Raw genomic sequence first — 239,172 nt, forward strand, 5'->3', positions numbered from 1 at the left:
TAATTATTTTATTTTCAGTTCTTCGTTTCAGTGAGAAAAACTGGAAAAAAAAAATACGTTTTGGGTTGACCTGAAATGAATTTTTCTTTTTTGGATTCGTCATTTTGGCCACTGAACTGAAGCATCAGTTATTCTCTCGGCTCTCAATCTGACCACCAATTTGTTACCTTCTTTATTAGTTAGAGAGGAGTCTTGCTGTAGTCCAGGAATGTTGCCTACTGGTTAGAGCAGGGAAGAGCCACAATGTCTAGGTTTTTCTCTCCTCCTTGCTGCAGTTGTAAACCTGGACAAAACATCTGGTGGCAAAAAATGTCAAAGGGGTGTCAGTGAGTTCAGCAATGACAAGGCTCTTGCAAATGCCCATGTATAACACCAAGTGGGTGTTTATGTGTAAAATAACACTGGGTAACTGTGTCTCTCACAGAAACTTTGCACACCTTTCCAGTGTCAGTTTGTGGACAGACGCTCCATTTGCAAACACAACCAGCATCTAAAGTATAGCCAAAGAAACCCTGTGATGAAATGAGATGGTTGGTGGCTGGAGTCTACAATGAGCTAAGCAGTCTTTACTGCCAGAGGAGCAGACTTTCATCTGGATTGTTCAGCAGCTTGTAAGACCTGCCTGATTTTTATATCTCAAGAATAACTGGAGATGCACACACAGAGCTACTTAGTATTGCTGTCTCCTTTAATGCCTGCTACTCCCCGTCTGTTTCTAAGGACTGGGAATTTCAAAGGAGCCTACGGCACTGGGACCCAGATATCTGTTGTTCTGAAATTTATAGGACCTTCAGGACCGTCTATAGTTGAAAACTGACCAGACATGTGTTACAGCTGTCACCTTGGCTCACTCCAGGGACTGAATCAAGGACCTCCATAATTTAAAACCATAATCACCCATAGTTTGAGTGAAAGAGCCAGGGATTTCTATCTGAGGCTCATAAACTCTGCAGATTGGGCACAGGTGGGTATTCAAAAAATGCAATGGGTTTTAGGTGCTAAGATGCTTCTGAAAATCCCACAAGATGCCTAAATACCTTTAAAAATCTGGCCCAACATGCCTAACGTCCATTGAAATAATTGGGAGCTAGGCACCCAGGCAATTCTGATAATCCCACGATGCACCCACTGCATCTGTAGTGACTAAGATTCTTTAAAATCTGGTGCTAAGTGGCTAAGGCTAAATTATCAAAGTATTTAGACATCTAAAGATGAAGATAGATGTCGAGTGAGATTTTCAGTGGGAGTTAATTGCCTCAGGGCCTGATTTGTAAACATATCTAAGTGCCTAATGTCCATTAAAATCGATGAGTTTTTGGTGCTTCCACAAATCCCACTAGTTAGACACCTTTAAAAATCTGGTCCTGAATCTGTTGCTTGGCCACTTTTGAAAATTTTCCCCTAACTGTCTTAGATCCCAACCTTTGATTAACGTTGCTGATTAGAGGCAGTTGAAAGACTGTGGTGGGGAAAAAATCATAACTTTTCATGAAAAAATTTTGTTGAAATATTGAAAACCTGACCAGCTCCCCTTGTCATTCCCCTCTTCCCCTTTACAAATGTCATAACAGCCTCATTGATATTAAAAATAACTGATAAAGAAAGATATCAATGATAGCACAAATTCCTCAATCATGTAATGAAAATCATACTATTGAAGTCCACAGGATTTTATATAGCTTCTTATAATACACTCCTAACTCCAATATCCAGGCACCTTCCAGGAGAGCATGAAGCCACAAGGAGACATGGCATGTGCATCATGGGAGTCTACAGGAGAGCGACACAAATGATAAAGATTTAGGAAAACCTGACCTGTGAAGAAAGGTTAACAAATGGGCATGTTTAGTCTTGAGAGAAGAAGACTAAGGGGGCAGGAATTGATAACAGTCTTTTAATATGTTAAGGGCTGTTATAAAGAGGATGGGGAACAATTGTTCTCCATGTCCACTGAAGGGAGAACAAATAGTAATGGACTTATCTGCAGCAAGGGAGATTTAGGGTAGATATTAGGATAGACTTTCTAACTCTCAGGGTAGTTAAGCTCTGGAATAGGCTTCCAGTGGAGGTTGCGGAATCCATCTCACTGGAAGTTTTGAAGACCAGGTTGGACAAATACCAGCCAGGGATGATGTAGGTTTAGTTGGTCCTACCTCCGGAAAAGCGGTTGGACTTGATAACTTCCCATGGTCCCCAATATTAAGTGTGCACATACAAATTTGCATTGGCTTAAATAAATCAGATTGAATCACCTTTAATCAAAGACGTGAAACTTTACATGGAAACCAGGCCTTATGCTGACGTAAAGCCAGTGATTTCAGACCCTTGATTTGGTGGATCAGGTCTTAAATTTTCCAGAAAAAAGAAATAGAGTGGGCGGGAAAGCCCATGTAATTATGAAACAATTTTCCATCAATAAAAATCATTTAATAAGGAACAACTATGGTAATTCCCTCTCTTCTCACATAAAGAGTATATCTATGGAACAGTCAAACCTTTTGGTTCTTTTCTGTAACTTTTCAGAAAGTTCCTCTGCCCTTCCCAATCCCAATTAGAGCAATCATGTCTCCACAGGGGATCGTATTTTTGATTTAATTAATTATGCTGCTTAGTCATCATTTAATGACAGTGGAATGATTGGAGCTGATTGCAGCATCCTCTACAAATCAGGCCTTTAAGGAGTAGTAAGTTACTACTGGCCCTTATGAAATGCATTAAATATTAGTGGTTTGATGAGCCTTCATCTCTCCTCAGAATCAAGGAGAAAATCTGTAAGGCTGATAAATTCTGCAGGATGAGAATGTAATTTTTTGACCTGAAAAATAGTCTGTTGAAATTTCTATACTTCAAACAAAAACCTCAAGAAAGGATGGAGCTGAGAAATACTAAGCATTTGAAAAGAAAGATTACTAAGTATCATATGTTCAAGGGACATTTTACAGAGAGGTAATAATATCACTTAATTGCTTTTTTTCCCTCGCTCTTTTGATTCAATGCAGTTATATTGTAGTGTTTTTTATATTCCACATATAAAAAGATAACCCCACATTTATCTATAGCTATAGCTACATCTTATTATAGATGACTATATTTAACTATAGCTATGCATAGTTCTATATATCTATAGCAATCTATAATTTTTAAAACAATGTATTTTCTTGTCTTCACTGTCAGGTGGAACATATTTAATTGAAGTTAATAAAAAGGCTTTTAGATACTTAAGAGAAAATAAAAAGATTATTATTATTAGTATTAGTATTAGTATTTTATTTTATTATTTATTATTATTTGGTATTTTCAGGATAGAGACACAGTCTGTTAATAGCTATTTTTTTGTAAATTATGCTAAATTAAAACCAGTGGAGCTACACCCGATTTACTCAAGTTATAGCAAGTGAAATCGAATGATATTTGCAGCAGAGAGCTGAATCTGGCTCTAAATCCATTGAGTTCAAAAGCATGACTCTGAATTTACCCCAGGTGAGCTGAGATCAGAATTTAGCCACAAAGCCTGATTAGAATGAGTTACTTTGGTTCCCCTTGAAAACATGACAGCTTCATCTTGCATTAATTGCTAAGGTTACCTAAGTATTTTAATATTCCCTCTAGTGGTTTATATGTATGATAGGGAATTTCACAGATTACAAGATTAACATTATTTAGTTATCTACAGCAATTGGCGAGAGTTGAAGGAGACTATAGAGCTGATTGCAACTCAGAATTTCCTTTTTGTGTAAAATTTTCAAAGGTTGACATCTGTTTCCAGATTGGAACAAATCCAAATATTTTCTAAATGTCCAGTTACAACATAAATTCCAAAACAATTAAATTTAAAAAATGTTGTTCAGGCTTTGTTTCAAAATGAATGTTTTCTTTTGACATTTATTTTCTTTGTCATGCTCATATTATATTTATTATCTTGTGAGATGCAGATGCGGAGTCATGCACAAAATGTCAGACAATGTCATGTTCAGGTCATGTCATGATATGATATGATACAATAGTTAAAATATTCTATTACATGTAGCTGAAAGCCCAGGTTCTTGGACAGGTGTAATTCACAAACTCACAATGACTGAAAAATGTATTAATTTAGATGGAATATATTGGCCAAAGGTGTTATCATCACCCAGACACAGCCCAACATTAAAGTGTTCAACAAGGTTCAGGGTTTGGTACACAGAGACCTCAGCCTGCTTAGGACCATGGCAAACACACCATTAAAAAAACCTTTTTCTTAAAGATGCAGAGAAGAAGGGAAAACAGATAATGCATTTGAAATGTAGTGTATTAAGTCAGGCTTTCATTTTAACAACATCCCTCTTTCCCTTTCCCTTTAGCTGGAGAGAGTTTGTAGAAGGAAAAATCCCTTGTCTGACCATTTCTTAGATGGTATCAAAGGCCTTGTCTACACTACAGGGGAAAGTCGATCTAAGATATGCAATTTGAGTTATATGAATTGCGTAACTCAAGTCCACATAGCTTAGATCTAGTTACCGTGGGGTACACACTACGCTATGTTGATGGGAGATGCTCTCCCATCGACTCCCCTTACTCTTCTCATTCTGCTGAAGTACAGGTGTCGACGGGGAGCAATATGTAGTCTATTTAGTGGGTCTTCACTAGACCTGCTAAATCAACCGCCGATTCATTGATCGCTGAGCTTCGATCCCCCGGTAAGTGTAGACAAGGCCAAAGGCAGTAATAACTCTCCTTTTGGGTAAAAGAGAAGAAGCTAGTTGAGAGGAGCTGGAGGTGTTGTTGGTAGTGCTGTTGTTGAAGTCCAGTACCATTTCAGCTCTGGTGGTGTTTGGGCTTTAGCTGGAGCTGGTACGGGTGCCATTGTCATCTGGGTCCCTCTCTCTGGCCTGGTCTGATTAGAACATACCTTAGGATTAGGACAAAAAAGACTTGAGGTCCCAGATGATGGTGATGGTGGCAGCCATGGCGGTGAAGTTCGCTCCAGTAGTCTCTGTTTTCTTTATTTTCCCCCCAAAGTCTGTTTCTTTAATTATAGCCCATCCCCTCATTAGCAGACCCTGAATCCCATTGATGATTCAACCTGGTGATATTCTAAAAAAAAAGTTCTGTTCTGAAACAGCCTTGTAACTATTTCCATTGCTTCGCAATGACTCTATCAATATTCTAGGCTTCAGAGTGAAGTTTGGGGTTATTGTCTGTGCCAATTATGTTGTTGGGTGGATGGTTCTGTTCCTTTGTGTGGTTGTTGGGTTATGCTGGAAGGGTTGTATTGATTTGTGTTGGCGAATGAGGAGTGTGTGCTGTGGTAAAGGGTTACAAATGTTAGAGGGTATTGTGAGTGCTGGTTGTGTTGTTGTTTGAGTCGTTGTGTTGATTTGTGTCTGGGGTGATCTGTTGGGAGAGTTCTGTGGATTTGCACAAGTGGCAGTGAGGATCTGTGCAGTCTCCCTCGTGCAACCCATGAAATTGTTGCATGCAGATTAGCTGTAAAGTAAGGGTGGTAATTGGCTGAATGACTTCTAATATCACAATGGTCTAGGCTCTTGGTATGGCGTAGATACATGCCTTACTGTAGTGTACACTACACCGGTGTGATTTGTATAGTCAAAATGGCTGAAAACTTAAAAATTGGATGATACCAGACAACAAAACCCAGTGATGATTCAACCTGGTGGTGTTCTGAACAAAAAGCTCTCAGCCATCCTTCTGGCTCTTTCATCACTTTTTACTGACTCCACAGACATCATAGACTTCAGAGTGAGAACTCTGGAATTGCATTTTATTTTATTTTATTTTATTTTATTTTATTAAAACAAACACATAAAGGGTACCTTCTATTTACTACAGATTGAAACAGTCTGACACTTTGACATTTTCAACAAGAAAATAAGATAAAGGCCCAGATGTTTAAAGATATTTAGATGCTTAGTGGGATTTTCAAAAGAACCTATGCTCCTAAAAGCCATTGAATTCAATGGGTCTCAGGCACCCAAATATTTTTTAAAAATCCCACTAAGTGCCTCCTTTAAAAATCTAGCCCAGCCTTTCAAAACATCAAACCGCTTCATTGCAACACAATCAGGAGACCCTTTGATCTAGACCAGTGGCAGTGGTGCAAGTAGAATTCATTTCTTACCAGTACGCTGCACCAGCTAAGGGGTGGGGATGTGACCTCCCCACCTGACCACCCACATGACTCCTCAAGTGACCCCGCCCACCCCCCACTCTCATCAATATCGCGCATGTCATCATGTGTCAACATTGTCTCTAGTGCCCTACATTGCTGGTGTAGGTCTTCTTCAGGTATAGTGAGGAGTTTTGGAATATCATACAACATCCCAAATATACTGCTGTGCTCCTTGAGCTGCATGAAACGTTCTTCAGCTGACTGTATTGCATAATCTAGCACCTGGTTAAAGAATTGAATTGTTGTTTGGGGTCTCTTATGGGATTATCCCGTGCCTCGTAATCAAAATGTATTCTTCTTCGGTGACTCTTGTATTCTCGAATGGGTGGGAAAATAGCTTCTATGTGAAGCTCCTCTGCCAACTTCTGTGCACTCTTCAGAACGTTTTGAAATCCCTCATCTGATCGGTAAGACTGTAGGTATGACTTTGCTTTGTCCATTGCTCCAGATATATCAAGGTCAACACCTTGGAGTCTCTTGCTTACCTTTATTTCAAACAGTATGTCATGCCACAACACTAAGCCACACAGAAATTTGAAGTTATGTATGTTTCCAGTGATTCCATTTTCCTCTGCCACTGTTCTCCCATGGACAGTTCCTGTCATAGCATTATCCTCCATAATGGCAACTATGGCATCATCTATCTTCCCAATTTGGTGTTTGATAGGCTTAACCCCCTTCCCCCCCCACTCGACTTTCCCATCATGTGGCACTCAGTGGTTTCAGTGTCAGAGAGGATGTTCCCAGATGTTGCTTCAAAATTTGCCATCGATGAGTTGATGCAGAGAAAAGCACATAGATGCTTTGAATCACATTAAAAAATTCAGCAGCCTCACTAGAATCTGATGCTGCATCACTGACCACCAAGTTCAACGAATGAGAACTGCATGGGACAAAAAAAACTCAAGGGTTTAACTCTTGGATCTGTGTCTGCACTCCTCTGTTCTTTCCTCTCATGTTGGCACCATTATTGTAGCCCTGACCTCTCGTGTCAGCTATCGCAATTCCCGTATCTCCCAGCTTTTTAAGAAGCACATTTGTTGTACCAGCTCCTGTAGTATCATCAATATCAATAAATTCTAGAAAATGCTCTCTGACAGTCACCATTGCAGGGGATTTTCACTAGGTTCTGTTGTTGTTACAAAACACACCATTAAAGTCATTTGTTCGTATGGCTGATGTCAGGTATGCAGTCCAGAATAACAGAGTAATATCTTAATGACTTCAGATCTGCCACAATCTTCTGTTTGACTTTTGTTGCCAGTAACTGTACGATCTCATTTTGAATTGTTTTTCCAAGGTAGTGGTGTGTGTACATTTCTTGGGTGGTGACTCTTCTTAGATGCTCCGGGAGTACAGCATCAAATTCAGCCATCAGCTCCACAATTTTAAGGAAGTTTCCATTGTTTGGCACATATAGCTGATCTGAAGTGCCACGCAGTGCTAGGTTTTGGGTAGCAAGCATTCTCACAATGGCAATGAGCCTTTTCAGAACATTTTGCCAGTAAAGAGACTCTGATGCAATCAGTCTTCTCTTGATGCTGATCATCTATGGTGGCCTTTAACCTTAGTTTCATCTCAAGCTCTTTCCACCTATGGAATGCTCTCATGGCCATCATGAACTCCAAGGTTTGCTGCCTTCTCATGGCATGCCAGATTTCTAGCCAGATTTTTCCAGTCCTTTGTTCCTGTAGAACCCAGTGTGGCTGGAACATTAGATTGGAAGAGTTGGCAACAAAAACAGTATGCAGCATTCTGGGTTTTTGAGTACATAAGCCACGGCCTCTCCACTTTGTCACCATTGGGGATTTCACACCAGTAATGTGTTGGATGGAAACTTCTGTTTTCATTGTCTTTGGGGAACATGAAGTTTTTCACTTGCTGTGGCCCATGCAGTACACTGAAGTCCCTCAGGCTACTGCTCAAGTGGTTCCACAGTCCTGGATCATCTAGACTTAAGGAACTAAACTCAGCAGCAGCTGTTTCTTGGGCCTCCACCACACTCTTCTCTGATCTACACGTTTCTTCAGGAATGTGCATGGTTACATCCATTTGAGAAGGAGATATGGATGCTGCAGTAGCTGCCAAGTCACCTGCACTCTAACTGGAAGATCAGGCATCTCCTCACCACTCACATCCTCACTGGGGCCAGAAGGCTCACCGTGAACATTTTTGTGTCTGTATCTCAGAAGAGCTCCGTCCTGCTTAGATAGAAAAGCTTCCTTTGCTTTCTTTCTTTTTCTGAATGCTGCCCCAGAGGGGCGTTGTCTTCTTTCACTCATGACTGCTGTTCTGTGCCAGCTATAGTGGCTCTCAACACTCAGTTGAAGGGGACAAATAAGCAGGCTGGTAGCAGGGCCTGAGGGAGGGAAGATATCAGCATCTTAAGGGCCTAACTGGCTCCTACTTCTTCAGTTGACGGCCTGTTCTCCTCAAGTGGGTTCATGGAAGCAGCAGGAAACAGGAAGCTCCCTGAGAAGCTGGTGTTAATCAGTCCAGGCTCCTGGGGGTGCTAGAGAGGTACATAAGAGGCTCCTCCTCCTCCTCTCTCTCCCTGCAGCTCTTGCTGATTTCTGTTATTCCTTCTCACCTTTTCTCCTGCCTGCCTGTTATGTCTCTTGTGCCCTCCTTCCTCCAGCACAGCTCTCCACCATCTCTGTGCATCTAGAGCAGAGAGAATACATATGCACCGGCAACAGACACAATTTTCTACACTCTGGGTCCTAGTGGTGCCCCCTCCCCCCCCAGTCTGGCACCTGAGGCTACCGCCTCAGTTCGCCTCATAGTAAGGCCAGCCCTGTTTAGCAGTAACACAAGGCCTGTATCCTGTAAGACAGTGGCTTCAGCACTGAGCATAAGGCTTGAGGGCCTATGAACTTTGACACAGAAAAATGGCCCAACAGTCACCCCTAAATTTTGGGGAATTGAACATAGAGTGTGTAAGGAGGAAGTTTGTCAATAACAACACCAGCCAATGACAGGAACATGAGCTAACACCAGCTTTTGGATATTTTAGGATAAAGCATCCACAGATGTCTGACCGCAAGAGTTCCATGGCAATGAATTGACGTATATGATAATAAGTTGAGATCATTAATATGCTAACCTATAGGGGAAGGGCACTTCAGCATTAGTAGGGTGAGGAAATACAAATGAGGAAGAGGGGAGAAACCCCTACTGAATATGCATTAAACATAGTAGCGTTGTATCCCAGTCTCTGGGCAGGAGGAAAGAGAGATGTGGCCCTTGGGTGGTGCTGGGATGATGGCCACTGGTGATGATGAAGAAGGTAATGGTGATGAGGAAGACAATGGCTAACATTTCAGGTTGTTCTGCAAGTGATAGTGTGAGTATATGGATGTTCAGATGGACATTCTGTATTATCTCTATCTACCTGCCTGGGTTACAGTGTTTGTGACTTTGCTAAATGTATTAATGAACTGTTGTAAATATAGAAGGCTTCCTATAGTGTGCGTGTTGCAACTGTGCACATCAGGGTTCCCAAATGAACAGTAATTTTAATAATACTGGGCCTGATCTTGGGGCAAGAACCTTTCAAACCTCAGAGTGATAGCTGGGAATTCTTAAGGAATCAATGTAATTATTATACAATTCATAGATTGGGCTACAGATTAAAACTCCTCCACACTTCCCAGAATTTTCATGATTTTGTTTTGTGATTTGGGACCAATTTTAATCTAGATGGACAGAGCAGCAGAAGGAAATCAGACAGCCCTTGCAGAGTTCATCTTGATGGGATTTGGGGATCTTCATGAGATGCAGATCCTTCTCTTTGTGCTATTTCTAGCTGTCTACATCATGACATTAGCTGGCAACATCCTCATATTGGCCATCATCTCATACAGCCGGAGCCTGCACACCCCGATGTACTTCTTCCTGGGAAATTTCTCCTTCCTCGAGATCTGGTACACCGCTTCTACCACCCCCAAGATGCTAAGGACTTTACTTACTGCACATGAAGCAATCTCCTTCTTTGGCTGCATTACCCAGTTTTATTTCTTCAGTTCCATGGCTATCACTGAGTGTTTTCTCCTGGCGGTGATGTCTTATGACCGGTACGTAGCCATCTGCAGCCCACTCCGTTACATGGCCATCATGAACTCCAAGGTTTGCCTGCAGATGGCAGCAGGTTCTTGGATAAGTGGGTTCCTGACTCCCATACTAACCATTGTCTTGACCTTCAGGTTGCCATTCTGTGCCTCCAATGAAATCGACCATTTCTTCTGCGACCTAGCACCGGTCATAAAGCTCTCCTGTGCTGACGCCCATGTGGCCAAGACAACCACATTCATCATGGCCTCTGTTGTGACCATGGTCCCATTTCTGCTGACTGTAGTATCCTATGCCAACATCCTGTCCACCATTCTCAGGGTCCCTTCTACCATGGGAAAACAGAAAGCCTTCTCCACCTGCTCCTCCCATCTCATCGTGGTGACCTTGTTCTATGGGACCTTGGGCATTATTTATGCGGTTCCCACGGCCAGCCAGTCTCCAGGCCTAAATAAAATGTTTTCCCTGCTGTACACGGTGATTACCCCTATGGTTAACCCCATTATATACAGTCTGAGAAACAAGGAGGTCAAAGAAGCTCTGAGGAAAATTATAAGTAAAAGGCCTAATTGGCTGTCTCCATTAGTAACTGGAGGCCAAGCGAGGATTCATCAAGAAGACCCATAATAAACCCAATTCAGTGATCACCATTAAAATGTCAACAAGTACCATGCAGTTACTACAAGCCTGAATCTAAAGGCAGTTGATTTGCTCTCATTCCTTATGCAAACGAAAACCCCTTTGACTTCTGTGAAATTTTGTGTGATCAAAGACCTAGCCATAACTCAGCATAGACCTCAGATTTTGGCCCATAGTTATGTCTAGAGCCAGCTGGAAACTGGGGTTATTTTTCCCCCAAGGAAAATTCTGAATTTTTTTTTGGAAAACCCAAAAAGGTTCCTCTGAAAGACTAAAATTTTGGACAAAAATAAACAAACAAACAAATAAATAAATAAATTTGAGGTTTTTAATTTGCTGACAAATCAATAAATAAATACAATTCATTTTATTTTATTTTTTTTAGGAAAGCAGACACTTTTTGCAAAACTGTTTGTTTCACCAAAAAACCAATTTTCCTTTAACAAAATATTTTGGAGGAAAGATTTTAACCAGCCCTGGTTATTTCCTACCCTACATACAGGGGAAATTCTTCTAATCACACTTGAGAGTCACTCTGGGCCTAATCCAGTAAAGGAGTCAGCATTGTTTTCAATGGATTTTGGATCAGAGTTTTAATAGTACAAAGATGGGCAACTGTGATCTAGTGATTAGATAGATAGATAGATAGATAGCAGGAACCCTTAGTATATTTAAAAGTAAATGTGCCAACTCCTGTAATAATACATATGTGCCACCAAAGTTATAAATAAATTGGCTTCAGCATGTTTGGTTGCTCATTTTGGTCTTGATTAGCATCCCCAACTCTTATTTTACTGTGCTACCTTGAACTGGCCCTGGGCCAGAGTTGCCATGAGTCAGTGGCATGAGACAGAGTGGACTCCTGGGTCAGGAGTTCTCCTTGGCTGGTTACTTGTTGCCAGATGCCACTGATCCTTACAGATCTCCAGGCCCCATGCAGTACTGAGACAGCACTGCTGGGGAAACTGAGGAAAGAACACAAAGGAAGCTCTTAAAGTGCACTTCCACAGGCACCTTCCCTTGTCCCTATTTCCATCCGTCCTCTGTTCTTCCCTTCCCCAACTCCCTTCCTCCTCCCCTCTCTTACCCCTGCTCCCCTCCCCCTTACACTGCTGATTGTCCCCCTCTTCCTTCCCTTTCCTTCTGTTTATTCCCTTTCCTTTCTCTCTCCTTCCCCCAGCTCCCTTCCTCATTGCTTCACCTCCTCCCTTTTCCTTCCTCCTTCCTCCACCCTTCCACGTTCCCCTTCTCCCTCCCCTTTCCCTTCTTTTCCCCATCCCTCCTTCCCCCTCCCCTTACCCACTCCTCTCCCTTCCATTTTCCTTTCCCCAGGCCCCCATGTAACTTCCCACCTTCCCTTCCTGCCCGAAATTCCAGGAAGAAGGCAGCATGGAAACAGGGGGAAGGGGGAGATAGAAGGAGGAAGGGGAGGTGCAAGGGTGAAAAGTGGAGATGGGGAAGGTGGGTGAAGGTGGCGGGGAAAGGAAGTTGGGAGGGAAGGCATGGGAAACGGAGAAGGTTAAAGGGGAAAGAAGGGCATCTCTAGGCACCTCAATACCTTTGCAAATCTGTGCCTCAGTTCTTCCTCTATATCAGGGGGTTCATCACGCTGACTACCTCCCAGAGGTGTGGTGAGGATACATGTGTTAGAGATTGTGTGGGTCTCAGATACTTAGTGGAGTGGGCCAGATATTGTGGGGGAAAGCTTATTGTCAGCAGAGATGCTGTTCTTCTAAGACGAGCATAGCACCAGGACAGTCTATTCCCTTTGCTGCAACGTGTCTTTGACTGAAATCATTTTCTTGGGTTTTGCTGCTGCCTTAGGCTACATGAAGACAAGCAAGTAAAATATTACATGGCAACCAAACAGGGTTAGCAGGACATCCTCAAACAGGTAGTAAGAACCCCTGAGCTTGTGCAGCTTGAATTAAACAACTAGAGGCCGTAGGTCAAAGGCTGTAGCAGACTTACAATCCATTGTGCATGGTCTAGCCACTAGAGGGGAGAGACAGCATCATTTTCTTCACCTGGGTTACACTTGGATTGGCCCTCAGGAGGCAGATGATGTGTTTAGCCCTGGAGGGGAGATGCAGCTACAGTACCTCCTGCCCTTTGAAGTCAGAGGTGGTAGTGAATGGACTTAGTTTATTCTGGGGAAGCACACTCTTTGTCCCGCTTGCTGTCATCCACTCCTCATTCTTGTGCCCGCATGTAGCCCAAGGCCCAGTGAGCTCAGTTGGATTTCCCCAAAATGCAGGTGTGCACCAAAATGAAGCAGTTCATAGAAGGGCCAAAGTTTCCAACTTTTCAGCAGCTACTTTCCCCCAGCCTAATGCGATTACATCCAGCAGCCACATGTAAACACATATGAAAAAATAATCAGCAATGGCATTTAACTTGTGATCATTAGGTTTCAGAGTTAACATACAATGAGCTGAGCTGTATCCCTAGAGTTGGATGCATATGCAGAAATAAGAGCAGTGGAATTCAATTAATGATCATTAGGTTTCAGAGTTAACACAACATTAATATGACTGAAGAAAGAGCACAACTCTCTTACACTGTGTCTGCACTTAAACCACTGTGGTGGCACAGCTGAAGTTGCACTGTTGCAGTGCTTCAGTGTAGACACTCACTACAGTGACGTGAAAGAAAACATAAAATCATCATTGATAAAGTTTGCAGATGGCACAGAGGTTGCTTCAGTCACAAGAAAAAATACACATTTATATACAGCTACATATAAATAGCTACATCTAGAACAAAGAATGCAGGCCATTCTTACATGCTGGAGAAGTCTATCCTGGGAAGCGGTGACTGAAGAAGATTTTGTGCGGAAGGCTGGATAATCAGCTGAATATGATCTCCTGGTGTGATAGTGTGGATCAAAAGGCTAATGGGGTCCTGGGATGCACAAACAGGGGAATCTCAAGTAGGAGCAGGGAGGTTATTTTACATCTGTATTCGTCATGGATGCAACCACTGCTGGAAACCTGTGTCCCATTCCGGTGACCACAATTCAAAAAGGAGGTTGATAAATTGGAGAGGGCTTAGAGAAAAGCCGTGAGCATGGTTAAAGGTTTAGAAAACCTGCCTTCTAGTGATAGACTCAAGGAGCAAAATCTGTTTATCTTAAGATAGAGAAGGTTAAGGGGTAACTTGATTACAGTCTGTAAGTACCTATGTGGGCAATAAATATTAGCTAATGGGTTCTTCTGTCTATCAGGGAAAGATCTAACACAATCCAATGTTTGGGAGTTGAAGCTAGACAACTTCAGACTGGAAATAAGGCATCATTTTTTTTTTCACAGCCAGCATAATTAACTTTTGGAACAATTTATCCAGGTTCATGGTGGATTCTCCATGGCCGACCATTTTAAAATCAAGTTTAGATGTTTTTAATAAAAGATATTCTCCAGGAATTTCTTTGTGGAAGTTCCTCTGGCCTGCACCAGCCAGGAGGTCAGCCTAGATGATCACAGTGGTCCCTTCTGGCCTTGGAACCTATGAATCTGTGAAACCACTGTATATTCGGGGCAGAGCTGCTACACAGGAGTAAGACCCACAGCCAGCAGCTGGAGTGGGATTTTTATAGAGGCCTGGAAGTATGTGGCACAGAACTGTGATCACTTACGGAGGGTCATTTGCTTCAGAGTGGTGGATGAGGCCCTAAATGGTTAAAAAGAAAAAATAAGGCTGGGATTTCAAAGGATCCGACAAGAAAGAGGTGCCCAACTCCCATTGGCACGCCCGCCCTTCCACGACTGGGGAGCGATGGGGACAGGAAGCATGGGGGGGATGCAGTGCTTCCTGCGGCTGCAGGAGGTTCCTGGAGGTGGGTCTGACCCTGCTCTGGGAGTGGCCATGCAAGGCTATGCAAGGGAAGAGAAAGTCCTGTCCCTCCTGGCACTAGCAGCTGGAGCCCAGTGCATAGTAGGAGCCGCATGCCGGAGAGCCCCCAGCCCTGCACCTCCCCAGCTCCAGTCCCAGTGCTTGGGGTTTAAAGGGGCCTTGGGCTGACTGTGCGTATGTGGAAGGATGGTTGACCACAGCACGCCCCGGCCATGGCATCCTGGGCACACGCCCACGTCGCCCACCCATAAAACCAGCCCTACTGGAAACAGATGTGCCAGCTTCATCTCTGTTCCTGGTCTGCTTTACTTTCTAGTTCAGACCCATCAGCAGGATGCATCAATGTTCAGGTTGCCAGAACCACAAGGGAAGCCGATTCCTTAAGAAATAAACTGCAGGCCAGATTTCCAGCGGTATTTAGGCACCCAAAGACAGAGATAGGCCAGATTTTTAAAAGTGTTTAGATGCTTATTGGGATTTTCAAAACCACCAAAGCAGGCTAGAGCCTAACTCCCATTGATTTCACTTGGGCACTTCGGAAAAACCCACTAAGTGCATATTTGCTCTGTACCTAAATATCTTGAAAATGTGGCCTTGTGGACACAACACTGAGAAATAAAAATTCTGGAGCTATTTCTATTGTGGTTGCTTCAGGGAAAAAACAAACAAACAAAAAACCAAAACAAAACTAAATTTGGGACCCAGTTTGCCCTGATGGTGTCTCTTTGAAAGCTGAATGTCTGATATTGTAACAGACGACCTAAGAATCATAGAATCATAGAATATGATTCTTAAGTCGTCTGTTACAATATCAGACATTCGGCTTTCAAAGAGACACCATCAGGGCAAACTGTGACCTAAGTGTGTGTGTGTCCTGCTCATGGGATCAGAACTGTGCATCCTTGTGCCACAGGCTCCACAAACTGTTAATTTAATTAGTTTGTTAACACAAACTGTTAGTGCCAGGGGCTGGGCCAGGGTTGTTGGAAAAAGGGGCTGTGAGCTCTCTCCCTGCTGGGAAGCTCTGATGTACAGCTCATGATAGGTGGAGAGCCCAAGGTGGCCAGAGCACTGATCCAATCTGACCTCTCTGAATAGACACAAAAGGCTCCTGTCAAAAGGAGTTGACAGGCTCTGGCTCTCCTGTCATAAATATAAAGGGAAAGGTAACCACCTTTCTGTATACAGTGCTATAAAATCCCTCCTGGCCAGAGGCAAAATCCTTTCACCTGTAAAAGGTTAAGAAGCTCAGGTAACCTAGCTGGCACCTGACCCAAAATGACCAATGAGGGGACAAGATACTTCCAAATCTGGAGTGGGGGGAACAAAGGGTTCTGTCTGTCTGTGTGATAACTTTGCCGGGAACAGATCAAGGATGCAAGCCCTCCAACTCCTGTAAAGTTAGTAAGTAATCTAGCTAGAAAATGCATTAGATTTTCTTTGTTTTGGCTTGTGAAATTCACTGTGCTGGAGGGAATGTGTATTCCTAGTTTTGTGTCTTTTTGTAACTTAAAGTTTTGCCTAGAGGGATTCTCTATATTTTGAATCTGACTGCCTGTGAGATTATCTTCCATTCTAATCTTACAGAGTGTTTCTTTTGTCTTTGTTTTGTTCTTCTAATAAAGTTCTGTTTGTTAAGAACCTGATTGGGTTTTAGGGTCCTAAGGAACCCAAAGCTGGTCTGCGCTCAACTTGTTTTCAATCCTCCCCAGGAAAGGGGGTGTAAGGGCTTGGGAGATTGCTGGGGGAAGAGGAACTCCAAGTGGTCCTTTTCCCTGGTTCTTTGTCAAATCACTTGGTGGTGGCAGCATTCCTAGACCAAGGACAAATAGAGATTTGTGCCTTGAGGAAGTTTTTAACCTAAGCTGGTAGAAATAAGATATGGGGATCTTTCATGCGGGTCCCCACATCTGTACTCCAGAGTTCAGAGTGGGGAAGGAACCTTGACATGGTGGCAGAGTGGTGGGATCATTTTGAACCAGAGATCATTTTGAACCAAAAGCACTGACCTGAAGAGGTTTTTTTTTAACTGAAAGCAGCTAGAGCTTTTTCTATCTCTTTGTCTGGAGTCATAGGTGTTAGGTTTTTTTACAAAAGGATTTCTCTGTAGGCTGGGAACAGCTATCAGAGGCAAAGGTATTAGGTTACAGCACAGCGAATTGGAAATTCACAAACAAGGGTTTTTTTTTCTAACTTTTGGGTCAAGCTAGTTAAACACAGAGAGGCTAGGATGACAGAAAGCAATGTCCAACAGAAACTGGAATTAGCTAGACTGGAAGCAGAAGAGAAAGAAAAGGAACACCAGAAACTGGTCGAAATAAAACGACTCGCTATAGAGGCAACGAAAGAGGCAGAAAAAGCCAAGGCAAAGACAGAGGAGGCTGCCTAAGAGGCTGCCCACAGGAGAGATATGGCACCAGCAAAAGAGGCAGAGAAAGCCCAGGAGGCTGCCCACAGGAGAGCTATGGAGGCAAAAGAAAAAGAAATGGAAGAGAGGGAAAAAGAGAGGAAGCATGCACTGGAGATAGAGAAGGCAAGGGCTCACCAGAATATACCAAATATCCCTAACAATCCTTCCCCAACAATCCACAAATGGGAGCGACTATGCCCACAGTATGATGCATCCAGTGATATTGCTGAATATTTTCTCACCTTTGAGAGACTGTGCACACTCCATCAAATTCCTGACAATCACAAGATGACCACATTGGTAGCAAAATTGACTGAAAGAGCTCTGGACATATTCAATAATATGCCTATTGGTGAGGCTTCTGACTATGGTAAATTCAAGGATTTTGTTTTAAAAGAATTTCAAGTTACACCTGAAACTTACAGAATAAAATTTTGAACCCTTACGAGAGGGCCTGGACTAAGTAATGTGGCTTATGTAAACCAGATGACAGATCTGTTTGATAAATGGCTCAAAGGATGGGATGTAACTAGCTTTGGAAGAATGTGGGATTTGATGATACAGGAGCAATTCCTGAATATGTCCGAGGATGATATAAAACAGTGTTTATGGGATAAGAAAATAGACTCAGCAGAAAGTCTTGCTTCTTATGCTCATCAATATGAGCAGTTCTAGACCACCAGAGAGGCGGGGCAAACCGGAACAAAACGGGTGGAGGGAGGAGAGAGGAACAACCCTGGTCACAATTTGAGCAGATACCAAAAGGACACCCTCAGACCACACCGTACTACCGGGGGCAACCCAAGACCCCAACTGAACCCCAAGGAAAATCCCAGACACTTTATTGTCCCACCACACTGTTCTCCAGCAACCCACCTCGCCCCAGTGACCAGTCAGCTGGGCGATGTTTTAAATGTAACGAGCTGGGGCATGTAAAGGCCAACTGCCCCAGAACCCCAACAGATTACAGTTCATTGCACTGGAGTCACACCAAAGGTCCTCAGGCCCAGATGCCTCCCAGATACCGTCAGAGCAGAGGGAAACTGTGAATGTGGGTGGGAAGAAGGTTACAGCATGGAGGGACACCAGAGCACAAGTGTCAGCTAACCACGGCTTCCTTAGTGGACCCCAATTTAATTGACCCAGAGGTCCAAGTAACGATTCAACCCTTCAAGTCAAACTCTTTTGACTTGCCTACAGCCAAGTTGCCTGTCCAGTACAAGGGCTGGTCAGGAACATGGACTTTTGCACTCTATGATGATTATCCCATCCCCATGCTGTTGGGGGAAGACCTGGCCAATCATGGGAAGCAAGCTAAGAGGGTGGGAATGGTCAACTGCAGCCAAGTGAAGCAAGCTGTCACACCTAGCTCTGTTCCAGAGACTTCTACCAGGACCCAGTCAGAGGTGATGGAACCAGACCCCATGCCAACGTCTGCAACAGCAGTAGTGGATCCAGTCCCAGAGACCCAGATGGAAGCAGTCCCAGAACCAGAACCATTGCCAGCACTGAATCCAGTGCTTGCAACCCCAACACCAGAGGGCCCCACCGAACCTGCACTGGCAGCAGCAGATAACCCTACACAAGAGGCTCAGCGAGAGCCTGAACCCCAACATAGTGCACCAGAAGAGAGTGGTTCACAGTCAACGGAAACAGCCCATCACCTGCATCGCTTCCAGAGGGACCAAGCCCAGGTCCACAATCCAATTAAGAACTGATGTCTCCAACATCAAGGGAACAGTTCCAGACTGAACAGGAAGCAGATGAAAGCCTCCAGAGAGCTTGGACCATGGCACGGAGTAACCCACCGCCTCTCAGCTCTTCTAATCAATCCAGGTTTGTTGTAGAAAGAGAACTTTTATACAAGGAAACTCTTTCTGGTGGACACCAGGAAGACTGGCATCCTCAGAGACAGTTGGTAGTTCCAACTAAGTACCAGGCCAAGCTCTTGAGCTTAGCCCACGATCATCCTAGTGGCCATGCCGGGGTGAACAGAACCAAAGATCATTTGGGAAAGTTGTTCCACTGGGAGGGAATGGGCAAGGATGTTTCTACCTATGTCCACTCTTGTGAGGTGTGCTAAAGAGTGGGAAAACCCCAAGACCAGGTCAAAGCCCCTCTCCAGCCACTCCCCATCATTGAGGTTCCATTTCAGCAAGTAACTGTGGATATTCTGGGTCCTTTTCCGAAAAAGACACCCAGAGGAAAGCAGTACATACTGACTTTCATGGATTTTGCCACTCGATGGCCGGAAGCAGTAGCTCTAAGCAACATCAGGGCTAAAAGTGTGTGCCAGGCACTAACAGACATTTTTGCCAAGGTAGGTTGGCCCTCCTACATCCTTACAGATGCAGGAATTAATGGAAAGCCTTTGGGAGGCTCATGGGGTAAATCACTTGGTTGCCACTCCTTACCACCATCAAACAAATGGCATGGTGGAGAAGTTTAATGGAACTTTGGGGGCCATGATATGTAAATTCGTAAATGAGCACTCCAATGATTGAGACCTAGTGTTGCAGCAGTTGCTCTTTGCCTACAGAGTTGTACCACATCCCAGTTTAGGGTTTTCACCATTTGAACTTGTATATGGCCATGAGGTTAAGGGGCCATTACAGTTGGTGAAGCAGCAATGGGAGGGGTTTACACCTTCTCCAGGAACTAACATTCTGGACTTTGTAACCAAACTACAAAACACCCTCCTAACCTCTTTAGCCCTTGCTAAAGAAAACTTACAGGATGCTCAAAAAGAGCAAAAAGCCTGGTATGATAAACATGCCAGAGAGCGTTTCTTCCAAGTAGGAGACCAGGTCATGGTCTTGAAAGCGCTCCAGGCCCATAAAATGGAAGCATCGTGGGAAGGGCCATTCATGGTCCAAGAGTGCCTGGGAGCTGTTATCTCAAAGCATTCCCCACCTCAGACTGAAAGCCTAAGGAGTACCACATTAATTCTCTAAAGCCCTTTTATTCCAGAGAATTAAAGGTTTGTCAGTTTACAGCCCAGGGAGGAGGTGACACTGAGTGGCCTGAAGGTGTCTACTACGAAGGGAAAAGTGCTGGTGATGTGGAAGAGAGTTAATCTCTCCATGACCCTTGGGCGTATGCAGTGACAGCAGATCAAGGAGCTGTGCACTAGCTACGCGTCAATGTTCTCAGCCACCCCAGGACTGACTGAACGGGCATAACACTCCATTGACACAGGTAATGCTCACCCATTTAGAGACCAACCTTACCGGGTGTCTCCTCAAGCTAAAACTGCTATAGAACGGGAGATCCAGGATATGCTGCAGATGGGTATAATCCACCCCTCTGGCAGTGCATGGGCATCTCCAGTAGTTGTAGTTCCCAAACCAGATGGGGAGATACGTTTTTGCGTGGACTACCGTAAGCTAAATGCTGTAACTTGCCCAGACAACTATCCAATGCCACGCACAGATGAACTATTAGAGAAACTGGGACGGGCCCAGTTCATCTCTACCTTGGACTTAACCAAGGGGTACTGGCAGGTACCGCTAGATGAATCAGCCCAGGAAAGGTCAGCCTTCATCACACATGTTGGGCTGTATGAATTTAATGTGCTCCTTTTCGGGCTGCGAAATGCACCCGCCACCTTCCAAAAAGTTGTAAATGGTCTCCTGGAGGGATTGGGAGAATATGCAGTCGCCTACCTTGACGATGTGGCCATATTTTCGGATTCCTGGGCAGAACACCTGGAACATCTACAAAAAGCCTTCAAGCGCAAAAGGGAGGCAGAACTAACTGTTAAGGCTAAGTGTCAAGTAGGTCTAAACAGAGTTACTTACCTTGAATACCAGGTGGGTCAAGGAACCATCAACCCCCTACAGGCCAAAGTGGATGCTATCCAAAAGTGGCCTGTCCCAAAGTAAAAAAAACAGGTCCAATCCTTCTTAGGCTTGGTCAGATATTACAGTGATTTGTACCACAATACAGCCAAATTGCTGCCCAACTAACAGACCTAACCAAAAAACCCCAGCCAAATGCAGTTCAGTGGACTGAAGAGTGTCAGAAGGCCTTTAACCAGCTTAAAGAGACACTCATGTCTGACCCTGTGCTAAAGGCCCCAGACTTTGACAATCCGTTCCTAGTAACCACAAATGCATCTGAGCGTGGTGTAGGAGCAGTTTTAATGCAGGAAGGACCGGATCAAGAATTCCATGCTGTCGTGTTTCTCAGCAAAAAACTGTCTGAGAGGGAAAGCCACTGGTCAATCAGCAAAAGGGGATGTTACGCCATCATGTACGCACTGGAAAAGCTACGCCCATACGTTTGGCGACGGCGTTTCCACCTGCAAACTGACCATTCTGCGCTGAAGTGGCTTCATACCGTCAAGGACAATAACAAAAAACTTCTTCGGTGGAGTTTAGCTCTCCAAGATTTTGATTCTGAAATACAACACATTTCAGGAACTTCTAACAAGGCGGCTGATGCACTCTCCAGTGAAAGTTTCCCAGAATCAACTGGTTAAAATCTTCCTTGAAATTTGGAAATTATTGTTAGTTTTTATATAATCAGTAGTATCTCTAGAGGTGCATGTGTCTTATTAACTCTGTTTTCTCCTAGAGCTCCAGGAAGAAATCACAGCCAGTGTGGAACAGGCTGTCTGACACTATCTGTGATTTGCGAGCCATGTCATAAATATAAAGGGAAGGGTAACTGCCTTTCTGTATACAGTGTTATAAAATCCCTCCTGGCCAGAGGCAAAGTCCTTTTACCTGTAAAGGGTTAAGAAGCTCAGGTAACCTAGCTGGCACCTGACCCAAAATGACCAATGAGGGAACAAAATACTTTCAAATCTGGAGGGGGGGGAAAGGCTTTTGTCTGTCTGTGTAATACCTTTGCCAGGAACAGATCAAGGATGCAAGCCCTCCAACTCCTGTAAAGTTAGTAAGTAATCTAGCTGGAAAATGTGTTAGGTTTTCTTTGTTTTGGCTTGTGAAATTCGCTGTGCCGGAGGAAATGTGTATTCTTGTTTTTGTGTCTTTTTGTAATTTAAGGTTTTGCCTAGAGGGATTCTCTATGTTTTGAATCTGACTGCCTGTAAGATTATCTTCCATTCTGATCTTACAGAGTTGTTCTCTTATCTTTTTTTGTTCTTCTAATAAACTTCTGTTTTTTTAAGAATCTGATTGGGGTTTTTGGGTCTCAAAAATCCAAGGCTGGTTTGTGTTCATCTTGTTTATTCTCAAGCCTCCCCAGGAAAGGGGGTGTAAGGGTTTGGGGGGATATTTTGGGGAAATAGGAACTCCAAGTGGTCCTTTCCTTGTTCTTTGTCTAAATCACTTTGTGGTGGCAGCATACTGTTCAAGGACAAGGTGGAATTTGTGCCTTCGGAAAGTTTTTAACATAAGCTGGTAAAAATAAGCTTAGGGGGTCTTTCATGCAGGTCCCCACATCTGTACCCTAGAGTTCAGAGTGGCGAGGGAACCCTGAAACAGGGTCAGAAGGCTACACCGAGAAAGAGAGAGAGCTGGGTTCTCACCACTCCATGAAGCTTGAATCGATTGCGGGTCCCAGATGGTGTTGGTGGCTGAGGGTCCGGAGTGCTGGAGACAGGCAGAGCCCCCAGCATGATCAGTCAGGAGAAGATGAAGTCCCAATGAAACTGATGCAGATTTTGGATCCAGGCATCTGAACACTTACTTGATCATGGGTAGGTGTTTTTGTAGAGAAACAACAATGGTTCAAGAGTGTGGAAGTAGAGAAAAGGATAAAGGGAATTTGAATGCAGATATCTTGACTTCTAGGAATAAAGTAAGAGTCAGGCTAACACTAGCTCTAATAATGCAAGATTTCAGGCAGGGCCTGGGCAAGTGGAAAGTGAGTGGAACAAAAAAAAACCTGTAAGAGATACTGTTTTTCTTGTGTTAGATAATAATGGAAGACAGACTGTAGCAGGAACTGCTGAGAAAAGTAAGATATCAGAAGGAATATGTATAAACAAGATGCGGTTGTTGATCATTATTGTCTGTAACAAAAGGTATAAATGGTTGCCCTAATTGTTTATCTAACGGAGACCTGCCTAGGGAGGGGAATCCCTGCCCGTATGTACTCTCCCATACAATTGCAGTTGCTCATAATAAAGCTGCCTCTGGCTTGTTACTTCAAACTCGGAGTAAGGACATTCCACAAGGGAGAACACTCGATTTGTTTATCTGTAAACAAGGGAATATACCAAAGTTGTTTTGTTCAGGATAGACCATGGCAGTTGATCATTCGGGGCTTTGGGCAGTGTTCCTTGGAGGGAGCTCACAATGCAATTAGGAAGCTTCACTATTTTGGACACCAATAAAGGATTTATTTTTAGAATTGGTCTGATAACTACTGAACTGGGTGTGTGCAGGAGTGGGTTCATTAACATCTGGAGCAGAGATCCCACATCATGCAGTGCTTCCCTGCTTTTCTGGTCCCAGAGTTCCATGTGGTTCTTGCCTTGGAATCTCTGTTCTCCATTCTGCAAGCTAATGGAGATGCCACCTTGTCCCATCTTCGATGCAAATGAGGCTGGGAGCGTTTCCTTAATCCTGTCATCCTTATCCCAGGGGTTTAGGTGTGCCTCCCACTGCCTTTTCATTGCTTGTTTTAAGTCTTTCTTCTGATGCAGATTTGGTTCAAGCAGAGGCTGCGGGGTGGGGGAGGGTGTTTCCTGAGTCAGAAAGGCTGGGTACTGCACCCCTGGTTTCCCAAGAACACAGAGCTGCTAGGTAACACTTAACAGAGAAATCTTCAGTGATCTTAAACACAAAAAGGAATCTTACAAGAAGTGGAAACTTGGACAGATGATTAGGGACAAGTATAAAAATATTGCTCAAGCATGCAGGGGTGTAATCAGGAAGTCCAAAGCACAATTGGAGTTGCAGCTAACAAGGGATGGAAAGGGTAACAAGAAGGGTTTCTACAGGTGGTAGCAACAAGAAGAAGGTCAGGGAAAGTGTGGGCCCCTTACTGCAACCTAGTGACAGATGATGTGAAAAAGCTGAAGTATTCAATGCTTTTTTTGCCTCAGTCTTCACAGATAAGGTAAGTTCCTAGACTGCTGCACTGGGCAGCTCAGTATGGGGAGGAGGTGAGCAGCCCTCAGTCGTGAAAGCACAGGTTAAGGACTATTTAACAAAGCTGGACATGTACAAGTCCAGGGTGCTGGATGCAATGTATCCGAGGGTGTTGATGGAGTTGGCTGATGTGATTGCAGAACTATTGGCCATTATCTTTGAAAACTTGTGGTGATCTGGGCACGTCCTGGATGATGGAAAAAGGCTAATGTAGTGCCCATCTTTTAAAAAGGGAAGAAGGAGAATCTGGGGAACTACAGACCGATCAGCCTCACCTCTGTCCCCAGAAAAATCATGGAGCAGGTCCTCAAGGAATCCATTTTGAAGCACTTGGAGGAGAGGAAGGTGATCAGGTACAGTCAACATGGATTCACCAAGGGCAAGTCACGCCTGACCAACCTGATTGCCTTCTATGATGAGATAACTGACTCTGTGGATATGGGGAAAGTGGTGGACATGATATACCTTGACTTTAGCAAAGCTTTTGTTACAGTCTCCCACAGTATTATTGCCAGCAAGTTAAAAAAGTATGGATTGGATGAATGGACTATAAGGTGAATAGAAAGCTGGCTAGATTGTCGGGCTCAATGGGTAGTGATCAACTGCTTGATGTCTAGTTGGCAGCCAGTATCAAGCGGAATGCCCCAAGGGTCATTCCTGGGGCCGGTTTTATTCAACATCTTCATTAATGATCTGGATGATGGGATGGATTGCACCCTCAGCAATTGATCGGGGATGGGTGGGGGGAGAGGTAGATACGCTGGAGGGTAGGGATAGGGTCCACAGTGACCTAGACAAATTGGAGGATTGGGCCAAAAGAAATCCGATGAGGTTCAACAAGCACAAGTGCAGAGTCCTGCACTTAGAACAGAAGAATCCCATGCACCGCTACAGTCCAGGGACCGACTGGCTAAGCGGCAGTTCTGCAGAAAAGGACCTGGGGATTACAGTGGATGAGAAGTTGGATATGAGTCAGCAGTGTGCTGTTGTTGCCCAGAAGGCTAACGGCATATTGGGCTGCATTAGTAGGAGCATTGCCAGCAGATGGAGGGAAGGGATTATTCCCCTCTATTCAGCACTAGTGAGGCCACATCTGAAGTATGCATCCAGTTTTGGGCCCCCACTACAAAAAGGATGTGGACAAATTAGAGATAGTCCAGTGGAGGGCAATCAGGGGGCTGGAGCACATGATTTACGAGGAGAGACTGATGGAACTGGGCTTATTTAGTCTATAGAAGAGAAGAGTGAGGGGGGATTTGATAGCAGCCTTCTACTTCCTGAAGGGGGGCTCCGACGAGGGTGGAGCTTGGCTGTTCTCAGTGGTGGCAGATGACAGAACAAGGAGCAATGGTCTCAAGTTGCAGTGGGGGAGGTCTAGGTTGGATATTAGAAAACACTATTTCACTAGGAGGGTGGTGAAGCACGTGAATGGGTTACCTAGGGAGGTGGTTGAAGCTCCATCCTTAGAGGTTTTTTAAGGCCCATCTTGACAAAGCCCTGGCTGGGATGATTTAGTTGGGGTTAGTCCTGTTTTGAGCAGAGGGGTTGAAAAAATATGGTGGGTGCTCATCACCCATCCCCGATCAACTTTCCCCTTTCTCCCCAGTGATCATCTGTTTAGCAGCATGCAGGAGGCACTGGGACAGAGCAGGGAGGAGCGAGGGCAGGGTGTACTCAGGGGAGGGGGCGGAACAGGGTGGGATGAGGCAGGGCATGGCAGAGCAGGGCAGAAAGAGGCGGGGAAGGCATGGGGCCTTTGGGGAAGGGGAGGAGTGGGGGCAGGGCCTGCGGCAGAGCGGGGGAGAGCACCCCTGACACAATAGAAAGTTGCAGCTGTGTTAGTCTGTATTCGCAAAAAGAAAAGGTGGACTTGTGGCACCTTAGAGACTAACAAATTTATTTGAGCATAAGCTTTCATGAGCTACAGCTCACTTCACGAAAGCTTATGCTCAAATAAATTTGTTGGTCTCTAAGGTGCCACAAATACTCCTTTTCTTAATAGAAAGTTGGTGCCTCTGTCTGACACAGCAAGACCAGACATGCTGGGGCTGTGAACTCTCAAGCCTAGAGATGCTAGGGCTCAGCCCTGGCAAGCCTCAAACACAAATTAAGCTCTGGATACTGGGCTAGATGGACCATTGATCTGACCCAGTATGGCTGTTTTTATGTTCAGTGTAGACACTACCTATGAGAACAGGAGGGGTTCTCCTGTCAGTACAGGTAATCCACCTCCCCAAGAGGTAGTAGCTAGGTGGATGAAAGAATTCTTCTGGCCAACTAGCACTGACTACACTGGGGATTAGAACAGCTTCACTATGCTGCTTAGGGGTGTGGATTTTTCACTCCCCTGAGCAATAAAGCTGGGTCAAGCTAACTTTTTAGTGTAGAACAGGCCCAAATGTGTACTAAAAGAGGTTTAGATAAACTGCATCAAACCCATGTGTGGACACTCTCATTCAAAATTAATATAGCCTTAATTCAGGTTAGTTTAATTCCACTTCCAAAGTAAGGCCACTGTAATTCCAAATGAAAGTGCCCACAGACGGGTTTAATGTAGTTTAGCTAATCCACTTTTAATCCACACCTTTAGTTAATTTGGATTAATTTTCTTGAGTATCCCCATGTGAACAAGCCCCCAGGGTGTCAACATTGGCATCAGTACATTTATTCCTAAGTAACTGTAAGAAAGAAAGAAAGAAAGAAAGAAGTTCAGCTGCCTGGCTTTAGTTTTCAGACAGGTCCTCATATATCAGAACCATAGACATGAGAGGAGAGAAAAGATGCTGTAATGTGAAAACCCAGCCAGAAGAAATTGTTTGGTAATTTTTAATTTATTTTGATAAAAAGTCCTAATTTGAACTGGACAGCTCCAAAGCTTTTAAATCTTTCATGAAAATCTTTTCCTCCCCCTCAGTCTCTTCAGAGCAGCCTTCACCTCCTGGTTCCTTAGGCTGTAGATCATAGGGTTTAACGTGGGGATGACGACGGTATAAAATAGGGCCACCACTCTGTCCATGTCCGCTACGTGGCTGGACTTGGGCTGCAGGTACATAGCACAGGTTGAACCGTAGAACAAGATGACTACGGTGAGGTGGGAGGAGCAGGTGGAGAAAGCTTTGTGCCTTCCCTCGGATGAAGTTGTCTTCAGGATGGTGTAGAGGATGCAGGCATAGGACACCAGCACCATTAGGAAGGGGATGACAGTGATCATTAGGCTGATCGGTACAATGAAGACCTCGCTCCTGGAGGTGTCCCCACAGGCCAGCTTCAGCACAGGGTGGATGTCGCAGAAGAAGTGGTTGATCTTGTTGGGCCCACAGTAGGGCAAGGAGAAGATGCAAATCACTTTGCTCATGGGCATCAGGATTCCATAGAGCCAGCAGACAGCAGCCATCTTGGCACGGGCTCTGGGATTCATAATGGTGGGGTAATGCAGAGGGGAGCAGATGGCCCTGTATGCCATGGCGGCCAGCAGGTAGCACTCTGCTGTCCCAAGAGAAAGGACGAAATGCATCTGGATGGTACACCCAGTGAAGGAGATGGTCCTCTCCTCAGAGACAAAGTTGACCAGCATCTTGGGGATGGTGACAGAGATGTAGCAGCTCTCCAAAAAGGACAGGTTCCAGAGGAAGAAATACATAGGGGTGTGGAGGGCCAAGTCCAGCATTGTGATGAGGTTGATGATGCTGTTGCCCATCAGGGAGATGGTGTAGATAATGGAGAAACCTACGCAAAGTATTGCTCGTGTCACTGGATCCTGGGAGAAGCCAAGATAAATGAGTTGGGTCACCGTGCTGTGATTCCTCTGTGCAGTTTCACTGGTATAGCTCATCTGCAGAAGGAAGAGGAAAAAATATTATGGGCCAGCTCATAGGGACACAGGAATGGAAGGGACCTCCTGGGTCATTCAGTCCAGTCCAGTCCAGTTCTGGCTACTACAGGTAGCCCTGTCATATCATCCCATTCATAAACTGACCCAGCTCCAGTTTCTAACTGGATAGGTTGTCTGACCCCCAACTCATCCGATGGGGAAGCTGCTCCTGTCTATGTGTTCATGTGGCGACTTTGTTCTTTAGCTTCAATAGCTCATCTCTCTCCCTGGAGTTTACCTCTTTGATGTATTTATAGAGCGCAACCAGATCCTTCTCAGCCTGCATTTTTCTAGGCTAAAAACGACAAGCTCTGATAGTGTTTTTGGTTTCATCAGCTGGTATGAGTTGGTGAAGCCACATTGACTTTAATTAAGCTTGGCCAATTTACATCAACATCCATCCATCCATCCCAATACACACTCATTCATCTATCTATCTATCTACCTATCCCCATACACACTCCTGTATCTGTCAAGCTGTCTATTTTAAAAATAAAATACTAACAGAGCACTGTGACTCAGACTTCACCTGTGTAAATCTGGAAGAAGACATTTGACTTCAACGTGGTTACTCAATAATTGTCTTTGAATAACTAAGACCCGAATCTGAGCCTTCATGTCTGAATTCTGTTTGTTTTGAATGGTATTCTCCTTTCAGTTCCATGGGGGAAGAGAAAAATCCTACCCAAGTGGAACAGATCCCTTGCATATAAAAGAAATTCAAACAACTTTGCAGCAAGTCAGGGTGCCTGTGTATGCCGTGGATGTGGTAGAGTCGGTGTATTTCACCTGAATTCTGAGCCTCCCAGGACACAATCCCTTAGGTTCTCTGGGTTTAATTAGGAAGCCTTTGAAGGTAAATTCTAACATACCCCTGGTTTTAAAATTAAACCTAATAGCTATGCCGTCCTGACCCGGAGCAGCTGAAGAAAGAGCCCACATCTCCGAGTAGCCTGAGTGGGCATGTCGGTCAGCCAGCACTGCTGCAGATCAGGCCAGATTCAACTATAAACTCATGTGTTTGTCCCCATTGTCCCTTTTGGAATTGCCACTTGACGACCCATCTGTATCTTGGCTGGGTGTTTGCTTATTGGTAACTCTCTGCTTTCCCCGATGTGCTCTCCTTCTTGTTCTGTCACACACACGGATACAGCAATCAGACGTGAGACTGCACCTTTTCCTCCCGTAGAGTGGCACACGCGTGTGCACACACACAAATTGAGCAGTCCTCATTCCCTCCAGCTGGGGCAACACACACACAAACACTGAGCTGTCCTCATACCCTCCAACAGGGGGAAACACACACACACACACATCTCTAGCATAGCACAGCACACACACATATACACATGGTCTGAATAGACCAGACAGACAATAATATGTGGGAGAAAGGAAGACACATTATCCCCATTCTACAAATGGGAACTAAGGTACTAAGGGCTGGATTGTTAAAGGTATTTATACACCTAGTGGGATTTTCCAAAAGTGCTTAGGTGCCCCAAACCCTTTGGGATTTAGGTGCCTAAATTGTATGACATTTTAAAAAAAATTGCACTAGATACTAACCTTCATCTTTTAGTGCCTAAATACCTTTGTAAATAGACTTCAAGTGACTTAGACTGAAGTTTGTAACAGTGTTAACAGTTGAAGCAAAGTTCTTGGCATCTGTTGGGAGATGAACCAGATTCCCATAATCCTTTGTGGATGAATCAAAGTGCTTATAATGCTCTGTATCCATAATCCTTTGTACTCAGGTGGAATCTTAGTATATTGTTGAATGATGGATTGTGTGTGTCCGCTTGCTTTGGTCTGCTGAACCTTAGAATATGTGTCCCGATGTGGAGGAGACCAAGAATGGGAATGCTTGTTATTGCATATCTCTTCTTTGATTGATGAAATAATGGCTTGTCTTTAGCTTAACAATTGTGTAAACAGAGATGCCATGAAATGAACTTCACAAGTAGAAAGATTATGAGAATGGAATTTATTTTGTCTCTTTTTTGTAAACACGTGGTATAGGCTTGGTCCTGCTTTGAGCAGGGTGTTGGACTAGATGACCTCCTGAGGTCTCTTCCAACCCTAATCTTCTATGATTCTATATAAGAGGGTGAATTTCTGCAAGATAGATGGAACAGAAGTGAAGCAGCAGAACTTCCCCCTGGATTCGTGGTGTATTAACCTTTACCTTTCTATGTTGTGCTGTTTTGTCTTTGACTAATAAAAATGAACTGAGCCTGGGATATCTGATGTCTCATAAATAACCTAAATCTAACCCTAACAACAGTCAGGAACTGAACACAGTGTGACAGACTATGGAGCCCCTATATCCATCCCCTTTACAAGACCATGGTAAATTTTGTACAAAGTATGCCTGGTGAGATATCATTTGAAAACTCATAATCTGCTGACCATTAGTGTCCTCGTAACCGCAAACAGGGGACTTTGATAGAGGGTTTGTAAGAGGGAGTTGTAATATAATTGCTATGGTTTGGAAAGGCCACATCGCCAGTGCCACCACTGCTCCTGTCTCCTCCACCAGCACCTTCATCAGACAGACAACCTGACCATGGATGCCTCTATGCAGAGCCTGGTGTGGATTTGCAGAGATTATGGCCTGCATTTCCCACTCTCAGAAAGCCAGGCTGGGGGGTCCATGCTGGTGAAAGGTGCCTGTTGGTGTAATCTCTCAGGAAGCAGGTGGGAGAGCTAGAGGTGGAGATGGCTAGGCTGATGAGCATCCGTGCCCATGAAGAATTCATTGAGATGATTCATATGGATATGTCCAAGGCTGAGGAAGCTATGCCACTAGAGAGAACTTCTGTAACTCCACCGGGGGAGGAGGATATGGCTCTGTCACAGGGAGGACACTGGCTGCTGGTTACTTCTGGCAGCAGGCAGTAGTCCACCCCTTCTCCCAACCCACCCACCTTAGTGATGAGGAACCGTTATGCTGCCCTGGCAATGAGCGATGAGGAATCACACCCAAAGGTGGAGGAGAAGCCATTTATTCCCAAGGCTGGGAGGATTGCAGCCACCACTCCCAGGAGAAACGTAGGGTAGTAGTGGCTTGTGACTCTCTTCTGAGGGGGATGGAGGCACCCATCTGTCACCCTGACATGACATCCCAGAAGGTATACTCCCTGCCAGGGGCTTTATCCAAGATGTTGTCAGGAATCATCTGGCCCTCTGACAACTACCCCATGCTTCTCATCCATGTGGGCACTAATGACACTACAAGGTCTGACCCTGAGCAGGTCTGAAGAGACTATAGGGCTCTGAGAGTAAGGGTGAAGGAGTTGGGCTCACAGGTTGTGTTCTCGTCAATCCTTCCAGTCAAGCGACCAGGCAGAGACAGATGCATCCTAAAGGTCAATGCCTGGCTGCGAGGATGATGTCACCAGGAGGGCTTTGGCTGGCAGCCCATCAGGTGGGCAGTTAGGGAGGGAATAGCCTAGGAAGCTTACCAAACTGGGGAGTGGGGCAGCTGGGAGATCTGGACAGACTGGGGATGGGCAGCCCAAGGTGCTAGCCACCCAACAGCTGGCAACTTGGGGATTTCAGGGAACTTGAGGAAATGGGGAGCTCATAGAGCCAGAGATTCAGGGAGCTGGGGAGCTGGTGAGATGGGGATCTTGCACAGCACAGGGGCTGGCTAACAGGAGATCCCAGGGACACAAACAGCTCAGCAGCCCACCAGGCAGGGAGCTGGGAGCTGGATGAGCTGAGCAGCCTACTTGCCCATCCATCAACCAACCAGATGGTTGGCTCGTTTCCATGAAAGGTTTTGACAAGTTTGACACATTCCCACAAAACATTTTGATTCCAATGAATTAACTTTTTCCAGTGGAAAACTGCCTAAGGCTATAGAGGCAGAAAGAGAAAGAGGCTGGTGGCTCCTACTGAAGGGGAATTAGATCTAATCTCTATGCATGGGTCATGTCTGTGTGGAAAGACAGTGAGTAGGACATGGTTGAGGCCTCAAGTTGTACAACTAGCAGCACAACTGCTATACAAGAATTCACAGATTTTTAAGGACAGAAGGAGCCATTATGACCATGTAGTCTGACATTCTGTATTGCATAGGCCAGAGAATTTTCTAAAGACTAAGGATGCCTATTTTGAGTTCAGTGGAGTTACTCCTCGTTTCACTGGAGTGAGTAAAAAGATTATTAGCCATATTGATTTACTCCTGTTTATGTGGACTTAAAGGAGAGGAGAATCAGGTGCTCTGACTTGAGTGGAGTTACTACTGATTTGCAGTGAGGTGAGTGGAAAGGACCCATCCCCAGCGGTTCAGTGAGCAGGAGTCTGTTGGATTATTTTCCATCTCATCAGTTACTTTTTTAGGGTGTCTTGAAGGAAACTCCCTCTCTTTAAAGTTACACTCACCGAATCCTACTCTCTGTGTGAGGGCCCTATGGTGTGAGTCCAGGAGATGGGTATCAGACAAAGAGTCAGAGGAAGGTACTAGAAAAAATTATTAACATAGTTTATGTGAAAGGAGAATCCATTGTCCTCAGTGCAGCTTCTCCTGATCAACACAGCAGTGATCGTATGTATGTAGAATGAGCCCCGTTGACCTAAATAACGCTTACTCCTAATTTACATGGAGATGAGTATTCATTGAGATGCCTGATTTACACAAAGGTGGGCGAGAGGAGAGTTAAAACCTTTAACTTTATTTTAACATGGTAAGTGAAAGCTCGTCCTGGAATGGAGCATCAGAAGAACAACACTGAAGACTGGTTCTTTTTCAAACAATACTTTGTAACCAAAATGTTCAGCTTCCAACTCCACCAAAGAGCTAAAGCCGGTGGGAAGACCCACTACAAGAGTTCTTGTATCTATAAGATAGATTGGGTCTTCTGAGTAATTCAGGGAGGGAATTGCAATGTGTTGCCCCCCACGCTTCAGGGTGCCACCTGATGTACTGTGGGTACCACTGAGCCCGCCCGTTCCACCAGCCTGGTGGTGGAACAGGTGGGCTCCAAGGAGCTGGTGGCTGGTGGAATCAGCCTGGTTCCACCAGTCACCAGCTCCTTGGAGCTCAGACCAAGCGTAGTATCTGTTTTTATCAGTTTCATGACTGAATCACAGACCTACACGCTTTTTCCCTAAAAATTAGGTTCTGCACCATGTACCCCAGAACCCAGAAGGAAGACAACCTGTGCTCCAGGACAGACAGAGAAGACGATCACTCCCCTGCTGGCTTCGCAGAAATCCTCTGCCGCTACTGCTACTCCTGCATCTTCCACCTCTCTGAAAACTCAGTGGAAACCCATCTCGAAGACCACCCTCAGCGCCTCTAGGAAGAGATAACCATTTTCATGTTCTCTCCACAGGTACTAATGCGGAGAGTGGACCAGATGATACGTCTGAGGGAAGGGAGCAGAAGGAGACTCCGCCGATTGGAAGGCATGGGATGCACTGTCCTAGGGTTGGGGGTTCCATGACCACCGCTCCCAAGAGAAGGAGGCGGGTGGTGGTGGTCGGAGACTCTCTCCTCAGGGGGACTGAGTCATCTATCTGCCTCCCCGACCGGGAAAACCGAGAAGTCTGCTGCTTGCCAGGAGCTAGGATTCGCGATGTGACGGAGAGACTGCCAAGACTCATCAAGCCCAAAGATCGCTACCCCTTCCTGCTTCTTCATGTAGGCACCAATGATACTGCCAAGAATGACCTTGAGTGGATCACTGCGAACTACGTGGCTCTGGGAAGAAGGATAAAGGAGTTTGAAACGCAAGTGGTGTTCTCGTCCATCCTCCCCGTAGAAGGAAAAGGCCTGGGTAGAGACCGTCGAATCGTGGAAGTCAACGAATGGCTACGCAGGTGGTGTCAGAGAGAAGGCTTTGGATTCTTTGACCATGGGATGGTGTTCCAAGAAGGAGGAGTGCTAGGCAGAGACGGGCTCCACCTAACGAAGAGAGGGAAGGGCATCTTCACAAGCAGGCTGGCTAACCTAGTGAGGAGGGCTTTAAACTAGGTTCACCGGGGGAAGGAGACCAAAGCCCTGAGGTAAGTGGGGAAGTGGGATACCGGGAGGAGGCACGAGCAGGAGCGCGTGAGAGGGGAGGGCTCCTGCCTCATACTGAGAAAGAGGGGTGATCCGCAGGTTACCTCAAGTGCCTATATACAAATGCACGAAGCCTGGGAAACAAGCAGGGAGAACTGGAGGTCCTGGCACAGTCAAGGAATTATGATGTGATTGGAATAACAGAGACTTTGTGGGATAACTCACATGACTGGAGTACTGTCATGGATGGATATAAGCTGTTCAGGAAGGACAGGAAGGGCAGAAAAGGTGGGGGAGTTGTACTGTATGTAAGGGAGCAGTATGACTGCTCAGAGCTCAAGTATGAAACTGCAGAAAAACCTGAGAGTCTCTGGATTAAGTTTAGAAGTCTGAGCAACAAGGGTGATGTCGTGGTGGGAGTCTACTATAGACCACCAGACCAGGGGGATGAGGTGGACGAGGCTTTCTTCCGCCAACTCGCAGAAGTTATTAGATCGCAGGCCCTGGTTCTCATGGGAGACTTCAATCACCCTAATATCTGCTGGGAGAGCAATACAGCGGTGCACAGACAATCCAGGAAGTTTTTGGAAAATGTAGGGGACAATTTCCTGGTGCAAGTGCTGGAGGAACCAACTAGGAGCGGAGCTCTTCTTGACCTGCTGCTCACAAACCGGGAAGAATTAGTAGGGGAAGCAAAAGTGGATGGGAACCTGGGAGGCAGTGACCATGAAATGGTCAAGTTCAGGATCCTAACAAAAGGAAGAAAGGAGAGCAGTAGAATACAGACCCTGGACTTCAGAAAAGCAGACTTTGATTCCCTCACGGAATTGATGGGCAAGATCCCCTGGGAGAATAACATGAGGGGGAAAGGAGTCCAGGAGAGCTGGCTGTATTTTAAAGAATCCTTATTGAGGTTACAGGGACAAACCATCCCGATGTCTAGAAAGAATAGTAAATATGGCAGGCGACCAGCTTGGCTTAACAGTGAAATCCTTGCTGCTCTTATATACAAAAAAGAAGCTTACAAGTAGTGGAAGATTGGACAAATGACCAGGGATGAGTATAAAAATATTGCTCAGGCTTGCAGGAGTGAAGTCAGGAAGGCCAAATCACACCTGGAGTTGCAGCTAGCGAGAGATGTTAAGAGTAACAAGAATGGTTTCTTCAGGTATGTTAGCAACAAGAAGAAAGTCAAGGAAAGTGTGGGCCCCTTACTGAATGAGGGAGGCAACCTAGTGACAGAGGATGTGGAAAAAGCTAATGTACTCAATGCTTTTTTTGCCTCTGTCTTCACGAACAAGGTCAGCTCCCAGACTGCTGCACTGGGCAGCACAGCATGGGGAGGAGGTGACCAGCCCTCTGTGAAGAAAGAAGTGGTTCGGGACTATTTAGAAAAGCAAAAAGCAAAAGTCCATGGGGCCGGATGCGTTGCATCCGAGAGTCATCAATATATACAAACATACCACCTTATGGAGTAAGTGTACCCCAACATTTCGGTGAGTGAGGAAACCAAGTTTGGACATAGAAAGAGGGCCTGAATGATTAAGCTTTCTAAGAGGGGTGACCCACCATGCCAAAGAAGCTTCTAAGCTTCTTAGAAACTTAGAAACTGCTTGCTCTGTGTTATCAGCTAGTAGCAACGCTTCCTCCTGTCACTACAGCGCTGTTTACATGGGGAATTATGTCAGTATAACTACATCATTCAGGTGTGTTGATTACCGCTGAGCAACATAATTATACCAATATAGTTCTGTAGTGTAGACCTGTCCTGGTAAATTTACCAGACCTGAAGAAGAGCACTGTGAAGCTCTAAAGCTTGTCTCTCTCACCAACACAAGCTGGTTCAAGAAAAGATATTACCTCCCTCAACTTGTCTCTCTAACTTCCGCCGGGGCTGGAGCTATGCACACCCCACCACACACACACCTGATGGCTGTGGCTAGGGCTGTGTGCCCATGGTTGGGGTTGGAGTTGGGACTTGTGTGCCTCTGCCCTGCAGCTGCGGCCAGCTCCAAAGGTGCTCTGCACACCTCCCCTCCCGCCCCCCCCGGAGCTGCAGCTGCTGGAGCCAGGGCTGTGCCCCCACCATGGCAGTGGGGCTTGGCCTGTCAGTTCCCCACAGACTCTAGCTGTCATTTCTCTCCCCCACCCTGTGAATTTTTTATTGCCTGTGACCTGTCCGTGACTTTTACTAAAAATAATTGTGACAAAATCTTAACTTTAGTTGTCAGTTTTTTGATGAAATGCCACATTGTCCAATGAAAATTTCTACAAAAATGATTATTTCCCCTGCTTTCATCCACATCTGTGACAGAGAAAAGCCCCATTTTCTGAGCACCTCTGGAGAAGACCTCTACGCCATTCCAGCTAAGTCCTGCAGTTACTGCTGTAGTTAACATGTAATACTGCAGGGGAAATTCGAACGTAATCCATCCTACTGAGAGCCTGACTGCCTCAGCTTCATTTTAAAAAACTTTTTGGGAATTCCCTGGGTGGTTTGTAAGTAATAATGGAAATCGGTACAAACGTTCCACTGATTTCCTTTCTAAGGACCCAGAATAAACCCATTACCTTATGTTTATTTTCAAAAGGTTTCTTCAGCCCCAGAGGGAAGATCTCTTAGCGATACACAGCAGCTGACTCCTGCATCCCTCTGTGAGCCATGGGAGCTAATACCATAGGGATCAGGAGTCATGTAACACTGAAGGAAGATATCATGTCCCTGCCCCATCCGCACACAGATCCTCTGGTGTCTGCACAGAAAGGGGATGTGCTATAGATGTAAGACTCTGCTTTGTTTTACTGTAACTTGGGGGGGGCGGGCAAAAAGGACAGGTAGGTGCTCAAACACCATTGAAAGGCCAATGAGTCGGGTGCCTAATTTTCACCTGTGACCTCAAGATCTCACTAATAATGAGGAAGGGAGCTCGGGCAGGGTAAGAAGGCAATTGAGCTGGGGGGATGACTGATTTTTAAGTTCACCTGCAGTTCAAAAATTTTCCCCCAAAATTTCAGTTCGGGTCCAACAGAATCCAAAAATTGCAACAACAAAAAATTGGAGAATCAAAAAACACAAACATTTGGGGGTTGAATAAACCCTGCTTTCCTCAATCCAAAGTGGAATTTGGGTCATTTGTACAGAGATGGATGCACAAAATCAAAGGGGTGGGAAAGGTCTTTTGATAACTTTTAGCCCACTGGTTCAGTGCTCAGCTGGGATAAGAAACACCAGATTCAATTGCCCTTTGTGCTTGATAAGAAACAGGATTTGAACGGGGGTTCTCCCATATTATAGCAAACTGCCCTTAACCACTGAGCTATGGGGTAACCCAAAGGAAAGCTCTTTTAATCTTTCCTGTTGAAGCTGTTTCCTGGTGTATCGCTAATTGAAGTGCCTGTCACAGGCTTCAGCTTGCGTCTTGCACCCACTAGGTCAGTTATTTATTGGCAAGACAGCAGAGTCATTCTCATGCTTGTCCAATGATTGCTCATTGTCATAATGACAATCGATTGCCAGCTGTGAGAGACGGGGCAATTTCCTGCACTATCTTTGGAAGATCGTACTACGTTCAGTTCATGTATCATTGTGGGCTGGGGACTGTCTGTAATTCGATGCAGCAGGAGGACCACAGCTCTCCAGGAACTAAGAACGGTGGGGGGTGATTAGGCAAATTTTCTCCAGACGCCAACAGATAAAGAAAAGACTTTTGGATAAAAAGCCTGAGTTTAAACTGACTAGGGACCTTCCTCCTGATCCAGCAACCTGACATCATCTTCTGTCCAACGGGGGACCTCAAGCCCTCCTGGGGGTCGGGGGTGGGGGGTGGATGGGAAGGACTTTATCAGCTCTCTAAGTCTGTAAGTTTTTAGTGTGTAGAAAGGAATGTGAACAATTTTTAATATATTTTCTCTGCAAAGCTTTCCTCTTAGGAATAAATGTGCTCCTTCAAACAGAATGCAAAGCACAGACGCTGGCCAGCTGAGGCAGTCTGACTGGCTGGAGAGATCACAGTGTAGGCAGGGAACTGTGCAGCCTGGAAAAACTCCACTCGGGCAGGAGTGAGATGTGACTCATTGCCCCAGAGAAGGGATGGCTCCAGAGCCTGGAGTGGGTGCCCTCAAGGGATTGTGGATGTAGAATAAATGCAGTTGCTCTGATTTGTGACACCAGCTAATGCATCATAAAGCTTCATCTTGCCCTTGATCACTAGGATTTTAAAATGTTGCAGCTGTCACATTTTCAAGAGTCACCTTTTGTTCGCAGTGCAGAGGTACCTGGAGAGAGAGAACATGGGTGTGTCTGAGAGAAAGTGGCTTTGTCCAGCTTGGATTGAAGGGCGGATGTTAGTAGCAAATCTACTCTAGATAGAGCACACTGCCTTTAACATGTGTTACCTGGTGGAGGTGAACTCCCGGCACCCCTCATAGAGGTGCACATTTGGGACAGAGTAGGTGAGTGAGTTTTTATGTTTGTACAGGTGCAGCATTAGGGGAGAGAGAGAGGACAACTGCGTGTGAGAGAGAAGTCATGAGAGACCTGCAGATGTTTTTTGGGATGTGCCCAGAGAAAGGGGATAGTGCAGTGGTTCTCAAACTTTTGTATTGGTGACCCCTTTCACATAGCAAGCCTCTGAGTGTGACTCCCTTATCAATTAAAAACACATTTTTATATATTTAACACCTTATAAATGCTGGAGGTGAAGCGGGGTTTGGGCTGGAGGCTGACATTTCGCACCCTCCCCCCCCCATGTAATGACCTCACGACCCCCTGAGGGGTCCCGATCCCCAGTTTGAGAACCGCTGGGATAGTGTATAGGTATCGAGTGCTAACCCTTTAAATAGCTGTGACATATCAAGTAGTACTCACACGGGATGTTACCTATTTCCATACATGTAAGCATGGAAGGATTTGATTATATTGGTAAATGTCGATTTCATCAAGCACACACCAGGAAAATATTTCCATCGTCAATAATCAGCATTTATAGCTTGGCAAAATAAAAACAATGGGGCTTGGGAACTCATTAGCATTTGATTTGAATAGAGTTGAATAGAATTTGGGCACCTAACTCCCTTAGGCTCCTTTGCAAATTGAAGCCTCTTTTGTTTTTTGAGAAATTTTGCTCTTTCTGTTTCTCCATGAAATAAATGTTGTAGCTTTCTATGAAACAGAAAGCAGAAATACAAACTTTTGAAATATTTTGACAAATAACCTCTAAGCACCTTACAGGTCTGATTCATTTTTCCAGATAGAGGGGCTGTTCCACCCTTCTTCATGTCATTGTAGCACCTAGTCCCTCCATTCATGGACCAGCAGCCCATTGTGTGAGGCACTGTACAAAACAAAGAGACTCTCCAAAGAATTACAGTCCTGGACAGTGGTACTCAAGAAGGGGGAGCAGCCCGGAGGAACAGCCCGGAGATTCAGTGGAGGGCACTCTCCCCCCACAATCAGTACCAAATAACCTTTTATTTTAGGGTTGGTTTTTTGTTTTTTTTTTTAAAAAGAGCAAACCAAAAAAGAACACAAATAAAGTCTCTAGGAAAGAGGTTCAGTTTCGAAGAGCTGGTTTCAGAAAGAAAGGTGATGTCCCTACAGCAAAATTAGGAAGGGATATTTTCGATTACATGTGAAAAACAAATAAAAGTGACCAACTCATGGACGACTCTTGGGCAAAAGAAGTTGCCCATTCAGATTGTTTGTCAAAGGATCCAGAAAAATCAGGGATGAGTTCAGAAATAACTCAAGGGCACAAAGCAAGGCCAACATTTACAGCACATGTTGACTGACTCTAATGAGCACTAGTGACATGTGTCATGTCCTTTTCAAGAGATCAGGCACTACTCCCTACATTTCTGAACCGTGTCCTATGTGAATAGTATAATTTTTTTATTGATTGTACAACATTATATTATAGTACACTAGCAGCAGCATTTGTGTTATTTAGCCTTTCATCAGCACTATCATCAATCTATCTGTCTATCTATCTATGTCACCATCTTGAAATCCATTGATTTCTCAGTCTACCGACCCATTCACCTACCAACCTACCTTGCGTTTTATACCCTATCTTTGCTGTGGGCTCTGTTGTGATGAAGTGTTCACCTTATTCCCGTGGGTGGGCTCCCTCTGTGGTTGGGGCCGAGCCTCCGTATCTTGCGGACAGAACGGAGGACAACCTGCATCAGGAGGACATTGTTTTCCCAAGGAAAGGGAGCATGGGGATAGGCATCAGGAACCAGGTGGGGATTCTCAAGGCCTGTTGAATGGGATTTTCTCCTTACATGGGGAAGAGTATAACATCACAATCTTGCAATACAGTGTCTGAACCCTTTACTACACTGTCTGAATGGAAATCTTATTCACCCTCTGCCATCTATGTGGGTTTGGCTCTGTGATTCCCTTTTTGCCATTCCAAGCTGTCTTGAAGCAGTTCCTCAGAAACTCCATCCATCTAGTACAGGGACTTTACAGCCCTTCTCTTCCCTTCCACTTCTAACTTTAACACCCTGTTTCCTATATATTCTTCTGATCTTCTTTCCTCATTCCCAAAACAACTTGGCCTGGATCCCCTCAGTTTTTCTATAGCTGGTGCCACCTTCACCCTTCCCTTACTTCCTTCATTCCGAACATGGTCCCTCCTTGTAACTCCAAGCATCCATCTTCACATGATCATTTCTACGGCATTCAAGATTTTCTCCTATCTCTTCCTCAGGGCCTAGGTTTTGGAGCCCTGTGAAAATGTAGGCCCAATTGCCACCTGATAGAGCTCCCTTTTTAATGTGATAGGCTTACTGAACTCCAATGCTCATATAAATATGCTGATAGTGTCCATCCCTGCAAATGGTTGGGTCCAGTGAATAGGTCGAACACATGAATAATCCCAGTGCAATTAATTGTGAGTCCAGGCACCCGCATGACAGTGAATCTGTCTGCAGGATCGGGACCATACACAGTGTTCACTGGGCTCAAGTCTGCAGGTAGTCTAAAAGTGGAAGTGGCCTGTTAGCTGCCGTTGGAGTTCTGCATATAGACCAGCTATATGTCCATTTAGTCTAACCATTCCAGTGCATGCAGTAGCATGGCTGTAGAGAAGAAGAGAAGCACAAAAACATAATAGAGCAATGAAAAAGTGCTTTAAGCCGAGACCTCTTCTCGTTGTCCTAGGATCTGCATAAGATGAGGGTGGTGGTTTTGTGCATTGCTGTTGGAAGGGTGTTCTACCCTTGTGCAGATGTCATGGAGAAGACACATAATTAGATTGCGGAACTCATTGCCACAGGGAGACACTGAGACCAAAAATGTAGCAAGAGACAGATAAGGATTGGATAAGAAGTGTATCCAGGGTTATAGTTAATTATGATAACATTTTTGGAAGGGATATTAAACATCGTTCAGGGCTTAAGCCAATCTCTAATTATTGGAGACTACTGTGGGGCAGCTTATCCCACATCTCTCTGCTGTGAACCTTCCTCTGAACATCCAGGTCTGATCACTGTCAGAGACTGGATGCTGGACTTGATATGGCACTCAGGTTGGATTGAGTGTGGCATATCTGATGTTCCCTTGACACAGACAAGGGCAGTACAAGAACTGAGCAGTTTTCTTCAGCAGCATCGTGACCCCAAAGATTTCAAAGTACTTTGTAAAAAGAACGAGGAGTACTTGTGGCACCTTAGAGACTAAAATATTTATTTGAGTATACGCTTTCGTGGGCCAGTTCATCAGATGCTCAAATAAATTTGTTAGTCTCTAAGGTGCCACAAGTACTTCTCGTTCTTTTTAGTGATACAGACTAACACGGCTACCACTCTGAAAGTACTTTGTGTGAATCATGCCGTATTCATTTAGATGGCATACCGCGGAGCCCTGTTTATCCAATCTAATTGGGACCAGGGCCAGCTCGGATAATCAAAAAGTCAGATAAACCGAAAACGGGGAAGTGTGAGGCTGCAGTGCCATCTAGTGGCTGCAGCTGGATGTGTGGGGCTTTAGCACCATCTAGCGGCCACAGGAGAGATTGCCCACTTCTGGCCCTGGCGTCCTGGTTGTTCAGTTAATGCAGAGGGCCAGATAACGGAGGAGCCGATAAACGGGGTTCTACTTTGCATGGGCCCAAAGAGTCAACATAACCCAGTCACCAGCTGATATAAAACGGTGTCAAACAAGGCTCAGAGTTTGGTATGCAGAGACCGCTGCCTGCCCAGTCCCAAGGCAAACATGCCATTAAAACTACTTCATTAACCTTCCATTAAAGATACAGAAAAGAAGGCTGAAGAGTGGAAGTGTTTGAAATGTGAAGTATTAAATCAAGCTTTCAGTTGAACAACACCCCTTGCTCCCTGGCCCTGTAGGTGGAGAGAGTTTTTAGAAAGAAAAGCCCCCTATGTCTCTTGGATGCTATCAAAGATGGTGATAACTGTCCTTTGCGGGGAAAGAGAAGATGTTTGTGGAGATGGGCTGGAGTTGTGGTTGCTCTTGTTAAAGTCGGATCTTATTCCTAGAAGACAGATCAAGACACAAGCACAAAAAGGGGAGAAGAAAGAACAGCAAAGAGCGAAAATGCAGTTTCTGCCTCTCTCTTTCAAGCCAACTGGATCTGGGTGGAACTGTCACAGAGACACTCCGGTGCTGAGATCTCTTGTCTGATGCCCACTCTAGGGCCATCAGACCCTGCTGTCTAGCTTCCCTAGACCTGGATACTGCTTTTTGAGCCCTATAGTCACTCATCCGCCCTTCCTCAGAGCTTTGCCTTTTCTCTGGATCTCTACTTTAATTCCTGTGGAGTCAGCAAGGAACTTAGTGATGCTGAGCAGCGTTCCTCCCAGCCAGTCTCCCGTGGAACCTTGTGTGGAGATGCCCCCCGCCCATTCCCCCCACACAGTAGGACCCAGCTCTTAACTAGGGCCCTATCTCGGTGCAAAGGGCTCACGCTCAGGGTGTCCCTAAACTTCTGACTGGCAGAAGCTGGGACTGGCTGATCACTCAATAAATTGCCCTGTTCGCTTCTTTCCCATTACAGCACCTGGTCTAGAAGAACATAAGAACAGCCAGACTGGGTCAGACCAAAGGTCCATCTAGCCCAGTATCCTGTCTTCCGACAGTGGCCAAATCCAGGTGCCTCAGAGGGAATGAACAGAACAGGTAATCATCAAGTTATCCATCCCCTGTTGCCCATTCCCAGCTTCTGGCAAAGAAGAGACCCTGCGCTAGATGGACCATTGGTCTGATCCAGTATGGCCATTGGTATGACACTCCGTCCAAAGGGTGAAGTTCATCCCAATTTGTCATGCTGGTCTTCCCCTCCCTTTACAGGCCCCGGTCCATGATTATCTGGAGGGGGGCTGCAGAAGGAGACACTGAATGCTGGTGGCCCCGGCTGGAGTCTGGATGGCTCTCAGCAACGGTCAGTCAGCACGGTGTCCTGGCAGGGCAGCTGGCCGGAAAGTAGCACAAAAGACGGTGCAGTCTGGAATAGGCTGCCATCTGTGCCAACCCTTCATCACAGGCACTGCACATATGCCCTAGAGTCGCCAGCCCTCCAGGTTCACCCTGGAGATGCCAGGTATGAAAGATTCATCTTTAATGAACACTCATATCATGGGCTAAAACCTCCCGGAATCTGCCCCACCCAACCTGGCAGCCCTTATAGGCCCCAATCCGCACCTGTGCTTAGGCTCCTGCACCCCAGACTTGGGCTACAGGAGCAGGTCCCATCTAAACTCTGGCTGGAGGAGCAGGTGGTGTGTCATAACCATAAGGGTAGCCTAAAATGCCTCCTTACCTGTAAGGGGTTAAGAAGCTCAAGTAACCTGGTTGGTGCCTGACCAAACGAACCAATAGGGACAAAAGATACTTTCAAATCTGGGGTTGGGAGAGGCTTTGTTTTGGGTTCTTTGTTTCTGTGGCCGTTCGCTCTTGGGACATCAATCCATGTTCTCCAAATCTTTCTAAACAAGTGTCTCTTATTTCAAACTTGTAAGTAACAGCCAGGCAAGGTGAATTAGTTTATCATTGTTTTCTCAACTTGTGAATTTTCCCTTTGCTAGAGGGAGGTTTATCCCTGTTTTGTTGTAACTTTGAAATGAAGGCTAGAGGGAGTTCCTCTGTGCTCTTTGAATTTACTGCTACTCTGTAAGGTTAACTACTAGCCTAAGTTTACAGAGGTGATTCTTTTACCTTTTTCTCTTTAAATAAAATCCTTCTTTTTAAGAACCTGACTGATTTTTCCATTGTTCTAAGACCCAGGGGTTTGGGTCTGTAGTGCCTTCGTAACCTATTGGTGAGGATATATGCTGAAGCCTTCCCCAGGAAAGGGGGTGTAGGCTTGGGGGAATATTTTGGGGGAATAGGACTCCAAGTGGTCCTTTCCCTGATTGTCTGTTAAATCACTTGGTGGCAGCGATCCCAAGGCAAGAAAGGAATCTGTGCCTTGGGAAAGTTTTAACCTAATCTGGTAAGAATAAGCTTAGGGGATCTTTCATGCGGGTCCCCATATCTGTACCCCAGAGTTCAGTGGGGAAGGAAACCTGACATGGTGTCACTTAACTCAGTGGTCAGGGCTCTCTAAGTCTCTTCTGCTGAAGCTGTTCCAGTGGGGATGAATAATGACTCACTGGAGCAGGAGAATTAGACCTGGGGTCTCCCCTAGCCCATGTGAGGGCCAGGCTCACCAGGATACAGAGTCACGCTCACTCCAGGCCCAAGACCCTTTCATTATTTATCCACACCGGAGCAACTTGGACAGGAGAGACTGAAGGGACCCATGCATCAGGGCAGGCACATAAAAGGGTCACCGGGCTGGGTGGATCATTGATCTGGTGTCGTATGTAGAAAGGATCTGGGGCTAGAGCAGTGGTCCCCAAAAATTTTCATTCATGTCCCCCCTTATCTAGTCCTCAATCCCCCAGGAGCCAGGGTGGGAGGGCAGGGGGTGGCTGGGAAAAGGTCAGAGAGGGAGAGTCGCGCTTGGGGCAGGACAGAGGAGCTGCCAGTACCTCTTTTGCCGGAGTCATCCCAGAATGCTCCTCCAGGCTTCCTGCCCCTGAGTGGCAAAGGCTGTTTACTGCAGGTAACCACACTTTTAGTGTCCGATCAGCAATGCTGACTGGACATGGGCAGGTCCCCTTTCCGACTGGACTTTCCAGTCGAAAACCAGACACATGGCAACCCTTAGCCAGGGCCAGGGGCTGGGAGGGGAGCAGCAGCTGGGGCTGGGGACGGGGATGGAGTGGAGCTGGGTGCAGAGCAGGGCTCTGTAGCGCTCGCTCCCCGCCCCACAGCAGGCTGGCCCAGGCTTGCTGTGCCCCCCCCCCAAATGTTCCTCCACACCCCCATAGGGGGGCACACCCCACAGTTTGGAGATCACTGGACTAGAGGGACAATATAAGTCCCCTCACCTGCATGTCCAGTAGGGAAAATGTTTAAAAAGAAGAAGACGAAGGGGGGATGGGGACCAAAATAATCCAAAAAAAATTTTTTTTTTTTAGATATTTGACAACAGAATCAAGACATGAATTGAGATTGGAAAACAATGAAAATGTTCATTGCAGTGTGCTTTTTCCTATCCAGAAAACTCCTTCAGAGCCCCCTGCTTTTTGTGAAATATTTTGATTTACATGAAATTATAACCATCTTCTCCTACCAGCATGCCTCCTTCCTCATGGGTGCAGCTGGATCAACAAGATGCTGTGCCCTTCCCTGAGCCAGGCCCACAGGATTGAAACGGCCAGGAGATTGTAACAGGAAATTATACAGCCTCCCAGAAACAAGCTGGACATTCCCTCAGCTGTTGGCAAATGGAGAATCCCCACTAGTGGGCAGCTGTACTGGGCTGATGACACACAACTGAGTGGTGGGGGGCAGCAGGATGTGTCTCAGCTCATCTTTCTTTCCCATCCCCTGGCCCAGTCAGTCCTCTCTGCTGGAGCTGTGAATGCCAGGAATGCTCTGGAGAATCTCCATTAGCTGTCAGCAGTATAGGGCCAGGGACATGCAGCTGAGCGGCTCCGAATCTAACCAATGCGCGAGCACACATGTGCACATGTTCCATGCCCGATGCTGCCCGGCCCCACAGCTGTTCTTTGGCTGCCAGGCAAGCAGTGCCCAGGTCCTGTGGCCTGTCCCAGGGCAGCACAGTTCTCAGTTCAGGGGCAGCCTGGTGCCCCGGAAGGTGATAAGGTACTCAGGGTAGGTGAGGTCGTCAAAGAAGGTGACAAAAATGCTGGGATGGGAGACCATGTTTACCACGCTGTCGTAACGGCCACCCCCGTCCGGCTTCTCCGGGGGCAGCACCATGTCCTCCTTGCCCTGGGTGAACTGCCCTGTCAGCACCCGCACCTGGAACATAAAGCAGTGCCCATGGGCGTCGGGCTTAGCGTAGTCCGCCAACCGTGCAGCCTCCGCCGCGAAGTACAGGCCCTGGCCATAGATGCCCACTGTGAGAAATGAGAGACCAGAACAGACACACCCAGACACTGAGAGATGGGACACAGTGCCGTTGTCCTTCGAGGGAGTGCCAGCCCTGACCCGCCGCAGGCTGAGACTGGCTGGCTTAAGGGGGCAGGGAATGGGTCATAGAGGGTCTTTCATGCAGGTCCCCATATCTGTACCCCAGAATTCAGAGTGGGGAAGGAACCTTGACAGACCCTAAGCTTATTTCTACCAGCTTAGGTTAAAAACTTTCCCAAGGCACAAACTTTGCCTTGTCCTTGAACCATATGCTGCCACCACCAAGCGCTTTAACAAAGAACCAGGGAAAAGGACCACTTGGAGTTCCTCTTCCCCCAGCAATCCCCCCAAGCCCTTACACCCCCTTTCCTGGGGAGGCTTGAGAATAAACAAGTTGAGCACAGACCAGCTTGGGTTTCTTAGGACCCTCAAAACCCAATCAGATTCTTAAAAAACCAGAACTTTACTAGAAGAACAAAACAAAGATAAAAGAAACACTCTGTATGATTAGAATGGAAGATAATCTCACAGGCAGTCAGATTCAAAACATAGAGAATCCCTCTAACCTTAAGTTACAAAAAGATACAAAAACAGGAATACACATTCCCTCCAGCACAGCGAATTTACAAGCCAAAACAAAGAAAACCTAATGCATTTCTAGCTAGATTACTAACTTTACAGGAGTTGAAGGGCTTGTATCCTTGATCTGTTCCCGGCAAAAGTCTCACACAGACAGACAAAAGCCTTTCCCCCGCCCCCTCCAGATTTGAAAGTATCTTGTCCCCTCATTGGTCATTTTGGGTCAGGTGCCAGCGAGGTTACCTGAGCTTCTTAACCCTTTACAGATGAAAGGATTTTGCCTCTGGCCAGGAGGGATTTTATAGCACTGTATACGGAAAGGTGGTTACCCTTTATATTTATGACAGGGCCCTTCTCCTAGGGTGGGCAACGGCCCAGAACCGGCCCCAGGGCAGGGGACTGGCTGGTGCTGGGGGGTGAGGAATGGGACACAGAGCCTTTCCCCTCAAGTGGGGCGGAAACATGGGGCCTTTCCCCTCTAGGGGGCACCGGCTCCCATCCAGCCCCAGGGTGGGGATTGGCTGGCTAAGGGGGGCAGGGAATGGGACACGGGGCTTGTCCCCTCTAGGGGGCCCAAGTTCCCATCTGGGCCCAGGGCAGGTCTGGGTGGCCCGGGGGGCAGGGACAGCATACAGTCCTGGTGCCCCCAGCCCGGAGGTCCCCCGGGGGCCCAGACCCACCTTTGCGGCAGGTGATCCTGAGGCCGATCTCCTGGATGGAGTGCCTGTTCTCAGGCTGCGTGCCGTGGTAGAGGAGACGCTCGTTGAGCTCGCCCGGCAGGTTCTTCTCCTCCATCCAATGGCGCTGCCAGCAATAGGAGACCCACAGGACCCGGTTCTGCACCCTCTGGATCTGCGGGAGGCAGGGCAGGGACCGTGGGCATGGCCAGGAGCTGCCAAGGGCACCGCCATGTGGGATGTGGGGGGCACCCAGCCTTTCGAGGTCTTCCCATCCTGCCCTGGCCTGAGCTTCAGTCCCAGGTCCCCAATCTCCTGCAGCTCCATTAGAGGACACCCCCCAATGGCCGTGGCCATCTGGCCTTTCTGCCCCCACAGACAGCCCTCCAAAGACCTCTGTCCCATCTCCCCCAACCAGGCAGGGCCAGGGCAGCCCCCATCACTGAACTCCCCCGCCCTAGCTGGGGCTAGGAGAGATTCCTCTCTCCCCCTGACTGGGCTCTGGGACCCACAGGGGGTGTCTCTCAGCCCCAGCCCCCCAGCCCCTCACACTCACGTGGAGGATGCAGTAGCCCGGGGCCATCCGCTTAAACCCCTCAGCCATCTCCCGGTACTCCTCCGAGCCCTCCGCTAGCTCCACCAGCCTCACCAGGCTCTCGCCCATGGGCTCCCAGTGCGAGGCAAGGCATCTGTCTGCAATGAGAGATGGGGTCTGTCAGTGGGGAGCCGCCCCAGGCCCAGTCCCTGCTCTGGGGCTGGATGGGAGCTGGCACCCCCTGGAGGGGAAAGGAGCCATGGCCTATTCCCTGCCCCCAAGGCAGCCAGTCCCACACCGGTGCCTCTCCAGCAGTGTCCAGCAGTGGGGCAGTGGGGGAGGTGTCTTTGGAAGGGGGATGGTTCCTCACCCAACAGGCAGATCTCCCGGCGGAGGTGGATGGGGGCCCCAGTGCCCGGCGCAACGCCCATTGCCTTGAGCAGGTTGATCTCCACCCGCTGCCCGTCCCACCCACCGCTGCCCGTCCCACTCGATCTCTGCCCGTCCCACTCGATCTCTGCATACGCCGTCTCCAGCTGTTGGTTGGTGGCCACATTGAAGGGACGCCAGCCGGCCGGGGCCAGGTGCTGCCACTTCACCAGCCCGTACAGCACCTCAGCCTCCACCCGCTGGCGCTGGGCAGCCTGGATCCTGGCGTGGACAGCGGCCACGGCCATGGCCACATCCTCCCAGGCGCCCCGCACCCGCAGCACATTGCCCGGCAGGCGCTGGAGGCTGACGGGTAAGTAGTACCGTGAGGCCTGGCTGAGCTCCTGGAGGGCCTGGGTGCCAACGGCCACCAGCTCCATGTTGCAGATGCTTTCGTCGTGGAACTGGGCCATGAAGCCAGCCACGGCTGCCTTCACCGGGCCCACATCAGGCTCTCGGCCCACCACGCGGAGCTCCAGCCCCTCGGGGGCCCCTGGGAACGCAGAGAGGGGTCCTGAATAAGTGGGTCAGCACCAGTGGGGCTCGGTTAGCAGGGGCAGCGGGTCAGGAGTGAGGGGTACTGGCAGAGCTGGAGGGGGCCCAGGGCTAGGTTAGCAGGGGGCTATGGACTGGGAGTGCAGCCCAGCGCTCCAGGTCCCTGTGTTGCTCTTACCTGCCTGCACCTTCTGGGGCTTCCTTGGGGCATTGGGAGCCTGCAGAGCTCTGCCCTGCGGAGAAGGACAGAGCCAGGTGAAGCAGGCACAGTGGGCACTGGCTCCTCCATGCAGCCCATGGCCGTGCTGCTCCCTCAAACCCCTGCCCCAAGCCTCAGGTGCCCTGCCTTGCCATGGGAACACCTGGCCGGGCGGGATGGCCACTCGCCAGGTTCACAGACCCAGAAACTGAGGCACAAAGAAGGGGAGGGAGGCAGGAAGTCAGGGGCAAAGCAGAGAATAGAACCCACACACCGCCCCAGCTCCCACTCTAAACACTAGACCCCACTCCCCTCCCAGAGCCAGCAGAGAACCTAGGAGTCCTAGCTCCCAGCCCCCCTGCTCCATGCACTAGACCCCACTGCCCTCTCAGACCTGAAATGGGCCCCAGGCATCCAGTCCTCTCAGCCCAGACAGCCCCCTTCCCAGTTCTTGTAGCACCAGCTCCCATGTCTCTGACGCTGACAAACCCAGCGACCCTGGGCGGCCTGCCCGCCCTCAGGCTGCCCCCTACAGCTGTCACCTGCCCACAGGTGCTGGATGGGCCATTTGTAGGGGGGTCTCCTCGCAGGCTCACCACGCAGCAGAGCTGCTGGGCCAGGTCCTGCAGGAGGGTCGCCCCCTCCCCACAGAGGTACTCGCCCAAGGCCTGGCCCTGATGGGCAGTGTGCCCAGCACCAGGGACTCCAGGTCAGCCTTGATGGCCCTGCTGGCCAACTGCAGGTGGTGCAGGAGGCCCCGCAGCCCCAGGGACAGCACCCAAGGGTTGGGGTGCAGCTGGACGGCGACCTGGAGGTGCTCCCAGTCCATAAGGCGCAGCAGCTGCACCCCGGCTTCTGCCAGCTCCGGCCGGGGGACGTCCAGTTGCTCCTCGGCCAGTGAGTTACTCTGCAAATACTCCCGGACAGCTGCCTCCGCCTGGGCCACATAGGGCTGGAAGCCCACCACCACCAGCTGCTCCTGGCTCGCGGCACAGTGCAGGGACACGTCCTGCCAGGCGCCCAGCCCGGCCAGCAGCTCGGCCCACTCCTGACCCTGCGTGACCCAGTGCACGCCCTCCTCAATCAGCACCGTCCGGCAGCCCACCAGGCCCTGCAGCAGCTCCGCTGCATGCTGCAGCTTCTCCTGCTCCAGCCCAGCCACTGAGATGCCCTCAGAGGGCGCCGGCCCAGCGGGGAGGTCCCAGGCCAGCTCAGTCCCTGAGTCACTGGCAGGGAGCTCTAGATGGTGGCAATGCCCCAGTCCAGGAAGAAACTGGGGGTGAAGACATCCTCCCGGTGCTCCTGGATGAAGCGCGCCTGGAGAGGCGAGACGGGCACCGACAGGACCTGGAACGCCCTGAGCAGCTGCTGGCACCGGCTCTCTGCCTCGGCCACCTGCCGGCGGGGTCCCTGGAAGGTGATGATAGCTGGGGTGCCCTGTCGAAGCTCCATTCTGACATGGGGGTCAGGAAGCTCCTTCTCCACCATGTCCTTGATGATGACCCACCTGGGCAGTGGCTCGGCCAGGTACTCCTGGCTCACCAGCTGCCTCTGGAAGGCCCTAACAGTCAGGCGCTGGAGGAACGGTGCCATCTCCCCAACCAAGCCGACAAAGTCCTCCCCGTCATAGACCCGGATGGACCCGAACGCCTTTACCAGGGACGGCTCGGCGGCCAGGGCCTCCAGCAGGTCCTCCCAGCCCTCGCAATGCACCACGTAATGCTGGTGCACCGAGCAAAACACCGCTTCCCAGCCATGCAGCTCCGCAGGGCTGGCCACTGCTGGGAAGGTCAGGATTCCCCAATGGGGACAGGCCCGGAATCCATAGCCAGCCTCCTCCAGGCGTCCCTTGAACTCCCGCCGCACAGCTGCGCTCTCGTCCACATAGCGGAGGAAGAGGGGGTACTCTGGCCAGCAGAATGGCAAGGCCTCTACGGGGAGAAAGAAGAATGGCTGGGACCCATCAGGGAGCCGGGAGGGGCCTGGACCTGGGAGGTCAGGCATCCGACTGCCATGGATTGTACAATGGGAGGAGGAGTCAAGCTACATGGGGGGGGTTAGATACCCTTGAGTCCTTCTGAGATACCTCAAATGGCGCTGGGGGGCTCAGCTCTCCCCCCAGCTTGCAGGGCTGGCTCCAGGGCGGCGCTAGGGGTGCTGTGCTACAGGGAGTGGGGTGGGGGCTCAGCAGGGGGCACTCTCCCCCAGCAGTCAGTGCTGGTCCCATTGTTTCGCTAGGGGGCGCTGTGTTGCCGGGAGCAGGGTGGAACTCAGCACTTTCCCCTGGCAGGCAGGGCTGGCCCCATGGCAACACTAGGGGGCGCTGTGCTGCAGGGAGCAGGACTTCAGCAGGGGGCGCTCTCCCCCCAGCAGTCAGGGCTGTGGTGGCGATGCAGCATTTCAATATGGCTGGCCCTGGTGTTTTGGGGAACTGGGGACATGCCTCCCTTTGGCAACCCCAGCAAGAGGCTGGCAGCTGCTGCCTTTGACGACTCCCAGCTGCCTGAGTCATGCTGCTGGTGCATGGCACCCACCCACCTGCCTTCTACTTAAGGTGGTGGGAGGCCAAGAGGGCTGCGAGTGTGGGGGTCCACAGCAGCAGGGGTTGCTGCTGGGCCTGACAGGGGCGAGGCACAAGGAGCCATTGGATTGGAGCTCCAGGACCAGCCCAAGAGGGCGGGCTCTGACCTCCGGCCCAGAGAATGCTTCCGGGCCGTGGGGAAACTGAGGCAGGGCTGTGCATATTACTGTGGGTATGGCTGTAAGTCGTACTGGAGTTGGGGGCCCATCAACTATCACAGGCCCCTGACCGTAACCCTCAGTGCCCCATGGCTGGAGAGACTTGGGGGTTGGCGCTGCTCCTGGGGGCCCCATTTCTGAGAAGCACCAGGGAGCGGGGCCTGCGCCGGAGAAGCCAAGCGAAGAGACAGCCTGGGGTGCAAGCCTCAAACCTAGCCACCGCGGCAGCTCCACCAGGGGGCGCTCTGCCACAGGCCCTGGAACACAGGAAACGGCAAGGGGTTACCGTTATCACGCTCAGCTTACCAGCCCGGGTGCTGGGATCTTCAGCCACCTGCCAAGGAACGCAAGAAAGGGGTCAGTTTATTTATGAGCCATGCCCCTCCCACAGCCGGGGATAGAACCCGGGAGTCCTGACTCCCAGCCTGCCCCCCCCAGAGCTCTAACCCTTAGATCCCACTCTCCCCCTCCAAAGCCAGGGATGGAACCCAGGAGTCATGCCCTGCACTTCCCGCCCCCACGCCCGCCTGGTGACCTGCCCCGTTTACCAGGCGAGGAGCCAGCAGCCCCAGCGGGCGGACAATTTGCACCAGTTTCATCCAGGTGTTGGGCTGGTGCTCCAGGTAGCAGCTGATTTCCTCCAGCATGGCCGGCAGGGTCTGACCAGCCCCCAGCAGCGGGAAGGACATGGACTCCAGGAACGTGCCGTACACGGAACAGAGGCAGCATCGCACCATCTGGCGCATGACCTGCGGGGACCGAGAACAACGGGGGGATATATTATGGGAATATGTAAGAAGATTCTCCTACCTATCTATCTATCTATCTATCTATCTATCTATCTATCTATCTATCTATCAGAGAGGTAAGCTGATATTCCTTCACCAAGGCCTCCAGTTCTGGAAGTGGGAACTCGAGGAGAGAGGAGACAGACGGGCGATGTCTGTCCGTTATGGGCACCTAGCCGGCGACAGAGGCTGAGAAACACAAGGTATTTAGGATTCTCAGCTATCTTAGTTTCGAGGATGACCTAATACCGTTTTTCCCCGGCTTGGTTAACCCGTAAGAACTCCCGGGCTTTTCTCCCCTGGAAGTCTCTATGGATGCCAGGGAAACCAGGAGCCCACTGGCAAGTTCTTTTGGTTTTCAAGACATATTTTTGCTTTTCGGAAACTGCCCATGGCAACGACTTCAGTAAAAAGTTTCATTTTTGGCAGGGAAAAATTAGTTTTCAGAAACTGCTTCCGGCAAACCAGCTGCTTTTCAGTGACATCTCTGGGGGCTTAGCACAAACGTTCAGTTTACAAAACTTGCTGATGCTAAAACAAAATGGTAAAACAATGGCTATTAGCCAGGATGGGCAGGGACAGGGTCCCTAGCCTCTGTTTGCCAGAAGCTGGGAATGGGCCACAGGGGATGGATCACTTGATGATGACCTGTTCTGTTCATTCCCTCTGGGGCACCTGGCATTGGCCACTGTTGGAAGACAGGATACTGGGCTGGATGGACCTTTGATCTGACCCAGTATGGCCGTTCTTATGTTCTTGTGTTCAGGTTTTGGTCAAAATTTTCAGTTTGGGGGAAAAATCCATTTTGGGGGAAGAAAGACTTTCCGATTTTCCTAGGACTCAGAGAAAAGATTCTGAATTTCCCTAACAAACCAGATACGGTGGACGGAAAATGTTTGCCACAACTTTACAGTTTATGGGCTTTTCTATGAAAACTGAAATACATCAATTTCTCCAGGACGCTGTTTGGTTACTCTATGTTCCATTCTATGCATCCGATGAAGTGAGCTGTAGCCCACAAAAGCTTATGCTCTAATAAATTGGTTAGTCTCTAAGGTGCCACAAGTACTCCTGTTCTTTTTGCTCTAGTGAGTGATGTTTGTAAAGGCCCGGTGTACCAAGGGGTTTAGGAGCCTAAAGATAGAGTGGTGCCTCATCGGCTCTTTAGATGTGCTAAGGCATGTCTAGGCACCTAAACTCCTTGGTACGTCCTGTCCCAGGCATCTAGTGGGGCTGCGTAGCAGAGGAAGAGGGGAGATCTAGGGGCTGCAGCAGGGATCAGTGGGGTATGGGGTGCCCCCCCCCTTTTACCTCAGGTGCCCCCTGCTGCTGCAGTGCCTCGCCATCCAGCTGCACAAGGTACAGCACTTTGCAGTGGAGATCCGGGAGGGCCGTGCCCAGCACTGTCAGCACCTTCCCTGGCTGGAGCTCCCTGCTGTGGCCTGCAGCTCCCAGCGCCCTCTCGGCCAGGGCCCGGACCTCCTGAGGGCACCATTCCAGCCCATCTGTCTCCAGCACCACCAGCAGCACCACCGCATCGGTCTGTCTCCAACACAGAGCCCAGGAGCATGAACAGACGCTCGGACCACCTCCTTGGGGGCTCACCACTCCCCCCTCTGGGCCTGGGGACAACAGCCCCGGGGGGCTCCAAACAAGATGAGCCCTACAGAGACTGTCTTCCTACAGAGCAGCTGGGAGAGAAGGTGCTAGGGATAGAACCCAGGAGTCCTGGCTCCCAGCCCCTGCTCTAACCAAGGTACTGACCTTCTGGCTGGCGGGGGACCCACTGACCACCTGGGTGCTGACTTTCTCCTGGGCCCGGAGGACATTCCCCAGCAGCTCCTGCCAGCTCTCGCCAGGTGGCCACCGCTTGGCACACGCCCCATGGAAAGTGGCCACCAGGGCCCCGTCGGCAGCCACCATGGAGACACTGCTCAGGGGGGCGGCGGGACGGCCTCGGGCAAAGGTGTCGATGGCCTCAGCCACAGCCTCCACCAGGCACGCGCCTTCCAAGTCCATGCAGATGGCCACAGAGGCGACCTGCGCCCGGGCCACGGCCTCCAGGGTCAGCAGCACCGCCCCGGCTGCCGGTCCCATGGCCCCTGGCAGGGAGCAGATCTCCAGGCAGGTGTGAGGAGCCCCTCGCCGGCTCAGCACCCTCTGGATCACCATACTGGCCCCGCTGTCCGGGCTGGACTCGCCACCAAGCATCTCCACAGCGCCCGCCCGGAGCCCTCCGTCTCCCTCCCCGAGGAACAGGCTGAGCCCTGGGCATGGCCGGAAGAACCAGCCCATCGAGGGCACTGCCCTGCCCATCAGGATCAGCAGCTCACTGATGGCCACCTTGGCGGCCAGCACTGCCTCCTGGGGACTGGAGAGGGCCAGGATGCCGGCATCCCCCTGGCAGTGCTCTCTGGCCATCACCTGCCAGAGGGAGGTTGCCAAGACCCCCGAAAGCTGCTCCCACAGGTCCATCTCTGGCAGTGTGATGAACAAGGTCTCTGTGCATCGGTCTCCCAGGGGAGCTCCCTGTGGGCCCCGGTGGGGGATTGGCTCCGTCCTCGCCACAGGCCCCTCAGGGCACAGCTTGGCCCCCTCCCGGGCCTTGGTGTCGCTGGTGGGGGGCTGGAGGCACCTCCCAGCTCTGCCCCCGAGGGCCACCGGTGCACCAAGCTTGCTTGAGAGTCGTCCCCAGACGGCCAAGACAGGTCCCATTGTGGCTCGGAGCGCCTGGCAGGTTGACAGCGTGGCCCGCAGCAGCGGAGAGGGGCCAGGCACAGCTCAGGGCCCACGCCTGGTCTCGGAGCTCTGCTAGAGACAGTGCCGGGTGGTGGTTAGAGCGGGCACCAGCAGCCTGGACACCTGGGTTCTATTCTGGGCTCGGGAAGAGGAGTGGGGGTCTAGTGGTTCAAGGAGGGGAGCTGCAATCCAGGACTCCTGGGTTCTATCCCTGATTCTGGGAGTGTAGTGGGTCTAGTGGTTAGAGCGGGGGGAGTTGGGAGCCAGGACTCCTGGGTTCTGTCCCCGAATGTGGGAGGGGAGTGGGGTCTAGTGGTTAGAGCGGGGGTGGGGGGGCTGGGAGCACGAGGAGAGATGTCCCCTCCACAGGGCGCTGGCCAGCCAGTGCCGCCTCTGCCCTGGGCCTGAAATGGGTGGCCAGTGCCAACCCCAGCGCTGTGCCTGGCCCCTGGCTGTGCCAGCAGCCCCTAACGGATGCTCCACTGCTCCATGGGTACCAATCCCCCTCCACCCCGGGCGCTCCCACGTACCTGCTGCACCAGCCTCTGCCCGCACGGCCCTCTCTGGGCTCGCACACCTCCCCGGCTGGGCAGAGGAGCTGCCAGGGCAGATTGAAACCTCCCTGGGTGCCCGGCTGGGGAGTGAAGGTTCCCCCACTTGGGTTTCACTTTCCATTCCTCCCCAGTGCTGGTGAGTTTCATTCTCGTGGGTGGGGCGGGGAGGCCTTGGCCCCGGCCCCGGGAGAAGCCACACATCTGAGGTGGAGCTGGAGAGGCCAGGGGCTCCGGGAAGCCAAGTGGAGGGATCATCCGCTGGGCTGGGCACATCCAGAGCAAATCTGGACAATGGGCCAAAGGGTGTAGCTGAAATCTGTCTGCAGAGCGACTCACAAATGCCAGCCAGATCTCCTTGTGCCCAGGACTGAATGCTGATCTCAGGCCTCCGGGGTCAAGCCAGAGTTACTCCCGACAGCAGTGGGACAGGGCTGGATTCTGCTCCCAGCCCCGTGGCCTCAATCCGGAGTCACGCCCTGCCTGCAATGGGGTCACTCCATTGGAGGCAATGGGGCCAGGTGCCCAGGTGGTGGATTGTGGCCAGTGCAGCATTTCATCCAATAGGGTGATGCTGGTTTGTACCAGCAGCTGGCCAGCCACGCATGCCGGGGGTGTTTGGGGGGGCATGCGCGCTGGAGCAGGGGATGGAGAAGGAAGCTGGGGAAGTCAGCTGGGCAGTTGCAGGTGGATGAATGTGCCAGAGCTGGGCCGGATTTATTGCCCACAACCTGGGGGTGGGGGGGGGGGGGAAGGGGAGGTGGGAGTCATCCTATCCCTGTGCAGTGTTATATGTGGCTGTTCCCCAGGTGCCCCATCCCAGAGCTGGCTGCATCTCAGGGGCAGGTGTCCCATCCTCTCTCCTGGGCTACATTTGCCATACCCACCGCCCTCCACACCCAGCAGGCAGGGCCCAGGGAGGGAGCTATCAGCCAGGCTCAGAGGGGGAATTTTGGGCCATTGGTGTCACTCGGATCAGGGGCAGTCCTCTGGCACTGCCCCCTCCTGGTATTATGTGTGGACCCCAGCAGCTGGACCCCAATACCCCATAGGCCATCAGCCAGTGCCAGGGATCCATGTGGTATTACTCTAATGCAGGAGAGGAGAGCCCGTAGGTGTTAGGGAGAAATCAGTCTGTGTGACTGTGGAACTCACTGCTACTCGTGTCTGGGACGGTGGAGGGGCAGGGTGCAGACCGTGTGTGGAAAGGGGCTTCGCTGAGCAGGAATCACAGCCCACCAAGCCACCCTGAGTCCCCTGCGCTGTCCCCTTGCTTGGGATTCCTGCGTGAGGGTGGTTCACCCCCTGCTGAAATGCAGCTAGCTCTGGGGTGGGGCAGCTGGGGAACAGCTGCACATAACACCACACAGAGATTCCTGAGGTTGGAAATTGAAAGAGATGGTCTGGCTGGGCTCTGCCCACTAATTCACCTCCCCCTCCTGGCCAGCGGTCACATGGGGCATTTCAATTGCTTCCCAAAAGCTCTTTGAGTCCTGTCTGAACTGCCCCCTGGGTGCAGCTTACATCTCCCCGGAATAAATATTCGCCAAGAGCCCTGGGCAGATCTCCACCCAAGGGCAGGTTTCAACTTGCAACCTCCGTGCCATGGCCCCCACCATGCCAGGAGCAATGCCCAGGTTTCCTCCTCAACTCCCAGCCCAGCAATGCTGGGAAAAGCTTGGGAATGTAAGAGAAGCTGGTTTTGGGGGGTGGGGCTGCAGTTCAGGCACCACCTGGGCAAATGGCCCCAATTGGGCTCATGCACCAGACCCAGTGCCCCCAAGATATGCGACAAGGTTCCAGGCAATGGGGATTCGAAAGCTGCTCTGAAGCGGATCTGGCACCTGCCCCAGCCCCACAGGCAGAGATCTGGCTGGGTAGCCAACGACCCCTCCCTCCAGGGACCCCTACAGCTCAGCCCACAGGGAGGCAGACTGGGTCTCAGTCCGGCTGCCCCGGTCCCCAGGCTCAGCACCCCTCAGGCCCAGCACCGCCTTGGGTCCTGGATTCGGCCCGGGGCACAGCTCTGGTCTCGGCGAAGCTGGTTTAGCAGGAGGCGCCAGTCTCCTGCGCCCATGGCTTGCCCAGCGCCAATCCCTATGGGGGGAGGGAATTAGGTGGCTCAGTGACCCAGGGATGCCCTGAGTGGCTAGTACTCTCCCTGCCCCCAGGGATGGGCAACCCCCCGGCCCCACTGCTACATAACCTGTGTCCCAGGCTCCTCTGCACTTCGTCCCCAAAATCCACTCTAGGCTTTGGGATCCAATGGAAGTTGAGGCTGGGCACCAAGACTCCTGGGTTCTATGCCAACTCTGGGAGGGGAGTGGGGTCTAGTGGTTAGAGTGGGGGGGCAGGGAGCCAGGACTCCTGGGTTCTATCCTGGCTCAGGGAGGAGAGTGAGGTGCAGTGGCTAGAGTGGGGGGCTGGGTGAGTTGGCATCTCCCTTCCAGCCCCTGTGCCTTGACTGAATCCCACCCCGAACCTGCAATGTGAAGAGGGGTGTCCTGGAAAGACACACCCTAACCCTAATAGGAAAGTGGCCAAGAACTATCACTCCCAGCATCCCTGCTGCTGGTGGACTACTCCTCCCAGAATGCCGTGGATGGGCTAGGCTGGCCATTAACCCTTTGTTCATCGCAGCCCAGAGGGGAATGGGTTGGACTATGGGAAGAACTGTGAGTAGCGACTTTTCTGCACTGCTGTCATCTCCGTGCACACACACCCAGCTCTCCGTAATCTGCATCTACACGAAGTTCAGGCTGCTTGGCAGCAGATTGTCCCTTTGCAGAATGCTGAAGCATGCCAAACGAAACCTGGCCAAAGCAGGAAATGCACCGTTAAGGGTGCCTGTGTCACCTTAACTCTGCCCTCATTCTGTGACTCCCCATGAACACAGGTAGTGTAGTGCTCCGCCATGAGCCCCGTGGTGGCTGAGATGCACAAAGCTCTTCCCCTCCTTTCCCAGCCCCCTTGTGCCCCCAGGCGTCCTGGAACATGGTGAAGAGACCAAAAGCTTGCCCACCCCACCCTCCTTCCAGCCCCCTGGAGCAGGCTGTCGCAACAGGGGTTATGTGGCCGCAGTCCAGGCGGTGGGCAGCCTCACGCTAGCAGGTGGCAGCAGTTGTTGGTGAGATGAGGATGGTAAATTGCTGGAAAACCCAGCCTAGCATGGGGACTTCAGGGCCCTTCAACAGGCAGGCTGGGAGGAAAGGGCACTGAGGGAGGGGCCAGAAAGGGGTGAAGGGGGCCCCGAATCCCCGCACACACAGGTTGGGGGGCAGGGAGAGGGGCTCCGTCCCACCTAGGGGCTGGACCCCTCAGATCTGGGAGCACACACAGGAGCGGAGAGCAAGTGGGGCTGACAGTTGCCCCTGCTCCTGTTCTCCCCAGTGTCCCCCCCCAACACCTCCAACCCCAACCTCTCTCCCCTCCCCTGCCACCCAACCCCATTTATCTCCCTCCCCATAGCCCCCCTCTCCTCACTGCAGCCCCAAATCCCTCTCCTCCTGTTCCCCACCCCCTGCTCCCAATGCCCCTCCCCTCCCAGGATCCACTCACAGGGAGATTTTTCCCTAAATACTTTGGGGAGTGCGGGAAGGGGGATGTTGGGGTACAGTGGCAGAGCTGGGGATACAGGGGTGGGGGGGTCCATGAGAAGAGCTGGGCTGCACTTGCAGGGCTGGGATACAGAGTGGCTGGGGGTGCAGGGGCTGAGCTGTGAAGTAGGCTGGGGTGTAGCCAGGGGCAGGTCTGGGGGTGCATGGGGAGCGATGGGGGTACAGCTTCTGGGGGTGCACAGAGGGAGCTGGGGTGAAGAGGGACTGGATGCGCTGGTAGGATTGGGATACAGAGGGGCTGGGATGCAGGGGCAGAGCTGGGGGTGCAGGGTCTGGGGATAGCTGGGGTGTACTGGCAGGGCTGCAATACTGAGGGGCTGGAGTGCACAGCAGAGCTGGTGGTATGGGATGGGGGTTGCACAGTTGGGGTGCACGGGGAGCTGGGGATACAGGGTCTGAGGGTGCACAGGGAGAGCTGGGGTGCACTGGCAGGTCCGGGGGTACAGGGCCATACACCCTCCCAGCACAGGGGCGGGGAGGCCCCGCGGGACATGCCGGGAGCTGCAGTCCCGCGCGGGGCATGCCGGGAGTAGTAGTCCGGCCCGGGGACACTGGCTCTGAGCGGTGTCCGGGCGGAGCGCGGCGCCCCCTGCGGTAAGAGCTGAGCCGGGCCGTCGCTGTGGGGGCGGGGGCCGCTTCGGCTGCTGGGCTCGAAACCCAGGAGTCCGGCCCCCTCCCCCGCCAGCCACCAGTCCCCGGGGTGGGCTCGGAACCCAGGAGTCCGGCGCCCTCCCCCGCGAGCCACCAGACCCCGGGCTGGGCTCGGAACCCAGGAGTCCGGCCCCCTCCCCCGCCAGCCACCAGACCCCGGGCTGGGCTCGGAACCCAGGAGTCCGGCCCCCTCCCCCGCCAGCCACCAGACCCCGGGCTGGGCTCGGAACCCAAGAGTCCGGCCCCCTCCCCCGCCAGCCACCAGACCCCGGGCTGGGCTCGGAACCCAGGAGTCCGGCCCCCTCCCCCGCCAGCCACCAGACCCCGGGCTGGGCTCGGAACCCAAGAGTCCGGCCCCCTCCCCCGCCAGCCACTAGACCCCCCTCCCCGGGCTGGGCGCAAAACACAGGAGTCCGGCCCCCTCCCCCGCCAGCCACTAGACCCCGGGCTGGGCTCGGAACCCAGGAGTCTGGCCCCCTCCCCCGCCAGCCACTAGACCCCGGGTTGGGCTCGGAACCCAAGAGTCCGGCCCCCTCCCCCGCCAGCCACTAGACCCTGGGCTGGGCTCGGCTCGGAACCCAGGAGATCGGCCCCTTCCCCCGCCAGCCACTAGACCCCGGGTTGGGCTCGGAACCCAAGAGTCCGGCCCCCTCCCCCGCCAGCCACTAGACCCCGGACTGGGCTCGGAACCCAGGAGATCGGCCCCTTCCCCCGCCAGCCACTAGACCCCGGGTTGGGCTCGGAACCCAAGAGTCCGGCCCCCTCCCCCGCCAGCCACTAGACCCCGGGTTGGGCTCGGAACCCAGGAGTCCGGCCCCCTCCCCCACCAGCCAGTAGACCCCCCTCCCCGGGCTGGGCGCAAAACACAGGAGGCTGGGCTCCCAGCCCCACAACACCCCAAGCTACTAGTCCCCCCCCCCCCCCCCCGCACTAGGCTCGGAACACAGGAGTTGGGGTTCCCCCCACCAAAACCACTAGACACCTGCCCTCTGCTTCCCTTCCAGAGCTGGGATAGAACCCAGGAGTCCGGGCTGCCAACTGGCCCACTCTACACCTCCCTCCCCACCCCCCGAGTGGCGACAGGCCGGCCTGGGGTGTTGTCCATCTCCCTGATGTTTCTCCTCCCGCAGGTGCTGGGACGTGGAGCAGGATGGCCCAGGGGACCCCTCCTGTGATGTTGACCCCAGCTGGGCTCACGTCCCCGTGGCGGTTTGGAGCCAGTGCTCCCCAGCAGGAGGGGGACGGCAGGCACCAGGCTAGTGGAGACGTAGGGCCGGATGTGTGGCGGGAAGAGGCGCATGGAGACACGGGGACGCTCTCAGATCTGGGCAGCCAAAGGAAGGGGGACCATGGGAGCCAGGCTGTGGGGGAGGGGGAGCAGACGAGGGCCAGGGGACAGGCTGTCCCGGCGCGCCCCCGGCGGTACGGGTGCAGTGTGTGCGGCAAGGCCTTCTCGCAAAGCTCCACGCTGATTGTGCATCGGCGCTCGCACTCGGGCGAGCGCCCCTACGCCTGCGAGGAGTGTGGCCGGGCCTTTGCCCAGAGCTCGGGCCTGGCCAAGCACCGGCGGGTGCACACGGGCGAGCGCCCCCACCCCTGCCCCGAGTGTGGCCGGCGCTTTGGCAAACGCTCCAACCTGGCAGTGCACCGGCGGGCCCACACCGGTGAGCGCCCCTTCCCCTGTCCCTCCTGCCCCAAGGCCTTCGCCCGGCGCGCCGACCTGGCTGTGCATGGCCGCACCCACACTGGGGAGCGGCCCTACCGCTGCGCCGACTGCGGCAAGGGCTTCAGCACCGGCTCCAACCTGGCGCAGCACCGGCGCACGCACCAGCCCGATCGGCCTTACCGCTGCGCCCAGTGTGGGAAGGGCTTCCCTGGCAGCTCGGAGCTGCTGCGCCACTGGCGCTCCCACACCGGGGAGCGGCCTTACCGCTGCGGCATCTGCGGCCTGGCCTTCGCCCACAGCACGGTGCACCGGCGCCACCAGCGGGCCCACCTGGAGGAGTCACCCTACCGCTGCGGAGACTGCGGGCGCAGCTTCGCCCAGCGCTCTGACCTGGTGGTGCACAGCCGCACACACACTGGCGAGCGGCCCTACCGCTGTCCCGACTGCCCCAAGGCCTTCGCCCAGAGCTCCCACCTGGCCACCCACCGGCGCAGCCACACCGGCGAGCGCCCCTACCGCTGCCCTGACTGCCCCAAGGCCTTTGCCCAGAGCTCGGCCCTCACTGTGCACCGGCGCACCCACACCGGCGAGCAGCCCTATGCCTGCGCCGAATGCGGCCGACGCTTCCACCGCAGCTCCAATCTTATCCGTCACCAGCGCACCCATACGGCCGAGCGCCCCTTCGCCTGCCCGCAGTGCGGCCGACGCTTCCACCGCCGCTCCAACATGGTGGTGCACCAGCGCACCCACGCCCGGGCCAAGGGGCGCTGCCCGCCGGCCACCGGGGATGCTGCCCGCTGGGGGTCCTTGGAGACAGAGAGCCCTAGCCCTGTGTCCTCTGCCACGGGGACTACATAGCCCTGTCCTGGTCCTAGAGCTATGCTTGGACGCTGTGCTCTCCTCAGCCCGTGCCGGGCGCAGCGCCCCCAAAAGGCCCTCAGTGCGGCGGGGCAGGCAGAAGGCTGGCACCAGCCTGGCAGGGAGAGTGCTCGGCGCGGCCCCTTTGCCCAGCCACGAGGCCCAGCTGCAGTAGCAGCAGTGAGACGAAGTCGGCCGGGAGCTCAGGGGCCGTGTTTGCACCTCGAGAGCAATTAGCCGGGGAACTGCCCCCTCCATCGCTGGGTGCCGTTACAGCCAGACTGTGCTGGGAGCCAGGCGCTAGCTCCACCACCAGATAGGTGCTGGCCGCTGGGATCTTTGCCAGCTCCCGGCTCTGGAGTTCAGGGCCCAGCTACCGCCGGCACGAGGATGAGGATGGGCTGCAGGGTGCAGGCTGCATGTGGGGAGGAGGGGAAGCTGGGGCTGGGTTCAGATGGGCAGATGCTTCTGTTTTGAAATAAAGCATTTGTACCGTTTTGTGAGACAATCCCTGTTTCCTCAGGGGCCGGGAGCTTGGCCCCAGGGGCCTTCATCCCACTGGGAAGCCACCCTCCCGAATGGTATGTGGTGTCCTACCCACACCTGGGTCACGCCCAGCCTCAGAGCTCATGGGTGGGGAGGAGGGGCAGGACACATGGTCCCAGCATGCACTGTGAGCGTAATGCTCTCCCCTGGTCCGGAGCACCCAGGTGAGAGGAGGCAAGCTGAAAATCTGGGGGGAGAGGAAGAAAATAATCTGCATGGGGGGAGGAGCAGAAGGGCCCATAGTTGGGACAGTGGGGGGGGTTGGTCTGTAGTGGTTTTATGGGCCAGCCTGAAATAGGCTGGATTAGCGAAACTGCCTGAGTCCTGGTCTGGATGAGTTATAATAACCAGACTGGGGCCATCTATACAGGATCTTGGGGAGGGTTCCAGTGATCTGAACTGGGCTACGAGTCCCTGTGGTCCATATGGGACTATATCGGCCCAGGCAGGGGGCTTCATAGATTCCAAGGCCATAAGGGACCATTGTGATCTTCTTGACTGACCTAGTATCTCACAGGCCAGAGAACAGTCCCAAACAATTCCTGGAGCGGGTCTTTTGGGGAAACATCTGAGCAGGATTTAGAAAGTGTCAGCGATGGCGAATCCACCCGGTTCCTGGGACATTGTTCCCGTGGTTAATTACTCTCCTCATTAAAAAGCTATGCCTGATCGCATGGACCAGATTGGATTGGGATATATGGCCTGGCATGTGTCTGTAGTGGGTGAGATGGCTTTATTCTGTAAGAGCCCACAAAGGGGTGCTGGTCAATATGGGATTATAAGGCCTGGGTGGAAGGAGGTCAGATGTAAAAGGGTTTGGAGGATAATGCTCTGAATCGGGTTGTGAAACCATATAAGGGGTTGGGGGAAGGGTCCGTATACAATTACCTCCTGGTCTGTATTGGAATATATGGCCTGGGGTAGAGCAATCCCAACCGACAAAGCTGTATTGCCCTGATGTAATTATCTGTTGCATCCAAAGGGGGAACAAGTGAAGGTTGCAAGGTCAATTGCTGAAATCATAGCCAGCGGCTCAATGCAGGCTGTATCACCCTACAGCCCTAAGAACAGGGTTGCGTGATGTCCAGCACCCGGACCCTGCCTTTTTCGGTTGCATGGAATAAGCAGCAGGTCAATATCTTGGGTTGGCCTCCTCAGTCGGTGGGCAGCTCTGGGCCGTATTCACAGACCCGGATCTCACAGTAGTATCTGAGCCCGTCACAACTGCCAGTGACTTTATCTTCCCCATGGCTCTGGGGGAATGGCGGGGGGGGGGGGGGGTTATCCCATCTGACAGCTGGTTTGCATGAGTTTGTGGGGAGACTGCAGGGCCCATACAGGTCTATATGACCTATGGCAGGCAGCAAGGAGGGTGCAAGGCACATGCAGGGTGGCTGTACAGAGGGTTCAGGATCCATACAGCGTTGTCCACCTGAGGGGAAGCAGGCTGAGTGGAGTTGTGGACCCCCTCAGGCCCATTGCACTGAACCACTGGCTGTTGGGAGGTTGCAGGGCCCATATAGCTCTGTATGGCCTTGGAGACGGGAGTATGAATTGGTCACCTTCTGAGAGGCAGACTCTGCAGAGTTAGGGGCTATATAACGCTCCCTGATATTCTCTCTTAAAAGGTGAGGGTGAGCGAGTGGAGCAACTTTCGGCATGAGCCATGGCGTATGCAAATCGCACCCCTTCCACGTCTGCACAGAAGAAGGGTCTAAAGGGGAGTCTAAAGGGGAGCGCGAACTCCCAGCATGCACCACCCCCGCTATGCAAATGAACCGGCTCCGCCCGCCGTTGACTGTCGCCGACCGGATGAGCTAGGTGTGTGTCTCCATAATGCTTTGCGCGCCAACCCGCCCGACTGCTTAGGGGGCGGGGCTCGGGCCCCTCCACGCCAGCGACCGCCCAGGGCAGGGGACGGGGCTAATGCAAATGAGCGATATGCAAATGAGGGTGGGTTGCGCGAGAGTTCGGTTACCGGAACTTTCCCTGGAGCGCGCGCGCGGGTGGGAGTCGCCGCCGCCGCCGCGCCGCCAGGTGGGGGAGGGGAACCCTAAGGGGGTGCAATGGGGCGGGTGAGCATTGGGGGAAGGGTGCAGGGAGAGGTTGCGGTGCAAGGGGGTGGGTTTGCAGTGAGGGAGGGGTGCAGAGGGACCTTTCGGGGTGCCATGGAGCTGGGGTTGCAGTGGGGGAGGGTTGAGGGGGAATGCAGGGCGACCCTAGGGGGTACAACAGGGCTGGGGTTGCAGTGGCGGCCTGGGGGCATGCAGTGGAGGAGGGGGTGCTCTGGGAGTCGGGGGGTGGGGTGTTCTGGGCGCAGGGAGTAAGGGTCCTGGGCAGATTGCACGGAGGGTTAGGATATTGCATTGGGGGTGGGGGACGCAGTGGGGTCCGGAGCTGTTGCAGAGTTGTAGCAGGGGAGGGAACTGGTTCATGGATCGCTCCGTAGATTATGGTGGGATGGTCATATAGGGCTGTGTGATTGGCCGGGGGACGGGAGGGGACATGCTCATTCATACAGGGCTGGGTTTTGCTGGTATATACAGGGCTGTGTGTATCTCCATAGGCTGGTCTGTATAGGGTTAAATGGGGGGGCGCCGATCCACACAAAGCTGTATGGATTGCCGTAGCCTGGTCAATATAGGGTTATATTGCTGGAGGGGTGGGTAAAAGACTCTGTGGATTGCAGTACAATGGCCCATCTGGGGCTCTAGGACCTGGGGGCGGGGGTTGTGATGGTACATATAGGGCTATATGGATTTCGATAGGATGGTCTGTACAGGGCTGTATGGCCTGGAAGGGGGGGTGGTCCACACATGGCTGTATGGATGGCAGTAGAATGGTCTGTATGGGGCTATATGACCTGGGATGTGTGTGTGCTGGTCCATACAGGCTGTATGGATTTCGGTAGGATGGTCTGTATAGGGCTATATGGCCTGGAGCGGTGCTGGTCCATACAGGGCTGTATGGATTGCAGTAGAATGGTCCATATGGGGCTATATGGCTTGGGGATCACAGTCTGTGGATCCCTGCCTCCCTTCTCTCTGCTCGCCAGCCCCCTTGTCACTCCCAGGATGAGCCGGAAGCGGAGGGTAGCCGAGGCAGGAGACGTGGGCCTGGCACTGGAGCTGCGCTGGGAGTGGCAGGACCCTGGCGGCACCTGGCATTGCTTCGTGCCTGAGCAGAGCGAGGTACTGACACAGGCGGCCAGGTGAGTGCCCTGGCGGGGGCATGTCATGACCTGGGCTGTGGTGGGGGAGTCACAGGCCCTGAGCCACTTCCATCTCCCCCCAGGGCAGGGAAGCCCAGCGTGACTGTGGGCTCCTGTGTGGACCTGCGGCGGATGGTGCAGCAGAACGGACAGATGGGGCAGGACAGATGCGTGGCAGCAGCCATCCAGGACCAGGACTCCTGTGAGTGCCCAGGGACCCCTGGTGGGGGGAGCGGTGTTGTCCCGGACGCCTGGGTCCCATGCCCTGTCGTGATCACTCCCCCGAGTTATGGGGCCCCCTAGGGGTGAACACCCTGCTCTGCTGCCCGGACACCTGGGTCCCATGCCCAGTCACGGTCACTGCCCCAGACGCTGGGAGCTGTGGGGCCCCCAGGGGTGAACACCCTGCACAGCCACCTAGACACCTGGGTCCAGTGCCTCGTCACAGTCACTGCCCCAGAGGCTGGGAGCTGCAGGGCCCCCTAGGGGTTAGCGCCAGCAGGGAGCTAACAGGATGCCCGCGGCCCAGATTTCGTGTGGTGCTGGCAGGGGGACAAAGAGGGGCAGTGGCTGCCCTACCCTGCCGATACCTGCCTGGCGCTGGAGGGTGCGCGGCGCGGCAACGGGGGGCCCAGCCTAGAGGTGACGTTCAGCCAGACCCGCTACACATTGGACACGGCCCAGATGACCCAGACCAACGTCAGAACCGGATACCAGCGCCGGATGGAACGGAGGGAGTCAGGTACGAAGGGAGCCAGGACTCCTGGGTTCTCTCCCTGGCTCTGGGAGGTGAGTGGGGCCTAGTGGGTAGAGCGGGCTCTGTGGGAAGCTGGGGGAAGGGGTTCAGGCTCCCAGGGCCCAGTTCCAGTTGGTGAGCAGGTCTCAGGTACCCGGAGTGGGGCAGGCCTCGCTATCAGAGCGTAAGCTCGATAGTCGTTAATCATCCCCCAGGGAGCTGGCCGGAGAATCTGATGCTAGGCATAGTTGGGTCATAGCGACGACGCACAGGGTGGCTCGCCTGGCCCTGAGATGCGGCCAGCTCTGGGGTGTGGCACCCTCCCCTCCCCCTCTGACCTGTGGCCTCTCTCCACAGATGCTGTGGATGACGATGGGGCATCTGAGCCCAGCTCCGTCCCTGGCTTCTCGTCCCCACAACGGCCCTCAGCACCAAAGAGACCCTGGGATGGTGGGGCCAGCCCCAACCCCGGAGCCGGGGGAGAGAGCACAGGTGAGGGGTGGCGAACTACAGTGCCCACGCTCTGTCGGCCTCTCTCTGCCAGCTGTTTGCTCCAGCCCTGGTTTTATGGCTCTTGCCCAGGAATCCCAGCTGTCCCCCACCACCTCACTGCTCCTGGAGGAGTCACTTCGCATTGGTCCATGCTCAGCCTCGTTTGTGGTTCTGTGTAGCCGTCTTGGCGTCACTTCCCCCTCCACCAGCCGGCGTCACTGACAAAAGTGTCCTGGCTACAACAGCGATGATATGTGGGGATCTGTCAGTTAGCCAGTTTTTAATCCGTGTTTCGGGCACTTTGTCACTAGCCCGCAGTGCTTGGTTTTCAGTCAGATCACACAGTGCCAAGTCGCACACCATATAAAGTTCCCTGTATCGACAAAACCCGTAATGCCACTAATAGATGAGATCAGCTTTGTTTGTTTTCTGTGAAACCTGCCTGCCTTGTTGAGGTTCCTGTGCTTTAACCTGGATCGTGTGAATCCTGTGTCAGCTTTTGTGTTATTCTGCCCAGGCTTTTCGTCAGGCTAACCGGCCTAAAGCTACTCACTTGCGCCGCACTCGTCTGCTCTTTGGGAATGTCCCTGCTATCCCAGGGTTGATTTCAAATGAATGCCAGCAGGTCAGAGATTATCTCGGCCAGCTCTTTTGCAACTCTTGGGTGCGAGTTAGGCAGCCAAGCTGATTTGGAAACGGGTGTGATTTATAAGCGCCTCCCTTATCCTGCGCTAGGAGTGCATGGTCCGGCCTTGTTCCAAATGTCGTGCAGACGTCGGCCTTGTGGCTGCCTGGGAAGGGGCCGGTGGCATGGCTGGAGCTCCGTTGTTCCTCGTGCGCCAGGCCCTACCTTGGCTCAGGTCCCCAGGATCCCTGCACTGATATCTCTTAACCCCTCCCCCTTTCTGTTTGTCAACCCCAGAGGTCATCAAGACCCTGATTGTGAAGGGGAAGGCGCCGGTGGATCCCGAGTGCTTGGCTAAACTGGGGAAGGTAACGCAAGACCTCCTGCCCCGGGGCTGTCCAGTCCCCACCCCCCTGAACCAGCCAATCCCTGACCTGGAGCGGGATCAGAGCCAACGCCCCCTAGAGAGGAAAAGCCCCACCCCCCTGAGCCAGTCAATCCCCACTGGGGTGGGATAGGGGCCAGCGCCCCCTAGAAGGGACTGCCCCTCACCCCATCCCTTCTGAGAGTCAGTTGCAGCTCAGAAAGTGCCCATCTCTCCCCCAGGCCCATGTTTACTGCGAAGGGGACGATGTCTACGACGTGATGCTGAACCAGGTGAGTGCGGCACTGTGGCCCTGCTGGCCAGGGGCGCCACCCGCCCAGGATCTGGGACAAGGAGGGCTGCTGCGGGCAGAGACGCCCCCAGCCCTGTCTCTGACGCTCAGCCCCCATGTCTGTCTGTCTGTCTGTCTGTCCCCCAGACCAACCTCCAGTTCAACAACAACAAGTTCTACGTCCTACAGCTGCTGGAGAACGATGGGTCGCGGAGCTACAGTGTCTGGATGCGCTGGGGGCGTGGTGAGCGGGGCAGGGGCCATGGGGGGCTGGGTGAGTGTCGTGGGCACCAGGCATGGGGCACGGAGCTGGGGGTGTGTGGCCAGGGGCTGGGATGTGGCAGGGGTTGGGGTGGCAGGGCAGTGCCCTCCATCACCACATCTGTCCTGTCCCTGCAGTGGGGCGGCCAGGCCAGCACATGCTGGTGTCCTGCGCTGGGGACCTCGTCCAGGCCAAGGAGATCTTCACTAAGAAGTAAGTCCCTATCTTCTCCCCCAAACCCCTTGGAGCTTGCCCCCTCCTCGCCCTCCTCTCTGGTCTCTCCCCAGGTTCCTCGACAAGACCAAAAACCACTGGGCCGAGCGGGGCAACTTCCAGAAAGTGATGGGCAAGTACGACCTGCTGCACATGGACAGCCAACCCCCCGTGAGTGTGACCCCCCCCCCCCACAGCCCCCCATAGCCCTGTTATGACCTGCACATGGACAGCCGACCCCCCGTGTGACCCTCCCTACGGCCCCCAGTTCCCCTACAGCCCCCCCGTGAGATCTGCACATGGACAGCCGACCCCCAGTGTGACCCCCCTCCCACAGCCCCCCATCCCCCTTCATCTCCCAGTCCCCCTACAGGCCCCCCATGCAAGCTGCACATAGACAGCCGGCCCCCTGTGAGTGTGACCCCCCCCACACACAACCCCCTGCCCCATACGACCTGCACGTGGACCCGTGACCCCCATGCAGACCCCCAGCTGGCATGGGGAAGCAGTGAGCCCTGTGTCCCACCTCCGTGGGAGTGTTGGGGGGTGACGGGAGGGGGGTGCTCCGGGCACTGCTGGGAGATGCAGTAACCACTCCCCTGCAGGCCACAGAGCTGAGCTGCGCGGGGGCCCCCCGGCCCCAGCTGGCCTCACAGCTAGACCCCCGAGTGCAGGCGCTGCTGGGGCTGGTCTGTGACCTGCAGGCCATGGAGGAGATGGTGCTGGAGATGAAGTATGACACCAAGAAGGCCCCTCTTGGTGAGCCCCCCATGGGCGTGGGGGAAGGGATGGGGGCGTAGGGGCTGGCCGTTCTGACCCACTTCCCCCCAGGGAAGCTGACAGCAGATCCAGGCTGGGGTTGGGGAGGTTCTGGGAGTCAGGGGATCTGCAGGGAGTTGGAGGACCCCCCACCATGGGCGCTGGTGGTTCTCACCCGCTTCCCTCAGGGAAGCTGACAGCAGATCCGGGCTTGGTTGGGGAGGGCTCTGGGGGGCAGGGGATCTGGGGGAAGTTCGGGGGCCCGTGGGGGGTGCCAGGTGCTGGTCGTTCTGACCCGCTCCCCCCAGGGAAGCTGACGGTGGAGCAGATCCGTGCCGGGTTCCAGTCACTGCAGAAGGTGGAGGCGGTTCTGCGAGCCGGGGACACCGGGCGGGCCCTGCTGGAGGCCTGCAACGAGTTCTACACCCGCGTGCCCCATGACTTTGGGTCAGTGCCCCCCCCTACTCTCCCACAAGTGCCCCTGCCTTGCTCATGCCCCCCGGCACCCCTCCCAGCATGCGCCACCCTGCTGAGTGCCCCCTCCCCCTCCGAGTGCCTCCTGCCTAGGGTTGGCAACTTTCTACTCCCAAAAAAACAAACACCCTTGTCCTGCCCCTCCTCTGAGGCCCTGTCCCCTGCTCACTCCATCTCCCCCTCCCTCTGTAACTCGCTCTCCCCACCCTCACTCGCTCACTTTCACTGGGCTAAGGCAAGGGGTTGGGTGGGGGGGGGGGGGGGGAGGACTCTGGCTAGGAGTATGGGCTCTGGGGCACGGCTGGGTATGAGGGGTTTGGGGTGCAGGAGGGTGCTCCGGGCTGGAATCTGGGCTGGGGCAGGGGGCCGGGGTGCAGGGGGCCTGGCTCAGGGGTGCAGGCTTCCAGCAGCATTTACCTCAAGCTGCTTTTGAAAGCAGTGGCATGTTCCCCGTCCGGCTCCTATGTGGAGACGCAGCCAGGTGGCTCTGCGCACTGCCCCCACAGCTCCCATTGGTCGGGAACCACAGTGCTTGGGGCAGGGGCAGCATGCAGAGCCCCCTGGCTACCCCTAGGCCTAGGACCTGGAGCGGGAACATGCCACTGCCTCCGGGAGCTGCGTGGAGCCAGGGCAGGCAGGGAGCCTGCCTTAGCCCCACTGTGCCGCCAACTGGACTTTTAATTGCCCTGTCAGCGGTGCTGACCGGAGCTGCCAGGGTCCCTTTTCGACCTGGCGTTCTGGTCAACAACCAGATACCTGGCAATGCTGCCCCCGCCCCTCCAAGCGCCCCCTGCCCCACCCTCCTCGCTGAGGCTCCAGGGCCTTCCCCGCCACTCCCCTCAGGCCTGGCTCACTCTGCTTCTCTCTCTCCTCCCTCCCCCGCCCTGCCCCGCCCCGCATCCCCAGGCTCCGGACCCCCCCATTGATCCGGACACGGCAGGAGCTTCAGGAGAAGGTGCAGCTGCTGGAGGTGAGTTGGGAGGGGGGTGAGGATCTGTCCCTCCATCTCTCTGTCCATCCCCCTCTGACCCGCCAACTCGCCCCACCACCTAGGCCCTGGGTGAGATCCAGATTGCCATCAGGCTGGCACACTTGGAGCTGCACGGCCAGGAGCATCCCCTGGACCAAAGCTACCGCAAGCTGGGCTGCGAGCTCCGCCCCCTGGACCGGGACTCCGCCCACTTCCAGGTCAGGGGGCTGCATGGGCTGGGAGGGCCCAGCAATGGGGAAGCTGGGGGGCAGCTGCAGGGTTTGGGCAAAGGGGGCAGTGTGGGGCTGGTGAGGGGGCAGTGATCAGGGGCACCTGTTGAGGGGAGGTTGAAGATGTGGGGCTGAAGGGGGCCAGGCAGGTAGGGAAGGGGGCAGGGCTGGGGTTGGCTCAGACCCCATGGCTCCCCCCAGGTGCTGGAGCGGTACCTGCTCTCCACCCATGCGCCCACCCACCGTGACTACTCCATGGAGCTGCTGGAGGCCTTCGCCCTGCGCCGGGCTGGCGAGCCCCCCTTCTGCACCAGCCTGCCCAACCGGTGAGGGGCTGGGGGCAGCGATCCAGGGGGCTGGGCTGGGGGGTGTCCTGGGGCCAGTAATCCAGGGGGCAGGAGCAGCTGGGGGGAGCACAGGGGTGGGAAGAGGTAATTTGTCCTGGGCCTGGTGGGTTACGTCTGTCTGCCCTCCGAGCTGAGCGCTAGAGACAATTCATGCTTGGGCGCAGGAGGTGGGGCAGGGGTTGGATCCTAGCCAGCAAAGGGGCTGGGTGCGGGGAGGGGAGGGGCAAGAGGCTAGGCATGGGAGGGAAGGTTTGGGGGCTGGGAATGGGGCTCACCCCCCCTCCCATTGTTTCCCCCCAGAATGTTGCTGTGGCACGGCTCCAGGCTGGGCAACTGGGTGGGGATCCTGAGCCAGGGGCTGAGAGTGGCGCCCCCTGAGGCCCCTGTCACCGGCTACATGGTGAGATTCCCCCTTGCCCCCAGCTATCTCCCCGCCCCCCACTCAGTCCCGTCCCACCTGCCTATTCCTCCTCGGCCCTTTCCCAGCCCCCTCCCACTCAGATCCCTGATTGCCCCCCGCCCCCGTCTCTCCCCCCAGTTCGGGAAGGGCATCTACTTCGCAGACATGTCATCCAAGAGCGCCAACTACTGCTTCGCCTCACGCCAGCGCGACGTGGGCCTGCTGCTGCTGTGCGAGGTGAGCACCACCCCAGAGCCAGCTGCATTGCGGGGAGCCTGCCTGGCTCTGGGAGGAGAGTGGGGTCCTGTGGTTAGAACAAGAAGGGGCTGGGAGCCCGGCCTCCTGGGTTCTCTCCCTGCTCTGGACAGGGTGGACGGGCAGCTGTGGACTTGGTGCCCCTCTCCCGTTGCAGGTGGCCCTGGGCGAGTGCCAGGAGCTGCTGGAGGCAAATGCTGAGGCCAGGAAGCTGCCACCTGGGAAGCACAGTACCAAGGGGCTGGGGAAGCTAGCGCCCGCCCCCGCCAACAGCGTCATGCTGTGAGTACCGGGGCAGGGGCAGGGCTGGCACCCCATCGCGCTTGCCCTGAGTGATGGGGGCCCGGCGGGGACGGTATGGGGGGAAAACTCTGCCCCCTGGCATGATGCTCCAGCCTAGATCACCTCCCTCTGCCTTGGCACAGTGCTAGAGGGGGGCACCACCGCCCCTGCTCACAGTGGAGACTTGCTTGGCCCCAGGAGAGGCTGCTTTGGGGAGCTTTCCTGGGGCTCCTTGCTGCAGGGCCCCCCAGTTTATTTTGTGCCCCCAGGCAAGCTGATGGGGACACTTAGAGCCGCCTGGACCCCCCCTGGTTTGGTTCCAGGCCCAGAGGAGAAGTTGCTGTGTCGCATTTGAACAGCTCAGCCCCAGCCGGGGGCTGACCCAGCTGCCAGCTCAGGGCAGTGGGTGAAGGCTGGCGAGGGGAGAACCCAGGGGGTCAAGCGGAGCCAGGTGCCCTGCACAGTTGCTGCTTGGTGCCAGCCAGCAGGGGGCTCAGGGGAAAGAGCAGCAAACCCATACAACCCAGGAGCCATGGGGGCCGAGGGGGAGAGAACTGGGCAGCTAGGGGGGTTGAGCTTCCCTTGCTGTGACCCCTGGCTCATCTGCCCCTAGGGATGGGGCTGCAGTGCCCCTGGGCCCAGCGGTGGAGACGGGCGTGACGAACCCCCATGGCTACACCCTCAACTACAACGAGTTTGTCGTCTACGACCCAGGCCAGGTGCGGATGCGCTACCTGCTCCAAGTGCGCTTCAACTTTGTGCAGCTGTGGTAAGGGGCCCTGGGCGCCTCCTGGGGAAATGTCCCTCTGCCTTCCTACTGCAATAAATTTGGTACCCATCCCGGATTGCGCCCTGCTGCATTTCTAGCTGCAGCCACTAGGGGGCAGTGTGCTGGAAAGGGGGGATAGGGCTAAGCCCAGCAGGGGGTGTTTCTCCCCCCAGTCAGGCATGGGGGCTTGAGATACAATGTTGCGATCCTCTTGCCCCCATTCAGCCCTATGGAAAGGCCAGAAGCAGTAACACAAGGGTGGGGGCCCGGGGCCTGATAGTTACCAAGTTTCTCAAGGGACCCGGTGGGGGGGCGGGGAGAGACGGGTCTCTGGCCTCTTAGCCCCCCTTTGCTCTGGGGCCGGGGCCTGGACGGGACAGCTGAACAAAGGCCGCATTCTTTGGAGCTCAGTTGGTGGCTTTATTGTGTCATCGGTGCTCACACGGGTTGGGGTTCAGCCTTGTCACCCAGGGGGGCTGGGCCCTGGCCAACTTCCTCGTCCCCCCGCAGACAGGCCCACTCCAGGAAATAGACGTTGCCCAGGATGTCGCCCACAGCCAAGAGCAGCTGGGAGGCTGGACCAGGCCGGGGTTGTAGGCAGGACACAGGAGCAGCGCAACGAAACTGCCCCAGCTGCAGAGAGAGAACTGGGGGTCAGAGAGAGTCTGCGGCTGTGGGTTGGGAGTGAGGGGCACCAGCAGAGCTGGGGCGATCCCAGGGCTGGGCTATCAGGGGCTGCAGGATGGGACTGAGGGGCACTGGCAGGGCTGGGCTGCGGGGTGGGAGTGAGGGGGCACCTGCATTGTTGGGGGGGGGGAGGCAGGGCTGCGGATCAGGAGTGAGGAACATCATTCATTTCATGCCACCTACCAGTTTCCCCGTGGTGCGCTCCCAGATCTTGATGTCTCCATCCAGCGCTGCCGTCACTAGCATGTCCCCACAGCTGTGCAGCGCCGTGACTTTGGCGCTGTGGATCTGAGGGGCACAGGCCATGAAAGGGTTAACGTGTAGAAATAGAAGGCCCCTGCCCCAGCCCAAAGGGGTCGTGCCATCAGCTGCCCTGAGGGTTCACCCCAGACTTGCCGCTTCCAGGGAAGAGAATGAACCCTCCAGCCTCCCACAAGCTGACCTGAGGCTGCAGCTGGCCCGCACCGGGCTCAGCAGTGGCCAGACAGGAACAGCTCCGGTTCTAGGCCCAGCCCCTCGCAAGAACGGGAATAACTCTCCTGTCATTGGCTGTGCTGGGAGTTAACCCTGGACCCTACTGACCACACCGCTGACCCGCAAGGAGGGAAACATCTGCTGGGCTGACAACGGCCGCAGAGGGAAGACACACACACTGCCGAGCGGAGCGGGCTGTTGTCAGCAGGGAAGGAGGGATGGGCCCCCAACGCAGATAGGCTCACCCGCTGTTGCTGCCACCCCTCGCTGCTCCAGGACTCGGCTGCATCATCCTCCTCGCTCCACAGAGCCCGAGTCCAGAGCATCCCGTCGGAGCCGGCGAGGAGCAGGGATGAGTCTGCAAGGGAACAGAGCTGAAACTTCCAACTGCCCCTCACGCCTAATCTAAAGCCCCTGCTGGCCCTGCCCTCCCGACCTGCAACCCACTACTAGCCCAGCCCTGCCCCCTCCCCCAGCCCTGCTGGTGCCCCTCACTCCCGACCCACAGCTCCTGAGCTCTGAGCCGGGACTCACCGGGGCTGAGCCAGGCACTGCTGAACCAGCTGGAGTCAGCATCCATGTCCCGGTCCCAGAGGCGGATCTCGGCTTCCCGGGATTTCTCCAGTTCCTCTGACTCCCCGACCCTCTACAGAGCAAACAACACTGGTGTGGGCACCTGGACTCCTGGGTTCTCTGCCAGCTCTGGGAGGGGAGTGGGGGCCTAGTGCGCTGGGGGGGACTGGGCACCCGGACTCATGGGTTCTCTGCTATGGGGGCTAGTGCATTGGTGGGAAGCAGGGAGGGGGGCGGGGTTGGGCACTGGGACACCTAGGTTCTCTGCGGGCTCTGGGAGGGAAGTGGGGCCTGGTGCATTGGGGGGATGGGGACGGGACAGGGCTGGGCACCTGGGTTCTCTCCCCAGTCACTCACCAGTTCGTACAGGGTGGGTTCTCTCACCCCCTTCCACAGAAGAAGCTGCCCATCCGGGGTCACAGCCACGTCAAACAGGTACTCGGGGGGGTCCGGAACCCAGGCATCCGGGCTGACTAAGCTACAGGGGCAGAGACGAGGGTCAGACGCAGGAGCAGAGGGGGCTGCTCCCCCCCCGAACTCCCCATTCACCAAAGGAGCTGCAGGCCCCCTCCCCCCCACTCACTCACCAGAGGGGCTTCAGCGCTGTCCAGTGGGCTCTGAACAGCAGCACCTCCCCGTTCGCCAGCCCCAGGACCAGGGAGCCAGGGGCCCCGGCTGGCCCCATGCATGTAACGGGAGCTGCCCCGTCCCACAGGGGGTGCTCACGCTTCAGGCTGAGAGAGAGAGAGAGTGGCGATAAGTGCATGGCCCAGGCCAGCTGCAGAGACTGGTATGGGAAGCGGGGATCAGTAGGGCATGGCCCGGCCCTTCCCCTCCCCGCCCCCCAGGGAGAGATGGGGCCGGGAAGGGACCCAGGCGTTCAGCTCGGCCCCACTCCCCCAACCAGCTCACCTCAGGGCCCCGGGATGGGGGTCGCCATGCAGGCCCCACAACCAGATGCTCCCGGCCGCCGATGCCACCAGGAGGCTGCAGGAGGAGGCAAAGCCGAGAGCACAGACACCACGCGAGCCTGCCTGTGTAGGAGGGGAGTAAGCGAGGGCTGGACTGAGGCCCCCCTCCCACCTGCCCCCCGCCGCCCTGACAACCTCCCTCCTGCCCCCATCCCGCCCACTCCATCCGCCTTCCCCCCTCCCCTCATCAGCCTCCCACTGCCCCCTCACCCCTGCTTTCTCCCCAGCCCCCCTTCCAACCTACCTGCACTGCAGCCAGGGCCTTCGCCTCCCCCCACGCAATCAGCTCCCCACACTCCCCGCCCGACACTGCCAGTGTCCCGTCAGGAGACCAGGCCAGGGCAGAGACGGCCCCACGGTGCCAGCCAGGCCCCTCAGCGCCTCCTGCCAGGAGAGAAACAGGCTGGGAGCCAAGACTCCTGGGTTCTCTCCCCGGCTCTGGGAGTGCAGTGCGATCTGGTAGGTTAGAGCAGGGGAGGGCTGGAAGCCAGGACTTCTGGGTTCTCTCCCTGGCTCTAGGAGGGGTGGGATGTCCGGTGAAGGAGTCTCTTACCCGCTTGCCATGGTGCTGCCCACATGCGCACGGAACCATCCCCCGACACCGTCAGGACACGGGCAGCAGCCAGGCTCACGGCAGCACCACACACCGGGGCACTGTGCCCCACCAATGCCCGCGGGCGGCCGAACTGCAGGCAAGAGAGAGAAGCTAGCGGCGGGTGGGGGGGGGCAGCCAGTGCCCTGGAGCAGGGTCCCCATGGGGGAGAAACAGCCCCTGGGTCCCATCTCACCTCGAGGGGGCTCCAGAGCTGCACCCGCCCGTCACACCCAGCCGTGGCCACCATGAAATTGTCATCTGCAGAACAAGAGAGACACGGAGAGATGGGCACTGGGGGAGAGCAGGGGGCACTGGAGGTCAGACCCACACCGGGGGGGGGGGGGGGGGGGCAGCGCCCAATCCCCAGCCGCTCACCTGCTCCCACAAAGCCGGCGCCCTGGTTCACCAGCCCGGGGTGTGCCGGGAAGCGGGTCAGCTCCACGCCCAGCATGTCCCATGCTGCCAGAGTCCCGTCGCGGCCCACCGCTAGCACACGCCCGGCCTGCACCGAGAGAGGGGATGAGGGATGGGGCCTGTGCCCAGGAGAACGAACAGGGTGCCCCCCATGCCTGGCACCATGCCCCCGCTCCCACCCCCTGGGTCCATACCGTGGCCAGGACGGTGCTGACAGGGCCGCAGTGGGGCAGGAACTCGCGGAGCCGCTGGCCAGTTGCCGGGTCCCAGAGCCGCACGGTGCCGTCGCTGGAGCACGACAGCTGTGGGGGCAGAGGAAGGGGAGGGGTCAGGTAAGGGCAGAGGGGGGCCTGCCCCACCCATCTCCCTCCCAGCTACACCCCCCCCTCCCCACTCACCAGCAGGGGCCCAACCCAGATACAGCCGCTGAGCCAGTCATGGTGGCAGAAGGGGAGCGAGCGCCAGAGGGCGGGGGCTCCCGGCGCGGGGGCTCCCACATCCCAGCACAGCAGGGTCTGCAGGGACACGGGCTGGTTAGACAGGCACAGATACAGCACGTCCGCTCCCCCACGCCTCCCAGTGCCCATCTCACAACATGGCTGCCCCACACCGCCCCCTACTGACCATCTCACAGCACGGACGCTGCACAACTGCCCCACCCCATCCCCTAGTGCCCATCACACACCACTGCCGCCTCACACTGCCCCCTAGTGCCCATCTCACAGCACGGCTGCCCCACCGCTGCCCCATGCCACCCCCTAGTGCCCATCTCACAGCACGGCCGCCCCAAGCCTGCCCCACGCTGTCTCCTAGTGCCTATCTCACAGCATGGCCGCCCCACGCCACACCCTAATGCCCATCTCATAGCACGGCCGCCCCACGCCTGCCCCACACGGCCCCCTAGTGCCCATCTCACAGCATGGCTGCCCCACGCTGCCCCCTAGTGCCCATCTCACAGCACGGACGCTGCACAACTGCCCCACCCCATCCCCTAGTGCCCATCACACAGCACTGCCGCCTCACACTGCCCCCTAGTGCCCATCTCACAGCACGGCTGCCCCACCGCTGCCCCATGCCACCCCCTAGTGCCCATCTCACAGCACGGCCGCCCCAAGCCTGCCCCACGCTGTCCCCTAGTGCCTATCTCACAGCATGGCCGCCCCACGCCGCCCCCTAATGCCCATCTCATAGCACGGCCCCCTAGTGCCCATCTCACAGCATGGCTGCCCCACGCTGCCCCCTAGTGCCCATCTCACAGCACGGCCACCCCACGCCTGCCCCACACGGCCCCCTAGTGCCCATCTCACAGCATGGCTGCCCCACGCTGCCCCCTAGTGCCCATCTCACAGCACGGACGCTGCACAACTGCCCCACCCCATCCCCTAGTGCCCATCACACACCACTGCCGCCTCACACTGCCCCCTAGTGCCCATCTCACAGCACGGCTGCCCCACTGCTGCCCCATGCCACCCCCTAGTGCCCATCTCACAGCACGGCCGCCCCAAGCCTGCCCCACGCTGTCCCCTAGTGCCTATCTCACAGCATGGCCGCCCCACGCCACCCCCTAATGCCCATCTCATAGCACGGCCGCCCCACGCCTGCCCCACACGGCCCCCTAGTGCCCATCTCACAGCATGGCCGCCCCACGCTGCCCCCTAGTGCCCACCTCACAGCACGGCCACCCCACGCCTGCCCCACACGGCCCCCTAGTGCCCATCTCACATTACGGCCGCCCCATGCCTAGTGCCCATCGCACAGCACAGCTGCCCCACGCCACCCCCTAGTGCCCATCTCACAGCATGCATGCCCCTCACCTTGTCCCTGCCCCCCGTGGCAAGGTGCTGGCCGTCAGGGCTGAAGGCACAGCAGGTGACAGCGGCTGCATGGCCCCTCAGGATGGCCAGGGGGGCTGGCGGAGGGTCCAAGAGGGCCCGTCTCAGTGTGTCAGCCAGCCACAGGCAGATGGTGAAATCCTCTATGGGCAGGGGGGGGAAGTGTCAGACTCTGGGCCCCAATGCCCCACCCCTGCCCTCCCCATACTGCCCCCCACCCTATAGTCCCTGGGCTCTCCCAGCCCCGCCAATGACCCCCAAATCTCCCCCACACTGCTCTGGAAACACCCTGCCCCCAACCCCTCCCCACATCCGCCCCCTCTGCCCCCAGCCTTACCCGAGGCAGATGCCAGCAGCTGGGGCGAGGCCGCTAGGCCCAGCACAGCCCCCTCGTGCCCTCGCAGCTCCCACAGGGGGCAGGCTGGGCCGCTTTCCAACACCCAGCCACGCAGGGTCCCATCCCCGCTGCCTCCGGCCAGCACGGCATCCCCAAGCCAGGCCAGGCTGGGCACTGCCACCCCCCCTGCCGGGCAGTGTCGCCCGGCCGAGCCTGCGGGGAGAGGGGAGAGTGAAGGGGGCTGACACCACAGGGAACCCAGGAGTCCTGGCTCCCACCCCCCACCCCACCGCAGAACCCAGGAGTCTTGGCTCCCAGCCCCCACCCAACCACAGAACCCAGAAGTCCTGGCTCCCCGGAACTGAGGAGTCCTGGCTTCCAGCACCCCCCCCACTAGACCTCATCCCCCCCACCCCACCCCCGAGCTGGGACAGAGCCCAGGCGTCTGGGCGCTTACCCCAGGGGGTGCCGTAGACCCAAACATCATCTGAATGGTGCCCCACAGCGAGCAGGGTGCCGGCGGGGTTGGGGGCCACGCAGAGGGCTGGAGAAAGCGGCCCCAAGCCCAGAGCGCCCCAGGCACAGCCCAGGTGCCCCGGCCAGAGCTGGACCTAGGCCACAGATCAGCAGTTAGTGCTGTGCCCCCCCGTCATGTTATGGACTTCAACTGGGACCATATAGAACATGGTTGCAACCAAGGTCCTGTAGTGGCACCAAATCTTGTATAAAGGGGGTCAAATAAGGTGTCTAAGACAAGGTTATGGTTTGCTGGTTAGGATTATGCTGTCTGTATGCATGTATCATTTTTGTATTTAAAGTTATAAGTATTGGCTCTATACTGTCTGTAGTTCAAACTTATGCTATGCTTCTGGGTGACACCCCAGAGAAATTGGTGTCAGCTCTGCCTAGCCTGCTTGATGGCCCATTAAGGACCATCAGCGATACAAGTGACCCATTGAGAGAAGGCAGACACGCCTGGGGACTCAGCAAGGTGTGCGGGGATCTGCCTATGGAGAGGACTCTGAGTTGTTTCCAGGCCATGTGAGGGACAGCTTGTCTTTGGGAGAAAGAGAGAGAGACCACACGGCAAAAGATTACAAAAAGCTGCTGCAGCTCCTCCATCTGGTCTTCTTCAGTCCTGCTTCATACTTCTGGAGGGACTTTGCGACACTGAAGCTTTGAACGAAGGACTGAATGACCCATCCCAGCGGTGGATGTGCTCCAGAGACTTGATTTGAACCTGCAGTTTATTCCATCACTGCTGCAAGCCAGAGCCAAGCACTTTGCCATGACTGTATGTAATTGATTCCATTTAACCAATTCTAGCTCTCATCTATAGCTTTTCCTTTTATGAATAAACCTTTAGGTTTTAGATTCTAAAGGACTGGCAGCAGCGTGATTTGTGGGTAAGATCTGATTTGTATATTGACCTGGGTCTGGGTCCTTTGTGATCGAGAGAACACTTTTTCTTTCCCTGCGGTATTGGTTTTCATAACCATCTGTCCCCATAACGAGGGGCACTGCTGGTGATACTGGGAAACTGGAGTGTCTAGGGAATTGCTTGTGTGACTTGTGGTTAGCCAGGGGGGTAAAACCAAAGTCTTCTCTGTTTGGCTGCTTTGGTTTGCCTTGGTGTGCACAGAAAGCCCAGCCTTGTGCTGTAACTGCCCTGCTTTGAGCAATTTGTCCTGAATTGCCTCTCAGTTGAGTCCCGCCAGAGCCAGCATCGTTACATGCCCCCCCCCACCCTGCTGGTGCCCCTCACTCCCAACCCATAGCCCCTGACCCCTCCCCCAGCTCTGCCAGCGCCCCTCACTGCAGACCCAGACCCCCTGCTAGCCCAGCCCTGCTGACGCCCATCACTCCCAATCCGCAGCCCCCTACTAGCCGACCCATGCCCCCGCCCAGCTCTGCCGGTGCCTCTCACTCCCAACCCGCAGCACCTTTGTGTCCTCGCCCGCCGTGAGGAGGACCTGACCCCCGGAGAGGAACTTGACCTCGGAGATGAAGCCCCGGTGTGCCGGGAACGTGGCCAGGCTCACGGCCTCCCGCCAGGACCAGAGACGCACCGTCCCAGCCAGGCAGCCGGACGCCAGCACGGTGCCCGCAGGGGAGAAGGACACGGCGCGGATGGAAGCATCGTGGCCTGACAGAACCTGCAGGGGGAGCCAGAGTCACAGCCCAGCCCGCCCAGCTGGTGCCCCTCACTCCCGACCCGCAGCCCCTGCCAGCCCAGCCCTGGGGCCCCAGACCCGCCGGTGCCCCTCACTCCCAACCGGCAGCCCCTCCTTGCCCAGCCTCCCCACCCCCAGCCCTGGTGGTGCCCCTTACTCCCAATCCGCCGCCCCTGCTAGTCCAGCCCTGGGCTCCCAGCCCTGCCACTACCCCTCACTCCCAACCCACAGCCCCTCTGTGCCCCATACCAAGCTCACGCTCCGGTTCTGCAGGCCCAGGATGGTCACGGAGCCATCCCAGCCCCCGGTGGCCACCAGCTGCCCATTGGGGTGGAAGGCGGCACAGTTCAAGGGGCAGGAGAGATCCAGCTCCCAGGTCAGGTGCCCCTGGGCAGAGTCCCACAGCTGGCAGAGACAGGAACAGCGGGTCAGAACCAGGGCTGGGCGCCTGGATTCTCTCCTGGCTGGGGGAGGGGAGTGGGGGTTATTGGTTAGAACAGGGAGGGCGGGGGGGTGACTGTAGCTGGTACCTTCAGGTGCCCGTCCAGGGAGACGCTGGCCAGCTGTCTGCGATCAGGGCTGACACAACAGCCCGTGACCCGGCCCCGGTGAGCATCAGTAGCCAGGAGCCTGGAAAGGAGAGAGATTCATGTGATGTCCCCGCCATCACCCCCCAAACCAGCTCCCCCACTATCCCCTGGGCCGTATCATGGCCGGCGCCCCCTGGAGGGGCAGCCCTTCCCCCCACACCCTGATAGTACCTGCTGCCCTCATGCAGGGCCCAGATCTCCAGCCCCCCGGCGAAGGTGCCCAGGCAGAGGGTTCTGTCGGCCAGGAAGACGCAGGCTGAGATCCCAGTGCCCCCGCTCAGCAGGGTCTTCAGCTCCTGGGAGCAAGAGGGGGTGGTGTGAGCTTGCAGAGCCCCCTGCCTGCCCCCCGGCTTCCCCTGCCCCCAGCCTATCCCCTGCTCCCCAGCCTGCCCCCTGGCCTTTCCCCAGCTCCCCTGCCTCTCAGCCTGCCCCGCCGGCTTCCCCTCCTGCTCCCTAGCCCCCCCCCCCCCCTCCTGCCCCCCCAGCTCCCTCTGCCCCTGCCTCCAAACCAAGCAGCCCCACAGTGTCTTCCCATGGCCAGAGATCCCCTGAATCTGCCCTGCTCCCCACCCCCGGTACCTGGCCGCTCTGTATGTCCAGCAGGTGCAGGGTCCCATCGGTGCTGCCCACGGCGGCCTGGCGCCCGCAGTGGGAGACGGCCACACAGGTGGGGGACGTAGGCAGGGCCAGGACGATGCTGGGGATGGGGCGGGGGGGGGGAAGAGATCAGGGGGGAACAAGGCCCCGGAATGGCCGGGCACCCAGCACTGCCCACCCCCTGAGCTTGGAGACAGGCAGCCCCCCCCACCCAGGACACCATGCCCCCCAGGGACCCCTCCCCCATTGGAGCTCCCTAGCCCCACAGGGACCCAGCCCGAAGGCAGAGATGTGCAGCTCCCACAAGCCAGGCTCCCAGCCCTGCAGCCCTCCCCAGTCCATGGGACCTGCATACCTCATCCCCCCAGGTCACAGAAGGGTCCCCCCAACCCAGCACAGGTGCCCCAGGCCATGGATCAACTCAGCCGGGAGCAGGGCCGGCGCCCTGGGGACTCGGGGGTGGAGGGGGAGGGGGAGGGGCAGGGGCCCATGGGAGGGGCAGGTGGGTGCTGGGGGGAGAGGGGAATGGGGCGTGGGGGGAAAAGGGGGCGCCCAGACACTGGGGTGAGGGGCAGGTGGGTGCCCGGGGGGAGGGGAAGGCATCCTGAGATAGGGGGAGGGGCAGGGGCCCTCCCACCCGTGGTGGCCCCGTTACCTGTTGGGGTGGGGGGTGTCCTGGGCCTTGTTATGCCAGAGCAGCAGTCGCCCTCCAGGGGGGGCCAGGGCCTGGGCCTGGGCCCCCAGCGAGGAGCCGTCAGGAGCATTGGCTGCCAGCTGGGGCAGGAGTGCCGGGTTCTGGGAGAGCAGGGCTGCGCCCGCCTGCACCATCGCACGGAATGCGGCCACCTCGCCCGGGGGCTGGGCACTGCCCGCTGCGGGGGAGACGTCTGTGGCGGGGGGTACAACAGCCCCCAGCACCCTGGGAGCCCCCTGGCAGCCCCATTTCAGCCCCTGGTAGCCCCCCCCACACCTCCCATTCCCCCCCCGGCAGCCCCCCCATGCCTCCCACTCCCCCCAGCCCTCCGGCAGCCCCCCGCATGCATCCCATTCCCCCCCCCCCCCGGCAGCCCCCCCATGCCTCCCACTCCCCCCAGCCCTCCGGCAGCCCCCTCATGCATCCCATTCCCCCACGGCAGCCCCCAACCTCCCCATTTCAGCCCCCTGCAGCCCCCCCCATGCCTCCCATTCCCCCCCTGCAGCCCCAGCCCCAGACCCCCCCACAATTACACCAAGGCACCTCCCCGTGCCCCTGTGGACAGCCCCCCCTCCGCACAGGGCTGGCTCCTGACTAGCAGCCCCCAGAGGTGCCCCCCACTCCTTGCTCACCGTGCAGGGCGTAGGCACGGCCCAGTGCGGGCAGCAGCCCCAGCCGGACGTGGGCTGCCACAAAGTGCAGGTTGGTCAGGAGGGAGCCCAGGAGGTCGGGGCGTCCAGCGCAGACCTGCTGGGACAGCGAGGTCACCCAGGGGTTCTGCCCACTCAGCCCCAGCCCCTGCCACACTGAGCCCCGTCCCCTGCCTCCCACCCTCCCCTCCTGCCCAGCCACTCCCGAGTTCCCCACCTCACCCCATCTGCCCAATCCTGCCCCCCCACCCAGCCCCCACCCTGCCCACTGCCGAGGCCCCCCCAGTGCCCCATACCTACCAAGTGGTAGGGCAGAGCCACCAAGGGCCCGGCCTCGCTGCCCTGGAAGCTCCGGGGCACGTACGGGTCGCAGAGTTTCCAGAGATGAGCTGGGGGTGGGGGAAAGACTGTCACCCAGAATGCTCAGCACCCCCCGGCCGGTGGGGGGGGGGGTCACAGGCCCGGCCCACACCCCCCCCCGGGGCCTCCCCTGGCCCCGAACCCCACAGGGCGACTCCCTGACCTGCTATCAGAGCATGAGCCGCTCGCTCCAGGCCCGGGTCCTTCAGGTAGCGCCGTTCCACCGCCGTCCGCAGGGGGACACCACAGAGGTGGAGCCGTGAGCCAGGGGCCTCTGAGGGGGCCCCACACACCCCCGCCAGCCTGGGGGGGACAGACAGGGGACAGAGAACACTGGCTCCTGGCCATCAACGGACTGCAACAGAACTCAGGGCCAAGTCCCAGGGCCCTGCCAGAGCCAGAGAGAACCCATGCATGCGAGATCCCAGCCCCGCAACTCCCACTCCCCTCTCAGAGCTGGACAGAACCCAGGAGTCCGGGCTCCCAGTCCCCCCCTGCTCTAACCACTAGCCCCCACTCCACTCCCAGAGCCGGAGAGAACCCAGGCATCTGGGGTCCCAGACCCACCCACCCAACTGTAACCATTAGACCCCACTCCCCTCACAGAGCCAGGAGAGAACCCAGGCGTCCTGGCCTCCACTCACCCCCTCAGGCTCCTCATCAGGGAATAAATTGGGGCTTTGGGGATGGTCGCCGCGTGGCCCCCAGCAGCCATGCCTCCCTCCCAGGTGATGGGTGCCCCGCCCAGCTCCTTCCACGTGGTGAGCACGGCGAGGAGATCGCGCTCCAGCAGGCCTGCGGGGGACAGAGGAGCAAAGGTCAGGGATGCATCTCCAGGGACTCCCACTCCAGGGATGGCTCACCCAGTGCTGAGATGCAGCTAGCTCTGGGATGGGGCAGGGAGGCTCAGTGACAGTTGCATATAACGGCAAACGGACAGCTCGCCTGGTGCTGAAATGCAGCCAGCTCTGGGGCAGGGCAGCTGGGGAACAGCCACATAACACTTCAAAAAGACGACTCACCGGGCGCTGAGATGCAACCAGCTCTGGGGCGCAGGGCCTGGTAGCAGCGCCCATTAACGCCGCCTAGCACCTCCAGCTGTCTCTTACCGTCCTTGCTGGCCCAGAGGGCGGTGACAGCCATGGCCACCGGCTCGGCCCCATGCTCCTGCTCCAGGCAGCCCAGCATGTGCTGGAGCAGGGCGGGCAGCGCTGGGGGCAGCGTCTGGATCCTCTCTGAGACCTGGAGGGAGGGACACAGGACCCTGAGGGGATCGGAGAGCCCTGTGCTGCCAGCTCAGATGCCTGGGTCCCCTTCTGTCCCCATCCCTCTCCTGGGGTCCCTAGAAGGGAGAGTCCTGCACTGCCAGCTCGGACGCCTGGGTCCTCTTCCACCCTGGCACCTCCCTGGGGTCCCTAGAGGGTAAAAACCCATGCCGGTGGCCCAGATGCCTGGATCCCCTTCCATCCTGACCTCTCCCTTAGGGTCCCTCGCGGGAACAGATCCGTGTCACAAGCCTGGATGCCTGGGTCCCCTTCTGTCCCAGCCCCTCCCCTAGGGTCCCTAGAAGGGCGAAGCCTGGGTCCCCCTGCGGGGCTAAGGCACCTTTTCATAGAGGGTGAAGGCTCGCAGGTCCTGGGTGAGCAGTGCCAGGTAGAGGGGCTGCCGGGCACCGCGCTTCAATAGCACCAACCGCATCTGGAGAGAGACAGACGGGGTCACAGCAGGCAGGGAGTCCCTGAGCGACAGCCAGTGCCCCCACCTCACCCAGCCAGAGCTGGAGAGAACCCAGGAGTCCAACTCCCAACCCACCCCTACTCCAACCACTGGACCTCACTCCCCTCCCAGTGCTGGGATAGAACCCTGGCTCCCAGCCTCTCCCCCACTCTAACCACTAGACCCCGCGCCCCTGCCAGAGGACCCAGGCATCCAGGCACCTCCCCACCTGGTTGTTGAATGCTGTCTCCTCCAGCTTCTTGCCATACAGGGCGAGGTCCCGGCGGACCAGCCCAGCCCGGTCGCAGGGGTCCAGGGATCCCAGGGGAATAACGACTGAATCTGCCCGTTGCTGTAGGGAACCCAGGAGTCCGGAGTCCTCGCTGATGCTCAGAACCAGGCTCACACGCTGGGGGGAGAAGAGAGGGGCTGAGCAGATGGTGAGGTGAGCGGGATTGGGGGGGGGGGTCCCCATGGGCGGGGGTGGTGGACTTACCGGGGGTAGCCGCGCTGGGAGCCAGTCGGAGACGGGCTGCCCACTGTCCCCGTGGATCTGGTCAGCCCCGTCGAGCAGCACGGCCAGGTGCTGGGCTCCCCGGAGTGACCCGGCCACCGCGGGCAGGAGGGACTCCAGACAGCATACCAGTCCCCTGCAAGGGACAGGCATGGATGGGACCCAGGCAACCCAGCCCCCAGCTTTAACCCCTAGACACCACTTCCCTCCAGAGCCGGGGAGAGAATCCAGGAGTCCTGGGTCCCAGCCCCGCTGCTCTAACCGCTCGACCCCACTCCCACCCAGTACCAAGAGGGATACCAGGAATCCTGACTCCCAGCCCCAGCCCCCTTCCCCCGCTCTAACCATTAGATCCCACTCCCACCCAGGGCCAGGAGGGAACCCAGGCGTCCTGACCTGTAGCTGGCAGGGGGTGGGGCTGGCTGGCCCAGCAGGCGGCTCAGGCGGGCACACAGCTGGCTCAGCATCACCCTGGCACTGGCCTGGTCCGGCCGGGCCCCGGTGAAGTGAGAGACGACCAGGCAGCGGGTGGGGGAGGCGTCCTGGGCTGGGGGATGGGTGCTCAGCTCCCGCGCCAGCGCCGCCTGGGGAATGGACAGTGGATCAGCTCGGGGTGGGGCCTCTCCAGGCCCCTCCCACCACAACCCAGCACAGCCAGATCCCATCCCCTCCAGGCCTTCAAGCTCCTCCCCCCTCCTCCAGGCCCCGCCCACCAGGCTTTATGAAGCAGACCCAGACCCTGCCCCCTGCAGGCCCTGCCTACAATCCATCACCAAGCCCCTCAACTTTCTGCCCCCAGACTCCTCCCCCCATTGCCCATTGGGTGCCCCAAGGCTCCCCCCCCAGCCTCACCATGAAGACAGTCTTGCCATCGCCAGGCTCGCCTGTCACCACGTAGAGCCGGCCTCCTGCCCCACGGCGGGGGGGCTGACTCTCCCGCACCCGCCCGGCCACGGTGCCCAGCAGCTTTCCCCGGGCACAGAACTGGCGCTGCTGGAAGTCCTGGAAGGCATCTTGCAGCTCCTGCCCCTCCTCCTCCTCGCCCCTGGGGGGCTCCGACTCGTCCTGGGGGGGCGGGGGCAGACACAGGTATCAGCGTGAACCCAGGAGTCCGGGCTCCCAGCACCCTCCACTCTAACCACTAGGCCCCACTCCCTCCCCGCCAGATACAGCAAGTCGCATTACCTGAAGGAACTGGCATTGGAGGGCGCCCCACAGATCCTGCAGCACCCGGGCTCCAAACTCCTCCAGCCCCTTGACATACGGCCGGCCCTGGGCCACGCCACCCCACTGGCAGGAGTACCTAGGGGGAGAGAGCAAGGCCATGAGGGAGACACTGTGGGGCCCAGCGATCCCACCACACCCACCAATCTCCTGGCCTGTTACCTGCTGACAGACGCCACCCCCAGGCGCTGGCCCAGGCGCTCCTTCAGATCCTCCATTCGGTGACGAGCGTCCTCTGACTCTGCCACGAAATCCGCCCTCCAGGCTTCTGGCACAGACCTGCCCCACCACAGACAGGTCAGGGGCCCCGTGTCCTGTTCCTGCCCCCTGAGCCAGCCAGCCCCCCCACCATGGGGCTGGATCAGCACCCCCTAGAGAGGAAAGGCCCCATGTCCCGTTCCCCAGCCCCCTGAGCCAACCAGTACCCCACCCTAGGGCTGGATCGGCACCCCCTAGAGGGGAAAGGCCCTGTTCCCCATCCCCCAAGCCAGGCAGCCCCCCACCACGGGGCCCAATTGGTGTCCCCTAGAGGGGACAGGCCCCATGTCCCATTCCCTCCCTCCCCCGCAAGCCAGCCAGTCCTTGCCATGGGGCCGGATAGGAGGGGAACAGGTGCACAATTACCCAAGGAAATCTGGCTCGCGGAGGTAGAAGAATGCCTGGGCAGCAGAACCGGAGTCGCGCTGGCTGCTGAGGAACTGCATGACCTCCAGCTCGGTGATGGAGCGGCCCCGAGGGTACGACTTCACCTGCAGCGATGGCACACGGGACTCCATCGTCAGCCCCCACGTCGTGGGATCGAGCCTGTTACCCAGAGGGATCCCACCACTCCCGCCAATTGAGCCACAAAGCAAAGGCCAGCCACGCCAGCCCACAGGCAGAATGGCTCTCAGGCAGGGTTAGACTAACAGGCATCATGGGGAAGAAACACACCTGGGCCACTGTGAAGTGGGATGCCCGGCTTCCCCCAGCTGGTCTCTACCATGGGTCCCTGCGTCTGTGAGCCCCATGCTGTGTGGACACGGCCAGCAGGCCTAGGCCAGCGCCAGCCACAAAGAGCTTTGTGCTGAGATGAGCCTGGATCCCACCTCACCCACCAACCTCAGCAGAACTGGGGGCTTCCCATTGTCCTTGGCCACCTCAGAGGCTCCCGTCCCTGGACGCAAAACTTCTGGAGCATGAAGCTAGGCAGCATGTTTACAGGCCTGCACCAGAGCCCCTCTTCTGTGCTTCACCCCATCACCAGAAGGGATCCCACCACTCCTACCAGCACTATTCTGAGACACCCAAGCTCTACCTCTACCCCCGGGGTACAGGACACCCTGGCAGGTTCCAACATGCTATGAAGCCAGGCATGGGCTGACAGAATAACCCCTCCAGTGACTTTATACTGTCCTAGTGGGAGCGATGCCACTGCTACACCAATTTCACCAACTACTGGAACCCTCCGGCACAGGGAGCACTGCCCAGCTGGCCACTCCCTGGCGTAATGAGAGCAGCACATCATCTGGCCACGGAAAAGACAACACCATGCCTCGTGCCCAGTATCGCAAGCCACTTCCCAGGCTGCCCAATCCTGAGAGGAGTGACTCAGCACAGGGACGTGGGTGGGCTGGCAGAATGCCAATGCCAGTAGGTACCAGAGGCCACTGTGCAGGGTGCCCCGTCCCGCAGACTGGGTGAGGGAGGCCACAGTACTACACACGACTGTCCAGAGTCAAATAAAGCAAAATCCCACTGTTTCCACCAACTGTGAGGGAAGGCTCAGAGGCCAGGTTCCCGCAGGCAAGGGGGCTGCAGGGCGGTGTCAGCCACCAGCTGGGTGCGAGGGGCACTGTCTTCTTGTCCCCTGCACCCCGATACAACTGACGGGGTGCTGGCAGTGCTCACCCACTCGTACTGGGGGGCGTCCAGCAGGGCGTATTCTCGGGGCACGTAGCCGTAACGGTCTCCCAAAATGCCCACAAAGAGCTGGCTCCGGGCCACCTCCGAGAGGCACAGTTCCAGCTGCCTGTGTGGGGAGAGAGACCAGGGTCAGCACCAAGGGGGCCCCCCACCAAGTCCCGCACCCCGGCATGGCACCACCCAGCTCCCCAAGTCAGCCCAGTTCCCCCCAGACTCCCCTCAGCACAGCACCCCCTGCTCCACTCTCTGCAGCACAGTGCCCCCTCCCCCCCCAAACCTTCCGCCCGCAGGGTGAGCGCCTACCGCTCCTGCCGCGCCTCCTGTTCGGTGATGCCCCAGCGCAGGTCGATCTCCTGCAGTGCCAAGCGGTGGGGAGCGGCACGGGCGCGCAGGGCGGGCAGCACGGCCCGGAGCAGCACGTCCCGCTCGCCCTGCATGTCCCGCACTGGCGACGAGATGAACACGCGGACGCTGCGCCACCTGGGGAGGGACCCATCAGACCCCGGCTGGGGGAGCCCGGCCGGGCCCTAGCCACCCACCGGCCCCTGCCCCCCCCGATGGGTCCCTCTGTCCCCTATCAAGTCCCTACTCCCCTCCTGGACCGGTCCCAGCCCCCCGCCGGTCCCTGCCCCCCGATGGGCCCCTCTGTCCCCCCCACACCGGTCCCTGCCCCCCTGATGGACCCCACTGTCACCACCCCACTGGCCCCTGCCCCATGATGGACCCCTCTGTTGCCCCCCACCAGTACCTGTCCCCCCGAATAGGTCCCTCTGCCCCTCCCCAGCCCCTGCCCCCCCCCCGCCCCCCGTAGGCCCCATTGTCCTCCAAGCCGGTGGCCCCTCCCAGACCAGAGCCAGACCCACCAACCCAGTCCCTCCCCACCAGATGGGCCCCACTGTCTCCCGCCTTGCCTGGACCAGTCCCAGACCACCCAACCCGGTCCCTCCCTCTCCAGCTCAGCCCTAGGTCCCCCCCACAACTCCCTCCCACACCCCAGAGAATCAGTCCCCTGCCTGCTCTCTTCCCAGCCCCTGACTGCCCGCAGGCCCAGCCGACCTCTCACCTGCTCCGGGGGACGGGGGAGGTGGGAGGAAGCTCTGGGTGCCCACAGGGCGCCCCCGGCTGGGGGGGCAGCCCGTGGATCTCGTCCATCCTGCCCACGTGCTCCAGCAGACGGGAGATGCCGCGCACGGCCAGGAACCTGCGTTGGGGTGGGCACAGTTACACACCTGGCTCACGTGACCCCCCCACCCGCCACCCCGTAAGGCTAAGACTCACCTGAGCACCTGCTCACTGAACCCAGCCAGCTCCACCTCATCCACGGGGGTCCTCTGGAGCCTGCAATGACACGGACGGGGCCGCCTCAGCCGTGGGGCACCCCGGGGAACTCTCCCGACCCTCCCGGAGCCACAGGGAGCCCCACCCCCTCCCCAAGCCACAGGGAACCCCTGCCCACAGGGAATGCTCCCTCCCCTCCCCACAGAGAGGACCCTGGCCCCAGCCCCCTGGAGTCCCAGGGATTCCCCCTCCCCTCCCGGAAACCCCCAAGGCACAGCCTGGGCAAGGCCCTAGAACCCCCTACCCCGCAGGCTACAGGCAGGGAACAAGGGGGTGTCCTCACCCCCAAGGGGATACAGTGGGGTGTGGGGGAGGGGGAGGGGCGGGTTCATACCCGCAGGGATCTAGGCAGAGGTTCACAAAGAGGCAGTGGGGGGCGACACGATCCCGCATCAGCCGCAGGGCAGGGCCGGCCAGGGGGGCCTCAGAGCTGGGGCTCAGCACGAGCAGGGTGTCCACCTGTGGGGGGGGGGGAAGGGGATACTGTCAGTCTGCGCCCAGCCATGGGCCCCCACCCTCAACATTGCCCCTCACTCCCGACCCGCAGCCCTTTGCCAGCCCAGCCCAAAGCCCCTCCAGCTCTGCCAATGCTCCTCACTCCCGATGCGCAGCCTCTGCTAACCCAGCCCTGCCCCCCGCAGCTCTGCCAGTGCCCCTGACTCTAGATCCACAGCCCAGACTCACCGGCTCCCCACGAGCCACCAGGTCCCAGAGGACGTCACTGACGGTGCTAGAGCTGCTGCTCGGCTGCGTTGTGGCCTGGGAAAGAGATGGGGTGAGATGTGGTTCCAGGCCGGGCCCGGCGGGGGACTCCCTGCGGGCACGGGGGAAGAGCTAAGGGACAGGCGGGGAAGAGGGACGGGGGGCTCTCACCTGGACCTGCTGGAGCAGGCTCTGGACGTTCTCCAGCAGCGACCCGGCCAGCGCTGGCACCTCCTCCCAGTGGCCACGGCCATACAGCACCAGGCGCGCCTGCTCCGCCACAGCCCGGCCCATGAGGCCCAGCAGCAGGGCCACCTCCAGCGCCTAGGCGAGATGGGGGGCTGTGAGCCAGGCACGGCCCCACCCACAGGGCACTGCAGGGAGGCGAGCACAGCACCCTGCCCTGCCCCCGCCCCCACCGGGCACTGCCAGGGGGTGAGCGCAGCGCCCCGCACCTCCACAGGGCACTGCCAGCAGGTGAGTGCAGCGCCCTGCCCCCCACTCCCACAGGGCACTGCCAGGGGGTGAGCGCAGCTCTCCCACCCCCCAACTCACAGTCATGGGCTCTGGGCGGGCACCACGCAGCTCCCGGGCCCGGTGGTAGGGCGTCACCATGGCGCTGGAGGCACAGCAGAGGATGAGAGTGCGGCCGGGCAGGGGGGGCAGGTTGTGCCGGGCGGAGATGCGGATGGCGGCGTCCAGGGCCCAGCGATAGCGGAGCAGGAGGGCAGGGTCTGGGCGCAGCTCCCTGAGGGGCACAAGCCGCTGCTGAGCCCCTGCCCAGCCCCCCGCCCTGCAGCCTGGCACCCCCTGCAGCCTGGCACCCCCTGCAGCCTGGCACCCCACCTGCCTCCTCACAGCCTGGCATCCCCTGACCCCCTCCCCACAGCCTGGCACCCCCTGCCCAGCCCCCCTGCAACCTGGCACCCCACCTGCCCCCCCCCCCACAGCCTGGCATCACCTGCCCAGCTCCCCCTTTCTGCCCCCTGCCTAGCTCCCCCTGCAACCTGGCACCCGACCTGACCAGCCCCCCCACCCCACCCCTTCCCAGCCTCCCCCTCCCTGCTGCCCCCCTGTGGCCATGCCCAGGAGCCCAGCATGGGGCCCTCACCTGGCCTTCCGCAGCCGCTGCTTTTCGCTCTTCACAGTGCGGAAGAGGACTGGGATGGACAAGGCCGCGCGCAGCTCCCGGCGTGTCCAGGGCGGCCGCCCCCGCACCCCAGGCAGGCCCCCCGGCTGCTTCTTCCCACGCCTCAGCAGCGCCCGCAGCAGCTCCACGTTAGAGGGGAGGGGGCTGTCTGGAGGTGTGAGGGGTAGAGACACAGTGCCCATCACTCCTGACCCGCAGCCCCTACTAGCCCAGCCCTGAGCTCCCCACAGCTCTGCCAGTGCCTCTTGCCCAGGGGTGGGCAAACTACGGCCCAGGGGCCGCATCGAGCCCTTCAGACGTTTTAATCTGGCCCTTGAGCTCCCGCCAGGGAGCGGGATCCAGGTCTTGCCCCGTTCCCGTGTTCCAACTGCAGAGTGGGGTTTGGGGCTTGCCCCCCCATGGGCCAATCTGTGCGTGCTGTGGCTCCGCGTGGCTCCCAGAAGCAGCGGCATGTCCCCCTTCTAGCTCCTATGCACAGGACGCAGCCAGAGGGCTCCGCATGCCGCCCCCACCCCAAGCGCTGCCCTCACAGCCAATGGGAGGTGCAGAGGTGGTGCCTGTGGACGGGGCAGCATGCAGAGCTGCTTGGCCGCATCTCCGCATAGGAGCCAGAGAAGGGACATACCGCTGCTTCTGGGAGCTGCTCAAGGTAAGCGCCGCCCGGAGCCTGCACCCCTGCCCCCTTCCAGCACCCCAACCCCCTGCCCTAGCCCTGATCCCCCTCCTGCCCTCCGAACCCTTCGGTCTCAGCCCGGATCACCCTCCTGCACCCCCAACCCCGCATTCCCACCCCAGGGCCCGAACCCCCAGCCGGAGCCCTCACACACACACACCTGCATCACAACTCCCTGCCCCAGCTCAGAACCCCTTCCCACACCCTGAACTCCTCATGTCTGGGCCCACTCCAGACCCCGCACCCCCAGCTGGCGCCCACACCCCCTCCCGCACCCCAACCCCCAGTTTCATGAGCATTCATGGACACCCATACAATTTCCATACCCAGATTTCAGCCTCAGGCCAAGAAGTTTGCCCACCCCTGCTCTTGCCCCTTGTTGTTCGGGGTCTCAGTGCTGTCAATGAATCACAGTTAACTCGCGCGATTAACTCAAAACAAATTAACTGGATTAACAAAATTAATTGGTTTCAGAGTAGCAGCCGTGTTAGTCTGTATCCGCAAAAAGAAAAGGAGTACTAGTGGCACCTTAGAGACTAACACATTTGTTAGTCTCTAAGGTGCTACAAGTACTCCTTTTCTTTTTACAAAATTAATTGTGATTCATCACAGTTTTAATCGCACCGTTAAACAACAGTAGAGTAGCAACTGAAATGTATCAAAGATTTCTGGCTGCTTTTCTACATTTTCAAATTATCAATTTCTATTACCACATGGAAAATACAAAGTGATGATTATTTTCTATTACAAATATTTCCATTCACATCATACAAGTGCTGTCAGGCGATCTCTGTACGAATGCAGAATAATAACTGCGCTCAGAAACCAACCAATGTAAAACTTTAGAACCTGAGTCTGCTCAGTCCTACTTCTCGTTCAGCTGATCGCTCAAACAGGGGTGTTACATTTGCAGGAAATAATGCTGCGCGTTTATTTACACTGTCACCTGTAAGTGAGAACAGGTGTCCGCATGGCATGGCAAGGTATTTACGTGCCAGATACACTAAACATCTGTATGCCCCTCCATGCTGAGACATGTAGCTTTTTCTACAGTGCAAATATTTGTAATCCAAACTAATAATCTCACATGAGCCCCGGACTCTTCGTCTTCTGCATTGTCAGTGCAATCGCTGGATTTGTAAATGGAGGAAAACAGCTGAAGATATTTAGGGTACGTTTCAGTTGCTATTCGATAGGGTAAGGGTGCGATTCGACCAGCCATGGAAGGCGACTTTTTTTTTTTTCAAATCTCGCGATTCATTTGTGTCACCGCTTGGCAGCCCCGGTCTCACCTTTCTTCCTCAGCTGCTCCTCCATGTCCTGGATGACTTTATTCGCCGCCAGGAACCGGAAGGGGAACTGCCGGCTGCGGATGACTGATGCCTGGAAATTGGCGGGGGGGGGGGGGGGGGGGGGGGAGGATGTCAGGGCGAGGATCCCAGCAACCCTTCACACCATTCCAGCCATCCCCTCTTGGGGGGATGGGATTTTGGGGCTGTATCTCACTCTGGAGATCCAAGGAGGGAGGGGGGAAATTCGGGGCCATACCTCACTCTGGTGACCTGTGAGGGGGGAATTCGGGGTCCCCGGGGCTGTATCTCGCGCTGGGGACTCGGGAGGGGGGAATCAGGGTCCCGGGGCCATACCTTGTTCTGCAACCGGCTGAGCACTCGCTGGTGGTGCCGCTCGCTCACCCCAGCCCGGATGATGTTCTGCAGGTTCCTGAGCATGGCCATGAATGGCAGCTTCCCCGAATCTGTGAGGCAGAGCCCAACGCAGGGTTAGGAAACAGCCCCACCCACAGGCAGGGGGCGCTGTGTCCACAAGGGTGCAGTGCTCGCTGCTGCTCCCAGGGGGCGCAGGGCCCCACCAGCCACATTCATATGAGTGCTGGGCCGGTTACAGCCCCCAGGGGGCGCTGGGAGACCTGTGGCTACCAGAGGGTGCATTCAGGGGGGCCCTTATCCCCAAGTCAGCCCCTCATTGCCGAGGGGGGCAGAGGTGTGCCCAGCCAGCCCATGGGCCAATCAGAGCCGGTGCCATGCCTCCCACTCTGCCCCGAGGCTAGACTCTCCTTGGGGGTGTTAGAGCACCGAGCAAACCCTGCTCCAGCTAGGCCAGCCACCTGCCCCACGGAGAGCCCACCCGGTCCCACACATGCCCTGTCTCCTTGCACTCAACACTAGCTCGCACACTCTGGGAAAAGAACTAACAGTGCCCCCTGGTGACACCTAGACACACTCAGGGCACCACTGGGGGCAAGCGCAGCCCCCCATGAAGCCCCTCCTTACCGATCAGCTCCTCCCAGACCACAGCCTTGTTCCCGCGCTGGCTGAGCTGCCGGTCCCAGGTCTGGGGCTGCGGAAGTTTCATTCGGGTCCCAGCACGGGCGGGGTCCCAGGGCCCTGGCAGGTGGCTCCGGGAGAAGGAGCTCAGGTCCGAGGGATACCTGAGGGGGGGGGCAGCAGAGACAGGGTGGGTCCCAGCAGGGCCTACAAGGGGTTCTGTGCCAGCTCTCAGGTCTAGAAGATAGAGTGGGGGAGGGGCTGGGACCCATGACACCTGGGTCCCTCCCCAGGGCTCTCACCTGCAGCCCAGCAGACTCATGACATGCTGGGCCGGCTTGGAGATATGCAGCCATCGGATCAGTGCCTTCAGGGAGAAGGGCTTCGTCTCGTGCGGTTCCTGGAGTGGCTGACCACTTTCAAACTGCAGGAGACATCAGCAGAGAACCCAGGAGTCCTGGTTTCCAGCCCCTCTGCTGTAACTCACTGCTCAAAGAGCAGGGGACAGAACTCAGGAGTCCTGGCTTCCAGCCCCCCGCTCTAACCACTAGACCCCAGTCCTCTCACCTTTGTCTGAAGCTTGCTGAACGCCTTGCACAGCCGGAATCTCCTCGTCCAGGGCAGAGGTTTCTGCGGGGGGACTCCGGGAGGAACAATAGGCTGGCAGGGCTGGGGCCTGAGAGCAGGACTCCTGGGTTCCCTCCCTAGCTGGCGGGGCCTTGGGCGTCTCCTGGCTTTGCCACGGCTCTTGCGCGAGTTGTACTTGGCCAGCTGGTAGGCATCGAATTGCTGGAATTTGTCCGCCAGGCCGGTGCGGAGGCAGCGGGGCAGCGGGGCTAGGGGGCGCCCTGCGCCCGCCAGGCTCTGCGAGGGAGAGGGAGACGGGTCAGTGCTGGCCAGAAGGGGGTGGCACTGGCCGGCGGAACGACCCGCCACTGGGGTAAGCTGGGTACCTGGAAGAGCGTGACCACCTGGGTCCAGTCGGAGGGCAGCTGCAGGGTGGCGCACACGTAGCGGCGCAGGTGGGGCCGGCAGGGTGGCAGCCGGGCCGCCAGTGCCAGCAGGAAGTTGGCCGTTCCCCGGATGTTCAGCTCCTGGCGTGTATACAGGGCGACCTGTGGGGAGAGAGGAGAAACTGAGGCCCGGAGAGAACCCAGGCGTCCAAGCACCCCGGCTCTAACTCACTAAAGCTCACTCCCCCTCCCCAAGCCCTGGCATAGGGCACTTGAGACCACCCCCCACCTACTCGGACTGCTTGTCCCTTACCCCCTAGGTAGGAGGATTGAACCCAGGCGTCCTGGCCAGCAGCCCCACCCTCCAGTACCTTAAGGATGAACTCAGGCTCCAGCTGGGCCAGCTCCTCACACAGCTCCGCCAGGCACCTACGCATCGGGTCACTGGGGGCTCCCAAATCAGGCCCCTCCACAAGGGAGCAGCACGCCAGGTTCACCAGGGCCAGCTGGGGGGAACAGGGAGCAGCGATGAACCCAGGAGTCCCAGCTCCCAGCCACCTCCCCACCCATCCACTAGACCCCACTCCCCTCCCAGAGTTGGGAGAGAACCCAGGAGTCCAGACCCCCCACCCCCATCTCTTACCTTGTGCTCTCTCAGGTGTTGCTGGGGACCCTTCCCAGGGGGCTGTTGGGCGCAAGGGTCCCTCTGCGCTGGGGGCTCCAGGCTCGGCTCGGACGGCAGCTCCGTCAGGGTGTACTGGGGCAGTGAGCTGGAGGGGTCGGGGGCAGCGTCGGCCCACTGCAGGGAGAGTAGGGGGTGACCCACAGGGATGGGGACCACACACAGTGCCCCCCACCCCAACTGTCCCCTCTCAGGGACCCCCTGCCTCGACTGCCACCCCCTACAGCCCCTCCTCGGCATCTCCCCTGTCTCAGTTGCCCCCACCACTTCGCCCCCTCCCTCTGAGTGCTCCCAGCGTCCCTCCCCCGGCATCGCAGGTTGGGAATTGCAGGCCGCTGTGCGTCGCAGCTACCACGAGTTGGCGTCCAGTCTCAGCCCATCTTACCCAGGGCGGCTCCAGCTCCTCACTGCGGGCCGGGGTCCCATCCTCACCTCCAGGGGCAAGGGGCGCCCGGCTGGGTGCAGAGATGGGGGCAGGCGCCAGCCAGGTTGTGGGGGTCAGGGAGCTCAGCCACGGGGCAGGGGGCGGAAGAGGGCGGAGAAGCCGGGCCCTGATCTCCTCTACCCATGCTGGGAGGAGGGGGCTCTGGCCCCCCAGGAAAGGGTTCTCCAGCCAGCAGGAGGCAGGGCTTGGACGGGGGGTGGGACCTGGAGTTTTCATGGCTGCAACACCTGGAGAGAGAAGAGTGAGATGAGAACCGAGGAGTTTGAGAGCCCAGTGAGGCCACGCTCCTGCTTGAAGACAGCAAGTGCCGCTCCCTGCTCAGAGCCAGGAGAGAACCCAGGAGTCCTGGCTCCCAACCCCCCTGCTCTGATCACCAGACCCCACTCCCCTCCCAGAGCCGGGAGAGAAACCAGGAGTCCTGGCTCCCAACCCCCCTGCTCTGATCACCAGACCCCACTCCCCTCCCAGAGCCGGGAGAGAACCCAGGAGTCCGGTCTCTCAGCCTCCAACGCACTCTGGGTGGAGGAGAACATTGTCCCCCTGGCCCCAGACCTGCCCCGGCTCCCGCAACACAGGGTCAGGAATAGGGAGGGGGCTTCGCAAGTGGATGGGTGTGTGTCACAGAGCAGGGCTGCCTGGCCCTGGGAGACTCCCGAGCCCCCCAGACCAACCCCCTTTCTGCACTACGCCTTCCCCCTGCATTCGCCCCCGCCCCACAGGCCCCCCGGCCACGCACCAGGAAGCACCGCAGTGACCGCACCCAGCCCAGCCGGTGCCAGGATCACTGGTGGGAGGTGCCTGCCTGACCCGCCCCCAGAGCCCGGCTCGGATTTCAGCCCGCCCCTGGGAGGACCCAGGAGTCCGAGTTCCCAGCCCCCTGTGGTTCTGTCTGCGCGCGCGGCGGGTATCCTGCTCCCGGCCCCCCAGAGCGCTGCGTGGGGTCCGTGGCGGCCCCGCGAGTGGGGAATGACCAGACGGGGGCTGAGCCGAACCCTCTTTATTGACCCGACTCGCGCCCCAGGAGCCAGCGCCCACCGCCTGGCCTCCTCCCTCCTCAGGGGGCCCCGGGGGGTGTCCGAGGGAGGGTCCCAGGGAGAGGTGTCGGGTCCTTGTCAGAGAGGCTCCCCCACCCCCTGTGGAGAAATCGGGCTCCCCTATACCGCTGAGGGGTGTTGGGGGCTGACCTGTTGCATAGGGGGGTCAGAGGGGTCTCCTGTTCTGTGGGGGGTCAGAGGGGGCCCCGTCCCATGGGGATATCGGGGGAAGTTAGAGGGGGACCCTGTCCCATGGGGGACTCAGAGGGGTCCCCTGTTCGGTGGGGGGCAGGGTCCCCACCCCGTGCGGAGGTGCCAGGGGCTGCCCGGTCCCGTGGCGGGGCACCAGGCAGGCCGAGTCCCCCCGCAGGGCAGGCGGCAGCAGCAGGACGCAGGCCCGCAGGTCAGCGCAGGCCTGGGGCAGGGTGCCCAGCGTAACCCAGCGCCCCCGTCCCGGCTGGTAGGCGTGCACCAGGTGGTTGTCCCGGTAGGTCTCCTGGCTGTAGCCCCCCAGCACATACAGCTCCCCCTGCAGGACGGCCGAGGCGCCCCCCACGTGGGCCTGGGGCAGCGGGCTCAGCCGGACCCAGGCGTCCGTACTGGGGCTGTAGACCTCGCAGGCCAGCTGGTCGGTGTAGCCCCCATCGTGCCAGCGCAAGCCCCCAGCCACGTAGAGTCGCCCCCCCAGCGCCTCCATGATGTGGCCGGCCCGTTCCTCCAGCATGGGGGCCAGCTGGGCTGGGGGGCCCCCCGGGCCCAGCCGCAGCAGCCAGGCCCGGCCCTCATTGGAGTCGTCACAGCCTCCCGAGACGTAGATGGCGCCGTCCAAGGTGCAGGCGGCGTGGCCGCAAAGCGGGGCGGGCAGGGGGGAGCACGGCCTGGGGGGGAAGCCGGGGAGGGGGCACAGAAAAGAAAGGAAAAGAGAAAAATCAGCCAATGAAATAGAGGAAAAAGCAGAAACAAACAGCCCCTCATGGCCTCTACCACTGCCCATGGCAGCCCCCAGTGGCACCCCCACAGCCCCTCCATAGCACCCTCCTGGCCCCTACCACCCTGGTGCCAATGGGACCCCAGATATCCAGGTTATGGGTACTTTGGCTCAGCCGTGCAGGGGTGGGGGTCCTGGAGGGAAAAGGGGACCCAGGGCTCCCAGAGCAGGAGCAGGCACTATCTCCCCTCACCTCCAGGTGTCGGCAGGGGGGTCGTAGCACTGCACCCCATCCGTGCAGTAGGTGTCCTCAGAGCTGCCCCCCAGGGCGTAAATCCGCCCGGCCACTCCCACAGCTGGGAAGGAGCTACGGGCGCTGGGCATGTCAGCCAGGCGCTGCCAGGAATCCTGCGCGGGATCGTACCTGCAATGGGATGGGGGTGGGCACTCCCCATATGGACCCCATTGCTTGCCCCAGGTCCCATTCCCTGCCCCCCTGGGCCAGCCAGCCCCCTCACCCTCTCCGGATCCCTTCCCCCCACCCCACCAGCCAGCCCCCCGCCTGTTCCAGGTCCCATTCCCTGCCCCCTGGGCTGGCCAGCCCCCCACCAACCCCAGATCCCTTCCCCCACCCCACCAGCCAGCCCCCCGCCTGTTCCAGGTCCCATTCCCTGCCCTCCTGGGCCGGCCAGCCCCACACACCCCAAATCACATTCCCTGCCCCACCCCCACCACAGCCAGCCCCAGGTCCCATTCCCTCCCCCCCCAGCCAGCCAGCCAGCCCCCCCCCCCACCTCAGGTCCCATTCCCTGCCCCCTTGGGCTGGCCATCTCACCGCCCACCACAGATCCCTTCCCCTGACTCCAGCCAGTCAGACCCCCACCTTGGGGCTGGAGGGAGCCAGCACCGCCTGGACGGAAAAGACCATGTGCCCCATTCCCCACCCTCCTTGGCCAGCCTCCCCCGTCAGGGCGGGATGGGAGCTGGCACCCCGTAGAGGCCAGCACCTGCCCCACTCACCGGAAGGCCGTGGCCAGTGTGTCCCGCACCCCGTAGTAGTGCTTCCCGCCCAGCACGTAGAGCGCGTTGTCCAGCACAGCGGCAGCGTGGCGGAACCGTGGCCCGTCCGGGAACTGACCTAGCCGCCTCCACTCCACCTGCTTGACCAGCCCCACACCACTGTGGAACCGGTGGGCAAAGAACAGCTCCCGGACGGGGCGGCGGGTGGCTAGGCTGGGCGCCAGCCCGTCACCCCCGCAGATCACCAGGGCCCCAGCCGGGGTGCGCACACGGCAGGGCCCCTCGTCCGCCACTGCTGCCACCAGCAGCTGGTAGAGCCGGCCCGGCGGCGCCAGCAGGTCCGCGGCCCGCACCCGGCGCAGCTCCCGCGTGCCCATCAGGTAGAAGCGGACTCGGGCCAGGACAGCCTCGGCGTGGGGCAGGCGGCGGGTGCGGTCGGCGTCCAGCCAGCGCAGGGCAGCTTCAAAGGTGTCCACCTCGCTGGCCACGTAGAGCTCGTCTGAGCCCAGCAGGGCCAGCAACTCGGCCAGCGGCAGAGCCGGGAAGCCAGGGCACCGCGCCACCCCATCAAAGTTGGCCAGGGCGTAGGCCTGGGCGGCAGTGCCCAGCAGGCGCAGGTCGTAGGCGCGGGCGAAAGCCAGCAGATCCAGGCTGCGGGCTGGGCTCAGCGTCTGTTGTAGGGCCTCCAGGCACAGCGCCAGCAGCTCCGAGGCCTGGTACTGCAGGGCGGTCTCAGCCGCGCCCAGCAGCTCGGCCCAGCTGCCCACCACTGTCCCTGAGTAGGCAAAGGGCAGCAGCAGGCGCAGGTCGGCCGGGGCCATGAGCGTGGGCAGGGGGTCGGCCCCCTGGTGCGCCTCCCGCATCCCGCTGCAGAACATAGCCCGGAAGTACTCGCAGCCGCAGCTCAGAGCAGCCTGGTGAGCTGTGGGGAGAGGGGGAGGTCAGGCACGGAGATCCCAAAGGCAGCCCCAAGCTGTCCAGCCCTGCCCCCAGTGCCGGCCACCCCAGCCCTGGGCTCCTCCTTGCCCAGGGCTGCCGGTGCCCCTCACTCCCGACCTGCAGCCCCTTGCTCACCCAGCCCTGGGCTCCCCCGCATCACTGGCAGTGCCCCTCACTCCCGACCCACAGCCCCCTGCACCCAAGCCCTGCCCCCAGTGCTGGCCATCCCAACCCTGGGCTCCCCCAGCTCTGCCAGTGCCCCTCACTACCAACCTGCATCCCCCTGATAGCCCAGCCCTGCCCCCTCCCCAGCTCTGCCAGTGCTCCTCACTCCCGACCTGCAGCCCCCATTCACCTCTGAAGGTCTCTCCTTCAGTGGTCAGCACCAGGTCGCAGCCCACCCCGGCTCGGTACAGCTCCTCCATGCTCCGCAGTGTCTCCCACTGCTCCTCGTCTAGGCTCCTGCCCTCCAGCCCGCCCCCCATCCTCTGGCAGATCTCCACCACCCGAGGCACACCCAGGGCCTGAGCTGCAGCCACCACCTCCCCGGCCAGGCCCGGCATGGCCGCGAAGGCCCCAGTATAGGCGAAATCCAGCACGGCCTCCCAGCCGCACGGTGTGGCCAGTGGGCTCACGTCCACTTCCCCGGTGGCCCTGCATGCCAGCCGCTGGCAGAAGAAGGAGCTGATGGCAGCCAGCACCACGCCATGGGCCTGGTACCTCCGGGCGCCAGCTATCACTGTCATGTCCGTCAGCTGGCCCTGCCCGCGCAGCTCCAACGCTGCCTCGAAGAACTGCCGGGCGTGGCACTCGCTCCGCAGCTCCCAGCGCGGCTCAGGCACGTCGCCCTCCTCGCCTGGCTCCTCAGCCGGCTCCGACCCCTCGCCTGGCCACATCGCCCTGGGGGTGCCTGCCGGGAAAGGATGTGAAAGGCCCTGGCCCCTGAGCCAGTCAGCCCCCCACCCTGGGGCCAGATGAGAGCCAGCGCCCCTTAGAGGGGCAGGTCCTGTGCACCATTTCCCACCCCCCTGAGCCAGCCAGTCCCCACCCTGGGGCCAGATGGGAGTTGGTGGCCCTTAGAGGGGACAAGCCCCATGCCCCATTCTCTTTATGCCATTCAACAGCTACTCAAGTAAGTGTGTGTGTGTGTGTGTGTGTGTAACTGGGGGGGGGTGTTTGTGGCATGTGTGCATAATTGCAATGTGGTGTTTGTGTAACAGGGTTGGGGAATTGTGAGCTGTGGGTGTTGAGGTGCGTATTTGAGGGATTTTATGACGTGTGTCTTGTGCACTATGTTGGGGGCGTCTCTGTGCTCCTGTGTGCTGGGTGGGAGTATCTGTGGTGTCTCCATGTGTAGTTGTGAAGTGTGAGGGTGTCTGATGTATGGCTGTGTGGTGTCATTAACTTTCTGGTGTGTGCAGTGTGTGTTGGTGTGTGTGCATATGGTATTTGCATGTGCCTGTGTTCAATTTGTGGGTGTGTGTTTGCTGTGAGTAGTTGCTGTGGGGAGTGAGAGGGGTGGTTGTGGTGTGTGTGTGTAGTTCCTGTCTGTGTGTGTAGTTGCCGGGGTGTGTGTGTCTTGCAGGCTGTGTGTGTGTGTGTGTGTAGTTGCTGTGGGGGAGTTGCAGGGTGTGTGTGTAGTTGCTGCCTGTGTTGTGTGTGTAGTTGCTGTGTGGGGGTTGTGGTGTGTGTGTATGTAGTTGCTGTAGGGGGTGTTTGTGGTGGGTGTATGGTTGTTATCTGTGTTGTGTGTGTGTGTGTGTGCTTGTGTGTGGTTACTGTGGGGTTGTGGTGTGTGTGTGTGTAGTTCCTGTCTGTGTCGAGTGTGTTTGTGTAGTTGCTGCAGGGGTTGCGGTGTGTATGTAGTTCCTGTCTGTAGTGTGCGTGTGTGTGGTTGCTGTGGGGGGGTTGCAGTGTGTGTGTACTTATTGTGTGTGTGTAGTTACTGTATCTGTGTGTCTGCATTTGCTGTGGGGTGTATAGGCTTGACACAGACCCTTGCCCCCATCCTTCTCCCCCATCCAGGCCCAGAGTTCCTGTCCCACAGCCTCCCGCACCCCCCACCCCAGCCCAGCCCTGCCCCCTACCTGCTGGGGCCTGCTGTGGGGTGGGCTGTGGGATGACCCTTCCCGAGGCCTGGAGATGGGGCAGCTGCGGGGGAGCTTTGGCCCCAATCCCAGGGGTTAATTATAGCCGGGTCTGGGCAGGCCGGGCTCCCCGCCAGCCCCCTGCGTGTCCTGGCCCCGTACTGCCCTCCCCTTGGCCTGCGGCCCTGTGGCCTGGGAGCTTCTGGCCAGGAGCCCTAAGCCTGGAGGCCCCTGGCTGTGGGGTGTGGGTGGGATTCCTGGGGGCAGGGAGAGATGTCCTAGCCCCTCTACTGCCCCCACCCCCCTGAGGGGATTCACCAGTGGGGAAGGATAGAAATTCCCAGGAGCTGGTGTCTAGGAGTCCAAAGCACAGGGGACTTCAGGGGTTAGATGGGGAGTGGGGTCTAGTGGTTAGAGAGGGGGGCTGGGCACCAGGACTCCTGGGTTCTATCCTCGGCTCTGGGAGGGGAGTGGGGCCTAGTGGTTAGACCCTCATTAGAGAGTCTGACCCCACCCCACCCCTGCCAGGGGATTAAAGGCACTTTTCCCAGCTGGGGTCGGAAAAGTTTGTTCAAATTAGTTTTTCCATCGGAGTGTAAAGAGCCGGAATAGAACAAAAGGGGGTGGGGAGGGGGAGTTCAGAATGACAGACAGGTGGAAGTGGATGGGGGGTGGATGTGGAAGGACAGTTGTGGGGGTGTGTGTAAGGTGAAATGGAGTGGGTAAGGGGGTACAGGATGGGTGGGGGGATGGTGGGATGGGGAGATGTGATGGCTGAGGATCGGGAGACTAGAGGGCTGGGTGGAGTATGGGGTAGGGGGTACAGGATGGGTGGGGGATGGGATGGCTGGGTGGGGGATGTGGGTACAGGATGGGTGGGGGATGGGGTATATAGGGTGGGGGGTACAGGATGGCTGGGGGATGAGGGGATGAGCTGGCTGGGTGGGGAGATGTGGGGATGGGATTTGTGGGTGGGGTGCTCCTAATTTTCTGCCCCACCTGCTGTCTCTGTGGGGGTTCCCCACCCTCGTGCAATCCCCTGGGGCTAGTGTCCAGCCGAGCACCTAGAGCCATTTTGGGGAGGGGGTAAGGATATTTGCAGGGGGACACAAACCTTCCTCATTGTCAAGGGTCCCCGTGGAGGCTATGAAGGCCTGGCACTCTGCTCGGCCTGCCCTCAGAGTAGCATGTACCGAGGAGAATCCCCCTCGGCAGTATGAGGCAGGGACAAACACACACCCCAAGCAGGGCCCATCCCCTCCATCAGGGGACTAATGCACACACAAGCCCTGCTCGGCGGGTGTATTTGTGCTGACCCCCACACCACCCCCTGCCCATTCCCTCATGGCTCCTGTCCCCCACACAGCTCCCTCCTGGTGGCAATTCCCCTGGGCCTCCAGACCAGCCCTCGCTGCCCCCCACCATGCACGGGGGGGGGGTGTTGTCCCCTGGCCCCTCTGCCGTGCCCCTGCCCCACGCTGGGCAGAGTGGGCCCCAGTGGAAAGAACGTGGGGCTGATAAGCAGAGCAAACAGGGTGGCCAGGGCTGATGGAAAGTCTCCGTGTTTGGAGAAGGGGGCTAGGGGGGGGGGGTTGGTTAGGGGCAGGGCGGTGGGGCTGGCCGGGGGCTGCCTGGGCCGGTTCTGGAAGGCCTGGCCCAGCCTCTCAGCCTGGGCCCTTTATAAGGCAAGGAGGGGCCAGGGAGAGGGGCACAGGATTGAACTCAGGGCCAGCGGACAGGCAGCAGGTACTGGGGGACAGCGGGGTGGGGGGTGGTTTGTCTGTCCATCTGCATCTTCCACCACCCTGAGGAAAGGCAACCCAGGAGTCCTGGCTCTCAGCCCCCCAGCCCCCAGCTCTGGGAGGGAAGTGGGGTCTAGTGGTTAGAGCGAGGTGGTGGTGGGGGATTGGGAGCCAGGACTCCTGGGTTCTCTCCTAGCTCTGGTAGGGGAGTGGGGTCTAGTGGTTAGAGTGTGTGGAGGGGGAGGAGCTGAGAGCCAGGACTCCTGTGTTCTGTCCCCAGTTTCACAATCTTTAAAATGGAAAGAACAACTCAGAGAGAGAGAGAGAGAGTGTGTGTGTGCGCGTGTGTGTGACCCTGCTGCCCCCTGCTGGTGGGGACGGGGTCTGCTCAGTGGGTGGGGTGGGGTGAGTTTGACCCTTTCCTGCCCAGAGTACTGGATTCCCCCTTTACCCCCAGGTGGACCCGGCACCCCCATGGACTCCCCAGCCTACAAGACAGTTCTGGCCTTGGGTCGGTTCAAGGTGCGGAAGCTCCAGACGGGCCCTGCCCCGGACAAAGGCAAGGAGGGGGCAAGCCCTCCGCCGTGCCCCTCGGCCCCGTCCATGGAGGGCTCTGGCCAGGCGAATGAGGGTGGCTCCCTCTCGGCCCCCCCGGACTACGCAACCATGATGGACGTCAGCCCCTGCTATGAGTTCTACGCCCAGTCAGCCCCACCTGGGCGGGCCCGCAAGAGTCGCCCCTCGCTGGAGGTGCTGCGCAATGTGGTGAGAACTAAGGGGCACTGTGTGGAGTGGGGAGAGGGAAGCCCACTGGGGGATGCCATACTGCAGGGAGCGGGGGCTCGGCGGGGGGCGCCGTGCTGCAGGGCTTGGGGGGATCGGCAGGGGGTGCCGTGCTGCAGGGAGCGGGGGGCTCAGCAGGGGCTGCAGGGCACGGGGGACTCAGCAGGGGCTGCTGTGCTGCAGGGAGCAGGGGGCTCGGCCAGGGGCGCTGCGCTGCAGGGGGCTCAGCAGGGGGCGCTCTAACGCTGTTTCCCCATCCATGCAGGAGGATGGGCCTGGGTTTCCTGGCGCTCCTGACCCCGGCGAATCCAGGGCTAAGGAGGGGGATGAGGAGGATCCAGATGCAGCAAGCCCCGAAGCGGAACCAGTCCGGTTCGGCTGGGTGACCGGCGTGATGGTAAACTGCGACCCCTCAGCTCTGGGAGGGGGGTAAAGTCTAGTGGGTCAGCAGGGGGACAGGCTGGGAGCCAGGACTCCTGGGTTCCACATCTCACCTGCCTCCCTTTTCTCTCCCCAGATCCGGTGCATGCTCAACATCTGGGGCGTGATCCTATATCTCCGGCTGCCTTGGATCACGGCCCAGGCTGGGATAGGTAATGGGGGGACAGGGGTGCCCCACAGCTAGGCCCTTCCAACACCACCAGCTGCTCGTGGGTAGGAGCAAGAAGCCGGCTGGGAGCTTGTGGTGGGTTCTTGGTGTTCCCCGATGGGAGCAGGAGGGTGCCCAGCATGGGGGAGGGTAAAGTGGGGGGCTGGGGGTGGGTTCAGCCCGCAGACCCCCATTCACCATCTTCCCCTCCCCCCCAGGGCTGACATGGCTCATCATCCTCATGTCGGCCGTGGTCACCACGATCACCGGCCTGTCCATCTCCGCCATCTCCACCAACGGCAAGGTGAAAGCAGGTGAGAGCCGGGGCCAGACCCCACGTCCCGGGGGCGCTGTGGGGCTAGGGAGGCGGGTTCAAACCGGGGCTGCCACACAAGCAGGGCTTGGCCGTGGAAGCCAGGGAAGCGCTCCCCTTTGGCAGAAGTAGGCGGGCTGTTATCTCAACCTGGCCAGGGGGAAGATACAGACAACCCCCCCCCACACACAGTGCTACAGAACGAGACCCAAGTGCAGAGACACACAGGTGTGTGGACACAAAACTAGCCCCAGTCCCACACAGTTAGACTGAACCACGGCCATATGCTGCTAGAGTCAGGGAATCAGACACACAGCGGCGGACACACCTGCTGGTATGTACACAATGCTCCACACAGCTCAGCGTTACACACAGGAAATTCTACATCCCGGAGTCGCAAAATCACAGATAGGCAACTACATGCACAAAATCACACACACACTTAGGTACACACATGGACAGTTATACATGCAAAATTTCACACACACACAGTTACATACTTAAAATTATACACTGGTTGCGCGCACACACACACTCAGCGCAGGGCTCGTCCCCTCCAGAAGGCGGTGTGGGAAAACACACACACACACAAGGGCTCATCCCCAATGTCAGGGGGCAGCAGGGACACACACACACACAAGTACAGATGCGCACACACTCTCCCCAGGGCTCTCCCAACAGTCCTTCCTGTTCCCAAGCCCCTAGAGTCCCAACTCCCCTGCTGACCCCGGGCTGTTCCTCTGTCTGTCTGGGCACAGGGGGCACCTACTTCTTGATCTCGCGCAGCCTGGGCCCCGAGCTGGGCGGATCCATCGGGCTGCTCTTCTCCTTTGCCAATGCTGTGGCTGTGGCTATGCATGTGGTGGGCTTCGCCGAGACTGTGCGTGACCTACTGCTGGTAGGTGGGGCCTGGCCTTGAACAATAACCCTAACCCAGTAGTGGGCAAACTTTTTGGCCCGAGGGCCACGTCTGGGTGTGGAAATTGTCTGGTGGGCCATGAATGCTCATGAAATTGGGGGTTGGGGTGCAGGCTCTGGGGTGGGGCCAGAAATGAGGAGTTCAGTGTGTGGGAGGAGGCTCCGGGCTGGGGCAGGGTTGTGGGTGGTGGGGTGAGGGCTTGGTGGTATGGGCTCTGGGGTGCAGGAGCGTGGGACCAAGGGGTTTGGAGGGTAGGAGGGGGATCAGGGCTGGGGCAGGGGGTTGGGGTGGGGGGAGGTGGCTCGGGGTACAGGCTCTGGGCGGTGCTTACCTCAAGCAGTTCCCAGAATCAGCAGCATGTCCCCCTTCTGGCTCCTAAGTGGAGGTGCAGCCAGGCAACTCTGCGCGCTGCCCCATCCGTAGATGCCACCCCTGCAGCTCCCATTGGTTGTGGTTGCTGGCCAATGGGAGCTGTGGGGGTGGTGCTTGGGGTGGGGGCAGTGTGCAGAGCCCCCTTGCTGCCCCTATGCTTAGGAGATGGAGGAGGGACATGCTGTTGCTTCTGGGAGCCATGGCATGCGTGGAGCGGAGCAAGCCCCCGACCCCACTCCCTGACAGGAGCTCAGGGGCCAGATTAAAACATCTGAAGGGGAAGATTTGGCCCCTGGGCCGTAGTTTGCCCACCCCTGCCCTAACCCCTTAACCCTAAACCGAATGCTAACCCTAACCCCAAACCCCAAACCCTTAACCCCTAACTCTAACCCTAACTTGCAACCCTGACCCTAACCCTGAACGCTAACCCTAACCCCTAACCCTATCCCCTAACTCCAAACCCTTAACCCCTAACCTGACCGCTAACCCTAAACCCTAACCCCAACCCTAACCCCGAACACTAACCCTAACCCCTAAACCTGAACATTAACTCTAACCCCTAACCCTAAACCCTCACCCTGAACGCTAACCCTAACCCCTCACCCTATCCCCTAACTCCAAACCCTTAACCCCTAACCTGACCGCTAACCCTAAACCCTAACCCCAACCCTAACCCCGAACACTAACCCTAACCCCTAAACCTGAACATTAACTCTAACCCCTAACCCTAAACCCTCACCCCGAACGCTAACCCTAAACCCTAACCCTATCCCCTAACTCCAAACCCTTAACCCCTAACCTGACCGCTAACCCTAAACCCTAACCCCAACCCTAACCCCGAACACTAACCCTAACCCCTAAACCTGAACATTAACTCTAACCCCTAACCCTAAACCCTCACCCTGAACGCTAACCCTAACCCCTAACCCTATCCCCAAACTCCAAACCCTTAACCCCTAACCTGACCGCTAACCCTAAACCCTAACCCCAACCCTAACCCCGAACACTAACCCTAACCCCTAAACCTGAACATTAACTCTAACCCCTAACCCTAAACCCTCACCCTGAACGCTAACCCTAACCCCTAACCCTATCCCCTAACTCCAAACCCTTAACCCCTAACCTGACCGCTAACCCTAAACCCTAACCCCAACCCTAACTCCAAACCCTTAACCCCTAACCTGACCGCTAACCCTAAACCCTAACCCCAACCCTAACCCCGAACACTAACCCTAACCCCTAAACCTGAACATTAACTCTAACCCCTAACCCTAAACCCTCACCCTGAACGCTAACCCTAACCCCTAACCCTATCCCCTAACTCCAAACCCTTAACCCCTAACCTGACCGCTAACCCTAAACCCTAACCCCAACCCTAACTCCAAACCCTTAACCCCTAACCTGACCGCTAACCCTAAACCCTAACCCCAACCCTAACCCCGAACACTAACCCTAACCCCTAAACCTGAACATTAACTCTAACCCCTAACCCTAAACCCTCACCCTGAACGCTAACCCTAACCCCTAACCCTATCCCCTAACTCCAAACCCTTAACCCCTAACCTGACCGCTAACCCTAAACCCTAACCCCAACCCTAACTCCAAACCCTTAACCCCTAACCTGACCGCTAACCCTAAACCCTAACCCCAACCCTAACCCCGAACACTAACCCTAACCCCTAAACCTGAACATTAACTCTAACCCCTAACCCTAAACCCTCACCCTGAACGCTAACCCTAAACCCTAACCCTATCCCCTAACTCCAAACCCTTAACCCCTAACCTGACCGCTAACCCTAAACCCTAACCCCAACCCTAACCCCGAACACTAACCCTAACCCCTAAACCTGAACATTAACTCTAACCCCTAACCCTAAACCCTCACCCTGAACGCTAACCCTAACCCCTAACCCTATCCCCTAACTCCAAACCCTTAACCCCTAACCTGACCGCTAACCCTAAACCCTAACCCCAACCCTAACCCCGAACACTAACCCTAACCCCTAAACCTGAACATTAACTCTAACCCCTAACCCTAAACCCTCACCCTGAACGCTAACCCTAACCCCTAACCCTATCCCCTAACTCCAAACCCTTAACCCCTAACCTGACCTGCTAACCCTAAACCCTAACCTCAACCCTAACCCCGAACACTAACCCTAACCCCTAAACCTGAACATTAACTCTAACCCCTAACCCTAAACCCTCACCCTGAACGCTAACCCTAAACCCTAACCCTATCCCCTAACTCCAAACCCTTAACCCCTAACCTGACCGCTAACCCTAAACCCTAACCCCAACCCTAACCCCGAACACTAACCCTAACCCCTAAACCTGAACATTAACTCTAACCCCTAACCCTAAACCCTCACCCCGAACGCTAACCCTAAACCCTAACCCTATCCCCTAACTCCAAACCCTTAACCCCTAACCTGACCGCTAACCCTAAACCCTAACCCCAACCCTAACCCCGAACACTAACCCTAACCCCTAAACCTGAACATTAACTCTAACCCCTAACCCTAAACCCTCACCCTGAACGCTAACCCTAACCCCTAACCCTATCCCCTAACTCCAAACCCTTAACCCCTAACCTGACCGCTAACCCTAAACCCTAACCCCAACCCTAACCCCGAACACTAACCCTAACCCCTAAACCTGAACATTAACTCTAACCCCTAACCCTAAACCCTCACCCCGAACGCTAACCCTAAACCCTAACCCTATCCCCTAACTCCAAACCCTTAACCCCTAACCTGACCGCTAACCCTAAACCCTAACCCCAACCCTAACCCCGAACACTAACCCTAACCCCTAAACCTGAACATTAACTCTAACCCCTAACCCTAAACCCTCACCCTGAACGCTAACCCTAACCCTAACCCTATCCCCTAACTCCAAACCCTTAACCCCTAACCTGACCGCTAACCCTAAACCCTAACCCCAACCCTAACCCCGAACACTAACCCTAACCCCTAAACCTGAACATTAACTCTAACCCCTAACCCTAAACCCTCACCCTGAACGCTAACCCTAAACCCTAACCCTATCCCCTAACTCCAAACCCTTAACCCCTAACCTGACCGCTAACCCTAAACCCTAACCCCAACCCTAACCCCGAACACTAACCCTAACCCCTAAACCTGAACATTAACTCTAACCCCTAACCCTAAACCCTCACCCTGAACGCTAACCCTAAACCCTAACCCTATCCCCTAACTCCAAACCCTTAACCCTATCCCCTAACTCCAAACCCTTAACCCCTAACCTGACCGCTAACCCTAAACCCTAACCCCAACCCTAACCCCGAACACTAACCCTAACCCCTAAACCTGAACATTAACTCTAACCCCTAACCCTAAACCCTCACCCTGAACGCTAACCCTAACCCTAACCCTATCCCCTAACTCCAAACCCTTAACCCCTAACCTGACCGCTAACCCTAAACCCTAACCCCAACCCTAACCCCGAACACTAACCCTAACCCCTAAACCTGAACATTAACTCTAACCCCTAACCCTAAACCCTCACCCTGAACGCTAACCCTAAACCCTAACCCTATCCCCTAACTCCAAACCCTTAACCCCTAACCTGACCGCTAACCCTAAACCCTAACCCCAACCCTAACCCCGAACACTAACCCTAACCCCTAAACCTGAACATTAACTCTAACCCCTAACCCTAAACCCTCACCCTGAACGCTAACCCTAAACCCTAACCCTATCCCCTAACTCCAAACCCTTAACCCCTAACCTGACCGCTAACCCTAAACCCTAACCCCAACCCTAACCCCGAACACTAACCCTAACCCCTAAACCTGAACATTAACTCTAACCCCTAACCCTAAACCCTCACCCTGAACGCTAACCCTAAACCCTAACCCTATCCCCTAACTCCAAACCCTTAACCCCTAACCTGACCGCTAACCCTAAACCCTAACCCCAACCCTAACCCCGAACACTAACCCTAACCCCTAAACCTGAACATTAACTCTAACCCCTAACCCTAAACCCTCACCCTGAACGCTAACCCTAACCCCTAACCCTATCCCCTAACTCCAAACCCTTAACCCCTAACCTGACCGCTAACCCTAAACCCTAACCCCAACCCTAACCCCGAACACTAACCCTAACCCCTAAACCTGAACATTAACTCTAACCCCTAACCCTAAACCCTCACCCTGAACGCTAACCCTAACCCCTAACCCTATCCCCTAACTCCAAACCCTTAACCCCTAACCTGACCGCTAACCCTAAACCCTAACCCCAACCCTAACCCCGAACACTAACCCTAACCCCTAAACCTGAACATTAACTCTAACCCCTAACCCTAAACCCTCACCCTGAACGCTAACCCTAAACCCTAACCCTATCCCCTAACTCCAAACCCTTAACCCCTAACCTGACCGCTAACCCTAAACCCTAACCCCAACCCTAACCCCGAACACTAACCCTAACCCCTAAACCTGAACATTAACTCTAACCCCTAACCCTAAACCCTCACCCTGAACGCTAACCCTAACCCTAACCCTATCCCCTAACTCCAAACCCTTAACCCCTAACCTGACCGCTAACCCTAAACCCTAACCCCAACCCTAACCCCGAACACTAACCCTAACCCCTAAACCTGAACATTAACTCTAACCCCTAACCCTAAACCCTCACCCTGAACGCTAACCCTAACCCCTAACCCTATCCCCTAACTCCAAACCCTTAACCCCTAACCTGACCGCTAACCCTAAACCCTAACCCCAACCCTAACCCCGAACACTAACCCTAACCCCTAAACCTGAACATTAACTCTAACCCCTAACCCTAAACCCTCACCCCGAACGCTAACCCTAAACCCTAACCCTATCCCCTAACTCCAAACCCTTAACCCCTAACCTGACCGCTAACCCTAAACCCTAACCCCAACCCTAACCCCGAACACTAACCCTAACCCCTAAACCTGAACATTAACTCTAACCCCTAACCCTAAACCCTCACCCTGAACGCTAACCCTAAACCCTAACCCTATCCCCTAACTCCAAACCCTTAACCCCTAACCTGACCGCTAACCCTAAACCCTAACCCCAACCCTAACCCCGAACACTAACCCTAACCCCTAAACCTGAACATTAACTCTAACCCCTAACCCTAAACCCTCACCCTGAACGCTAACCCTAAACCCTAACCCTATCCCCTAACTCCAAACCCTTAACCCCTAACCTGACCGCTAACCCTAAACCCTAACCCCAACCCTAACCCCGAACACTAACCCTAACCCCTAAACCTGAACATTAACTCTAACCCCTAACCCTAAACCCTCACCCTGAACGCTAACCCTAAACCCTAACCCTATCCCCTAACTCCAAACCCTTAACCCCTAACCTGACCGCTAACCCTAAACCCTAACCCCAACCCTAACCCCGAACACTAACCCTAACCCCTAACCTGAACATTAACTCTAACCCCTAACCCTAAACCCTCACCCTGAACGCTAACCCTAACCCCTAACCCTATCCCCTAACTCCAAACCCTTAACCCCTAACCTGACCGCTAACCCTAAACCCTAACCCCAACCCTAACTCCAAACCCTTAACCCCTAACCTGACCGCTAACCCTAAACCCTAACCCCAACCCTAACCCCGAACACTAACCCTAACCCCTAAACCTGAACATTAACTCTAACCCCTAACCCTAAACCCTCACCCTGAACGCTAACCCTAAACCCTAACCCTATCCCCTAACTCCAAACCCTTAACCCCTAACCTGACCGCTAACCCTAAACCCTAACCCCAACCCTAACCCCGAACACTAACCCTAACCCCTAAACCTGAACATTAACTCTAACCCCTAACCCTAAACCCTCACCCTGAACGCTAACCCTAACCCTAACCCTATCCCCTAACTCCAAACCCTTAACCCCTAACCTGACCGCTAACCCTAAACCCTAACCCCAACCCTAACCCCGAACACTAACCCTAACCCCTAAACCTGAACATTAACTCTAACCCCTAACCCTAAACCCTCACCCTGAACGCTAACCCTAACCCCTAACCCTATCCCCTAACTCCAAACCCTTAACCCCTAACCTGACCGCTAACCCTAAACCCTAACCCTCAACCCTAACCCCGAACACTAACCCTAACCCCTAAACCTGAACATTAACTCTAACCCCTAACCCTAAACCCTCACCCTGAACGCTAACCCTAACCCCTAACCCTATCCCCTAACTCCAAACCCTTAACCCCTAACCTGACCGCTAACCCTAAACCCTAACCCCAACCCTAACCCCGAACACTAACCCTAACCCCTAAACCTGAACATTAACTCTAACCCCTAACCCTAAACCCTCACCCTGAACGCTAACCCTAAACCCTAACCCTATCCCCTAACTCCAAACCCTTAACCCCTAACCTGACCGCTAACCCTAAACCCTAACCCCAACCCTAACCCCGAACACTAACCCTAACCCCTAAACCTGAACATTAACTCTAACCCCTAACCCTAAACCCTCACCCTGAACGCTAACCCTAACCCTAACCCTATCCCCTAACTCCAAACCCTTAACCCCTAACCTGACCGCTAACCCTAAACCCTAACCCCAACCCTAACCCCGAACACTAACCCTAACCCCTAAACCTGAACATTAACTCTAACCCCTAACCCTAAACCCTCACCCTGAACGCTAACCCTAACCCCTAACCCTATCCCCTAACTCCAAACCCTTAACCCCTAACCTGACCGCTAACCCTAAACCCTAACCCAACCCTAACCCCGAACACTAACCCTAACCCCTAAACCTGACATTAACTCTAACCCCTAACCCTAAACCCTCACCCTGAACGCTAACCCTAAACCCTAACCCTATCCCCTAACTCCAAACCCTTAACCCCTAACCTGACCGCTAACCCTAAACCCTAACCCCAACCCTAACCCCGAACACTAACCCTAACCCCTAAACCTGAACATTAACTCTAACCCCTAACCCTAAACCCTCACCCTGAACGCTAACCCTAAACCCTAACCCTATCCCCTAACTCCAAACCCTTAACCCCTAACCTGACCGCTAACCCTAAACCCTAACCCCAACCCTAACCCCGAACACTAACCCTAACCCCTAAACCTGAACATTAACTCTAACCCCTAACCCTAAACCCTCACCCTGAACGCTAACCCTAACCCCTAACCCTATCCCCTAACTCCAAACCCTTAACCCCTAACCTGACCGCTAACCCTAAACCCTAACCCCAACCCTAACCCCGAACACTAACCCTAACCCCTAAACCTGAACATTAACTCTAACCCCTAACCCTAACCCCTCACCCTGAACGCTAACCCTAACCCCTAACCCTATCCCCTAACTCCAAACCCTTAACCCCTAACCTGACCGCTAACCCTAAACCCTAACCCCAACCCTAACCCCGAACACTAACCCTAACCCCTAAACCTGAACATTAACTCTAACCCCTAACCCTAAACCCTAACCCCTGAACGCTAACCCTAAACCCTAACCCTATCCCCTAACTCCAAACCCTTAACCCCTAACCTGACCGCTAACCCTAAACCCTAACCCCAACCCTAACCCGGAACACTAACCCTAACCCCTAAACCTGAACATTAACTCTAAGCCCTAACCCTAAACCCTCACCCTGAACGCTAACCCTAAACCCTAACCCTATCCCCTAACTCCAAACCCTTAACCCCTAACCTGACCGCTAACCCTAAACCCTAACCCCAACCCTAACCCCGAACACTAACCCTAACCCCTAAACCTGAACATTAACTCTAACCCCTAACCCTAAACCCTCACCCTGAACGCTAACCCTAACCCCTAACCCTATCCCCTAACTCCAAACCCTTAACCCCTAATCCTGACCGCTAACCCTAAACCCTAACCCCAACCCTAACCCCGAACACTAACCCTAACCCCTAAACCTGAACATTAACTCTAACCCCTAACCCTAAACCCTCACCCTGAACGCTAACCCTAACCCCTAACCCTATCCCCTAACTCCAAACCCTTAACCCCTAACCTGACCGCTAACCCTAAACCCTAACCCCAACCCTAACCCCGAACACTAACCCTAACCCCTAAACCTGAACATTAACTCTAACCCCTAACCCTAAACCCTCACCCCTGAACGCTAACCCTAACCCCTAACCCTATCCCCTAACTCCAAACCCTTAACCCCTAACCTGACCGCTAACCCTAAACCCTAACCCCAACCCTAACCCCGAACACTAACCCTAACCCCTAAACCTGAACATTAACTCTAACCCCTAACCCTAAACCCTCACCCTGAACGCTAACCCTAACCCCTAACCCTATCCCCTAACTCCAAACCCTTAACCCCTAACCTGACCGCTAACCCTAAACCCTAACCCCAACCCTAACCCCGAACACTAACCCTAACCCCTAAACCTGAACATTAACTCTAACCCCTAACCCTAAACCCTCACCCTGAACGCTAACCCTAAACCCTAACCCTATCCCCTAACTCCAAACCCTTAACCCCTAACCTGACCGCTAACCCTAAACCCTAACCCCAACCCTAACCCCGAACACTAACCCTAACCCCTAAACCTGAACATTAACTCTAACCCCTAACCCTAAACCCTCACCCTGAACGCTAACCCTAACCCTAAACTCTAATCCTGACCCACCCATACCCCTACATCTAACCCTAGAGCTAAGTCTACACCAAATCCTAACCCTCTATCTAACCCCTGCCCTAATGCTAGAACTACGAACCTAACCCTTGACCTCAATCCCAACTCTAACCTTAATCCTAGCTTTAGCCCCATCCCTACCCCACCCCTCCATACCGGCCTGCACACACCTGCACAAGTCCCTTTCCCAGCTCTACTGCCCCTCACCCTGCCACCCCCAAACCCACCTGTCGTCTGCGAGAAGGGTGACCTTATCTACAGCATGCACTACGAGCTGCTGGTACGTGGGCCCCATTGAGCCCCCAGCCCTGCCCCACCCCAACCCCGGGCTCCACAATCTGCTGTTGGTCTCTCTCTGCTCTCCCGCACCCCACGCTGGGCCCAGCTGTCCCACTTCCCATACTTGGGCCCCTCCACTCCTTTCTCTGACTCCCTGCCCTGCCCTTTCCCCTCCTGGCCCCCACAAACTCGTCTCCATATACCTGCCCCCCAGGAGTTCGACGCGGTGATGACAGACCCCGTGAACGACATCCGGATCGTGGGCGTCATCACGGTGACAGTGTTGTTGGGCATCGCGCTGGCTGGCATGGAGTGGGAAGCCAAGGTACTGGGGGAGGGGCTGGGAGCCAGGACTCCTGGGTTCCATACCCAGCTCTGAGGGGAGTGGGGTCTAGTGGGTTAGAGCGGGGGAGGGGCTGAGAGCCAGGACCCCTGGGTTCTCAGCCCTTCTCCCTGCCCTCTTGCAGGCCCAGGTTGTCTTTTTCTTCGTCATCATGGTCTCCTTCATCAACTACTTCGTGGGAACCCTGATTCCAGCCACGGAGGAGAAGATGTCCAAAGGCTACTTCAGTTACCGAGGTAGGGCTGGTGGAACTCCCCACCACTGGAGGCCCTCTTGGGCAGCACAGCCCCTCTTAACCTTGCCCTCTCCCTTCCCGCAGGGGACATCTTCCTGGAGAACATCGGGCCGGAGTGGCGGGGCGAATCAGGCAACTTCTTTGGCATGTTCTCCATCTTCTTCCCCTCAGCCACTGGTATCCTGGCTGGTGCCAACATCTCAGGCGACCTCAAGGTGAGCTTCTGGCCCCCCAGGCCCAACAGCTCCACCAGGGCCCCCCCAGAGTTATGGGCCACAATAACCATCCCATTATCCTCATTTGTAGGACCCAGCGGTAGCTATCCCCAAGGGCACCCTGCTGGCCATCTTCTGGACCACGCTCTCCTACCTGGCCATCTCAGCTACCATAGGTAACGGGGCAGGGAATGGGGGGCAGGGCTCTCTAGGGGGTGCCATGCTGCAGGGAGTGGACAGGGGCTCTACATCCTGAGGGAGGTCACTGTGGCGGTACTTGGTTGCCAGGGGAGTTGCTGGGGGGGGACACTAGGTCCTGGGGAGGTGGTCATTCATTTGCCTCATCCCCGCAGGGTCGTGCATGGTGCGTGATGCGTCCGGGAGTCTGAACGACACGCTGGGCTCCCCCAACGCCACGGATGGCTGCCTGGGCCTCGGGTGTGGCTACGGCTGGAACTTCACCGAGTGCACCCAGGCCGGCACCTGCGAGTACGGCCTGGCCAACAACTATCAGGTAGCGGGGAGGAGCCAGCACTGAGGGGGTGGGACTGAGGGAGGAGCCAGCACTGACAGGGAGGGACTGGGAGAGGAGCCAGTATTGAGTGGGTGGGACTGGAGGAAGAGCCAGCACTGAGGGGGTGGGACTGGGGGAGGAGCATTGAGGGGGAGGAGCCATCACCGATGGGGATGGGGAGCATTTGGAGCATGGGATGGGAGCTATGGGTGATGGGAGAGGCAAGCCAGGGATGTCTCTTTCTGATTCCCCCCATCCTGGGGTCTGTCTCCCTCCCAGACCATGAGCATGGTGTCCGGCTTCAGTCCCCTCATCACGGCTGGGATCTTCGCTGCCACCCTCTCCTCTGCCCTGGCCTGCCTGGTCTCAGCCCCCAAGGTCTTCCAGGTGAGTCTGGGTGTCAGGGGAGGGGGCCCGACAACAGAACACCCCAGCTACAGCCTCAGTAACTGCAGCACCCCAACTGACACCCAAACATACCCCTTCCATCCATACCACACCCGCAACAGTTGCCCACCCAACACCACCCTCAATGATGTGCTCTGCAATGCCCCAAAATCACTGCCAGAGACACCCGTACTTCTGAAAACCTCACAACCTTCAGTGACACACCCAAACCCCAAGAACACCCCCACTATCCCTCCAAACAACTCTTTAGTCCTCACCTCTTATTCGGATCATCGCAGCCCAAATTCATCCCAACCCAGCCTCCCACTTCCCACCCTGGCCCTGTGCCCGTTCTGTGACCCGTAGCTCTGCTCCCACTGAACGCCCCACCTTGCCTGTGCCTGTCCCCCGCAGTGCCTGTGCCAAGATAAGCTGTACCCCGTCATCGGCTTTTTCGCCAAGGGCTACGGCAAGAACAACGAGCCGCTCCGGGGCTACATGCTCACCTTTGTCCTGGCCATCGCCTTCATACTCATTGGTGAGTGGGGTCACGCTCCCCCCTGGGCCAAGTGGAAGGGGACCATCTCCTCCCTGCTGTGGGATGGGAATGCGCCCCCATATTGACCCATCTCTCCATTGCACCCACAGCTGAGCTCAACACCATCGCCCCCATCATCTCCAACTTCTTCCTTTGCTCCTACGCCCTCATCAACTTCAGCTGCTTCCATGCCACAGTCACCAGCTCCCCAGGTACAGCAGGAGCCCCAGCAGCTGTAGGGGCAGGGGCACAGAGGGCTTGGGTGAGGTGTTCAGTTGAGGTTTGTCACGTCTGGCACCAGGGATCAAACCAAGCTCAGGCTGGTGTCTGGCATGGGAATTCTTGAGCAGAGTAGGAGGGAGCAGGTTGAGTTGGATCAGATAGGTTGTTTGTGTTGAATTGGGAGGGTCGGTAGAGTGAGGCTGGATTGGATGGGTTATGTGTTGATTGGTGTTGGGTTGAAAGGGATATGTTTATTGACGTAGGGTAGAGATTGAGTGGGCAGAGTGGGTTGAGTTGGAGCTGGGTAGGGGAGAGCTGAGATTGGTTCTAAGGGTTGGTGTGAGAAGGGCATAGTTCGGTTTGAAGGGTTGGGCTGAGTAGCGTAGAGGTGTGTAGGAGTTGGAAGGATTGAGCTGGGTTGAGTTGGAGGAGTTGCGCAGGAAGGAGAGTTGAGTTAGAGATGGGTAGAATACAGTTGGACTGAGTTGGAAGGGTGTTGGGTTGAGCAGAGAGTTGGAGGGCTGCATAGGGCTGAGCAGGTTGGGTTGGAGAAGTTGGGCAGTGTTGGGTTGGGTTGGAGGAGCTGGGCAGGGTAGGGTTGAGTTAGGCTGAAGGAGCCGGGTGGCATAGGGTCGAGTTGGAGGAGCTGGGCAGTGTAGGATTGAAGGAGTTGGGCAGCGTAGGATTGAGTTGGGTTGGAGGAGCCAGGCGGTGGAAGGTTGAGTTGGGTTGAAGGAGCCAGGCAGTGTAGGGTTGGGTTGGGTTGGAGGAGCCAGGCAGCGTAGGGTTGAGTTGGGTTGGAGGAGCCAGGCAGCGTAGGGTTGAGTTGGGTTGGAGGAGCCAGGCAGCGTAGGGTTGAGTTGGGTTGGAGGAGCCAGGCAGTGTAGGGTTGGGTTGGGTTGGAGGAGCTGGGTAGGGTAGGGTTGAGTTGGGTTGGAGGAGCCAGGCGGTGGAAGGTTGAGTTGGGTTGAAGGAGCCAGGCAGTGTAGGGTTGAGTTGGGTTGGAGGAGCCAGGCAGTGTAGGGTTGGGTTGGGTTGGAGGAGCTGGGTAGGGTAGGGTTGAGTTGGGTTGGAGGAGCCAGGCAGTGTAGGGTTGGGTTGGAGGAGCCGGGTAGGGTAGGGTTGAGTTGGGTTGGAGGAGCCAGGCAGCGTAGGGTTGAGTTGGGTTGGAGGAGCCAGGCAGCATAGGGTTGAGTTGGGTTGGAGGAGCCAGGCAGGGTAGGGTTGAGTTAGGTTGCAGGAGCCGGGTGGCGTAGGGTTGAGTTAGGTTGCAGGAGCCGGGTGGCGTAGGGTCAAGTTGGAGGAGCTGGGCAGTGTAGGGTTGAAGGAGTTGGGCGGCATAGGGTTGAGTTGGGTTGGAGGAGCCAGGCAGCGTAGGGTTGAGTTGGGTTGGAGGAGCCAGGCAGGGTAGGGTTGAGTTAGGTTGCAGGAGCCGGGTGGCATAGGGTCAAGTTGGAGGAGCTGGGCAGTGTAGGATTGAAGGAGTTGGGCGGCATAGGGTTGAGTTGGGTTGGAGGAGCCAGGTGACGGAGGGTTGAGTTGAGTTGAGTTGCAGGAGCCAGGCGGTGTAGGGCCAAGTGGTTTGAGCTGGACATGCTGAGCTGGGCAGGGTGGTTACTGTTGCCCTGACCATGTGGGGAGCTAGGCTGGGTTGGGGGGTCTGACATGTGGGGCTGGGCACAGCCTTTCACTCTCTCTCCCCCCAGGCTGGCGACCCTCTTTCCGCTACTTCAGCAAGTGGAGCGCCCTCTTCGGGGCCGTGGTCTCTGTGGTCATCATGTTCCTGCTGACCTGGTGGGCGGCCCTCATCGTAGTGGGCATTATCCTGGTCAGCTTGGCCTACGTCAGCTACAAGAAGCCAGGTAAGAGAGGCACTGGGGCGGTGGAAGGGGACAGGAAGACCTGGGTGTCAGCCAGACCGAACAAGCTTTCCTCTGCGTCTCTGCATCCTCTTGCTCCTCCCCACAGACGTCAACTGGGGCTCCTCCGTGCAGGCCGGGACCTACAGCATGGCCTTGTCCTACTCCGTCAGCCTCACCCAAGTGGAGGAGCATGTCAAGAACTTCCGGTAGGCCTGGCTGGCTGAAAGCCGGGGGGCTGGGAGCCAGGACTCCTCGGTTCCATGCCTGGCTCTGGGAGCAGATTGGGGTCTAATGGTTAGAACAGGTGGTGCTAGGCTCTATAACAAATTCTGAGAATAATGCTTGGGCATTTCGGGCAGCAGTCTCTCTGTGCGGAGAGTGCCCCTCTCTGGAGTGTCCCAACTCTCCCTCTCTTCCAGCCCTCAGTGCCTGGTGCTAACGGGTCCCCCCAGCTTCCGGCCAGCTCTGGTGGATTTTGTCAGTGCCTTCACCAAGGGGGTCAGCCTCATGATCTGTGGGAACGTGGCTGGGGTGAGTATGGGGATGCTGGGGGGAGGAGGGGCCTCAAGGAGGGGAGTTGCAGGCCCAGGATCCTGCCCCCTAACCCTCCCCTTGCCTCTCCCAGCCACAGGACACCCCGGGGGACAGCGACTCAGAGGAGCACGTCGAGTGGCTGAACAGGCGCAAGGTGCGATCCTTCTACACCCTCATCACCGCCCCGGACCTGCGCAGCGGAGCCCACAGCCTCATGCAGGTGTGTGTGTGTGTGTGTGTGTGTGTCCCAGTGCCCCCTGCTGGAGGTGCTGAGCCCTGCTGTGTGTGTGTCCCTGTGCCCCCTGCTGGAGGGGCTGAGCCCTGCTGTGTGTGTGTCCCTGTGCCCCCTGCTGGAGGGGCTGAACCCTGCTCTGTGTGTGTCCCTGTGCCCCCTGCTGGAGGGGCTGAACCCTGCTCTGTGTGTGCGTGTCTCCCAGTGCCCCCTGCTGGAGGGGCTGAGCCCTGCTCTGTGCATCTGTGTGTGTCCCAGTGCCCCCTGCTGGAGGGGGTGAGCCCTGCTGGAGGGGACAGGCCCTGCTCTGTGCGCTGCCCCCTGCTGGAGCAGATGAGCGCTGTGCTGTGCATGCACCACACTGCCTCGTAGCGAGTGCAGCCTGCCCTGCTGCACTGTGTGTCATCCCCCAAGCATTGTCCCAGTCTCACCTGTGATTTTCCCCAGGTGTCCGGGCTGGGGCGTCTCAAACCCAACACGGTCGTGCTGGGCTACAAGCAGAATTGGCAGACGGACTCGCCCCACAACCTGGAGAACTATGTGGCCACCATACAGTAAGGGGGCTGGGCTGGGCTCAGGGGGTAGCAGTGGAGTGGGGGGCTGGGGTGGCTGCCCCAGAGTGGGGAGGACTCCCTGGGGGGGCAACACCCCCTTTCTGGCACCTCCCAGGTAGTAGCAGGGCTGAAGGCCCTTGAGGGGCCTGGGACCCCCAGCAACACCCCCTGACCCCACTCTGTGCCCACAGTGATGCGTTCGACGGCCAGGCCGGGGTGTGTGTGCTGAGGATGAAGGATGGGCTGGATGTGTCACAGACGGTGCGGGCCTATGGTGAGTATCGGGGGTGGGCTGGGGGAGGGCAGATGGACACAGACCCATGGATATGCCTGGGCAGGGCCCTGCCAATAGGGGGCAGCAGTAACCTCCACCAGCACACTCTGCCTGCCCTGTTCCCCTGGGGGGGGGGCTGTGCGGCCAGGGGCGGCTGGGGACCGTGTGGCTCTCCTCAGCTGTCTAACCCTCTTCTCCCCAGTGAACCCCGCATTTGGAGACCCCGAGGCAGCGCTGCAGGGGGAGAAGCAGAGACAGGAGTTGGGCAATGCAGGTGAGGGGGGCAGTAGGTGGGGAGGCAATGGAGGGGGACAGGGATGAGGGGCAGAGGGGGCTGTGTAGGGGGGCAGGAACTGAAGCAGCTGGGGGCAGGGCAGTGAGGGAGGGGGCTGTGGGTAGCAGCCAGGGGCACTGGGCCCACGCCAGGCCAGGCGAGGCCCTGGGGCACCATCCTGACCCGAGCCTGTGGGTCGCCCTGCCCCACCTGCCCCATGTGCCTACAGGCAGCAGCGTGAAGGTGCTGGGTGCGGACGAGCTCACTGAGACCCACTTCCAGGCCCAGCAGAAGAAGAGATGTGTGGATGTCTACTGGCTCTTTGATGATGGGGGTGGGTGCCCCCCGCAGCTCCCCTACCAGCTCCCCAACCTCCTCCCTCCCCCAAACCCCCCAGCCCCCTCCCCTGGCAGCCCCCCTGCCCGCCCCCCAATCCCCTCCCTCCATCAGACCCCCACCCCTGCCAGCCCCCTCCCCTTGTCAAGCCCCTTCTTCTGTCAGCCCTCTCTCCTACAGCTCCCCTCCCCTGCCATCTTTCCACCCCCCCGACCCCTAGCCTCTAACAGCCCCCGCCCATCCCTTGAAAGCCCCCCCATCACTTCTTCAGCCCTCTCACCTCCTGGCAGCCCCCAGGCCCCAAGAGCCTGCCTCCAACCTGCCAGTCCCCCCGCCCTTCACCCCTGGCCTGCTCCCCCCGGCCGGCTGCCCCCTGACGCTGTCTCCCCCCAGGGCTCACCCTGCTGGTCCCCTACCTGCTGAGCCGCCGCAAGCGCTGGAGCCGCTGCCGGGTCCGGGTCTTCGTCAGCGGCCACCTGGGCAGCGCCGAGCAGCAGCGCCAGGAGTAAGGGAACCTGCCTCGGCCCCGCGGGCCCCCTGAATTCCTGCCCCCCGCATTCTCCTCTCCCCCGGGTCCCCTGAATTCCCACCCCTCGCATTCCCTCCCCCCCCCCGTGGTCCCCCTCCCGCAGGCCCCCTGAATTCCCACCTCCAACATTGGCCACCTGCATTTCCCCTGCTCCTCCCCCTCCTGGGAGCCCCTGCATTCCCCTCCCCCCGCCCACAGGCCCATTGCTCCCCCTCTGCCTCACAGGATCCAGCTGCTGCTCAGCAAGTTCCGCCTGGGTTTCAGTGAGGTGCTGGTGCTGCCCCACGTGGCCTGGCAGCCGGAGGAGAGCAGGTGAGTCCCCCCACCGCGATTCCCCACCCCCCACTTCTCGGGGGGGGGGGGCCTCAGGCCTACCCCCATTCCCTGGGCTTCCCACTGCCTGGGGGGCGGGGGAAAGGCACCAGGCTTGCTCCCAGGGCCTAAGAGAACCCCTGAAATGCACTCCACCTCCCTGGCACCACCCCCAGTGAAGGATCCCTACAGCTCTCTGGGCAAGGAGAATAGAACCCAGGAATCCTGGCTCCCACCCCACTGCTCTAACCCACTAGACCCCAGTCCCCTCCCAGAGCCAGGAAGGGGAGCCCAGAGTCCTGGCTCCCAGTCCCCTCTGCCCAGCCCTCCAGGTGGGTCCAGCTGTCCCCAACCCTGTGCTTTGCCCCCAGCCTGAAGGAGTTTGAGGACCTGGTGGCCCCATTCCGGCTCAATGAAGGGCAGCGCAGCCCCGAGGCAATGGAGGCCCTGCGGAGGGAGACACCCTGGAAGGTGTCGGACGAGGATCTGCGGGTCTACAGAAAAAAGGTGAGACCGGACGCCTGGGTTCTAGCCTAGCTCTGGGAGGGAAATGGGGTCCAGTTGTTGGAGTGGGGATGGGTTGGGAGCCAGGACTCCCGGGTTCTGGCCTGGCTCAGGGGAGGCTGGGCACACCGCCACCCCCTCTCACTCTCCCCCCACAGTCGGAGCAGCAGGTCCGGCTCCACGAAATCCTGCAGGAGAATTCCCGGAACGCCGCCCTGATCGTCATGTGAGTGTTGGCTCCATCCCCATGTGGGACAGCGCCCAGTCGGTCTGCGTGATCCTGGCCCTGTCTCAGTGCAGAACCAGGGATGGGGGAGAGGCCCCCTGCAGGCAGCGGGTCATGGGGCTAGTGGGTAGACCAGGCGGCTAGTGGGGGAGCCGGCCTGCATGCGCCAGGGCAGCAGAAGGAACAGACCATAGGGTAAGGGCTGTGCCCTGGGTTCCCTGGCTGGGGGGAGGGGAGGGGGAGTGATCATTGCCCTGGGGGATTGCCCTATGGTCCTGCCTTGGGGGTGGGGGAATGGGAGCCCTCAGGGTTGTCCCCGTGCCCCCCCGTCACTGACCCCCATGCCTCCCTGCAGGAGCCTGCCTGTGGTGCGCAAGGGGGCCTGTCCCAGTGCCCTCTACATGGCCTGGCTGGAGACCCTGTCCCGGGATCTGCGCCCGCCCCTTGCCTTCATCCGGGGAAACCAGCAAGATGCCTTGACTTTCTACTGCCAGTAGGGGGCGTCGCAGGCTGAGCCCAAGGGAGTAGCTGGGAAACCTGGGTTCTCTCCCCAGCAGTGGAGCAGCAGCCCCGGCCCGGCCCTGCTAGACAGACCATGCCCCGCGGTGCCAGCTGGGAGTGTGGCCCTGCTCCGGGCCAGGCAGGGAGCTGGTGCTGCCATCTCTGCATGCTCAACTGTCCCCTCCGACATTGCCACAGGGACTCAGACGCCTGGGTCCCATGCACAACCTGGGGTGGAGCCTGCTGTGCTCTGCCCCCGCCCGGGGGCGACCCCCACCGCGCCACACTGTAAATATTAAATATTGTTATTTACACAACACCTGACACCCCGTCAATTGACACCCATCCCCCGCACCAGCCATGCCAGTGCTCCTCACTTCCGACCCACAGTCTCTTGCTACCCCAGCCCTGTCCCCCCGCAGCTCTGCCAGTACCTGAGTCCTGACCTACAGCCCATGCTAGCCAAACCCTGCCCCCACACCAGCTCTGCCGGTGCCCCTCACTCTTGACCCGCAGCCCTCTCCTAGCCCATCCCTGGGCTCCCCCGCAGCTCTGCTGGTACTCCTTACTCCTGACCTGCAGGCCCTTCCTCCCCGCAGTTCTGCCAGTGCCCCTCACTCCCGACCTGCAGGCTCCTGCTAGCCCAGCCCTGCCCCCCCCCCCCCAAACTCTGCTGGTACACCCCTCAGTCCTGACCTGCAGCCCATGCTAGCCCAGCCCGTGGTAGCTAGGAAGGCAGGCTGAGTACCCCAACTCATTGCCCCAGTGGCAGGTTTCAGGCTGAGTGGGGCCCGCTGTGGTGCTGGGGCCAGGCCCAGAAGCTGCTCCCTGCCCAGCCCCCAGGGTTCAGGAAAGGAATCCCAGTTACAAAAGCCGAAGTCTTTATTGTGTGTTAGGGCCGAGTTCCAGCCAGCGGGAGCCTCCAGCCACGGACGCCCTGCTCTGCGCAGGCCGGGCGCAGCAGCCGCTTTGGGGCCCATCCTCTGCGTGGGAGGGAAGGGGTTAATCGCGCCAGGTGACCTCCACTTCATCTGTTCGGTACCTGTGGGGAGAAGAGTGTGTCAGGGGGCTGCCCCACTGCTGCGGCCTCCCCCCCCCCACTCCCCCCTTCTCTACCTCTGTGTGATCCATGAATCCTCTAGCTGCGTCACCTGCCCTGTGCGGAACATCTCCCAGCCGGCCTGCGCAATCATGGCCCCATTGTCAATGCAGAACCTGGGGATGGGGGTGGGGGAGGGAGATGAGACCTCCTGCAGGCAGTGGGGCGTGGGGGCTAGTGGTTAGAGCAGGGGGCTGGGAGCCAGGACCCCTGGGTTCTATCCCCAACTCTGGGAGGGGAGTAGGGTCTAGTGCAGACCTGCACAACATGCGGCCCGTGTGGGCTCACTGTGCAGCTCATGGGGGGTGAGCAGGGGCAGCGAGTTATATCCTCTAGCGGTGCCTGGGCTCCAGGAATATTCAGGGCTGGGAGCCCTGCTCCACCAATGTTTGGAGCTGGGTCTCTCCCCCGGCCCTGTCTGGAGCGTCCCAGGCCTCCGCCTGCCCTCGGAGCACCCCTGCCCGAATGAAAGCAGCACGGCTCTCCCTTGCCTCCGTTGCTGGCCACTACAGCACAGCACAAGAGCAAGGCCAGCAGGAGGCTGAGGCAGCTGCTGCTGCTGCTACCGCACCTCAGGAGGGGGAGAGCGAGGGGGCACATATGCTTGGCAGCCCTCCCCTCCCCCAGCTCCAGACCCCGAGGGGGCTTCCGGCAGCAGGAGACATCTGGAGTGGATCCGTGACTCACCTGAGCAGCTGCTGGGGCTTCGGTGAGTGTCTGACCCTGTGATCCGCCCCCCCCAGCCACCACTCCTGCCCAACACTGGGGAAGGGGTAGCCTCATCCCCCACCCCCAGTGAGGCTACGGTGAGAGGCAGCAGGGGAGGAAGGAAGCCACATGTGATGGCAGTCCCCCCCTCCCGCCCCCAGCACCCACCACCCCCTCTCCAGCCCCCAAACTCCCTTCCAGAGCCTGCACCCCCACCTCTTCCCACACACCCTCCCCTGCCCCTAAACTCCCTCCCAGAGCCTGCATCCCTCCACCCATCCTGCACCCCACCCTGTGCCCCAGCCCGGAGCCTGCACCCAGCACCCAAACTCCATCCCAGAGCCTGCACCCCAGACTCCATCCCAGAGCCCAACCTCTCAACCGTCCTACACCGTAATCCCCTGCCCCAACCCAGGCCCTGCACCCCAGACCTCCTCCCCCTACCCAAATTCCATGATTCATTAAAAAAAATTAAAACACTTTATTAAGCATTTTTCAATTAAATCAAACAATTTTTTAAATTATCACCCTCTCTTCCTTTTCGGCCCACAGCTGTTTCAGCAGGGCGGCGCTGGGGGGTTCGGCCCTCAGCTGTTTTCTTTGGAGTAATATGGCCCTTGCCGCTTTACAAGTTGTGCAGGCCTGGTCTAGGTGTTAGAGACGGGAGGAGGGGGGTTGAGAGCCAGGACTCCTGGGTTCTCTCCTGACTCCGAAGTAGGGGTGCCAATGCCCTAAAGCACCATAGTCCAGAATCCTCATGGGGAATCTCAGAGCTCCTGTCTAAGGGGATAATTCCACCTCTCCCACCAAGCTAAGGCAGGCTGAGGGGTTGCTGGGACCCTAGCTCTGCAGGGCAAGCTGACGGGCGGGGCAGTCAGTACCTCTCATCTGTAGCAAACAGCTTGGCTCCCCTCTCTGCACACATGATCTGCATCATCTCCTGCAGCCGCATGTTACCTGAGAAAGAGGACAAGGTTAGAGCTGGGGGGGAGGCAGAGGCTGGGGGAGACACTGGGGGAGGGGGCAGGATTAGAGCTGGGAGGGCACACGCTGGGGTGGGGTGGGTGACACCTGGGGAGGGGGCAGGTTTCAAGCTGAGACTCCAGTCTCAGGTCATAAGTGACATAAGCTGCGATGGCCTCAGTTGAGCCTGGGGCACCAGCCCCAGGCTGCGCCTGCCAGGACTGTGGGGGAGAGCCCAGAAACCCCCTGCCCTAGGGCAGCGAACCCAGTGGGGGTTGGGGGGGAGGCTGGGCGCACTAGGATGGAGGCAGGGGGCAAGTGGGGGGCTAGGTATGGGGACAGGGGGAAGTCAGGGTTCCCATGCAGTGATCCTTTCCGCACCCCCCACGGTCCTGGCACGTACAGCCGACACCGCCCACGACGAGGGCCTCCTGTGAGCCGCAGTGCGCCATGGCCCGCTCCGTGATCTCCACCAGCATCGCGAAGAGTGTCTCCTGGGGGGAGAGGGGGGGCGGCGCAGCCCCCCTGCCTCAGTGCTGCTCGCTCCCGACCCGCAGCCCCCCTGCCTCAGTGCTGCTCGCTCCCGACCCGCAGCCCGGCCCCACAACTCCCATAGTGCTCCTCACTCCAGATTCTCAGCCCCCTTCCCCAGCTCCCATGGTGCTTCTCACTCCCAACCCATAGTCCCCACCTTCTGATATCCAGGAATGGTGCTCGTAACTCTCAACCTGCAGCCCCTGCTCTCCCGGCCCTGAGCTGGGCTGTTCCTCACCTGGAGAGAGAAGCAGAGATCCTCTGGGGTGCATTCTCCTGATGCCAGCATCTTGTGAGCCACCTCCTACAGGGCAGAGAGAGGGTTCAGGGTTCCTGGGATCCCTTCCAGCTCAGGGAGGGGAGTGGTGGCTAGAGCAAGGGCTGGGAGCCAGGACTCCTGGGTTCCTCACCTCTATGTGGGACAGGATCCCTGAGAAGGACACATCCATTCCCTTCACTGTGTAGGGCAGCTCCACCAACTTTTGTCCCCTGGGGGGGGGGAGGGGAGGGGAAAGACTTTGTTAGACCCTCCCAGAGCCAGGGATATCACCCCGGAGACCTGACTCCCAGCCCCCTCCCACTGCTCTAACTAGTAGATCCCACTGCCCTCAGAGCCAGGGATATAACCCCGGAGTCCTGCCTCCCAGCCCCACTCCAATTCCCTGGACCCCACTCCCCTCCCGGAGCTGGTCCTACTCACTTCTTTGCCATCTGTTCGATGTTATAGCCAGGGCTAGGGTCATTGGATATCTAGGAGGAAAAGACAGTAAGGGGGGGGGGGGGTAAGGCTGGATGTGGGGGTACCAGAAGGCCCCATCCCAACCTCTGAGCCCCCCAGACCCTACAGTGACCAACCCCTCCCTCCCCCAGCTTTGGTCCATGGGGGGGGTGGGGCGGGGCGTGTAACTTGAAGACATCAACTCTTTTCGGGCCAAAACCTTTCCTGCAGCGGGGCTCAGGGTAGGGGGGTATTTGGGTGGGATTCTGGTGAAATCAGTCCCCCCCATTTTGAGCTACAGGGAGGGGAACAAAGCCTGGGGCCCCTTTGCCAAAGCTCTGTATAGATTTACTGCTAAATCTCACAATCATTTTCTACTTCACTTGCAAACAAACAAGGAAATTCTCGGCCAAGAACCTCAGTTAGTGCTGAAGATTCCCACAGCCCACTCCTAGCTCTTAAAAGCAGAAAACTGAATGCCAAAAATCTTAGATTAAGGTTAAAATCCATGCAAAGTCTCCAACTAAGTGAGTGCAGATTATTTGACAAAAGTATTTAATTTTATACTAGCCTTAGTTGGAAATGTCTGACTATAAAGTTACCATTAACCTTAGATTTTGGCATTTAATTTCCCCAATTTCAGGGAGAAGGAGAACAAAAGTTATGGTTTTCCTTAAAAAGCGAAGAAATTCCATGCCAGAAAATCTCATCTTCAGTTACTCCTGCCACAGGGAAGAAAAGGATTTTACAAGAAATTGGGTGTGAGGTTTTTAAAAAATGGAAGGATATAGGATGTTTGTGATAGAGATTGATTTCAAGTCCTATTTTCCATGAGAAAAAGCTAAAAATTGTTGGATTTTGTATAGTATTCTTGGATTATAAACAGAATAAAATTGTGAGTTAGTTTGGTTGCTTTTTAAACAAAGAAAATTCTTGTTTGTTTTTAGAAAAAAAGCAAGGAAATTCCACTCCAAAAATCTTAGGTTAAGTTTCAAATCGCACTGAGTATTTTTTGACGAGCATGTGCATAAAACCAACACTAATCTGAAATTTCCTTACATTTAAAAACAACAACTTCACTCTTAAACACACCAGAACTTGGAGTCATGTGACTCTTGAAGCAGCATTTCTCCAAAGTTGCTGTCGCTAAACGTTGCTAGGGAAGGAACCAGGGGGATTGGGGAAGTTTTCTCTCAGGGCTGTCACCTTGTCTTTTTAAAAAGCGAGGAAATTAAATACCAAAAAACTGGTTAATGTTGAAGTGCCACAATCAGGCAACAGAGAAACTCTGGGTGATTCACTTAATGAGAACAGAACCCAGCTGTCCTGGCTCCAAGCCCCCTCTACTCTAATCACCAGACCCTCACTCCCCTCCCAAGCCAGGGACAGAACCCAGGAGTCCTGACTCCCAGCCCTCTGGCACCCCACTGCCCTCTCACCTTCAGCACACGGGCGAAGCGGTCCAGGCAGTTGCCCACGGCGATGTCGATGGTCTCCCCGAAGATGCGATACCGGCGCTCCGAGTATGCGATGACCTGGGTGAGAGGAGCAGAGCGGTGGGATGTGCAGGGCTGCTGGGATCTCCCGGGTGAGGGCCCAGTGTAGCGCTGGGAGGGGAGGGGGAGCGCCAGCCCTACCTGGGTGTTGCCCCCGCTGACATACAGCACAGTGGGGTTCTGGGCACCTGTGATCAGCCGGCCCATCTCAATGTGGCCCACACAGTGATTGACGCCCAGCAGGGGCTTGTTCCAGAGCTGGGCCAATGTCCGGGCCACCACGGCCACAGTCACCAGTGGGGCACCCATGCCGGGGCCTGCAGGGAGAGCACTGGGTCAGCACGGGGCCCTCGGGGAGCCACCCACACACACCCCCACTCACCCTGGGCATCCACCCACACCCCCACTCACCCTGGGCACAGGCCCTGCCCCCTCACCCTGGGAGTAGGCTCCGCCCCCTGCCCCACCCACACTCACCCTTGGTGTAGGCCACACAGTCCACATCTGCAGACTCCAGCCCTGCCTCCTGCAGAGCTTCCTGCAACAGGGCCAGCACACAGCCCTGGTGGTGCCTCGCTGTCTGCCCCGGCAGGAACCCTGCCCAGAGAGACAGCGTCAAGGGGTGGAGCTGTCAGGGACCAAATGGGGGGGGGGCTGGATGGGGGGAATAAAAGGGATCAGATGGAGGGGCCTGGAGAAGAGAACCAGACTCATCCTGGCCCAGAGCAATGGGGAAGGGGGATATGGGGGGTCAGGAAGCCTGGATTCACCCTGGCCTGGAGTGGGGTGTCCGTCACGGGGAGGGGGTTGAATGGGAGGCCAGATTCAGGGAGGAGAGAGAGCCCAGGGGGTAGGTTGGGGGGGGGTCCCGGGGCAGGAGGGTGGATGGTGGGAAGATGGGTAAGGAAAGGGAGGGGTCCCAGCGGGGGTCCCTGAGAGGCTCGGGATGGGGAGGCCCAGGCGGGGTGGGGATAGGGATGGGGATGGAGGGGGAAATGAGTAAGGATGAAGGGGGTCCCAGCAGGGGTCCCGGGGAGGCTCGTGACGGGGAGGCCAGTTGGGGATCCCAGGGCAGGGTAGGGGCGCAGGGGGAATGGGGATCGGGGCGGAGGTTGGGGGGTGGACGGTGAGTGGATAGGTAAGGATGGGGGGGGGTCCCAGCGAGAGTCCCAGAGCGGCTCAGGATTGGGAGGCCCAGGCAGGGTCCTGGGGAGGCGGATGGAGGAAGAAATGAGTAAGGATGGGGGGGTCCCAGCAGAAGTCCTGGGGAGGCCTGGGATGGGGAGGCCCGGGGATCAGGGGAGAGGTTGGGGGTCCTGGGGCGGGGCGGACGGAGGGAGGATGGGTAAAGGACTGGGGGTCCCAGCAGGGGTCCCGGGGAGGCTCGCAACGGGGAGCTCCTGGGGGAGGCCTGGGGTGTGTGTGTGTGTATCGGGGCTGTGGGGCGGACAGAGGGGCGATGGGGATGGGTAAGGATGGGGAGGCCCCGGGGGGGGGTCCCCAGGGCAGGGTAGGACCAGTAAGGATGGGGAGTGTCTCGGGGTGGGGCGCAGGGGGGATAGGGGGCAGACAGAGGGAGGATGGGGAGGCCCGTGGGGGGGTGTCCCGGAGCAGGGTAGGGGCACAGGAGGGATGGGGGGCGGATGGCTAAGGACAGGGAGGCCCAGGGTGTGGGGGTGTGTGTCAGGGCTGGTGGGCGGACGGGGAATGCGTAAGGATGGGGAGGCCCCGGAGGGGCGGGGGGTGTCCCAGGGCAGGGTAGGACCGGTAAGGACAAGGAGGCCCGGGGAGAAGGGGAGGAGTGTCTCGGGGTGGGGCGCAGGAGGGATAGGGGGCAGACAGAGGGAGGATGGGGATGGGTAAGGATGGGGAGGCCTGTGCGGGGGGGAGGTCCCAGAGCAGGGTAGGGGCGCAGGAGGGATGGGGGGCGGATGGGTAAGGAGGCCCGGGCTGTGTGTGTGTGTGTGTGTGTGTGTGTCTATGTGTATGGGGTCTGGGGGGCAGACGGAGGGAAGATGGGGATGGGCAAGGACGGGGGGGCCCGGGGGGGGATGGGCAAGGACGGGGGGGCCCGGGGGGGGGATGGGCAAGGACGGGGGGGCCCGGGGCAGGGCGGGGGGGGGCGCGGGGGAGGGGCAAGGACGGGGGGGGCGCGGGGGAGGGGGGGCCCGGGGCGGGGCGCGGGGGGGGATGAGTAAGGACGGGGGGGCCCGGGGTGGGGGAGGGGCGCGGGAGGGGGGATGAGTAAGGACGGGAGGGCCCGGGGGAGGGGGGGGGGCGGGGCGGGGCGCGGGGGGGGATAGGTAAGGACAGGGGGGCCCGGGGCAGGGGAGGGGCGCGGGGGGAGATGGGTAAGGACAGGGGGTCCCGGGGGAGGGGGGGATGGGCAAGGACGGGGGGGGCCCGGGGCGGGGGAGGGGCGCGGGGGGGATGGGTAAGGACGGGAGGGCCCGGGGGAGGGGGGGATGGGTAAGGACGGGGGGGGCCCCGGCTCACCCTGGCCCGGCGCGGGCACGAAGGTCCGGCGGGGGTTGCTCAGCACCTGCCCGTCCCGCACCAGCCCCGTCCCCACCTTGTTGGCGCTGCCTTCCAGCCCCAGCACCGTCACCGCGGGCATGGCGGGTCCGGCGCGGCGCGTGCAGCCCGGCGTCCTCGCGCTGCTAAGTCACAACGCAGCCCCGCCCGTCTCACCCCACGTGACACCGGAGCGCGATGACCACTCTCCTTCCCGCCCCGCGTGACATCGGAGTTCCTGGCCGCTGCCGCCTCACGTGACACGGGAGTCCCGCCCACTGCCGTCCGCTCCCCACAGTCCGCCGCAGCCCCAGGGCTCCAGCACGTGACCGCGCGGCGCTCTAGCCCCGCCCTTTCCCCGGCACGTGACCGCGCCCGCACGTGTCCCGCTCGGAACCTACGGCGCTTTGTCCTCGGACGGGTTGTGGGGCGCGCGGGGCTCGGAGCGGGTCCTGAGTGGCCGGGAGCCGGACGGTGAGAGAGGGGGCGGGGTTCTTGCGCTGGAGGGCTGCGATTGGCCAGGGAGGTGGGTGTTTATTGGCCGGGGAGGTTGGTTGTTTATTGTGACAGGAGCTCTGTGATTGTCCCTGTAGCGGGTGGGTGTTTGGTGTGGAAGAAGGGCTGCTATTGGCCAGAGAACAGGGAGTTTATTGTACGAGGAGCTCTGTGATTGGCCCGGGAGCGGGTGGGTGTGTATCATGCTAGGAGGGCTATGATTGGCCAGGGGGGTGGGTGTTAATTGGCAGGGGAGATGGGTGTTTATTGTGCAAGGAGGACTGCGATTGGGATTGGCCGGGGAGCAGGGGGTTTATTGTGTAAGGAGCTCTGTAATTGGCCAGGGATTGGGGAGACTATAACGCAAGAAGGTTTGTGATTGGCTGGGGAGCAGGAATGGGCTTTTGGCCTGTCCTCCCTGGTTCTCTGGACTGCTGGGTCCATGGCCTGTGCCCCTGGTGCTGATTGACTTGTGCCCATCCCTCTCCCCCCCACAGGCTGCCCTCAGGATCCTGCGGCTCGCAGCTTGGCAGTGTCGGCTCCTCAGCACAGGGCCCAGCTGGTGGAGTGAGATGCCCAAACGGGGGAAGAAGGCAGAGGATGTGGACAGCACGGACGAGTTCAAGGCCACAGGTAACCGTGGCCTGCTCCCTGTGGCACCGCGACCCCTCCCTGCTCCCTGGTGCCCGCTTGTGCTCCCCACTGCACTCCTCGCGGCACAGTGCACCCTTCTGAGCCCCGCTCCAGTCCGAGCGGAATGGCACTCCCCCATCATTCCTTGTATATCATGCTAGGAGGGCTGGATGGACCTTTGGTCTGACCCACTAGGGCCATTCTTACATCCTTATGTTCTTGGCACCCCCCCGGCTGCTCAGCACCACGTCCCAGCTTTCCTTCTCTCTTCTGCTCCCCAGAGCCTGGGGCAAAGAAGAGCAAGAAGGGGGCAGCGAAGGGCCCCAAGGAGAAGGTGGCGGAGGGCCCCATCCTGTACCAGGATCCGCCCGACAAGCTCACCTCCCCCGGTGGGCAGAAGTACACCCTGAAGGTCACATCGTGGAACGTGGATGGGCTGCGGGCCTGGGTCAAGAAGAAGGGCCTGGAGGTAGGAGCAGCTCTCTCAGGGCGCTGAGCTCTGCCAGTCCTCGCTGGGCTAGGCAGCTCCTCCCCAGTTTGGACCACCCATGTTGGGGTCCTGGTCTACACCTGGTAGTAACAGGGTGCCAGGGGCTAAGGCCACCCCTGCCCCTGCAGCAGAGCTGTCCCTAGACATTTTGGTGCCCTACGCAGCCCCCAGCCACGGGGGGAGGGGCTGGCCCCAGGCCTCCGCGGGGGGGAAGGAGCAGGCTTGGGTGGCAGGGGGGAAACCGCCCCCCAGCATGAGCCGGCGGAGTGGGTTGCGGACGGGTCGCTCCACTTCCTGCCGCCCGGTGAGTGCAGGGAAGGCCCGACCCCGCACTCCAGGGGCGGCGGGAAGTGGAGTGACCCAGCCCCAGCCCGCTCCGCTCTGCTCCCCTGGTTCCTAGCCTTGGGGACTTGAGGGGGCAGGGGGGAACTGCCCCCCAGAACACACCAGCGATGCAGAGCGAGCTGTGGCCGGGTCGCTCCACTTCCTGCTACCCCCTGAATGCAGGGCGTACCTGACCCCTGCTGCAGTCCCCCGGGATGTTGCTCAGGGGAAGGGGTGGAGTGGGGGTGGTGCTGGTGCAGAGCAGGGGCGGAGGCCATGGGGAAGAGGCAGAGCAGGGGCAGCTTTCCTGGCTGGCACGGGCTGCCACTGGAGCAGCACACAGCTGCGTGAGGCACCAGGAAATTTGCATATGGGTAAGGACGGCCCTGCCCTGCAGAGGCTGCAGTGTGGCCTTGTGATTACAGCTAGAGATCTTACAGCAGAGGAGGCTGGGAGCCAGGACTCCTGGGTTCTATCCCAGCTAGGGAGGGGAGTGGAGTGGGATCTAGTGCGTTAGAGCAGTGGGGCTGGGAGCCAGGACTTCTGGGTTCTCTCCCTGGCTCTGCTATTGACCTGCTGGGTGACCTTGGGCTAGTCCCTTCCCCTCCCCATGCCTGTTTCCCCACCTATGCAGTGGGGATAAGGATCCTGACCTCCTTTGGAAGGGGCTTTGAGCTCTGCTGAGAAGTGCTCTAGCCGAGTTAGGGATTGGGATTTTTTCCCTGCAGAAAAAATCTTCCAGGTTGCGGGGGATTTCGCAGTGTATTTCATGGGTCAGATTTTCCACCTGGAGTTTGGATTCCCACATTCACTACTTCAGGATTTTTTTGCAAATCTAGAAATTTTGGATTTTTAGATTTATTCCATTTTCCTCTCCTGCTTTGTGCCTCCAAGTAGAGCGCAGTGAACAACGGCTGGGCTGTGGGAACGTTGGCTTGTGTTGGAAAAGTCACCTAATGCCAGAGAGGCACAGCTTCTTAGTGGACCTTCCCGGTCTGCTGCCCCGGACTCCTAGGTCCCTTGGGCACTCACTAACTCTTCTCCAAATTAGAGACTCTTGGAGACATCCTAGAATAGGGGAAAAACAGGCAATTTGAATCCTAGGCATCCTGCCTCTGTTACATTTCCTGGCTGGTAAATGGGGATTGGAGCATGGGGGTGTCCTAAATTTCCAAACATGTTTGCTTTTCCTAACCCAGAATGAAATTTTAACTCAAAATTGACATTTGTCATCCCCCAAATCCTGCTGGACAGGGGGAAAATGATGCGGCTGTAAAAAACTGAAGCAGTTAACTTGGGTTCATAAATGGCTGATTCCCTCGAGCCTAGTCCACAGCTGGATTTGTACCCAGTTTGGTTCCAGTGGGATCGTTCAAATGGGTCTGAAGTCTGAAAAAGATTTGGGGGTTGGGAAGAGGGTGGATAAGCAGCTGGGTAGGAGCTCGTAGGGCATTGCTGGGGCCCGCTGGAGTCATACGACTCCGGAATGAAGAAACAGGCAAATCTGGAGTAGGTGCAGAGAGGTTATTTTACTTCTGGGAATTGAAGCTAGACAGATGCAGCCTGGAAATAAGGGGTACATTTTTGTATAAATAAGGGGTACAATAATGAAGGTGACTAATTGGAACAATGTGCCAAGGGTTGTGGTGGATTCTCCATCCCTGGCAATTTTGAACAGCTCTGCGCTAGGAATTGTTGCGGGGCGGTTCGCCAGCCTGTGCTATCCAAGCAGTCGGACAAAATGATCCCACTGGAGCCTTGGATCTGTGACTGTCCGTAGTGTGGAAGCGGTTTTACTGGCCTGAAAGTGCTGTTGCTGGTCCGGCTGGTCCCCAGCAACCAGCACCGGAAATCCACGGCCAGGGGCAGGGAGGACACAGGTGCTCCGAGGGAGGGGATGAGCCGGAGGGAAGTGGGGTGGAGTTGGGGGGCAGGAAACCTGGGTTCTCTTCCTCATCCTATGAGGTTCCCAGAGAAAGGCTCCCAGCCCCGCTGACCCCGCTTTCCCCCTGCAGTGGGTGCGTGAGGAGGACCCCGACGTACTGTGCCTGCAGGAGACCAAGTGTGCAGAGAAGCTGCTGCCCCCCGAGATGCGGGAGATGCCCGAGTATCCCCACAAGTACTGGGCCTGCGCCGGCACCAAGGAGGGCTACAGCGGGGTGGCTCTGCTCTGCAAAAGAGAACCGCTCAGCATCACCTACGGCATTGGTAGGGACCTGCCCCACCCCCCAGCCTCTGCCTGCTGAGCCCATGCTCCCTGCTCACCATACCCCCTACCAACCTCTGCCTGCAGACCCCTCTTTGCCCACTGCCAGGCCCTCTGCCTGCCAATCCCTCTCTGTGCCACCTACAGCCTCGGACAGGCCCTCTGGCCTTTCCCCTTGTCCCTTTCCTTTGCCATGCCCCCTATGCCCAGGGCCTCTCCCCTTTGGCCTCTGACGCAAGCCCCTTGTCTCCCGGCAGGCGAGGAGGAGCACGACCAGGAGGGCCGTGTGATCACGGCCGAGTTCCCCTCGCACTTCCTGGTGACGGCCTACGTGCCCAACGCGGGCCGGGGGCTGGTGAGGCTGGAGTACCGCCAGCGCTGGGATGCCGCCTTCCGGGCTTATCTGCAGGGGCTGGATGCTCGCAAGCCCCTGGTGCTCTGCGGGGATCTAAACGTGGCCCACGCCGAGATCGACCTGAAGAACCCCAAGGGCAACAAGAAGTCGGCAGGCTTCACGCCCGAGGAGCGCCAGGGCTTTGGGGAGCTGCTGGCAGCTGGCTTCACTGACACCTTCCGCCACCTCTATCCTGACACGCCCCACGCCTACACCTTCTGGACCTACATGATGAATGCCCGTGCCAAGAACGTGGGCTGGCGCCTCGACTACTTCCTGGTCTCAATGCGCCTGCTGGGGGCGCTGTGCGACAGCAAGATCCGCTCCCAGGCCATGGGCAGTGACCACTGCCCCGTCACCCTCTACATGGCCCTGTGAGCAGCCTGATATGGTCCCAACACCCCTGTATGGTCCTGGGAGCAGGGCGGGAGGGGGGTGGACCATACAGCCTGCTATGGCTCTGACACCCCTGTATGGCCCTATGACGGGGGGGTTGGGGCCATACAGCTAGGTATGGGCTCAACACCCCCTCTATAGCTGTGGGAGTGGGCCCATACACCTCTCTATGGCCCTGCGTGAGGTGGGGGATCCATATGGCCGTATGTGGCCCTGCACCCTCTCTCTCTCTCTAGTCCTGTGAGCAGGGTGGCCCGTACACTTCTATGACTTTGTGAGCAAGAAGGGATTGGACTCACATGCCCCTATACGTCCCTGTGAGGCCGGGTGGAGTAGAGGGAAAGCCCCCACCCCCAAGATCAGGGGTGACTTCCCCCCAAAATGAGACCTGATTCAACCCCCCAACTTGTGGGCCCTGGTGCAGTAAATCCCAGAATATCAGCAGATCCCTCCCCATCTGAAAGACCATGAGCCTCCCAAATTCAGCCCTGAACCCCCAAACTAACCCAGTGACCCCCAGTCTGAGGCCAGGAGGCCCCTGAACTTGGAGGGCCACCCAAGCAGCCCCCCTTATACCAACCTCCCCCCATCCTAGCCTCCAGAGAATTCCTCACCCCAGGAACTGTTTTTTACCTGTAGAACTAAGCTGCTGCCTTGCCTTTAAACCAGCCCGCCATTCTTTGCGGGGGGGCACGGAGCTGTGAGGAGCATTGATTAAAGGCTTTGAAAGGAGATGCTGTGTTTCATCTCGCCCTGGGGGGGAGTGAGGCAGAGCTGGGAGACAGTCACCCTCATGCTGCCCACTGGCCTTTCTAGCTGGGGTCCCACAGAAGGCAGCTGCGAGTGAAGGGGGGCTTTGTGGGGAAGCAGAGTTGGACTGAAGGCCCTGCCTGGGACATCACAGCCTAGAACGGAGGGATCCCTGCAGACACTCAGCTTCCAGTTACAGAAATAATGGCTGGGTAAGAGGGAGCTGCTCTGAGTGTGACTGATGCTGCCTGGGTCTGCCGACAGCGTGAGCCCATTGCTGGGTAATGGGGGGAGCAACCACGAGCATGACTGACATTACCTGGTTGTGCCGAGAGCCTGAACCTATTGATGGGAGAGGGGGAACTGTTCCATGCATCTCAGTGGGGTGTTCCATCCCAGCCCCACTGCTCTGGGGGAACCAACTCCACGCCTGAAGGAGAGGTTTGGTGAGTAGAGCCCTCCTGCTCCTGGGGAGGGAGGAAGGCATGGACAGGGGGTGCCTTAATCCACCTGCAGCCGGTTCAGCCACACATGGGCTGAGGAGGAGTTGGGGTCCTACAGAGGGACACCCTCAGGGGGCCCCCCACGTCTCCAGCAAAGGGGTGGATCCAGCTCTGGTCTGGTGGAGACACCAGCCTGTCTACAGGACGCTTCTCTCCCAGGACTCTTGCTGTACACCCTGCCCCTCCCACCCCCATGAGCTGGAAGAGATCCCAGGAGTCCTGGCTCCCAGGCCCCTGCTGTAACTACTAGACCCCACTCCCCTCCCAGAAATCCCCATCCAAGCCAGGAGCAGAAGGCTCTAGGGGTTGCCAGCACTCAGGGGACTGAGCTCCAATCAGCCCCCTAGCTGGAAACCTCAGATACCTTCAACCACTGCCAACCTAGGGGGCGCTAGCCCCATGGCAGGAGACTGGCTGGCTCGGGGTGGGGAATGGGACACGGGGCCTTTCCCTTCTAGGGGGCGCCGGCCACGATCCAGCCCTGTTGCAGGGCAGTGGCTGGCTCAAGGGCAGGGAACGGGACACAGGGCCTTTCCCCTCTAGGGGGTACCAGCTCAGATCAGGCCCCACAGTGCGGGCTGGCTGGCTCAGAAGTATGGGGCCCCCCCGCTCCAACCACAGTGGCTGTCCCTGGCTGTTGTTGCCCCTGTGGTGTAATGAGTTGGTGGGCTCTCAAGCTGGCAATGGGACCCCCAGACCTAGCCCTCTTCCCCCCCCCAGGGTCACCATGGGGCAGAGCGATGGAGCCAGGCAGGCAGGTGCCGTACGGAATCTCTTTATTTACACTGTGAGGGCATCCATCAGTTGGGCCAGCCCTCCCCCAGGACAGACACACCGAGTTAAAGTAGCACTGCACGGGGTGGGGGGCAGAGGGGAAATGGGGGAAGAAGCCCGGGGCTGGATTTAAATAGCTATGTACAGGGGAGTGGTCAGTATGTACAAGCCAAAGCAGCAGGGAGCCCTGGGAAAGGGGGTGAACCCTATTTCCCAGCCCCCCAAAGATCCCTGAAGAACCGAGGCCGGAGACGTTCTGTTCTCCCTCCCCGAGTGGGAGGCCAGCACCAGGCACCCCTCATCACCAACCCTCCAGGCAGATCACCCCCCGTCCTTTCCACCCCACTGCCCCATCCCACTGGGGTCCCCAACCCCACACCAGGGGAGGCAGGGCCCAGCCAAGGGAGCTGGTGCAGGGCCGTGTGGGGAAGGGAGGAGTTAGGGGGCGGGAGAGGGGGTTGAGTTAGGATCACACCCCCCACGTGCGGCAATAGGGGCAGCACTCTGCTCCCCAGGCTGCAGCGATCAGCCCAGTCGGAGCAGGGGCTGGATGGGAAGGGGTGGCCCTGTGGGGGAGCTCAGAGGCATGCTGGGAAGGCTCAGGGCCCCCATGCGACAGGGGCATTACCCATTGGCTCCCCTGCAGGAATGTGCAAAGAACCAGAGCAGCCGGGGTGGGGGGGGGGGGGGGGGGGTGAGAGAGCAAACCCAGAGCAGCTTCCCCCTGGGCATCGGGGTGGGGGTGGGGGGGGGGGGAGAGATCAGGGCAGGGGCTGCTCCCCTCCAGCTCTCCCACCCAAATAAAGGTTAGCTTTGGTCCCTAAACAGAGCCAGGGCACAGGCCTTTCCCTTCTAGGGGGTACCGGCTCCCATCTGGCCCCAGGGCAGGGACTGGCTGGTTCAGGGAGGAAGGGAATGGGACATGGGGTCTGTTCCCTCAAGAGAGCACCAGCTCTGATGTGACCCCAGGGCAGAGGACTGGCTGGCTTGGGGGGCAGGCCTGACAGAGCACAGATCAGTGGGGTGAACAGTGGCCTAAGAGATGAACCCACCATGAAGCAGCAGCAAGCTGAATCCTACTCATCACCCCTGTCCCCTGGTGTCAGCTCCCGTCCCCAATAGGTCCCATCCCCCCCAGAATGTACTCAATGCCCCCACAGCTGGGGGGCCCCCCTCCCGCCCCACTTCCCTGCAGGCCAAGGGGGTGCTGGGCGTGGCAGTGTCCCCATCAGGATGGATATGGGACCCCCAGTGACTTGGCAGCTATGGGGGCTTCCTTCTTCCCTCTGGCCACCTCATCGTGGGCAGAGAGTCGCTGCTCCGTTACCCAGGGTGTCGGGGCTGGTAAGTGCCAGCTCCACCATCCAGTGTCCCTTGGGTGCGTGGGGTCTCAAGGGTGGAAAGTCCCGTCTCCGTCATCCAGTGTCCCTTGGGTGTGTGAGGTCTCTGGGGTAATGGGTCCCAGCTCTGTCGCCCAGCGTCCGTCGGGTGGGGGTGGTGGGTCCCAGCTCCGTTGCCCAGCGTCCCTCGGGTGTGTGAAGTCTCCTGGGTGGTGGGTCCCAGCTCCATCGCTCAGTGTCCCTTGGGGGCGAAAGGGGGTCCCATCTCTGTTGCCCAGTGTCTCTTGGCTGGGGGGCGGGTGTCAGGTCCCATCTCTGTCACTCAGCGTCCCTTTGCTGGGTAGGTCCCAGCTGAGCCACTGTAATCCAGCTCCCTCTCGGGTTGGTCCAGACAGAGCTACCATAGTCCAACTGCCCTCTTGGGCTGGTGGGGCCCCTTGCCCTTGATACCACTGCAGCTGCCTCCATTGGTCACATCCTGTGGGGGTCTCCTGCTTAGGTGGGATGGGAGGGAAGCAGGACCAAGGCGAGGGGCACAGGAGCGGACCAGGGGGCTGGGCAGAAGCTGGCTGAGATGGGCGGGGCTCCCCACAGCAGGGGCTGGGGGCGGCTCAGGAGAAGTTCTGGACGGGGTGGCTGACTCGCATGCAGGCCCAGTACATGGCCCGGCCCAGACACAGCACAGCCAGGAGAATGACCAGCGCCCAGGAGGCGTAGATCCCACCGTACCGCCGGGCGTGCTTCCACGTGCCGAACTGCGCAGAGAGAGACAGCAGTGTCAGGACACCTGGGTTCCAGCCCGGCTCTGCGCGGGGAGGGGGGTCTAATGGTTGAGGGGGCAGGGGGGTTGGGATCAGGACTCCTGGGTTCTATGTCCAAAAGACCCTTCCCCACTCAATGCCCCCTTTCTCCCAGGGCAGCACGGCGACTTAGACCGTCCTAAGGCTCTGTCAGCACGGCCTGCTCCCCTGCCCTGGTCACACACTCACCGCTAGGCCTGTGGCAGCTACCGCCACTAGGACACCTAGGAGGAGGCAGCAGATGCATCTCTTCCGGGGGTACCTGCGCCCGATGGAGGAGCTGCGGGGGAGAGAGTCAGAATCAGACATGGACACCCAGGAGTCCTGGTCCCCTGCCCCCAGCCACCCTATTTCCCTCCCAGAGCCAGGGAGAGAACCCAGGAGTCCTGGCCCCCAGCCCCACTCGACCCCATACCCCTCCCCAGAGCCGGGGAGAGAACCCAGAAGGCCTGCCTCTGAGCTCAACCACTCCCCATGCCCTTAGACCCCACACTTCGGCCTCGCTTTCACAGCCCCTTCCACCCCTCAGCCTCCCCAGCCCACATGGGCCCAGCCCCACCCCCAGGACCAGGTCTCTCTCTGTCCTGTAGCTGTGGCCCGGGGCAATGGGTCTCGGGGCAAGAAACTTACACTTTGCGGCAGTGCGGGCAGCGGGCTAAGGTGCGGTCTGTGAACTCTGTCCACTGGAAGAATGAGAACCAGAAAGAAACATACATGAGACACCCAGCCTCCTGCTCTACCCCCTATACCCCATGCCCCTCCCACAGCCAGAACTCAGGAAGACACAATGCCTCTCCCACAGCCAGAACCCAGGAATCCTGGCTCCCAGCCTCCTACTTTACCCACTAGACCCAACGCCCCTCCTACAGCCACGGTTAGAACCCAGGAGCCCTGTCTCCCAGCCTCACCGTCTCCTGCTCTAACCACTATACCCCACTCCCCTCCCAGAGCTGGAATAGAGTCCAGGAGTCCTGGCTCCCAGCCTTCCCTACTCTACCCAACAGACCCAACGCCCCTCCCACAGCCAGAACCCAGGAGTCCTGGTTCCCAGCCCCCGTGCTGAACCCACTACACCCGCACCCCTCCCAGAGCCAGGGACAGAACCCAGGAGTCCTGGCTGCCCCTGCTTACCAGGAAAGTATTCTTGCAGTGTCCACAGATGACCCGCACTCCCACAGGCTGGGGCTCAGGGCTCAGAGGCCCCGGGTGCACCGGACCCAGGTTAATGATCCTTTTGCTGCAGCAGGCGAGAGAAAGCAACAGGGATGAAACCGGAGCCCTGCCCTGTCCTGGGTACCAAGCCAGGCTGTGACCTAGGGATTGCTGGTGCCAACAGGTAGGGGGCACAGGATGTGGCCAGGAGGTTACAGGGATCCCCGGGGTCAGATAGCTGCACACTAATTCACCACGTGAGACATTTGCATGGCTGAGAGCGAGAGGATTGTGTCTACACTGGAAGTTGCGTTCCTGAAGTTAAGGCCAGTTGGGCACAGACAGGTTTCCTCCCACTCAGGTACCCCGGGAAGCATCACCCAGGCCCAACGTGCCCTCAGTGCCGCCCCTCCCCGCTGCCCAGCACGGCTTGGGAACCCCCCCCATGGCTCACCAGTAGGGCCGGGGACAGGCAATGCGCTGGGATGTCACCTTGCAGATCAGCAGGCAGTTGCAGGGACATCTCACGTACTTCTTCCCCGGGGGGGCGTTCTTGATCGGCTGCAGCAGAAACAGAGAGGAGGCATGAGCCTTGGGGGTGCTGGAGGCTAGGACTTCTGGGTTCCACCCCTGGCTCTGGAGGGGGCACAGCAATCTCAGGCCTTTTGCTCCACTTCCCCTGGTCCAAGCCTCGGGGTCTCCCAGCTCCAGCCAGATCCCAAGGGAGTCTTCAGAGCTGAGAATTGCCATTCCAGCTCTACGGAGAGACCATCCCCTGACGCCTCGTGCCAGGGGCCGACAGACAACCCCCAAATCCCTCCCATTCCTGGGGGGCCCCTCAGGGACCCCAGCCGGGCTCACTGGAGAGACAGAGACAGGCATATGGTGGGGGAAGAGGGTAGTGGGACCTCATGGGGAGGTGAATGGGAGATCCAGCCCCCCACAGGAAGACCTGTGAAATCAGTGTGGCCCAGCTCACCGTGGCCTCGTTGCAGACGCTGCACTTCACCACATGCTGGTGCATCTTGCCCTCCACGTTGATGAGGCTCTGGCAGACGCGGCAGGTGATCATGGGGGTGCTGCCACTGTCAGGGCTGGCCATGGGTGAGTAGGGCGGGGGGTCTTCGCCATGCAGCACGGCTGGGTGCCCGTCCAGGAATGGTGGGAAGCCTGGGTGAGGGAACCACAGGCTACAGCCACCTGCAAGTCAGCCTGCCCTAGGCTCCTTAGCCCCACCCACCTCCCAAAGCTCCTCCCCCAGTCCCACCCTCCAGCCATTAGCTCCACCCAACAAACCACATAGCTCCTCCCAGTTCCCTTAGCCCCGCCCACCAAGACCTCCCTGACAGCTGCAGCCCCCCACCGCCCCATCGATCAAGACCCCTAACCCCTCCCCAGAACTTGTAGCCCCCACAGCCCTGCCCACTCAGCCTTAGCCCCGCCCCCACCGCCCCTCCCCCACGCCCATTAGCCCCGCCCCTGCAAGGCCGTGGGGGCGGGGCCGCTCACCATGGGGCGGGGCCGGCTTCTCTGCGGCGGGACCCCCGTAGGGCGGGAGCGGCGCGGAGGGCACGAGCCCGACAGGCCCGGCCAGGACACCGCCCGCCCCGGGAGTGCCCGGCTCGCCGAGCTCCGCGGGCAGCAACGGGGAGCGTTCGCCGTCCCCCGACATCGCCGCTTCCCGGCTGCCGTAGCGCCAGTCCCCAGCTCCCCGCAGCGATGTCCTGAGTCACGTGAGAGGGAGACGGCCGCCTATTGGCCAAGAGGCAACCGGGTAGCAGTCATGTGACACCAACATCACGTGAGCTCAAGCCGTTCTCTCAATGACTGGCGGCTGCCAATTGCCAGCACGTGACATCAATGCTCCTCACCCATTGGCTGGATTCGTCACCCTTCTCATGTGACTCGAACTGGGCTCCCTGAATGGCTCGACTAACGGCGCCTTCCCCCACGTGATCCCGGGGGCTTCTCTTACTGGCTGGACCTTGGCAATCAGTCCCACATGATGAAAACTCTGATTGGCCAATCGCTCAGCCCGTCGTATCGTCAGCGCTTTCACGCCGCCTGACTGGCTGGAAGCAGCAACTACCCCTAGCACGACCCCTCCGGCCCCCGCCCATTGGCTACCGTCGAACTCGCCCGACCCACCAAGCCCCGCCCTCATTAACTGCTCCGCTCCCGCCTTCCAGGCGCAGTGCGCCTCGTTGGCTGTTTCCCATGTCAGTTGAGCCGGGCCTCACCCCGTTGGCCATACCCACTCCCAGCGAGGGCCCCTCCCACTGCCTGTCAACGACCCTCCTTATAGCCCCGCCCTCCGCAATCTCCAGGCTCCTTGTCGGGGGAAGGGGGAACTCGGCCTATGGGGCGGGACTGAGCACGCCGGGGGCAGGGGCCATCCCTGGCCCCACCCCCGCTGTAAAAGCCCGCCGTTTACTGCCTGGGAAGCATGTGGCCCCGCCCCCGAGCCCCCCGGCGCCCGTGGGATGTGGGGGCGTTCTGCTGGAGATCGGGGGGGTCGCTCCAGCGCTGGGAGAGGGTGAACAATCGGGGGCGGCGGGTGTTACAGTTACATGTATAAGAGAAAGCCCTGAAAATCGGGAGGTCTGGTCACTCCTCGACTCCGGGGGGCTGGGAATAGGGGGGCTGGATTAGGGGGTGTCTCTGGCGCTGGGGGGCTGGGAATAGGGGGGCAGGAAAGGGGTGTGTCTCTGGCGCTGGGGGGCTGGGAGTAGGGGGGCTGGATTGGGGGGTGTCTCTGGCACTGGGGGGCTGGATTGGGGGGTGTCTCTGGTGCTGGGGGGCTGGAGGTAGGGGGCCTGGATTGGGGGGTGTCTCTGGTGCTGGGGGCTAGGAATGGGGGGCTGGATTGGGCGTGTCTCTGGTGCTGGGGGCTAGGAATGGGGGGCTGGATTGGGGGTGTCTCTGGTGCTGGGGGGCTGGGGGTAGGGGGCCTGGACTGGGGGGTGTCTCTGGTGCTGGGGCTAGGAATGGGGGGCTGGATTGGGGGTGTCTCTGGTGCTGGGGGGCTGGAATGGAGATATCTCTGGTGCTGGGGGCTAGGAATGGGGGGCTGGATTGGGCGTGTCTCTGGTGCTGGGGGCTAGGAATGGGGGGCTGGATTGGGGGTGTCTCTGGTGCTGGGGGGCTGGGGGTAGGGGGCCTGGACTGGGGGGTGTCTCTGGTGCTGGGGGCTAGGAATGGGGGGCTGGATTGGGCGTGTCTCTGGTGCTGGGGGCTAGGAATGGGGGCCTGGACTGGGGGTGTCTCTGGTGCTGGGGGGCTGGGGGTAGGGGGCCTGGACTGGGGGGTGTCTCTGGTGCTGGGGGCTAGGAATGGGGGGCTGGATTGGGGGTGTCTCTGGTGCTGGGGGCTAGGAATGGGGGGCTGGATTGGGGGTGTCTCTGGTGCTGGGGGGCTGGAATGGAGATATCTCTGGTGCTGGGGGGATAGGAGTACGGGGTCTGGAAAGGGGGGTGTCTCTGGCGCCGGGGGGCTGGGAGTAGGGGGCTGGATTGGGGGGGTGTCTGCTGCCGGCCAGCTGGGAGTAGTGGGGTTGGATTGCGGGGTGTCTCTGGCGTCGGGATGCTGGGAATGGGGAGGGGCTAGAATTATGGGGTCTCCCCCGATGCTGGGGGGCTGCTGGCTGGCGGGCGGGCGGGCGGGGTGGGGGGCTCTGCCGGAGCCGGAACGGGGCAGAGAGCGGGGCTGCGGCTGGCGGGGCCGGGCTGGGGGCGGGGCGAAGCAGGCGGAGTCACCCGGGCCCGGCCGCGCCCGGCTCAGCATCGCCCGGACCCGCCATGGAGCCGGCAGCGTCTGAGGAGCGCAGGTGTGCGCGGGGGGAGGGGCGGATTCCTGGGTCCTCTCCGGGAGGGCTGGAACTAGTACTCCTGGGTCCCATCCCCAGTGATGGGAGGGGAGTGCTGTCTAGTGGTTACAGCGTGGGGGGGGGGGGGCAGGTCGCCTGGGATCTCTGTCACTGATGCCCTGAGAGGGTGTCTAGGCGCTGTGGGGTGTGCCGGGCAGTCTGGGGGAGCCTTAATTAGCCCTGGCACTGACAGGCTGGCACTGGGGCCAGGACCCCAGGGAGGGCTGAGGTGATCCTCTAGTGCAGGGGTTCTCAAACTGGGGGTCGGGACCCCTGAGGGGGTCGTGAGGTGATTATATCGGCGGTCGCCAGCTGTCAACCTCCACCCCAAACCCTGCTTTGCCTCCTGCATTTATAATGGTGTGAAATACATAGAAAGGTGTTTTTAATTTATAAGGGGGGTCGCACTCAGAGGCTTCCTATGGGAAAGGGGGTCACCAGTAAAAAAATTTGAGAACCACTGCTCTAGGGCAAATGGTCTGCCTGGGGAGAGCGCCCCCTGCTGTGCCCCCTGCTGCACCCCCCCAGCCCAGTGCCCCCTGCTGTGCCCCCCGACTGCCCAGCGCCCCCGCTGTACTCCCCTGGCTGCGCCCCCCAGCCCAGCACCCTTGTTATGCCTCCTGCTATATCCCCCCGTTGCCCAGCGCCCCCTGCTGTACTCCCCTTGCAGCCCAGGGCCCCTAGCTGTGCGGAGCCCTGCACAGTGACCCCAGCCTGGTGCAGTAGGGCTAGTTCTGATCCACTCGTAATGGGTGAGGGGCCGTCTGCTCCTGCAGGGAATGTGAAACTCTCCCTGACCCCTTAATGCCCTGCTGGCGGGGGGGGGGGGAATGGGGCATGGGGTTGTTCCAGTCCAGGGGGCTCTGGCTCTGATCCAGCCCCTGGCAGCTGCAAGGAGAGTTTACTGGTGCCCCTCAGTCCCAACCCACGGCGCCCTGCTATTCCACCCCTTGCTAAGACCAGATTCTCATGTTTATGGCGCCTCCAGGCTCCCCCAGCACCCGGATGAGTCAAAGCCACCTGACCCAAACAGCCAGCTTGGCACATTTCCCTCCAAAACCCAGTGTGTGACTCAATTGCGGGGGAGTAGGAGGGGGACCGGCAGGAATCGGGGCAGAGACGTTTCTCTATTCTGGGAAACCACCGCCCAGATGGTGCTCTGCTAGCGCCCGGTCCTGCAGCGTAATGGGCCCCTGGGGTAGCCACTTCCCCTTCAGTGGCCTGGGCTGACCCTGCTCCCCGCCCCTCCCCACATACCCCTTAGTTAACGATCAACAGGCCAGGGAGCAATCCCAGGCCAGCCTGCCTGACTCTGCAGGCTGCCTGCCCCCAGCACCCTTCTCCACCCTCCAGTGACAGGAGATCAGGCCCGGGCTATCTCCCGGACTAGTGGGGGCTGCGGGTTTGGAGTGAGGGGCACCGGCAAAGCTGGGGTGGGGGGAGATTTCCCCGCTAGCCCACGCAGGGTGGATGGTGCTGGTAAAGTGCCGTGTCCTGCCAGGCTGGGGCCCTTCTCCTAGGGACAAAGAGGAGGCAGCTCCCTGCAGGACCAGCTCAGGAGCCTGGCAGCTCAGAGGTCCCTGCCCTCGCCCTGGCCTCCCTGGGGTTGGCGCCTCGCCCATCCTCTGGCCCCGTCTCTTCTCCTTGCTCTGCAATTCCGTCCTGCCCTACCGTGGCCACTGCTCCCACCCTGGCGTTCTCCCTCTGGCCTAGCCCGGCTCCAGCCCCCTGTACCCCTGCAGCTCTGCACCGCCCTCCCGCCCCATGTCAGCCCATGCCAGGCCGCTGAGATGGGCTGGGAGCCAGATGAGTGTGTGTGTGTGTCCCTGTGTCCTTGCACCCCCTGCTGGAGGGGATCGGCCCTGCTGTGTGTGTATATATGTGTGAGTGAGTATGTGTGTGTCCCTGCACCCCTGCTGGAGGGATTCAGCCCTACTCTCTGTGTGTGTGGCTGCACCCCTGCTGGAGGTGATCAACCCTGCTGTGTGTGTATATATGTGTGAGTGAGTGTGTGTGTCCCTGCACCCCCTGCTGGAGGGGATCGGACTTGCTCTGTGTGTGTGTGTGTGTGTGTGTGTGTGTGTGTGTGTCCCTGCGCCCCCTGCTGGAGGGGATCGGCCCTGCTGTGTAAACACATGACTCGTTTTAACTCTCTTGCGTCTCTCTCCCCCAGCAGGTACACGTATGAGCAGCACAAGGAAACAGCCGAATGGCTGCTGGATCACACCAAGCACCGGCCTAGCTTGGCCATTATCTGTGGCTCTGGCCTTGGGGGCCTGGCTGACCTGGTGAAGGATCCAGTGGTTTTTAACTACACGGACATTCCCAACTTTCCCCAGAGCACAGGTACCCAGCGAGGGGCAGCTATATTGTACAATAGGCACTAGGGGCAGAAGAGGGTGTGGGAGGGGAAAGGGCCGCTATACTGTATAATGGGCAATATGGGGCGAGGGACAGGAGGTGCAGAGGGCGAGTGGTGGGGGCAGGGGTGCAGCGGGCGAGGGGGTGCAGAGCATGAGGGGCAGGGGTGCAGAGGCGAGGCAGGACTTACACTGTGTAAGATGCCCTGGGGCCGGTGTTTAACCCTTTCCCGTCTCTGGCAGTGTCAGGCCATGCTGGGAAGCTGGTGTTCGGGATGCTGGCGGGGGTAAGCTGCGTGGTGATGAAGGGCCGGTTCCACATGTATGAGGGGTACCCACTGTGGAAGGTGAGTGGCTCCTTGTGGGGAAGGTGGTGTGGGGGGAGCCCAGGGCTGGGCTAGCAGGGAGCTGTGGGTCGGTAGTGAGGGGCACAGGGGAATCGGGGGTCTGTGGTTTGGGAGTCAGGGGGGAGGGGAGGGGTTTGCGATTTGGGAATGAGGGGCATGGTGGGAGGGGAGCTGCGAGTCGGCAGTGAGGGACACAGGGGGGCTGCGGTTCAGGATTGAGGGGCATGGGGGGACGGGAGGGGGGCTGTGGTTCGGGATTGCGGGGCATGGGAGGAGGGGAGCGGAGCTGTGGTTCGGGAGTGAGGGCCGGCCTTTGACCAGGGCGATAAGGGCAGCTGCCCAAGGCGACGGTGCTGATGGGGGCGCATTTGATAGGTCCCTTGTGACTTTACCTGTGGCCAGCCAGCTGGGCTTAAGGAGGGGAAGCCCTACTGCCAGCCGAGCCAGGGTTGGCCCGAGGGGGAGAGAAAAACACACGCATCCAAGCTGCAGCTTGAGGCACTCACTCACCCAGAGGAGCAGGAGCAGGGGTGGGTGCCCGGTGGGGTCCCCCCACTCTCCTGGCACAGGGGGCCCCCTGTAGACACCATGGGGCAGGCTGTGCTGGGTCCTGACCTGATGTCGGGGGTGGGGGGATGGTATTGAAGGAGGAGTGTGTGTGCAGCTTGTCACTGTGTGTGCCGGCTGACTGGGGGCTTGCAGCAGCCCAGCTCTTTGGTTGTGCTTTAGTGTAGAGCAGGTCAGGGTCCACCCCCCTTCTCTTCCCCTTCCCCACTAAGAGTCCCACTTGTCCAGAGAAGGGCTTGCTCTTTCCCCTGGCACAGCCCGCAGGACTGGAACGCATATTTAGCTCCACACGGTGAGCACCACGAGGGGCGCTGCTGCAGCCTGCCTGCTCCCATCCCATCCCTTCCCTGCAGAGAGCTGACACATGGGGGGGCATGCGCTGGGTCATGTTACCCCTCCTCCCCAGTTTTCTGCCAGGATTTGTCTGCTGATCTCTCCCCCTCCCTCCCCTGCTTGCTGGAGGCACCTGGGAGCAGTAGGGAGGAAGGGCTGCTGCTTCAGCTCTGCAGGGAGAGGTTAGGTATGGGAGGGAGGAGGGAACAGCTGCTTTCCCACAGGGGACCTGAGGGCAAGGGGGAGGGCTGGGCTGCCGGGGGAGGGCGCTGTATGACACTCCAGCTGATGGAGAGGGACCTTTAAATTGTGCCCTCTCCCCCCCCTCAGCAGCTGAAGGTCCTGTCCTCCCTGCTCCCCTGGTTCAGAGGCTTCACTTTCTTGGTCCCAGGGGGGCTGCTGCCTCCCCAGAGTCAGGCAGGCGGGTGCATAGGAGATAAATGAGTGTGACACTGAGATCAACTCCCCCATGTGCCTGCTCCCCCACCCCCAACCTGAACAGGAGTGGGTATGGGAGTCACAGTGGGTGGTGTCTGCCTGCCTGCTGTGATCTCCTTGAAACCCATTTACCTTTCATTCAATCCCTGATTGCTTACCCATACCCTCAGGCTTTCTTTTTTCAACAGTTTCTGTTTCCACTACAAGTTGTACTTAACAGTATACTGAAATTTCTTGGGGCAGGGCCTGATCTAAACTGTTGGGCACAATGTTGTGTACATTTCTATGCTGCATCAAGATTAAGAATAAGGAAACTCCTTTCTTTACTCCCATCTTAATCCCATATCCTGCAAACCTAATTCATCCTCTGGAAGTCACGGGTTCCTGCTGTTAGTGTGAGGATGGAACTGAGGATAATGTGTGATAGCCCACAAAAGCTTAAGCCCAAATAAATTTGTTAGTCTCTAAGGTGTCACAAGGACTCCTCGTTGTTTTTGCTGATACAGACTAACACGGTTACCACTCTGAAACCTGTGTGGTGGTTGTGATTTACAATTTCAATCAGGCCCTTAAGCTGAGAGAGAACTCTAGTGGGGATAGGTTTCAGAGGGGTAGCGTGTAAGGCTGTGTCTGCACTGCCACTTTCAGTGCTCAAACTTTTGTCATTCAGGGGTGTGAAAAAACATTCGGGGGTGTGAAAAGTTTTAGCACTGAAAAGCGCCAGTATAGACAACGCTTTATCACCAGGAGCCGCACTCCTGGTGATAAAGCTACCATCGCACTCCCGCGATAAAGCGTGTCTGTACTGCCCACGGCACAGCGTGGGGGCACTGCTGCGTAACGTGGGTAGTGTAGACATACCCTTAGTCTGTATCAGCAAAAACGACGAGCATCTTTGTGGCACCTTAGAGACTAACAAATTTATTTGGGCATAAGCTTTTGTGGGCTAAAACCCACTTCATCAGATGCATGGTGTGGAAAATACACTAAGCAGGTATAAATATACAGCATATGAAAAGATGGGAGTTACCTTACCAAGTGTGGGGGGTCAGTGCTAACGAGACCAATGCAGTCAAGGTGGACGTCGCTCATTCCCAACAGTTGACAAGAAGGGGTGAGTATCAACAGAGGGAAAATTATTTTTTGTAGTGACCCAGCCACTCCCAGTCTTTATTCAGGCCTAATTTGATGGTGTCAAGTTTGCAAATTAATTCCAGTTCTGCAGTTTCTCATTGAAGTCTGTTTTGGAAGTTTTTTTGTTGAAGAATGGCTACTTTTAAGTCTATTATTAAGTGTCCAGGGAGATTGAAGTGCCCTCCTACTGGGTTTTGAATGTTACAATTCTTGATGTCTGATTTGTGTCCATTTATTCTTTTGTGTAGAGTCTGTCCGATCTGGCCAATGTACACGACAGAGGGGCATTGCTGGCACATGATGGCATATATCACATTAGTAGATGTGCAGGTGAATGAGCCCCTGATAGTGTGGCTGATGTGGTTAGGTCCTATGATGGTCCCTTGAATAGATATGCAAACAGAGTTGGCAACGGGGTTTGTTGCACGGATTGGTTCCTGGGTTAGTGTTTCTGTTGTGTCCTGTGTAGTTGCTGGTGAGTATTTGCTTCAAGTTGGGGGGCTGTCTGTAAGCGAGGACTGGCCTGTCTACCAAGGTCTGTGAGAGTGAGGGATCGTCCTTCAGGATAGGCTGTAGATCCTTGATGCACTGGAGAGGTTTTAGTTGCGGGCTGTAGGTGATGTCTAGTGGTGTTCTGTTACTTTCTTTATTGGGCCTGTCCTGTAGTAGGTGACCCTTCTGACTCTGTCAATCTGTTTCCGCACTTCCCCAGGTGGGTATTGTAGTTTTAAGAACGCTTGATAGAGATCCTGTAGGTGTTTGTCTCTGTCTGAGGGATTGGAGCAAATGCGGTTGTATCTTAGGGTTTGGTTGTAGACAATGGATCATGTGATGTGGTTTGGATGAAAGCTGGAGGCATGTAGGTAAGTACAGCATTCAGTAGGTTTCCGGTATAGGGTGGTGTTTGTGTGACCATCGCTTATTTGTACTGTAGTGTCCAGAAAGTGGATCTATTGTGTGGACTGGTCCAGGCTGAGGTTGATGGTGGGGTGGAAATTGTTGAAATCCTGGTGGAATTCCTCAAGGGCCTCCTTCCCGTGGGTCCATATGATGAAGATGTCATCAATGTAGTGCAAATAGAGTAGGGGTGCTAGGGGACGAGAGCTGAGGAAGCGTTGTTCTAAGTCAGCCATAAAAATGTTGGCATACTGTGGGGCCATGTGGGTACCCACAGCAGTGCCGATGACTTGAAGGTATAAATCATCTCCGAATCTGAAATGGTTCTGGGTGGGGACAAAGTCACAAAGCTCAGCCACCAGGTTTGCTGTGACATTATCGGGGATACTGTTCCTGACTGCTTGTAGACTGGGAGTGGCTGGATCACTACAAAAAATAATTTTCCCTCTGTTGATACTCACACCTTCTTGTCAACTGTTGGGAATGGGCCACATCCACCCTAATTGAATTGGCCTCGTTAGCACTCACCCCGCATTTGGTAAGGCAACTCCCATCTTTTCATGTGCTGTATATTTATACCTGCCTACTGTATTTTTCACTCCATGCATCTGAGGAAGTGGGTTATAGCCCACGAAAGCTTATGCGCAAATAAATTTGTTAGTCCTTGTGGCACCTGAGAGACTAACAAATGTATTTGGGCATAAGCGTTTCCATTCCCCCCCCCCCCCCCCCCCCCCCCCCCCCCCGCGCCCACACACACACACACACACTTCAACTCTGCTGCTCTGGCTTATAAATAGGCTTGGTAGAATGCACTTTTAATTTTTTATAACGTTGATGTGTAATATAAACTTTATTTTTAAGCTTTTTTGTCTTTTTATAGTTTGTAATTTTCACAGTTGTGGGAAATTATGGGGGGCAGGTCAGTTAACTTTTTAATAACAGTAGAAGTTGAGATTCAAAGAGTTCAGGCTTTAAAGCTGTTAAAACACAGAGAGACAAGGTGGCTGAGGTAATATCTTTGTTTGGACCAACTTTGGTTGGTGAAAGAGAGAAGCCCTTTTGAGCTTCACAGACCTGGAGAAGAGCTCTGTGGGGTTTGAAATCTTGTCTCTTTCACCAACTGAAGTCAGTCCAATAAAAGATATTACCTCACCCACCTTATGGCTCTCATATCCAGGTGCCAACATGACTACAACAAAACAGCAAAACCCACTAAGTGTCAGTATCACATGTCAAAATATACAAAATAACTATCCGAAAACCAGAAAGGATTTGTTGATTTAACTATTCATTCACTAGTCCATTTGTAACAAGCCCAATTCAGAAGTTTAGATCACTGAATTTTGACTCTAACAAGTTTTCAAGCAGCATTTTTCTTGCTTTCCCTATTTGTAAATAAATTATTTATTACTGATGGAAATATTTGTGTGTGTACAGTGAAATCAACAGCTAATTTCTAAGTTATCCGCAAAAAAAACCGTAGAGTTTTCACTACAGCCCCATCCCCCAACACCCTGTAGTGAAAGTACTACATCCTTAAACTCATGGGGCACCAAAATATAAATTCACCTAGGGTGCCATTTTCTTTAAGGCCGGCCCTGAGGGACACGGGGGGCTGTGGTTCAGAAGTGAGGGGCATTGGGGAAGGGAAAGGGAGCTGCAGTTCAGGAGTGAGGGACATGGGGGGGCTGTGGTTCAGGAGTGAGGGGAGCTGCGGGTTGGGAGTGAGGGGCATGGGGGGAGGGAAGGGGGGCTGCGGGTTGGGGGTGAGGGACACGGGGGCTGTGATTCAGGAATGAGGGGCATGGGGAAAGGGGAGAGGAGGGGGGCTGTGGGTTGGGGGTGAGGGGCACCAGCAGAGCTGTATTGGGGTACCCAGGGCTGGGTAGCGTCTGGCATTGGATGCCCCTCCTCCCCCCCTACAGGTGACGTTCCCGGTGCGGATCTTCCGCCTGCTGGGCGCAGGGACCCTGATCGTCACCAACGCGGCTGGTGGCCTCAACCGCGGGTATCAGGTGGGTGACATCATGGTGATCCGGGACCACATCAACATGCCCGGCCTGGCAGGCACCAACCCGCTGAGCGGCCCCTGTGATGAGAGGTAGGAGCTGCCCACCCCTCCCCCCCCCCCCGCCGGGCACCCTGCACCTCCTGTCCCTGCCCCCTGTGCTGCTCTGTCCCACCACTGCCCTGCCCTGCCAGGCACCCGGCGCCCTCCCTCCCTGCTGCCCCCTACCCCCCAGTATTTTCCTACAGCTCCTCCCTTGCCATGGCCAGTAGTGGCAGCAGTGTAAAGCCCGGGAAATGGGTGGGCGCCCCTGGGCGGGGACAGGACCCTGAGTCCTGGCCAGAGCCCAGCACAAGAGACCCCAGAGCCATTCCCTGCTCTGGGAAGGGATGGGGGTGCGCCTCTGTCTCCTTCCCCCCCACGAGCTCTCTCCCCTCCCCTGCCTGCATAGGTTTGGGCCCCGCTTCCCGGCCATGTCGGACTCCTACGACGAGCAGTTACGGGGCCTGGCGCTGGCAGTGGGCAGGGAGCTGGGCTACGGCCCCAGCCTGCATGAGGGTGTCTACTGCACCGTGGGGGGGCCCAACTACGAGACCATCGCTGAGTGCCGCTTCCTGCAGCAGCTGGGCGCCGACGCCGTAGGTGAGCCGAGGGAGGGCGGTGGAGGGGAGGAGGGAATGGGGAGGGACAGGAAGGAAGGAACAGGGCAGAGGAGGGAACGGGGGGAAGAGGAGGAGGGAACGGAAAGGGAGGGAGGGAAGGAACAGGGCAGAGGAGGGAACAGGGAGGGGGGGAAGGAAGGGAATGGGGCAGAGGAAGGAACGGGGAGGGAGGGACGGGAAGGAATGGGGCAGCATAGGGAACAGGGAGGGAGGGAAAGAAGGGAGGGAGGAAGGACGGGGCAGAGGAGGGAACGGGGAGGGAGGGAAGGAGGAGGGAGGTAGCGAAGGAAGGGATAGGAGGGAGGAGAGGGAGGGAAAGAGGCAAACAGAGCTTAGGAGGGAACAGGAAGGGCAAGCAGCTGCGGGCGGGGGCTGGGCATCGCCGGCTCTCTGTCGCCCCCTGCAGACTGACACAGGCTCTGCCCCCAGGGATGAGCACGGTACCCGAGGTGCTTGTGGCCCGGCACTGCGGCCTGCGCGTCTTCGGCTTCTCTCTGATCACCAACAAGGCAGTGCTGGAGTACGGGACCCGGGAGAAGGCCAACCATGCCGAGGTGCTGGAGGCCGGGCGCCAGGCTGCTCTCAAGCTGGAGCGCCTGGTCTCCATGCTGGTGGAGCGCATGAAGGGCAATGGCCTGGTGTAGCCGGCTGGGGGAGGGGCCCCTCCCCTGGCACCTGCCTCCACTGCAAACTGCTGCCCTGCCCCTTCCCCCATGGCTTGCTCTGCCAGCCTGCTCCCCACTCTTGATTTTTGTGGCCGCTGCTCCCGGCTCCCATGTACGCTGATCCCAGCCCAGAGCCCCCCTCAGGCAGCCCCTGACCCCATCCCTTCCCCCATGGGGGGGCGTCCGAGCCTGGTGTCCTGTGGTGCTCACAGCGTGGCTGCTGGAGTCCCGCAGACCATGGGACGCCTGCCCAAGCCCATGTCTCAGCTCCAACCCCCACTAATGCCCCCCTCCAGGGATGCAGCCCAGGATGCTCCACCCGAAAGCACCTGCCTCGATTGCTGGTGCTACTGGGGAGTGTCACCTGGCCACTGACCCCACAAAAGACCCCGCATTCGGCCGCGTAGACTGAGATATGGCGAACGCCACTCTTAAATCCCCTGGGCGGTTCGCCTGAGCCTGTGCCGCCTGCTCACAGGCGGGGGGAACGTCTCGGGGGTGTTATCCGAACCCCCTTTCTCACAGCTGGGAAGGGACCAACCCTCGGCTCAGCGCCGAGGAGGCGGGGATGGCTACCCAACCCTGTCCAGGCTTCAGGCCATGTTTGGTGCAGGGGGGAGCCGGCCCCCTCTTCACATTCTCATGTTGGACCATTCTGGCTCTTCTGCAGTGATGTGTTTCGTTACCAATGCTCAGTTTGCAGCTGGGATGATTGAGAGCTGCCACAGAAATGGGGAGCCCCCAGTGAACTGGGGGTTTGGCTCCCCTCCACACCAGGCGGCTCTGCCCGTCCCTGCCCTGCTGCATTTTATCATAGGACCACTCCACGGCTGCGCCTTGCTAACAATACAGCAATGACAGAACAAGGGGGTCTCACGGCTCAGTTTCTTTGAAAGCATTTTGGGGCGTGCTGATGTGTTGTCTTGTAGGGGCAGGGCTTAGCTTGTGAGGGGTGTGGTCTATTTATGCATCCCTTCCTGTCTTTCCTCCACTCCACAGTGACCCTCCACCACTGTATCCTGGAGGGAGGGGTTGAGTCTTTGGCCGGTTAGTGCCAGTTGCCACAGTGCTGGGCTGCCTGCCCCCTTGGCTACTGATGGGTGAAACCCTCTGAGTGGGGTCCTACAGAATCCGGGCTGGCGGGGGGAAGGCCCTATCGCCAATCAGCCATCACATGACATCCCCCATCTCTGTCCCCCAAGTTACCTGTCCATCCATCCCCATGTGAACCCCTTTAGCCCTCCCCTCTGAGTATCTGAACTCCTTGGGCCACTCCCAGCCTGGGCAGGAGTCGTGGCAGGAGTCATGGCTGGATTAATGGGAGCGTCGCGTGGCAGACAGGGTTGGACAAACCACCATCAGGGCTGGTCTAGGGTCACTTGGCCCTGCCTCAGTGCAGGGGCTGGACTAGATACCGTGCGAGGTCCCTTCCAGCCTGCCGTGTCTGTGATTACAGGACCCCAGCCAGCCCCCTCTGAGAGTATCTGAACCCCTCTCATCTCCTCTGACCCACTCCGTGCACATCCTCTCTCGGCGCATGGACCCAGCGGCTCCTGCCACTGAGTGGGTGGACCCAGCTCTCTCCAGCTCAGCGGAGCACCCCACGTCCTACGCCAGAAGGGCCTGACTGGAAACCCCAGGTGCTTTTGGTGCTCTTTGCCCAGTGGACTCACGTCATGTAGCTGCTGGGACCTCAAATCCTGCCCTGCGGAGCCCGGCAGATCTGGTCCTGAACCCCTCATGGATTTTCCCTTGCCTTACTAAAGGAGTCCTGGATGGGAACCAAACCAGGGCTGACCCAGGCCCCTTGGCCAGCCCCGTTCTGGCCGGGCCTGTCCCTGGGGTGGGAGTGGGGGGTGGCTATCCCCTGGGGTTGCATCCTGGCTCGGCACCCAGTCCTGGGGACAACGACCTTGGCCGAGTAGGCGGAAGAGAGAGAGTCATGGGGAGAGGGCTGGCGGGTGCTGAGGAAAGCTTGGCATGATGAAGCATCAGCCAACGCCGGGTGCTTGGATGGCGCTGCCACGATGCAGCCAAACCCATCGCGCTGGGGAACTGCCCGCCTGGATCGGTCCCCACGGCCCCTCTGGGAGAGTGCTAGCCAAGTCAGGGGAAGGCACCAGCCCACTGCGGTAGCAGATGAGGGACAAGCTGTCCTCACAAGAGGGCTCCGGCTGGTCTCTCCAGTTCCTTATGGGCCTGGTTCGAGCTGTGCTCTGAAACCCCTGGCCCAAAGGGTCTCCAAAGGCAGTGGGGGCACCATGCCCAGCCCCCAGTGTCGGCAGAATTTCAGTCCCTTTCTCAGGTGACTGGGTTTGTTTCCCAGAACCGAGAGAGTCAAAGAGGCCCAGGAGCCACTGGCTGCTCCACTCCCTCTCTGTGGCCCGTTGTGACTGACCCCAGGCCCAGCCACCCTATGAGGGTGGCCCAACCTGGGACCGCGCCATGACTAGCTCCCTTGCTCCGCAGTGTAGCTGTGGGTCTGATACAGTCCCTCACGTATGTCTCAGGGGCCTCCAGGCAGAGGAAATCTTTCCTGGCGTTAATGACCTCTGGGAGGGCTTTAGGGTCGTAGTGGGAATGGGCCTGCCAATTAGCTCTGCCTCAGTGCCCATCAGGGGCTGATGAAGAAAGCGTGGCTCGTTCGTGTCTATCGGGGGGCAGAGGGAAGAAGGGAGCTCTTTAGCTCCACTAATAACCTCCCCTGGGTGTCAGCCTAGCTGGAAAAATATTAGACTGACTGGCACCGAGCCAAGATGGGGCAGAAGGAGCCAGTGCATAAGCCAGTGGGGCGATTGGCCCAGGAGCGTGGCAGTGGGGCAGCCGGGATGGGACTGGCAAGGGGCCTCTAAACTCCTGACTGCCAGGCCGCTCGGAGATCTCAGCCACGAGCCCTCTGCTGGAGTTTGGCGCCAGCTCAGCCTCAGCGGGCAGGGAGAGATGCCCCCTGGGCACCCAGTGGCTTGGGCATGCTATGGGGGCCATGTGAAACCTGGTTCCAGGGCTCTGGTTTAGAGCAGAGATGCTCAGGTGGGTTTCCCACCTCCTGGGATTACATAGGAGGCCGGTGTGATGGGGTGCGCTCCCCATGGCGGCTGTGAGAGCACAGAGGTGGGCCAGGCAATAAACTGGGACAATTCAGGGTGGAAGGAAAAGCCCTAATTAGGGGAAGGCACAGCTGAGCAGGGGCGGGCTGGGCTAGTCTAAACCCAGGGAGCTGGCAGCAGCAAAGGCTGCTAGGAGAAAGTTGGAGTAGTAGAGAGGGCAGGAGGGAACCCTGGGAGCATGGGGACCCTGGGGATCTGGCCTGGAGGGAGGAAGAAGAGAGCTTGTGGGAAGCAGCAAGGTTGGGGACTGAGCAGACCTTGGCTGCGTGTTGCAGAGTACTTGGGCTGGAACCCCGAGTAGCGGGTGGGCCCAGGTTCCCCTACCGCTAGTGGGTAAGGGGCACCGATGGAGCAGTGAGCGGGGTCGCTGCAGGAGTGACTGGGTCAAGGCAGCAGGTGTGAGGCTGGCCGGCTGCCCCTCCAACAGAAGGGATTTGGAAGGACGCTGCATGGAAAATGGCAGTGCAGAGGGACCTGGCTGGGGGGCCAAGGCACGGAGTGTCCACAGTGGTGAGATACGTGTGACCACAGGAAGGGGCATCAGCCTCACAGAGCTAATCCCTGGGATGGCTAGGAGGAGGCTCCGTTCCAGCGGTGAACAGGACCAGCAAGAGCAGGCCGGGAGTTTGGAGGCTCCCCTGGGAGTTCTGGCTCCTCCTAGTACATTACTGATGCCGAGCAGAACAGATCCACCGGGACAGGCTGCGTGAGCGCGGACCCAGGGGCTGGGATGGGCAGGGGGGAGGGGGAATTTGAGGGCTTTGGGGCACCAGCCTCAGGACAGATGGCACAAGCCCCATACTGATGGTAGGTCCTAGAACTCGATTTCACCAATCACGTGTGAACTCTTCATACCTTACCATGGGGAGAGCCCAGGCTGGCCCCTTGGGCGTCCCAGGGTATCCCGACACCCCTTTGCAAGAGCTGGTCCATTGTACCAAAAATCACACAAGATCCAGTGCCAGTCACTGATCCAAGGTCGAGTGCACCGCAGACCTCACCCCAAACCAATACCTGCAGCTAACCCTGTAATTAACTAACTAAAGATTTATTAACGAGGGAAAGAGAGCAAGCAAGTGATTTGCAGGTTAAAGCAGGTAACAAGTACACACACACACGAGTTCGTCTGTGGGTCCAGACTAGTAACAGGAGCAGCTATAACGTCCTTTAGAGCTAACACTGGCTAAGCAGCCTGGAGATCCCTGGCCCTCTCCCAGCAGCAAAGTGACGACAATTTCTTCTTGACAGGGAGTTTTACGCCCTTCCTGCAGAGCTTGAGCATCTGTGCAGGTCCCTCTTCAAAGGGGTGGGGAAAAGAATCAACCACGTCTTCCATCCACTGGTGTCCCACGATGGTTCATCTTGAGTCTATGGGTCTTTTTTTGCTGGGCACAAGCTGATTCCTCTCGTGGTGAACTAGCAGCTCACTCTTGGTGTTCCTTCTCTCCTGTCTGGGGGGCTGTCCACTTTCCTAGCAGACACAGCTGTAGTTACAGAGCAAACACTGGGACATAACACAGGATGCAGCTGGTGTGCATGAGATGAATGCAGGCAGCAGCTCCCAAGCGTTTCATAAAGGCCAAACACTGTACGCAGCCTTAGAAATGTAGCATCTATTTTAACACAGCTAATGCCAGTGAGCCAGCCTGGGTGCCAGACATGCATTTGCCAGGGGTCGGTGGGGCCTTGGCATGAGCTGCCACCTGGTCTGCCAGCATCACACACCTTGGCTCTTGCATTGATCTGCTAATCAATCCACCTAGATGTCCCCAGATGCACCCGCTCGCTAGCTAATTTGCCCCACTCGCTTTCCCCCAAGTCTCAGCTCAAATGTAAAACAGGCTCCCAAAGGCAGAAAATGGGTCCCCATTTAATGTCTGATGCATTTGTTGGTTGTTTAAGCATGCTGGAGCCCAGCTGGAGAGTGCTGGGACAATGACACCTTTCCACCAGGCAGCGTGCTGGCTCATCTGCAGCTCCCGGCACCTGTAATTGTGATGGCTTCAGCTTTCCCGGATTCATAAACCAGCCCAAGACCATTTCACTGTTCGCTTTCAAATGGCAGCAGGGTTAGTGCCTGTCAAGGTTCCTTCCCCACTCTGAACTCTAGGGTACAGATGTGGGGACCTGCATGAAAACCTCCTAAACTTACTTTTACCAGCTTAGGTTAAAACTTCCCCAAGGTACAAACTATTTTACCTTTTGCCCTTGTACTTTATCACTGCCACCACCAAACGTCTAACACCGGTTACTGGGAAAGAGTCCATTTGGAAACGTCTTTCCCCCCAAAATCCTCCCAAATCTTACACCCCCTTTCCTGGGGAAGGTTTGATAAAAATCCTCACCAATTTGCATAGGTGAACACAGACCCAAACCCTTGGATCTTAAGAACAATGAAAAAAAGCATTCAGATTCTTAAAAAGAATTTTAATAGAAAAAAAAGTAAAAAGAATCACCTCTGTAAAATCAGGATGGTAAATACCTTACAGGATAATCAGATTCAAAACACAGAGAATCCCTCTAGGCAAAACCTTAAGTTACAAAAAGACACAAAAACAGGAATCTACATTCCATTCAGCACAGCTTATTTTCTCAGCCTTTTAAACAAACAGAATCTAACGCATATCTAGCTAGATTACTTACTAAGTTCTAAGACTCCATTCCTGTTCTGTCCCCGGCAAAAGCATCACACAGACCTTTGTTTCTCCCCCTCTCCAGCTTTTGAAAGTATCTTGTCTCCTCATTGGTCATTTTGGTCAGGTGCCAGTGAGGTTATCCTAGGGTATGTCTACATTACAAAATTAGGTCGAATTTATAGAAGTCGGTTTTGTAAAAAGCGTTTTTATACAGTTGATTGTGTGTGTCCCCACACAAATGCTCTAAGTGCATGTAGTCGGCAGAGTGTGTCCACAGTACCGAGGCAACTGTCGACTTCCGGAGCATTGCAGTGTGGGTGGCTATCCCACAGTTCCCGCAGTCTCTGCCGCCCATTTGAATTCTGGGTAGAAATCCCAGTGCCTGATGGGGCTAAAACATTGTCGCGGGTGGTTCTGGGTACATATCGTCAGGCCCCCGTTCCCTCCCTCCCTCTGTGAAAGCAAGGGCAGACAATCGTTTTGTGCCTTTTTTCTTGAGTTACCTGTGCACACGCCATACCACGGCAAGCATGGAGCCCACTCACCTAATCATCACCGTATGTCTCCTGGGTGCTGGCAGACGTGGTACTGCATTGCTACACAGCAGCAGTTAATTGCCTTTTGGCAGCAGACAGTGCAGTATGACTGGTAGCCGTCATCAACGTAGTCCTGGGTGCTCTTTTAACCAGGCGCCTGGGCAAACATGGGAGTGACTCAGCCAGGTCATTTCCCTTGTTTCGTCTCATGGCGAACTGAGTCCTACTGGCAGTGCACTGTATTTTAACCTGCAGCCAGCAGAAGATGATGGCTAGTTGTCATACTGCACAGTCTTCTGCCGAGCACCCAGGTGTTGACAATGGCTAGTGGTCGTACTGCAGAGTCTGCTGCCAGCAAGATGTATAAAGATAGATGAAGTGGCTCAAAACAAGAAATAGACCAGATTTGTTTTGTATTCATTTTCTCCTCCCTCTGTGAAATCAATGGCCTGCTAAACCCAGTTTTGAGTTCTATCCTTGAGGTTTTGAGTTCTATTGTTGAAGGGGCCATTCAGTTTCTCGCAAAGCCACCCCCTTTGTTGATTTTAATTCCCTGTAAGCCAAATCTGTAAGTCATGTCATCAGTCGCCCCTCCCTCCGTCAGGGCAACGGCAGACAATCGTTCCATGCCTTTTTTCTGTGCAGACGCCATACCACGGCAAGCATGGAGCCCGCTCAGATCACTTTGGCAATTAGGAGCACATTAAACACCACGCACATTATCCAGCAGTATATGCAGCACCAGAACCTGGCAAAGCGATACCAGGCGAGTAGGCAATGTCAGCGTGGTGACGTGAGTGATGAGGACATGGACACAGATTTCTATCAAAGCACGGGCCCTGGCAATGTGGGCATCATGGTGCTAATGGGGCAGGTTCATGCAGTGGAACGCTGATTCTGGGCTTGGGAAACAAGCACAGCCTGGTGGAACCGCATAGTGTTGCAGGTCAGGGATGAGTCCCAGTGGCTTCAAAACTTTCACATGCGTAAGGGCACTTTCATGGAACTTTGTGACTTGCTTTCCCCTGCCCTGAAGCACAAGAATACCAAGATGAGAGCAGCCCTCACAGTTGAGAAGGGAGTGGCAATAGCCCTGTGGAAGCTTGCAATGCCAGACAGCTACCGGTCAGTCGGGAATCAATTTGGAGTGGGCAAATCTACTGTGGGGGCTGCTGTGATGTAGCCAACTCAATCAAAGATCTGCTGATATCAAGAGTAGTGACCCTGGGAAATGTGCAGGTCATAGTGGATGGCTTTGCTGCAATGGGATTCCCTAACTGTGGTGGGGCCATAGATGGAACCCATATCCCTATCTTGGCACCAGAGCACCAAGCCGGCGAGTACATAAACCGCAAGGGGTACTTTTCAATAGTGCTGCAAGCACTGGTGGATCACAAGGGACATTTCACCAACATCAACGTGGGATGGCCGGGAAAGGTACATGACACTCGCATCTTCAGGAACTCTGGTCTGTTTCAAAAGCTGCAAGAAGGAACTTTATTCCCAGACCAGAAAATAACCGTTGGGGATGTTGAAATGCCTATAGTTATCCTTGGGGACCCAGCCTACCCCTTAATGCCATGGCTCAGGAAGCCATACACAGGCAGCCTGGACAGTAGTCAGGAGCTGTTCAACTACAGGCTGAGCAAGTGCAGAATGGTGGTAGAATGTGTATTTGGATGTTTAAAAGCACGCTGGCACAGTTTACTGACTCGGTGAGACCTCAGCGAAGCCAATATTCCCACTGTTATTACTGCTTGCTGTGCGCTCCACAATATCTGTGAGAGTAAGGGGGAGATGTTTATAGCAGGGTGGGAGGTTGGACTAATCTCCTGGCTGCTGGTTTCGCACAGCCAGACACCAGAGCAGTTAGAAGAGCACAGGAGGGCGCGGTGCGCATCAGAAAAGCTTTGAAAACCAGTTTCATGACTGGACAGGCTACGGTGTGAAAGTTCTGTTTGTTTCTCCTTGATGAAACCCCCCACCCCTTGGTTCACTCTACTTCCCTGTAAGCTAACCACCCTCCTCTCCTCCCTTCGATCACCGCTTGCAGAGGCAATAAAGTCATTGTTGCTTCACATTCATGCATTCTTTATTCATTCATCACACAAATAGGGGGATAACTACCAAGGTAGCCCAGGAAGGGTGGTAGAGGAGAGAAGCACCAGGAGGGGTGGTGGAGGAGGGAAGGACAAGGCCACACAGCACTTTAAAAGTTTAAAACTTTAAAACTTATTGAATGCCTTTTGTTCCTTGGACAATCCTCTGGGGTGGAGTGGCCGGGTGGCTGGAGGCCCCCCCACCACGTTCTTGGGTGTCTGAGTGAGGAGGCTATGGAACTTGGGGAGGAGGGCAGTTGGTTACACAGGGTCTGTAGCGGCAGTCTGTGCTCCTGCTGCCTTTCCTGCAGCTCAACCATACGCTGGAGCATATTGGTTTGATCCTCCAGCAGCCTCAGCATTGAATGCTGCCTCCTCTCATCACGCTGTCACCACCTTTCAGCTTCAGCCTTCTCTTCAGCCTGCCACTTACTCTCTTCAGCCCGCCACCTCTCTTTCCGGTCATTTTGTGCTTTCCTGCACTCTGACATTGTCTGCCTCCACGCGTTCGTCTGTGCTCTGTCAGCGTGGGAGGACAGCATGAGCTCAGAGAACATTTCATCACGAGTGCATTTTTTTTGCCTTCTAATCTTCACTAGCCTCTGGGAAGGAGAAGATCCTGTGATCCTTGAAACACATGCAGCTGGTGGAGAAAAAAAAAGAGACATTGGCATTTAAAAAGACACATTTTCTAGAACAATGGCTACACTCTTTCACGGTAAACCTTGCTGTTAACATTACATACACAGCACATGTGCTTTCGTTCCAAGGTCACATTTTGCCTCCCCCCCTGCCCCATGGCTAACAGCGGGGAAGATTTCTGTTCAGCCACAGGCAAACAGCCCAGCAGGAACGGGCACCTCTGAATGTCCCCTTAAGAAAAGCACCCTATTTCAACCAGGTGACCATGAATGATATCACTCTCCTGAGGATAACACAGAGAGATAAAGAACGGATGTTGTTTGAATGCCAGCAAACATACACTGCAATGCTTTGTTCTACAATGATTCCCGAGTACATGCTACTGGCCTGGTGTGGTAAAGTGTCCTACCATGGTGGATGGAATAAGGCTGCCCTCCCCAGAAACCTTTTGCAAAGGCTTTGGGAGTACATCCAGGAGAGCCGCAAATACCAGGGCAAATTAATCATTAAACATGCTTGCTTTTAAACCATGTATAGTATTTTAAAAGGTACACTCACCAGAGGTCCCTTCTCCACTTGGCGGGTCCGGGAGGCAGCCTTGGGTGGGTTCGGGGGGTACTGGCTCCAGGTCCAGGGTGAGAAACAGTTCCTGGCTGTCGGGAAAACCGGTTTCTCCGCTTGCTTGCTGTGAGCTATCTACAACTACATCATCATCATCTTCCTCGTCCCCAAAACCTGCTTCTGTGTTGCCTCCATCTCCATTGAAGGAGTCAAACAACACGGCTGGGGTAGTGGTGGCTGAACCCCCTAAAATGGCATGCAGCTCATCATAGAAGCCGCATGTTTGGGGCTCTGACCTGGAGTGGCTGTTTGCCTCTCTGGTTTTCTGGTAGGCTTGCCTCAGCTCCTTAAGTTTCACGCGGCATTGCTTCGGGTCCCTGTTATGGCCTCTGTCCTTCATGCCCTGGGAGATTTTGACAAATGTTTTGGCATTTCAAAAACTGGAACGGAGTTCTGATAGCACGGATTCCTCTCCCCATACAGCGATCAGATCCTGTACCTCCCGTTCCTTCCATGCTGGAGCTCTTTTGCGATTCTGGGACTCCATCATGGTCACCTCTGCTGATGAGCTCAGCATGGTCCACCTCTGCTGATGAGCTCTGGCCAGCATGGCAAGCTGCAGGTGACCATGCAAACAGGAAATTGAAATTCAAAAGTTTGCGGGCCTTTTCCTGTCTACCTGGCCAGTGCATCTGAGTTGAGAGTGCTGTCCAGAGCGGTCACAATAGAGCACTCTGGGATAGCTCCCGGAGGCCAATACTGTCTAATTGTGTCCACAGTACCCCAAATTCGACCCGGCAAGGCCGATTTAAGCGCTAATCCACTTGTCAGGGGTGGAGTAAGGAAATCGATTTTAAGAGCCCTTTAAGTCGAAAAAAAGGGCTTCATCGTGTGGACGGGTGCAGGTTTACATCGATTTAACGCTGCTAAATTCGACCTAAACTCCTATTGTAGACCAGGGCCTAGCTTCTTAACCCTTTACAGGTGAAAGGGTGTTTTCTCTGGCCAGGAGGGATTTTAAAGGTGTTTTCCCTTCCCTTTATATTTATGACAGTGCCTTTGGGGGCCGTTGGATTAAACATGCAGCCGGGGCTGCAGCATGGTCCATAGCATCTCCAGTGTCATCCCATCAGTTACCAGCCCCTTGGCGAGGTGCCTATTGTGGTGGAAAAATTAACTGCACATTGTGTTTGGATCAGAACCAAGCCTGAGGCTCCTTTATTGATTACAAGCGCCGGGGTAACAGCTCTAAGTAGCTGCCCCCCGATGCAAAGCACACACAGTTTTTTAAAGCTTAAAACCTCAGACAAATTACACATGCTTTTGTCTTAATTACCTTATTTGGAATATAGCAAAACAAGCTTTTCCTGTTATTGACAGGTGTTCTTTTGCTGTTAATGTTTCTTAAGCTGTGCTGCTGCAATTGCCTTACAATGGAATTTTCCACACTCTTTTCTTATGCTTCATATACGCAGTTAGCTTGACCAAAGTTTAGGCCTACTTGGGAAATTTAGGCCTACTTGGGTCCACTGAATTTTTCCTCCACATTGTGCTATGCTGGTGCAGACTGGCTTCTCCAGGGACCACTGGCCACAGCACAATAGCCTGGTTTTAAACCAGCGCAGGGCCTGGGCCAGCAAATGGGCTGGACCCATGGAGGATCCCAGGGCATAGGAGAGGGTTGGAAGGACTCAGGCCCCCCATCCCAAGCCCCCTCCCAGTTGTTCCAAGCTAGAGCTATGATGAACTTTTGACCATAGGGAAAGTCCTGGAGTGGGGCTTGGCAGGCCGATTCCTGCCCCAGGCCCTTGGAGGGCTGGGCTAGTGGGGTTTTTCTTTCTGAAGCTTTTATCTAGGAACACATGGGCAGGACTAGGCTGACCTGGGTGGTAACTCGACCCACTGGCAATGACTCTGGGGTTAGTCTCAGAGGAAAAGGCAAGAGAAACCGGCTTGGGCAGCCTGTTTTTTGCTGGGAATGAGCCAGGGAGAGCTCATATGCAGCTGGGAGAGGCCCCAGGGAGAGGGGGGAGAGACGTGGGTCTCCACCCAAGAGAGGAGAAGCCTGCGTGTGGAGGTCCCTGCCCTGCCATGGTAGGAGAAGACAGGGCAGTTGCCCTGAGCTGTGACAGATGTAGAAAAGCACTTTCACAGACTGAGATGTCAGCTGGAGTAACATCAAGTGGTAGGGAGTTCCATGGGATACCCATGAGAGTGGAAAGCAGCTAGTAAAGATGGCTGAACATTGCTCCCTAGCCTAGGGGTATGACTCTCTTTGGGTGCGAGAGATTCTGGGTTCAGATCCCTGAGAAGTCTGTAGGTTTTAGTTTTGCAAGTTACCTTTAGAAAGCGGCTCCAGCCATGGAGAGGTGCCGGCAGGCTGGGGAAGCCCCAGGCACAACGGTGGGTTAATGAGTGCTACAAGGGCCCAGAACTGACGGGTGCAGGCAAAGGGGTTAGAAAGTCCTGCACCAGTGAGTGCCTAATTCCCTTTGGCTGTTGTGAAAACAAGCTCTCAATGTCTAAATGCAGCCCTCTGCCCCTTGGCACAAGGGTTTGTGAAATCCATCCGATGAGGGGCCCATGGCATTGGCAGGATTCAAGCTCTCATCTCCAAATCCACTCGAGCTAAATCCAGTCACTTGTACCACTCAGCTACTTCACTGGCTCCAAGCCCTGTCTCTCCACCATTGGGAGATCTTGCCGTGAGCTGGTTGCTTTCACCATAAGAAGGGGCAGACTCAAATCCTGCATGACTTGAGTTTGCTGCACTTGTTCCACATCCCCTTGTTCTGGTGTCCTCCCAGGGAAGGTCCCGTTTTCCCTTCTCCAGGCTGCCGTTCATCTCTATCCTCTGTCACGTCCCCTCTTATTCATCTCCATTCGCAGGCCCAGCCTTCTCCATCTTCTGTACATGGCACTCGCACCTGTCCTGCTGCCTTGTCTCGGAACCCTCTCTGCTTGTAGTTAGAGATTACCCTTAGTGACAAATAACATGGTTAGTTCTTTAATGAGAATCTGGCATTAGACCAAGGGAGCTGGGCTGGGGCTTTCCCATCCTCTGAGTCTCTGAGTAACAAACCTGAGCACAGGCCATTGGTGGGATGCTGGAGTTGAAAAGGAGTAAAGAGCTGGGTTAGACAGTGTAGCAGGTAACTAAAGGAATGATGCGATCTGTTGATTACACAGAATTACCCGCACTAAAACTAAGCATCAAGTCTAGCCCAGCATCACGTATGATAAAATGATTAACTGAGGCTAGAGAAACAGTGTCACAAAGTCAGTCTAAATCCACAGGTCACCCCCAATGACATGGCAATGTTGTTCAATTTGCCACTTATAGAACAATCTCATTTGGAAGAATGACTGGAAAGAAGCCAGCCCTGGGGAACTCACCACAGCCTTAGTACAGCTGGTGCCCAATCCTGACAGAGCCAAGCAGGAGCACTAGAGACAGGAAGGAGCCCTGTGATGCCTGGAGCTGAGGTGTCAGCCTGAGTAACATCCAGTGGCAGGGAGTTCCATGGGCTGATGCCAATGCCAGAGACACTAATGAGAGGTGGATCCTGCAGAGTGGAGGCAGTCATTGAAGAGGCAGATGTGCCTGAGGGCAGAGTGACACATCCTGACTAAGAGAGGGCACTGCAACAATGTTATGTGTCTGGCTTGTTGATCTAGGGGTATGATTCACGCTTTGGGTGCAAGAGGTCCTGGGTTCAAATCCCGGACAAGCCCCGTCATTAGAGTTTTGCAAATGGCCTGGAGAAAAAGGCTAGAGCCGAAGACAGGAGCAAACCAGGCTGGGTGGCCACAGCTGGTTAAAGAGTTCCAGAGGGGTTGCGGGTCCTGCTCTGCCAGCTCCTAATTCCCTTAGGCTGTTGTGAGTCTAACCCTGAATGTCTAAACCCAGTGCCCATTTCGTTTGTGTGAAGCTCTGTGGAATCTCTCTGAAAGGGGGCCGGGGGCAGTGGCTGGATTTGAATTGAGGTCACCAAAGATCCTGGTGCCTAAATCCGGCTCCAGAGACCACTCGGCATCCCTTTAATTGGCAGGACGGGTCTGCTCCCTCTTGGACAGTTTGTGGGGGGGATTGTGCTTTAGATGCAAATGATCAAAGGCTCGAATCCTGAGAGAGTTAAATTGGATGCCCATGTTCAATGCCCCTGGGGGGGGCATCCCAACCAGCAAGAAGCTGTCACCACCTGCCCTGTGCCAGCAGCCTGCCAGCGACACACCAGCCGTGCTCTGACCCCCACCAGCCTTGGTTACTGCCTGCAGGGTGACCCCAGCACATTCCCAGTCCCGAATTCCCCCAGAACGGTTGTTCTGCACTGACCAGCCCATCAGAGGGCCATTGTCCCTGTCAGGGGTCAATATGTACCAGTTTGCTACTTTAACTGGAGTTACCAAATGATTCGGTTTAAACACAGCCCTGTATGGGTTTAGCTTAAAAAATCAAAGATGTTCATTTAACTACGATGAGAGAGATTTCAAGTGAGCTTGAGCATTGGGCATTAATGTCAGGGATGGGCACAAGAGAAATGAAGATAAAACTCTTCCCAGCAGCTAAATCTTAACAAACTAGACTTAGTTTAAGGGAAAATTCTTCCCACATGGTCCCAGCAAAAGGGCTGACCACATGCTCAGGTCAGAGCCCGACAGCTGGTTCCTTTGTCTCAGGTGAAAATGAGGGAGACAGACAGGGAGAAAGAAAGAGGGGTGTTTGTGGCCCTCACTCGTATAGTTCGATCACCCTTTGACATGCAGTTTCCAGAGGGTCATCCCTAGATAAAGTTGGTTCCTGCTGCGAGGACAGAGACATGGGGTCTTGAGGTGACAGACATTGCATGCTGTGGTTAGCCAAAACACAGATTGCTCTGTTCCCGCCCCCCCCCCCATCTGCTACCAAAGACCAGCCCCATGGCCCATCAGCTTTGATCACACCTGACAAGAGGAGTTAGCCTGTCCTGTGTCTTTGAGACACAGGTTTACCCCGTCCTCGGACTCAGCTGGTAACCACACTTCAACCACACTTCAGGGTGTGGGTGTGAACCCAGGGCTCCTTTCGATCCCACCTGGGTCTGGGGTTACAAAGGGAAGGTCCTGTTCTACCTTTCCTCAGCAGTAGTTCATATCTAGCCTCTAGCACATCCTCTTTCATTCGTCTCCTTTTGCAGTCCCAGCCTTTTCCATCTCCCTTCATACAGACCTCTCCCGCCCTGCTGCCTTGTCTCAGAGCCCTCTCTGCTGGCAGTTAGAGATTGTGCCTTAGTGACAAATAACATGGTTAGGTCTTTAACGAGAATCTGGCACTAGCCCGAGGGAGCTGAGCTGGGACTCTCCCAACTCCCGAATCTCTGAGTAACAAACCTGAGCACAGGCCCTTGGCGGGATGCTGGAGATGAAAAGGAGCAAAGAGCTGGATTAGACAGTGTAGCAGGTAACTAAAAGGAGTGATGAACATATATAGATGAACATAATTTGCTGAGGAAGAGTCAACATGGTTTTAGTAAAGGGAAATCATGCCTCACCAATCTACTAGAATTCTTTGAGGGGGTCAACAAGCACATGGACCAAGGGGATTCAGCAGATATAGTGTACTTAGATTTTCAGAAAGCCTTTGACAAGGTCCCTCACCAAAGGCTCTTATACAAAGTAAGCTGCCACGCGATAAGAGGGAAGGTCCTCCCATGGATTGGTAACTGGTTAAAAGATAGGAAACAAAGGGCAGGTATAAATGGTCAGTTTTCAGAAAGGAGAGAGGTAAATAGTGGTGTCCCGCAGGGGTCTGTTCTGGGACCAGTCCTATTCAACATTGTGATAAATATAAAGGGAAGGCTAAATCACTTTAAAATCCCTCCTGGCCAGAGGAAAAACCCTTTCAGCTGAAAAGGGTTAAGAAGCTAGGATAACCTCGCTGGCACCTGACCAAAATGACCAATGAGGAGACAAGATACTTTCAAAAGCCGGAGGTGCGGGGGGACGGACGGGGGAAGAAACAAAGGCTCACTCTCTCTTTGTGATGCTTTTGCCGGGAACAGAACAGGAATGGAGTCTGAGAATGTAGTAAGTAATCTAGCTAGAGATGCATTAGATTCTGATTTCTTTAAATGGCTGATAAAATAAGTTGTGCTGAATGGAATGTATATTCCTGTTTTTGTATCTTTTTGTAACTTAAGGTTTTGCCTAGAGGGATTCTCTATGTTTTGAATCTGATTACCCTGTAAGGTATTTACCATCCTGATTTTACAGAGGTGATTTTTTTTTACTTTTTCTTCTATTAAAATTCTTCTTTTAAGAACCTGATTGCTTTTTTCATTGCTCTTAAGATCCAAGAGTTTCAATCTGTGTTCACCTATGCAAATTGATGAGGATTTTTATCAAGCCTTCCCCAGGAGAGGGGGTGTAGAGTTTGGGGAGGATTTTGGGGGGGAAAGACGTTTCCAAGTGGGCTCTTTCCCGGTTATATATCTGTTAGACGCTTGGTGGTGGCAGGGATAAAGTACAAGGGCAAAAGGTAAAATAGTTTGTACCTTGGGGAAGTTTTAACCTAAGCTGGTAAAAATAAGCTGTCAAGGTTCCTTCTGCACTCTGAACTCTAGGGTACAGATGTGGGGACTTGCATGAAAACCTCCTAAGCTTACTTTTACCAGCTTAGGTTAAAACTTCCCCAAGGTACAAATTATTTTACCCTTTGCCCTTGGATTTCCACTGCCACCACCAAACTTTATCTGGGTTCCTGAAAAAACGGAGTTTGGACATGTCTTTCCCCCCAAAATCCTCCCAACCCTTGCACCCCACCTCCTGGGGAAGGTTTGGTAAAAATCTTCACCAATTTGCATAGGTGACCACAGACCCAAACCCTTGGATCTTAGAACAATGAAAAAGCATTCAGTTTTCTTACAAGAAGACTTTTAAGGGAAGTAAAGGAATCACCCCTGTAAAATCAGGATGGTAAATTACAGGGTAATTAGATTCAAAACATAGAGAATCCCTCTAGGCAAAACCTTAAGTTACAAAAAAGACACACAGACAGGAATAGTCATTCTATTCAGCACAGCTATTTTCTCAGCCATTTAAAGAAATCATAATCTAACACATACCTAGCTAGATTACTTACTAAAAGTTCTAAGACTCCATTCCTGTTCTGTCCCCAGCAAAAGCAGCAAACAGACAGACACAGACCCTTTGTTTCTCTCCCTCCTCCCAGCTTTTGAAAGTATCTTGTCTATTCATTAGTCATTTTGGTCAGGTGCCAGCGAGGTTACCTTTAGCTTCTTAACCCTTTACAGGTGAGAGGATTTTTCCTCTGGCCAGGAGGGATTTTAAAGGGGTTTTACCCTTCCCTTTATTTTTATGACATAAGCTTAGGGGGTTTTCATGCAGGTCCCCACATCTGTACCCTAGAGTTCAGAGTGGGGAAGGAACCTTGACAAACATATTCATAAATGATCTGGAAAAAGGGCTAAACAGTGAGGTGGCAAAATTTACAGATAATACAAAATTACTCAAGATAGTTAAGACCCAGGCAGACTGCGAAGAGCTACAAAAGGATCTCTCAAAACTGGGTGACTGGGCAACAAAATGGTAGATGAAATTTAATGTAGATAAATGCAAAGTAATGCACATTGGAATGCATAATCCCAACTACACGTATAAAATGATGGGGTCTAAATTAGCTGTTACTACTCAAGAAAGAGACTTTGGAGTCATTGTGGATAATTCTCTGAAAACATCCACTCACTGCGGCAGTCAACAAAGCAAACAGAATGCTGGGAATAATTAAGAAAGGGATAGATAATAGGAGAAAAAATATCATGTTGCCTCTATATAAATCCATGGTACACCCACATCTTGAATACTGCATGCAGATGTGGTCGTTTGTTCTCAAAAAAGATATACTGGAATTGGAAAGGGTTCAGAAAAGGGCAACAAAAATGATTAGGGATATGGAACAGCTTCCATATGAGGAGAGATGAATAAGACTGGGACTTTTCAGCTTGGAAAAGAGATGGCTAAGGGGAGATAGGATTGAGGTCTAATAAATCATGACTGGTATAGAGAAAGTAGATAAGGAAGTGTTGTTTACTACTTCTCATAACACAAGAACTAGGGGTCACCAAATGAAATTAATAGGCAGCAGGTTTAATACAAATAAAAGGAAGGCGTGTTTGAGACCCCTGCTTTAGGGCAAGAGGTTATGAACTCTGGACTCCCATGAGTTCTTTTATCAAAGTTGGGGGTAGGTTTATTTTTAAATCCTTCCCTCCTTTTAAATTAGGGTGAAAAGTGATTACTCTTCCCATGGGACTTATATCCTTCCCGAACCCTATTTTGCATATAAGCATCCACAATTTCTGTGGCCCTCAAGACTGAATCAGGTTCTCTATCACAGACAGCTACTCTAATATTGTCAGGAACAATGTGCGGAACTGCACATCGAATGTTGCTGCAGACGTTTCACCAGGACCAGCAATTATTTGTTTTCAAATGATACTGCACAAGGCACATTTTGTACAAAGATCATCACACTAATGTGTACAGTACAGTGGGAATCCAGGGCTCCTTTCGGTCCCACCGTGTCTGGGGTTACAAAGGGAAGGTCCCGTTCTAACACATCCCCTCTCATTCATCTCCTTTTGCAGTACCAGCCTGTCAGGGTTCCCTCCCCACTCTGAACTCTAGGGTACAGATGTGGGGACCCGCATGAAAGACCCCCTAAGCTTATTTCTACCAGCTTAAGTTAAAAACTCCCTAAGGCACAAATTCTCCCTTGTACCTTGGATTAGGTAACGCTGCCACCACCAAGTGATTAGACAAAACTCAGGGAAAGGACCACTTGGAGTTCCTACTCCCCACCTAATATCCCCCCAAGCCCTACACCCTCTTTCCTGGGGAGGCTTGAGAATAAACAAGATGAGCACAGACCAACCTTGGGTTTTTGGGACACTAAAAACCCCAATCAGATTCTTAAAGAAAATCAGAACTTTATTAGAAACAAAAAAGGTAAAAGAAGTGCCTCTGTAAAATTAGAAGAGAAGCTAATCTCACAGGGTAATCAGATTTAAAACACAGAGGATTTCCCCTCTAGGCAAAACTTTAAGGTTACAAAAACAGGGATAAATCTCCCTCTTAGCACAGGGAAAATTCACAAGATGAAACAAATGATAATCTAACGCATTTCCTTGCTATTACTTACTATTTCTGTAAGATTAGATGCTTAGTGCAGATATGGCTTAGGGAGATGTATTTTCCCTGTCCTGGTTCCTTGCTGACCCCGGAGCGAACAACCAAGAGAACAAAAGCAAACCCCTGCCCCCACAGATTTTGAAAGTATCTTCTCCTCTCATTGGTCCTTTTGGTCAGGTGCCAACCAGGTTACCTGAGTTTCTTAACCCTTTACAGGTAAAGGAAGGATTTTATAATACTGTATACAGGAACATTGTTACCCTTCCCTTTATATTTATGACAGTACCAGCCTTTCCCATCTCTCTTCATAGAGACTTCTCCCATCCTGGTGCCTTGTCTCGGAGCCCTCTCTGCTTGCAGTTAGAGATTACCCTTAGTGACAAATAACTCGGTTAGTTCTTTAACGAGAATCTATCATTAGACAGAGGGAGCTGGGCTGGGGCTTTTCCATCCTCTGAGTCTCTGAGTATCAGACCTGAGCACAGGCCATTGGTAGGATACTGTAGATGAAAAGGAGCAAAGAGCTGGATTAGACAGTGTAGCAGGTAACAAAAGGAGTGATATGATCTGTAGATAACACAGAAGTACCTGCAGTAACACTGAGCATCAAGTCCAGCCCAGTATCAAGTATGATAAAATGATTAACTGAGGCTAGAGAAACAGTGTCACAAAGTCAATCTAAGTCCACAGGTCACCCGAATGACAGGTGGATGCTGTTTAATACACCACTTACGAAACAATCTCACTTGGAAGAATGACTGGAAAGTAGCCAGCCCTGGACAGATGCAGGGAAACTCTACACAGCCTTATTACAGCTGATGCATCATCCTGAGAGTCAAGCAGGACTGGGTAACTAAATACGGGAAGGAGCCCTGTGATGACTTGAAGGTGAGGTGTCAGCCTGAGTAACATCCAGTGACTGGGAGTTCCATGGGCTGATGCCAAGAACAAACACACCCATGGTCGGTGGAGCCTGCAAGGCAGAGGCAGCTATTAAAAAGCAAAGATGCTGACATATTCTCGCTTAGTGAGGCACCTGCACCTCCTTCTTAGGCAGGGCTTGTTGGTCTAGGGGTATGATTCTTGCTTCGGGTGTGAGAGGCCCTGGGTTCAAATCCTGGACGAGCCCATGGATTGGGCTTTAGGATGCAGCTAGTGCTGGGGCAAGCAGCAGACAGGTGTGGGTGAGCACAGTTGCAAAGGTGGGATAAAGAGCTTGAGAAGGGCCCAGAACTGAAGGGTGCTGGCAAGGCTGGGGGTGGGTTAGAATTCTTCCCCCAACCTAGCTCCCAGCTCTCGGGGAGGTGGTTAACCACGCTGCTGGGAGAACCGCCCTGGGTGGCGTAGGTGTGCACAGCTGTGGCCCTCTCGTATTTTCAGTGTAGCCTAGCCGACGTGCAATCACCCCCGCAATTGCATTGTTCATATAGAGGCCCCCAAAGGAATTAAACAGTGATGGCTGTCTTTATTCCATTAGCTTGGTCCAGCACATGGCTGGATGGTGTTATAGCTGTCACAGGCTGTGGGTTTGTATTCCCCTTTCCTGCCTTGAGGGGTAAAAGGGGGTGCTTCAAACTGGTGAGTCCCTGGGAATTTTAACATTCAAAATGAATGTAGCAAACGAAAAACCAAACCCAAATTTTCCAAATTGCTAACAGGCAGAAACCACAGTCTGTCGATGGAATTATTAATTCATTGTTTCTCATCCGACAAACAAGAACAAAGGCTGGAACTGGGGTTATTGGTTAATTTCTGTGCACTAGGATCTTCCAACCAAAGGAACTTTCCTTTGAAATAGATAAAAACTGTTTAATTCAAATGCTATGGGAGGAAAATGAAACTGAATGAAACCGAATCATAGAATCATAGACTTTAAGGTCAGAAGGGACCATTATGATCATCTAGTCTGACCTCCTGCACAACGCAGGCCAGGGAATCTCACCCACCAACTCCTGTAACAAACCCCTAACTTATGTCTGAGCTATTGAAGTCCTCAAATCGTGGTTTAAAGACTTCAAGGTGCAGAGAATCCTCCAGCAAGTGACCCATTCCCCACACTGCAGAGGAAGGTGAAAACCCCCCAGGGCCTCTATACATTGATGTGAACTGTAAAGAAGCAAGACAGTGATTCCATGGTACAAACTGAGGTAACTAAAGGAGTGATACGATCTGTTGATTACACAGAAGTAACCGTATGAACTCTGAGTCTCAATTTTAGCCTGGTATCAAAGGTTAATGGATAATAAAATGATTAATTACGTGTAAAGGTTCAAATGAAGGCAAGATAAGCCCACAGGTTGCCCCAGTGACAGGATGATATTGTTCAATTTGCCACTTATGGAACAATCTCGCTTTGCAGAGTGACTGGCAAGAAGCCAGCCCTGAACAGAGGCAGGGAAACCCTCCACAGCCTTTGTACAGCTGGCGAACCATCCTGAGAGAGCCGAGCAGGACCCTGTGGATAACTAGAGACAGCCTGAGGCTGAGGTGTCAGCCTGAGTAACATCCAGTGGCAGGAAGTTCCATGGGCTGATACCAACACTGGACACACCCATGAGAGGCGGAGCCTGCAGGGCGGAGGCGGCTATTAAAGAAGTCAACTTGGCTTCGTGTGCCTGGTAAAAGTGGGCACCATTCTCTTCTCACATGTCAAGAGTTTCGAAAGAGCCAGAGTTATTCTAAATGTAAAAGGAATTTTTTAAACCAAATTTCTTCATCTCGTTCTTGAAACATCTGGGGGTTGTCTGCAATGTCAGCAGCTTAGGAGCAAAGGATAATTCTTCTGACAAAAGAATTGCCTGAAAAATGTTTTTCTTTTTGTGCAAAATAAATGTATTGCAATTTTTTCAGGGTGTCATTGATAGAATGAACCCCCCCAAAGCCAGGATTGTGCTTTCTGGTTTGTGAGGTGAAAACTAAACTTTGTCAGGAAAATGTTTCAGTTCCTTTGAAAAAATGAATTTTTTTTTGGTTGAAAATTTCAGGTTAATGGAAACTATCCCCATACACTCCTGACTGTCTAAACCAGTGGTCCCCAACGCAGTGCCCACAGGTGCCATGGCACGCACAGGGGCATTTATGTGTGCCTGCCTAGTGACACGGTGTGAAAAGTAGTGCCCAGCACGGGAGAGAAGCCGTGGCCCCGGACCTGCCGGGAACAGAGAACTCCGGGGCTGCAGGCTGATGTAGCCATTTCTGTTACCTCTATTTCGCAAGTAAAAGGATTCACAAGAAAGGCAACTACAGGCTCAACGATGGTGAACTGTTGAAATCTCTTTTCAAATTGTTCCAGAAGTGTTTGAATGTGGATAACAAATGGTGATGGGTTAAAATCACTGTCACATACCATTTTCTTCATACTTGGGAAATGTACGAGAGACTTCGTCTTCATATGTGACATTCACAAGATCAGTTTTGCTTTGAATGATTTTACAGAACCTATCATTTGAGCCACATGTTTGTCTTTTCCCTGGAGCTCAAGATTTAAAATGTTCAATTTGTCAGTGATGTCGGCAAGAAAAGCCAAATCTATTAACCAGCTGGAGTCTTCTAGTTGCTCGAAGTTCTGATTTGTGGACTTCAGAAATTCTTTGATCTCTTCAATTTGGCTTAAAAAACATGCAAGAACTTTACCTTTGCTCAGCCATCGAACTTCTGTGTGCAAGATAAGATCAGATTGTTTATCATCAACATCTTCCAACAGGGCCTTAAAAAGTCGGTGTTGCAAAGGTTTTGCTTGAATAGAGTTAATTATTTTAATAACGATATTCATGACTTGTTGAAAAGAAAGAACTTTGACGCACAAAGCTTCTTGGTGGATAATGCAATGATAAGACATAAAGTTCAGAAAGGATTCATTCTTCTTGCAGGGAGCAATGAATCCATAGGCGCTGTCCATCATTGCTGGTGCCCATCAGTGGTGATTGCAGACAGCTTGTGTAGTGGCATGCTAATTGATGTTGCATATGATTTGAATAAATTATAGATGTCCTCACCCTTTGTTCGCCTTTTCATAGGCAATACTTTTAGTAACTCTTCTTTTACGGGGAAGTCACTGAATACCATCCTCACCATAACTGCCAACTGCGCTGTATCCAATATATCTGTCGACTCATCGAACTGCAGTGAAAACCAGTCACATATTTCCGAGTCATCCTTTAGCTGAGTTTGCATGTCGCTTGAAATTGCATGTATCCTCCTCGTAACTGTGTTGTCTGATAACTGCAAGTCTTGTATTGCCGACAAAATCTCACGCTTGTTAGGAAATCCTTGAAACAGGCAATCCGCACCAGTCGAACATGCTTCCTTCAGCAATTCGCCATCTTGGAAGGGATTTTTCTTCTTTGCGAGCAGATGAGCAATTTTAAAGGAAGCAATAGTAGCATTTTTAGACTTTACCACTTGTCTGGTGAAAACAGGTTGCTGGGCAGGTAGGTTTGATTTGAGTTGATTAATTTTCTTCTTTCTCAACTCAGATTTAAGTGGATGGCTAATGTCAAAAGAGCAGTGATTAGTTTGGAAATGGCGTTCGACATTATGTTTTTTCAGCACTGCAACAGTTCCACCGCACAATAAGCAAACCATTTCCCTTTATTTTCAATAAACCAATAGGATTCTTCCCACTCTGCATTGATATACGATGTATGTTGTCTTTTATTTGAACCACTCATATTGGGGCAAAATGTTAAAAAAATAATAAATCGCAAAGCACGAGAAAACAGCAGTATCAGTGCAGCGGAAGAATACTCACTTACAGGGCCAGCTACAGACGCCAGCGGCGCAAGCACATGCCTGGGGTGTCACATGCTAAGGGGCGGCATTCCATCCATTCTTTTGGCGGCAGTGTCCGAGCGGTTTTTTTTTTTTTTACTTTGGCAGTTCGGGCAGCAGCAGTCCCAGCTGCTTTTATTTATTTATTTATTTTGCAGTTCTGGGCAGCGAGGAGAGAAGCCGGAGAGAAGCCGCAGCCCCGCGCCTGCCGGGGACAGAGAACACCGGCGCCCGCAGCCTTTAGCCCCGGAGTTCTCTGTTCCCAGCAGGTGCTGGGCACTATTTTTCACACCATGTCACTAAGAGGGTGCACATAAATGCCCCAGCAGGCACCATGGCGCCCGCTGATCTATTTACATACAGTTGTCTATCCATCCCCACACACTCCCATCTATCTATTTACATCCAGCCATCTATCCATCCCCACACACTCCCATCTGTCTTATCTACATACAGCCATCTATCCATCCCCATACACTCCTATCTACAAAAAGCTGGCTATCTGTCTCCATACACTCCCATCTGTCTATCTATTGTGACAAAGCTCTGTCCTTGTCTCCATGGGCCCCGCATTTCCTGGCGGATTTCGCTAGCCTCAGGGGCTCACTGTGACCCTCCACATAACTCTTCTCTCTCTAGAGACAAGGGTCACAGTCTACTGAGCCATTTTCACCATAAGCCAGCGAGGGAGGTGAGGAGAAGCTATCCTCCCTTGCACAGTCTCTGTTGTCTCCCAGTCTCAGTGATTAATCCGGGGGGGGGAGCGGGGGGGTGGAAGGGGGAGCCCAGGCCCACCCTCTACTCTGGGCTCCAGCTCAGGGACCCTAATAGTAGCAGCTATTGGTAGCTGATTTTTTGAAACAGGACGAGCACAATTCCCTGGGCCACTTCCCCACAGCAGCCCCCACTTCCTCAACATCTACTTCACCCTTACCTCAGGGCCTCCTTCCTTGTGCCTGATATGGTGTGTACTGCTCAGTCTCTCCAACAGTGCAACTTCCTCCCACAGCTCCTGACATCCGCACCCACCTGACTAATTGGGAGGCTTTTAACTAGTTCCAGCCAGCCCTTGATTGGCTTCAGGTGTCCCAATCAACCTAGCTTTCTCCCTGCCTTCTGGAAAGTTCTTAATTGGCCCCAGGTGTCTTAATTGACCTGGAGCAGCAGCCATTTAACTTATCCTGGTACCAGGGATTTGTTTAGCCTGGAGCTAATATATCTATCTCCCACTACTTTTCTATAGCCATCTGACCTTGTCCCGTCACACTACATGCAGCCATTTATCCATTCCCACACACTCCCATCTGTCTATCCAACTACAGCTGTCTATCCATCCCCATACACTCCCATCTACCTACATACAGCCGTCTGTTCATCTCCACACACTACCATCTGTCTATCCAAATACAGCCATCTATCCATCCCCATACACTCTCGTCTCTCTATCCAAATACAGCAGTCTAGCCCTCTCCACACACTCCCATCTGTCTATCTACATACAGAGTTCTATCCATCCGCATACACTCCCATCTATCTACATACAGCTGTCTGTTCATCCCCACACACTCCCATTTGTCTATCCAAATACCGCGGTCTATCCATCCCCAATACACTCCCATCTCTCTATACACATACAGTCATCTATCCCTCTCCACACACTCCCATCTGTCCATCTATTGTGACAAAGCTCCGACCTTGTCTCAGTGGGTCCCACACTTCCAGGTGGATTATGCTAGCCTCAGAGGCTCACTGTGACCCTCAACATAGCCGTTTTCTCTCTAGAGGCAAGGGTCACAGCCTACTGAGCCATTTTCATAATAAGACAGCAAGGGAGGTGGAAAGAAGCATCTCTCCCTCACACAGTCTCTGTTGTCTCACAGTCTCTGTGATTAATTGGGGATGGGGGTGGAGAAGCCCGGGCCCACCCTCTACTGCGGGCTCCAGCCCAGGGACCCTAATAGTAGCAGCTATTGGTAGCTGATTTTTTGAAACAGGACGAGCACAATTCCCTGGGCCACTTCCCCACAGCAGCCCCCACTTCCTCAACATCTACTTCACCCTTACCTCAGGGCCTCCTTCCTTATGCCTGATAGGGTTTGTCCTACCCAGTTTCTTGAGCAGCGCGGCTTCCTCCTAAAGCTCCTGACACAGGCCCCTAACTGACTAACTGTGAGGCTTTTAACTAGTTCCATCCAGCCCTTGATTGGCTTCAGGTGTCCCAATCAACCTAGCTGCCTCCACTGCTTTCTAGAAGGATCTTAATTGGCCCCAAGTGTCTTAAGTGACCTGGAGCAACTGCTATTTGGTTATCATGTTAACAGGGGTTTATTTAGCCTGGGGGAAATATACCTGTTTCTCACTACTTTCCTTTTGCCATCTGGCCTTGCCCCATCACACTACATACAACCAACTATCCGTCCCCATACACTCCCATCTGTCTATCCAAATACAGCCTACTATCCATTCCCATACACTCCCATCTGTCTATCTACATACAGCAGTCTATCCATCCCCAAGCACTCCCATCTCTCTCTCTATACAGAACTGTATAAACCCATCTCTCTGTCTATGACTATATGGAGTTATCATTGGGGCATGGTTTTATTCACTTTTAACTGCCCTATGTTTTGAGTCTGAAGGTTAGGTTCTCACCTGGTGCGTGAATATTGCAAGTGCTGATTGCAAACACAGGGGCTGGGATACTGATTTGCCAGCTGCATGTGTTGGAGTAAAAAATTCCCGAGGAGAACTGTGAGTGTGTTGAAGAGGAAGCAGAAAGACAGCATTTCTTGGGCACAGAACCACCTGGAGGTGCAGATGTGGGGATTTCTGAGCAAGGAACCTGCCTGCTGCTGTTTGCTCCCACTGTGTTCAGAGAACCGGACTGTGTGTGCATTCTTTGCAATATACAAAACCACACCCAGAACAGACCCATCTTGCCTCCTCAATTTCTCATCCTAACGCAAACAACCCAGCTCAGAGACAAGAGTTCAATTTGCTGTCTTTAACTGGAACTTTTCTGGATAGAAGATGAGGCCTCTCGAGGGGTGTGTGACAGCAGAGCCCCACCCCCAGGCACTGACACCTAAGCCTGTGAAAAGTGCCCTTTTGGCTTCTCTTGTGCAACCTCTTCCCCCTGAAAATGCATCGTGTTTCCTGGCTGGCGAGTCAGGCTTTGCTTCCATTTTGATGCAAACCTCTCCTGTCTCTGGCTGTGTCTTCAATGGCAGCAGGGAAGGGGTGGGCATGAAGGAGGAAGCCTTGTTTACAACGAGGTAGCTAACTTGAGATCATAGCCCTAATGTAGACACAACCCGGGGTAGCTTTATCGTACTCAGCCAGCTTATCTGAAAGTTAGGAACCATTTCTTTCTTTCTTTCTTTCTTTCTTTCTTTCTTTCTTTCTTTCTTTCTTTTCCCACTAGTCTGAGATGTAGGTGGGGCTGGATTCCATTTAGGGCCCCTGACTGGAGTTCTTTGAATGGTGGTTGGAGTCAAATGTTCTGATTCTGTGGGCCTCTATTGAACTACAAAGCTCTTTCTGCAATAAGCAGCATGATAAAAACCAGAAGCAATACATGCCGAGATTATTGAGATCGGGTACATGTGAATATGCTGACTGCTGAATAACGAATGTTGATCGTGTCCCAAATTCCTAGCAATTACAAACAAGTAAACCTGAAAGCAGCATAAAATAAAAAGGCCCAACCACTTCCGTCTCTACCAAATCAATTGACTTTGAGGGGACAAGGATTTGGCCCCAGGCAATTTAAACTACAAAATCATTAATAACAACTCAAACCACAGCCGAGAGTATGAGCAATGACTGGGACATGTAGGGGGAAAGGGAATATTCTGGGAGCAACTGCCTGGTGAGATGTGTGTCTCTGGGTGGCAGAGTAGGGCACATACTGTCTGGTTGCCTTCACTTTTCCTTTCTTGGCTTTGTGTTAGGTATATTGTGTATAGTGCAACCTTTGTTGACACACATCACATTGATTTTGTGTCTTAACACATAGGGCCTGGTTCTGCGTACACAGTTTTTTGGACTGGAAACTTTAAAACAAAATTGTCAAGGTTCCTTCCTCACTCTGAACTCTAGGGTACAGATGTGGGGACCTGCATGAAAACCTCCTAAGCTTACTTTTACCAGCTTAGGTTAAAACTTCCCCAAGGTATAAACTATTTTACCTGTTGCCCTTGGACTTTCACTGTCACCACCAAACGTCTAACCGGGTTTATTATTGGGAAAGAGCCATTTGGAAACGTCTTTCCCCGCAAAATCCTCCCCAAAACCTTGCACCCCACTTCCTGGGGAAGGTTTGATAAAAATCCTCACCAATTTGCATAGGTGACCACAGACCCAAACTCTTGGATCTTAAGAACAATGAAAAAACATTCAGTTTCTTAAAAGAAGAATTTTAATAGAAGTAAAAAGAATCACCTCTGTAAAATCAGGATGATAAATACCTTACAGTGTAATTAGATTCAAAACATAGAGAATCCCTCTAGGCAAAACCTTAAGTTACAAAAAGATACAAAGACAGGAACATCCATTCTATTCAGCACTGCTTATTTTTTCAGCCTTTTAAACAAACAGAATCTAACGCATATCTAGCTAGATTACTTACTAAGTTCTAAGACTCCATTCCTGTTCTGTCCCCGGCAAAAGCATCACACAGACAGAGAGAGAGCTTTTGTTTTTCCCTCCCCCCAGCTTTTGAAAGTATCTTGTCTCCTCATTGGTCATTTTGGTCAGGTGCCAGCGAGGTTATCCTAGCTTCTTAACCCTTTACAGGTGAAAGGATTTTTCCTCTGGCCAGGAGGGATTTTAAAGGGGTTTACCCTTCCCTTTATATTTATGACAGGAACCAGCAAGCTTCAACCGTCTCACCACCTCCTCTTCATGATGGGGGATGGTCAGGGGAAGACTTAATATCTACGCTCCCAAAGAATATCAGAGTTCTTGTAATTATATGTTCCTAAAAATAGCAAGTTTCTCTACCTGGGAAGAAGTTTATGTAGGAAATGTTTAGTTGTTTAGACAGCAAATAGGACAATTTATCTTCTTTGTTGAAACTCCTTACTCTGAAATCCAAAAAACCTGCAAGCTACAATCTAAGATCTGGAACAGTTGGTCATATTTGGGGAAGTACTAAAATAATTACCCTTCGCTGTGAGGGCACATAACACAGGTAGGACTTTCCCACAATACTCACTAAAATCTGGTACCAGCATCCAAGTCTCAGTCATGGCCTCCAATTTAGCTCCCATTGAAGACAATAATGGTTCAGTAATTCCCACGCATATTTGACTGTTAGATCTTCGTCCAGTAGGGTCTTTATCATGGCTTTCAGGTCATTGACAGACTTTCCAGAATGCTGAACGAGTTTTGCAAGGGAGTCGTCCTCCAGGCCGAAGCTCTTGGAATAATCATGCATGCGTTTCATCAAGATGGGAACATTAAAAGTAAGAGGGAGACTTTTGACATGAAGACCAGGAATTGCAGCCACGTCTCCAAAGGCAGCTCCCGATAAGAGGGCTAATTTCCACATCTACTGTCTTAGGGCTTCCTTCTTCTTTTGTAAGATCTGTAGAGAAACGTCCGGCAGGCTGAGCAGGAAAGCCCATCTCTTGTGATTGGTAAGTTCATGATCCAAAGTGTCCACCAGGTCATTGAAATCATACTTCTCTAGATCAAAGGTGGACAGAAGGAAAACCTTAGGAGACCTGCATACTCGAGTCAGCTGACCCAGGCCAGCCATGGCGATGCTGAGGGGCTTTTACCCCTGTGTAGACATACCCTAACACATCCCTTCTCGTTCGTCTCCTTTTCCATCTCTCTTCATGCAGACATCCATCCCATCCCATTGCCTTGTCTCTGAGCCCTGTCTGTTTGTAATAGAGATTATTCCTTTGTGAAAAATAACCCTGTTAAGGCAGTAATAAAACCCTTGCACTAGCCCGAGGGAACTGGATTGGGGCTTTCCCATCTCCTGATCTCTGCGTATCAAACCGGAGCCAGTTTTTTTTTTTACCCCAGTGGTCTCCTTGGGAGGCTACTCCAGAACCTCACTCCTCTGTTGGTTAGAAACCTCCACCTAATTTCAAGCCTAAACTTGTTGATGGCCAGTTTATATCCATTAGTTCTTGTGTCAACATTGGCACTTAACTTAAATATCTTCTCTCCCTCCCTGGTGTTTATCCCTTGGATGTATTTATAGAGAGCGATCGTATCTCCCTCAGCCTTCTTTTGGTTAGGCTAAACAAGCCAAGCTCTTTGAGTCTCCTCTCATAAGGCAGATTTTCCAGTCCTCTGATCATTCTAGTAGCCTTTCTCTGCAACTGTTCCAGTCTGAATTCCTCTTTCTTACACATGGGAGACCAGAATTGCACAGTATTCCAGATGAGAGCTCACCAGTGCCTTGGATAATGGTGCTAACCCTTCGCTGTAGCTTTGCTCTCCAGTTCATTGATCTAGGGGATTCTCATTTTGGGTGAGAGAAGGCCTGGGTTTATAGCAGGTTCTAGTTTTGCAAATTGCATTTAGAAAACAGCTAAAGCTTGCAAAGAGGAGCAGATGGGCTTGGGCCACTATATTTGCTAAGGGGAGCTAACGAGCTCTGGAGAGGGGGCAGGAGTGGCTGAGGGTGGCTTAGAAAGGGCTGCTCTACTGATGACTATACTGAGTACTTAACTCCTTTAGGCTGTCTGCAAAACAACTTTGAAGGTCTAAATCCATCCCTTGGTCCCTTTGCACAATTGTCTGGGAAATTCCTCTAAAGGCAGATACGGGGCAGCAGAACCCCACTTCCAAAGAGCCTGGAGTATAAAGCCAGCATAGTCACACACCAGCTATAAAGCTACCGGGCTCTCGTTGGGTGAGCTAGAGGCTAAACTACTGCTTTGAACGCACAAAGTCACAGATTCAAATCCTTCATGACTTAAATATTCTGCTTTTAGTCAATGACCAGTGTTACAAATAGAAGGTCCATGCTATCTTCTCTTGGCAGTCATTCATCTCTGGCCTCTATCACATTTTCAACAGATAATGATATTGTTTCAAGCTCTTGTAGAATAGTTTCAGTCATAAATGCTCAAGTCGTCTCTTTCAGTGGTACGAAACCCAAAAAATGTTCCTTTATGAGCACTTCAGCATTATCTTCATCTGCAGACTTTTCCATATTCACAAAACGAATGATCATCGTGATTTGTTCAACACAATTCACATCTGGTGTACAGTCCAGTGTTATTGAAAAGCATTTTGCAGAATGGGCAGCGTCTACAATTTTTTTTTAATGGCATTTGCTGGGATTCGAATCAGTTCATTCTGCATATTTTTTCCTAAGTAATGAACCTGTGTTTCATGATCAGTTATTTTACGTAGATGCTCCTTCATGCCTGAATCAAACAAAGAGAGGTATTCAACAAATTTTTAAAAGTTTCCATTACCCAGAAGTGTATAATTTTTCATTTCTACCATGGCCGCGGAATGCTAAAGTTTGCCCACCAAGAACTCTGACTAAAGCAATCAGACGCTCTAGTATTTGTTGCCAGTGTTCTTCTTTTTCCTTGATCACACGTAAATTTTCTTCATCAATAGTTTTTCCTTTTTTCAATTGTAATTCAAGTTCTTTCCAATTTTGAAAACATTCCAAATGTTCTGTACTTCTTTCATGTGAAGAGAGAATTGAAGATATGTTTTTCCAGTCCTTCGAACCATTGTCAGTAAGTGATGTACCAATTCCTTGATTTCTAAACAATTTGCAGTAAAAACAAAACACAGAGTCCTTCGACACTGAATATTGGAACCAGTTTCGATGAATTTCTTCCCCATTAATGAGTTTCCTCTTGTAATGCTGAGCAGAGAATTTTCTTTTATTTCCGTCCTTAGGGAAGGGAAATTCATGAACTTGTTCGGGTCCATGTTCCACAAGAATTTGCCACACACTGTCATCACATCTGGGCCATGAAGCTGGATCCCCATACTGTAACTTGTTTGTAACTTCCTCATCCTTTCTTCCTTCTACTTCATTTACTTCAATTTATACATTTGCTCTGAAGGTGAATAAATTTTCTCCACTTCCATATCAGCCTGATGCTGTGAGCTGCCTTCATCTAGTTTCCATCATCTTGAGTTTCCAAACTGCTTTTTTGTGGATGTGAGCTACCCTCATCTCGAAGTAATATACCTTCATCTTGATGTTCCAAACTGCTTCCATGCGGATGTGAGCTAACCTCCTCTCCAAGGAAAATTCCTTCATTTGGATGCTGTGAACTGCTTCCATCTTTATTTGGATTAAAGAGAAGATATTTCAGGAAGGATCCCTGCTGTTTTGCTTGGTCCTTTTCCTTCTCAGCCTTTCATTTACAATACTCAGCTCCTGAGGGTTTTCTTTTTCCTCTTGCTGCCATGGGGCATTTGAATATTGTTATGTACTGTGCTCCCGACTGCAAGTATTATAGCGTTAAGGATGGCTGACACACCCACCACATTGCTGGTGATTTAAACCACATCGCAGCCATCCCAACACGTCTTTTCACTACTTAAAGATTCAATGATTAGTAACATACACTCACTTACCTATTAAAACAGCTAGTTACAGTGTTTACACGGAAACAAAATGACCTTTTTCAACGTTATAACCCGACACCAGTTGTTTGGAAAATAATCCCCTCCCTCACGGTTACCCACTTGGAGTGTGATGTCGTCACTTTCATAGTCTATTAAGCTTTAACGCTGTTACTTTTCTTTTATCGACCTTATTTATTACATGTGAACCAATTAAAACAAAGAAAGTTCATAATTATACAGCCCGATAATAACGCTAAGGTTTAATAACGCTTAAAGATACTCACATTTTGGATTTATAATGCTGAAAGACATTATTCTTTTGCACCAAGAAACACAAGTTTCCGCAGTATTCCCTAAATTCTTAACCATCTACCTGTGACATGTGTTAAAATGACTGTTGGGCATAGGGAACTGTGGGAGGTTTTGGCGGGGGGGAGGGGCGGTGCTGTGGTTCTCACATAACACGCTGGGGGCCACATTAAATCAAGGCTGCCAGATCTAGTTACTTGGATGTGACATTTGCAGCCCGTCACCCCCATCTGCCTCTTCCCACCAGGGGTCTCTTGCGTCCATCTGGCTGCGAGCCGGGAGCAGGAGTGTCCCTGCCTTGATTGCGCCAAGCTGCTGAGCTGGGCTGAGGGTTTAAAATGCATTAAAACTATTCACGGATTCGGGTCCAATCCGGCAAATGGTTTCTGCTGACTAGAAAATGAGGCAAAACTTGCTCAAGAGTTGAAATGATTCGTTCCGACATTTTCACAACAGCGCGTTTCCACATTTTGTTTTAACACATTTCCAAAGCGAAATGTTGACAGGACGTTTTGCTCAACCCGAACCCTTTCCCCCTCTTTCTTTTATTAATTTCTTTGTTTCAGTGAGAAAAACTGAAGGGAAAAAACAACGGTGTGGGTTAGAAATGAACCGATTGTTTTCCTGTTTTTTTTTTGGCTTAGCCACCAAACTGAAAAATTGCGTATTTGCTCAGCTTCAGTGAGGGCAGGTGAACTCCTGTTTAATGCTTCTGCTGCGGGGCCCGGGAGGCCTGGGCTGAAGGGAGGCGAAAAGGAGCAGAGGCTCCCGGGGCAGAATGAACAGGAGAAGAATGCGGGTGGGCAAAAAGGAGTATGGAGAAGCACGGACAGAGCGCCAGGCTCCCCGCCCTGCAATGCTGCATCTGGCTCGTCTGATCTTTCCCCTCCCCTAAGAAATCCACAGACACCAGCAGAAAAGCAGGTTGCCCACACTGACGTGCACGGCTCACAAATCACCCGGGTCAAAGGTTTGACTAGATTGTCCCTGTGTTGTAGGGACAGGTCTTGTTCCCTTCTGCCCTGAAGAGAGCACACCAGCCCCCGCATTCATCCCCTTCTCCCATGGCCCCGCCCACACTCTGCCTCCCCCCCCAAGTCCCTGCCTCCCCCCACAGCTGCAGCCCTGAAAACAGAAAAGCTCTGCAGAGGGGAGCAAGAGCTCCTCCAGCCCCGCCCCAATAGCTGGGGGAGATTTTTCCAGGGGCCCCAAATTGGCCGAGGCCCATAGGCCATGTGGGAATCTGCCACTGACACCCCTTTCCCCCCCACACGGCAGCACGAGGTTTGCGGAGGCTTAGCCTCTCCTAGCCTCCATTATGCGCCGCCCATGAAGAAAATTTTGGATATAGAATCTCTTTTCTAGACAACCTCCCTATTACAGATAAGGAAATTACTCTGGAAAGAAGGAATGACCCCATTTAGCTTAAGGTGGTGCACTATACCCTTTTGGGGTGGCCAAATCACAGAACAAGTAGCCAGGAAAGATGTGGCCAGAAGCTGTTTTTGGTGGCTGGTGTTAGATCAAGATATGGAAACCACCAGGCTCTTCTGCTGAAGGAAGACAGCGTCGATATTCAGATCTGTGAGATAGTTGGTAGAGGCCTCTTGATCAGCTGTTACTGGACGTGACCCCTGAAGTTAGTAAAGATGGCAAAAGGTTTGGTTGTCAAGAGGAAGATGATGATGATGAGGAGATGGTAGTTCTAGAAGAGGGTGCCCACAGCGAAATCGCAGCCCTCACATAAGATTACATTTATGATTTTGTTTTTATTGTGCCTGTCAATTAAGGAATGTACTGAGGAGGAGGCTGGTGGATTGAAAACTGTGTTACAATGATAAGCTCTTGCTTTCAATGTCATAGAATATCAGGGTTGGAAGGGACCTCCGGAGGTCATCTAATCCAACCCCCTGCTCAAAGCAGGACCAATCCCCAACTAAATCATCCCAGCCAGGGCTTTGTCAAGCCTGACCTTAAAAACTTCTAAGGAAGGAGATTCCACCACCTCCCTAGGTAACGCATTCCAATGTTTCACCACCCTCTTAGTGAAAAAGTTTTTCCTAATATCCAACCTAAATCTCCCCCACTGCAACTTGAGACCATTACTCCTCGTTCTGTCATCCACTACCACTGAGAACAGTCTAGATCCATCCTCTCTGGAACCCCCTTTCAGGTAGGTGAAAGCAGTTATCAAATCCCCCCTCATTCTTCTCTTCTGCAGACTAAACAATCCCAGTTCCCTCAGCCTCTCCTCATAAGTCATGTGTTCCAGTCCCCTAATCATTTTTGTTGCCCTCCGCTGGACTCTTTCCAATTTTTCCACATCCTTCTTGTAGTGTGGGGCCCAAAACTGGACACAGTACTCCAGATGAGGCCTCACCAATGTCAAATAGAGGGGAACGATCACGTCCCTTGATCTGCTGGCAATGCCCCTACTTATACATCCCAAAATGCCATTGGCCTTCTTGGCAACAAGGGCACACTGTTGACTCATATCCAGCTTCTCGACCACTGTTACCCCTAGGTCCTTTTCCGCAGAACTGCTGCCGAGCCATTTGGTCCCTAGTCTGTAGCGATGCATTGGATTCTTCCATCCTAAGTGCAGGACTCTGCACTTGTCCTTGTTGAACCTCATCAGATTTCTTTTGGCACAATCCTCTCATTTGTCTAGGTCCCTCTGTATCCTATCCCTACCCTCCAGCGTATCTACCTCTCCTCCCAGTTTAGTGTCATCTGCAAACTTGCTGAGGGTGCAATCCACACCATCCTCCAGATCATTTATGAAGATATTGAACAAAACTGGCCCCAGGACCGACCCTTGGGGCACTCCACTTGGTGGCGGGAAGCGCTGGGAGGTAGGCAGGGGAGTGGGGACATTGGTGGGGATGTGGGGGAAGGGGAGCTTGGCTGTCTGTGTGTGCAGGGCACCTACTTATTTTTCCCTGTGGGTGCTCCAGTCCTGGAGCACCCATGGAGTCGGTGCCTATGGCGGGCTGCAGGAAATAACTCCGCAGGCCACATGTGGCCCACGGGCCATGTGTTTGAGACCCCTGGTCTAGAGCAAGGCAGGTGAGTTGTGCTGCTCTGCCTTAGGGAGCACCCTGTTTTGTCTCTCTCTGGTTTGAGTTCTTGTGTGTTGGGCTTTGGATTCTAAGCAAGAATATCTGGGTTTTTTTCTAGGTTCTCTGTGAACATACTACTGGATAACTCAATTTAAAAAGCACTTTTTTGGTCATCTGGAGACAGACTGAGGTGGTTGAAATAAACCTATTCCCCAAACAAATCAGGGCCTAATTCCATACCATTTTATACCCACTTTTCATTTATTTGTGCTATACGAGATTGTCAGGGTTTCCTCCCCACTCTGAACTCTGGGGTACAGATGTGGGGACCCACATGAAAGACCCCCTAAGCTTATATTCCACCAGCTTAGGTTAAAAACTTCCCCAAGGCACAAATTCCTTTCCTTGTCCTTGGACGGTATTGCTGCCACCACCAAGTGATTTAAACAAACATTTAGGGAGGGGCCACTTGGAGCCCTATCTCTCCCAAAATATCCCCCCAAGCTCCTTCACCCCCTTTGCAGGGAAGGCTTGAGAATAATATACCAACCAAATAGGTTAACAAGGTGAGCACAGACCAGACCCTTGGGCTTTTAGGACACTAAAAACCAATCAGGTTCTTAAAAGAAGAACTTTATTATAAAAAAAAAAGTAAAAGAAGCACCTCTGTAAAGTCAGGATGGAAGGTAATTTTACAGGGTAATAAAAAGATTTAAAACACAGAGGATTCCCCTCTAGGCTCAACTTCAAAGTTACAAAAACAGGAATAAACCTCCCTCTTGGCATAGAGAAAATTCACAAGCTAAAATAAATGATAATCTAATGCATTTCATTGCTATTACTTACAATTTCTGTAATTTTAGATGTATCAATTCAGTAGGAGCTGGATTACCTACTTGGTCTCTCTCTTTGTCTCAAGAGGGAACACAAAGAGAGCACAAACAAAACCTCCCCCCTTTCCCCCCAGATTTGAAAGTACCTTCTTTCCCCATTGGTCCTTCTGGTCAGGTGCCAGCTAGGTTAATTGAACTGATTAACCCCTTGCGGGTAAGTGATTCTATACCTCTGGCCAGGGAGGATTTGATTTTACTGCATACGTAAAGGTTGTTACCCTTCCCTTTATATTTATAACAAAGATGAAGAACTATGGCGAATTGGGCCTGTATTTCTGGATTCTTACACCATCCGGGGTTTTCTTATTCTGCCTTTTTAAAACAAACAATGAGTGAAATATTCCCTTTCTTTTTTGGGGCAGATGGAAGCTCTCACAAATTTCATGATGGCCCTGGATCTGGACTCAGTCCAAAAGGAAGTTGTCGAGATGGGTTTACAGAGCTATGGAAACCTCTTGGCTCATTTCGAAACTGAAGACCCATCAGAAGCAGCTTGCAAAGTGAAGGAGGAATTGAAGTCATTTGAAAATGCCACACTAAATATCGCCATCACGGGAGAGACAGGTGCTGGAAAATCATCCTTCATCAACGCCATCCAGGATGTGGGACATAAAGATGAAAATGCGACTGCTACTGGGGAGACAGAAACAACAAGGAAGCCAACTCCTTATCCACACCCGACATACTCCAAAGTAACATTCTGGGGCATACCAGGAGTTGAAACACCTGGTTTGAAACACCTAGATTTTCAGCTAGACCAATATCCTGAAAAAGTAAACTTTGACAGCTATGATTTCTTCATCATTATCACTTCTGAGTGATTCAAATCCAGCCATGACAAGCTCGCTAGGGAGATTCAGGGATTGGGAAAGAAGTTTTAATTTGTGCGCTCCGAAGTAGATGCCAACTTGTATAATGCCAAGAGGCAACGACCCTCCACTTACAAGGAGGAGAAAATCTTGGAAGAAATGAAAGAGAATTGCATACTGCACCTGGAAGCAGAAGGGATGACCTATCCTAAGGTTTTCCTTCTCTCCAGCTTTGGTCTAGAGAAGTACGATTTCCATGACCTGTTGGACACTTTGGATCATGAACTTCCCAGTCACAAGAGACAGGCTTTCCTGCTCAGCCTGCCAAACATTTCTCCACAGACCTTATAAAAGAAGAAGGAAACCCTAAAACAGCAGATGTGGAAATTAGCCCTCCTGTTGGGAGCTGCTTCTAGAGATGTGGCTGTGATTCTTGGTCCTCATGTCAAAAGTCTCTCTCTTGCTTTTAATGTTCCCATCTTGCTGAAACGCATGCACGATTATTCCAAGAGCTTCGGCCTGGAGAATGAAAAACTCCCTTGCATAACTCACTGAGCACTCTGGAAAATCTGTCAATGAACTGAAAGCTGTGATAAAAACCCCACCGGCAAAAGATCTAACAGTCAAATATGTGTGGGAATTACTGAAACAGAACCTGGTCCTGCTCACTTTAAAGTCAATGGGTGCTTTATTAACATCTTCAATGGGAGCTAAATCGGAGGCCATGACTGAGACTTGGATGCTGGTACCAGATTTTAGTGAGTATTGTAGGAAAGTCCTACCAGTGTTATGTGCCCTCACAGCTGGAGGAATTTCTTATAGTGCCCAGAAGCTGGGAATGGGCGACAGGGGATGGATCACTTGACGATTACCAGTTCTGTTCATTGTTTCTGGGGCACCTGGCACTGGCCACTGTTGAAAGACAGGATACTGGGCTAGATGAACCTTTGATCTGACCCTGTAGAGCCATTCTTATGGTCTTATGCCACCAGCTTCACGCTGCATAGATTCCTAGATGCTGTTGCTGAAGACACCCAATGAGTTCGGGAGGTTGTTTTGGAAGAAGAAGGGAAAAAAAATCTTTATAACAGCAACGGACTGTCCATAGCCTTGGGAGTGAATGAAAAAGCTGAACTCCGGTGAAGATTGGAGCTGGACTATTCGAAAGCCTCACCTATGCTAGCCAAAGGGAGACTTTTTTATTCTTGAATTTGCTCCAGCAGAAGAGAAGAAAATGCCAAACAAGACTTCAGGGTGCCTGTTTGATTTGTATTCCGTTTTTCATTCACTGAATTAAATGAACTTTCCAAGATACCGCATGGCACTACTTATCCATATGAAATCATTGTGGGGTAAGCTTGCAAATTTATACCCCCAACATTGGAACAAGATCAGAAAGATAAACGCTCCTGTGATATGAGAGAGTCTGGTATGTCTAGAACTGAAAGGTGAAGGGTAATTATTTTAGTACTTCCCCAAATATGACCAACTGTTCCAGATCTTAGATTGTAGCTTGCAGGTTTTTTGGATTTCAGAGTAAGGAGTTTCAACAAAGAAGATAAATGGTCCCATTTGCTGTCTAAACAACTAAACATTTTCTATATAAACTGCTTCCCAGGTGGAGAAACTTTATATTTTTCGAAACATATAATTACAACAATTCTGATATTCTTAGGGAGCTATGTTAAGTTCTTCCTTTGGGGGCCTTTATGTAGATAGACCTGAGTGTATGGGGATGGATGGATGGCTGTGTGTAGATAGACAGATGGTAGTGTGTGGGGACGGATAGATGGCTGTGTGTAGATAGACAGGTGGGAGTGTCTGGGGATGGACAGATGGCTGTGTGTAGAAAGACTGATGGGAGTGTATGGGGATGGATAGCTGTCTGTGTGTAGATAGACAGATGGTAGTGTCTGGGGATGGATAGATGGCTGTGTGTAGTTAGATAGATGGGAGTGTGTGGAGATGTATAGATGCCTGTGTGTAGATAGACAGGTGGGAGTGTATGGGAATAGTTTCCATTAACCTTCAATTTTCAAGAGAAAAAAATTCCATTTTTGTCAAAAATAAAATCAGGTTTTTTTGAAAAAACGGAAACATTTTCCAGACTAAGTTTAGTTTTTACCTCCCGAATGAGAAGGTACAATATTGGCTTTGGTGGGGTTGTTCTATCGATGATGCCCTGAAAAAATTGTCATCCATTTATTTTGCACCAGCGAAAAATGTTTTTCAGGCAATTCTTTTGTCAGAAGGACTATCCTTTGCTCCCAAGCTGCAGACGACGTTGCAGACAAACCGACGTTTCAAGACCAAGGTAAAGAAACTTGGTTTAAAAAATTCCTTTTACATTTAGAACAACTTTGGCTCTTTGAAAATTCTTGATACGTGAGAAGGGAACGGGGCCCACTTTTACCAGGCAGATGATGCCAAGGCCACTTCTGCCCAAAACAAGACGCATACCCTTAAATCTACCAGACACAGAGCTGGTACTTATTGTGAGGCTCATTTCTAGCCACAGTGCAACCGTGGTCATCTCTACAGACAGAGTTTTCGCTCTACCTGTGGCTGGAAATGTGTTATCCCCTCGGCAAGCTGCGGTTAAATTCTTTGCTAAGGCAGTAATTGGAAAGTGCAGTTCAAAATGTTACATCATAGAATAAAAACGTGTTTCCCATTTAAGGGTTTGTTACTCAGCGATTCAGGAGATGGGAAAACCTGAAATCCAGCGTGCTGCAGCTAATGCAAGATATTACTTAATCAATAAATATGGTTATTTTTCATGAAGGACTAATCTCTAGCTGCAAACAGAGAGGGCTCAAAGAGAAGGCGTCAGGACTGGAGAGATGTCACTGGGATTGAAAAGGCTGGGACTGTAAAAGGAGATGAAGGAGAGGGGCTGTGATAAAGGTTAGAAATGAATGACAGCTCAGAGGAGGTAGAACAGGGCCTTCCACGTCTAACACCAGACAAGGGGTCATGGAAAGTGTGCAACAAATGGAATGGACACAGGACAGGAACATGTGACCTTTTATGGCCAAAACTGCAATCTAGGCTCTAACCCACGCCCTGGTGACTAAACACCCTTGCAAAGGGTAGTGTGACTCAGCAGTTTTCAGGGAATGTGGGTTCTAGTCAGTCTGGTGACATGGGTTCAAATCCCATTGTTGCCATGCTCTTCTCTTCAGAGGCATTTCTCACGTACATGTGCAAACATCACAAGCTGTGTTTAGAAGCACATTCATAACAGCCTAAGGGAGCCAGGCACCCAAAGAGCAGTACTTTCTAGTGCACCTTAGTGACATTAGCATCCCACAGGTGTCTGCTCTTTGCTCCAGCTGCTTTCTAAAGGCAATTTGCAAAATCAAAACCTCTGGGCTTGTCAGGGATTTGAATGCAGGACCCCAGCACCCAAAGTGAGAATCATACCCCTAGACTAACTATCTAAACAGGGAAAGAATGAATAGGGTCGTCTCTGAGCTAGGATGGCTCCCACTGTACTCAAGCATCTTTGCCTCTTTAATTGCTGCCTCCACCCTGGGTGTCTCTGGCATTGACATCCGTCCATGAAACTCCCTGCCCCTGAATGTTACTCAGTCTGTCAAAAGGCTCCTTCACATCTCTAGGACCCACACCTGTCTGCTTTTTCAGGATGCAGCACCAGCTGTGGAGGATTTCTCTGCCTCCGTCCAGGGCTGGACGGTCACTCTGCAGAGAGAGGTTGTTCCATAAATGGCAAATTGAACAACATTCTCCTGTCATTGGGCAACCTGTGGACTTACCCTGGCTTCGTTTGAACCTTTACACATAGTTAACCATTTTATCATCCATTAACCTTTGATACTGGGATGGAATTGAGACTCAGTTTTCCTACAGTTACTTTTGTGTAATCAACAGATCGTATCGCTCCTTTAGTTACCTTAATTTATACCACGGAATCACCTTCTTTCTTCTTTGTAGTTCATGTCATCGTGTTTGTTTTCATTCAGTTTCATTTTCTTCCTGTAGCATTTGAATTAAACATCATCTATTTCAAAGGTAAGTTCCTTTGCTTGGAGGATCACAGTGCAGGGACTAGCCCCTCCAGGGGGAGAATGAACCAGGCACACATATTAACCGCTAGCCCCAACTCCAGCCTTTGCGCTTGTTTGTCGGATGAGACAAGATGAGTTAATTCCACCTGCCAGACTGGGACTTCTCACCAGTCAGTGATTTGGAAAATTTGGGTTTGGCTTTGCACTTGCAGTATTCATTTTGAATGTTAAAATTCCCAGGGACTCACCAGTTTGAAGGACCCCCTTTTGCCCCTTAAGGCAGGAAAGGGGAATATGAACACAGGACCTGTGACAGCTTTAAGAACATCCAGCCATGTGCTGGACCTAGCTAATGGAATTATGACAACCATCACTGACCCTAGTTTAATTCCTTTTGGGGGCCTCTGTATGAACAATGTGTTTGGGGGTGTGTGATTGTACTTGGGCTTGGCTACACTGAAAACATGACAGTGTCACAGCTGCGCAGCTGTAATGCTGCAGTGTAGACGCACCTACGCTGCCCAGAGCAGTTCTCCCAGCAGCGTGGTTAATCAGCTCCCCAAGAGGCGGGAGCTAGGTTGAGGGAAGAATTCTTCCATCAACCCAACACTGTCTCCATAGGCACATGGGTCGGCTTAACCAAACTGCTCAGAGGTGTGGATCTTTCACACCCCTGTGTGACATAGTTAAACAATTTTCTGGCGACGAACAGGCCTCTGCAGGGAGGGCACATGACATGGGCCTGCTCAGACAGACTGTGTTGTGCTGAGGATAACACAGTGAAGGAAGGGAACTGCTAGGTCTGGAGATCCCTAGATCCCTCCCGAGCCTTAGAGGGATTTCACAGCCTAGTGTGTACAGAGGACGGATTTCAACATTCAGAATCATTTTCAAAGGCGCCTACGGTGAGTTCCAGGCCTCTTTTCAGCTCATTAGCCCACCTTCACCCACCGTTGGCTGCTCCTCACTCCAGCTCTAGCTGCTTCCTAAAGGCCATTTGCAAAAGGCCAACCACTGGGCTCGTCTAGGAATTGAACCCAGGGCCTCTTACACCCAAAGCAACAATCATACCCCTAGACCAACAAGCCAGACAGGAAAGATTGCTGGGGTGCTCTCTCTGAGCTGGGATGTGTCGCTCTGCACTCCAGCATCTCTGCTTTTTTAATAGCTGCCTCCCTTTGCCCTGCAGGCTCCACCTCTCATGGGTGTCTGCAGCGTTAGCGTCAGCCCACGGAACTCCCAGCCACTGGAAGTTACTCAGGCTGACACCTCAGCTGCAGGCCATCAAAAGGCTTGTTCCTGTCTCAGGTGACCCACAGGGTCCTGCTTGGCTCTGTCAGGATGGTGCATCAGCTGTACTAAAGCTGTGGCAGGTTTCCCTGCCTCCTTCCAGAGATGGCTTCTTGCCAGACATTCTTCCAAACGAGATTGTTCCATAAATGCTGAATTGTACCATCTTCCCCTGTCACTGGGGCGACCTGTGGACTCCCACTCGCTGTGGGATTTGTACCCTCAGCCCCACTTAATCATTTTATCACCCACTCGCCTTTGAGCCTGGGCTGGACTTGGTACCTGCTGTTCACATGGTGACTTGTATGTGATCAGATTGGAGCGCTCTGTCAGTTGCCTTAGACCCTGGCTAGTCCGTTGCTTTCCTCTGCTTGCTTCCCAGCACCTATTTCCTTTCCTGCCTTTTCCTTTTCCTCCTGTACCATTTTAATTGATGAGTTTTCATTAACGCCAATAGCCAATCCCTTGGGTTTGTCAGGGCTGCATCAGCCATCAGATGCCTGGCTCCACCTCCAAGGCCCTTCCCGGCCGACCTGTCTCCTCTCACGCTCCGTCACTGCCCACCTTCTTCCACTGGTCCCCTTTTCAAAGAGGCCCCTTCCTGCTTTCTCCCACACCTCCCCTCCCACCTGGGCCGTGCTCCCTGGGCATGGCGGCAAAACCGCCTCTTCACCCTCCTTCGGATACCGCCTCACAACTCACCTTTGCCAGGAGGCCCCCAAAAATCAGCACAGCAGTTCGGCTGCTGAGGACACTGCCCATCACAGGTAACAACATTGTCTGTGGGTTCCCTTTCCGCCCCTATTTCCATCCCTCAGCTTTTGTCTTATGCTTCGATTGCAAGCTCTGTGGGGCAGGGACCCACTCTTCTGAACTGTTTTTGTGCAGCACCTGGCACAATGGGGTCCTGGGCCCCCATTTGGGCACCGAGGTGCTACAGCAACGATTCATAACAATGCTAACGAACCGAGGGGGCAGAAAGGAGGATCCCCTTCCTGGGACAGCCTCCGACGCTGATGAATGCCCACGCCCCAGCTTCTGAAATACAGGGGATGTGGGAGGAGAAAGTCCTGGGTGGGGAATGCAGAGATGCAAGGAGCTCGGCCAACACAAGCTGTGGAGGGTGCAACCCTCTGGTGAACGTGCCTGTTGTGTGTCCCGGAGAATCCACCACGACCCTCGGTAAGTCGTGCCAACGGGTAATTCCACTCACCTTGAAAACCCTTCAGCTTCTGGACCAATGTGGAGAGAGGACTAGCAACCTCCAGATGCAGCAATTCAGCTGGAAAACAAGGGGGCAATTTGCTTGGGTTTATCTAAAGAAGAGTCCAGGGGGAGATTCACATGTTGTGTCCAGTGTTCCTTCTAATTTTTCCCACGCAGGTGCGGAATGAATTGTTTTATGTGCACCAATATGGAGGTGATGTGTGGCGGGGGTGGTGCTGAGGGGTGCAGAGTGTGGGGGTGTGGGCTTTGGGGTACAGGCTGCCCCAGGGCTACTGCTGGGAGAGAGGACTCCCCACAGCTCTGTCTCCCCGCAGGAGCACCTGGGCTAGGGTGGAGTGGTGCCTCTTCCTGCCACGGCAGCTCCAGGGCTTGGCTGGGTTGGGGCTGGAGGGGAGGCACCTCTCCCCACTGCGGCAGGTCAGGGGCTGGGGCAGAGGTCTCTCTACTGCATGCAGGGCTGTCCTTACCCATATGCAAAGTACGCAGCAACACAGGGCACCAGGAAATTTGGGACACCAAATTTCCTGGTGCCCTGCACAGCTGCGTGCTGCTCCAGCCCCTGCACTCACTGGTGGCGGGAAGTGCAGCAGCCTGGCCCCAGCCATGCTGCCGGTGAGTGCCGGGGGGGTGGTTCCCCCCTACCTCCCAAGCCAGCCCCCCCACTCCCTCCCGCAGAGGCCTGGGGCCCCACACTCCCGCCCCCCGCAGGAGGGCTGCGTAGTGCCCCATAATAGCTAGGGACGGCCCTGCCTGCGTGGCAATTAAGAGGCTGCTGCGTGACCATGCAGCTTAGAGGAAACTTAGGTCATGTCTGCAGCTGCGCACCGAGGCTGTTTTAAGAAGGAAGATGAGGCCAGGCGCTGACATCGGGAACTCACACATCCCGAGCAAGCAGCGAGCCACATGTTCAATGGAAGACTTTGAAAAGCAGCTCCTGTCTGCAGGGGACCCATAGCCACCTCAGGTGCGAGTTACCGTCCTGCTGCTAGCGTCAATGCATCCTTGAGGCACACTCTGGCTCGAATCTTGCTCTAGGCTCCACTACTTTAAATCAGCTGGGAAAAGTGTCAAATATTAAATGGGGAGATTCAAACTTCTGCCATAAGCAACATTTCTTTCCCCTCAGAGACTCAGGAGATGGCAAAAGCTCATGGGATGCCCCCCCCCCCTCGGAAGAGCTAGAGAGACAGGTGGGTGCAGATGGAGATGGAGAGATGGGCGGGGGCGGGTGGGGATAGCTAGACAGGTGGATGGGGTGCCTAGGGATGAATTGAGGGATGGATGGATGACCAGCATTGCTCAGGGCTTGGCAGATGGAGGGGAATAAGACCCCCAGCCAAAGGGAGAATGCAGCCACCAATCCTTGCTCTACACAGCACAGCCCTGAGCGATGGAGCTGTCGGCTCCACCTGCTCACTGAAATCTTCATTTATCTCGACCTTGGAGTAACAGCTGCTGCTGCTGGAAATGCCTCCGTCTTTCCAACGGCCAAACTGCAGCTGAATTGTCAGCCAGGCAAACTATCCACCTGGGAATAAAACCCCCTTCCCGCTACTCGGGAAATGGGGAAGCCCCCACCCAGTTCCCTAAGGCTCCTGTGAGATTGTGATCAAAGACTTACCATTGGGATCTTTCACTGAGGAGGAATCTCTAGCTACCAACAGACAGAGCTCAGAGAAGGCCACAGTCCGGGAGAGAGGGCTGTACAAAGAGAGACAGAGCAGGCTGGGGCTGTAAAAGAAGACGAATGAGAAGGGATGTGACAGAGGCTGGAAAGGAACGACCACCTAGAGAAGGGAAAGGAGACCAAGCAAGGGGGCCCTGAATGCTGGTAGCAAAAATTTACGCCACTGGGGATTTTGAATCTATAACTTCTTATAGCTAAATCTGCAACGTAATCACTCCATCGGGAGCAGGAGCTGCCCAGAGCAGTGAGGGGTCTGAGGTGCTGGCTTGGGGCTCCTGTTTTTTCGGGGATGTCAGTTCAAACCTACCTGTCGAGGTCACTGACAGCCGCTTCACACACAGATATAAAGGGGATGATGGAGGGAGCTAGATGCACACAGCTGTGTTCAAAAGAGCCTAAGGGAGTTAGGCACCCCATATAGTCACCAACACAGCAGGTCTTTCTAACCCATCCATAGCCTCTCCAGCAGACCTCAGTTCTGGGCCCCATCAATCTCTTTTTCCCAGCTTCGGAACTGTGCCCACCCACCCTCTGGCTGCTTTCTACAGGCCATTTGCAAAACCCAAACAGCTGAGCTCATCCAGGATCTGAACCCAGAACTTTTCACGTCTAAAGCAAGAATCATACCACGAGAGCAACAAGCCACATGCCAAAACCCCTCCACCCATGGCACCCTCTCTGAGCCAGGATGTCTCACTTGGCCCTCAGGCACCTTGGTATCTTTAATAGCTGTGTCCACCCTGCAGGCTCCACCTCTCATGGGTGTCTTTGCTGTTGGCATCAGCCCACAGAACTCCCAGCCACTTGAAGTTACGCAGGCTGACACAGCCCCAGGCCATCAAAGGGCATATTCCTGTCTCTAATTACCCACAGGATCCTGCTCAGCTCTGTCAGGATGGTGCTTGAGCTGTACTCAGGCAGTGGAAGGTTTCCCTGCCTCTGTCCAGGGCTGGCTTCTTTCCAGTCATTCTTCAAAGCAAGATTATTTCACAAGTGGCTAATTGAACAATATCCTCTTGTCAGTGGGGCAACCTGCTACCTTACACTGGCTGTGTGATTTGTTTCTTTAGACCTAGTTAATAATTTTATCACACATTAACCTTTGATACTGGGCTAGAATTGATACTCCGTATGGTTACTTTTGTGTAATCAACACATTGTATCTCTCCTTTAGTTACCTTATATTACAGTTTTCAATCCATTTCTTTCCTCTGTATAGTTTACATTATCATATTTTCTTTCCTTCATTTTCATTTTCTTCCTGTATCATTTTAATTAAACATTTTGATTTATTTCAAAGCTAAATTCCTTTGGTTGGAATCCCCAAGTGCGGGGACTGGAATCTCCGGGTACAGAATGAGCCTGTGATAAACGAAAGGGGGGGGGGGCAGGGGTATCTCCCTTTTTTGAACACCCAGCCATTCAGGTTAGGTATAAAATCCCTCTTAGTAGCTGTTCTCTACTTGCTTTAACTGTAAAGGGTTAAAAAGTCTCCTTGTGATGCATAGGTAAAAGGAAGGGAGTGGGCACCTGACCAAAAGAGCCAATGGGAAGGCTAGAACTTTTTAAAATTGGGAAAAAACTTCCCCTTTGTCTGTCTGTGGTTGTTCTGGGGGAGAGGCAGACAGGGAGTAACTATGCTGTAAGAAGCTTGGGGCCAGGTATGAAAAATCCTAGGTATCATATCTAGAAACTACTCATTTGAAACCCCTGATACGTAAGTAAATCAGGAAATGTCTAGGAAGACGCAACTAGATTTATTTCTTTATGGCTTGTGGACTCCTCTGTGCTAACCCCCAAAATTACCTTTTTTAAGAACAGAATTGGATTTTTGTGTCTTAAGAGGTTTGCGCACATGTTGTTTAATTAGCTGGTGGCAACAGCTGATTTCCTTTGGTTTTTTTCCTCAGCTCTTCCCTGGAGGGGGGTATGAAAGGGCTTGAGGGTACCCCAAAGGAGGAATTCCCAAGTGTGCTTTAATGGGTCTCAAAGGGGTTTTGCATTTGGGTGGTGGCCTCATCTACCAATTCAAGGTCAGAGAAAAGCTGTAACCTTGGGAGTTTAATACAAGCCTGCAGTGGTCAGTATTAATTTTTAGAATCTTTGCGGGCCCCCACCTTCTGCACTCGAAGTGCCAGAGTGGGGAATCAGCCTTGACAGAGCCAAACCAAAATTAACCAGTAGCCTCAAGTCCCCTTTGATCTTATTTCCCCTGAACTAGTCATAGGAGAAGCAATGAGTTAATAATTCCCTGTGGGAGACTGGAGTTTATCCCAGTTAGCAATTTTGAAAATGTGGGTTTGGTTTTCCTTTTGGAACTCACCAGTTTGCAAGACTCCCTAAAGACAGGACAGGGGAATATGAGCCCACAAACTGACAGATCTAACAATGTCTGACAATATGCTAGCCAAATTTATGGGACTAAGACAATTACTGAATTAAGTTTAATCCCTTCAGGGTCCATTGTATTGCAAAGGAAATTGTGTGTGTGTGCTGGCGGAATTGCACGTAACTCCTCCAGGCGAATGACTAGTGCAATCGTGGATAGCAGTAGGAACTTGAAAGGGTTTCAGACAACAATGCATGCAAAGTGGATTTCCTAGAAAGCACCTGAGAGAAGGGAAATGCACATTCTCCACAACCTTTTGAAGCTATGCCCTGGAGAGAGAGACCCATTATCTACTGGCGACCTGCTCCTGGAAACTCCAGATCAAAGATCCCCGAACTGTACAAAGGACAGACTAGACTTTCCATGAGCAGGCTACTTTTGCACTGAGGCTGCTCTGAACTTATCAGCACAAAAGAGGCCCCCTTGTGGGCATTTGAAGGATTCACTAGAGCAAAAGTTGGAGACACCCAGCATGACATCCATGAGGTTATTAGCACATCTCGGTTCTTCTGTTGTTTCTGATATGTTTTCTCTGGACTGCTTTGACCTCGGGGATGGAATAGGCTTGCACAGGAAGTGCTGAGTGGTAAGTCGTAATTGTTGGCAAAGACTCTGTGTTAGTCTCAGAAGAGAAAGCAAGCAGGCCTGTTTAGGCAGGCTCTCTTCTGCTGAGAATAACGCAGTGAGCTATGTAGCCTGCAAATACCTTGATCCGCCCAATGGCCTGTGTTCAGGTTTGGTAGTCAGAGACAGGAAAGCCCCTATCACGCGCCCTCTGGTTCGTGCCAGATTCTCATTAAAAAACTGACAGTGTTATTTGTCACTGAAGAATAATCTCTACTTACTACCAGAGAGGAGTTGCTCAGAGAGAAGGCAACAGGGCTGCAGAGATGTCTGTACAAATAGGATTAAAAATGCTGGCACTGTAAAGCAAGACAATTGAAAGGGGACGTGACATGAATGACTGCCTAGAGGAGATCGATTGGAACCTTTCTTTTTTAACACAAGAACAAGAGGACATCAAACCAGTGTGTCAAATCTAAGTCATTCAGGATTTGAATCTGTAACATCTTATGTCCAGAGCGAGAAGCTAACCACTGGGCCACTAACCAGAGAACAGTTCACCTCTGCAGCTGGTTGTGTACTGCCATGTACCCTTCTTGGGAGGGATTTCACCAGTGCTTAATTTGTAATGAAAGAAGTGCTGGGGCTCAAACAATGTTTTTACTTTTATAACTGATGTGCCAAGCCCACATGAACTGGGGCTCTGAACTGCCAGGCCCGGAGATGCCAGGGCTCTGAAGTGCCAGGCCTGGAGGGGTCAGGGCTCTGAACTGCCAGGCCCAGAGGTGCCAGGCCCCCTCTAGAGCTCTTTATCCCACCTTCACAACTGTGCTCACCCACCCCTGTTTGCGCCTTGTCCCAGATCTAGCTGCTTCCTAAAGGCAATTTGAAAAACTAGCACTGCTGGGCTCATCTGGGATTGGATCCCATGCCTCTCACATGCACCATGAGACTCAGGCCACTAGCCCCACACAGCAGGCATCAAGTTGTCTCTGAACAGGGTTGTGTCACTCTGCACTCTGGCATCTTTGGCTCTTTTATAGCTGCCTCTGCCCTGCAGGCTCCGCGTCTCATGGGTTTATCTGGTGTTGACATTAGCCCACAGAACTCCCTGCCACTGGATGTTGCTCAACCTGTCAGATGGCTCTGTCCCATCTCTAGTTACCCGCAACATCCTGCTCAGCTTCTTTAGGATAGTGGCTGAGCAGTACTAAGGCTGTGGAGAGTTTCCCTGCCTCCGTCCAGGGTTGGCTTCTTTTCAATCATTCTTCCAAGGGATTTTGTTTCATAAATGGCGAATTGAACAACATTGTCCTGTTGTTGAGGTGACCTGAGGACTTAGAGTGACTTTGTAATCCTATTTCTTTAGACTTAGTTAATCATTTTATCGTACATTCGCCTTTGATACTGGGCTGGACTCGATACTCGATGTTAGTACAGTTACTTCTGTGTAATCAACAGATCGTATCGCTCCTTTAGTTAATTTTTGAGTCTGTCAAATCCAGTTCTTTGCTCCTTATCCTCTCCATCATCCCATCAAGGGCCTGTGCTCAGCTTTGTTTCTCAGAGACTCAGGAGATGGGAGAGCCCCAGCCCAGCTCCCTTGGGCTATTGCCAGATTTTTTATTAAAGACTGAATAGTGTTATTTGTCACTAAGGACAATCTCTAGCTGCCAGCAGAGAGGGCTCTGAGACAAGGCAGCAGAGCGGGAGAGGTCTGTATGAAGGGAGATGGAAAAGGCTGGGACTGTAAAAGGAGACGAATGAGAGAGGATGTGCTAGAACAGTGGTCCCCAAACTTTGGGGGTTGCGCCCCCCTTACCTCTGTCCATGGCCCCTGCTCCCCCAGAGCCAGGACTGGGACCAGGACCAGGGCCATGGCTCCGGGGTGTGTCTGGGGGAACAGACAAGGGTAAGGGGTCCGAGGCTGGGGCCTCAGCTGGGGGTGATTCTGGGGCCAGAAGTGAGGCTGCAGCCAGGGGCTGAGGCTGGGGCAGGAGTGGAACCGCGCCAAGGCTGGGGAAGAGGCCAGCTGTTGGGCCAGGAGCCTGGGACACGGCTCAGGGCAGGACCGGAGCAGAGTTGGGGGTGGGAGGGGCTGGGTGGCTGTGCCTTTAGAGGTGTGGGTTCAAATCCCACTAATGTGCTCAATGCTTTTTTTGCCTCTGTCTTCACTAACAAGGACAGCTCCCAGACTGCTGCGCTGGGCATCGCAACATGGGGAGTAGATGGCCAGCCCTCTGTGGAGAAAGAGGTGGTTAGGGACTATTTAGAAAAACTGGACGTGCACAAGTCCATGGGGCCAGACGAGTTGCATCCGAGAGTGCTAAAGGAATTGGCGGATGTGATTGCAGAGCCATTGGCCATTATCTTTGAAAACTCGTGGCGAACGGGGGAAGTCCCAGATGACTGGAAAAAGGCTAATGTAGTGCTAATATTTAAAAAAGGGAAGAAGGAGGATCCTGGGAACTACAGGCCAGTCAGCCTCACCTCAGTCCCCGGAAAAATCATGGAGCAGGTCCTCAAGGAATCAATCCTGAAGCACTTACACGAGAGGAAAGTAATCAGGAACAGTCAGCATGGATTCACCAAGGGTAGGTCATGCCTGACTAATCTAATCGCCTTCTATGATGAGATTACTGATTCTGTGGATGAAGGGAAAGCAGTGGATGTATTGTTTCTTGACTTTAGCAAAGCTTTTGACACCGTCTCCCACAGTATTCTTGTCAGCAAGTTAAAGAAGTATGGGCTGGATGAGTGCACTATAAGGTGGGTAGAAAGTTGGCTAGATTGTCGGGCTCAATGGGTAGTGATCAATGGCTCCATGTCTAGTTGGCAGCCGGTGTCAAGTGGAGTGCTCCAGGGGTCGGTCCTGGGGCCGGTTTTGTTCAATATCTTCATTAATGATCTGGAGGATGGTGTGGATTGCACTCTTAGCAAATTTGCAGATGATACTAAACTGGGAGGAGTGGTAGATACACTGGAGGGCAGGGATAGGATACAGAGGGACCTAGACAAATTGGAGGATTGGGCCAAAAGAAACCTGATGATGTTCAATAAAGATAAGTGCAGGGTCCTGCACTTAGGACGGAAGAACCCAATGCACAGCTACAGACTAGGGACCGAATGGCTAGGCAGCAGTTCTGCGGAAAAGGACCTAGGGGTTACAGTGGACGAGAAGCTGGACATGAGTCAGCAGTGTGCCCTTGTTGCCAAGAAGGCCAATGGCATTTTGGGATGTATAAGTAGGGGCATAGCGAGCAGATCGAGGGACGTGATCGTTCCCCTCTATTCGACATTGGTGAGGCCTCATCTGGAGTACTGTGTCCAGTTTTGGGCCCCACACTACAAGAAGGATGTGGATAAATTGGAGAGAGTCCAGCGAAGGGCAACAAAAATGATTAGGGGTCTGGAACACCTGACTTATGAGGAGAGGCTGAGGGAACTGGGATTGTTTAGTCTGCAGAAGAGAAGAATGAGGGGGGATTTGATAGCTGCTTTCAACTACCTGAGAGGTGGTTCCAGAGAGGATGGTTCTAGACTATTCTCAGTGGTAGAAGAGGACAGGACAAGGAGTAATGGTCTCAAGTTGCAGTGGGGGAGGTGTAGGTTGGATATTAGGAAAAACTTTTTCACTAGGAGGGTGGTGAAACACTGGAATGCGTTACCTAGGGAGGTGGTCGAATCTCCTTCCTTGGTAGTTTTTAAGGTCAGGCTTGACAAAGCCCTGGCTGGGATGATTTGATTGGGGATTGGTCCTGCTTTGAGCAGGGGGTTGGACTAGATGACCTCCTGAGGTCCCTTCCAACCCTGATATTCTATGATTCTATGATTCTATGCTGCCAATTGCTCCCTGTGTGAGGGGGTTTCACAGACTTTGGTGTAAAGGGCAGGGGGATGGGACTGATTTACACGAGTTGTTTTCAAACCAGCTTTAGAGTTAGGCACTCAGCATATTCACCAATTAAAGCAGGACTTTCTAACCCACGCTCAGCCTCTCTTGGGTTGCTGCCCAAGGATGTCTGCTCCTCTTCCCAAACCTAGCCTCTTTGCAAAACAGGTCTGATCCAGGATTGGAACCCTGACCCACTTAACACCAGTGATGAGCTGCCAAAATCTTAACAACTGGTTCCCCCCTCACCCCACGAGGGGGTCGTTGCCCACCTATGGCCCCCTGGACTCCTGCCCCATCCAACCCCCTGCGTCCCTTGACTCCCCCCCAGGACCCCTGCCCCATCCACCCCCTTCCCCTGTTCCCTGACTGCCCCCAGAACTGGGCAGGAGGGTCTCATGGGCCACCATCATGGGTGCCTACCCTTCCCCTAAGAGGCAGAGGGACCTGCCGGGGGGCGAGGTGGGGAGTCCTGGGGGTGCTTACCTGGGGCAGCTCCCAGGAAGCATCCGGCAGGTCCCTCTGGCTCCTAGGGGCGAAGTAGCGTAGCTAGTGGGGAGCAGGGGGAGTGGTCGTTCCCCCCACTGATCACACCAAAAGTGGCGCCTTAGGCACTGACTCCGTGGGTGCTCCGGGGTTGGAGCACCCCTGGGGAAAATTTGGTGGGTGCAGAGCACCCACTGGCAGCTCCCTGCCCCGCCCCACCCCCGGCCCCAGCTCACCTCCGCTCCGCCTCCTCCCCTGAATGCGCTGCCCCACTCTGCTTCTCTGCCCCCCCGGCTTCCCGTGAATCAGCTGTTTGGCGGGAAGCTGGGGAGGGCTGAGAAGCAGGGGGCAGCTTCCCACTCAGGCCGAGGGTGGCGGAGGTGAGCTGGGGCGAGGAGCGATTCCCCTGCGCGCCTCCCCGGCTTACCTGCTGTGGTGCGGGTGGCCCTCCTCGCGCCCCCCCGCCCCAGCTCACCTCTGCCTCCCTGGGCCTGAGGGCGAAGCCGCCACCCGCTTCTCAGCCCGCCCCGGCTTCCCGTGAGAACAGTTGATTCGCGGGAAGCCTGGGGTGGGGGGCGGAGAAGCAGAGCGGGGCAGCGCGTTCAGGGGAGGAGGCGGAGGCGGAGCGGAGGTGAGCTGGGGTGGGGTGGGGGTGGGGCGCAGAGAAGCCGGGGGGGCGGTGTGTTCAGGGGAGGGGGTGGAGCGGAGGTGAGCTGGGGCCGGAGGTGGGGTGGGAAGCTGCCGGTGGGTGCTCTGCACCCACCAAATTTTCCCCTTGGGTGCTCCAGCCCTGGAGCACCCATGGAGTCAGCGCCTAAGGTGCCACTTTTGGCCGGTTAAATTTAGAAGTCCTTTTAGAACCAGTTGTCCCTCGCAGAACAACCAGTTCTAAAAGGGCTTCTAAATTTAACAACCGGTTCTAGCTCAAGCTCACCACTGCTTAACACCCAAAGCAAGCATCATACCCCGGCCCACCAGCCAGCTGGCAGAGCCTTCTACACTAGGGGTACTCAATAGGCATACCGCGGGCCAGATCCAGCCTGCCAGATGCTTTTGAACAGACTCCAAAATCTTTTCCTGTACTTATTATTATAATTATTGTTTTATTATTTTCTCTGGAGTCTGGACCTTGACTAGACCTTGACCAAGCAATTTGGACCTTGACAAAAAATAATCGACTACCCCTGTAAATCTACACAGTCTGTAAATCTACACATGCCTCACTCTGCAGTCATGTCTCTTTGACCTCTGTTGTGACCACGGAGCCTACAAAGTGTACCCCTTGTGGGAGCTCAAATGTAAAGAGTATGGGAAAGTGTGTAAGACATTACATCCGCCATGAAAAACAGGCCAAATCGTTAACAATGCTGAATGTTGTAACAAGTACAAGTGACCCACACGAAGAAGCTGGATTCATCCAAGCAAAAAAGGCCCCACGGATATCATTCGAGGATTGCTGAAATCATGCATGGTGAAACACAGAAGATGTGGAACCAGAAATGAATAGACCAAAATTGGTGTGACTAATTTGGGGACACAATAATGAGTGGGGTGAAGTACACTGCCCACTTGTCCCCTTTTGGGTTTCCTAAAAAGAGGCTTTGATAAAACTCACGATCAGTTCAGCTCGTCCTCCAGCCCAGCTTGTCTCGCCTCATCTTCCCGCAGCTCTTCCCTGCCCTGCCAGCACTGCAGCTCAGCTGTCGTCCTGAGAGGGAGAACCCCCAGCCTTGCTCTTGGTTAAGGAGCATTGTTTTTCCCCTGTGAAGACTGAAAGTCGTCACCCGGTCATGCCAGCTCATTTGTGTGTGGACAGAAGGGGGGCATGGCTCAAACCTGAATCAGTGCCCGGGATTAGTGTAGACATACCAAAGGACTGTCAGCTGACTGTGGAGCTCCAGACCTGAGTTGTTAAGCACCTACAGTCTCTATGTAAAAGAATAAATGGACACAAATCAGGCGTCAAGAATTATAACATTCAAAAACCAGTCGGAGAACACGTCAATCTCTTTGGTCGCCCGATTACAGACCTAAAAGTGGCAATTCTTCAACAAAAAAACTTCAAAAACAGACTCCAACGAGAGACTGCTGAATTGGAATTAATTTGCAAACTGGATACAATTAACTTAGGCTTGAATAAAGACTGGGAGTGGATGTGTCATTACACAAAGTAAAACTATTTCCCCTTGTTTATTTCCCCTCCTACTGTTCTTGTAAAGTGCTGGAAATTGCCCACCTTAATTATCACTGCAAAAGGTTTCCCCCCTCCCACCCTCCCGCTCTCCTGCTGGTAATAGCTCACCTTTCCTGATCACTCTTGTTACAGTCTGTATGGTAACACCCATTGTTTCATGTTTTCTGTGTATATAAAATCTCCCCACTATATTTTCCACTGTATGCATCCGATGAAGTGAGCTGTAGCTCACAAAAGCTTATGCTCTAATATATTTGTTAGTCTCTAAGGTGCCACAAGTACTCCTTTCCTTGTTACGGATATAGACTAACATGGCTACTACTCTGAAACCTGTTACTATGCTCTAGGCATGGCTGAATGACTCCTACTAGCAGCAATTAACCATGGTCTCCTGTCCACAAACTTTAGCTAAACTCGGTGCCTAGAGTTTTCACCTCTTAGAATTAGGATTCAGCCCAAACTAGTGTTTTCCCCAGGGATTGAAATACGAAGGGGAGTTCAAATGTATGGGTTGGGGATTGTAAAACCACTAAATTGGCAACACTGATGTAACTCGTTGACCACTGGGGGAGGAGGATGGGGAAGTTCAGGGGGGTGTTCACCCAAAACCCTCATGGCCACATCTCAGGGGGCTCCGAATTATAACCACCATGGCAGAGCCCAAAGAGACATGGCCTCCTTGCAGATCAAGCAGCATTCGGGTTCATTTCTGATTAGGTCCTCAAGGGGGTCTGTAATGAATAATGACTTTATTCAAGCAACAGTACCATTTGGCTACTGGAAACGGAGGTGGGGCCAAGAACTGGAACTAGGGAGACTGGGACAGAAAATTTAAGGCTTAGGACCATTTCCTAAAGTTTCAATTCTTGCAGGTTCGCCGGTATATTGGGACTCCTGGGTTCAAATTCCTGAGGAAGCCTGGTGAGAAAACTTCCTGAGCATTATTTTCCAGAGCTGCTGGGCTCCACACGTTCCTGTTGGGTCAGCAGAAGTTTTGGCTGCTTGGTGCTTCTGAATAGCAGGCTGCGTTCCTCAAGCCTGAGCATGGATGTGGCTGCTTGGCTGTCGCTGAGAATTTTCCACTTCTAATTCTCAGTCAGACCAGAGACTGGGAAGAGACAGCGCTTCTGGGAAGTTAATAGGAGCTGGGCATTCAGGTCCCATTTGGAAACCCCGCCCCCACCTGAGCCATTAGTCTGGGCTAATGACAAAACCGGAGTCAAACCCCAATATGGAAGGACTGTCCATAAAACTCCTTGGGCGTGGTTTATTATCCATATTGCAGTTGCACCCAGTGTGCCCATTATTATTATTATCATTATCCATATTGCAGTTGCCCAGCAACCCAGTGTGCCTGGCACTGCACAAACACAGAACAAAGAGACAGGCCTGCCCCAGAGAGTTGGCACATAAGTAAGGTCAGAGGTTGGATCTGAGGAGGATTCGGCGGTTGATCTGAGGAGGGTCGGAGGTTGGATCTGAGGAGGATTCGGGGGTTGATCTGAGGAGGGTCGGAGGCTGGATCTGAGGGGGATTCGGGGTTGATCTGAGGAGGGTCAGAGGTTGGATCTGAGGGGGATTCGGGGGTTGATCTGAGGAGGGTCGGAGGCTGGATCTGAGGAGGATTCGGGGTTGATCTGAGGAGGGTCGGAGGTTGGATCTGAGGGGGATTTGGGGGTTGATCTGAGGAGGGTCGGAGGTTGGATCTGAGGGGGATTCGGGGGTTGATCTGAGGAGGGTCGGAGGCTGGATCTGAGGAGGATTCGGGGTTGATCTGAGGAGGGTCGGAGGTTGGATCTGAGGAGGATTCGGGGTTGATCTGAGGAGGGTCAGAGGTTGGATCTGAGGAGGATTCGGCGGTTGATCTGAGGAGGGTCGGAGGTTGGATCTGAGGGGGATTCGGGGGTTGATCTGAGGAGGGTTGGAGGTTGGATCTGAGGGGGATTCGGCGGTTGATCTGAGGAGGGTCGGAGGTTGGATCTGAGGGGGATTCGGGGGTTGATCTGAGGAGGGTTGGAGGTTGGATCTGAGGGGGATTCGGCGGTTGATCTGAGGAGGGTCGGAGGTTGGATCTGAGGGGGATTCGGCGGTTGATCTGAGGAGGGTCGGAGGTTGGATCTGAGGGGGATTCGGGGGTTGATCTGAGGAGGGTTGGAGGTTGGATCTGAGGGGGATTCGGGGTTGATCTGAGGAGGGTCGGAGGTTGGATCTGAGGAGGATTCGGCGGTTGATCTGAGGAGGGTCGGAGGTTGGATCTGAGGGGGATTCGGGGGTTGATCTGAGGAGGGTCAGAGGTTGGATCTGAGGGGGATTCGGCGGTTGATCTGAGGAGGGTCAGAGGTTGGATCTGAGGAGGATTCGGGGGTTGATCTGAGGAGGGTCGGAGGCTGGATCTGAGGGGGAGTCGGGGTTGATCTGAGGAGGGTCAGAGGTTGGATCTGAGGGGGATTCGGGGGTTGATCTGAGGAGGGTCGGAGGTTGGATCTGAGGGGGATTTGGGGGTTGATCTGAGGAGGGTCGGAGGTTGGATCTGAGGGGGATTCGGGGGTTGATCTGAGGAGGGTCGGAGGCTGGATCTGAGGAGGATTCGGGGTTGATCTGAGGAGGGTCGGAGGTTGGATCTGAGGAGGATTCGGGGTTGATCTGAGGAGGGTCAGAGGTTGGATCTGAGGAGGATTCGGCGGTTGATCTGAGGAGGGTCGGAGGTTGGATCTGAGGGGGATTCGGGGGTTGATCTGAGGAGGGTTGGAGGTTGGATCTGAGGGGGATTCGGCGGTTGATCTGAGGAGGGTCGGAGGTTGGATCTGAGGGGGATTCGGGGGTTGATCTGAGGAGGGTTGGAGGTTGGATCTGAGGGGGATTCGGCGGTTGATCTGAGGAGGGTCGGAGGTTGGATCTGAGGGGGATTCGGCGGTTGATCTGAGGAGGGTCGGAGGTTGGATCTGAGGAGGATTTGGAAGTGAATCTGAGGAGGGTCAGAGGTTGGATCTGAGGAGGATTCGGCGGTTGATCTGAGGAGGGTTGGAGGTTGGATCTAAGGAGGATTTGGGAGGGGATCTGAGGGGGGTTGGAGGCTGGATTGAAGGAGGATTCGGGGGTTGATCCTGGTAAGGTCTGGGTTTGGATGCAGGACTTGGTGGGAGGACTCGGTGTCCCTTAGAGGGATCACAGCTCATTCCCCTCCCCTGCCTGACTCTCAACCTGTGTCTCGAAGTGGACTGGTTCTCCATCAACGCAGGCAATGACGATCCTGCTGGTGCTACTGGACCCGCTGTAGTCACAGTCGGGGGGATCGGCCCCTCCTTGGAGCTCACAGACGGTGAGGGGGAACGGGTCTTCACTGAGGCGCAGGTCTCCTCCTGCTGACTCCCCTCCATCCCCGCAGACGGGCTTGATCTGGTCGGCGCTGCTGTGGATGAAGGTGTTGAGGTGTTTGCACTTGTGGGCAGTGGCCATGTCCCGGCGCCGCATCAGGAGGTTGCAGTAGCGCCGGGTGTCCGGAGGGCTGGGGTCGGAGGCATCTACATGCTGCCTCAGGAACTTCTCATAACGCGACTCCTCTCGGGCCAGGGCCAGACTGGCGACCAGCAGGACGAGGGGCAGCAGGAATGTGGGGTGAGTTCCCCTCAGGGCCATGGCTGAGTCTGTCCCTGGATCAACCTGCAGTGGGGAAAGAGGGGGGAGATGGATGGAGACAGTGCAGGGTGGGGATCTGCCTTCTCCACGGAACCTTCTGGGCACTGCCCAGATCCCGACAGAGATCAGGGCCCCTGTTGTGCCGGGTGCTGCACAGACCCCGACTAGGGTGTCCCAATATACCAATTTTATAGGGACAGTCCCGATATTTGGGGATTTTTTTTATATGGGCTCCTATTACCTCCCACCTCCTGGCCCAATTTTTCACACTTGCTATCTGGTCACCCTAACCCAGTCTGAGATCAGGGTACCTGTTGTGCCAGGTGCTGCACAGACCCCGCCTGAAATCAGGGCCCCCATTATGCCGGGTGCTGCACAGACCCCTCCAATATCAGGGCTCCCATTGTGCCGGGCACTGCCCGAACCCCGACTGAGATCAGGGCTCCTGTTGTACTGGGTGCTGTTGTGATGTTTCTTCAGGTGTCCGGAGCTGTAAGTCACCGCGTCACCCCCCTGCCTCAAAGCAAGAGAGATTTGCAGCTGCTAAAATGAGTCTGCTCCCTGCCTCTCCCGTCGGCTGGGTGGCCCGGCACACTCCTCTGGTCCTGGCACACCCTGGCCTTGCTTTGCAGGTAGCCCTTGGGGCTCTCCAGTTCCCCAGCTCTTCAGAAGCATCTCCCTGCAGCAGGCAGCCCGGACAGGCAGAGAAATCACCCAGGCTGCCACCCCCAAAGAGCCAGGACATGGCCAGCCTGGTGGCTCTGCTGGGTCCTCACCCTTCCCTTCAATATCACAGCACTGAGATGCATTTATAACCAACCAGGGTCCAATCCTGACTAAAGAACAGAGCTTTCTGTGCCATGAAGCAGAGAGACCAGAGGCTAAAATGGTCACAGAGAGGACACACATACGACCTCCATCCCCAGTGACTCAGCCTGCCCTCAGCCAGCCAGAATCCATAGCGAAGCTCCCTGTCTTACCTAATGTGACTTCTCGGTGTCCCTCTCCCACGTGGCTAGGAACCCGCTATGCAAAGTTTCAGAGAGACCCAGCTGCTCTGTCCTCACTTGGTGGCCAGAAAGGTGATCTCTCCCCTTCTCCTTATAGTCCAACTGACCTTAGACGGGCCAGGTAAAGGTCTCTGCCCCGCTGACTGTTCTCCAATCAGCTGACACACTCCCGGCTCCCTCACCCGGCTCTCAGCTGGCTTTTCCTGTTGACTCAGACGCATGTAACTTCCCAAGTCTCCGGCCTTAGTCAGAGTGGTAAAGCCACATTCCTGTGTCAGGATGAACTTGTAGATCAAGTGTGTCCCTGAAACACATGCGAGGACCATCTGTGTGGCACATACCTCGTTATGTACCTTTTGTGCCTACGTTACACCATGGTGTTACTGAGCAGTGTGTCACCGGCTTTCCTTTGCTGTGCCTTGCAGAGAAATACTGTGGCAGTGTTAGGGGCAGTGAGATGAATTTGTAACAAAACCAGGGTACATTTAGGACTAAAGAACAGAGCTTCAAGTGCCACATAGCAAAGAGAATAGAGACAGAAAATGATCACAGATAAAGCACAAGTATAAACTCTCTTCTTGGTGACTCAACCTGCCTTCAGCCAGCGACAACCCATGGCTAAGCACCTCAGTGTGACCCTGAGTCCCCGTGTTCACACCCTGCATTTATTGTAATAATCTCCATGCCAAGGATTCCATGCAAGGTAGCATTTAAAGAGTAATGACAGCCTGATGGGTAATATTCATGTGGAATGTGTGCACGAAATGCATAGCCAGAGTTATGAACATGAGCTGAGATTATGATTGCAACGTGTTTGCCAGGCGAGTCCGGGGGCAGGCTAAACTGGGTTCACAAAGACAAAGCACAAGCTCATGCCTCTGGTCAGGAGTCAGCAAAGTTGATGGGCCCTCACCTGTCAAATGGCCTGTCTTTGCCAAGAAAGGGGGGCTCTGTCCCCATGAGACCCCATGTCTCCATCCTCACTGTGGGAATGACCTTTACGAGGGGTAACTGTCCAGCAACTGCATTTCAGAGGGTGACCGGACTATTAAAGCGAGGGGCAAAAACACCCCAGATCATCTCTTAGTCCCCTAAGAAGCTAAAGGGACCAGCTTTTTGGCTTTGGGAGTTGATCCTGATCTGAGAATCTGGTTCGCCAGGTTGCTGGGACCATGTGGGAAGCATTTTCCCTTCAACCAAGTCTAGCTTGTTAAGTTTTTGCTGCGGGGAAGCATTTTATCTTCATTTCTCTTGTCTTTCCTGACTTTCATGCCCGATGCTCGAACTCACTTGAAAGCTCTCACTGCATCTGTAAATCAACTTGCTTTATCTTTAATCTGAACCCATCCAGTGCTGTGTTTCATGTGAACCATTTGATAACTCCAGTTAAAAGAACAGACTTGGTTTGATCCTCCCGGGGATTGGGGGGGCAATGGATCTTCAATATCTGAGCTGCCCAGGAGTGGGACGGACGATGCAGAACTCACCATCTGGGGAAAATCGGGGCTGGGAGTAGTTAACCAATGCTGGGGGCCCAGTGGCCAGCTGTGGCGCTGCAGGCAGGCTCCTGAACCCGAAACTTTGGCTCAGGACTGCCTAATGCATAGACGCGAAGAGGCTGCTCCCTGTGGCCTGCCGGCATCCCAGGCAGAGACAGGTAAAAGGGGACACGAGTCTTCAGTGCTCCGGATTGCCCCTCCTGCAGCAGGTCACACTGACCCAAAGCAAATTTTCAGGTTCACACTCCCACATGGCAGGGGATCCACCGTACGGCCAGAGCCAGCCCCTTGGAGTGATGGGCACAAAGAGGATCTCTCCCCTTCGCCTTATAGTCCAGTTGCCCTTAGACGGGCACCCCTAGGTAAAGGTCTCTGCCCCTGTCATAAATATAAAGGGAAGGGTAAACACCTTTAAAATCCCTCCTGGCCAGAGGAAAAATCCTTTCACCTGTAAAGGGTTAAGAAGCTAGGATAACCTCTCTGGCACCTGACCAAAATGACCAGTGAGGAGACAAGATACTTTCAAAAGCTGGGAGGAGGGGGAAGAACAAAGGGTCTGGGTCTGTCTGTGTGATGCTTTTGCCGGGGACAGAACAGGAATGGAGTCTTAGAACTTAGTAAGTAATCTAGCTAGATATGCGTTAGATTATGATTTCTTTAAATGGCTGAGAAATTAAGTTGTGCTGAATAGAATGGATATTCCTGTCTGTGTGTCTTTTTGTAACTTAAGGTTTTGCCTAGAGGGATTCTCTGTGTTTTGAATCTAATTACCCTGTAAGGTATTTACCATCCTGATTTTACAGAGGTGATTCTTTTTTACTTTTTACTTCTATTAAAATCCTTCTTTTCAGAAACTGAATGCTTTTTCATTGTTCTTAAGATCCAAGGGTTTGGGTCTGTGGTCACCTATGCAAATTGGTGAGGATTTTTACCAAACCTTCCCCAGGAAGTGGGGTGCAAGGGTTGGGAGGATTTTGGGGGGAAAGATGTTTCCAAACAACGCTTTCCTAATAAAAATAAATCCAGATAAACGTTTGGTGGTGGCAGTGGAAGTCCAAGGGCAAAGGGTAAAATAGTTTGTACCTTGGGGAAGTTTTAACCTAAGCTGGTAAAAGTCAGCTTAGGAGGTTTTCATGCAGGTCCGCACATCTGTACCCTAGAGTTCAGAGTGGGGAACGAACATCTGTACCCTAGAGGTCAGAGTGGGGAAGGAACCTTGACAGCCCCGCTGACTGTTCTCCAATCAGCTGACACACTCCCGGCTCCCTCACCCGGCTCTCAGCTGGCTTTTTCTGTTGACTCAGGCACATGTAACTTCCCAAGTCTCTGGCCTTAGTCAGAGTGGTAAAGCCACGTTCCTGTGTCAGGATGAACTTGCAGATCAAGTCTGTCCTTGAAACACGTGTGAGGACCATCTGTGTGGCACAGACACATAACTCTGTGCACTGTTTGTGCCTATGTCAGGCCATGGTGTTACTGAGCAGTGTGTGCAGCTTTCCTTTGTTACACCTTGCAGAGAAATACTATGACTGCGCCCTGTTAGGGGCAGTGAGTGTGTTGGGCCTCAGAGGAGTTACAGAACAGAGGGACTTCTGCCAGGTGGCATGCAGGGGCGCTAAGGGTCACAGCTGCACAGACCCCGACCGAGATCAGGGGCTCGTTGTGCCAGGCACTTTCCAGACCCCGACTGAGATCAGGGCCCCATTGTGCCAGGCACTACACAGACTCCGACTGATATCAGGGCCCCCATTGTGCCAAGCACTGCCCAGAACCCAACTGATATCAGGGCCCCCGTTGTGCTGGTCACTGCCCAGACCCTGACCTGATCAGGGCCCCCATTGTGGTGGGTGACGACGCCCAGCTCCAGGGGCCTCATTTTTCCTCCTCTCCCCGAGACCGTGTCAGGGTTCGGGCCCTTGGCTCTTGCCGGATTGGGCCCCCTTTGGCCAGGTGGATCTTCTGGGCTATTGACCGGTTGTATCAATGGACTGGAAAAAACAGATCAAGTTTTCAGCAAAGACGGGGGAGGGTAAACAACAAGGGCGGGGGTCACTGCTAGAGGACAATGTGGATTGATTGGTAAACTGGGCCTAAGCAAGCAATGTGTGTTTGGATCCAGCTAAACGTAAAGCCATGCAGCTAGGAACAGAGACCATCAGCGTATCTCCATTGCAAGGTTGTGGCTGCTTGGTACAGGAAATGCCTCTGGCACCAGGAGAGGCCATGAGCGGGTTAGGACAGAGCCGTTTAGCTGGGCACAGGGAGTGCCCAAGTCTGGGGCCGTGCACGTTGTTTACCGTGTGCATGGTCATGGGTTCAAATCCTGGTTAGAAGCAGCCGTGAGCTCTAATTGTTTACTGTCATGGGAGGAAATTAACCCACATCTGACAGAGCTCACTTGTGTCTGTCATTGGATGGGAGGGACCACCAGAAGTCTGTCTGCCCAGACGCCAGCTCTCCTAAGAGAGGAACGAGAGAGTCACCTCATTTGGGAGGGGGAGATTTGGTAGCACTTTCTGCGGTAGCACTTTTCCACCGTTGTGGGTTCAAATTCTGCCAGGAGCCCCATGCTTTGGGGGCCCGGGCCATGAATTCCTTGTCTCATCCTCCCCAAACCCATCTGGGAATTGACACATCTGGACCAGGAGGCTAGTGTGTGTGGGGAGGCTGGCTGCTGCAGGATCCTATTTTCAGGGCCCTCCATCTGGAGCAGCCCCACCAGGCCCGGCCAGGAGCCTCCCCAGAACCCCAGTGGAAAGGTGGAGTAGATGCGAAGGGGGGAAGGAAAAGGGAGTTTAATGAGGAAAAACAACACACTTAATCCTGTTGCCCAGGGGTTCCTGCCCTGGGCTTGTGAAGTGCGGGATCAGGCATTCACATATTTCATGGGCCGTTTGGCAGCTTGCCATGAAATTCCCAGCTCTGCCGTCCCTCTCCCAGGATTGATGGTGTCTCCACATGCTGCAGCCCTGCCTGGGCACTGGTGCTTTGGTTTGTCCCTGTGTATCGGGTATATTTTATATGCAACATCAAACCCAAGGGGATTTGCACCATGTCTGGAGATTTTCACACCCAGCTTTTCTCACGGGCTGTCTCCCACCTGGCGTCTCATGGGAAAGGAAAATTGTCTGGAACCAGCACCCCGTAGAGGAGAAAGGCCCCATGTCCCATTCCCTGCCCCTTTTGAGCAAGACAGTCATGTTTGTCGGCTGCTACTGAAGCACTGGAAATAGGGAGTGCTGTCTTGCCTATAGCAAATCCCCCACAACGCGCCCCCCCCAGCCATTCTGCACTTGCAAAAAGTATTTTATTGCAGGAAGAAGCAAGAGAAAACAGCATCCAGGGCTCAGGCTAGTAACATCTCCACTGCACTTTGACCCCCCCCCCCCCCGCCTCCCTCTCCATGGATAAAGGATGGGGAAAAGGTGCCCACATTATACAATGGGAGCAGACGGTGGGGGAGCAGAGGGTGGGGGAGGGGAAGGGGCAGCTATAATTTGCCATAGAAAAAGGAATAACAGCCTTTGTTGCTGTCCCCAGTGCGGTGTCCAAACACCCTGTTGGGGAGGAGGAAGGGGATGGCGTCCAGCAGCTATGGGCACGCAGGGCTGCCAGCATTGCCAAAGCCCAGAGGAGCTGCAGGACTCCATGTCCGCCCCACGGCTCACGGGCCACTGCATACCGATGGCAGGGCATAGTGCACAGGCTGCTCATTTGTGCAGGCGACACAAATTCTCTTATGGCTGACGACTCCCCTGTAAATGCAGCGGGGCCAGAGGGACGCCCCTGTGGTCTGGCAGTCTGTGACTGAGAAGGGCGAGTTGCTGTAGTAAAAGTTCCCATGATGCCATGTCCCCTCTGAGCTGCAGATGGCAACTACCCCCGCCAGCACCCCGTGGACGAAGCTGTTGAGCTCTTTGCAGCTGGACACCGTCATGTTCCTCCGCAGCATCATGAGGTTGCAGTAGCGGTTGGGGTCGGGCTCCCAGCTCCTGGAGGTGTCGACATGCTGCCGTTGGAACTTCTCGTACGGCGTCTCTCTCCTGGCCATGGCCATGTAGGCCAGCAAGAGGAAAATCAGCAGCAGGAGGCCTGGACCCATCCTTTTCTTCATCGTTGGCTGGAGGGGAGAAAGTGGGAGGTGGGTGTGAGATGGGAATGTGAGACCAGCACGGCATGGACCCCCTTTGGGCGACTCACCTCCGCTGCAGTGATTTCAGGGCTCGTCCTCTCCGAAGACTGCGGCGACTAGAGGGTGCCAGTGTCACTCTATCACATAACATACAGTATTTAAATGGCCTCATGGCAGTGGCATCACCCTAGCTTTTCCCCCCTTACCCTAGTTTCTCTTCACCCCAACCATGGCCCAGCCATTTCCAAGCCAGTCTGCTAGTCGTTCCTGTAAAGCAGAGTGGTTTGGAAGGGATCCCCTTGCCCGAGTGACCCTGGCAATGCCCCAGACACCGATGTGCCACGCCAAACGTCCAGGCGCTCTGCCCAGGTGGGTGGGATTTAGAGTGTTTTGAATGCTTGCCAATCCCAGGGATTGTGCTGCCAAACTTCCCCTGCTCCTAAGGGTACGTCTACACTGCAGTGTAAGCTCAGGGTTAGTGGGACTCCACTCAGCCGAGCCATATTGGGAACCCTGAGCTTGGGCGTCTATGTGGTATTTTAACCAAAGGGCTTTTCTAACACGGGCTCAAACCTGGGGATCTGGTACCCACACTGCAGCCTACAGACCCCCTAGCACCCCACAATATGGCCGCTCTAGCCCTAGGGCCCATGGGAAAACTTTTCTGCCTGCCCTGACTGTGAGCAGGAAGCAGCAGGCTTTGCAAAAGGCTTGCTGGGTTCGTTCTCTGCTGCCAACCCAGACAGCTCTCTGATAGTGCATGTGGTCAGAAGAGAACGGGTCCACACTGACCTGAGCTGTGGCCATGAGAGGAGTAAGGAAGTTGTCCTGTGGAATTGTGGGATACTTCCAGCTGATTCCCAGGACCTGAGTCAAGCGGCTCTGCGTCTACACTGTAAAGCAGTAGGGCTCAGCTGCTGGGTCCCAGCTTCACTTCAGCTGGGACCCTCCAGCTAAGTTCCCTCTAACCTGCACGGCTGAGGGCTGCACAGGAGCGTAGCCACAGGGAGAGGAGAGGAGAGAGGTCGGAGGTGGGTGGGTACTGGGGAGTGGAGCAGAGCAAGTTGGGGCATGCAGGGCTGCCGTGGGCCTCTCCCCTGGCCCCGGGGCTCCTGCCGCCACGGAGGAGAGGTGCCTCAGCTCTGGCCCCAGAGCTGCTGTCGGCAGGGAGAGGTGTCTCTCCCCCAGCCCCAGGCCCAGCCCCAGCCCCAGCCCCGGAGCTGCTGCCAACAGGGAGAGGGCTGGGGGGAGTCCTCTGACCCCAGCCCCTGGGCAGCCTGCACCCTAAACTCCTCATCCCTGGCCCCACCCCAGAGTTTGCACCCCCAGCTTGAGCCCTCACCCCCCCGCACCCCACCTCTCTGCCCCAGCCCTGAGCCCCCTCCCGCACTACAAACCCCTCAGCCCCACTCCCGCCACACATCACCTCCATATTGGTGCACATAACAAAATTCATTCTGCACATGGATGTAAAAAATTAGAGGGAACATTGCCCACCCGCCCTGCAGGGTCCTGGGTCTGAGCCCTGGGTTAGCACAGTTGCAGTGTAGATGCAAGGGAGTGGGGTGGTTGGCTTGAGTCCAGGGTGAGGCACGGCCTTAAATTGCAGCGTAGACACTAATTTTGGAATCATAAGTAGGGCTCTACCAAATTTACAGCTGTGAAAAATGTGTCACAGACTGAAATCTGGTCTTTTGTGTACTTTTACCCTATACTATACAGATTTCACCAGCATTTCTCAAACTGGGTGGGGGGAGGGCTCCGGCCCAAAAAAGGGTCACAGAGAGGGTTGCAAGGTTCTTATGGGGGGGTCTCAGTATTGCCACCCTTACTTTGCACTGCCTTCAGAGCTGGGCGCCCGGCCAGCAGCCACTGGTCTCCAGCTGCCCAGCTCTGAAGGCAGCACCACCGCCAGCAGCAGCGCAGAAGTAAGGGTGGCAATTCTGTAACCCCAATACAATAACTTTGTGGCCCCCGCACAACCCCCTTTTGGGTCAGGACCCCCACAGTTACAACACTGTGAAATTTAAGACTTAAATTTCCAAAATAATGAAATTTAGGATATTTAAAATCCCATGAGCGTGAAATTGACCAAAATGGGCCGTGAATTTGGTAGGGCCCTAATCATAGGTCTGGAAACTGGATCTTGGTTCCTGGTGCTACCTGAGCACAACAGTCTGTTTTACATGAATATTGCCTGGAGCTTTACCCTCCAGCAGCGAGTGGGGAAAAAAGCAGTGTGGAAGCAGGAGGGTATTTTTAAAAAGTGGTTGCTTCTGGGGGTGCTGTATTTTGGGCCTCCCTTGGCAAAACCCCAACTTTGCACCAGGAGACTTCAATAGCACTTGAGACTCCCCTCAGTCCTGAGACCTTTGGAGCAGGTCTTTGCTGCTGGAGTGCCCACGCCCGAGCTGCTCTGAGAGCGACCCATGGCGGCAGGCGTGAGAGAATCGTCACAGCTCTGAACGCCCCAACTCTCAGGTCTTTGCAGCTAGTGGGCACCATCTAAGAGCCAAGTAGCCTTGAACAAGGGATGTGGGGGACCCAGGCTGGGATTCACGAGTCTTAGATTCTAGTCCTGGCTCTACCACTGACCTCTTGTAGGCGGCTTCAGTTTTGTTTGCCTCAATTTCCCCCCTGTAAAGCGACACCCACCTTCTTTGTACAAAGCTTTGAAGCTTCCTAGAATCATAGAATCACTCTCACAAAGTTTTTGCCTTTAATTTCCTTGGTTTTCTAAGTTTATTTATTCCTTGACCTCCATGGTGAATTCTGCCACTTGCAAAGCTGCTGAAGGAATTCAAAGGCCCAATGAGTTAAAGAAGTATGGGCTGGATGAATGGACTATAAGGTGGATAGAAAGCAGGCTAGATTGTTGGGCTCAACGGGTAGTGATCAATGGCTCCATGTCTAGTTGGCAGCCGGTATCAAGTGGAGTGCCCCAAGGGTCGGTCCTGGGGCCGGTTTTGTTCAATATCTCGATTAATGATCTGGAGGATGGTGTGGATTGCACCCTCAGCAAGTTTGCAGATGACACTAAACTGGGAGGAGAGGTAGATACGCTGGAGGGTAGGGATAGGATACAGAGGGATCTAGACAAATTAGAGGATTGGGCCACAAGAAATCTGATGAGGTTCAACAAGGACAAGTGCAGAGTCCTGCACTTAGGACGGAAGAATTCCATGCACCGCTACAGACTAGGGACCGAATGGCTCGGCAGCAGTTCTGCAGAAAAGGACCTAGGGGTTACAGTGGACGAGAAGCTGGATATGAGTCTACAGTGTGCCCTTGTTGCCAAGAAGGCCAATGGCATTCTGGGATGTATAAGTAGGGGCATTGCCAGCAGATCGAGGGACGTGATCGTTCCCCTCTATTCGACATTGGTGAGGCCTCATCTGGAGTACTGTGTCCAGTTTTGGGCCCCACACTACAAGAAGGATGTGGAAAAATTGGAAAACGTCCAGCGGAGGGCAACAAAAATGATTAGGGGACTAGAACACATGACTTATGAGGAGAGGCTGAGGGAACTGGGATTGTTTAGTCTGCGGAAGAGAAGAATGAGGGAGGATTTGATAGCTGCTTTCAACTACCTGAAAGGGGGTTCCAGAGAGGATGGATCTAGACTGTTCTCAGTGGTAGCTGATGACAGAACAAGGAGCAATGGTCTCAAGTTGCAGTGGGGGAGGTTTAGGTTGGATATTAGGAAAAACTTTTTCACTAGGAGGGTGGTGAAACACTGGAATGCGTTACCTAGGGAGGTGGTGGAATCTCCTTCCTTAGAAGTTTTTATGGTCAGGCTTGACAAAGTCCTGGCTGGGATGATTTAGTTGGGGATTAGTCCTGCTTTGAGCAGGGGGTTGGACTAGATGACCTCCTGAGGTCCCTTCCAACCCTGATGTTCTATGATTCTATGATTCTATGAGAAGTGAGATTTTCAAATCCCTTTGAAAATCACAACCTGTAAATGGGAGGAGGAAGAAAAGTGCTTGTGAGCTGATGTTTCCAGGTAAGGAGGGAAGATGGATGCTTCAGGCACCAGGGCACAGGAGAGGGGCCGCTGGTCATGCCATGAAAAGGTTGTTGTTGGGGAGCCAGGGGAGGGGTGGGGGATTAGAGGGGTGAGGGAATGAGTGGCTGAGTACACTGGGGTGCAGTGCGGAGAAAAAAGAGGTGTGTTTGCAGGTGCCTGTGGGTCAGGATTGCATTAGCAGGAGCGTTGCCAGCAGATCGAGGGAAGTGATTATTCCCCACTCTTTGGCACTGGTGAGGCCACACCTGGAGTATTGCGTCCAGTTTTGGGCCCCCCACTACAGAAAGGATGTTGACAAATTGGAGAGAGTCCAGCGGAAGGCAATGAAAATGATTAGGGGGCTGGGGCACATGGCTTATGAGGAGAGGCTGAGGGAATTGGGCTTAGTTAGTCTGCAGAAGAGAAGAGTGAGGGGGGATTTGCTTGCAGCCTTCAACTCCCTGAAGCGGGGTTCCAGAGAGGATGGAGCTCGGCTGTTCTCAGTGGAGGCAGATGCCAGAACAAGGAGCAATGGTCTCAAGTTGCGGGGGTCGGTGCGGGGGGGGGGGGTGGGGGGGGGAGGCCTAGGTTGGATATTAGGAAACACTATTTCACTAGGAGGGTGGTGAAGCACTGGAATGGGTTACCTAGGGTGGTGGTGGAATCTCCTTCCTTAGAGGTTTTTAAGGCCAGGCGTGACCAGGGCCGTCCCTACCCATACAGAAAATATGCAGCTGTGTAGGGCACCAAATTTCCTGGTGCCCTACGCAGCTGCATGCGGCTGCAGCCCTTGCTCCGCCTCTTCCCCATGGGCCTGGCCCCTGCTCTGCCCCAGCCCCACCTCTTCCCGCCTCTGCTCTGCCCCAGCCCCGCCGCCACTCCACCCCTTGCACTGAGGACTGCAGCAGGGGTCGTGCCTGCCCTGCACTCACCGGGTGGTGGTAATTGGAGCGACCCGGCCCAGCCCGCTCTGTGCCGCTGGCTCCCAGCCGCGCTGCTGGTGAGTGCTGAGGGGCGATTCCCTCTGCCCCCCAAACCCGAAGGCTGGGAACCAGGGGAGCAGATCGGAGCGGCCTGGGGCTGGGTCACTCCACTTCCTGCCGCCCCGTGAGTGTGGGGTCAGGCCCACCCTGTATCCACCAGGTGGCAGGAAGTGGAGCCACCTGACCACAACCAGCTCCATTCTGCCAGCCCTGGGCTTGACAAGCCCTGGCTGGGATGATTTAGTTGGGGTTGGTCCTGCCTTGAGCAGGGGGTTGGACTAGATGACCTCCTGAGGTCCCTTCCAACCCTAATCTTCTATGATTCTATGATCTAGGGAATGACGGGGAAGAAGAGCGTTATGAAATAGTTTGGGTAGTGTTGGGTAGTGTTGCTTTTAAAAATGAGTACAATGTGATTTGCTAATGCTTTGTGATGCATGCTGCATTTTTATGTGTGTCCAGAAAGGCAACGAGGCTGGAGTTAGTGTTCCTCTGTTTGTTTGTTAATTATGTGGTAGGGCTATATTTGTGTAATTATGTCTGTAGCTGTTATGGTTCAGAAGGAAACCTTCCAAATGTGACCTGAGAGCAACTGAGGCAGCCAAGTCTACTTGAGTTTGCAGAGAGCCTGAAACGATAGCTTGACGTGGGAACTCCCCGATTTATTTTAATGGGCCACAGCTGCAATATTAGCAAAGCACTCAGGGCAAAAGGAGCAACAGCTGCACATGCCATTCCTCAGTCCCTTCTGAGCTAGCCAATGCCACTAACACGGGGCCAGGTTGGAAGTGGTGCCAGTAAGAGGGAAGGCTCTGTATCCCATTCCTTGACACAAACGCTCCGCTGAGCCAGCACATCCTCAGCTGTCTGGATTTCACTTGGTATCCTAGAGGTGAAAGGCTGCATAGTCTGCTGCCCAGTCTCTCTGGAGGAGCCTTTCACCCTGATCTGGAGCTAGGTTGGGGACCTAGAGATGAAAGGCTCCATATTCCATTCCCCAGATGCCCTGAGCTCTGAAGCTCATTGGAAAGAACCCCAAACTTGTCCTTCATCCTGATCTCATTTCTCTTGCCTAGTGGACAGTTTTGCCCCACATGCTGCAACACATTGTCCAGTTTTTAGGAACAGAATTTATGAAGCCGGCTGGGCAATGAGTCCCGATCCCTCCCCTCTGTTATGAATTACACCTTGTAGGACACGCACACAACTGCTGCGAATTATACCTGGTAGGACACGCACACAAGTGCTACGAATTACACCTGATAGGACACGCACACAAGTGCTACGAATTACACTTGGTAGGACACGCACACAAGTGCTACGAATTACACCTGATAGGACACGCACGCAAGTGCTACGAATTACACCTTGTAGGACACGCACACAAGTGCTACGAATTACACCTGTTAGGACACGCACACAAGTGCTACGAATTACACCTGATAGGACACGCAGGCAAGTGCTACGAATTACACCTTGTAGGACACGCACACAACTGCTGCGAATTATACCTGGTAGGACACGCACACAAGTGCTACGAATTACACCTGATAGGACACGCACAGTTCGAATCTAGGCTGAGGCACAGAAATAAAGTCCACAACTGCAGAGTTCCCAAAAGACACTAAGTTTATTACGCTCGAGCGTGGTGCCCCCCTGCTAGCCAGGAGGGGACCCTGAATGCAAATTATACAAAGGTTATATACCTTTTAGCAATGCATGTTGCCCTCGTGCATCGGAAACCTTAGCCAATAAACAAACCCTTTTCTTATCTACCACCTATCCCTGCTTGGTGCATTCCTCGTGCTAAACCAGTATGTTAATTACACAGCATGGTCCTAAAGCCATGCATCAGTAACTTTTATTATCAGGATGGGAGGCCTCACATCAAGGCCAAGAGACAGGGAGTTAGACACTAACAAAAACCAGATACTGGGAGTCAAGGCAGGCTGGAGACAAGGAGGAGGATTTTCACAGGGATTCAGTATCTAAGGATCACTCCTCCTGGTGTATGATGTGCTGGCATTTAAACAATGGTGGGCCCCAAACCAAAATGGAGTCATATGTGCTAACTTTTCCTTAACACCTCCAGCACACCTCCCGTTAAGTAACATTCACACGAACAAAAGGAAGAAACACGGCAGGAGTCACTTTATTTTATGCTTCGGATAATTTTGTTGATACAAAGTTATTTAGGTGAAATTGGAGTCTTTGGTCGCAGCTTCTAGTAAAGACGAGCCCTTGAGAAAACTGACTTGGCTAATTCATAGCCAGAAGTAACAACAGGCACAAAATAAAACTACACACAATCCTATGTGACTGAGAAAACACACTGAGGCTCTTCCCCCACCCTTTTCACCTGTGATCTGTGCAGATCACTGAGGGGTGGTGATCTCTGCCTGCTGTGTAAGGGTTACTTCCCAATCCCAGAGCTGATTTTATGTCTGGGAGTGAGCCACCGAACTCCTGCCTAAAATCCCAGCTTGCAGAGGCGTAATCACGGCGCTCCCTGAGCAAACCTCTTGTTCCCGTGTGACAGGAGAGTGGAACCAGAGCGACGCCTGCACTATGAGGTAGGGGTGTGATTCGCTGATGCACATATACTCGTGCGAGTGCAAATAGCAATGCACCTGTGTTAGCGTGGGGAGTAGCAGCGGAGGCACGGTGGAGCCATGTTAAGTACAAACCCGCCTGAAACTGGTGTGTATGTTACTCCTGGGGGAATTCTGCACCACTGTGCAATGCAGAATTTGCACAAAAATTAATGTTGTGCACACAGAATTTCCTTTCCTCATCCCTGAGTAGAAATGGGCTGCAGAGCTGCTGGCCACCACTACGGGCTTCTGGACCTGGCAGAGCCCAGCTCACACATAGAGGACATTGCCGGTAAGAGGTGGGGGAGGAACTGGAGGGTTCCCAGCAGCAGCAGTTCCCCGCACTCCATGTAAGAAGGAGGCAGCGTGCAGGAAACTCCACACAAGCTCAGGCCCCAGCATCAGGCTGTTTGTCCCTCTGGATTCCTGGGCTCTGCGGGGAGGGGGTGCGAGTGTCTGGCCCCTCTCCTTGGCTCTGCCGGGAAGGGGGCAGAGAAACGGGGAATTTTTTGTGTGTCTGTGTTGTTACAGGTATTTTGAAATAAATTCTGAAAATAATTGAAACTGGTGTGATTATATCGTGTTATTTTGATAAATAATATATGTGATATTTTGCAGAATTTTAAAATATTCTGCCCAGAATTTTTAATTTTTTGGTGCAGAATTTTTAATTTTTTGGTGCAGAATCCCCCTGGGAGTAATAGTATGTGCTCAGCATGGCTCGGCTGGGTGGGGATGCTGCAGCGTTGATCCTTCTAGTCAAAGAGTGAAAAAATGCTCTGTCCATGCTGGCTCAGGAAATGCTTTCCCAGCCATGTTAGCTGCAAACCCGTTGGCAACCGGTTTTCTGGAAGCCCATGGTACGATCATTATGGTAGATTGCAGGGTTGTGTCTCTGTATCTTAATCCTAGTTGCTATTCCTAAACATAGACTGGGCCTCACTAAACACCCTGCACTGCAAAGCCACTACGACTACTGTAAAATACTAACCCTAAATATACCCCCTACAACCCCAATTCTTAGCAATACTGCAAGGCAGCGAGCGGGCCCTTAGGTATTCCTGGGAGCTCCCTATTTCAGATCACTGGTTAGAAGGCGGCAGGGGGACTTCAGTAGGTGGGTTTGGATTGTCGTTGAATTTCATGTCACGGCAGAACAAGACGCTTTTCTTGCCCAGGCCCAGCTGGTACTGCCATATGTAGATCTTCTCTCTTGGCTGCAGGGTCAGGCTGACAGACTCTTCCACGTCGGTGGCCTCGCTCCAGTTCTCCTTCTCCGTGTTGACGCTTTTCCCGCCGTATTGAGTAGTGAGGGAGAACTGGTACTTGGCAATGGCTTCGGTGAGGGCTCCTGACTGGTATGATGCTGAGATGCTCACGCTCCAGTTGTGCTCTATGCTGCTCATCTTCTCCTTGGCATAGCCCACCTTCCTGGTGATCTTCTTGTTCCAGGTGATGGGCGTGTTGGAATCATTGGAGATGGTCTTGATGGCCTCCCAGGTGCCGAAAGCTGAACCCTGGGTGATAGCCAACCCACCAGGGAGGAAGTTGACCACATCCGGGTGGAAGGAATAGGTTACGGCATCCATGTTCTCGTGAAAATTGGTGGTTTGATAATACTGGATTCCCCATTCGTCATGGGGCTTGACAAAATAATAATGGCCCTTGACACCCCAGTAATAGAGGCCATCTCTGCAGGACGGGTGGAGGCTGTATTCGACAGCATCAGAATCGGTGTTCATGTTGGTGACCTTGCGGTAGACACCTTTGCTCTGGAAGACAATGTAGAAGTGCCCAAAGGCTGAGAGATAATGGTCTCCTCCCTGGCAATTGGGGTGGAGATTGTAGACTACGGCTGCTGTGTCCATGTTCATGTTGGACACACGGCGATAAGCCCCTCCTTTGATGATGTAGAAGAGGTCATCCTGGTAGGCGAGATAGTGCTCCCCGCCCTGGCAGGAGGGGTGCAGACTATACACGTTCAGATCTTTTCCTTCGTTGAAATTGGTCGACCTCATGTAGCAGCCCAGGTCTGAGCGGACGATGTAGTAATATTCGTCCACCCCGCAGAAATCGACCCCCGGGGCTTTTCTCTTGGGGACTATTGCAGGCATGGTGTTCAGCACTAGAAGATAAATTAGTTTCTTCCCATTAATTATTTTGTATTGGAGTGGCACCTGGAGCCTGCAGCTGGGATCACAGCCCTATTCTGCTAGGCATTTTACATACATGTGGTAAGAGAGGGTCCCAGCCGAGAAGAGATTACAATCTCCATAAGACAGCATGGTGGGGCCTATGGCTAGGGTGACCAGATGAAACGGAGAAAATAACGGGACACATGGGGGAAGCAAAAAAAAAGAATAATGGCCGGAGTTCCCGAAGCAAAAAACACCCAAAAAAACACCGGAACGGCCAAAGCCACAATATCGGGACAAATGGCATCCCGACCGTGCGTCGGTCGGGATGTGGGACAAAGACCTAAAAATCGGGACAATCCCGATTTTATTGGGATGTCTGGTCACCCTACCTATGGCTGCGATGAACAGGACCCTATCCCGGGATAAGGGCTGGAGACCTGAGATCAGGGTGGGGAGGAGCAGCTCTAAACGATACCATTAAGAACAAGACTTTGCCCTTCTTCAGTCCCTGAGGCTTTAGGATCCCAAACCCGCTGCAACGTTCAAACCAAAGTTTTCAGAAATGGCCTCTGGGTTTGGGGGGGCCAGCTCAGAACTTGATTTTGGGGGGATAGTTGCACTCAAGGCTCCCCGATGCTACCTGGAGAATGGGGGATCAGCGCTCCGAGAAAGCAAGCCAAGGTACTTAGAGCACCCCAATGATCATGAGTCTGGCTGGCAAATGTTCCCAACGAGATAAAGGAGCATTGTTCCCATGGTACAGGGGGATATGGGCAGCATGGGCTATGGCTTAACCTTTGTTCCCCCCTCGCTTGGGACCCCCCTTCCCCCAGTCCCCTCAGGATCCCTGTTCCCCGGGAACCCCTCCCCCAATCCCCTGAGGATCCCCCTTCCTGGGGACCGCCCTTCCCCCAATCTCCTTAGGGTCACCCTTTCCCAGGGACCACCCTTCGCCCATCTCCTCAGGATCCCCCTTCGCAGGAACTCCCCTTCCCCGTATCCTCTCAGGATCCCCCTTCCAAGGGACCCCCCCTTCCCCTCATGATCCCCCTTCCCGGGGAACCACCCTTCCCCCATTCCCTCAGGATCACCGTTCCCAGGGACTCTCCTTCCCCCCCATCCCATCAGGATCCCCCTTTTTCAGGGGGAGAAGGGGGTCCCAGGACAGAGGGGATCCTGAGGGGATTGGGGGAAGTGCAGCCCCTGGGAACGGGGGATTCTCAGGAGGAGAAGGGGGTGCCAGGAATCCCCCGTTCCCAGGGGCTGCACTTCCCCCAATCCCCTCAGGATCTCCTCTGTCCTGGGACCCCCTTCTCCCCCAGTCCCCTCAGGATGACTGACAGAAATATAGCCAGTTGCTCTTGTGGATCAATATTAAAAATGTTCATGAGCCCAAACAGCCATGCTAACCAGCTCACCAGATGAGCTGAAGGAAAGCAGCACAGGGCAGGACGGAGACATACATACCCCTCCTCTTGGGAAGCAATTAATCTGGTGGCGTGTGCACCGTCCACAGCAAATGTGCTGCACACACATTCATCTAGGAGGCCTGTATTGATATCCACTAGCTGGAGGGAATGGCACATATCCCCCACCAGCCGTTACTTGTTGCATGCCTTTTCTGGCTCTGATTTGGTAACCACATTCCATACCAGTCTGGACATGACAGCACTCCCTGCCTGTACCAGGACACAACCCCAGTGTATCTTGTCTTTGTTCCCTCCCGCCTTGTGAAATAGCTCAATGTGAGAGAACAGCACGGTGGGGGAAAGCAGACCAAAACAATGAGGTCAGCACAGCATTAAGGTTCCTTGGTGCTTTGTCGTCCTCTCGCAGTGACATCGCCTCTTTGTTCTAGTGCCTGGGGACACACTGGGTAATAACCCCAGTCCCAATGGCCCGCCACTTCCACAGCTTGCGGCTATGCAATTCTCCATTGGGGTTCTCCCATCGCTGAAATTTATCCACCTCCCCAAAGGGCACAGCTAGGGTAGCGGAAGAATTCAGAATTCTCCCTGTTCCATCTGGGGATTTCGATTTGTGTGCAAATGCAAAGTCTTTGAGATTGCAATTCCATGGCATGGACAGCCGGAGTCAGACCAGTCCAACGAGACAAACGAGGCCACTGCCTCATGCCCGTCGAGTTAACAAAACGGAGCCAACCAGCGGCGAGGGAAACCTGTAACGGAGGAGCAGTACCGCGTTGTTTCTAGTCACAACATCTATGTACATGTGACATCGCCTCTTTGTTCTACTGCCTGGGGACACACCGGGTAATAACCCCAGTCCCAATCTTTGACAATGACTCTACAGTAGACAGGAAACCAGATCCCCAGGAGAAGCTAGGAGAGTCTGTCTTTAGCAATCTTTAGCATACATATCAGCCCCTTAACTAGGCCCCGCTGACAGGGCGGGGCAAAGGGGGCAACTGCCCAGGGGCCCAGGCAATTTAAAAGGGCATGGGGGACCCCGGCTCAGGTCGGTGCGGAAGGAGCCAGGAATGGGCTGGGGGAACGAGGACTGGCAGGAAGAAAGGAAGCAGGAAAAACAATGAACAGAGACACGGGGGTGGAGCTTTGTAGCCTCCAGGGGGAGCTGGGAGCCCAGGCTCAGCAGCTGCTCCTTCCCCAGCTGGGCCTGCACCAGGGACAGACTTTCATTGAAAGTCTTTGTGTGCCCAGCCCGGGGGGACTTTCTCCAGCTGGACCCAGCCCCGGGCTCTGCCGCCCCGGCCCGGAGCTGTAGGCACCAGGTGCCCCCCAGCTGAGATCATGGCCCTATTCTGCTAGGCATTTTACAAACATGTAGTAAGAGAGGGTCCCAGCCGAGAAGAGATTACAATCTCCATAAAGCAGCATGAACCTGCGATGAACAGGACTCTATCCCAGGAGGAGGGCTGGAGAGCTGAGATCAGGGTGGGGAGGAGCAGCTCTAAACGATACCTTTAAGAACAAGACTTTGCCCTTCTTCAGACCCTGACGCTTTAGGCTCCCAAACCCGCTGCAACATTCAAACCAAAGTTTTCAGAAATGGCCTCTGTGTTTGGGGGCCCAGCTCAGAACTTGATTTTGGGGGGATAGTTGCACTCAAGGCTTCCCGATGCTAGCTGGAGAATGGGGGATCAGCGCTCCAAGAAAGCAAGCCAAGGTACTGAGAGCACCCCAACGATCAGGAGTCAGGCTGGCAAATGTTCCCAACAACATAAAGGAGCATTGTTCCCATAGTTCAGGGGGATATGAGCAGCATGGGCTATGGCTTAACCTTCGTTCCCCCCTCATGTGGGACCCTCCCTTCCCATTCCCTCAGGATCCCCCTTCCTGGGGACTGCCCTTCCCCCAATCCCCTGAGGATCCCCCTTCCAGGGGACTGCCCTTCCCCCAATCCCCTGAGGATCCCACTTCCAGAGGACCCCCCTTCCCCCAATCCCTTCAGCATCCCCCTTCCCAGGGACCTCCCCTTTCCCCAATCCTTCAGGATCCCCCCTTCTTGGGGACCACCCTTCCCCCATTCCCTCAGGATCCCAAGTAGCCTTGAACAAGGGATGCGGGGGACCCCGGCTGGGATTCATGAGCCCTAGATTCTCATCCTGGCTCAACCACTAACCTCTTGTAGGCGGCTTCAGTTTTGTTTGCCTCAGTTTCCCCCCTGTAAAACAACACCCACCTTCTTTGTACAAACCTTTGGAACGTATAGGAGAGAAGAGCCGTGTCTGAACTCCTCCTTGGTGCATTTCCTACCATCCCTCTCTACTAGCTAAACTGCTGAACAATCCTGCCTGGATTATACCAGTGCCCTTCTCCCATGCTCTCCCACTCACCCTAGTGCTGGTGCCTCTGTTTCCTCCGGAGAATTGATCCAGCTGTCTGCAGAGCTGGCCTCCCCCGGCTGCATGGGAGTTAAAAGAAGAGGGAACTGGTGGCAGAGAAATATCTGACGTTAAGTATTTCATAATCCAGGCCCACAAGAAGCGGCGACGCCCCATCGAAAGGGGAAGCTTTGCCCTGACCCACGGCAGGATGGTTGGGACATACTCTGCTCACACTTATCACAACCTGCCCCTCGCTGTGCACTAGGGTCCCCATCCCAGTGCCCTCCGGGGTGCTGGGGGGGGCAGTGAGTAGCACTGGGTGGCGTCCCGGTGCCGGGTCAGGATGTCACATCCGCATGGCACCGCGGGAGGCAGATTTCCTCAATTCTGGGATGCAACCCGGGCAGCAGAATTAACCCACATTGCCAGGGCAGAGTTAATGAGCAGGAGTGGCTGGGCGCTTTGTAGAAAAATGCACAAGCAGCAGCACAGAACAGGGCACAGCACCCCTTCCTGAGTCACCCATCCCACTCTCTGCCCCCCAGCACCATGCTGGGGCATTTGGGTCAGCTCTAATTCCAAGGGTGGAATGCCCCCTACTGCATCCCCTCTCACCCTCTGCCAAAGCGCACCCCTTAGGGTTACTGATCCAAATTTGGGGTTATTTGACCTAGGGGTTCCTGAGATACAGGCTGCCTAGAAAAAAATACCAGCTTTTCTCACCGTTGATGTATTTTTGCAACTTATTCTTTTTTTGCCCAGATCTGGGGGATTGAACCACAGCTCTGGTGCTGGCATGGTGGTCTCGCTCCTTTGAGGAATACCCCCTGTGAGTGCATGGCACCCCCCACTGGTCTTTGGGGGAGCAGGAATCAAAACCTAACCTGCATGAGAGTTTCGTTCTCCGGGGAGGCAGGTCCCTTAACTCGTCAGAGGTGCCGGTTTTGCTGCAAGCGGTGTTCCGGAAGGGCGCCGTATACTGCTGGGCAGCCGGAACGCTGCATTGCTGTTGGTTGTTTGTCAGTGAATATTTATCATCTTCCATGGCAGCTGCATCACCCCAGTGCAGGGAGAGGCTGAACTCTGGAGGGGCATCGGCATCCCCAAAGGAGCATCTCCTCCAGGGGCCATGTCGGTGATTAACTAATTGACACCGATCACCCGGACCCAACTGGGGAGTCCAACCCCGACCTCCAGGGCAGAGAAGAGTTTGGCTTTAGAAAACCTGAACTCCTTTGCCACGTAGATTCCAAGGCCAGACGGGACCATTGCGATCATCTGGTCTGACCTCCTGTAGAGCACAGGATGGCGAGCTGCCCCAAATTGATTCCTGTTTGAACGAGGGCAGAGCTTTTCAAAAACCAGCTGCCAGGGACTGAGCTGCCACCGCAGCCCTTGGCAAGTGTATCCCTGGAGCTAAGTCCCACCAAGTTGTCTGTGGTCTACTAGAAGTTGCCAGGTCCCTTTAGGTTTTGGGTTGGACTATTCAAAGTCCAGTGACACTCCTGTCCAAGGGCCTATCCAGTGTCTTTTGTACAGCCCCGTAAGCATCGCGGTACCCTGTACTGGCCCCCAAAACAGGCGGCGCGCCTGGTACTTGGGTTCTCTACAGCCAGAAGAGTCTTTTGCTGAGATCTCCTGGAATCGCAAGAGCAGCTGCTTGAACTCTTCCCTTTGCCGATCGTTTCCCAGGGCATCTGCCCGTTGAACCGTGTGACAATGCGGGAATATTCTGTAATATGTTTATGAGGCCTGGCTGTGCCTCA

The 239,172-nt window shown here is 54.8% G+C and overlaps 15 protein-coding genes and 1 pseudogene across 57 annotated transcripts; 7 read left to right on the forward strand and 9 right to left on the reverse strand.

Moving 5' to 3' along the window:
* Positions 1-9,871: 9,871 nt before the first annotated feature.
* LOC102943241 (olfactory receptor 10A7) lies at positions 9,872-11,024 on the forward strand. Its single transcript, XM_007071993.3, has one exon. The coding sequence runs from the start codon at positions 9,872-9,874 to the stop codon at positions 10,865-10,867; it is 996 nt and encodes a 331-aa protein (XP_007072055.1). The 3' UTR covers positions 10,868-11,024.
* Positions 11,025-26,440: 15,416 nt separating this feature from the next.
* LOC102943013 (olfactory receptor 10A2) lies at positions 26,441-47,274 on the reverse strand. Its single transcript, XM_007071992.3, has 2 exons — positions 47,218-47,274; positions 26,441-28,040 (listed from the first exon to the last, which is right to left on the reverse strand). The coding sequence occupies exon 2, from the start codon at positions 28,038-28,040 to the stop codon at positions 27,096-27,098; it is 945 nt and encodes a 314-aa protein (XP_007072054.1). The 5' UTR covers positions 47,218-47,274; the 3' UTR covers positions 26,441-27,095.
* Positions 38,012-56,380, reverse strand: LOC114022415. Of its 10 annotated transcripts, XM_043526858.1 has the most exons (8): positions 56,254-56,370; positions 54,749-55,795; positions 52,745-52,945; positions 52,503-52,530; positions 50,000-51,388; positions 49,437-49,491; positions 49,088-49,256; positions 48,360-48,492 (listed from the first exon to the last, which is right to left on the reverse strand). In XM_043526858.1, exons 2-5 carry the CDS (start codon positions 55,697-55,699, stop codon positions 50,697-50,699), a joined length of 1,872 nt encoding a protein of 623 aa, XP_043382793.1. In that variant the 5' UTR covers positions 55,700-55,795; positions 56,254-56,370; the 3' UTR covers positions 48,360-48,492; positions 49,088-49,256; positions 49,437-49,491; positions 50,000-50,696. The 10 variants fall into 10 exon arrangements, with proteins under 10 accessions (XP_043382796.1, XP_043382795.1, XP_037772007.1 ...); XM_043526861.1 differs by lacking the exons at positions 49,088-49,256; positions 49,437-49,491; positions 50,000-51,388 and adding exons at positions 38,012-38,367; positions 47,803-47,974 and having other exon boundaries at positions 48,356-48,492; XM_043526860.1 differs by lacking the exons at positions 49,088-49,256; positions 49,437-49,491; positions 50,000-51,388 and adding exons at positions 45,617-46,432; positions 47,803-47,974 and having other exon boundaries at positions 48,356-48,492.
* Positions 56,381-60,364: 3,984 nt separating this feature from the next.
* LOC102942792 (zinc finger protein OZF) lies at positions 60,365-63,563 on the forward strand. Its single transcript, XM_037915816.2, has 2 exons — positions 60,365-60,485; positions 61,673-63,563. The coding sequence occupies exon 2, from the start codon at positions 61,693-61,695 to the stop codon at positions 63,064-63,066; it is 1,374 nt and encodes a 457-aa protein (XP_037771744.1). The 5' UTR covers positions 60,365-60,485; positions 61,673-61,692; the 3' UTR covers positions 63,067-63,563.
* A 1,892-nt stretch (positions 63,564-65,455) lies between these two features.
* PARP2 (poly(ADP-ribose) polymerase 2) lies at positions 65,456-74,364 on the forward strand. 22 transcript variants are annotated; one of them, XM_043526840.1, is made up of 19 exons: positions 65,456-65,565; positions 66,668-66,823; positions 66,907-67,025; positions 67,353-67,565; positions 67,917-68,051; positions 68,974-69,044; positions 69,283-69,333; positions 69,480-69,576; positions 69,732-69,807; positions 69,882-69,978; positions 70,413-70,566; positions 70,875-71,013; positions 71,947-72,010; positions 72,094-72,228; positions 72,442-72,566; positions 72,888-72,987; positions 73,126-73,224; positions 73,400-73,524; positions 74,138-74,364. In XM_043526840.1, exons 2-19 carry the CDS (start codon positions 66,687-66,689, stop codon positions 74,295-74,297), a joined length of 2,097 nt encoding a protein of 698 aa, XP_043382775.1. In that variant the 5' UTR covers positions 65,456-65,565; positions 66,668-66,686; the 3' UTR covers positions 74,298-74,364. The 22 variants fall into 22 exon arrangements, 20 of the variants coding, with proteins under 20 accessions (XP_043382775.1, XP_037771740.1, XP_043382782.1 ...); XM_037915812.2 differs by having other exon boundaries at positions 65,479-65,649; XM_043526843.1 differs by having other exon boundaries at positions 65,533-65,636; positions 66,660-66,823.
* A 328-nt stretch (positions 74,365-74,692) lies between these two features.
* Positions 74,693-99,631, reverse strand: TEP1 (telomerase associated protein 1). Of its 2 annotated transcripts, XM_037915836.2 has the most exons (54): positions 99,565-99,631; positions 98,769-99,055; positions 98,345-98,500; positions 98,073-98,207; positions 97,702-97,863; positions 97,316-97,612; positions 97,051-97,172; positions 96,755-96,912; positions 96,110-96,219; positions 95,756-95,846; positions 93,752-93,938; positions 93,196-93,388; positions 92,812-92,964; positions 92,623-92,697; positions 92,273-92,397; positions 91,879-91,938; positions 91,664-91,801; positions 90,904-91,080; positions 90,586-90,706; positions 89,320-89,444; positions 88,858-88,974; positions 88,657-88,774; positions 88,324-88,536; positions 87,868-88,055; positions 87,454-87,607; positions 87,187-87,366; positions 86,847-86,939; positions 86,351-86,483; positions 85,886-86,036; positions 85,405-85,544; positions 85,182-85,270; positions 84,864-84,978; positions 84,193-84,409; positions 83,520-83,637; positions 83,112-83,236; positions 82,881-82,980; positions 82,600-82,755; positions 82,120-82,332; positions 80,634-80,787; positions 80,177-80,389; positions 79,822-79,982; positions 78,406-78,522; positions 78,202-78,309; positions 77,969-78,095; positions 77,787-77,851; positions 77,552-77,684; positions 77,243-77,382; positions 76,940-77,061; positions 76,615-76,761; positions 76,385-76,505; positions 75,989-76,100; positions 75,700-75,812; positions 75,164-75,268; positions 74,693-74,926 (listed from the first exon to the last, which is right to left on the reverse strand). In XM_037915836.2, the coding sequence occupies exons 2-54, from the start codon at positions 99,042-99,044 to the stop codon at positions 74,732-74,734; spliced, it is 7,614 nt and encodes a 2,537-aa protein (XP_037771764.1). In that variant the 5' UTR covers positions 99,045-99,055; positions 99,565-99,631; the 3' UTR covers positions 74,693-74,731. The 2 variants fall into 2 exon arrangements, with proteins under 2 accessions (XP_037771764.1, XP_043382753.1); XM_043526818.1 differs by lacking the exons at positions 74,693-74,926; positions 75,164-75,268; positions 75,700-75,812; ... (2 more) ...; positions 77,243-77,382; positions 99,565-99,631 and having other exon boundaries at positions 76,621-76,761; positions 98,769-99,212.
* A 230-nt stretch (positions 99,632-99,861) lies between these two features.
* On the reverse strand, positions 99,862-103,851 carry KLHL33 (kelch like family member 33). The gene is made up of 4 exons (XM_037915272.2): positions 103,105-103,851; positions 101,811-102,732; positions 101,044-101,214; positions 99,862-100,740 (listed from the first exon to the last, which is right to left on the reverse strand). The coding sequence occupies exons 1-4, from the start codon at positions 103,643-103,645 to the stop codon at positions 100,095-100,097; spliced, it is 2,280 nt and encodes a 759-aa protein (XP_037771200.1). The 5' UTR covers positions 103,646-103,851; the 3' UTR covers positions 99,862-100,094.
* A 3,201-nt stretch (positions 103,852-107,052) lies between these two features.
* Positions 107,053-127,481, forward strand: LOC102942122 (solute carrier family 12 member 3). The gene is made up of 26 exons (XM_043526829.1): positions 107,053-107,343; positions 107,627-107,758; positions 107,879-107,954; positions 108,169-108,264; positions 109,022-109,161; positions 118,705-118,815; positions 118,958-119,069; positions 119,153-119,283; positions 119,375-119,459; positions 119,637-119,797; positions 120,077-120,184; positions 120,599-120,722; positions 120,833-120,934; positions 122,651-122,806; positions 122,913-123,012; positions 123,226-123,337; positions 123,432-123,560; positions 124,020-124,126; positions 124,318-124,400; positions 124,603-124,674; positions 124,904-125,008; positions 125,404-125,515; positions 125,765-125,851; positions 126,223-126,358; positions 126,514-126,581; positions 126,937-127,481. The coding sequence occupies exons 1-26, from the start codon at positions 107,053-107,055 to the stop codon at positions 127,076-127,078; spliced, it is 3,078 nt and encodes a 1,025-aa protein (XP_043382764.1). The 3' UTR covers positions 127,079-127,481.
* Positions 127,482-127,946: 465 nt separating this feature from the next.
* On the reverse strand, positions 127,947-135,336 carry LOC102941904 (O-sialoglycoprotein endopeptidase). Of its 4 annotated transcripts, XM_037915596.2 has the most exons (11): positions 135,097-135,263; positions 133,078-133,197; positions 132,742-132,917; positions 132,544-132,639; positions 131,087-131,136; positions 130,797-130,875; positions 130,625-130,690; positions 130,256-130,346; positions 129,771-129,846; positions 128,199-128,297; positions 127,947-128,124 (listed from the first exon to the last, which is right to left on the reverse strand). In XM_037915596.2, exons 1-11 carry the CDS (start codon positions 135,215-135,217, stop codon positions 128,085-128,087), a joined length of 1,014 nt encoding a protein of 337 aa, XP_037771524.1. In that variant the 5' UTR covers positions 135,218-135,263; the 3' UTR covers positions 127,947-128,084. The 4 variants fall into 4 exon arrangements, with proteins under 4 accessions (XP_037771524.1, XP_043382832.1, XP_037771525.1 ...); XM_043526897.1 differs by lacking the exon at positions 130,797-130,875 and having other exon boundaries at positions 130,234-130,346; positions 135,097-135,336; XM_037915597.2 differs by lacking the exons at positions 130,797-130,875; positions 131,087-131,136.
* A 113-nt stretch (positions 135,337-135,449) lies between these two features.
* Positions 135,450-140,784, forward strand: APEX1 (apurinic/apyrimidinic endodeoxyribonuclease 1). 3 transcript variants are annotated; one of them, XM_007071984.4, is made up of 5 exons: positions 135,450-135,588; positions 136,107-136,242; positions 136,524-136,711; positions 139,072-139,264; positions 139,520-140,784. In XM_007071984.4, exons 2-5 carry the CDS (start codon positions 136,182-136,184, stop codon positions 140,032-140,034), a joined length of 957 nt encoding a protein of 318 aa, XP_007072046.2. In that variant the 5' UTR covers positions 135,450-135,588; positions 136,107-136,181; the 3' UTR covers positions 140,035-140,784. The 3 variants fall into 3 exon arrangements, with proteins under 3 accessions (XP_007072046.2, XP_043382834.1, XP_027689919.2); XM_043526899.1 differs by having other exon boundaries at positions 135,498-135,640; XM_027834118.3 differs by lacking the exon at positions 135,450-135,588 and adding an exon at positions 135,856-135,980.
* Positions 140,785-142,064: 1,280 nt separating this feature from the next.
* PIP4P1 (phosphatidylinositol-4,5-bisphosphate 4-phosphatase 1) lies at positions 142,065-147,273 on the reverse strand. 2 transcript variants are annotated; one of them, XM_037915598.2, is made up of 7 exons: positions 146,881-147,273; positions 146,351-146,541; positions 145,826-145,932; positions 145,351-145,456; positions 144,850-144,902; positions 144,409-144,499; positions 142,065-144,174 (listed from the first exon to the last, which is right to left on the reverse strand). In XM_037915598.2, the coding sequence occupies exons 1-7, from the start codon at positions 147,041-147,043 to the stop codon at positions 144,031-144,033; spliced, it is 855 nt and encodes a 284-aa protein (XP_037771526.1). In that variant the 5' UTR covers positions 147,044-147,273; the 3' UTR covers positions 142,065-144,030. The 2 variants fall into 2 exon arrangements, with proteins under 2 accessions (XP_037771526.1, XP_037771527.1); XM_037915599.2 differs by having other exon boundaries at positions 142,065-143,660; positions 146,881-147,168.
* A 1,688-nt stretch (positions 147,274-148,961) lies between these two features.
* LOC102941452 (purine nucleoside phosphorylase) lies at positions 148,962-159,516 on the forward strand. Of its 2 annotated transcripts, none has more exons than XM_037915934.2 (6): positions 148,962-149,197; positions 151,410-151,582; positions 151,840-151,943; positions 157,241-157,416; positions 157,775-157,965; positions 158,415-159,516. In XM_037915934.2, the coding sequence occupies exons 1-6, from the start codon at positions 149,169-149,171 to the stop codon at positions 158,627-158,629; spliced, it is 888 nt and encodes a 295-aa protein (XP_037771862.1). In that variant the 5' UTR covers positions 148,962-149,168; the 3' UTR covers positions 158,630-159,516. The 2 variants fall into 2 exon arrangements, with proteins under 2 accessions (XP_037771862.1, XP_037771863.1); XM_037915935.2 differs by having other exon boundaries at positions 149,056-149,197; positions 151,413-151,582.
* A 35,940-nt stretch (positions 159,517-195,456) lies between these two features.
* On the forward strand, positions 195,457-196,687 carry LOC102941228 (annotated as a pseudogene).
* Positions 196,688-216,692: 20,005 nt separating this feature from the next.
* On the reverse strand, positions 216,693-217,251 carry LOC114022413 (ribonuclease). The gene has a single exon (XM_043526911.1). It carries the CDS (start codon positions 217,231-217,233, stop codon positions 216,763-216,765), a length of 471 nt encoding a protein of 156 aa, XP_043382846.1. The 5' UTR covers positions 217,234-217,251; the 3' UTR covers positions 216,693-216,762.
* A 5,779-nt stretch (positions 217,252-223,030) lies between these two features.
* On the reverse strand, positions 223,031-224,767 carry LOC102940792 (ribonuclease). 2 transcript variants are annotated; one of them, XM_007071983.4, is made up of 2 exons: positions 224,667-224,767; positions 223,031-223,862 (listed from the first exon to the last, which is right to left on the reverse strand). In XM_007071983.4, exons 1-2 carry the CDS (start codon positions 224,679-224,681, stop codon positions 223,407-223,409), a joined length of 471 nt encoding a protein of 156 aa, XP_007072045.3. In that variant the 5' UTR covers positions 224,682-224,767; the 3' UTR covers positions 223,031-223,406. The 2 variants fall into 2 exon arrangements, with proteins under 2 accessions (XP_007072045.3, XP_043382838.1); XM_043526903.1 differs by lacking the exon at positions 224,667-224,767 and adding an exon at positions 223,943-224,597.
* A 6,231-nt stretch (positions 224,768-230,998) lies between these two features.
* LOC119567947 lies at positions 230,999-237,533 on the reverse strand. 4 transcript variants are annotated; one of them, XM_037915886.1, is made up of 2 exons: positions 237,416-237,533; positions 230,999-233,585 (listed from the first exon to the last, which is right to left on the reverse strand). In XM_037915886.1, the coding sequence occupies exon 2, from the start codon at positions 233,572-233,574 to the stop codon at positions 232,543-232,545; it is 1,032 nt and encodes a 343-aa protein (XP_037771814.1). In that variant the 5' UTR covers positions 233,575-233,585; positions 237,416-237,533; the 3' UTR covers positions 230,999-232,542. The 4 variants fall into 4 exon arrangements, with proteins under 4 accessions (XP_037771814.1, XP_037771813.1, XP_043382815.1 ...); XM_037915885.2 differs by having other exon boundaries at positions 237,277-237,486; XM_043526880.1 differs by lacking the exon at positions 237,416-237,533 and adding an exon at positions 237,262-237,343.
* Positions 237,534-239,172: the final 1,639 nt, after the last annotated feature.

Source organism: Chelonia mydas, chromosome 13, assembly GCF_015237465.2.
Source record: "Chelonia mydas isolate rCheMyd1 chromosome 13, rCheMyd1.pri.v2, whole genome shotgun sequence".
In the NCBI taxonomy this organism is placed as follows: Eukaryota; Metazoa; Chordata; order Testudines; family Cheloniidae; genus Chelonia; species Chelonia mydas.

Excerpts from the sequence above, each read along its gene's own strand:
- LOC102943241 (XM_007071993.3), top strand. The coding sequence starts at position 9,872 with ATGGACAGAGCAGCAGAAGGAAATCAGACAGCCCTTGCAGAGTTCATC.
- LOC102943013 (XM_007071992.3), bottom strand. The coding sequence starts at position 28,040 with ATGAGCTATACCAGTGAAACTGCACAGAGGAATCACAGCACGGTGACC.
- LOC114022415 (XM_037916070.1), bottom strand. The coding sequence starts at position 55,699 with ATGGGACCTGTCTTGGCCGTCTGGGGACGACTCTCAAGCAAGCTTGGT. Across the intron at positions 52,531-52,744 it reads GGCTGCTGGCTCCTCGCCTG|GTGGCTGAAGATCCCAGCAC; the intron begins GTAAACGGGGCA and ends GTTCCTTGGCAG. Across the intron at positions 51,389-52,502 it reads AGATCCCAGCACCCGGGCTG|AGGCCTTGCCATTCTGCTGG; the intron begins GTAAGCTGAGCG and ends TTCTCCCCGTAG.
- LOC102942792 (XM_037915816.2), top strand. The coding sequence starts at position 61,693 with ATGGCCCAGGGGACCCCTCCTGTGATGTTGACCCCAGCTGGGCTCACG.
- PARP2 (XM_043526839.1), top strand. The coding sequence starts at position 66,429 with ATGGCTGTATGGATGGCAGTAGAATGGTCTGTATGGGGCTATATGACC. Across the intron at positions 68,052-68,973 it reads AGCCGGGGGAGAGAGCACAG|AGGTCATCAAGACCCTGATT; the intron begins GTGAGGGGTGGC and ends TGTCAACCCCAG. Across the intron at positions 71,014-71,946 it reads CGCGTGCCCCATGACTTTGG|GCTCCGGACCCCCCCATTGA; the intron begins GTCAGTGCCCCC and ends CCGCATCCCCAG.
- TEP1 (XM_037915836.2), bottom strand. The coding sequence starts at position 99,044 with ATGAAAACTCCAGGTCCCACCCCCCGTCCAAGCCCTGCCTCCTGCTGG. Across the intron at positions 93,939-95,755 it reads GGAGCAGCTGAGGAAGAAAG|ACAGCCCCCTCCCCTCTAAC; the intron begins GTGAGACCGGGG and ends TCACACCTCCAG. Across the intron at positions 93,389-93,751 it reads CAGCGGCTGCGGAAGGCCAG|GGAGCTGCGCCCAGACCCTG; the intron begins GTGAGGGCCCCA and ends TGTGCCCCTCAG.
- KLHL33 (XM_037915272.2), bottom strand. The coding sequence starts at position 103,645 with ATGTGGCCAGGCGAGGGGTCGGAGCCGGCTGAGGAGCCAGGCGAGGAG. Across the intron at positions 102,733-103,104 it reads TGAAGGAGAGACCTTCAGAG|CTCACCAGGCTGCTCTGAGC; the intron begins GTGAATGGGGGC and ends CTCTCCCCACAG. Across the intron at positions 100,741-101,043 it reads CCCCCTGCCGACACCTGGAG|GCCGTGCTCCCCCCTGCCCG; the intron begins GTGAGGGGAGAT and ends CTTCCCCCCCAG.
- LOC102942122 (XM_043526829.1), top strand. The coding sequence starts at position 107,053 with ATGGACTCCCCAGCCTACAAGACAGTTCTGGCCTTGGGTCGGTTCAAG. Across the intron at positions 125,009-125,403 it reads CTGGCTCTTTGATGATGGGG|GGCTCACCCTGCTGGTCCCC; the intron begins GTGGGTGCCCCC and ends GTCTCCCCCCAG. Across the intron at positions 126,359-126,513 it reads TGCGGGTCTACAGAAAAAAG|TCGGAGCAGCAGGTCCGGCT; the intron begins GTGAGACCGGAC and ends CTCCCCCCACAG.
- LOC102941904 (XM_037915596.2), bottom strand. The coding sequence starts at position 135,217 with ATGCCCGCGGTGACGGTGCTGGGGCTGGAAGGCAGCGCCAACAAGGTG. Across the intron at positions 132,640-132,741 it reads TCAGCGGGGGCAACACCCAG|GTCATCGCATACTCGGAGCG; the intron begins GTAGGGCTGGCG and ends CCTCTCACCCAG. Across the intron at positions 128,298-129,770 it reads CTGTTTGCTACAGATGAGAG|GTTCTGCATTGACAATGGGG; the intron begins GTACTGACTGCC and ends CCCCATCCCCAG.
- APEX1 (XM_007071984.4), top strand. The coding sequence starts at position 136,182 with ATGCCCAAACGGGGGAAGAAGGCAGAGGATGTGGACAGCACGGACGAG. Across the intron at positions 136,243-136,523 it reads GGACGAGTTCAAGGCCACAG|AGCCTGGGGCAAAGAAGAGC; the intron begins GTAACCGTGGCC and ends TCTGCTCCCCAG. Across the intron at positions 136,712-139,071 it reads TCAAGAAGAAGGGCCTGGAG|TGGGTGCGTGAGGAGGACCC; the intron begins GTAGGAGCAGCT and ends TTCCCCCTGCAG.
- PIP4P1 (XM_037915598.2), bottom strand. The coding sequence starts at position 147,043 with ATGTCGGGGGACGGCGAACGCTCCCCGTTGCTGCCCGCGGAGCTCGGC. Across the intron at positions 145,933-146,350 it reads GCGTCTGCAACGAGGCCACG|CCGATCAAGAACGCCCCCCC; the intron begins GTGAGCTGGGCC and ends TTTCTGCTGCAG. Across the intron at positions 144,903-145,350 it reads ACTGCAAGAATACTTTCCTG|TGGACAGAGTTCACAGACCG; the intron begins GTAAGCAGGGGC and ends TCATTCTTCCAG.
- LOC102941452 (XM_037915934.2), top strand. The coding sequence starts at position 149,169 with ATGGAGCCGGCAGCGTCTGAGGAGCGCAG. Across the intron at positions 151,944-157,240 it reads AGGGGTACCCACTGTGGAAG|GTGACGTTCCCGGTGCGGAT; the intron begins GTGAGTGGCTCC and ends CCCCCCCTACAG. Across the intron at positions 157,966-158,414 it reads GCTGGGCGCCGACGCCGTAG|GGATGAGCACGGTACCCGAG; the intron begins GTGAGCCGAGGG and ends CTCTGCCCCCAG.
- LOC114022413 (XM_043526911.1), bottom strand. The coding sequence starts at position 217,233 with ATGGCCCTGAGGGGAACTCACCCCACATTCCTGCTGCCCCTCGTCCTG.
- LOC119567947 (XM_043526880.1), bottom strand. The coding sequence starts at position 237,328 with ATGCACCAAGGAGGAGTTCAGACACGGCTCTTCTCTCCTATACGTTCC. Across the intron at positions 233,586-237,261 it reads CAAAGGTTTGTACAAAGAAG|TGCTGAACACCATGCCTGCA; the intron begins GTGGGTGTTGTT and ends TTTATCTTCTAG.